Here is a 272,599-nt window from a genome sequence, read left to right as displayed (position 1 = left end):
TGACTGTAGCTGTCGCTGCTGGGGTACTGTTGTATTTTCTTCTTATTTAGATGTCGTGGGAGAAAAATCGGACTACAGGCGCCGGGATTCGAACCCGGGTCCCGAACGTTCGTAACGTACGGCGCTAACCACTGCGTTGCCGTCGTCCGACACTGGTTAGTTTCGAGTGGTGGTATTTTCGCTGTCGAGTGCCGCCACACGTCCAAAATTCCAACGCTAACCCAACATATATACATATATATACAGTGGGAAACTGAATGTATGAACGTGAAAATAAATTTCCATTATATTTTAACAAATTGTCAATTTTTGAAAGCATGACACTTTGTTATAAAAAGTTTAATACCTGTTCTTTGTAGCTTATAACCTTTTAAATAATACCATGTCATAAATGAATGCTTTGATACTGGAACAGTAAATAGAACTTGCTTGGTGTAACTGTGATAGATGAGTCAATCGAACGGAAGTTAGCAACACAAAAGATAATTTGTATTAATTATCACGCATGACTGTTACCATTTGTACTCTATTGTACTGCAATACAGTACTTTCTGTAATACAGTAGTTACTCAGATAAAAATATCTGGAAATGGTGCATTTTAAAAGTCCTTTTCCAAGTAAAATATTAAATAAAATACTTTTTCCCATTTATTAAAACATATATAATCTTTTTAGAAAACGAAATCTTTTGTAAGAAAAAATTCTTTTATAAGTAAATTCATACATTGTTAAGAGCATAAATTGTAAACCCAGAACTTCTTCTATATAGTATATAATTAATATAAAATAAAATATTAATAACATTTGGGAAAGAATAACATTCATTTGTAAAAAAAGGTTGCTCCTTTCTACATATTTGAATTAAATACTCATTACCGCTATATAGTATTCTGCTTAACAAATATTTTCAAAAATCATACTTCTTAATTACCTTACGAAAAATAGTTATTTAAATTTAAATCATTAAAAACTAAACAGTGGAATAATGAGTAAAGTTTGCATAAATGCAACATTGTTGAAAAAGGTACATAAAGTAACTTGCATATTGTTTCATCAAGAAACAAAAATTATACAGTCGATATTTGATCGCGTGTTCCTCACAAATGACCGGTCGTCACCCCCACAACTAGGGTCAAGTTCCTTTCAATGGGTCCTAGTATTCCCTTTGACACACCATGAAGTTCGACGGCTGAGTAGTGCGACCTAAACCGAATTCAATCGTCCATGAAACAATACTAATTATTCGTGAGACAATAACGAAACTTTCTTATTTCTGATTCTTTTTAAATAAAGCTTTCACTGGGGTATTTGTCAGATTTTTCCGATTAAAATGAGACCAAACACGATATAGTTTAAATCTCATTTCCATGTATGTACATATATTCAATAGACGAAAGGAAATAAGTTAACATCATTAAATAAACAAATATGCTTCAAACTATATATATCGTGTTTGCTTCTATTTTAATCAGAAATGCTTCGCTATTACACTGATAAAAGATTCGTTCAACGAGAAATGGAAAAAGAAAAAAGTGCGTTGTTGCATTAACATTATCCAACCGATATGTTTCTTTTCGTCAAGCACTTTCGGATCTCTCTCTTTCTCTCTCTCTCTCTCTCTCTCTCTCTCTCTCTCTCTTTCACTCGGACTGTCCTTTATATCCGGAAAAATTCACGACGATTCACAATCGAGTGCTCTATCGTATCGTATTCATCGTATTGCATATAGAGACAATACTATATTAGATCAGTAGATATTTTGCAGAAATCCAAGAAAAATTTCCATGATTTAAAAATGTCAATGTTTACTATAAATAGATACCCAATTTCATCAAAATAATATTTTAGTAAAGTTTTATATAGATCAAAATAATAATATTAATAATAAAAATAAAAAGAAAGATAATCACGAAATATATATTACGTATATTCTTAAAATTATCTCCTATAACTACAATGTTAAAAAATTCAAGGGGAATTTAATGATGATAAGAATAACTGAAACATAAATAACTGAAAAGAAAATTATAAATGAAACATTGGTATGATAACGGAACGCTACACCTTAATAAACTAAATATACACATTTATTATCATATCACTTTTCGTATTCATCCAGCACGTCAAAGTCTACTCACACCAACTCAATGCCAAGATGCTAGAAGTTCAATGTTTCCGTCTATCCCTAAACAAGTCTTCGTGATGGATTAGAACGACGTCAAAACGATCACGTTCGAATTCAGGACATCCTGTGTACGTCATCGATGTCTCTATCGATAATTCGCCAGTGACTCATGCGCGAGTACCTCGAGTTCGATCTCGAAATAATGAGTTGCCAATTAGCCGGAAATAAAAAGTTCGTCCTTCCGATCGATTCGTGCCGGGAAATTAGGTAACAAGGTACAGCCTGGCCTCGTGCTCTGCGTCCATTTTTTTCTCCTAGTCTCATTTCAATATTTGTTCCGACATGCGAAATCTATTACCCTGTCATGAAGTAAAATCAACGACGACTCGGCGATCCACGCCTGGCCCATCGCCAAATTCACTTTCGAAGAAGACGTCGTAAAACAACACAATTTGTGTTCGTTTTCTTCGAAACGAGCATGAAAATTGTATGTACCTGTGTATCATCGAATCGAGATAAATGTAATGTGGTACAGAATTTGCAGTTCTTTGGAATTTTTAAATTGATAAGTTAAAATTAATATTTTTGACAAATTTAAATTAATATTGCGTGGATAGTCGACACGCTCCGTGTTGAATTTTCCGCTTTGACTGGATATTCTCGTTTCTATTCGTCGATAAATTTGGCATACGATACCCCAGTATCGGGGTTTAATTATCAATAATTTTTATTCGTGAGTGTTAAATATTTTTATTTTACTAACAACAGTATGTTATTATATAGTAATATTACAAATATTATAAGACGTGTATTATACGGGAAACTGGTGATTCTGGTAATGTGAGCTGTCAGAAAGTCTCAAAAATTGATACGATAGAAAGCACGTGAAAATGACGTATTTGTATTTGAATCAAATGTTGTTTGAATTAAATGCGAACTTTGTGTTCTTGTATTCTTTGATCAGTTGAAGATTGGTAGTACCTAATAATATCTGACATGAATAGAAGGATAATCGAATTATCTTTATCTTTATCAAAGAAAGTCAAAAAATTAAAATAGAAAACATCGCATAAAATGAAAATTTTAGCAGCAAAATATGTTTAAAGTCTTATACAATTCCTTTCCTTTATAGCTTTAATCTTCTTTTTACTTTTTATTTCGCATACGAAGCAGACTGTGGTAAGTTGTGAGATGTAGGTTTATTTATATTTAATAGAGAAAGAATGATCCGTTTCATAGAAAATATGTATATGTATAAATGATGTAGTAAATACACGAGTTTGACAGTCAATTAACTTTTATGTAGAATCTCGTTCGTGTCGTTGGGATTTATTAATATGGTCTAAATATTTAATTCGAGTATAATAAAGTCGACTATGCATATAGACGAATTACCGTCGTGTTTGCTTCCGAAAATAATCCTTGACCGCAGAAAATTGGCCGTGCTTCTTATATGCGACAAAAATAATTTCTTCATCTCCCAAAAGTCATCTTCGAGCGTTATAAAATCTTTTGTGTCATGACAAAATGGAATATTCCAGATATTTCGGTTGCTTCATCACTTGTGAAACTATATTCAAATGAATCAGATAAACATATATATTTGACAATAAATTAAAGCTATTTTTCTTTTACATCTACCGTAAGACGAGGAGTAACATATCATTATACATAAATAAATTTATTTTTCATTTTTCAAAATTAGATATCTTGCTTTCCAAAAAGAAGTTACTTTTTCCTAAATTTATTTCTTCAAATTGATTGATTAAAACCTCATCGATCATGCAATTGATTATTAGTGACTCAACTGAAATCACCGAATAAGTTCCACCATTTTTTAGAAAAGATTGATTTCTTTAAAAAATTTTTTCTGTCGCAACGTTTGATTTATCATTAGACTGCAGATATTTATTCGTTTATAGAAAATAAATATACGAAAATATATATGTAACGTATAATGACATGTAAAAATATATAAAATATTTAAAGTAAAATACTCGTTGCATTATTTAATCATATTCATAAAAAATATGAATTTACATACATCTGCGATCCATTTGTAACATTTCAAGGAACAGGTGCAGAATGATTCAACGTATTATATCTCTGCGTTCGAATATTTTTACTCAAAGGAACTATGGTCGTAAAATAATTCTGGAGATCAAGAGAATGATAATCACCTTTTAAAAACCTTATTAGGATATAAACTTCTTGTACATGAGATCTCATTGCCAAAGCTCAACAATCCCTTTTTAGAGAATCCTATTTTTTTGGAGATGCTGACGAGTAAGTTGAGAGTGTAACATCCTACATAAGCACTTCTAGGATTACACGAATCTTAAATTCGAGGAAACGAGGTGACCTTTCGCTGATAGGATGGAAACTACTTTTCTTCCGTCATCCTTTTCTAACCAAAGACTAGACTTCTACGATAGAATAAGAAGAAAAAATTAATAAAATTCAAAAAATTTAATAAAAATTCCACAATTTGAAAAAATAATTCTTTAAATAGAGAAGTTGTTTCATTAATATTATTCATTAATATATGAAACTGATAGTAATAACTGTATTATTAACTATTATTATATGTACAAAAGTTATCTTAATAAATCAATTAATTTACTGATTGATAAGAAACTAAGGATTTTTAATAACATTCCTCTAATGATTGATAGTTTTATAAATTTAGAAGATTCTACTCTTTTATAGGCAAATGGAACGAAGAAACAACTATTTTGCTATTCGCCAAATATATTTTACTTACATTAAATTTACTTCAATTTGCAGACAATAAAATGTTCAATCATTAAACCTATACCTAGTCAGAAATTAAACACATGAATATGTATTTTATGGATAAAAATAAATAATATTTAGATCGCGGATATTTCTGCAAATTACATTTTTACGAGAACGATGAAATGAAATTTAAATAGGGATTCGCTTCACCCCCTAAACGGTATAACAAATATTTAACTTTGCACAAAGATCCTCAGTTTCTTAATATGTAGAAGCTAAAATAAAAATAAACATATACTTTGTATATAAAATTGTTTTACAATAATGTAACACATAAATACACAAAAGATGTTCATTAACTTTTTAATTTTAAATATCTCATCAAACAGAATTCACGTTTTTCTCCCTCAATTTCAAACCATATACGTATACCATCAGTTCTGCGGACGCAAAAACTGTAAAATAAAATCTGTCAAAAGAACGAATCTACTTAACAAGATATTATTGAGAAAAATTACAAAGTAATTGCATCTCAATGCACGTTTTCACGTTGAATCAAGCTTCTTGTTTCCATTTCTGCGCCTCTTTTAGCCGACCATTTTGGTCTGAGTTTGGTTTGCGTGCACGTACCGTGAACATACATCGTGTACAACCTGTACCCTCGTTGATACGATGCGTGTTTTGATTAAAGGGAGAAGCCCACAAGGGACTCTCGTTAATCCCTCCTTATCGTACGGAAGAGGCTTTGATACAGGATTGCAAGAACCAGCTTGGATAGCAGCAATTTACTTGCAATGATTAGAACCGCTGCTCACCGCTATGTGTGCAGGTGCTTGAAAAATTTCAACTCTGCGATACACTTACGTTGCATGCCACGTATAAACACGTACCAAAAATATAGTAGGTACGTATTAACCAAATATCATATATAAAATTTTATCCGACTCCATATTCACCTTAACAATAAGAAAACAAAAGAATTCAGAGAAATCTCGTTTCTATTTGAAGCTGTAAAATATTCCAAGAAATATACCAGAAAACCAGGAAATTCGAAATAAAAAAAAGTCTGAAAGACATTGTGCGTAATATTGTGTTTTTGTTTCACAGAAATAATAACAAAGGCGAGAACCAATTTCATTCTATTTCGTTCTCTTTTCCTTTAATTTTCTATGAAACATCCCATCGTTACTAAATATAAATGCAAATATATTGTCGTTACATACTCGTCGGCACATACTCGTAAAGTTTTAAAGAAACATGAATTTCGAAGTTAAAATTCACCACTTATTTTTGTAATCTATGGGAGCATATAAAAGCTGCGCATGTTTTTCCATGATATTTCTTCCTTCGCGTTTCTTACAAAGTGTAATTTTAAAATTACACCGACTCCGGGAAAAGGTAAAGAAGTGAAATACATTTTAGGTCACGACTCTTTAAAATCTCATTCGACTTATGAAACTAAGGGAAACTAAACAAGAGGAAACTCGTCCAGGAAGAAAGATCGCAAAAAGTAAAGAACGATTGTCATAGGTCTGCGCATTTTATTTTTATAACTCTTGAAGTTGACCCTGCATAGCTATGTTTCGTGTCACGATAGTAAACTATTATGAAGTCTTCTGCTATTTTAGAAAACTTCGTGAAAGTAAAAATCATCGTGAATTCCAAAATTCTACTACGCTTGGCAAAAAGTTTCCAAGCAAACTTAATAATATTGAACTAACTAAAAATACTAAACTTCTTGAGATGTAAAATGCTATGATATAAATATATACATAAATACAATATATATGGAAATGTTGAACAATAATATTTAACAAATATTGACAAATAGATTGCTAAATATTCTTTCCCCAGTAACATTTCTTCATTCTTTTCTACTACATAAAAATTTAAATTCTTGATTGCATTTTTTGTATTTACTTCTTATCAAACCGATTTAATCTTTCCATGTGTTTTGTGCCAGTGAATAAATACTGTTACTCAAATTTGATAAATTATCAATATTAATACAAATTTTTCCGTAACAGCGGTAAATTTCATAACGAAAGAAATTCAATTGTGCAAAATAATTTAACAAATTTCCATCCGATTATCCTACGTACCTTAAAATTGTAAAATTATAGAAATTCAAAAGCTATAATTTCTAGTTTCTCGATTTACTAATATTACTAACCATACTTCACTAATATAGTTAATTTCATAATGAATTATTATTATTATTAGTGAATTATTAATGCATTCATAAATCATTTTACTTTGGGAAAAAGCTTTAGCTTTCCGTTCAAAACCGAAATACAAGATTTCAATTTGTTTCACGTCCATTCTTACCGCGGGAAAGGTTATGGGGAAAGATGGTTCGAATTCCGCGCGCTGCAAATATCCCGAGAATGTTTAAACGAAACGCGATTTATAGCAGAAGGAATGGCGCTCGCCAATTGTTCCTTTGCCAACGTCAAATGCTGTATCGCCCCGCGCGTCTAGCAACAAGTTGATGTTTCCGTTTACATGCAAACGTCCATACGCTAACGTCGAGATCAAACCGATAGTTACGCGACAAGAACTGCTAAACACTTTAGAGGCAATGCCAACAGTTCCAACAGAAACGCAAGCAGCGTCGCTAGAACGATATGCGAAATACGTTCTGAATACGAGCTGGCTGAATGGTTATGTTATAATATCCATTTCACGCTCGAACATTTCGTTTGATTCGTGTACGACGCTTCTGGAACCGATAGAACAGGCATAAACTGCAAACGATTATGATCAGGTACTTCGTGGGTTCGATAAAATAAGAGAAACTGATGCGTATCGAGAATTTGAACAATTTGAATAAAATCATTAAGAATTCAAAATGAATGATTTAGAAACTAATTATCTCTTTATTCTAAGGATCTCAGGATTTTCGCTATCAGATACAAAAACTATATATTTTGCAACATTTTATTGAAAATAAACGTAAAGGCTACACGGAAACAGCGAGATGAATTTATATTTCTCTTGATTTTTCGTATTAATTAATATTTTTCTAAAAAAAAAACAGGAATTGCAAATTATCGTGTTTCTCCTCTCTCTTGATACTAACAAACACGTTACGTATGATATCAATGATGACATTCAAGTTAAGGTACGAAATGTACATAAATTTCTCTTCTATTACTGAGCATAAGCGTATAACAACAGCGATATACAGGAAAAGTACGGAAGAAGTAGGTCATATTTTCCTATTTTTTTATATGGGAACAATTTTAAACTCTGTACGCTGAGATTCGCATTCATTCGGTTTTGAAATCAAATACGCGTTTCTGCCACTTTGTGGAATATTAAAAAAATATTGATTATCGTAATGTTAGTTATTTGGTTGACATTTTATAAACCTTCAGGGAATTATCATGTGTTTTTTAAAAACTCGTATCTGAATTTAACGAATTCAAATTCTTCAACATTTTTTTAAGATAATACGTAGCGTTTCTTTGGATATGGGATTTCAAGGATTTAGCATTATACGTAAAATTAATTGCTGTCCTTTCATACATCCTCGGTATATGAGATACAGATACATATACGAGTGTATATACGAAATATGTATATGGAAGGAGTATATAGGAATGTAATACGAATAATGAAAAAAATAAATGGAACGAAGAATCGAAGAAACGTAGAATATTTTCCAGCGAGTCTAAAGACGTGAAATTATAATTATCTACGGTTTAGCAAAATTAATATTTTAAATACAGTAATTTCGCCAGTAATTAGCAATATACGAGCACGTTTGGGAAATTAGTTCTGCAGAGTCAGGCTACACAGAAGTTTCTCTTGCTTTGGTGGAATTCTACCAAATATAGCAAAACCACAGAATTCGTATCACGCTATTCCACCAATGCCGGTTTTGCAAGAAAATATCCATATATTAACGCGTTGATCGAATGGTACTGCATAACAGTATTAATAAAAATATCAAACACAATGCCAGGATCTTGAATAATTCATCAAATTTCTCAATTAAATTCCAGTTTCGTAAATTATTCTAGCTATACACAATATATCAAACGACCGTTTTATCAAGGCAATGAAAGCAGCGTTGACGAGCATACCCTTCTATTCAAATATTACATTTTCAGAGCAACCTTTTCAATATTATGACGTTATTATAACAGTTCCTCTGAAGCATACAAATTCGATATTTCTTTCAATTTTTATATATCTGTGTTCTTCTGTTAAAAAGAAGATATATATTTTACGGGTAAGGTGTTTCGGAATACATAAACTAAATTTTCTATAATTAATCTAGTCTGGAAATTATATATTTCTATCCCGAAATTGTGAAATTGTCGATGAGAAAGTATCATAATTTATCAACCGTATTAAAGAAAGAAACAGAGAAGAAAAGGAGAAATTTTCTATAAATCACGTCTACTTGACGTTACTAAAATTTATCATAGAAATATTACGACCACATTGTTGGTCGTTATAAATAATCATAATATTCGATGGCTTTCTATAATACAGTAGCTCATGTGTGTTGTAGAAAACACTCAAACATAACGTAATGTAATCCGACAACATTGGTGAAATTTCAAACGTACTAGGAAATGTTTAGTACAAGTATACATTTCAGGAAAATATGTAAACAGTCGATTGTTTACTGTTAGTAAATCTTGATTATGTCTCTTCTATGCACATCTGCCTAAGACGTTTGAAGAATGTCAACGAGATCCGCGCTATTATATTATAAACAACCTTTTTGATGTACACGGTTACAGAACCGTAAACAGAGACACTCACAGACCCATTTCAAGGTTTGTTTAATCGCAGGATTGAGGATAATTTTCCTCAATTTGAAAGAATAAAACCATGTACATATTTAGTCATTACGAACGTGCATTGATTCGATAAAGAATAGAAATTATTACTTTGGTTAAATATGTCTATGCACGATGACTTGAAAAAGCTACCAATTGAGATTTAAAGATTTTTTGGAAAAAAGACAACATCATGAGAGATGTCAGTATTATGTACATTCTGCAAATTTTTGCGTTGTATTTCCCATAGCTGAATAAATATCTGCTGTCTAATAGCGCAACACACAACGGATTAAAGTACATAAACGCATGATTGTGTTATTAAAACGGTAGCATTGTTATCATATCGGGAATACCGTAAATTATGTAATAAGCTTTCCACAGCTTACAAATATCCAGCATTAGCTAGAAACGTGAAGTACTTACAAGCTCAAAAGTTCCATTCTCTTCTTAACGCACACGCGAACCATTGCCAATCCAATGTAATCCTTCCTTTAGTAGCGACATAGCCGCTAGTAAAATACGATTTTCCCCGTCTCTCAGACACTTTCACGGCGGATATGCCGCGATCAAAAGAGTTTCATTTTGCTTTTGAGCATCTACCGTATTCCGGCTCCTCTCTTGAATATTTAGTGGAGGGTCGCGATGTCTAGCCGTGCCATAGCCGCGACATTTCATTAATAAATGACTATGTGTTTCCTCTATTCCTTAATCCGTCACAGATTTTCCTGCTTTTCGTGCTTAGTCTAAGAACATGTTTAATCTAAACAGAAAAGAGTCTTGATATTTTGATCGATCGGTTGCCATTCATTTTTTATTAAAAATCACAAGTCGAAGCAACTATGGTTGATTATTCAGTTAATTATTTAATTCTACCACGTTTAATAAGCATTTGATTCAAAACGAAACGAGATTTAATATATCAATAAATTATTGATAAATTTTTATTCTAGATCACAAATTAATGAGTGATAATTACGCTGCGGTTGATTAATTATGACGGAATCTATATCTTTAAATTTTAAAATTTGATTGGTTTAAAAATAGAAATAATTCTAACTCATTGGTCTAAATTTGAATATATAAGAATGCTTTTATTTGTAATATCTATGATATTTATTTGGCTTTGTAAAGGTTTATAAATAATTAGACGCAGCTTAGAGAACCTTAGAGAACCTTATTTAGGTCAAAAATATTTCTTTCGTAATATTACCTTCGTAGTTTATTACAAACAGTAGATTTTAACATTTCATTGTTTTAGAAAGAAGACTGTATATAACTGCCATTTAAAATTTCCTTGAAAATTTATTCAAATAACAAATTAGAAAAGAAACATGAAATCGAAAAGAGAAACAGGAATAAATCTTACCGAAAAGACTCGAAAATCCTTAAAAAAAGTTCGCTGCCAGTTGATGTATCTCGCTTCCGTATTTTTTTAACTTAATTTTCTACCCCATTCTGTTTTATGTCACAACGCTAAATTAGCATCCTGTTCTATTTATAAAAATCACATAGCCGTGAAGCTTTAAATCTCAGTCTACAGTTCCTATTATTCTTCTCAGTTCTATTCTGGAAATAGTACTTTATTCTAAAATCATTATTTTTGCGTATTTATTTATTTTCTAAATCACTTATCGCACACTTTTAATAAATACAATTGCTGTATAAGCCATCGGTCAAGTTAATCATACCTTAATACTTAATTTTCTTTATTCAAACTACAAACGAATTTCTAATTATTTTACATTTCGAAGGATGATCAAATGTTCCTTTTCCTTTTACGATATAACCATTACGAATACGTTATTTTGTTTATTTTATACATTTTGTATATTACGTTGCATTCTTTCAATGTTCGCACCTATACAGTGACTGTAAAAATCATTCGCAAGCCACTTTATATATTGCTACAGCCCTGATTTTGTTACTAATTAATTAGATCCAAGTATATCGTGTATCATTTAGCAACACTTTTATCTGACTACAAAAATTCGATACTATGAAAATGAAACGTAGAACTTGATAAAAAAACAATTCAATATACTTTTCGTAACCACTGTAAATTTCTCATAAATGTGTACACAATCCACAATCACATGATAACATTCGCAACGTTTCTTAATTGCTGGAACAAAAACACTTGGTTTTTCAGACTCTACGATACATATACAAAACCTATTCTACAATTCTGCTACGTTTCAAAGTTTAGATTCCCCTTGAAATAAGACCTCAATGAAGCCTGCATCATCTTTCAATGGTTAAGAGACAAAAGTAAGAACCAGGAACCAAAACAAATCTCATTGTCCTTTTCAATCGTTCGTAGCCCAGTTTCACAGGGAAGTTTGACGAGAAAGGAGACTGTACCAATTATCTCGTCCTCTGAAAGGTTCTGAGAAGAAGTCGACGATCATTTCCCGCAGAGGGACAAGAAACAAGAGCAACTGCTGAGAGGGAGATTGTATCAACGAGATTCGTGGCGGAGCTTTCCGCTGATTTTCACGAGACTTCCTGGTAGAAGGCGCGGTGCTAATCTCTTTGGCTGAAAGCCCGTCACCAAGGACCAACGGCTGTCTGCGGCGGTCAGATGAGACGGCCATGACGACGTCTGCCCAAAATTATCCCGCTGTTTTCTCGCAATCAACTTTTCACACACTGTTTTCACAGTACGTAATTATTTTCGCTTCCTTGACTTCCAAATCTCGGAAAGTGGTTATTAAATAATTTTCTTATATTTCTCGCTAGTCTCGTTAAAGTAGGTATTTTGAACAACGTAGAAAAGACGATCAGCGGGATACTTGTATCGTTTCATAAGCTTCATCATTTTTTTTCCTTGTCAAAAATTCAACATCAAAATAATACGCAATTATTATATGAGAGCGATGATGTATCAATAATGACTATGATATTACGATATTCTTTTCAATCACGATATTGTATTTTCTATACTATTTTCTTCTCTATAATCTTTTTAATTATATTTTAAGTACTTCGATGCGATTATCAATCGATATTTAACTAAAAACTAAGATAATCAGAAAACAGAATATTCTCTCTGTATATCGTAACATAAATATATTTCAAATATCTTGAAATTGAATATAGAAATATCGGTTTGATCTTTAGCTTGTTAATTACACTTATTCCTTTATCGACGAACCACTTTCCTCTACCGACATGTGTACACAATTTGAAACGCGCAGCATTCCACGTTAATCGAATTAGCCAAAGTATTATCGATTAGTTCGACGATTTATTCGGTTTATTTCCAGGTTGCAAATTCGTTTGCGACGTTATCGAACGATAGCTGAAATGTCAGCAAGCGTTTAAAAGCCACTTTAATCCGACCTTTATTTCGTTGGACATTTGGTTGAAATACCCGGCTCGAGAAATCACTAAAAGCTTCAAAGAGCGCGTAATCCAATTTCCAATGAGAATTGAATGTCCGCTATATCTAACAACTTACGTGATCGTGACCAAGTTTTCAGTGACATGTACTCCGTTATTATTTCAACTTTTATTATCTATCGAGAAGAATTTCATGGACAAACAATTCATAACATCTACGTACCTGTACAGTGTAAAAATTATTGTCTGGCCTTTCAAAGATTAGTATTTTTTCTGCCTCCTATGCGTTTCATAAATATTCGTCCTATAAATTTGTGTTTAATTTGTGTTAAAGTTTCGATCGATTTGGATTCATTATCATAATTAATTGCGTTATTAATGTATCGTTTAAAGGAGAGCAATTGTACTAGTTAAACTAGTTCTTACTTTGGAAATCAAAGTTTGAACGGATGAAAGGCATTGTTATTGGAATATCGATCGTAAATTATATGAATTAGCGGAAATTATACCCATTCCTTTTATAACTGTCATAAAAGTTACGATACTTGTATGGAATCTAAAATTTTCGATTGAAACATAGAAAGAATCAAATGAGATGCTTCCAATAAAAGGATATCACAATAAAAAAAATGATTTAGAAAGATGATAAAACGAACTATAGAAATAGAATTACGATTACAATAAAAAAATATGCAATTCTAAGAAATTGATATTTGGAAAAATATATTACCTTATTAGTTGGAAAATATATTTATTGATTTGACGTTAAACTTCAGCGTCACTTCAAATCGCCGGTTCATCTCTTCGTGCAAATTAAAATTGAAGAAACGAAAGGAAATAAAATTTCTTTTTTCTTTTTTTTTATTTGGTCGTCAATTTACAAGCAATTCTCATTGAGAATTTTAAGTAACTTCGTTTGGCGTGGTACAGTAACTTGCATTATAATAATTTATATTATGTTTGATTCTAGTTGAATCTAATGCTTCAATCTAAAGGGTATTTTTCTTTTTGGTCTGATCGGGTCTGATCGGTCGTGTCAAGTAGTTGGGTGACTAATGGGTTGTGGTGGTTGTTGACTCTTGTGTTATATCTGCTTCTGAACTTGTATATTTCTTCTTTGACTGTGGGTATCTTGAGGTCGCCGTGGATTGTTTCATTGGTGACATACCAAGGTGCATTTATTAGGGATCTTAGTGTTTTTGATTGGAATCGTTGAAGAATTTCTATGTTGGAGTTGCTCGCAGTTCCCCATAGTTGGATCCCATAGATCCAAACAGGTTTTAGTATGGCTTTATATAGCATTATTTTGCTCTGTGTGCTTAAGTTGGAGCGACGGCCAATGAGCCAGTAGAATTGTTTAAGTTTAGCCTTGAGTTGCTTCGATTTGTCTATGATGTGTTGTTTCCATGTCAATCTCCTGTCCAGAGTCATGCCCAGATATCTGACTGAATCCTTGTTAGGAATTGTAATATAGGAAATGAAATGACATATAAAATATTAATAACAGCTTATAATATGTGTTCGTGATCGGTTATTACTTTTATAAATTAATAATTGAACTTATAACTAATAGTTTCGGACGAAGATTTCGGAAGAAAGATTCAATCGGACTATAATTTTATAATCTGGATAGAATGGTCTTCGTTTACATACCCATCATTTTCAGAATATCTATTAGAAACTTCTTGCAAAGTCCAACATTCTTTATAAATTCAAACAGTGACTTTTACCTCAAGGAGGCAATCTCATCAAGCAGATACGTTTCAAATTCAAATAACGTGGAATCTAGAATCGCCAGAATCTTTTTCTTTTTAGTGGATTTCCTTCGTATCGAGATTACGAGAATATTTCTCTTCTATTAAAAACTGATTCTACAGATTCTACAAATTCTACTCTATATTATAAAGGAGGAACTCTTATCGTATAACTATTCTAATTATATCGAAGAAACTAAGATTCTTCTACAAGTTAATACTTTATTAAATTAAGTTGCACCACTGAAACTTAATACCTCCGCCCCTATTCCGTTTTCTGGTACTTTCTTCGACTTTTCCTCCTTTTCTTTAAAATTTGATCAGTATGATCGAATTTCCTTTCTCTCTCTCTCTCTCTCTCTCTCTCTCTCTCTCTGTTTATCTGTACGAAAACCAAAAATCATTTTCATATGTATATTTGTACACTGTTATGTGTATACGTGAAACTTCATGAAATTTTATGTGTATATGTTACGTATTGATCGAAATTTTCAAATTTTTGTTCTACACTTTTATGAATAGACCGTAGAAGTTTATATATTTACATACATGAAATTTAGATCTGTTGGAATGCTCAGAATGTGCATAAAAATATATAAAGTATTTAAAGTAAAGTACCGCTTATAAATAATTAATAATAAAACAATACTTCACACGTAAAACAGTGTACGAATTATTTATGGTATTGCGATTGATCTAATTGAAAAAGTTAACAACTCCTACAATTAACGTTTCAATGTAAAGAAGGTACGAAAGTATCCACCGTAGCGTAAAGATAACAGATTTTATATGAAAATTCATTAAGTTGGTCTTTTGGTAAAGCTTGCGAATTATAGTAAAATAAATCATCGGAAGGAAAATTTGAAATGCAGATTTTTTTTAAATCCTTCATATTTAGTTTCTGGATATGTGTTTCGTTACCCAAAGAGCGATTTCATGTACAATAATATACATATGTTTCTAAATTTGTCCTTCCCATTTTTCTAAATATTCGAAATTTGTAATATTTTAAAATTTAAACAAACACTGTCGTAAAATAAAAACTTGAAAAAGAACTCATTTCCTTTATCGATTACGTATACCTATTAGTATATATTTTATATTTATATATTTTCTGGTCAGATTTTTCTTTGGAAAAGAAATCAATCGATTGCAACCTTCCACTTACAGGAAAATTTAATAATTTAATGATCATAGTTTTTCATTCGTAGAAAACGTAAGAATTAAAAATTACAATAAAAATACTAGCAATAAAAATACAAGTACTAACTATGAAACTAGCCTTGGTTTCTTCCAAATTTCTAATCCAAATCAAATTTCTAAAATAGCTATCTCGAAGTACTAAACGAAATTCCTTATCTAATCTATAATTCTAAAATTAATGTCATTTTTATCACTTTGATAATAAATACTGAGGTTGATAATAAATTTTGTCATTTTTACCAACAGTAATGGAGGAAATAATATAGGTATAAAAAGTAATATATAAAAAGTACAAGAACAGAAATTAGAGAAAGAAATGGATAACATTTCTCTATCGTAAAATAATATTTATATTACAGCTCGTATATATTCTACTCTTTTTAACTAAAATATCACATTTCGAAATATACGAGAAGTCTAAAGTTTTACCATTTTTGTGTCGTCATTTTCCTTCGTACAATATAAAAATATTTAATTATTGTTTAACATCGTGTTTAATACAACTTTGATTAAAAGAGAAAAACACGGAGAACTACGTACCCTGAAAAATGAACAAATGCCAAATACAACATTTTAACTAAGAACAGTATCGTATTTACTGTTTAACAAATCGTTTCCAAAGGATTAAACCGGTCTTCTACATTTAACGAAGCAAACCAACATTCGCAAAAAAGCTCCTATACTACCGTCTCAAATCGTTTGCATGGAAATGATTTTATTTTATCCCATGCGATTTCCTGAGGATTTACGGCGTCTGCCACGCAAAAACACACGGGGGACCCATCGATTAACCCAACGTTCATTTCACTTGTGCTTCTTTCTTTCCTTTAAACTCGCCTGCGTCCATTATTAGCCTCGTAGCATCTAGCAACGACATTGTTCGCGGTGTAATATTAACAAAACGGCAAGTTCTGACGTATAACGCGAAAGTTTCGTCATAACGCCGAAGATGAATATTTCTAGAACGTGAAGGAAAGCCAACGTCGCGTAAATACGGCGGGATCGCGGTGAAAAGGAAGCTGAGCTTTTAAGGGACAAGTTTTCGCATTAGCGAAAAGACGTAACGTAACCATGGTCACATGCTTCAAGGCAATTACGGACACTTCGACACTGCGACACGAAATCGTCGGAATTCTGTGGCACTTAAAAGAGTTCGTTTCTCGTAGCAGTCATTTCCCTTCGTCTTTCGCTTTACGTAGTTCTATCTCTTTGTATAATTACGAAGTAAGGTTCGGTGCAAAGCGTTTTAATAGTGCCGTCTCTTCGAAGGAAACTTGTCGCTTTTAATTAAATGTGCAATTAACAGAGTACGTTAGTGGAACTATCTATCTTGGAAAATGTTCCGGAAGATTAAAAGTTGGTTGTCTTTGCTTTTGTCAGCTGTTTTTGCTGTTTTTTTTTTTAAATATAATAGCGATAATATATCGTTAGAGCATGATGACGATTATGTATTTATCATTTATCTTTAGTAGATCGTACTTCTTTTCCTTACCGAGATGCGTTAAATTCACATAATTTACTTGGAGTAGGTAGAAAATTTATTTTAGATGTCGTTTTTTTAAATTTTATGCTTTGCGACTGTTTCACTAAACGGAAGAACAGTAGTATAAGGAAAAAAGTATCCATGTATAAGTGCAACAATTAATACCGTCTCTTTTAACCATACTAGAATTATATCATACGCCGAATAATTTTACTCTAATTTTCTTAAACTAAAATTTGTAACACTTAATGAAATATTTGCATAATTTTATATATCCAACAAGTAATAACTACACTTTTCACTGTGATCAAATAGAGATAAAATGACTAAGAATTGAAATAATTGTTTAAATCTAAAATAGTTTTAATTGAAAGAAAAAAGCATTCACGCATGTGTACATAAAATATTTTTATCCAAAATGCACGATACTAGTATATGGAATTAACTATGCATTAAATAAATTGCGATATTTAAGAAGCATTTTAGTCGCCCTCATTAATATCGTCTCGTCTGGAAATTTTAAATGAGAGCAACTCTATGACAAAACAAAAATAGAGGCCTATTCATTACTTGCACCACATTGAGTTCCGTCACGACAAAGCATCTTTCACACTTCACAGCGTGCTTCTGCATTTCAAAAAGACCGACAAAACATCAAAGTAGTTCGTTTCTTACCTTGCGTGCCCCGTTCCTTTTTCTTCCGCCGCAGTCTCCTCTTTTGCACTTTCTCCTTATAATTAGATGACGAAGAATCGTCGCAACCTGCCGCTTCCTGTTTCTCCGCGATCTTCTTCGCCTCCTCCTGCCTCTTTTTCAGCAGCTCGTACACTCTCTTAAAGTAATCTCTAGCAATGTCCTCGTTCGATTTGTTCGTTAACACGCCTCCACTATTCGAACAGTCAGTATTATCGGCAGATTGTTCATCGAGATTTCCTTTCGAATCATTTCGCTCCACGCATTCCCCCAAAGATGGCAATTCCTCGCTACCATCCACGATCTTGAATGTGTCGCTTTTCTTCACATTCGATCGCGTGTATAACTTATAGTCATCCTTATAGTCATTGAAAGCCTTCTTGGGAATTGTGCTGTAACCACAATCCGGAGAATTCACGATAGATGAATTAGTTTCATGATTCTTCGCTTGGACCTTCGCTAATATATGATTCCTGGACGTGTCGGGCTTCTTATCAACAACCAGATAATTTTCCTGTAAACTGGTACTTGGCCTATCGTTGACGGAGTCGTTAGAAGCGTCGTTAGAAATCACAGTGAACGAATCGCCCAATTTAACCCGACCATCATCCGAAGTTCTTTGATTCTCGGGACTGTTTCCTTGTTTCAGTAATGGATTCACGCAATTCTGCAAGTTCTGGCAGATTTTGCAATTCTTAAAAGAACACAGATCCGTCTGAAGATCTTTCCATCTCGGTTTACTCATAAAGTCTTCCTCTTTGACTTCTCTGGCGTCTGATTCGCGATGCTGTCTCTCGTGCTTCTTTCTCTCCTTGTACTGGCGCCAGGACTCTTCGACGGTGTCCTGGCACCTGACACGCCTCGGAGGATTCTCCTGCTCCGAGTCCAGGCTGGCTCCCATCTGGCCCAGCAACACGTCGCTCTTCGTTTTTCGGTAGAGCTTCCGTTTCTCCGCGGGCTCCCTCGTTTGGGAACTTTGTCGACGATTCGTGCCAGTCGTTTCCGCGGCCTCGAGGATCGTCTCGCTCCTGGAACGACGGTACGCTTTTTGCCCGAACGTATCTTTGGAACGCGACCTGTCGGCCCTCAACGATCTCTCCCTCTCGATCTGCCTGCTGCTGCCCACTTTCTGCCTGTCCTTCTGAAGAATCTCAGGATCGAACCTGATGACGCTCGTCTCGCTGCGCACCTTTCGGGTACGATAACCTCGTGGATCCTCCGGCTGCCTGTAATCCGAGTACCTCTTTTGAATTCCAACGCCAGGACGCGTGTTGCTCCGACTCGAACTCCTCGACTGTTCCAGTTCCATCCTCTGTTGAATCTTCCTTCTCAGAAACGATCTCACCCTTTCTAGCTCTTCGTTCTTAATCTTCCTGCTAACGTTGGTGTCTTCCGGTTTCAAAGTCTCGTCAGAAGCTTCGTGCGATTCGTTGTCCACGAAATTATTCTCATCATTGCGTCCTCTTTTGCTTCTCACATCTTCCTCCCTAATTGCTTCTCTGAGACGGGTCAAACCGTCTTTGATCCTCTGACTAAGAATCTCATCGTCGTTCTCATTAATTTTTAATCGTGGGTCCTCGTTAGATTCTTCTTCCTCCACGTGCACCAATCTTGGCAGAGTCTCGCTCTGACTCCTCAGATAAGCCTTCACCTTCTTACACCTCTCCTTGGCGATCTCCTCGGCACTCTTTCCCACGGTATTCTTATTTCTTAAGTCGTCTATAATTTGCTGTCTTAGATAATCTCCTATGGAATACCTTTTCGAATTTGTCTTCTCGTCGCTCTCTTTCGACGCGCTCTCGCAACCACCAGAATGTCTACTCTTCTTTTTCCTCTCCTTCTCCTTCACCGTGACCTCGCTTTTTGATTTCCGCGGTTTGTAGCCAAATTGAACAGACCCAAACTTCGTACTGAATCCGTCCACGTTCCTGTTCCCTTGAGCAGGAAGCGCAATCGTCGAAGACGTGGAGGAAGATGAAAAGGACGAAGGAACGGTGGAAGGTTTCTCGCTTGTGGATCTGCTGCTTGGAAACTCCTCGTGCGAGCTGAGACCCTCACGAAAAGAGCCTCTGGCCCGCTGCGCTGTTCGTCCAGTCGTCTCGACCAGGAGACGGCCATCCTTGTCCAACAGCTGGATGACAGGAAGCTTGTCCGCGGACGTGGTCAGCTCCCACTCCCAGTGGAGCGGCTTGTCCAGCTTCAATCTGATGATCGGTTCCGTAGGTTCATTGGAAGACGAAGAATCCGGATTGACCAGGCTCGACGACGACGTGGCTGTTATAATCGGGTGAGCGTTCTTCATGTTTCCGGTTCTCGCGCTCTCGTGCACAAGCCGAGGCAGTTTTCGTTCTTGCGCCTCACCGGGTTCGATCACCTCCGCAGCTCGAGGGCCACCGTAAACTTTTCGTCCCCCTTAACGATTTCAGCGAAACGATCACCTCGATGTTTGGACCCAGTTGACTTTTAGCTCACAGGATGATGTTTCGATATTTTTAACCATATACGGGAAATTTCAATTAGTTTGCCTCCTATCGATCGTATGATGGATTAACGTGATGCCTATCGATCGATTCTTTTGATCGTGTAATCGATTAACGCGATTTTTGTCGCTCGACTCTCTTGATTATACGATTTATTAACGTGATTTTTGTCGTTTGATTTTTACTTTGTAAGGAGCTTCCTTAATTTTTTTATTTCGCAGTTAAATTTAAAAGATTTTTAATTTGCCAATCTTATTTTCGTTTTATGGCTACATTTAGATGATTTTCACTTTGTAGAGGGCTTCTTTTTATAGTCAAATGCAGTGACTTTTTCTTCCTGGGGGCTTCCTTTGCTTTCTATTTTTACTTTATAGCCAATTTTAAATGATCTATTTCTATTTTGAAACCAAGTTTACGTGAAATCTTTAGTTACTGTACGCATTGATTTATATCAGAATTTTAATATAACTTGTTCTCGTTTTTTGTAAATTAGAGAATAAAAGCTTGTCACCTCGTGGAAGTATCAGTATGCTCTTTTTTCTTCCATGAAGAATATTTACAGGAATACCAAGCTCGACAGTGGGCGAAAATTAGCAAACATTTATACTGGCGAAAATTCTTTTTCGTATTATACTCGATCATTGATTTCGATTGGAATATACGCGTAACAGAGCCAAGATTTGTATTTCCACAACTCGAAGCTGAATATCAATATTCAAATGTTCATTTAGACAGTTATCGATGTATGTATGAATATTTCTTCGCCATAACACGCAAATATTTGTACGTATAGAGAAATATTTTCAAAATGAAATACAGTTATTTTGATCGAGTACCGTTGCAGCCACAAACTTCAAAATTGTTGCTAGTTCTTCCAAACGAATACTTGAAACACACCCAATACAGCTTCTAGATCCTCGAGAAATATATACCAATATTCATTGATGTATTCGCATCGTCCTACATCTTGCTATATTTTTCGCTCTTCGTACATATAATATCTCTCATTTTATTTGAAAATTATTTATGAATTAAATTTCAATTTCAATCTCACTCTAACCGTCACTTAACTGAGTTTTACCTTCTAATTAATAACCGTTTTCATATTAAACCTCTGCTTGAATCTCACTTTGCTTTTCACCATAAAATATACTTGTTTTTATTTAAAAATTGTATCAGAATTAAACATTGGATATCATCTCTGCACCTTACGGTATTCCCATTTTTATCTGAAAATTATTTAGTAATTAAATTTCTCCACCTTATGGCTTCCTCTTTTTATTTCAAATTTAAAATTAAACTTTCACATTTATTTATATTATTTTAATATGCATACATATATATATATATATATATATATATATATATATTTCTCTCGTTAAATATCCTTTAAAAATTAATCTTCCGTTTCGATCTTCGAGAAATGAAATGTTGATTGAAGACGAAAATACGTTCGTCACGTAGAAAACACTGGATCATTTGTTTACTTTACTACCATTCCGGTTAATCAGACGATCGATATATCAAAAATCGTACGATCAAACATCGTTCCACATTCGTTCACGTTTGCTTGTTCACCGATCCACGTTTCGATCTGCAAGTTACTCCAGTTGCTCGCAGACGCAACCAGCATGATATCCGGCGCGCATGAAACGCGATCGAGAATTATTGTTCGATGGCGAATCGAACGGACGCGCGTTACGTCGCTTATGTAACAGCCGACCTCAGATGCTTGGCAGCTTGTCAGAATCGAGGGAGTCTGACTTTGGGATGTTTCCGAAACCGCTTCATATCGTATTCACTATCCTCTGTTTCGTTATGTTTGCATTTATTATTCACGAATCAGCTCGCGAGTTCTCCTTACACGAAGAACGAGCGTTAAGACTGTGGAGAGCTGCTTGTTCCCTCTTGAGAAACAGGAAACACGTCTGTGTGAAGCTATAGGAGAATAGTTTTTCGTAGCTTCTAAGAGGAAACCATGACAGAAAAAGTGAATGAATGTAGTCTGCCGCGAACTTCTAACGATGGTTGTACAATTTTTAACACTCAGATGAACGTTTCAACGAAGACCCTTTAATTTGTTACGTACATTCGTACGAAAGTAATATTTTGGAAACTGAATTTTTAGATATAGTTAAATATATTCAAGTACCGTAGGGACTTTATTATAACTATTTTTAAATTTTACAGCGATATTGACGTGAATATTTTATCGTAATTAGAATTAACTTTAAGAAATAACCGTGTAAAAAAGTTTCAGTCGCTTAAAACTCGGATAAACGTAATGACACAGTTTGCGCTCCGTGTGATCACACGTTGCGTTACGTCCTACATAACGTTAATGCAGTATAACTATAGTATCGATCCACGGTACATGCTATGTTCCAATATAGAATCACGATGTCATTCAATTCAAAAGGACAACTTATTTCCCAACTTCACGGCACAACATCCACTTTCAACGAAACTAGCACAAACCGAACGAAGACCGGAACATATGAAACTACAATCCAAAGCCAACTACCTTCTAGAAATTTCCTAAAAACTCAGATATGATGTCACGAGTAACTAAAGCGGAGCAAGTCCAGCACGACGTTGCGCGAGGAGACATTGAAATAGACGTCTGGCAAGAACCTTGCAACGTTCGCCGTTGGTCCATCGGAACTGTCGACGCGAAGAAATTGGTGGTTCGCGGCGGACGCCAAAGCACGCGTGTTTACAAGCAGCCGGTTATAAATAATCACGCGTGAAATCGCGGTTGGTGCCGAGATTTTTCCAACGGGATCGGCTAAGCTCTCGATCTCGTCTTTCCCGGTCCCTCTTTCCGCTTCGTTTCCCCATGCTCGTTTAATACACCCACGCGTTCCAAGAAAGGAGCCTCGTTTCTGAAACGATTCGACCGAATCGCTAAGCAAATATCGCGGCCGGAACAACGGGAGCCCGATCTCGGGGCAAGATCAATAAACGAAAAAGCGAACTCCGCTAGGGAAAGGGATCAACGAGTAGAAGCTCGTGGAAACGAGGTTGGTTTCCTTCTTCGAGGTCCACTTGGACGCACAGTAAACTATCGCGAGTTGCTTTCTTCAGTATTTCTCGCAAGTGGACACTGATCTGATACTGACTCGGGTAGTCGTCCTCAACGCAGTGTCCACTTGAGAGAAATACTCGAGAGAGAGAGAGAGGGAGAAAGAGAGAGAGAGAGAGAGAGAGAGAGAGCTGCAGGCGATAGTTTTATTCTTAAGTACCTTTGCTAAACTGGCTTCACGATTGCAACAGCGCTAACCACCACCGAAGACCAAGGTGTGTCCCGGTTTCCATCGAGAACTTACCGCGAGCCACTCTGATACCTACATATCTCAAAATATCTCGGAAGACATAGCTGGTGGCCCGTCGGAAACGAAAAACTCGCTGCCATACCACTCGCAGCTGCTATCCCGTCGTGCTCGTCGATTCTTGACAAACGGCCAACCGTGTTCAGGTAAACGTCAGCGAGTCTCCTGATCGAGCGGAACGACGAGGACGGACAGTGGATCGGAAGAACGAAGAAATTGGGCACAATAGAACTCTACTTAGTTGCCCATCTATTCGTGTTAATACGAGGACACAGCTCCATACTTATAGTTATTGCTTTGTGTAAAAGGCGATTATTTAAATATCGCGTCGCTTGTTCTACGGGAATATGGATCATTTATTGTAGCTTAAAAATAAATAATAATAACGATAATAATATTTATGTTTTCAGATGAGCCACAGTGGATCACGAAAGCAATCGTGATTATTTCTTGAATAGTAATAATAATAACGTTCGTAGAGGAGTTAAAGTGGTTCACGAAGCACTCGAACACTTATCACAGAATACTTTATGAATATGTTATGTGCATTATGCGACATTTCTTGAAATTCCACGAACCCTGTAACGAGACACGATTATCGTGATGATAATAGTAAAATTTGAAATCAATTGGAAAATGTACATGGAAATTGCAAGACTACACGCGAAACTACACGTAATGAAAAATTGGTATACGGCATAAATAGTAGTTTTAAACATACAATTAGTGTTAGAGGTGGTTTCGCTACATATCGTGACTTATTAAAATATGTATAGCGCATAAATACTTTGGCGATCTTTACAAAGCGTATGCTTGCAATAAATGTACTGTAGCTTCCATGTATATTTTTTCAGACACGTTTCGAAGTTTATCAAATCACGATAACCGTGTCTCGTGCTAACGAGATTTGGAAATGTCTTGTATAATAGGTATGCTATGCATAAAATATTTCCAAGGGTATTCGAATACTCCCATGAACCACTATGCACTTATTACAACTAAATTTTAGATGGGTTCAAATGATGGATGATGCTAGGTTAACACGTGACAACGAATGATTGATCTTCAGGTGATTAAATTCATTTGTCTGAATGGAAAGCTGTAGGTAGCGAGAGAGTGGATGAATCACTACAATAAGAGGTTTGGCTGCATGAACTTGTCGTGGAGATGTTGCGTTGTTTTGCGTTATTTTGGAAGGTTGGATCATAGCAGGAAATAGAACCTTCGATTTACGAACTTAAAAGAGAAAGCCCAAGTACGAATTCCCATCTTCGAATACAAGACTTGTCTGGATAAACCTTTATATTGACGATAAACGATCATTATTTATAAACGTCTATTAACTTAAAAAAAAATGAAAAGGAAACTGTTTATTATTTTAAGCTATTTAATATTCAGGTTATTCGCGCATAAAGAGTATACAGTATACAGTAAAGGGAATACATCGTAATACAAGCCTATTGAACGGCCTAATAAATGACAAAATATCTGTCACACAAATTACAATCTAATTCCCCATAAACGTCTCCTTCAGGCCAGTAATACAATATTCCACAACAGTGCAGAACTAGTTGGAAGCTACAAAAAATACTGGCACACCGTTGCATTTATTCCAGCATTTACATAGTAATTAATAAATAACTGGTAATTAATAAAGGATAATCAATCAGGTCCGAGTATATTAAATTTCGTATGATTCGGTGGTACTTCTCATGTTAGCATAAAAATTTGATATCTACTATGAAAATGAACTGTACGAAATCTGATGAAAGAAGACGCTTCGTTTGTAAAAATAATGTTGCTCGCCAATACTTTTTCCAGCCGTTCTATTTATACCGCAAGAGGTCTAGATATACTAAATAGAGTTCTACTTTGTATGGAGGCAGGCGCGAAATCAGAAATCGTGCGTGGAATTACTATTGCGTGAACGCGAGGACAGCGCACGGCTCGCGACTGGTTGCGTTCGCGGTTGCAAGTTCGTTCGTTGGATCGATCGATCGATCGTTATCTCGGCTGAGACATCGCGTGCTCGATCCTCGTGCGACTCGCGTACGAGCCAGCCGCGGATTCACTGAAGCGGCCGCACGGCTGCGTCGCGGCAGCCGCGTGTAAACCCACGCCGCCGTCATACCGATCTTAAAATAAATCCCGCGGGATCGAATGTATAGGATGCGGGAATGCCAACACGTGGGATGTGTCACGAATATCATTCGACCGCACGCTCCAGCACGCTCCCGTCCTCGTACCAGGTGCCAGGTATGCGCGAGACAACGCAACGTGCACACGAGCGATCGTCAGTCGCTTGGATTCTCTATGGCGCGTTTCCATTGCGAGTTTGGAATTTTAAGGTGAATCGTAAGATATATTTCGTAATAACGTCGCTGACGAGTCATTTTCCAAAGAGGAATTCATTTCTATTTGTCTTTGGATTTGGATTGATCAGATTTATCACGTTAGATGTAGAATGTGAATCACAGTAGAAGTAACGCTATGCTGTTGTATCGTATTAGCAGACTGTGTATTTTTATGCAAATTAATATTTTTGAGAATGTAATTAAAGAAATATGGTCTTGGTAGAATATTGTTTTACTTGAAAAGGAATATATATACTGTGGATTGTTTTACCTGGAGCACTATGCTTCGGATATTTTATATATTTTTGCATATTGTGTGCATCTTGTGCTATTTAGCGCTTTGGAATTTAAATTAAACGCGTAAAAAACCGAAATCTAATTATGAGGTCCGAGTATATTAAATATCTCATGATTTAAAAGTACGTTCGTATGGCTAGAAAGTTTCATACCATGAAAGTGAGATGTAAAATCTGATGAAAACAAAGCTTCTTTGGAAAATACGAGTACGAGCCAACCATTTTAATAGTCACTGCAATTCTCACTTGGTATATTCAAGTCGCCTATTGCATAAGGTATACAATACAAATTAAACCTACTTAAAGAAACGTTAAATGAAACCCTCAGCGGTTTAACAAACATTAAAAATACATATTTTTCTTCTCGAAGCTCAAAAAGATTTGCATCTATGTTATAATAAAATTTAATGAAAAAAATTCAATATTATTTCACCTAGTATAGCATACCCCAAATCACCATTGCTAATGATCAATCATTTCCAGCATTAATAATACTCGTCTAAAATAAAAAGTAGTCTTAATTAAGTAAAAAGTAGTTCTTATTAAAATATTTTCCCAAAAGTTTTCCAACTTGGAGCACGATACCACCAAAAATTCCCCGATCAAATTTCATTAAATTTCGCGAGAATTCAAGCCACTTGGCTAAAAACGTTCACATCGTTAAAAAGAACACAAACCACGTGGTTAGAAATTCCATAGTGATGTTCTATCAAAAGTTTCGTCGGAAGTTTCCAACTGTACATAACGCGAGACTTGCAGCCATTGAAAAGCTCACCTAGGCGACTCACCCGAGGGGCATGACATTGCTTGCCAAGATAAAGCCGACTGCACGATAACTATGGAACATTTGCTTACTTTCGATCATGACCAAGTGCAACGATGTGTGCGCATAGGTTCACACACGCGCGCGTTTCGCGGTCCTCCACGGCCTATGGAAATAAAGCGTTCAATTTATCGCGACCGCGAATGTCGCGTTTGATTTTGGCGCATCGGAACGCTGCCATTGAATCTTGGTCCTTGTTGACTCTTCACGTGCTTGAATTGTTTTCTGAGATTGTTTGCTTACCATACGTTGAATCTTTTGCGCTTATTGTAAGGATATATTTGCCTTTGTAAGTGGATTTAAAATTGAGACGTTCTGGAATAGAATTCGTAATACGCAGTCGGTCACAAAAGCCTAGAACAAACCTTCTAAATATAGGATATTGCGATAGAAATGTCTATGAATTTTGTTGACACGTTAAAACACATATCGTTAAAATATACGGTGGGCGTGCGAAAATTTCCGATCAGAATAAATTTTCAACATTGCGTCCGGAAAGCGATATCTAGAAGATCTTCGAGAATTTTGAATAATATTTGGTATGGGAGTATAAGTAAAAGATAGTAGGATACGTAAGCACTATTATGTAGTCGACATTCCTTAAAATATTATTTTTGGAACATAAAATGAAAAATCTACCTGACTGGAAATTTTTACACGCCACTGTAACACAATTTATTCGCTTTCACGTTTCTTAAGAAGAAAGGATCAAAGGGATATAGAATAGAATATTACAGAATTTACACATGCCCAATATATCTATGTGAAATCATCAAAATAGTAGGCTTAACGTTATGTTAATATCTTGTAGATTCCCTAATCACGTAAGTAACAATAATCTTCCTGGCGTTGATTAAATCGGAAGTTTTGTGATATTTCATGGTAAATAATTTTCTGACACAGTGTTTTTCAGCTTCTGTGGCAAGTCAGACACACAAAATTCGGTGTACGAAGATTTTCGTGACCGACTGTAGATTATAGATATACACATGTTGTTATGAGATACGATTGATTGTTGACAGAAATTAAATGGAAAGGGATGAGATTGATCCGTTTGTATACTAGAATTTTCATCATTCCAACTAATCACGATACACGTTGTTCAAATAGCGAATACAATTTTATTTTTATATGGAAAAAATCATTTATTTCAAATTATTCTATACATATTAATATTGAATAGAAATAAAAATTTTTGGGATAAAAGTGTCACAATATTTTCCATTTTCTACCGTTAACCGATTATTCTAATATTTCTAATTTTTTTCCGAAATTATGTCGCAAATATAACATGATCAAATATTACATTCGAAGTGCTTCGGTTTTTCATGGTTTTAGACGGCGCCTATCCTCGACAGAGGAAAAGTTGATCTTACGTGTATTATTAGCATCGTATGACCCAATGTATCTTCTAATTTTAGGACTAATTACACGCGTGACTGGCCATTAATCGATCGCAAGGAACGTTAATGGTCGTTCCATTTACGCAAGGTTTATGCAAAACGTGAGTCAGGCACCGGGATAGCGCAATTGCCAAAGATTTCCACTCCGACACAAGTCATCTTCTTGCTCATCTTTGCAATCACGGATTGTGTAATGAGAAAGCAGATTTTTAAAAGAGATAAAACGTGGATTGAAACATAGTTCTGTAAGTTTCTAGCGAACGAAGCATGTCAGTAAGCGGTTGCATTTGAAGAACGAACATGCGAATTAAAAATTTAACGAGTATCGTAACTTTTTGCAAGAAATGGAAATAATGCGACAGATTGACGGTGCGTTGAAATAATAAAAATTGGAACGATAACACTTTCATGGTCGAAATAAGAAAGGATACTATTTCCTCGTTGACAAAAGTCCCTTTCTTTGTTATCGTAAACGAATCGATGTTGCGCGCGGATATAAGATTTCTCTGTGATTTCCGCATTTCTCGTTTACTCAGCTCTGGAATATTCTGCCGAGGCAAGGAACATTTTAAATTACATGAAAATATCGAACAATTGCAGTCCACAGTGCAATCAGTTGTGTCAATCTGAATATCTCGCATTACGATTGACTCATTATTATTTCGTCGGTTTTCAAGTACTATGTTGTTTATATTATTTACATTTATTATTCCTAGTTTCTATATACCATTGCTTCAAATTTCTTATTTTCAATAAATAATTTCCGTCAAATATTTCGAATCTATTTGTAAGGTGGAATTCTTCAATTTATATCATCTTATAAATAACAAGCAATTTCCAACGAAAATTGTTCGACATTTTTCTCAATTTCGTTACGCAGCAGGTGTTCCAATAAAATTCAAAGGCCGTTTGTTGTAGCATAGAAAATAATAATTTATTCAGCGTTCAGCGGGGAAATATAAACGTACAGTGTACTGCAGGAAAACATTTCTCTCGAAATGAACATAAAGTGTCGACTATACTTTAACAGCGAATGACTCTATCTGCGTACAATGAGGCATCGTTGGTACACGCACTTGTTTCATCCACTACGCTATCACTTTTGTCATCCTCTACACGTTATAAAACAGTAATAAGTTGTTCGTATTCGTCTAGAAAAAACGTATTTCGGGAGGTTAATCGGTAAATTCTTCTAAACTTTGATCCGCGATTCTGTCCCCTAAAAAACGAAACTAGCTCGGTCTCAAAGCGTTTTCGTGCTTCACACACACGAATATACAATAGATTCTACGCGCGTGCTTTCGTACTATTTTCCCCTGAATGTACAATTCACCTCGTGTTTATCTTTTCCTTTTTCCCGTCTTCTTCTTTTATCTTTAAATCCGAACCATATTGTTTCAACCAGACAGAACAAATTCGCACGATTCTGCTTTAGATTCGCGCCTCATGTTGAGTCAAATGAATGGAACTTACGTTTCTTTGCATCGATTACACTGTTCGCCGAGCAAATATTTCAGACTAATGTAACTCGATCGAAAGTTTTAGTGTGCACGCAAAGGTCGCCTGTATTCTCTATTGTGATAGAATATTGATTTTGCTGCAATTGATCATTTTTTTTTATCGTAGTTAATAACAATTTTCGATACAAAATTCCATCGATTCAAATATCGTGTTATTGCAATGGCTGAATTTCGATGTTTTAACAGCGCCGAATTTTATCCATTCAAATATCGTGGTTACGGTTATTATAATTTTTTATCCATAAATATTCGAATGATATTTATTCGACAGCTTTGTGATTTACACACGGAGATCAGAAAAGGTAAGCACGATAGATGCATTTTTGTCGATTTTCTGATTTTCATTTTCATTTTCGCTTCTTTTCGACTGCTTTATTCCGCCACTTTTCCATAAAGAACGCAAAATATAGTTTATTATATCTTCTTTAGCGATAATAAACGTGTTTGGAAAAACAAACTGATACCTTAATGCTAAAAAGAATTTTATGGAAATATCGTTCTTTACAATAGAACAATTCCTAAAATTATTAGAACTTTCTAAAATTATTCGCAAATATTGTTGGAACTTTATTCGTGTATGATTGACGTTTCCAATTTGTCATTTCCAATTTATTCTGTTGTTTTTTGCAGATATGTACATTCTATTCATTTAACGATCATACAATAATGGCCATTTCATTTGACTGAACATTTTTATCGAACGCTGTCGTTTGCAACATGCACGCAAACCTGTATACAAATTTAAAACTCGTGACTCGATAAACGTGACGAAGTATTCGTAGTAAGAAATGATACTATTATGCAACATATTATAATCAATTATACAAAAAAAAAAAAAATTAATTACGAGTGCAAAGATAAATCAAAAATAAAATTTATCTCTAAAAATTACAAAATAAAATTATTCAAATATTATAAATCTCATTCAATAATATACCGATATCGATCCGGTAAACGAATTACGTATAATGTTTCATAATAAAAATAAAGTAATGAAACGAAGACGATTAAAAATTGATCGACGTAAACTTTCCAGCTATATAAAATATACAATTTCCAATTGATCTTTACTTAATGATAAATCTTTACTTAATGATAAAGCTAGGACGCGTTAAAAGAAATCTTTAAAAGAAATAAATGTATCGTGGCTTATTGCTTCCTCGAGCTGCGTTTTCAAGTGCATCGCTACGTGTAACATCCACTGAAATGCGACAAATCTCGTACGACTCGCACTTTCTGTGCTTCACGCTACCTATCTATGTAAATTAAAGTTTATAAAAGATCGCATAACCAACGGGGTAATTGGGTAAATCGCATTGCGTTTTACAGAATCGTTATCGCGTAATAATACTCACATTCATCTTGTACAAGTACATATACATATACATATGTGTCTAGAAATATATGCACGGTTACTTATCCACTTGTCTTCGTGCTAAATGTAGATGTCGATTGAAAGTAAAAGAAATCGATGTACAGGTTAATAGCGTAGTAAAAATTGTATTGACCTGCTTTCGTAACATTCACTAATTTCTGCCGAAATTCTGATAATTATGTATCTAAATAATATTTAAATTGATACTTTGCGATAAAAGATGATTTATCGTTACACTGCTTACAATTAAAAATCGAAACGATTTAATGTTCAATCTACACAATCTACATCTGAATTTTAATTTTAAATATAAATTCCATATACATACTACATACACACGAGGTGTACAACTGTTGATCTTGATATTATTATAATGCATCCCAGAATAAAATATAACAAATGTAACTTTCTGATTGTGAGAGAAAGCGTTCTGAAGAAAAGTAATAAGTTCATAAATTTGCATCAATACTTCCATGCTTATTCTATTCATCACGTTTTCCTATAACGTGTGATAAAATGATGCATACTTATGCAATAATGAAATCATGTACTACTTTACATAAAAACAATGTAACTTTTAACACCGATTTTTTTTTCTACATCTTACTATCATAAATCATCTTCTGCAATTATAATAACATCTCAAAATCTTTACCATTCGAAAATGGCAAATTTTTTATTAACTTCAATCGTTCATGGATACGTTCCACACATCGAAAGGAATTTTAATGTGCAACGAGTAAAATCGAAAGTCGGTCGAACGAAATATACAGAACGAAGGAAACTCGATAAGAAAATCGATTTCTTCGACATTTATCCAAAATCTACATCGTGCAGGAACACAAACGGATCGAGCCATGCGTATATAATAATACTAAGTCTTATGAAGCATTCCATTTACGTATTTCTATTATATCGACGACATTATTACTCTTCTCGTTATCGTTAATCTTCTCCTACGTCGTATAAAGTAATGCACTCGCACAAACGATAAATTATCATACTTACAATAAGTCAACAGAGGAAAAAATAAAACGATTGCATAATCACACCGCGTTAAGTCTCATTTGGCCAACGAATTGCACGCTTAAAAAAAAGTTCGCTATGCATATCACCTTCTGCGTGTCGATCCTTTAAAAAGTACTGTCATTTCGATCTGTATACGTTTGTATTCTTCATCATCGTTCCATTCTATTATCCGATCGTATGATTTCCTCGATCAGATTTTTGTCACTCGAGACGTCCAAATAACTCGAAAAGACAAGCAATTCGAACATCGAGCAACATATTTTGATCGTTTGAGTGAGTTTGAACAAATTTTGATCGGTTTGAACGAGTCGATCTCACTCAAAATATATTCCAACGATCAAGTACTGGGCAACTTTCTAAAATCAAATTGTATTCAGTTTGGATTCCAAACGTTTGAACATCTCGTGTATTTGAACAATTCTGCATGCCGTATGTTAGAGGAAAAATATTAATCGCAGAAATGTTAATAGTGCAACGATGATATCATTACGAGATTCTGATGTATAAGTGGAAAATCATGGAATATTTCTGGAGCGAGATTCACGTGATTCAATCGTGTATCCGATCTCAGCTGAAACGCGTCTGATTCTGGCAAACGTGCCAAAAAGAACTTGACGGAACCCGAACCGTCCTTTAACTCGATCTGCCACGCGTGTCAGAAACTTTCTGCTATCCCGCTACGCTCGACATATTTGAAATCAACCGAGAACTTTACACGGATTGCTAGAAATCTGGCCTTCCACGACGCTGCACTGTCGCGAAATTCTGACACCATCGAAAAGTATACCTATAAATCAATCGAATTTGATTTATTTTCGTTTGTGTTGTTAAAAGAAATTTGCAGAGGAAATTTTCAAAGGAAGCTTGATGAAGTAACCTTCAAGTTACACTTTGGTGTTATCTGATAATCTGATTTCTATGTATTTAATTCTATTGCTCTATATATGTTCTATATTTTATGTTCTATTTTTATGAGTAAAAAAGTGAATAGAAGATATCCGAAGGCATATGAACATGAAGAAATGAGGAAAGCAGCAGAAATAAATTATGCGATTTGATATTATTTATGACGATTCGATAAAGAATTATTGGTAGCATTCAGCATTGATTCTCTATGGTTTAAGAACATTATTCACGCAGAAATTCGTTTCATTCGCGTTTTAATTATGAACATGTTACTCTGACTGTAGATTAATGCAATATTAATAGCAACAGTGATACAGTATTATCTGGATAATTAAACGATTAAAAAGATATCGTATCATGTTAATAATATTTCAAATTGATAATAATATCTTACAGTACTGATAGCATCTTAAAAAATCGTAAAACTGTCTTTTGGTGCTTCTTTATGTAAAATAATCTATGAAGAAAAATATCTACTTTAATAGACCAGGCTTTTCCTGGCTCATTATTAAGTTTCAAACAACAAAAAGACTATCACATCATAATTCTAAAATAACTTCTATCCATTATACAATTTAAATTATATTTCACACATAACATAAGCTTTCAAAGACTCTCGAGTAACTCGCAACATATTAAAAGCTTATCCGACCTTTGTATAATATGTACATGTTATGGTATACACATAATTAAGACAACATTTGTCGTAAGATCCTATCTAACAAAAAAATTAATTAGAAAAACACAGTTATCAAGCATTATCTGCAAAGTTCGTATTTCTACCTCTCGTCTTAATTTACAAACATTCTTTCGTAAACTATGTATATCCTGAAGTAGACGTAAAGTATTATAACCTTCTTCCTTTTTTCTTCCTTTTTTTCATTTTTTTTTTTTTTTAAGAGATAATATCTCGTCCACGAAACACAGGACATTCGTCCATTGAGAAACAACGTTCATTCGTAAGCACCGAAATGAAAGTACTTTTTACGACACTGGATACTAAATATGTGTTAAATTGATCAGCTGAACACGTATACGTAACACAAACAGCGCAACAAGTATATTATTTCGCCACTACTCTACCACGTAAATTATTTCCACCTTTACGTTATAATTACACAATATATGCAGGATAATGGGGTTATACACGCGCGGTTCCTGCGATACGCTATGTCGCCAAAAAACAACGTTCTCCTAATGCAAGGACGCGCAAGGAAGGTTTGCGACAATAACAGAGCTAAGAGCTGTTTGCCGTTTCGTTAAACACACACGACTAAAAGTCAATTGGAGAACGGAAACTAACCGCGCTAAAGGAGCTCAACGGAAGAACAGATTTCTTGTATACGGCGACGCTTCTCCCGCTTCCTATTTCATTCCGGTAATTGCTTTCCCTTCTCAGTTAGGTCTTTCTCGATCTTTGTTTAATGAAGTACTTTCGAGAATACTAGGTAAGTACAAATTTGTTTCTTTTCTTTCTAAATTATGCAGTGAATATTGCAATGATTATCGCGTTGACGCTTTAGGAATTATTGCAGACTATTTCGTCTAGAGTATACTGTAACATGTTTGTCATTTGTAATTTGTAATTTTGTAATTTACTAATTTCCTATAGAAATAATTATTTGACAAATGATAAGGTGAATTTTTTAAACGTTAATATCTTTCTCCTCAAGAATTACTATAGAATATTCTTTTCTAGATTCTATACCGCAACAACTGTTTTGCTGGCAGATCATATTTTAATATCGATCCCTTCTCTAAAAATGATAATTTAAAAATTCTTAATCAAATACTACGACCGTTAAAATTTATATGAAAAAGTTTATACACAAATTAATATAAAATTTCATTTGTGATAAAATGAATTGCTAATAGTCTGTTACACTGATTGATGTGTGTGTAAACAATGAAATGAAAAGAAAGAAATATTGGATCGGTGAAATATATGTAACGCGTTTTATTGTTCTGTTTATTTTATGTTTGAAGGAAGTATGATTTAGTAAAACATTTCGAGCACAAACCGCGGTCTGAACGTTATGTTGCAAGTTAATGCAAATACAACTGAACGAAACATCTGAAATAGAACCTTTCACAAATTTCCCATTACAATTTGGGAAACGTAGATCGAGTTAATATTGGTTTTCATCGCTTGCAATATTTCTCTTCATCTATAATTATGTGAATAAATTGCCAATTGTTACATATTCGTTGAACGTATTTTCGTTCCAGAAACAGTGTTCAAACGTACACTAAACATCTAACGCATTTTGTTACTATCTTCATTTTGTATTTACCTTATATCGTATTTACTTTGAATATTTTGTACTATACTGTGAGTATCTTGTACGTATTTCTGTATTATGAACACAATACGTTTTTTCATCTGCAAATTTCCCATGAAGCCATAAAGATCTACAAGCTAATCACCGTCATCGACACCATGAAAAATCCAGAAAGTCATACAAATCCTCTCATTGCCGCTTTCCACTCCATTCGAAAGAATTTCACAAAGTTTTCCATCCCGAAAACGTCACGTTACGCAAGAAACAGCCAATTCGAGCGAAGCCACAAATCGCGTCGGCGCTTTTTGCTCTACGGCCTCGTCGAGGGGCCGTAAATCTAGCGGAGCCCCATTATCCGAAAACACGTAAAATAAGTCGGTCAAAATGATGCAAGAAATTAGGAGAAAAAGCTGCGACGCGCCAAATGCGGGCTGAATCGAATAAATCCGCTAGGAAGGGACATTTCACGAACTGGCTAATGCGCTTGACCGAAAAATCTGTTTATCCATCGGATCCACGATAACTCTAAATCCTTCCGGGAGAAACGGAACATTTGCTAGTCGCGATCTGTCCTTCCACGTTAGTCGAAATGTGTACCGAACGAGTGGCTTAACCTTAACCCAACGAAACTTTGTAGAACTCTTTCCTTCGTAGGACGTGGCAAACCGTTTGGAAACACGCGATTACTCTTTGCTTTGCGAATTGGTGATCCAAGTACCTCTGTTCCTTGACTGATATCCTTTCATCGCTGGTTGTTATATTCGGTTATTCTTTAAGAACGAACGACCGTTACTGTGATTTAGGGAAAGATCGTTTCGTACTTTTTCCTGTGATTGATAGAAACACGAAGGTAATTTGTAATAGTTCGTAATGTTTTGATTTGGTCGATTGGAAGACTGTTTGTGACTGTTGCAGACTACTTATTAGATACTTTAACGTAGTGAAATTGAGCTTGGATTAAGATGTAGAAGTTAAAATGTTTGTAACAATATCAGCTGATAAATGTTTCTTAGAATATCGTTTGACGTTAATAGAATTAGAGTTGATATTGTATTTCGTTCTGATTTTGTTGAATTGTAGTATGAAGAAATATGGTAAGTCACGCGTTATTCACGTCTTATTAAGAGTGAGCAATTTTCTTCGTTTAATTCATTAATTTAATATGTTGCATCGTAATCCGACGTGTTTTTATTTGCTTTTAAAATTGAATATGTATCTTTGCTAGCGATTTGAACATTCAGAGATGTCGATTGTTATAGTATTAACTATACCGTTGGCTTTTTACAGAACCTCAAACTTTAACCACCAAACGACGTCAATAGAAATCGATAAAAAAGAATTTATTGTGTTTCTCGCCTGTGGTCTTCATATGGGAGGTACATAAAATTATATCTTTCTGTTCCAACTTCATTTGATAACATAGATACCGGTAATATTATCAAAATATGCAAATACATTAAAATTTATCATTGAAAAAGCTTCCATTGAAACACGAAGTTCATATATGCGCGATTTGTGCCACGAAATGTTTCAGTAGTCTGATATATTTCCTATTTTTCGATATTTTTCGACGCCCTATAATTTCACGATAGTCCGTTCCAAATTATTTCATAATTTCAATAATTCATAACATCGAATAAAATCTCTGATAATGATAAATTGACAAAAATTGTTTCAGTGTTCTGTTTGCGAGAGAATGGAATTCCGCGCAGGTTCTCGCGAAACAGCGGGAAATCTGTTCTTCAGTTAAAACACGTAAGAAACAGTATGGAAAAGATTGAATTTAGCTATGACGCTACGAAGCGTCGCGGTGAAATCTCGCCGAGATTCGGGAAAACGACGACGACGACGACGTTTAGAAACTACGGTTTTAACTATACAGTACAATAAAATACGAGGCGTGGGGTTTCTGGTTTTGGAACGAAGCGATTAATACCTGAACATTCCTCACATTTTGCTGCGGCTTGTGTCTGTAGGAGGAAAAGTTAAGCAGATTATTATTTCGTCGAGCGGGTTTGCAATTTAAAATGAACGTAATTTTAGTATGTAACTTCGATTAATTAACAACTGTCATTCAAACTGAATTGGTTTATTAATTAACAACTGTCATTAAAACTTGAACAAAATTCTGGCGATCGTTAATTAGATCGTATTAATTTTTTCATTCACATACAATTTTATACAGATTAGAAAACTATCGAATCTTAAATACGTAGTACAAGATGTTAACATATTTCAATCCGAATAATAAAATTCTTTCTTACATCTAGCGCACAAAACGCTATTATAACACCAACAAGTGAAAATCAAGAAGATGAAGGAAAAGAAAGGAGAAAGAAATTCGATTCTTGGATTACCAAAAAAGGTAGAAAGAACCTTTCTACGTCTCTTAATGAACATTTTATTCCAATTAAATCCTTCACTCACCTGAGCAGCAGTTTCTCGTTTCTCCAAAGAACGCGAGTCAGCGTCCAGCAGTTCTCCAAGTTGTCCAACGCCAAAATCTACTTTCTCGGGAAGAACACTACTCTCCAGCGTCAGTCTGTCGGGATTCTTCTTCTTATCCAACAACTTCGTATCCTGGCCCGCAGGACTCCCTGCGGTACCATTCTCGTCAGGATCTTTCGCGCCGATCACGGTGAAACCACCTTGAAATTTCACCGACTTCTTTCTCTTAGCTGTACCAGGATGCGCACATGAATCACCGATAGACTTCGGTGACACGTGTATCTGCTTCTTCATCTCCACATAATCATCTTCTATGTTCGCAATACGAGCATCTAATCGACTCGAGTTCTCTGTTCCAAACTTTTCTACGATCGCAGCACACTTTCCTTCTTTCCTCGCTGAACAGATCGATCTTTCGAAATCTTGGTCCGCTATTAGCCCACGATAATCATCCTTTTTCATCGTGTCGAACGATTTAGAATTATCCTTTTTCTGCGCTTCGAAGAACTTAGCCTCGATGGCCCTCGCTTCCAGTCCCCTACAGATGCTGATCACCGATTGGTGCTCAGGCATCGGGTCCTTATCTACTCTATCGTTAGTTTTAGAATCATTGTCGGTCGTCGCCTCGCGATGAATCTCGTAGTACTTAATGAAGCTCCTAACTCTACCAGGGGTTATCGTTACAGTGTCGCGGGATTGGTCATCACTTACAGCTACGGGTGTTACGGCCCTGTTATTGTCATTATTATTACAATGGGGTCGAGAAATCCTCCTAGCTATGGCACTCTTGTCGCCGCTACTCATACTCTTGCTTAACTCTAACTGTCGCGCGTACGCGCCACGATTATGCGACTCGTCAGTCTTTGCGCTGCAGCCTACCATCTGCAGACATTCCACGGAGCTTGCTCCTCCTCTTCCTGCTTCGTCGTCAGACACTCTTCTGACAGCATCGCTTTTGGTCGGTTCGACGAGAACTTCGTTCGTGTTCCTTGATAATTCCGAGTAATCCTCGTTCGTCGCTCTTTCGACTCTGTTTATTCTATTCACAGTACTGGTCACAAAGCTGATATCATCTTGAAAATCTTCAGACCTCTCTTGTGATTCGTTACCTTTATTCCGGTCATCTGGAATATAGTTGCTCGTCGTCAGAGAAGCAACATACTGCCACTGCTTAACCGTTCTTGCGACTCTGTTTACGTCTATTTCTCGAGACTCTTCTTTACGACCTGATAAAATCTCGCTGCTCTCTGGCGGTTTCACAGATTCTGTACAATTCGCAGTAATATTTTGAGACCCTTCAAACCCTTTCCGTGATTCGTTACTCTTATTCCGGTCATCTTGAACCTTCCTCGTCGTTAAAGAGGCAGCATACTGCCACTGTTTAACCGAAGAAGTTCCTGCTATGCGATTTATCGTCTCGCCGCTCGTTTGCTTGGTCTCAACAGAAGAATTACCGTTACAATCTTTCAAACTCTGTGTACGGCTATCTGACATAGATTCGATTCTCTCCTTATCGTTCTCTTGCCGAGAAAAAGTTTTTACTCGCGGATGACTTTCAGTGGCACTTCTCTTCTCGTCGTTCACCGGTTTCAATTTAATGTTACTAAAATTGGAGAGCAACTCGTTCAATACATCGCACTTCGCCTCACCGGTGGTTTTCTTGCTCGTTTCGGCAATCTTCTTGGCCGTTGTCGGCTTTGGTAAAGTGGTTTCTACCCTTTTCAACGGCGCTCTAGACTCTTGTAAAATTTTCTGGATCTCTGAATCCATTTTTATCGACTCGTTTAACCGGTTCGCCAATTTCTTTCCTTCTTCGTCTTTCGAAATCGATACTTCGCTCTTCGTTAGTGATTTTGGGTGAACAGCAATGATTTCACAGCTCGTCCATGTCTGATCTGTATCCTCTGACAACATATTTACCAGAAAAGAGTTTCGTTGAATATTAACCGGGTTAGTGATACTTTTCCTTTTTTCCAGTGATTCGTTACCTATGTAACTATCTTGTAATTTTTTATTACTTTGGCTAACTGGAATATCCTTCGTCTCCTGTTTCGTGTCACCTTTAGTAATTAAGCCTTTGAAATTTCTCTCGCTCTCGCCTAAAGAAATATCGTCAGCGTCCAAATTATCGTCTTGCACATCAGAATCTTCACTGCCATCCGCAAGGTCATTCGACGTGAAATCACAACGATTTATTATATTTCGAAGCGATTCGTTTATGAAAATCTTTCTTCTGTACTCCCCCGTGGATTTATCGGCTGAATTCGTTTGTAATTGCTGTTTGTCAATTTCCATATCCTCTTCATCTGACGACACTTCCTCGCTAATATCAGTCTCTGTTCTATTTGATAACAAATGTTCCTTCAAAACGTTATTCTTTACTTTGTTTTTTATTATTTGTTGATCAAAGACTTTTGTCTCGTTTATTGTCGATTGTTCTCCATTAATTTCAGTCCTTAGATATTTGTCTCTACGAATTATCGAATCTTCCTGGACAAAATTGACGTTTGTCTCATTTCTTATAAATTCCAATTTCCAATCAAAGTTATTCGCAATCTCATTAGTACCGACAGAAATGATTTCGCGTTTTACATTGTTGTTTTCATTTTCAGAAGCTTCACGCGTCGAATCCTTTTCATCGTGATATTTTTTATTGTCTTTCACGTTATTTGAAGCAGTGCAGTTATTCGAAGCCCGCGCAAAACCGTTGTCCTCGGGCGGCCTTTCCGAACAATCGTCTCTAACCTCGGCCAACACAGAACAGCATTCCGCTTTCAACTTGATTAAACTCGACTCCGCTTCGCTGACGTCCGCGACTTTTAGTTTATCCTCGGAACAAAGGGACTCGTCTTGCGAATCGTGGCCGATCGAATCGCCGATCGAACCGTTGGAATTACCGCGATCGTCCTGGCCGAAAGATTCCTTATCGATCGCCCTGATAAAATTCGTGGCATCGTCCAGAGAATACCACCGGTCCAAACTGTCCCCTGTTTTCAAAATGGAACTAAAAGGTACGTCACCGAACTCGTCATGATTCTCCTGGAAATCTTGTACCTGACCAAAAGCCTTATTCATGTCCCTGCAATCCATATCGTCCGTGACCTCAGTCAATTTCAGGGAAGAGCCACGATTCCAGCTGACCTCCTGCTCATCTGTCAGGGGATCGATATTTTGCAAACTGTCGCAGCACGTGGTCTCGCCATCGTTGTTCAATTCGTGATCTGAAGTCGACGAGCTAGGTGACTCGATCACGAACCTCACTTTGGTCAACCGAGGTACCGTTGGTTCCTCTTCAAAGCTGTCGTAACACATCGGGCCGGCCGATCGTCGGACATTTACCTTGTTACTTCTATCGACGTAATCTTCGAAAATAAAACGGTTCGGTACGTCGAAATTCTCGATCAAACGATCGGTAAATGTAGCGGTCCATGTGTCCAAACATTTCTCGAATGGAAGGTTCGTGGTGGTCACACGGAAACGCAACTCGTCCTCCTCGTCGTCTAACGATTTTTCGAAAAATTCGCAAAAGGAGTTGCGAAGGGAGTTGCGAAAGGAATCGTGAAAGGAGCTATCGAAATTCGCAGAAGGCTCGTCATTAAAATCGTCTTCACGCTGCAGCGTGTTGGACATCACATTTTGAAAATCGTGCAAAGTGAAGAACAGCGGCGGGTACTTGTTGGTCTCCTTCCTAGCAAAAGTCTCGAATACAAACGGACGTTTGTGCGGCGACTTTGTCTCGCTGCTTGAACCGCACCTGTCGTTTTTCTCGTTTTCATCTTTGCTCGCTTTCTCGATCCGTACCGAGTCATCATCCTCGAACTGCAAGGACGACGGCTGAGAAGTTTCCCTCGTCTCGTTCGAACTTAGACTATTTAGCGTTTCTTCCGCATCGCCTACTGTCTGCGAGTTCGACGTCCTTTCTTCTGCCTGATCTTTGGCGACGTGAGATTTGATCCTTCCAACTGCTCGCGGCGGAGGCTGCGGAGGCTGTGGCGCCAAACGCTTTTTGTCTGGTTTTCTGAGACGAATCGGTGACGTTCCTTTCGGAGATTTTGCAATCGCCGCGAGCTTCGCTTTGCGCTTCTTCCGTCTCGGTGGGACTGGCGGTGTACTGCTGACAGATTCTGTACCTGGAACAACGATTGATCGAACGTTGGTGTGCATGACACTGGTAAATGTCAATGACTCTCGGCTCTATCGTTCCTCACTGACGTGTATGGTCACTTGTGTCAGTCTGAAGCTTTGATTTCGTCGCACAATTTGCCAAATCTATCAAAGTTAAGGTCAACTGTTCACTTGGTATATACAATAATACAGAGACGACGTGTCCGTTTGGGAACAAAAGAGAGTTTATGGTAATGATTCGTGGAATTCGTATTTGCGCATGGTAAAGATTGGTCGAAGCACAATCCGCTGATATTTAGAGAGAAATTTTGGAGTACGGAAACGCGTGGCTAACTACGGTGTTAGACCGTCCGAGGGATACTAAAGGTGATTCCCTACAAATGACAGAGCATCCTCTACCCCTCTCTCTACCGCGAAGTCAATAACAGTGATTCACTAATGCTGCCAAGTTTAAGTTTCCTATTGAATGAAAGAAGACCCTAATAAGACGACAGGCGAAATTCTAAAATCGATCTCAAACTCGGATGTGACAGAGCTAGCCAGGTACTGCGTTCGCTTTTGGTAAGAAAGCTTCTTCATCGTCGATATGTCAGTAGATTGATATATCTGTTAATTATTTTAATCCTTTTATAAAATACATTTTTCTTTTCAGCATTAAATTCTAATTTTTGTTTGTACATAGAAAGCATCGAGTTTAAATGTATAGATCAGATGTAGATTGAAAATTAAATTTGCATGACATATATCTTCGCAAGATCTTTTCTTTATCGAAACATTCTTTTTATTTAAAGCTTTCAGAAATTTGAACCGATGAAATTGAACTTCATGTTGTAGATAATCTTAAAAAATTGAATTAAAATGTATTCGATGAACCACGTGGAATAAACTGAAGAAAGTTGCAAATTATTAAATTTTTATTGATAAAATACTACTGCCTAATATGAACTTCAGATTTCCCTTGACAACTAAAGGACAGGACTGACGTGACGGTTCGTATTAATGGCGCAAATAGAGAAAAGCGGCAAATAGTGCCGCCTCGAACTCTGAGCAAGGCTTCGTCCGTTAAATGGATAAAAACAATTCGATTAGGTTACGTGGTGGATGCAGCCACGTTCGACATAATGGACATAATGGCCTTAATGGTGTTTACTATACGATTTTGTAAGTATAAGCGTCCACTAGCTTAATTGGAGAATCGAAATTTAAAGGCCAAGCGAACGATTGAAGAAAATTATAAATTCCTTCTAAACATTCAGTATGCAAGACTACGTAAAAGGAAATTAAATACTGTTTAGTATTTAATATTTCTTCTGGAAAATTTCAATCCCTACATTTTAATTCGTACACTAATATTATTTTTATGTTACATCGACGAAGTATTGATTAAAAATATACATAATAAATAATGTCTTTTCCCTTATAGATAATAAATTATACATTTAAAAATATACATATACGTATATATGTTTACGAATTTAAGCAACAATATGTAAAAAAAAGTATTTATTTATCCTCTTTTTTACACTTCTTTATCTTTTCTAATTTAGAAGGCAAGAGTTTCAGAAGTTACATTTCACGCTGTATTATCCAAGTTGTGATAAAATATAATTTGTTATTTTAATAGTATTCTCAACTAAAACTTTCGATATAGCACGTATCTGAACAGCATACGAAAATCAATGCGCATATAAATCGTTTCACTGCAATTAAGTACCCATTAAGTGCACAGTAACAAAAGTAGCATACGTGTTAGATAAAAATGGGTTTGTAGAGTAAGTACTAACTTGCTTTATCGACGATTAAATAAAAACTTGGCGACTCGTCCTGCTGACGTCGAAGTCCTCTATACTGAGCAGCATACTTGCGGACTTAAGTGCACCATTATCGACAAGATCGGCCATGTATAGGCTGTTTGCATTGTGATTACCCATTGCGCTCGATGCGGCACTGCTGTACGCGCTCGAGGTGTTTTGCACAGATGCAACGTCGGTGGTCCTTTGAACGAGCCATTTGTTTGTCATGCTCGACGTATCTGCTTCCGAGGACACGTCGAATCTGATGTCACTGAAATCAATGAAAGCGTACTTATAAAGTTTGCTTGGAAAATCAATAATCACACTGTTCAATCAGACACTGAAAAGCCATTCTATCGTATACATTGAGTTTCTCTCCGCGTCCAACTTACTAATATAATCAACTCTTATATTAATATATACCGATTAAATAAAATACATGTAATTGTTTAATATTTGTCTTAATACATATTTTCAAATATATGCACATTTGCAGCATTATTATATATTTCATCGTATGAATATAACGATATATAAGTATATTTTATAAAACTTTATCATTTTCAGTTTCTGTCTGTACAAAATAATGCGTTTAATTTCGTTTTTAATTCCCTCGACTATCCTCGTTTATATTTTCCACAAAAGACAAAATGTGGTCGGTTGATAAATTCCAGCGCGTACCGCATTACATTCTCTGCTATATCATATGCTGTAATAATTTTCCAGAGTTTAGAGCATGACATCTAGAGAATTTCAAATTTCAAGGATAACCTACATACCAAGAATAATCAACAGTCCGTTTATAATATCCCGTGCATGTTTAAAACTATTAAGTACAGGCCCAAAATTTTGCTTCCATTCTTGTTAAAATTAAGTGCATAGCGAAACAGAGTACTGGAATGTTTCACTTGATTACTTTACTTGAGACGAATTAAGGATAATCTAACAAATTCACAATATAAAGTTCTACATCACCCAGTCGCAATGAAAGAATCAATCTCTTCAACTGAAAGTTCTTCAGCGTAAACAAGAAAACTTATTTTCATTTCAGAAATAATTGCTCGCTCACTTAGCTAGTATTAAAATTAAATTTAATTAAAAAAACAACTAGGATTCAAGGAAAGGAACATCTTTATACTCACTTCAAATAGTTATTTTCCACAGGTTGTTCGTGATTCTTCCTGGAGGTCGCGTTTTTACGGGAAGTAGCTTGAGAGAGGACCAGCTCGATCGTATCGGACGAGCTCTGCAGCATCTTCAGAGCATCTTCATACCGCAAATGCAATAAATTTTGCCCGTTTATCGCTACGATGCGATCGCCTACGACCAATAAATTTCTCCGAATTAATGCAGCCCCGGTAAAGAATGGCGCTTCAAGCTTACCTTTGTTCACGTTTCCGGCCATATCGGCCGATCCTCCTACCGATACCGCTTGGACATAGACGCCACCATCGTTACCCTCTGTCACTTGCAACCCTATGCTACCACCGTGACCCCTTTCCAACTTAATCGTCTGCAGGATTCGTTCCTCGGCAAACGACAATTCTTCAAGACGCGCTGCTAAGGAAGCGGACATCGACTCGTCCTCCGGCACACGAAACGTCTCGTCATCTGTACGGATGTCAGCGTCTGTTGGAAATAGAAATCATACGAAATTGAAATTTACAAATCATATAATTCTTGCATGATCATGAAATGCATCTTGTTCGAAGAGATATTTTTATATTGAAATTAATATGTTTGCAGAATTCCTTAATTTCTTGAGATATAGGATTAAGAAGATTAAAAATATTATGTTGTATATGTTATCTGATTTAGTGAATTACATAGCGCGATTGATTTCAAGAAATGCAATTTCAAATGAGTTATATGGCATTTGTACTTGGTTCCAATGATAATTGTTAACACTTGAAAAATCTAGTCGAAGTAAAAATGTTACTAACTGAGCACATATGCTTCCGGTAGAGGAGATTCCGTTGATCGTGCGGACAATGACTGAATCGAAGACTCCGTGTCTGATTTTAATGATAGCGACTCCATGTCGTCGGTAAGGGCGGTGTCTTTCTGCACGAGGCTGCTGTAGATCGCTCGTGTTCCCATTTTTACCCCTAGACGGCGTGGCAAACTCGGCGTCCGATAACCTCCTGATTGTCTGGATGTTCCGTAATTCGGTAAACTTGAAGTCTTCATCTAAAACAGACATAAAGGCATTTCGATTCCAATTAATTCCAATATTGGTAAATTTTCATACAAAAAGCTAAGATATATTGCAAATGCACGAAACAACATATATCGAACTTTTCTATCATTCTTGGAAGTAAATACCAGTCAAAGTACAAACATTCCCATTAAAGGTATTATATATGCCAATATTAAAGCATCATCTACTGATTATATGAAACATAATAATTATCGTAGATCATAAGATAAACGATTAATAGCCAGAATTTTATATTTATGCAAGACGACGATCTAAAACAAGTATTACCAAAACCAATTTGTTAGAGTTAAAGATAAAATTAATTAATATACGTTGACTCTTGATAAATATTTGGTTTAAAAAGGACGTTAAAAAATTTTTCGATGAATTAAATAGTCCACAAATTTATGAAAAGTGAATATGATTCGTGAAATTATCTGTAATAGAATATGCATGAAATTAAATAGCAATAGATAGAAAATCTAATAAAACAAATACCAAATTAACCAGAACAATGATTGAGAAACGTAGAGGACAACGTAGATGAGAACAATATTGAATTTTTTCGTACCAAATCGAAGATTTTTATTATAATGTCAAATTTATTATAGTCGAAGCTTCAGAATGAAACAATAATTCATAAAAATGTTATTTATTTGCTAATAATTTCCCAGATTTTCTTCATTTTTACGAGTTCGTTGTTACTTATAAGAGGATCTCATTTGTCACTTATTGCATATAATTTCAATATTTTATTATATATATATGAAAGTCTTTAGTCTAATTTTCACGCCAATGGCCGATTAAAAGAAGGTATGTATTTTAATATTAGCTTCAAAGATATAAGACTATTGCAAAGAAATAATAAATCCAGGAAGTTGCACTTTTAGTCCAATAAAAGTCATCCAATGAAGTTCATGAATGTTATAAACGTAATATTCATAAGAAAATTTCTAATGAAAAATTCATGAACAGAAAATAAGTTCTAGGAACTAGCATTTTCAATATCATGGTTTTACACTCGATATATCCTTTGTCAAAAGAGGAAAGATTACACGAGGAAATATAAAAGTCAACCTTTCCCACATTACAACAAAAATAATAGAAAGTTGATCTACCTTGTGTAACGATTTCTTCACGTCCGACACGTCCCATACCTCATCCGGAACAGGAAACTCGTTCTTCCTTGAGACTCCAACTTTGTTGATCGCAGCATACAATACTTCAGGATTATCCGGTTTCTCTAATTGATCTACGTCGTTCGATGACATGATCTTAGGAAGCGAATAGCCACATTCAGTTTCAGTTTCCAGTTCTATTCGCGGACGATTGTAGATCTTCCCGTCGTTTTTCATTTCCTTTGCGTCTAGCGAGAGCGGCTCGTTGGGACTCGTCAGGCTTCTTTCTGACTCGTCTTCCGTATCACGGGACTCTCCTTCTGGTTCCAACCGCACGTTCACTTGCGCGTAAAGCGCATCTTCTTCAGACGAGTAGAAACCGGGTTCGCGAAGAGTGTCTTTCGTCTTTGGCACCGCGATAATATCTTTCTGTGGATTCTCATTCTCTTTGTTCTGGTATTCCTCCAGCTGCATCGAATAATTCGACCTCAGCTGCGCATTCTTCACGGTGTTCGCTATGGCTATTTTCGTTTTACTATCGTGAGACTTTGACTTTGATGGCGAGGCCTTTGCTTCGATCGTCGTAGGAACACCGAATTCTGAAAAATATTTCGTACTCTATGTTACACTGATCATTTTGAAGTAGACATTGAAATGAAAATAGTTCTTTTTTTTTTTTAATTAGAGCAGCTTTTGTTAAATAACAAACATAACTGTATCAACTGTAAGTTATTCACAATTCGTGATACTTACAAGAAGTAGAATTTTCTTTAAAAGATGTTGTAAAATCGACGTAAAATTGAAGTGTTATTGTTTGTTTCTTTTTATTTAAATATTTTAACGCAACTTTTTCATTCAATTTTAATGCATGCCTGCAAGTTAGCAAAATTGTCACAAAAGAGGTTTAATTAGCAACTAAGAATGTATTTACTCTTCTTTAGAACAATATAATTCACCGATTAGTACTTCAATTATTAAATAAACTTATCATATTTGATTATGAATTAAATCCGACTTTTCTTTTTTAGCTCATTAATTTCATAAGAAGACGAGTGTTGAGAAAAACCTTCATAACTACTCTATTCTATAATACATCAAAAAGCAGAAACATAACATACATGAGGAAGTTAAGACGTACCTTTCGCGAGTCCCTGCAGCGACGTAAATTCCGAGCGCAGCCTTAAGAAGAACTGATGGTGTAAAGAGGTGAGCTTGAAAGCGAAGTAACTTCTGTAAAACAAAAATACTTTGAAACTCGAGGCCTATGCGAGATCCGTACATTAAATCTTCTTTTAAATTCCATTCAAGTACAGAAACTTGGAGAAACTTCGTTCGTGTCTGTCGCTTGGCTTTTCAACGGATACATTCCACACAACATCTCTATTCGAATAAACCTTTTCCCAATAATCTAATTGAATTTACCCAAAAACTTCAACAATCTCCTTTTCTTAATCACGTTCATTCGTAACGAAAAACGCTTTAATATGTAAGACGCCAATACGACCCACGTACTCCCATTTTTTACTTAAGCAAAATGAATCGTTATTCAGCACAGACGTGTCATTCCTACCTAACCGAGCAAATAATTAATTAAACGAACGCTTACTTTCGATGGTCCATTCTGAGTTTGAACTTGCATCGTTTCCCATTCACCTTACTATAGACCACCAGACAACTTTTACTGTAGCTCAACGTCTGAATATCCTTCCACTGAAACTGCGCCAGCTTGATCCTTTCTCTTGGTTCTCCTCTTTCGAACAACTTCAATCCCTGAGCATGGATGGCTAACCAAACGTTGCTCTCAGTCTTCTTCTTTCCACCTTTGCCGCTCTTTCCATCGTGATTCAGCTTATTATTATTATTATTATTCACGTTATTGATGTTGTTGTTGTTGCAAGCTTCTACGCGATACTTAGACTTATAAGCTCCATAAATGTCGTTCGAGGTGGCGCTCTTGGTCAGTCCAGCAGGTTTTCGTTCGTCATATGGGATCTTTGGAATATTCTCGCAAGATCCCAATCGAGAAATTTCAATTCTACCACGAAGATATTCCTGTCTGCCATCTTGGCTATAAATATTCTCGCTGGAATCGAGCAATTCCTCGGACGTGTCGTGGTTATCGGTCGACTTTCTCTTCCTTTGCTGTGTCATTACCTTCTCCAGTTCCTTGGAGTCCACGGTGGCAATGTAATAGTGAGAACCATAATCTGGAAGGGTTTGTGCGTGAGTTATGAACATCTCCTCAGCTTTGTTCGAGTCCAAGCCACGTCTGTCGCGGTGTGCCTGGTGAAGACGAGCACGGAGAGCTTCCGCCCCTTCGTTGATGATTTGAGATTGATGCTGATCTATATTCAGGATCAGTGACTCCGGAACATAGTGTTCCAGCAGGAAGTAATCACCGCAACCGTGTTCCTAGATAGAGAAAGTAGCGCGTTATCGAGCTGAAACGATTCGAAGATGATGGGACGGAAATGAGGATACTAATGAAGAATCTTTTATACGCTTGATCGACATTTTAGCAAAATGAAGATTTTGAGGATCTTCTTCTTTCACTTACTTTTTTTTTCTTTCTTTTTTTTTTTGACGAATGAATAATATGTGGGAATATTGTAGTAATATTGTATTAATAAATAATCACTATGAGAATTGTAATTTGCATCGATCACATTTTATATCAAACTTGTACGGATACAAACACATCCGGAATTTTCTTCGTAACGGTTTCGTTTATATCTACAGATGTGAATTATCGATAACTCATATTCATCATATCCATTTTCACTGTATTACTTTCCTCGTGTCGACAATCAATATCACATGGTCGTTTCGTAATTGATATTACATTCCAGCGATATTCTTAGAAACAATGAATTGCGAATTTACTCACGTTCGCGTTATAATTCCCAAATTCAGCCTGAAGAGCCAGTCCAGTGAGATTAATTAACTCGGGATACGGGCACACCAGCTGTTGCTCCAATATACATCGTCGTATTTGCAAATATAATAGATGCTTCGATATCCAACTCCTAAACAGGTAATTCGTAATTGATTAATCTCCTACGTGCAAAAATATGTGCACACTCCACTGTCATTCAGAAACTATTATCGGTAGATTGAAATACCTTTGGAAAATATACAACTATATTACATATAAAGTAAAGCATTGTATTTAATAGATGTAAAGAGTTATAAATAAAAAGATATCAATTATTTCTTTTTCGCTGTAGAAAAATTCTATTAAATTGTTCTTTAGACGTTTCAAATTTTGTATTAATTGCTAGTAATGGTATAGATATGAAGAAGCTCAGAAACTATACCTTATACCACGCAGGGAGGGTAGAAAGAACCTGAGCCTCAGGTACAGCATAAAACTAGTCGGAAGACCCAGAAGACCTTTGCTTTTGCCGCTGCTTAACCATCCAGGTGGTGCGACTTTATTCAATTTAGTATCGGGAGGTAAAATCGCAAAATCACCTGCTAATAGCACCGCCAGGCCAAGGGTGAAGTTTTCGTCGAGGCTTTCGGCTTGCATGATGGCCTACGATCATTTATAACCAATGTATTATGTTAACGATGTAATTAAACGAGATCAAAGATACAGTTTGATTAGAATACCATCGGATGCGAATTGTCAAATGAAATAGAGAATGCTGTAGCTTAACATATTCCAATATGGTTAGAAGCAATAGAATTGTTCAGAATGTTTCGAGATATGTAACATTCGAATAAATTATTCATAACAGGGAAGAATTCCAAATTTTTAGTAAATTCTATTTCAGGAATTATTAATTAAGTTTTATAGCTATTTTATGGAATATTATGGAATTTTTGTATGGACCTAAAAATATAATTTACAGTCATTGTAGGTAATGTGATCTGTATAACATATTGGCCATTTTAAAATGTTGATATAAAATTAAATTATTTACTGAAATTAGTAATTGATCAAGAAAAGTAATGTTTTAATATCATACTAATTTTTTATTTGAGACACGATTGCCTTCAATAAATCGGATAACACTGATTTCCCTACACTTTTCGAAAAATATTACGAATATTTTTATAATATGCGGTATCGTAAATAAATATAAATATTCCGACAATTTTTTCCAATTAAAATTGAATACACGAAAAAATGGGTACATTTTAAAAGCGTTTTTTTCACACATACACCTACAAACATGAGAATTTGATATTGGAACATGCGAAATGTGTCAACTGAAATTCGAAATTTGTTTCATGTTCGAACCACTCACGAACAGACGAATGAATTTATTTTGTATTTTTTTCGTTAAATATAGAAAACTTGTAAAAATTTTATAAAAGTTTGTAACAAAAGAACTAAAACCATAACAACCTTCTAACTTAATTATACAAATTATGTTTCTAGCAACAAAATAGTATATAAAAAAAAGGTGTAATAATGATTATAATTCGTATATTAATTTTGTAATAAAATATCTTCATAATATATTACGTATATTGTACATACATCGACTAACATATTTGTTTCAATCTACAGACACGTTAATCGCTAGTATAGTAGTATAGTATCGCATAACTCATGGTTTGTGGATTTGTCACATAGTATAACGATATCTCTCTTCTCTCTCACACGCACACTATCTCTTGATAGAATGCCAGAGTTTCTCATGAGTTCACACCGGAATTTGTGGTCTCATGAATAACCACCCACGACTGGGGTCTTCGTAGTGTGACATTCGACATTTGCTGGACGATTCACAAAACGGTACCATGACTCAAATTCTATTTAAGTTTTATGTATACATGGTTCATATGTTATCACAAAACTACATTTACTTCATAGCTTATCTTTTGTATGTTAAAAATTTAAAACTTCTTTTATAATCATAACTTTTCAATTATTACCGGTGCTGGATTTTGAATGAAAATGTAGTCGAAAATCAACATAAAAAAGTATCCATCGAAACGGAGTAGAAATACCATACGAATGAATTTGCAAGTGAAAATCACAGAAAATATCTTGCTCCATTTGAAATTTTTAAAACTATAAATAATAAAAAAGCATCACTTCTTTCAATATTTCCTTCATTCTCATTCCTAACAATTTAATAATAGAAAATTAAAATTCGTCGATAACAAAGCAAAGATCTCAGTTATATCAGAAAGCTTCTTATATATTGGAATTTATCTACATGTACTTATGCAGTTCTAAAAGTCATAGGGGAGTAATTATCGATTTAAGTATGAGAATATTTTGTCGTTACTTCGCTATACGAAAATCTATACGTTTCTATAAATGACATTATACGTATCATTCAAACATAATTGTCTAGCAAATTGAATCCCTTATCATCGAGGGACACTCTCCATGGAAAACTCTCGCCAGTTCATACTTTTGATTGAACTTCAACACTTTTCATCACTTTTCATCATCGAAATACCATCTACGCTACGATTGAATTTACAAATTTTACTGAATCCTTAAACAAGATTCTTGAAGTTAATATCAATTCTAAATACTTGAAATAGAACTCTTTTTGTTCATTTTGTGTAGATAAATTCATAAATGTAAAATTAATCAGTTATTCGTTGTTACCTGAAACAGATCTCCAGCCGTAACTTTTTGAGGATCACAAGTAACTTCCACTCGTTGTCCAGTCAGCATTATCACGACAATACGTCCGGAATTGCTAGCCTATAAACAAATTAAATGTTACATTAGACGTAGGAAATAAATTTAATATATAAGTATAATATAATAATATAAAATAAAAATAAAAAAATGTAATGTAATACAAAATGTTACAAATAAAATAATGTCTATAGTTATGGGAATAAATGAAAGAATTCAAATATATAAAAATGAGTTATATGTATATCATATATGTATTTTACATCAAAAAGTTGACAAATTTCATTACCCATGTTCCTGATGATCGATAAAAATATTCATTATATATCTAATGTATTTTTAAAAAATTATTCTTACACACTTAAATGATTCATTAAATTGCAACATATAACATAATACATAATTTAGACGTATCATCTAAAGGTAAATTATTTATTAACCGAATCTTATTTATGAATTAAAGAACAGATACGTATGTTATGTTAGCCATAGTTAATTGTAACTAATTGTAGTTGATTATATAATTATTTATGAATACAAAGATAATTGATTTTATATATTTACATTACTGTTTACTATTTCTAACAAACTTGTGATAGAACTTAAACAACGAGCCCTTCAAGGTCCGATATGGTCTAGTGGCTAGGATACCTGGTTTTCACCCAGGAGGCTCGGGTTCGATTCCCGGTATCGGAAAATTTTTTGTTTTTCCTTTTTATCTACTTAATACGTGCCATTTGTACATTGCCCAATGCTTTATTAATAAGAATAATTTAGTCTTTTCGTAATGAAAAAGAAAAATTAATAAGTATATGATACACAATGATTTTCTCGCTAATTTACGTCAAGAAAATATCACTGAAACCATAACATTGTATTAGCATACATACATATGTGATTTGTGGCCAGAAGGCGATATCGGCTAGAGACTATATAGGTTAGAAACAGTTATTTATATATTTATATGTGAAATAAAAATGAGAATAAGAGTCTGTGATGGGAGTAGGGACACTGACATCAGTATAATCTTAGACATCAAGGCACTAAAGACAATTCTATAAGAAAAATTTCACCCATCTGATAGACCTGCACACTTGCTATTCCTATTACAATGGAGTATGTGCGGTAGACTCCTTAACTTGGACACCTGTACATTATAAATTTGCAGCAGGCCTCAATGAGTTTACCTAGCTGGATATTTATGGCGACAGCAATCAAATTTGCACACCGGAATCTATTAACAAACGTCATTCGATCGGCAATTGTCGCCATCTATCACGTTGCTTCCTATTTTAGTACCTTTAATTACCCGTGAATTCGACACATGTTTGTAACTTGTACCACATTAAATTATCATTAAAATATCCTTAATCGAGTATTGGCAGATGCTCTAGTTGACCATAAGGATTATAAATTTTGACTTTTCTGATCGACGATCTACGAGGAAAGATTGTACCATTGCATAAAGGGACAGTTTATCCGGTACACATATATGGTGGACATTTTCTGACATTATAAAATAGAATAGCGAAAAATAATATTTTATGACCTGCTTTTTGCTTACTTTTAAATACAAATATTATATGGCGTTGTTAAACTTCAAGTGGTCCGGCATTTTAAGGGAGGAACTATCGAATCCGGTATGGTCTAGTGGCTAGGATACCTGGCTTTCACCCAGGAGGCTCGGGTTCGATTCCCGGTACCGGAAATTTATTTTTGTTATTTTTTTACTTTAAATATTTATCAATTTTTTGTATGAATTTATATATTTACAATTATCATAAAAATTAAACTGATTTAATTAAAAAGAATTAAATCTTGAATTCTGATAATTAGAATTATTTATTTCTTTATTTCCTGCTTTCAAATGCGAAAATTTTATAAGGAAATCTTTCTTTTACTGTTATATCTAACTATTTACAATGAATTATCTATTCCTGTTTCTTGCGACAGAAATTACATATTTTAATCTTTGCCATTGATCGTTGGTTTAGAGAATTTCTGGTTCTAATTTCGATACTGGGGAGTTGCATTGCTAACAAAATACAATAGAGGAAAAAAAATATTGTCATTACCTTTACTTGGCCAACACATAGTGTCTTTGGTGGCTGATTGGCACGCACTACAAATTCAGGGCCAATGCATTGCGCTTTGTTGAAGGATCTAGTTGGACCACCTACTGTTCTGTATAGGCGGGATGGTGCTCTTTGTACAGCTTTACCGCGCCGAGCTCTGGGTCCATTCTTTACCAGATTCCTGAAACCAGTATTAGAAAAACATGTATTATAAATATATGCTACGTAACAAAATACGTTTCAAATAAATTCCTACTATACATTCAAAATGTCCAAAGTGCCCATACATAATGAAATAGACCAATCTATAAGATTAGAAAAAAAAAAAGAAATTACAATTAAACTACTGTACATTACTTTATCTCTCTCGTTGAAGTGGATCCCACTTCAAGTGTTACGCCACGTGGATTTCCAGAGGCCGTTATTCCTAACCGTCGCTCGTGGCATCGCAGTATCGCTTCGATCTATCGTAGACGAGAAGGCGTCATAGAATGAATGCCAATTCTCGATAGCACCGTCGAAAGTAGGTAACTGAATCTCTGGTAATTTAATTGCCGTCGGCTCGGCGACGTTGGGCGAATCGCGGCTTGGCGATTTCGACGACGATGATGCTGGTGCATCATCCATGAGAGTGTGTAAACAAACTACCAGATCGTAATAGATATCGGTTATCTCGGAAACGCGCGCGTCGTCCCGCTCGCCTAAATCTTCTAATTCATCTTGCAATGCTTTATACTGCTTCCACGTGTCGTCGAGCAATGAGTTATACGCCGTCAAAGAGGCCTTGTTCCGTCTGTTGGACTGTTCGTATTCGTCGAGTCGTTTTGATAAGGTCGTAAATCGACCGATTTGGAAGCCTCGTTTTCGATGCAAGGAGGTAATTTTATCTGCGCCTTCCATTGGTAGCGGATCGTATGACAATGTAATGAACGAGCTTACCTTGTGGTTGTGTATTCGGATGTCGCTCGTCACGGTGTGTGTCTCGACTGGCGTCTAAGACGTTTCCTTGCAGAAGTTGACCCTTTGTTTGTTGACGTGAGGATGCGTGGTTGCGTTCTTCAACCACCGAGTTATGCCTCTTCAAAATGACTGCCCTTGGCGTTACTTACTTCGCTGGAGTGGTAACACGTCCGTTGTTGTTTATATCGGATTCACGTGGCACTGTATGATAGAGGGTGTCACTGGTGTGCACTTTCACTCGACACGTGATCCGGCTCGAAGGACCAGAAAATGTTACGACCATTCGCGGAAAGACGCGATCGCGAGGAAAGCGCGTCAGCGGGAGGCGTAAATTATCGCTACGATTCAGAAAATCGACGCCGCGAATTAGTCGTTCCTCTGTGTCTGTTAAGATGACAGAGGTGGTTGGTTGAGATTAACACTGAATTAACAGAGTTAACAAAAATTATATAATCGACAATATATATATATATATATATATATATATATATATATATAAACAACAGGATATGATACGCCACAAATTACTTGACAGATGATACAATTAATTTGGTGTAATGATTCGACTCGACTTTACAATGTGTTTTGTATTCGGACGACTTGTAATTCGTTGTAGACGTTAGTGTTTTTCGTTTGGATCCTCGATCGATACTGATTGCCCTTCGATGGGCCCTTTGTGTTTCATGGGAGACGATCCCCACCATGCTCGGGTCACGCCACCGATCACGCCACTGATCACGCGTGTCACCTTATGAGTGTTTGAAATAACGAAACGAATCGACGTTTCTCGAACTCGCTCTGTTTGATGTTGGCTGCTACATTGTATGTGTTGAGCTACTTGAGACGGTTCGCTCGCGATACTGCGATGCCACGAGCGACGGTTAGGAATAACGGCCTCTGGAAATCCACGTGGCGTAACATCAAGGAAAACTCCACATCTTTCCTAAAATTTAGTTTTCTTAATCCTCGAAGCCATTGAATATTGTTTAGCACTACATCAATTCGAAGGGCCTCTCAGCCTGATAGTTTTCTAGGAACATGCCTTGCACAGATTATGCAACGGGGTACAGACAGGCCACTTTTAATATAATTATAATTTTACGTGATGTAACAGAGAAATGCCCAGTGCACTTATGTTCAATTGTCTCCCGTGGCTTTTTGACGGTTCCACACCGACATCCGCGTCAAGAGATTAAAACTCTCAAAAACTGAACAATCCCGTCTTCACCTCGATTCACCCGCGACACCGTTTCAGAAAATCCACAATCAATGAGCACTCTTGGCTCATTGACTTTTTACAGTATGATCGTTCCTGTTTCCGCCTGAAAAACGTCACACCACCCTTTGAGCTTTGCTTTGAGCCTCGACGGTCTTATAAATCTTCGAGGGTGGCCTGTTCCGAGGTTGCGACCCAGATCGCATGAAAGCATATATTAACACGGACTCGCGATTCCGGGACAAACTTAATAATGCGACTGGAAGGGGATATTCGAACGACTGTTCGACTGCCGCGTTCCAATTTAACGTCCTGTCTTAGCACGAAGATTGATGAAATTCCGACGCGTTAACGCTGGCCGGTTATAAATTTTAGACCTAGCCGGCTCGATTCACGATTACCTCGTACCTCTCACTCTCTCTCTCTCTCTCTCTCTCTCTCTCTCTCTCTCTCTCGTTTTTCTACGAGAACGCTTTTCAGCACAACGTAGTTTGTCGAGTCGCGAACAAAATTGAGGAGCACACACGGTGTGGAGGTTGATATGAAGGCTTGGAGGGATGTTGAGGGTTGTTCTGTTTGGAATTGTTATAGACAGGACGGGAAGAAGTTTTGTTCGGTAGTTGGAGGTTCGCTAGGGTACTCCGAATACGCCTTTTGTGGTATTTAATCGCTGATGCTTTTGTGGGGAAGAGTAAACATAGGGTAGGAATGGAATGGTTCGATCGAATAAGAGATGACGCTTTATGTAAGGTGTACTTTAGAAGAAAGCTTGAATACGGAAATTACTTTTTTAAAGAATGTAGCTTTAGAACATCGAGTTACAAAGCAAACAGTTATTTGTTATAAGATATTATATATAGATAATTGATATAAGGTTTATTTACATACGAACTATGTAATACGTATATAATAAAATATAGTTTGAGTTATAACTTTTTTCGCGTATTGTTACAAATACTAATCGTAGTATATCTATTAAATGTTAAATATCTATTAAAATTCCCAATGTTTATTTTTTTATCTATTCAATACACCTATTCAATCTTGTGTATCTGATTTACCATCGAAAAATATTAATTCTTCTATAAAGTGTGTTTAAGTCATTTTCGTTTGTTAAATCTCTCTTACTGGAAGTTATCCAATGAGGCAAAACCTTCATAACTCGAAGGTTTTAGCTCTTCCCTTGAGACTCGAGACACCGATGTTTAATTGTAGCATAATTACCATAATCAGCATAGAAAGTAACAGCAATAACGAAGGAACTTACCTAGGCGGTTTCGCTGGTGGTTCCGACTTGCTGCTCTCTACGTCGGAGAATGGCGCCTTCTTCAATGTGGTGATTATTCGAGGAGGCTTCGGTGGCCCCTGAACACTTCTGACTCTCATGGAAGACACTGGATTTTGTTGTTGCACTGTCTGTTCCTCCTTCCCCCTGCCGGCCAGACATCTGTGATCACTCGTTTTCACGCTCTGCTCTGGCATTCGCTCGAAATCACTGTCTTGCTGATCCCTGCTAGGAAGCTGAGGATTTGAGTGTTGCCTTTGCAACGTCGGATTCACGCGTCCTGTAGATCTTCCATAAACCTCCTCTAGTTCCCGTTCTGTCGACGACGTCGGTATGTCTGGTTGAGAATATCCGGCCGCAGATGGTCGCCTACGTAACAAATTACATCCAAATTTGGATTTTTCTATATCTTTCAATTTTATTATATTTCCTATTTTCTTTTAAATTACACGAATCTTTTAACCTAAATAGTCAAGTTACACTTTTCTCTTGCACGAAACCATTGGTCTTTTTTTAAACAAGAGTAGCCTCAGCATAAAAAAACACATTCTCGTTATTCTCGTTCGCTGTTATAATATACAATATATTTTATTACATTCAATGTATTTTATATACATTATAATATATAATATATAATATGAAGAACATGTCATGCATGTGGCAATAGTATTTATAACGGCGAAAGGCATATCTTATTAGCAAAATTTTTGTTCGGATAATACAACGTTCAGAGAAAGGCTCCACTGTGTTCATAAAAAGTTTCTATAATATTAAGCGTTCAAATACTTTCGCGAGCAACTGTATCTTCCTCCTCAACCGTTATCTCCTCTAAAAGCAACTGTAACGAGAGTGTGCTTTTCAGGACAAGGTAGTAAATCACCGGGATCATTATAAAAAACAGCCATAAAAGTGAGAGAAGAAGAAAGGAAAGAAATACTACCTTGCTATCGTTGTAGCTGTGTACACATCCTCGTTACGATGTCCGACAGGTGGCTTCACGGACAGTCCGTTTACTCTGACGTCTTGCGAGCTCAGGAAAGGTTTAACGGGCAACGCGTAAATAGGGTCGCTATAAACGTTTCCTCCGGGGTTGCTTTCACTGACGATGGTCGACGCTAAGTTGCCACTGCTCCTGGTATGCTGTAGCCTCGTATAAATTGGCTGTGAATACGTTCTCGAGTGATGATGGCGGCGTTGATGCTGAATCGCTGGACCAACGTTACGTCCACTCGTTTGGACGTTCAATTGCGACTGAAACTGTGTTCTCTGATCTTCCGCTTCCTGGCGTCGATTCGGTTGTAATTGCTGGCCACACAGACTCGTTAAATTCGGATGCGAATGCGAATTTCGCGATTGAAGCTTGAAGAGGGCGCCCTTTGCAGGATGATGATGATGATAATGGTGAACTTTTGGTATATGAACCTGTTGAGGTACTTCTTGGATCTGAAGATGTTGATGAGGTTGATATCGAGTTGGAGAACGTTGTTGACTTGGACGAGGAGGATTATACTGATTGGTAGAACGATATTGACGATCTTGTTGTTGATGAAGATTTTTGGCTTGACTGTGCATGGATTGAAGAGGATCAGACTGCTGAGATGGTTGTTGGTGATGGTGAGGGTGACTGGTCTGACGACGATTGTGCTCTGTAAGGTCTGAAGGGTTTCGGAGGGGAGGGACAGGGTTTAGGTGTTGATATGTAATGCGTTTACGAGCTGTGTATTGAGGCGACTTGACCACCTCACGGTACATATCCATTACGATATGGGTGAAAGGTTTGGACTGTAAACGAGTGCGGCAGTACTCGGAGATCACCTGAAAAATATAAAAAAATAAATAGAGTTAGGATAATCAGTATCAGTTCTATACAAAGAAAGACTAATCAGGTTAGATTGAACCACCAATGAATTGCCAAATATTATTATTTTCTTCATAAGATTTTGAGTTTTAAAGGACGACAAGTGTTTTCCTGTGTCAAGTTTAGGATGGTAGTAAATTGTAGGATTGATAATTGTCTCTAAGGTATAACAAAAACACATATAAAGAGAAATATCAGAAATCTTAGAAAGCAAGTCTGATGTTTCTAATGTTAAGTTAAATATATTGTGCCTTTTTTGTCAAACTCAATCATACTACATAGGTAATGTTCAATTCTCAATGAACGAGTGACTTTATTTATAATATATAGCTAATGATTTTATTTATTGCAAACATGTGGCACATGCATATATACAATAAAAGAATATGGCATAAAATATAGTGCCACATCATAGCATTATTTACCAAATGTCCAGCTGGACAAATTATAAGATACAAATTAAATAAATAAAAGGAAGGGAAGAATATAGGATGACACATGCACAATACTGTAATCTTTGTCTCTATCTTTCAATTTATAGAAAACAGAATAGAAAGACATACAAAAATGAGAAAGAATCTACGGTCCCGAGGAAGACTTTCTTGGACAGGTTCTCAGGAAAATTAAAATAAATCAACCTTATTCCAAAATATTCTAAATCATCTTAGATCTCTAAACTGTGCGTGCCATCAGAATCATGGAATACATGGAACGAAGTTTATTGATCAAGGCTCGCCACTATCATTCGCTATCACAAGGTGAAACTCAGGTAAATAGAACTAGTTAGGAATTCACAACTGGGACAAAACTATTGGATCAGAGGCTCTAATAGGTTTCGAAGTTGTCGCAAAACGATACTATTAGGTACATCTCTCAGTCTCACGGTCTTAATGAAATTGCACACACGCGTTTACCGTGTTGCACGAGTATCCTGATTATGATACGATTTCGAAATTGCCGCCACTCTGCCAGACAATCTACTAGTTTTAGGGGAACAATGGCCCCAAGAAATTCCGTAGACTCGATGATCCATGATATCAACGGGGAAGCGGTTCGCAAGTCCGACCTATTATCGCTTCATTGTACTCCTATTCTGCGACGACAAAAGCCAACTCTTGGATACGTGGCTGTCTATGGAAGACAATGCCCCGGAAAGACGGTGTCGAAAGGGGCTTCTTTTTATTTTTTCGTGCGTTTATCCGCAGTTCTTAACCGATCGAAAGCGGTTTTGCGTTTAGATTTTCTTAATATTACTTTAAATTGAATGGCACGAAGAGAAAATATTCAACCGTTTAACAGTGTAACGAGATGACAAATATTTAAGAATAAACGATTCAGAAAATAATTGTCTCTCTGTTTTCAAGATTTCCTGCGTCAGATATAGAAAATATACATTTTCAATCTCTTATAGGAAATAAATATTAATAATTGTAATTTTAAGCCGAGTTTTTCTCGAGTTACGCTTTTAAAGAATTAATAACAATTATATGCGATATTTAAAACCGCTTCTAATTCATTGTAATGCCTGTTGCGACTGTAAATAGTCAATAAAGAAGATTTAAGCGTTATTGTTGCTTGTCGATACCAAAACCTTCGTCAAAATACTGTGATCCCTATAGAAACTATAAAAACAGAAAATATTGCGTCTTATTTAGTTCTCACATGAAAATTCCAAGTATCCAACAAAACAAATGTCCTTCTTAACATCAAATTAATTCACCTCATTGTCAATTGCAGTTAATCTTTGGAGGAAATATATTTTCCAAATTCAAAAACGTAATATCATATGCGACTTTGAATTTTGCAATAATCTATTACGGTGGCTCAGTTTTCCAAGTTATAAATGTGCTAGATTGTTTCCATCACATACATTTTTTCTCCTGGATCGCAAAGATCAATCTTTCTTGGTAATTTGAACCGCGAGGTCGATCGAGTCCTCCGAGCGGATGATTCATCGCCAGCCGAGGAATCCTCGTTAAAATTGGTGGCGGCGGGTTAAGTTCGCGCCCCTGTGTGCCTCAGGATTTCATCAATTTCGCGGTCTATTCAGGTGCAAACAATGAATTACGGTCAGCTGAACGAATGGCTTTATTAAAAGTGGCCAGCTTCCACGGAATAGGCAGCGTTAATCTATTGTCCATTCAAGACGATTTATTTTTACCCCTTTAACAACATACTAAGGGGCTGGCACGACCGTTTTCGCCGTTTTTGAATTACTGATTCAAAGTACTTGAAGAAATTTATAGTGAGTGTTTTATACAAAACGGGGACGTTATAAAACTAATGAAAAATGCTTTAACTTTTTATTATTTGATATACATAGAATTGAGTTATAGTCAGTTTTATATTCGAGTAGTAGTTGATGATACATCGAGATTAAACGATTGAATGAATGACTGATAAATTAAAAATAAAAATCGAGATTAATGGTGAACTGTCTCCATACAATGCTACAGGAACAGGATAGGGCTTTTAAGAAACATTTAAGAAAATTGTATGGTACGAGAATCTAAGGTTGGCACTCGGACCGTATTTATTTGTGCCTGATGATTAAAAGGAAAACATCTTATTGACCTCACTAAAGAAATAAAATAGTCAAACTCGAAGATGGTATCCCGCTGGGGGTAGCCATCCACATGTTATTTGGCAATTAAATTAGAAAAATTTACCAAATGTCCAGCTGGACAAATTGTAAAGTACAAATTAAATAATAAAAAGAAAAAGAAATTTGCACATGAGTCTCTCACACCAATCTCATATTATCCAGTATTCAACGTTTGAGAAAAGAAATCATATTTTCATGAATTAATTTATCGCAAGGAGATACCGTCAATAATTGTAAATTCGAAGAAACAATTTTTTAAATTATGTTCGTAATTGCCGTTTCTCTATAAAATTGATCATCATGGTGTTTTGAGCGACGCATACGACCTTTGAATTGGAGCGCTCAAGAATATTTTTACACTTTTAAATGAGAATGATATGCATTGTAGAGTACATCTATTTAAGTATTTGCATATTGTTCGGAGATAAAAGTGGCTGTAATTCAAAAAGAAAGCCAAATAGGACACATATTTAGTTTTTTTTTAATTTCGTTTTTATATGAATCTTTTTATGTTTCCTATCTATTTTGGAAATAGGTGCTACATATAATGAAACAGTGTGTGCAATAGGGACAAGATATATCTGTAGAAGGATTGCGGAAAGACGAAAATGTCATAAAATGGAATTAAATGGTCTTATAATTTGAGGCTATACATATGTCTTCCTATATAATCTAAATGTAGGTTTATACACGATAGAATTAGAAAGTACAGTTAAATTATTTCTAAAGTAGATTCTCATATATTCGAAGATAAATAATTTATATTTTGTACTGTTAGAACACAATGTATATTTCACCATATATATGACACTTTATGAAACTGAAACTAAAAGAATATTTAAGATTTCATTACAGATCGTCATAAATAATCAAGATATTTATCTGATTGTTTTATATTTCCCAAATTTGAAAATAGTTATGAACATCTTTCAAAACGTAGATTTAATACTCGGAGAAGATTAAAAACAGCCTTTTATCTACCTAGGCAATCTTTCAATGCATAAATTAAATTATAAGAAATATCACGAAGAAAAGCAAAACTACGTGAAGAAACTATAATAGCTTCCTTCTAAAAATCTGCGATTACCAAAATCAATCATTCTTATAAAATTATTTTATATTAATAACGAAACTATTTAGTAAAATTACTTTGGAAACGCTATATCTAGTCGAAGTTGTATTTAAACACACGCGTTTCACGCGCACAAAACCAAATGGTCGAATTTAATTATTTTCGTCTCCCTCTACTATTCTTTAAAACGAAAGGTCATAGATTACTGAAATTCCCCACACCATCATTGAATAGCTAGGTGTTAGGTATTAAGCTGGCAGAGTCGGCTCGACCCACTCGCCTCCTCCACTATGTTCGCGCGACATATAATTGAATTAAAGCTGCCCTCGAATGTCCGCCTTCGCAAGCGCTCAAGTGCTCTTTGCGATCGCAGAGAGTTCGCCATATACCGATCGACGGATCGCCCTGGCCTTCACGGCTCCGATATTAATGAAATTTGTATCGGCAATGCGCGATGATAGCAGTCAGACGCGATCGACCTAATTGCATAATCTGTAACCCTTTACGATGACGCCACTCGATCGAGTAGCTTTTCGCATAGTTAGATAAGATTAAAACGAAATTAACGAGGACAGAGGTAAAAACGAAGAAAGAGATGTACGAATAGTTGCAGGTGATTAAGCAGGATCTTTTGCTGGAGAAAATGGAAGACGATTTATGTATATGTAGCAGCGAAGTTGTGAGAATAAAAATTAATTGCTAAAGGCTGTTGTGGGTGAAACTTCGCGCAATGTTATTTCTAACAATTGTAGCGAGATTTTAAGAACTAAAGAGTGTAATGTAATGTAGAAATTCTGTTTGGAAAACTTTCTATTAGATCCGATGGCTTGGAGTTAGCTTTCACGAGATATGTTCTTTAGATATCATAGTTTGTTTCAAGTATCGTTATCAAGCAGTAGAATTACAGTAGACTTATGTCAGAGTGTTTGTTTTTTTTTCAGAAGACCTAAGGTAATAATAACAATCAATAAATAATTAAACGAACGATTAAGGAGCAAACTACTCTACTTTATCAATTTGATATTTACCACTTCATGACAGATTTATAAAATCAATTTAGATGAAATTAAATTAATTTCGTAACACGTTCAAATTCAATGCTCGATAAGCTGAATATCGTTGTAATATCAATCTGTGAGATGTTCATGTTTTATCTTAATAACGTTTGATTGTTAAGTACATGTTACTATGATTTCTAAATATCTATTAATTTATTATTCAAGTATCTCTGACACATTCCGTTATTATATAAATAACAACTATCGTTGATTTTTGACTAAGTAAAATTAATAGAATTAGTAAAAAGATAAGTTTACAAACAGAATGCAATAGTAAAAATGATGAATCATTTACGTAGAGGGAATAATCCATCTGTTGGTAAACAGTCCTGTTCTCATTGATACACGTTACCCCATACACGTAGTGTCAACAAATAAATGGTTTGCTCACTTAATTATAACTTCGTGTTTGATCGTAATTATTGTATTGTTCGGAGGCAAAATATTTATTTCAATTAATACTGAACTATACTATAATGATATTACACAAATACTATTCATTCATTTTAGTTATATATCTCGATAATGTATCTATTTTTAGAAGTAATACGAGATGGGTAGAATTTAACTGGTTTTCAAATATTTGACATCGATACACGAAATAATATAAACAGAACGTAATATACAGAAATGTTTATTTCCAATTAAAGGTGGACGAACCTTGTATGATAACAAATATTTGTTAATATGATACTTTCAAAGTAAGTCAATATTTTTGTCTAAATCACCGATAATAAAGTCTCTGATCCAAAGAAATAACATTAAAGATCGCGCTAAAATTACAATGTATCTTTCACTTGGAATTTCTCATTTTCTAAAAGAATAAAAAATTAGACTTTCCATGTTGGAATATTTTATTTGTAAGAATCGAATTATAGTTTCCAAAATGGATTAAAATAAGATATAGGACACCGCACAGGAGATTAAAAACAAAGAAAGTTCTCGCTCTTTAAAAAAAGATTTATCATCTCGCTCGTTATACCACTGATTCATTTATCAAAACTCAAGGACGCTCGAAACTTTCCGCCTCGTGTTTCGCGAAACTACCCCGTTGCATCGCAGATAAGCTTCGCCCAGCGTATACCGCAGAATCCTTCTTCTTTGCATAAAATTATGCAAACGTTACAAATCGCCCTACGTGCGTTTCACGATTCGTCGAAACGGACAACAAGAACCTCGAGTCGAAGTTTCGGCTGGATAGGATAACCGGTGAATTTCAATAACACCAGACCCCCCTGCGTTTTATAGCTACCAGATTGCATTGTTATTCTCGCCGCCAGCCATTTTCCTCTTGTTTGTAACGCGCGTATGCATGCATCCGATTCAACTCCGATGCAGCTGCTTCTTCAACCACGTTCGCGATTCACAACGTCTCGCCCGTTGCTCTTGGCCATGACACGAAAATTAATTTTCGACCTTACAAAAACGGCGAATAAATCGCATTCGTAATTATGATGTGTCCCCTGAATCACGTTGCACGACAAAACCTGATATAATGGATCGTGTATTCACAGTGAGACGTGACTCAGTGACAGAGTTAAGCGATCTTTCGTACACAGTGGCTAAGTAAAATAATTTGTACACTATTGCATCTATTATTGTATTTATATGGTAACTAGTTAGATCCAAGTACAATAAGTTTCGTATCATTTAGAAAACGCTCCAACTTAAACATGTAGAGTAAAATAATGCTATATAAAGCCATATTAAAACCTGTTTGGGATCCAACTATGGTGAACAGTGAGTAATTCCAACATAGAAATTCTCCAACGATTCCAATCAAAAACTCTGAGATCCTTAATAGATGCTTGGTATGTTATCAACGAAACAATACATCGCGGCTTTAAGATATCCACAGTTAAAGAAGAAATATCCAAGTTTAGGAACAGATATAATATAAGAGTTAACAACCACCAAAACTCATTAGTTATCCAATTAGTTGAGACGACGGATCAGATCCGCAGACTAAAAAGACAATACCCTTTAGATTGAAGCATTAGATTTAATTGGAATCAAACGTATTATAAACTCTTATAATCCAAGTTACAGTACCGCGCCAAAATAATTTACTTATAATTCTCAATGAGAATTGATTGTAAAAATAAAATACCAAATAAAAAAAAAATTTAGCAGTAAATACTATTAAATACGTGTCTTTTTTCTAGCTTATTATTTTTTTTTCAACCCCATATCAGAAAAATAAATAATATTGAAAGCAAAGGATTATTAATAGGAATTATACACTTTTACACAACTATACAAATTTCATAATTGTATTTAGAAAAAGTTATCAGATACGTAGAAAGTAAAGAAGAAACGTTTCTTTTTATTCCTCTGGCTACGTTACATCGGTTTTCATATGAAGGCAAACTCACTTTTCATATGAAAGGATTTAAGAAACGAGGATGCAAGCAGTCGATCTTCACAAAAGATCTCGAGTACAGGAAAGGAAAGAGCAAAGCAAAAAACAATTTCAGCTAGATTTACAGACTTACGTCTAGCAGATTCATCAAGGAAGCTCGTCTTCGTGGATCGGGTTCCGTCATGGCGGCTAAAACGGACTGAAGTGCCGACGAGGGTGAAACGGAAACCGTTCCTGTCAGTGCAGCGACTCTCGGGGTCGTGTCCAATAATGCCCTTCCCAGCGAGTACATCCACATCTGAAAGCACCGGAATTCCATGTGAAGCTTACCTCATAATGCTGTTCAAGAGATAAAAGGAGAAAACTGAATATTATACAGTTTTGCAGGTTACACCGGGCTAAGCTAGATGAAGTCTGACAAATAAATAGTTTTGAAAATGTATGTGACTAATATCAGAAAATAATGTCGACTTTCGAACGGAGAATATATAAACGTGGAAGCATATGACGATTTTAATGACCATAGTCATTTACAAATTCATCTAACATTCCTTATACTTAAATAATTAAAAGTATAGATAAAGAAAGTTTATCTATACTTTTATATTATAAGTTTTGGAGTTTTGGTCAGTTTAATCCTTTAACATGAACTCTGTTCTCTTTGGTTAAAATATCTTATCTACCGTTTCGAAAGTGAAAAAGAGCAGAAGTTTTATCATCCTCTTTATTTCGTTTCACACAATCTAAAATATTTGGACATTATTTTGCAACAATCTGTATAACTTGACTTTATTTCAAAGATTACGAAACACTTGAAACTTCAAACATTACAACATATTGCGAAACATGATAAAATGCTGACTGTGATATTTCAGCTGTATAATAACTATAACATTCACTGTTTGAAAAACTGCTGCCAAAATATTCCCTTCTAGTGTCTCGTCGTAAAACAGCCATCAAATTTTATTCTTCGTGAAAATGATCATGGAACTGAGATAAGAGGATGATCGTAAAACACAACAGCGATTTCTATCTGCGAAAAATAGAATTCCCAGCCCATGTTGCATCTTTTGTAACACGCACGTAATCAACGTTGGATATTCCACGCGCACAGATTCCCATAAACATGCTATGTAGCGAGGATGGTATTGGTATAGACCCGTACTTTTCGTCGTTCTCGCGATGAAATTGCAAGCAATTGCGAATTCGTTTCCGCGTGATAACGAGCTGGCTTCGTCGTTTCTACCGATACGAAATGTCTTTCGTTATACTTGACCTCGCGTATTTTTAATTACTTTTGACTTGATAAGACTATCGGATTATCAGAGATCCTGTTTTTTGTCAGATTTCTGTAAGATTAAATAAGGGATAATCTTTGACAGTAAAAGGTTCTTGAGGGAAAGGAGGTTTAGGATGGGATTAAGTCGCTTGGGGAAATATACTGATCAATAGACTGCGCGTATTTTCGCAACTAGAATCAAACAAACGATAAACACTTATTATTAAACACGACATAGAACCACGCCAGAATAATTTACTTATAATTCTCAATAAGAATTGGTTGTAAAATTCTTCCAAAAAAAAAAAAAAGAAAAAAAAGAAAAGTATTTTCGCAAGTCTATATCTTTAGGAACACAAACGCAGAGATAGAAATTGATGTAATAGGATTTTGATTATCCGAAGTAATTAATTACAGGAGAACCAGGTAATTAAACTTTTTCGATAATTAAACGTAAATTTGGACTGCATTTTACATGGAGAGTGATAATTGACTGCACTTATACGTCTGTACAAGTCATGTTCTTTTTGGTTTCGTAATTTAGCTTCGCAATCTTTCTAGATTGACAAAAAATTATAAATTTTTTGTGTAAATGAATAGTTCCCCAGGATTATTTTCTTTTGTGCTTTGTACCATTTGTTCGATTTTTTTTTATTGCTATGAATGCTTCTAACTGCATTATGCTTACTATATTGAACACTGCTTACAGAAACGAAATTAATTCTGTCAATGATTTCTTCATCACTTCTATATCCAATGATGAACTGAGAGCTATAAACCGAGTGAAGAATATATATACAAGGAGTATGATAATCAAACTTTTGAATGTAAAAAGAAATATGTATTATATACTTTATATATTAAATATGTATTAGAGGAAAAGCTTTACTTTAAATATTTTACAGATTGTGCTCTTCATATACAGATATGTATGTGCGAATAGAATAGAGATTGCACTACAGCTTAAAATTCTGCAAAGTCTGTGAAAAGAATGTGTTACCATATGTTTCCAAAGTGGAGAATGTTTCTCTTGTATACCACATCAGCATGTTCTTTTATGGAAAGTTCACTGGAGAAAGAGGAAGTTGCCAAGTGCTAACTATTGAAAAGATCACGTGCAAGGAAAGTTGTTTTGGTATGAAAGACAGTTCACGAGCGTGGCTGATTTTAAGCCTTTGCACTCGACGACAATTTCAGTCGGGCGGAGCAACAACTCGAGATGATTTTGAACGTATGCGACGAGTATTTTGTAGGTAAAATACAAACATATAATGTCCTTGTGCACCGGCTATTTTATTCAATAACACTGTGTACAGGTGCAATGGAATTCTAGTGGATACTGGAAGGTTCGGTCTTATCAATGTTCGTGTTGTAAGACTGCCATAATAAGGCAGAATCCCACAGATTAGAATCTGCTAATGTGCAGATTCGAATAGCCCATTTTGTTGGTATTTTCGGGTTATACCTGATAAACGAAATTCGACCTTCGTCGTCGAGAGTCGTTTCTGGAGTGCAAAGTTTGAAGTTGCATACAAAGAGCAGGATAACTGAGGAAACTATACAAGTGCGGTAAAACTATCCGAGAGACCTTCAGCTGCAGCTGTATCATCTGGTGCTTGTACACACTACGCAGCAAAAATGAACGGGAAGAGAAATAAAAAAAGATCTAAACAACTGTCTTTAAAAGATAAGACTTGCAGCGGGTAGGAAATACTCTTTTTTTTGTACTTTCCATCATGTTTATGTTAAACGCAAGCTTCATATCTATGACAAAGCACATGTTACTTTTAAATCGCATTTATGAAATTATTTAATGTAACGATGTAAAAAATATCCCAGATAAACTAAAAATGCTTTCAAATAAAAAAAAGAAGACTAAAAAGAAAACACTCCATCGACCTCACTAAAGAAATAAAATGGACAAACTCAAAGATTGTATCTCGCTGGGATTAGCCATCCACATGTTATTTAGCAATAAAGCTAGACAAATTTACCAAATGTCCAGCTGGACAAATTGTAAAGTACAAATTAAATAATAATAAAAAAAAAAAAAATAGAAAAAATCTAGGGAAGTCTCTTATAATCTTCACACGAGATATAAACCTTCAACGATTAATCCAACTAATACAAAAATGGTGAACTATGAATCATCCTACAATATAAAATTATATAATATCTATATTTATCTCATATAAACATTAAACATATATTTCGTATATTTCATTATACATATTAAATAATCGGCATATTATATACTATCTTAATAATACACAATTATGATATTATATCATTAATATTTCTCATACTGTGTTTTTCTTTCATTTAATTTTATTTAATCTTAATCAATTTAATCTTATTGGATTTTTTGTTGTATCTCACAACGAAAAGGAAAAAGATGTTCTTTCTTTCCAAAAATCAAAAAATAATAACAGAGAAGCAAGGATAAACTGGTCAAACGTAATATCGCGGAGAAGCGTCAAGGTTTCAATTTCACGACAGTCCGTAATTAACGCAATCAGCCAATTTCACGTGCACTTTATTCGCGTAATTAACGAGTCGATCGTTAAATCTTTTTTCTGCCGCTGCGTCGCCTAACTAAATACGCCCGCGTCTCTCGACGCCTCTGTATCTTTTTCCTTCGCTTCTTTTCCCACCCTCTACCTCCCTTTTTCCCGGTATTCTTTCCTTTCCTGTCTGCTACTGGACAGAAGTCCGTTGTTTCAGCTAGCCGGTATTTATCTCGTGCAGATTAAAGGGAAAATAAACGGCGGGTACAATAAATAAACTTCGAGCGTTTCTACATTCTCATCCGTATACAGGGTGTCTTTGTTGGTCGCGTTGGTTGATAGCTCGTACCGACAGAGGGATGTTTCTTCTCGTGTAAAAACATATTGGAAATGTGAACTAAAATAAAATTCTTCCATGTGACGTTCTGCTGTAGAATAATGTTTCCCAACCTTTTCGAGACAGAATAGTTTAATATTTTCTCTCTATTTTTACCCTCTTTCGTAGCACTATATTATAGGTAAATATAAGATCGTTTTTATTATAACGAAACAATGTACGATTTTTCTTCTTTCTTAATATTTACACAAAAAAAGCATTTATGAATTGCGTAAAGAAAACCTTCTATTCGTCAAAAGTGAATTACGATCTACTCTAGTGAAAGTTCAAGAAATTACTGAAGACACGTTGGGACAAATGATCCAAATAAATAATATGGAATATTTAACACGCGTGAACATTCCCCATATTTTGTAATCCTCTGTGGTTTAAACTAGGTCGTTGGGAGTTTAAAAGAAATTTCACCCTTGACTTTTTTCGAAAAGTGTTTTCACTGGAAAATGTTCTAAATATTTTTCATTTAACCAATGATTGTATGATATAACACACGTTATACAGATTATAAATATAATATAGTAGATGTCGATAAGCATTCCATAATTTTTGAAATGTACTGAATGTTTTAGTTTTGCTACGAAGGATCAGGCACCTATCCCATCACAATGCACCTTGAGTCACTTTTATTTAATTATGAAATATGTACAAACAGTACATTATTTGAACTATTAATACAATGTTACACAGTAACGACATTGAAATAATTAAATGTAAAAAACCTTACTGATGTAATTTCGTATAGAGATAATTACTACCGAAAATAATTCTGGCAATCCGCTAGAAAACATTTCACGACCCTCTTGACGATCATCAGCCTCCCCAAAATGGGAGTCTGAGTTATAAAAAAAGAGAAACGTAATTCGAGAAGGACGAGTATACCAAATGCTTTATTTGGAATATGTAGCAATCTTCTAATAAATAAAATTTCGCTTTTGCTTTATTTTATATTTTCTATTCGTTTTTGCACGAGGAATCACATTCTTTCTGATTGTACTGCAATTATTGAGGTAGACTGTGTAACTGCTCTTTTTTACGTGGGATGTAGTCTTGATTGGAGATTGTTTATCATGAAACTGTTGCAATAAAATCAATGAAACCCGAGCTAGTTGTTTTCGTAAAAGAGAAACGGTGTAGTTAACAAGAAAACCATGCTAGTGGAAAATTATACGTATATCATCATCAGAAATCGTAGTATCAATATGAATGGATCATGGAGAAAGTATGAAAAACCATTGGGTGAGAAGAGTAACACAAAATCCTTAATCCGGTAAATAATCCGTGATCTACAATTAACATTACGAATATAAATTAATAGATAGTTCATGTATATAATTAATCATGGAAAAGTTGTTTTCCATCAACGTTACATTGAAAACTTACTTACGTAACGAGAATTATAACTCTGATGAATTAATTATTAATAATTCTCAGACTAATTAAATGCTAAAGTCATGTAAATTTACTACAATCAGAAAGCTACACAACCTTATGAATAATTATCGAACAACAGATCTGCTCAATTCAATGTTCGATTGAATTTCCCTTTGGGCAGTTATCCATCAAAATAAACGTATATTATGCTTTAAACAATATACATCACGCAAAATAGTACAATAATTAATAATAAACAATATATTTATCGTTCCTTATATATGTTGAGAAATTTATATTTAAGGAAGAACGAATTTGTTTTGACTGATAGGGAAGTTTTAATTGAATGAAATCGGAATTAAAATTAAAGTAGGTTACACATGACATTATATACATGTTAATGGGAAAAAATATTGGCAAGAAAATAATCTACGAGGAAAATAAATTACGCTAGAATAAATTACGGAAAATAAATTACGCTAAAAAAGCTACGCTATTTGTTAATAGAGTATTCTACCAGAGTAAGGTTACTAGAATACCCTATTTGTATAATAATGTAGATTAAATTTACCGTGCTTTTTCGACACGCACCCTTTCAACAGAGCTTTAATTGCATTTTCGTTTTTTTACGCACCTCAAACACCGAGTTTAGCAATTTAATACACGTCACGATCCCTGATCCAATGTTTTACGAGCAAATAAAATGTTTTATACCAAGCAGAAGCTTAGCTAACGGATAGAATTTGATTAAATAACGATATTGAAGAGACAAAAATATATATATATATATATATATATATATATATATATATATATATAATAAGAGGAGAAAAGTTATTACAATACAGTTTCCTTCTTTTTAATACGAAATAAAAAGATAATTGCTTTATATACGCGTGTTAGCCACGAAAGTACAACCAGATATTAAACCAACTTTAAATCATTCATGTTTATGTAACATTTTTTTATTTTGTTAGACCCATAGAGTAAACATATAAAATTTGTCTCTTAAACTCTCGGACACACTGTGTAACTGTATTAAAACAAAATCTCATAAAATTTAATTCGTCGAAATCTTCGATTATCCACGGTGTTCCATCACGCTCCTAAAACGCGAATATTTCATATAACATTATCCACACGTGTAATTTTAATTGGTGGTAATAATAATTATTCTAGCTAGGTTCTATGTCACAATATTTTCCGACATATCTCTCCGCTGCCATTTAATTCGATCAAATTGATAAAATCCTTGAACCGCCTGTATCCCTCGGTTCCTCGTCAAATTAAATATTTCACGCGCTCGCGCGTATACATCATGGCTGTGCGTGAAACCGCAAATACGGGCGAAAAGAAAGAAGACACACCGCTAATTTCCCGATAAACAATTTGCACGCTGATTCGTTCGTCGCGTTCGTCGGGATTCGTCTGTGTTTGCATCAGTGTTTCGCGTTCCATGACGAAATTTCGTATGGTACTGGAATCGTAGGTGAAAGGGCATTTACATCTTGGCTACGATTAATTATCGGTTGGCGCGAATTACGACCGTGTTTGTTTCATTTCGAATGAAACGCGGCCTATTCATGGAAAAATGTCTGGTGAAGAAATTCAAAGCACGATTTAAGTGACACGAGCAAGAGAAAATTGGACCGCGTGAATGGTGCTTAATTACGACATTTTAAGAACCTTGCTTGACACGCGACGTGTACCTCTGTTGAAAGACGTTACGCTTAAACGGCTAATTAATTTCGTTAATTATGTTTACATAGCGGTGTGATATCGTTCTGTTATCTTTTTAAGTAGATATCGTACATTTGTACTGCTTGCATATTGTACTAACAAAAATTGAGAAATTGATTAATCAGATAATATAAGAATTTACGTAAAGTTAGATGAACAAAAAAAAAAAAAAAAAATAACGATGAATATACAATTTTAAATTAAATATTGAAACCGGTCATTTGACCTGTTAAATCATACTTTCTATCTTTTTTAGAAGAATAATTTTAATAGTTCATATATTGCGAACTATTTTCTGATTTGATTTTTGGATTACATACGCTACATTGTCTAATAAACGTCTGAACTAATACTGTTTGTAGAAATACAAAATTTTGTATTTGAAATGAGAACATTTTCTGAAAGCGTTACCGTACCGTTGCGTTGTAAAATAATTTGCATCTTTTGTTTATGACTAAAGTACATACAAATATTATCTAACATCTAACAACTAAGAGTATTCAACATTTTCAATTCTTTGTTATTTTATTTAAACGTGTCAATTAAAACGAGAAATTATTTTCAGACGATTTACCTAATTTTTACTTGAAACAAAGTTACTTTTAAAAACGACGATAAATCAACCCAAGCATATATGTAACTTATCATTAGAAATGATTATTTATTTCGATAAGAATCTACTCAAAGCCAAGCTTGCCGCGTATTTTTCTCTACATATATTCGATTTTTACCTTATCCACGTCTCACCTATTTTGTTACACCTCACATTCGTTCTCAGACTCCTATCTCCAATTAACCGTTAAAATACGTTTCACCGGGTCTCAATTAATAATTAATATAGATGCACGCCTGATAATTGATATGTCTAACAATGAATAATTAATACATAAACATGGCTAATGATAATTAATATACAAGCACGAAAAAGCCTGGCTTCTCGAATCAGTTGTTCTGCTAATTAACCCTGCATGATGTTAAAGCAGCGCCTAATTAGCAATGCGTTTTACCTTTTCTGAATCGGTGTCCGAATATACACGACCCGGTCGATATTCCGGCGGCAAATACGCTCGAGCAGTTTCGGGCGGTGCAAGTTGCAGCAAAACTCTACCACGTGGTGTCAACTCCAATGTATGGGGAGTCACCACCGGTCCAGCTCTCGAACCACCCACCACGCCACCGTCTGTAACAGATTTTCATGGAAATTATAGCGTTACCACGAGAGAGTAGATATTCCGCCCAACTATGCGCAAGGCAGTATCTATTAAACAAGCAATTTTGTGGCAAATTAACGATAGCTTTTAAAAGTTATTATGTCCATTAAGTTCTGTTTAAATATAATTGTCATTAGGAATAAATGCACTAACAATGTATTTCAAAATTATTTATATTAAATATAACTTAAATTATAAACAATAAATATTATTATTATATATATATGTATTATAAATATTATTGTATTACACAATAACATTATTTATTAACTAAATATATTTATTTGCAAACATAAAATACAGCAGATCAAACAAAACAAATCCATTTGCATATCTACAAAAGCCGAGTAACTTCTCTGAATGTGATAAATGCCAAAGAGGTTATTTGTCATAACTGACACAATTTTTGCAGAATTATGACTCCGATTGTAAATGGGAACAGCGAAAGCAATTCGTTGGGGCAATTTGTCGAAATTGAGGAAGTTGTTGGGGAAAAATTAAGGAAATCTTAAGAAACTCTTTCGTTCAGTCGATTCCAGCAATTTTATCCTTCATTGCTACTGCTATAATCCTGTTCCTTTGATTTGCTGCCTCTATTTCCGTCATCTCGAATCCAATCTAACTCCGGTACGTCTAATTTCTGGCTGATTCAACCGGTAAAATTGCGAATTTGCATTTACAGTCGGGTTCGACCAATGATCGATACTGGCCGATTTGTTGCTTCGAAATTTTCTTGCGCTACTTTCCGACAATTTCTGTGTAATAGGATGTTAATTATTTTTATGAAATTTCTTGGAGATACAAATTGAATTTTTGTAAATTTCCACGATATGATGTAAAAAATAGACGGTGTATGATATTTTATTTTATGTTCGCGAATAATGTTTTGATTAAGTTCATATAAAATTATAATAAAGAGTTTATGTTGCCGAGAGTGTTGCCGTTTGATAACATGTCTATATTCCCTAATATAGCAGACACGTAATGCTTATTGCATGCTGTTTTGCAATATAAAATTTATACGACTGAATTATGAAGTATTGACGCAATACAGAGATAGTTCTTTTAAAAATTGTACCTTTTATCCTTCTTTATATTTGGAATATTTGTTATTACGCTAAAATATTTTATACATGCAGCGAATAACATAAACAACGCGTAGGTTTCTAAAATTATTATTTCTGCGCAAGTGCATGCACTCAAAGAGCTACCTCATATTTAAAAAATTCACACTTAGAGCTTTCTTATGTTTGGAAAAATCGTATATTTAGGCGATTAAAATATTTGCAATTTTGACAGGTAAAGTTTGCATAAAAAAGGTAAAGTTTTTTTATATTTCACATAGAAGTACTTTATGGATTTATATTTTATTTAAACTATTAATGAATGCAAAATTACATAAGTATAAGTATATTATACTTATATTTATGTTACAAAATCCACTGTATTTAGTAATGTATAATTATGATTAATAGCTTGTGATAATAAATAATTCAATTATCAGTTTTTCATATTTTCTAGGCTTTCCTATTAACAGTTGAAAAATGTAGAACCCTTTTTACGAATCGGTCGTGATATATTAAAGATACCTAAAATTTCCCGTTTCTTCCCGACGATCAATTAAATCTTAATGTACGTTCTGGACTTAATCGCTCTTTATTAACGCGTTCTCTATTGCGTGGACTGCCAATAATCGTAGAATTTATTATCACGTATTCATTTAAGAGTATCTATTCTTATAAAGTATATCCTATATCCTTCAATTCGATACTAAAATGAAAGCCAGAGCAACACCTCTGTTAATAAAAATCGACGTTTACTATATCTTGAAAAGTATTGTACGCTTTTAGTTAAAAAAAAAACGAACATTTTTTTATATTTTCGAAGAACATTGTACTTCTCTTTTTACAGCAGTACATATATTTTTTAGTTTTATTTTCTATTTACTTAAAAAAAAAAATGTTACAAAATAGCGGTCAATCACCGTATCCGAAAATTTTGAATCGAAACCTCTGCTGGAACACCGATAGCTGGCCACTTTGGCGGGAATTGGACCATTTAAAATAAAAAATTCCATTTCATTCCTGAATCGGAGTCTATCGCCTAAAATTTGACATAAAATTTTCTTTAATTTTAATGATCGCAGAAATAAATATTCTTCGTAAGAAGATCAATTTTCAACGTTTCGAAAAAATCAAAAAAAAAAAAAAAAGAAATTTCCCTGACGAAGGAAGATTTTAAAATTTTGTTTTTAATCAGATTCTGTGATATCTATTTAAAAAATCTTGCGCACTGAAGCTTCTTTTTCACCTCCCTTCAGTATTTTTTTACGTAAAATAAACATGAACATACTTGATGCATGCAAACATATATTTTATTTTTATTATTTAATTTGTACTTTACAATTTGTCCAGCTGGACATTCGGTAAATTTTTCTAGCTTTATTGCTAATTAACATGTGGATGGCTACCCCCAGCGGGATACCATCTTCGAGTATGCAAACGTATTTATTCTTTATATTATATTCATTCTTTAAGCCATTTATAACACTGTTATGAGACTTGACTATTGAAACAAATCATATAGAAATTGCAAGATATTTAAGTATATTTCACAGACACCACAAAAGTATAAAAGGAGTCAATTATCCATTACATTCAGTGGGCCACCTTTAACGCTTACATACAATTCACATTGTATATTAACTCTGTGTATGTCATGTGTAACATATGTTTACAGTAAATATCCCGCAACATTTACCACATTTACATTTCCAGATTAGTTTCAAATATCAATACCAATATCGTTCATGATAATTGCGTCTCGTTACAGTGCTAATGAAATTCCTATACGTTTTACAAAACAAATATATATACACGAAATTTTCTCCAAACGTTAAATATGCAGCTCGACGAATCGAATAGGAAAGGCCGCTGGTTGTTTAGCTCGTTTTCGCCAACTATTCGGACGAACGATCCGTGCAGAAGTGGCATCTGTCCTTTAACCATTGCTGTAAATCCAGTATAATTCGCCATTCAATCGTTAATTTCGCGGGTGTCATGGACATCAACAGACTAACGATCACTGAAGCGTCTTGACACAGCGAACGTTCTCGCCTAACTATGACCTAGTAATTTAAGCATTCATTTCTGCCTAGCCAGAAAATATTTTCCACCCCGAGAAATTCCGAGGAAATTGAAGCGCGCCTCACGGGTCAGAAATAACGACGAGAACCGGCTTTCTGTTTGCAACTTAAAACTTAAACTCCATCGAATCCGGGATGATCACTAAAGTTTCCAGCGACGGAGTTCCCGATCGGTTCAAGCTTTGCGATTTAATGTCGCCGCGACTAGGGTTAATTTTCGTTCGATTCTGATGGCCTTGAATTCTTTATTGGTTCCTTCGGCTTGAATAATTGCGAACAAAGTTTGATAGCGATAGATGGGATACTATTTGATAGATTGTTCCCTGGTGGAATGCGGTCAGTTTCTCCGCAGATTTCCAACGATCGAATCGGATCGATCATTCTCCATGGATTGGTGAAAACGAATGTTATATTTTAAATAATAAACAATTTTGATAGCATAAGATGGGACATTATTTGGTAAATTGTTCCCTGATGGAGTGTGACAAGTTTTTCTGCAGGCTTCAAATGATCTAATCGGATCGATCATTGTCCATGAATTCGTGAAAAGAAATATTACATTAGAAAAAAGTAATTTATACATTTAGATCATATAGAGATTATTTAAATGTAATTTATTATGTGCAAATATGGTAGATATATTTCTGAAAAATAATGGAGGTAATACATCACGGAAATTAAAAATCTCTGTTGACGCTTCACAGACTAAACATTTTATTGATAATCGTGTTTACTCAATGACTAGATATTCCTCTGCATCGAATATTTTTAAATTACTTAGCGATAACGAGTGTTTTAACTCTTTTTCACCTTCTATTGTAAGTATTTCTAAACGTTGAATGACTTTTATCGAATAAACGACGACGATAATTGTCACTTAACGGATTTTCATTTTCTATCTGAAACTCTCCTCTCACTTTTTGGGATAATTGTAACTTATACAATCACAATTTTCTGATGTAAAAATTGATAAATAAAAATCGATAGGTATATAGTTTCACAGAAAGATTCAGTAATAGTAATCAAAACTATTTAAAATATATTGCTTATTATGTAATGTTTTAGTCTGAGATCTGTTTGGACATTTAAATTTGAAATATTTTCGACACTTCAAATTTGTTCGTTAATCCGAGAGGAGAAGAAATCGACATTACGTTGCTCTCAATTAATCGGACACAACGTGTACATTCCTTGCTGTGCAATTTTTCAAGTGCCCTCTTGTCCGAGTAATTGAATTCAATAAATTATCAGAAAACACTGATCGTTGATGTGATTCTCGAAAGAATTAGAGCGATACGAGTTATCTTGCTTCCATCACTACTCAGACCATCTATCAACGTCCGGTTTTATAGCCATTGTTACGATGTTCCGTAGAGATACGTGTCAGACGTTTCTAATCGCCAATCTCTGTAAACGTGCCGACTAACCGCAAATTAAACCTTCCGGGAAAATAAAACGGCCGAATTACATGCTCTCACGGAACTCAAATATTGTTAATGTCGATTGTACGTAGTATATTTTTATCTGAGTATATATGAAGTGTATACTTTTTATCAAACAGCAATTTCAATATATATAATATTTTTAAATAGAATATTCATCGTCCTTGTTTATATCTTTCGTATAATGTTTGAGTATGGATGTTGATATATTTTTTGTCGAACAAATAATTTTATTAGATGCTTATTTTTAACACATTGTTTTCTTCATGTTTTTATATTAAATATCACTTGTACATATTTTGTTTCTCAAGAAATCATAGAAATTAGTTATCAAAAATTATATAAGTAATAGAATAATTTAATTACACACAATTTCACTTAATGATAAAAATTGAAGAATGATTAAAAGCTATCCATAATAATTGATTTCTTAAAAGTCAGTCTTTTCATAATGGCGTTTTTTGTCTTAAGTCCTTATGATAGGCTTTATAATTATTTAAAATTCACGTGTAATTTTCTTTACATTCAACCTGTAGTAGAAGGCGCTTTGTTATACAGAGCTTTTAGCGCGATTAAACTCGGTTTCGTACCATTCCATCACTTTATATGCTTCAATAATTTACTCAAATCTATTTTAGGTAAAAGCTCAATTTTTCTTTTTATCTATTTCTCCCTTTTAAGATAAAACGAAGAAGTAAGTTAAGCCTTAAAATGCTTTGAGATTCATAGCTCTCCCTCTTTCTTCCTATCTTTACACGTTTTCTGTTATCAATTCTTCTATATCTTAGATCTAAACAATATACGCAATAAAAATATCAAATAATAATAATAATAAATCTTGAAATAGTCTTAAAAATAGTCCTTGATTTTTTATGTCTCAGTATTACTTTCATTTTCACGTTAAGAGCCCCTTTTAAAGTTACTGAAAAAAATATTTATTACAAAACTGAGATCAAAAATCAGCCACATCGATAACAGTTATTTTCCAACAATGGAAAAATATGATTCGGATGAAAATATCTCCAAGACTTTATGATTACTCGAAAGCTTTAACAACCATACATCCTAGTTGATGCAACACGAATAAAATAAATAATAGAAACAAGGAATACTTATTCCATATCATATTAATACATATTCATTTTTCATCGTACAACTGCATAAAATCTAATAAACAAATTATGGTACATTCCGTATCACTTGAATCATTGAACTATTCTGTTTAATTAAAGACCCCTTTTCGTTTGATCTCGATACGACATTCCATTACCGAGATATCACAATAAGGAGAGTATCGTAATTCTTAACGTTTTACTCCGCTCTCTCACTCAAATCATCGTACCTCTCACAAGCACGCCTTCCCTGACCTGCCTTATGTTCACTATCTGCGAGCTGGTTACTGACAGACGCTGAGTCAGTGGTTTTTTTTTACTTCTACTACTACTACTACTACTACTATTACTACTACTATCCAACCGCGACGTACGCATTTCCAGGAAGAAAAGTGGGTCAAGGCGTTTCCTGGAATTTCGACCGCCATTCAATATGCTCTGCATATTAAATGTTACGTTTCGAAATCTTACATCTGCACAATCAATTGGGATATTATTATAGTCAAATAAAATCTGTATCCAATGGCGGGCGTTGATTTATCTTCCGAGTAGGTTCACTTTCGAAATTAATTAGTTACGATGGTGCGTGTTCGTTTGAAGTGGATTTAACTCCTTCGTGATAAATTGCGTTCCTGACGTGTCATACCTTTCGTAGACGTTCATTAGTAATGACAGTTTCTTAACTGTTTGGTGGAAAATGATATATCTGACACGTTACGTGACACGCGTGCCGAAACGTGCAACGAGGTATGAGAGATGTCATTTGATGGTAAATAACTTTTAATGAACTTCTAAAATAACTTAACTTTTGTTATTAGCGAAATGTAATTTAGTTTTGAGACGACGCAGGTAATTTGTTTCTTCTTTTTCTCTATTTTTCAGGCATTATAGGCAATTATTTTTTGACTATCGTTTACTGATGGATTAGAGATTTCGATAAAGCACGATTAGCATTTAATTTGGATCTTAAAGTAGGCTTGAAGGTTTCGGAATTGCAAGTTGTTTTTGTAATTTCATTGGATGTAAATTTATTGTAAATATACGATCAGCAAACACGAAGAAATGTTAAAATTGTATTAAAGGATCAAGATATAAATATATCGGCAAAAGAAAGTAATTGTAAGTCTTACGTGGAACTGCATAACTATGCAAATTGGAACTAATTACATTACAATGTGACGCAAGCAATATGTCAGAATACATTGCGCCAGATGTGAAATGGTTCAATATGAGCAGCTAGACATGTTCATGGATTGAAAATGATAGTTAAAAGTACCTCAAAATATTTTTTTACAGTATATGTTATTATTTATTATATTTGGAATATTTTCAAAAATATTTTCTACATATGTAATGATAAGAAATATAAAAAATACTATGCAAGCTACTTTATACAGGGATTTTACACAACGTTTAAGTATCAAATATATATGTATTTTGGTAAACGTATCGCTAAAAATACATGTTATTAAAAAATAAACAATTATAATTAACAAACTTGTCGCATAGAAGTTATACCGTTAATTGGTAAAATTATTTACTTAATTATAGCTCTCAGGTATCTAACGTTTAGAACAATTCTTTGAGAACTAACTTTCCCCTAATCGTAATTTTAAAACTATCAAAAATATTATGCAGCGTGGATGTGAGCTTTACGACGTCGTATTTCCATGAGAAATTTCGTAAGCAAATTTTTGATAGTAAAATATGATGGGTTTTCGACGACCGATAAAGCGTGTTCTCGTTTAAAATTCAGTCCTTTGAAATAAAAACCGCACAGGACTTTTACTAATCATTTTCACTACCTGAATAAACGTTCTAATATTTGTTTCTACATTTGTTTCTTGATGCAGTGATTACAAATATAGATAACAAATATTGATAAATTAGATATAGGATAACAAATCAGTAGATAAATTCCTCTATAGTTCAAGCTATAACAAAACAACAGCGAAATTGAAGTATAGATTTATTTCGATCTTACAATCTGATTGCCATCGTTCTGTAAAATTTTTCCTCTTATTTTGATGGTAACATTTTTTATTCAATTTCTAACTGACGTCAAACTTTTACAAATCGCTTATTTTAGATAAGTTCGCGAAGCCGTGTAAAAAATGATGGACTGGCAGGAAACAGATTATGTATACATGTAATTACCTCTTGTTTACGAAATTTTAGTGGTGGCAAAAGGAGTAGACTTTAAATAAGATGTAACGTGTTTAACAACAAATTACTTAAAGCGGTATATTTTCGATGTACTTTCATTTTACAGCACAGATTTTTCTCTGTGTTGGGTGTAAATAACACGTAAATAAAGAAAGAAAAGTTCCTATTAAATCCTTCGAATATGAAAGTAATAATTCAACGATACAATAAATATTATATACTATAGACTAATGCATAATAATATACATGTATTAAATAATTAATCGAACGAAAACGAGGGATTATAGCGATTGAACTGTATATTAATTACAGGGTAATTGTTAGGTAACAAATAATTAATATTTTTAACAAATCATTGTTATTAAGTATAATAAAACGATTCGCTATTCGAATTAAATTTGAACTCGCAAATGCACAGGAAACCAAACCGAATTGAATAACGTTGTAAACGCACAGCTGCAAATCAATTTCTCAAAGTTCACAGTGACACAGATATTTCTGTTCCGTGCATATTTATTACTTCGCGTCGTTCTCGCATACCCATACAGAAATCAGATGTTCTCGTTGCTTTTCTACTGGGAGGAGAGAAAGCTCTCGCAGCTTCTACATGCGCTGGCTTCGCGGTTACAAAAGAATACCGAAACGTACGACTTTTCAAACGAAGAAAGGCAAACACGAGTCGTCAGCTGCCTTTGAGAATCTGCGAGCTGTTCTGTGGCTCGTTAAATTCCGCCAGCGAGATTAAAACTTCAACACCCTTCTTCCATCGCCAAGACCCATGCATTGGAAAAGAATTAATTTAAAAGCAGAGTCTTTTTCGTGAAAGGCAACATTTTCCCATTGTTACAGGCGAGATCCCTTTTTTTTTTTTTTTTAATGCATCTTTTTATCTATCACGCGAAAGTGGAGCTAATTAATAGTATTCTGCCGTGTGTCAAGATTTAACGTCGTACGCTTTTATCTCTGCATGTAGGTAAATCTTATTATTTCTCGATAATGGATTTATTATAACAGATAATCAAACATTAAATGCGAAAATTGATATGAAAGTATATAGGATGTCCCGTAGCTAGTGGTGGAACTGGAGGTGATTCCACGCGAGGAAATAAGTCGGAAATATAAAGCGTTTCCGAGGAAATCGAATTGGAAAAGTGTGCATTTATTAAAGATTAAATATTAAATACAAAGGTAAGAAACTCGAAAGCAATATAGTTTTGAGCGATGATTAAATACAGATTGATAAAATAAGTCACTTGGAAGTATAGCAGCTAAGCAAATTTTTAAAAAACAGTTTAGTAAAATACGAGGAATTGCAGTATATGAAAACAGATGTTCTGCAGGAAATAAGAGCTTGAGCTACGTGAATGTTTAAAATACGTATGAGTACATTCTAGGAGGAAAAAAGGGGATAGAAGCTCCACAGCAAAAAAAATATCCTTCTGAAATACTACAAAAGAGAATGATAGAAAATACGTTAAAAAATTATTCGATAGAATTCTCGAAAGAAACATTGCTATTTAATGCAACAAAAGAAGGCCATGAAAGATATATTAATCACTTCAAATATTTTCATAACATAACTTATCACAAGAGGGTCATATAAATCTTTTCTCAACTTTTTAATTGATGGAGTTAGTATATATATTACTGTTTATAAAAATGCTTCTAAAATATATATGTAGATATATGAATTGATGGTAAATTAATGATCAGAGACAGGTCTATCTTTAGATCATTATCAATCAACACGCAATATGTACATTTTTGTGTAAACGATTTAGTACTTAACGAAATTTCATCGATCCCTATTTCCACTATCTGCTCATTTATTTTCATCCCAGACTTGAGCTTAATTCGCATTGATAAAGCATATGTAAATATTACCATAGCTACACAAGTGTATCAACGTCTTTTGTAGTCATCGTACAAAATCAAGAGGATAGCACGGACGACGACAGAAGCGATCAAAAAGCGACAGGATCAAGAATATTTTCGAGATTCATCGGAATATCGGTACTACGGCCATCTATTTCGCTGGCATATTCTCTTTGCGTGTCCACGTCTACGTGTGTAGATCGCGTGGCCACAGCGGAGAAAGATGAGGACGTATCTCGATGTGTTGTGTGTGCAGGCCTGGGCATTGATGGATAGTCTTCTAAAGCTCTTTCTCTCTGTCTCTCTTTCTCCCTATTTCTCTCTCTCCTCCTACCTATTCGCCCTATTAAACGCTATCTACTCCATTGACCATTCGAAATCAACCCCTCTCCGTACATTCCATTTTCACCCCTTTAGAACCGCCACCATTCCGGATTCGAGAGTTTCAGCGGACATGTCGTAGCTCACAGCTAATTTGCCATTCCAGTGGACGTCGGCGTGCACTTGCAGCCGACAGAAGGTTGAATAATAAAGACGTGTTTACGAGGCAAAGGATCTCTCTTTCCAGCGAGCGGAATTTTCATTCGTGGCAGCCGACTCGACGGATCACGCCTCGATCGAGAAAAGTAAAGTAAAAGAGGAGCTATGATGCAGCATCCAACGTTCAACTGGAAAACGAGTTTAAACGAACGATGTGGAAGTTTTCTGGATAGCTAGACCACTCCGCTATCGAGTATACCGGCCGTGAAATAAAAAAAGTCGCGAAGATGAGACTTGGAAAGCAGGCCGAATCCCTTTGAGATTTTTTTTTTAGTACGAGAGGGGTTAAGATGAAACTTGTGTGGATTTTTTTTCTCGGATACGTAATGAGATACGCGGAGACCTGGATTTGACAAACACGGGGCTTGAGACTCGATCTCAAGAACCGTTTGAATTTTATCTTCGTGTTTATTTTTTTCTTTCTTTTTTTTTTTTTTTTTTTTTTTTTTTTTTTTTTTAGTTAAACGTACGCATGTAATTTGTTCGTGTATCCAATTCTTGAAGATTTGCTTTTTGGTTTATTTGCGAATAGGAACGGTTCGAAAGTATTTGATATCTTTTTCTTATTGGTTTCTTATTTCTATGAAGACTTTATTTCACTGCACATATTTGTAAGAAAAAACACTGTTATGTAAATATTATATTTCATTCGATATTTAACATTAGAATATTTAATAAATTAATCAATGGAATAAAATATACCTTTATCGTTTGGAACAATGTTTCATGTAAAAAGAATATAAATCCTTCTCTTTACTAATTTACTGAAAGTTATTATAGATTAAATATGAAGTAAAAGACGCAACGTAATACCTTGCCTCTTGTCCCATTGTCTCTTAATTAATAATTATAATGAACTTCAATGATATACTTTTCATATAATTTCTATATATTTTAGATGTATGTAACTCGTATAGATAATATCGATTTTTGCATCTTCCGCAAGTTCCTTCCAGCGTGCAATATTTCAATAGAACGTAACTATTAAAATATTTCCACCCATTTAAAAATTTGTCCCTTTGCACAAATTTTTTCTTTAAATTCACAGTTAATGCACACGACAAGCTTCCATCCGTCCAGAACGCAGAACGTTTCTGTAGCATTAATAATTGAAATTAAATAAAATTATAAAAGCATGAAAGAATCGTAAAAAGGTATTCTACTCTTTGTGTCTCGGAGAACAAATGAATTTTTTAAATGAAATTCCGCCATGTAACAGCAAAGTAGGAGTACCAAACCAAATTACAATTTCACTTTCCTACGCGAATTATGAATTATGAATGATACATATACTTATATCGTAAAATTACATAACATAGAAGCACATGGAGTTTGAATTTCATAGGTTCAGTGCACATGTTGCAAGTAATCCTCGCATAATTTCCATCCTTCCATTAACAAAAATATTGCTTTTAGTAACATAGATGCTTTGGATAAAATTTTTAGTTAGCGTTAACAAAAAAAAAAAAAAAATTTATTTGACTATCCTAAGCTTTTAAAAAAGCTAAAGAAATTCCGAAAGACTTATTGAAATCCATAATATATTATACAGTCATTTTTTAAATGAAATATCTGCAAGACTTTTCAAGAAAAATAAAGATTCTCTGAAGAAATTTTATTATTAGAGTTAGAAAAATTATTTACATGAGTAGAAAATTGAAATTTACGAAACATTTACAATTCTAAATGAAGTTCCATGTAAATATCACAACATTTGTATTCCTTCTTTATATTTCAGACTAAAGAACAATTTCAATTTTTCAAAAAATTAATTAACACTCAACGACATAAGATTACGCGTCACATTTTCTCATCAGACAATTATCAGATTAAATACGATAAACGGTACAGTCGAAATATAATATAAGAACGGAAGCACTAAATAAAAAGATTGTTTGGAAAGGAAAGCGGAGGAAATGTTGCGAATTATCGGACGATTTGCTGGGAAATATTATAGAAATCCCGCGCATAAATACTTTCAAGAAATTCCTGATACTGACACGTTCCTTTCCGTTCTCGATGAAGCGGAAGAAAAATTTGCCCAGGGTGGTGCTTATTCTCAGGTTACTCGGCGTCTAGCCAACTGGGATGTCATTAGCATAATCGACCGGAATTTTGTAATCTCACTTTCAAAACTTTACTCGATAATGTCGAAGAAGGTATTTGATCCGCGTCACGGCTCGTGTTTGCATCCTTGATTATTATCCATTAATATTGATGACATTTTTATAGAACCTCTGAGACTTTTCTTTATTTATGCTAATCTGGTCATGCGATTCTTGTGGTCGATTAATTCTTAATCCTATGACTTTTTGAATATAATACAGCATTTTAAAATTACCAATTTGCATGTCACAAGGCCGTAAAAAAATAGATTGAGAAAATTATATGACGTCCGAATAGTTATTGTTTCGTATCGTTTTGTGTAGAAAAAGATTTGTTTTCAATGAAAATATAGATACATTGATCGATATTGATTTATAACATTGTGAAGTCTCGTTTTAATTATAATAATTGCAAAGAAAAAAGTGGTTATAACGAGATAGAAGATGGATAGACGTCGTTGTTAAATCTGTACGCTTTCCCTTTCTATATCGTATTTTACGTATCCAAATGTTATAACGTACGTCATAACTTTATCTTCAATAAACGACAAAAGGAGACAAGTACATTCTGTAAAGAGGCAGAGAGCTTTCACATTTGAATTTCAATAAGTAAAAGTGTAGATTTGTGCTTTCATACTGCTGGAATTTCATTTCATAGGGGTGAACGCGAGAATAACTGACATTCCGCGAGAGACTTTAATTTGCATAACTCTCTTGTATAAGCCGAGGTTTACAAGTGGAGATGTGCCGGTTTTAACGCGTATCAATCCTGAATTATGCGGTAAAAATCCTAGTAAACGCGTGTAATATATCGTTAAAGTAGCTTGAAACTAATTGGTACGGTTATACACGGAGAACAGTCGAAACAGTAGACAAATAGCGCGCGACGATAAAAAATACTGCCTGCAGGAAATTTTGTAGCGTGAAATGTTTGAGAATGAAAAGAGTTGCGAAATTAGATTCAAAAATATGATAAAAGAAGAAAGATATGAAAGCGAATAATGCCGCGAGATTAACTGTAAAACTTTGAAACGCGTCTTCGCTCGAAAGGAATTAATTGCTGCGAGTAAAAGCGAGATCTCAACTTCTCTCTGGTGTTCACGAGAGAATGAATAAAAATTACATTATTAAAAGCCATATTTTTCAAACTTATCCTGCATTTCTTAGCATCAATCTCATTTTACAAACAGGATGATGCTGGCCATTTCTAATTTGCTCTTATGCTCATTAGGTGAACTGCTTTTTTCTTCTCCTGGACATTTCCACATTCCGAGAAAACTAAGTCGAGTGTCATTAGTGCGCAAAAAAAGCTCGTCGTGGGTAATCAACGGATTTTTTCAATTTTCGAGTGTCCCCTCTCTGTGTAATGAGATACTCATTTCCATTCGGGACGCGCACTTGCTCCAATTTTATGAAGGTTCGAAATCCTGTACGTACATAACACATGTCCCTATATTAACCTAAACCAGCACTACATCTATGTATATAAATAAAAGTATTGTAAAACGTTGATTAGTCAAATGAAGATCAATGAAATTGTATTTATTTTATTACCAAAATCTGTTTGTTTTTCAATTGATTGTTTACAGTCGCATCAACCACTATAATAGCATGTTAATGAGGAAGTGGAAATCGAAAGTTGAACTCGATAATTCCTTGAGAAAATTAGTCCATTGTGACAATTTTGGTAACTCGTCCCTGCGTTACGAAAGAATTTATTGATCGTGGTAACTTGTGATTCGTAAAATTTCGCTAACATTCATTCCATCGTACAGGCAAATCTTCTTCATTTTCCCCGATTTTCAAACGAATTTTCAATTTTAATTCCACCAGCCTCGCTCCCGAATTTCGCCAAACTTCAGTGCGCTATACCTCTAACAAGAAAACCCCATCAACGCGTACCTCCCCTAAGCCACGCCTTTAACTAAAAAACAAGTAGCGTTGAACAAGCCATTAAAATAGTGTCCGAATACCCTTCTTATCTGAGAAAGCTTTCGCTGAATTTCAGAACAGAACTCCCGGCAAATTAGTATCACTTTCAAGCTCGAAACGAGTCGGGGGTTGAAAATCCGCGGCGAACGTCGGGATTGATTGAACACGAGTCCTTTGTCGAGTCCATCTGGCCGACGAAAAACGGACAAGCCGACCTGAAAGCCAAGCGCCCCTCTAACGAAAGAGAATACGCGAAAATTAGAAAACCCCGTCGGGCAGAGTGACGCCTGGCCATTGACTGGCCAGCTCAGCTCGACGAGCAAATATTTAGCCACGGCGCGCGGATGGCAAACGACGAAATAAGGACGAGAAGCCATTAGGCCACTATCTTGCTTCCAGAGAAGCGAGAGAGACCTAGCCCTCTCCAATCCTCGAGCAAAGCCGGCGCCAAAGAGGTGAACGAGATGAGGCCACCTGGCTGCCGGCATACCGCTGTAAAATATGCCCCGCTTTACACGCGAGTCTCTTCCGTTCCTCTTCTTCCTCTCTCTTTTCTTCTTCTTCCTTTTTCAGACTGCGTCTGCTATCGTGCAAAAGGTGGCGCGTATTATACTCTGGTAACGAGAGCAGAAAAGGTTTCAATGAAGGGGCCGATTGTTCAGCAGCAGGAAGTTAATCCCTCGACGTACGATTTTGTCCGATTTAACTTCGGTCAAAAATGCACAATTTTCTTCTCAGCGGAATTGTTTCTTGGTTATACAGGGAAATTTTTATTTCTAAATTCTTCGTGATATTAGAATTACTGTTGGAGTCTATAATTATTCACAGCATTGTACAAGCTGGCAAAAAATAAGAAGAAAATATCGAATGGAATTTTTGTATATGACGCTATACGTAAAAGAGGGAGATTCTAATAATGTTTAAAATATTTGCACAAGGAAAATCAATTGCTCTACAAATGCACTTAGTACAGACATTGTAGACATTGGAGTATTTAATACCTAATTTTTAGGGGCAAATGTTAACGTCGTTTTACAAAAATGTATATATTCAATTAATGTAGCAAAAGGCACATACCGTGGAATAATTCACTTCTAAAATCTTCAAACTGAAATTCTGACAATATCCTGTAAGAGTTAATTCTTGTTTCTCATCCAAGCGAAACGTCTATGTAAATATCTTCAGCACCAAAATTACCTTATGCCTTACGTCTGGTTAAAATGAGAATTTTTTCAAGAGAACAAATATTTTCGTTCGCCCTGGACAAACTAATTTTCCTCGTATTACAAGATCCCTCGGAGAAAAATGACATTAAAAGAGTCCGCAGGATGCTGGTACGATCGTTAATGCGAAAGACGATTTTAAGCATGCCGTTTCAGAGCGTAGGATCCGAGCGCGTTTCGAGGTAATTAATGGTCGAAATAGAACCAGCAGACACACAGAGATCCGTCGCGAGTTGTACAGCTCGATAGATGAAGAGAGATCAAGAGCAAAACTCGAATCTGAAACGCAAAGTCTGTACCCGTTAGTAAACCGGTGAATGATGTTACGAATTCGAGTTGCCATTATTGAAGCAACGGTCACTGAGTTCCAACACGACTACTCTTCATTGTAATTCGGGAACAATACAATGGTATCTATATAACCAAACAACGATTTATAAACCAGACTTGGATAAATTTTATTTGAAATAAAAATAAACGATAAGAACTTCAGATAACGAATCGTTTTTACTGTGTTATTATTTTCATTTTGGAAATAATGCGGAACGAGTAATTCTATTTTGTGTTAAGGTCTAATAAATCATTTTTAGTTGGTTTCCTATTTTAGTTAATTTTTTAAAGTACAATAATAAATAATTTGGATTCTGATATTAATTGAAATTCTTAATGTCATACTTGAATATAGCTGAATTGTTTCACCATGTATATAGCGTTAGCTCGCGGAACTGTTTCAATTTTAATCGATCATCTTTGAGTATTATGTGTCTGAGTTTGTCTGTACGAGACACTGAGCAAATCTGTATTTCTAACACAGTTAGCCATGATAGATAGCATAATAGAATCGGGAACTATTTCACGGATTATCTTAAGAGATATACGTAAAACGTACAATATTGTATATCATAAGAGATGGACATATTCGGTTTTTAATTTAAAACCATTTACTTACTCAGGTAAAGTATATTATATATTACTACAATGGGAGATTCTATTAGTCTTTAGGGCTTTTTAAATTAAATCTAATCTGTATAATAATAATTTCATTATGTATGTGCAATAATTTTGGCATTTTATAAATAGCTTATAGCAAGTAGGTTCAATTCTATTATACAGTTCTGTGATCATTATTTTCTATATTTCTCTACGATTTTCAGCTTTCTTCTAATCTAATTAACTCGTTAGAACTAAGAAAAGTAATTTTATAGTATACAAGCATTAAACGGCAAAGCAATTTCGAAACAATTTCAGATTTCTTAATTGTACTGAAATATCGAAAACATCGAAATTAAAGGAAAAATTATTCAATGAATATTCTCTTTCACTTGTTATAAATTTGATTATCAAATGAATTTCCTACTTTGCATAAATAAGACTCGATAAATAATCTTAATAAGTACAATAATTTCTCGAAAATATTCCTCGCCGTCGGTTTCTAGTTGAGAAACTCTATTTCGCTCGATCAATCGGTAACTAACGACCACGGTTATTCTCACTCTACCAAATACTTTAATACAGTTAGTTCGTGTCAGAAATGCAAACTAATTTAGCCTTCGAACTTCGATATAGCTCGTCTTATCGTGAGAAATTATTGCTGGAATATATCTTACAGTTACGGTATAACATCCAAGTTTCTTCCCTCGTCTTGTACGAATTTAATTAACAATTGGGATGCAAATGACATTAATCCATAGATACCGTACGATTATTCGTAAGATGGGAACGAATCAAATTTCCATGCGAAAATTGCACCATTTGTTGATGGAAATTCTGCACTTGAAACATAGCGCACTATTCACGCAATATGATTTAACATATAGCTCGTTGAATAAACCGAACAAATATTCGCAAGTTTAATTAAAACTAGCGATTAAACATCAAATGTACATCAATACAAACAAAATAAGAATATTTCCTTTTCTGGCTTTAAACGACTTTTAATTTACATTTATTACAAACATCATTCTAAACGTACAGTACAGATAATCAATTTTTAATCAGAATTTATTATTGATCGATTAATTTATGACATGGAGGAGGATCTACGAATTATTTAAACTAGATTCAATAGTTAAAAAAATGTATCTTAGACAATGTTACACGTCGATTGTATTATTACAATAGAATACAAAGAGCATTCACGTGTTTTCATATCATTTTCGACGGCGGTGTAAGAATACTAGCATTGAAAAGAATTAATATTGTTATATATTTCTATGTTATTGGTTGTTAAATTGTTCATGTATTTCATCATTAATTATTAAAGGTGATTAAATTTGATTTACGAGTAGTGGTAAAAAAACATGGAAGTCGGAAGTTGACGAATAAAAGAACTTCTCACACGAATAAGGACATCTATTCCTATGCACGAACAAAAGTAATCTGCTTGAGAAATTGACTCTAAAAATACTTCACTGTATGATTTATAGAAAAACAGAGCACGTTGTCTTCATTAATAATTCCATGTTACGAGTGTGGCTAAATTCACGAAGAATCAATAAAGCGGAAACAGAAAGAGGGAGGACGGACAGGCGAAGTTGAATCACCCTCGGCACGTGCCTCTTTTCGAAGCTGATTTCTCCTTTATTCAAATTTCTGGTCACATATTTCGAGCCTCATTGGCATATTATAAAGTAACATTGATATCGGACACGGGGTAGGGATCATAATTATGCATGGAAAGGAACTTGTTCCTAGAATTATTGTATAATTCTATTCGAGTCCTCACCCTCATTTCTCATTGTCAATGTCACATTACTAAAAGTAACATGGAATTTATTTTCTTTCCTTGACTTTGTTTTCAGTGAATAAATCAAGATAAATAGATTAATTTTTTTAATGACTCAACTTCAATACGCTTTTGAATTCTTTTAATAGATTAATTTATTCCAAAATATGTTAAAATAAGAAAATTCAAATGAAAAAGAGATTACATTAAATACATAAATTTTGTGTAATTATAAATTACTTCTTCTTTATAATAAAAAGTACTAATAAATGATATTACAATTTCTTAAATATTTCATGAAAAATGTGTCAGATGAAGAATCTTGATGTGAATTTTTTCAAGCAGAATTTTAATTTAATGAACTTACAATATATAAATTTACTTATATCTTTAGAATACACTTAGACTGGTACATAGGTATATTTAAATTTTAAGCATATCTGCTTGCTCGATGACTATCTATAATAAGCTATTATTTAAATTGAAAAATTATTTTCACTGCCAGAATATTTATTTATAGCACGTAAAACTGTAACACACGAAGTTAGTTTTTAGAAATGTTACATGAGATAATCCAACTTCCATATGTAAAGAGACAAACAAAAAAGGTAGAGAAAGTATGGAAATATTTCTGGGATTTTTGTAGAATTTTGCTCGAGATGCTGAATCTCTGTTTTTAACTGAACTCGTAAAATCGGAAAACACGTTATTCAGAGCATTTAATCAAGTTTCAAATTTACGTTGGTACACGTGCGTCATTTTCGTCTTCATGGCCATTTCTTTTTTTTCTATTCTTGTGAGTCTGGATACGCCGCGTATATATATAAAATATTGCATCGAGATAACACGAAGTTGCACACCACGTTTTTTATTCACTTAGCACGTTCGATATTTCACGTGGTCGCCGCGTGCAAGAAAAATGTTTATTGGAAAACGTGAAAAATTGATATCCTGCGCGGCAACTCTGGGAAGCTGTTAAAATTTAAAATACATCTCTGTGAAAAGCATGTTTCACGTCGAACTGAGAATATCCGAGATACGCGTGTATAAAATAAGAATATAAAGAAGGAAGTGATAAAAACTTTGATATATGTGTCCATATAATCGTATGAGCGGAATATTGTGTGAAAATCAAAGCATATTTAAAAACACGAGTGAAATTATTGTACACAAAAATTAATAATAGACTGCGAAACTTTATACAGTATTTATAGGAAGATCCATCTTTTAAATTATAGAAATAAGATACATAAAAATAAGAATTCGTATAAATATTCGTAATCCAATTATTAAATTACTTTAAAATACAGCATTCAAGTATAAATCAGCAGAAGTATAAAATTTGTATCGCTTATAAATTCCGATATAATGAAAGTGATATTATATCTACACACATACCAAATTTTCGAGAATTATCGAAAACGTATGTGATAATTTTCTGTCTTTCTTTAACGAAAATTTAAATGAATTTCAGCGTTTGTTATTTCAGAAAGGCTAATAACAAACATCTAAATTTTAATTAGTGAGAAAGAAAATGGGAGAAAATGGAACGCGTGTATATTTCTAGCGTCATAGAAGGAAAGGCAAATGTAAATGTGGCAAGGTCTGAGTCAATATTATTTGTCGGGATTACCACGTCGAAATTGCTCGTCATCCAGCATTGCACAATCAAAACACGTGCTTGGCATACGTGCTTAACTCCTGTGACTCGATAATTATGAATTTTGATATATATATAGTAAACAAGTAACGCGGATTATTCTTGAAATATAATTATTCCTGGAATGTTCATCTAAAGCAAATATTGCATTTAATTGTTAATGCTCTTGTTTACTGTGATATTGAACATATATGCAGAAGCAGCAATATCTAATCATTTTTAACATTATTCTTTTAAGATACCTATAAGATACAGATGAAGTGACGTACCATTTTATGTTAATTTGCTTGAGAGAGAGTTTTCTACATTATGTACTTTCATGTTAAAATATAACAAATAAAATTTGTAATTTAATTGTAAGTTATGATAATTTATATTATTTTAAAGTATTATTATAAGCGCGTTATAATAGCAAGCATTATAAAATAATCGCTTCTCATTTAAAGTACATTATAATTATATCAATTCAAAGCTCTAGTAAAAGCAATAAATTATTTAATGCTATAGGCACACAAAATTATATGTAATCCGCTTTCATATTTACTGAGTCATCTAATGATGTTCATGAATTTATAGCACACTGTTCGTGAAATGTTTCTTATTGAATTTCTCCTACTTTCACGTTAAATATGGATATTTACTTGTTCTCCGGACAAAACTATCATATACATTACTTTATGAACATTAAATAAGAAAGTTGCTAATATCCACTAACCAGATATCGGCAATTTAATAATGTAATATCGTAATATTTAGTAATTCCGTTCGCTTATATTTCACGTACCAAGTACAGTGAATTCTCATACTCGGTATTCTCGTTATTCTACCTAATAATGAAAAATTGAACATTTCACTTACAAAAGGAAGATATCAACCGCTTCATGGCGCTTATGGCGCTACTATAAAGAAGCTTATCACTCTATGTTACGTTTTTTTTACAACCACACTTTCATAAATAATGCTTTCATTTATCATTTAATAATAATATTATTATACTAATCAAAACATATGAAGCAGATAACATATTATATTAAAATGACGAAGTAAATCATTTCCACACGAAATATAAACAAACAATCACATACCTGTCATCTTAACACAGATAACCACTAAGAATTAAAATAACTAATTTTCATAGCCAAACAACAGAACACTTATTCAAAGATTTATATCTCAAACTAGCCGCGTTTTCGAAGAAAAATACCAAAGCAAAACAAGGTTTTCGTAAAATCGTAAGAACCCAATTTATTACGCCACCTTCTACTTGACACGCTCAACATGTAACACTAGTGACAACGTCGCGTTTGAAAATGTCAAACGAAAATTTCATCGAGTCGCGATAAAGAGGACGTAACAATCCGAGCAGCGTGTGTGGTGCGTCTTCGAAAAAGCGAGTAACGTGGAGCGGGGATAACTTCGATAAAGGGAACCTCATATGTAGGGATTACGCGGTTCCTCTCCCTTTTCATCCCTATCGTGCAGCTTGACCTCGGTCGCGCGATCCTCTTGGCTGTTTACAGAGTACCGTTGAAATGGCAGACACGGAGACACGTATTTTGCGAGCTGCGAGCGTAAACTTTGCGTTCCAAGCTACGCGATGTGCGTCAGTATGCCTAGACATCGGTTATTGCCACGTTTTCGACGTTTCTGCGATTGTTTGCCCTCTCTCGCCCTATACGACTAACATACAGCGACAATGCCATCACGGTTTCTCTTCGCGACCTGCCACGTGCGTATGTAACAATCGCAGCTTTGTTATGCCGCGGTAAAATACACGCAAGTGTTGTTACAGTGATATATTTCCTCGGCGCACGAGTTATGTCACGACGCACCTGCTGCATTTGTAATGACGGTGTTACGCTTAACTTGGTTACACGACCTTTAAGCATTGTGGCGTTTAATAAAGTACGGTCGAAGATATTGGTGGATTTATGTGCTTGGTTTTGTTTACATTTTGCATCTTTGGTTTAGGAGATAGGTCTGTTTCGTATGAGAAAGTAACTCAATCGATGGTAAAACGTCTGATGATTAAGTCGTTCGTGTCGTTCTTGTATCTTCTTTTCTTAATTGTTTCTCGGGTTTTTATGTATGTATGTGGATTTATCTATGTAGATTAGGAGAAAGGTAGTAAATGCTTTGTGAGGTTGTGAAATTTACTGTGAAATTCTGTGAATAGACCTATGTACAATTAGCGTTTTAATGTAATTGGCTTGAGAAAACTAACATGTGCGATGCAACGTTTCTTTAGAGAAACCGCATAGTAATTAACATATTATCGATGAACTTATACTAACTACGTTTATTATGAATTTACCAAGTCAAATAATCCACTCTCAAATTTCTATCGGATCGAAATTTGTAAGTTAAACATAAGATCTTCACGCGATGTCAAATAGATGCATAATGCTGATACTCGAAAATGTAATTACTAACTAAGTACGGAGAATTAGAAATTCTTTAGAAAATCAATGAAAAAACATGAATTTTATTTTTCATATAAGAAGATAGGAGACGAAGATTTAATTTTATGATGTTTCTATATAGATCACAATCTTCTGTTATTTAGATTAACTAGATGTTTAGCCGAGCTGAATACGTGTATAATATATTTAACATAAATTCCGGAAATATTTTTAAACTATATTAATTTTGAAATAGTTTTAAAACGATATTTATGCCTTTAAATGAAATATAAAAATACGATATGAATATTACAAATATTTAAAAAAGAAACTAAAAGTATTTATAACTTTACAAACATTTTCCGTAATTTATCTTTTCAGCTATCATAATTCTACTACTATTTGTATAAAAGATGTTATAATCAAAATAAATCGCTTCTGAAATCACAAAACCCGCCTTGGCAATTATTTTATTCCTTTCGACGAATCAAACACGCAAAGCTATATATATATATATATATAGTGCACGTCAAAAAGTTGGAAAACTTCTATAGTATCTAAATTATTTAAATACATCAACCACAAACCAATATTTTACGTGAAATGCTAGCAAAACAATGTTGCAAACGGAAGTGGTAAAAATGGTACCAAAAACAAACTATATAAAACGAATCAAGAAACCACGAAACGTTTTTAATCTCTCGTGGACCACGATATTTTCTCGATAGCAATAACGGTAACCAAATACGCTAGAAATCCACGATGTGCAAAGTAACAGTGCATTTTGACCATTGTACAGTGTTATACTCGATATATGACGAAAAACGACATTTTTATAATACGTATGTGTTCGTATATATTTTTCATAAGAGAACACATTTAAGGATGATCAAGTAATATAACTCAAGTAATATAATATAAATTATACTTGTTATTAGATATCAAAATATGTCTTTGTCTTGTTTTATTATTAAACTTCCAACGAATCTGCACACGAGCTATTCCCTTTCTGTTTTAAATATAATGTCGACCTTTATTTCCGTACACTTGCTTCCTTTGTATACAATGTTATCTCCCCAACAGTTTTTAAACACTGACAGTATCATTTTTTTTTTCCAAGCACACGCCACATCATACACACACCATATGTGGCATAGATATCGTGGAATGCGCACGCTGTATTGTCAGCATCGAGTGGGTTAAGATAATAATATGCGTGTGGAATGTTTTATGAGTTTGTAAATCCTCCTAAATTTTAGGAATAGGTAGGACGAATACATAATTTTATGTTAGTCGAATTAGTCAAAAATATCACCTTTAAAAACTATATCTATTTACATACATGAACTGAGATAAACTACTTTTCAAAAACAAAGTTTTCCCCAGTTTATTGTTCAATTCCTTGGAAACTTAACCCGAATTATAGACAGATACATTGAATTTTTGGTTTGAACTGATGTGAGATTCACGACAGTTTCCTCGCCATATCAAGGTAGCATTACTTCTGGAAGATTAGCTTTAAGTAGAACTGCGTCGTTTTTGCTATGTAAATGCCATTGATATCGATTTTACAATTATACGCTTACGTAATATACTGTATCATTCATTGATAAGAATATAATTCAATATATTTTGAAGTTGGTAAACTAAACGTCTTATTAAAACTTGTAAAAGTTCTGTCACAGATAATAATATTTGTAGTATATTTGTAGTATACAAAAACTGATAGTATATATACTATATATACATATAATGTTGTATGAATTATATAGTCATCGTAATTATATAATCATTATATGAACTATGTAATCGTGATTCTTTTTCTATGAATATAAAGGAACTCTTTTTCGTTTATCGTATAATTTACATAATACATACAAAATAGTTTCATAATCAATATCATAGTAACGTTTTAATTAATGTTTAATCTACGAATGTGTGTTATTTTCCATACATATTAGAACTGTAATAAAATTTTGAAAATCAAGTTCATTGCTATAATATTCTACAATATATAACTGTAATAATAATAATGCTAATGATTCTAGCAATAATAATTGCAATAATAACAATAAAGAATAAAATAATTATCAGAGCCTTTTTCATCCAGAACTTTACGAAACCATATTTTGTGCGAGCAACAAAAATAACCAAGCGTCCAACTACTTTCGAGCATCAGAATATTGTACCGATATCAATAGACTGCGGATTTCTATACATCTACATAAAATTTTATTTACTTCATTCGTGTATTTAATATAAAAGAACAACACCGCACAAAAAATCTATATCGTGCAAAAATACACAAAATATCTAAACTATATTAATCGTTGTAATATTCAGGTAAGGGAAACAAATCTCTGCACACATTCCATCTCTTTAATTACGTTGATAAAGAATTAAGTTCGCATAAAAATGCACAGTCTAGTCATCGATGTTACTCAGACAGTTAACAAATATGTTTGTTATTGAACGATCGGAAGCAAGTTTCCACTGTTTTCACAATTTGAGAACGATCACTAAAATGTCACCTGGAATTTGGAGTAAACATCAGAATGCTTGGAAACCGCTCTAATTCCTCGATCGTGATCGTCAATCGCCATCTCTGACCTGGATGCAAGGACAAATCCTCGGCATTCGAGGCTCGAGCTCCTTGTATCCAGCAGGTAGCTCTTGAGCGACGTTCGTGAGTCATGCTATGTGAACGGTGGCATCGCATTCGCATGCAGGATACCTTCTGGCAATTTCAACGGGAGCTCGGAGCGGGAGGTTGGGATTGCCCACATTGTAAACACGTTTATTAACTCGTGCACGCGAGTTAAGAACCGTGCGGGTAGAGCGTATTGAGATAACACGCGTAATCTCGCGCGCCGCTTTGTAACCACCGTCTATGTATACACTATGCGACCATGAAACGTCTCTGACGTAATACAGCTTTCACGAATTATTTTTGCGATCTGAAGAGATCGTCAAATTGATATTTCGTGATACGAATTAGAAAATTGAACTATTTTTTTATGTACAGTATAGTATCAATATTTCTTTTGATCTATCGAAGATGCATAATTATTGATTGCATTAATACAAATATCGTGGCATGCACAAAAGCATTAGCACAGTACACGATTTTGTATTGAAGTTACAATTGTTGCTTGTAATTATCTATTTAACTAGTAATTAATAAGATATTATTTGTTACTGACACGATACAAATTATTTTAAATTAACTTAGGCTTGATATTGTATCATTTTATTTGAGTTTACGCGAAGATATTGAGAAGAGTCTAATTCATACGTGTAATTTGCAATTGTGACGATGCTTAAGAGAATTCACTGAACAATGTACAGGATAAAATGCGAAAGTTTAAAATTCTGATAAGAAGGTTAACAGCATGATAAAAAGGCATAAGGTAAATACACATATTACTTAATATACATTATCGATTGGGTGGATTTGAAGAAGAATTATACAGAAACAGCAACACTTGACATGCTTTTTTAAGGAGCGTTCTATGTCTTTGCTATGCTTCTACATGCTTCTATGTCTTTGTAAGTTTACAATTCGCAATTTATTCCGTTTGAATAAATTTTCTTCCATTCGAGTCACGTATTGAAATCTACATTTATTTGAATTTAGGCAGATTTACATTCGTGAATTTTTCAACAGACAGCCTAAAAGTTCAAGTTTAGATATCAATACACAACAGATGTTATGACTTTGATTCGCAGGCAATACCGTAACACTTGCGAAACATCTGTGCCTTTCATTTTGATGGACTATAAGATTACTTACAATCTCTAATAAAAAGGTTTTCACTTGTGACCGTTTATTCACCGATAAAAGTTCGAAGAATGTCCTGTAAATTCTAGAATTCCAAAATATACAACAATCTATGCATTTAGTTTTAACAAAACCTTTCAACTAATTAACGGAGATAAAAATCGATATAGCATTCTTGGTATTCATTTACTACAATAGTATTCTGGAAGGAATTAGTTTAACCAAAGTTTACAATTTTTTTAAATAGACACTCTACGCATCATTACAACATCTTATACGCATATTGTTTTTCTATTCGGTTTGTCTCTTTGGAATAACATAGCTGTGTGTTTGACCTTCGTAATCTCACACCGTCAATTGTTAAATACAAACAATGTAGGAATTGCAACAGTTAGTTACCGTTTAGCACTTGTAAACAGTGGACATAAGACGATCTGTGTAAAACGCGAGTACAGTTTTTGAACATTTTGATCCTGGAATGTTAAAATCATTGTTTAGTGTACTTTTTATTGTTTAACATTCATTTAGATAGGAACAGACTATGGGTAAATCAAAGAATTTACTTGAAAACGAAAGGGAACAAATCGTAAGGCTGTGAAAGCAAAGTAAAACCTTCGCCGAAATAGCAAATATAGTGAACAGGTCAGAAACGGCTTGTAAGTAAGCTTGGTATAAATTTTTAAAGACAGTCATGTATTGTGATCAACCGAAAAACGGAAGACCACGGAAAACAGCGCCGAAGATGGATCGCCGGATTCATCGATTCAGCGAAAAGGATCGTTTTCGTAGTGCAAATAATATTGCTGCGGAGATAAACTATAAAAACGATACACAAATTAGTGCTAGAACTGTTAGGAGAAGATTAGAGGACTTTAACTTAAGAGGACGAAAATCCCAAAAGAAACCACTGCTGAGTTCTAGAAATCGAAAAAGACGACTTGCATTTGCTAAAGCTCATAAGCATTGGACGAGTGAAGATTGGTAAAAGACATTGTTTTCAATATTTTATAATTATGTTTAACTGTCAATTATCAAACAGGAATTGATCAACAATATTTAATGAAATAAAAGTATAATTTCAAAGGGAATCTGAATTGCACAGTATTTATTCCCAAATTTAGGATGCACAGATACGCATAAAGTATAAGCGTATGGGACTAAATAATTTTTGTATGATCAATTATTATACTTTACTTATTTATTATATTACACTGTATAAATTATATACTTCTATAAATTTGTATTATTTTAAGCCACGGCAAATTATTTCTTCTACCAACGATTTACGTATTTTGTTACAAAATAAATTGATATTAAATATATATTTATTATATTTAAAACAATGAATAATAAAATTTTGCCTCGGCAAATTTACATTAATACCATAATCATTCAACAGAACTAACATCTCCGGTATGGTCTAGTGGCTAGGATACCTGGCTCTCACCCAGGAGGCTCGGGTTCGATTCCCGGTACCGGAAATTTATTTTTGAAATTTAGAAATATTTTTTAGTTTTCGCGATTGTTATTAATTACTATCTAATAAAGCATTCATGAAATGTGTACATTTTGCGCTTATCTAAGAAAAAGGGTTTAAGAGCTTACCCGCATTAAGAGTTAAAATCAAATTTTATATTAAAATCACAATATAGATTAAAAACCCCCATTTAATACATAAAATAAGTTTGTTGTAAATAAATAACAATCTCTAGAAATCAATCTTATCTATTTGAACAGTCGTTATCAAACCAAAGTATTTAAATGATCGTTTAAAAGTATCCGGGCATTTGCTCATTTTGGTCATACGGTATTGACAATGTGAAAAATATACATTTCAATAAAGTCTATACTTCATAATGTACGATCAAAACTCCGTTTTACGGCCGCTATTTTAAGACGTTTAGCTAATCCCAGAATACAAATCGATTCCAATCCATTCGCCGTTGCGAAAAGGAATGGTCCTGTTAAGAAAATTCAAGGACCTCGTTGTCACATCGATGAGGCAAATTTCTCTGTCGTTTTTTATCGGTTGTCCTATGTATCGATACATACGATATATGATACTTCAGGATAGCGTATCATCCACAGAGGTCCTGGTGTAAGCATAACATGCGGACAGAGTCTACTTATCGACACTCGAAAATATTTTATCCTTACAACTATTTGTTAAATCAAAAGTCACAGACATAGATCCCGAAGTATATAATTTTGTATAGATTTCTCTTACACCATTGTCTCATTGAACCACGATTCACCTTAAAATTAATGTAAAGCTGAGCTTAGTTCACGCTTGTTACAGAAGCGAAGAAAGTAGAATTCGAAAGTAGATACCTCTTGGAAGAAAATACATCGTGGGAGGGAGGCAACGGGTGCAGATGCAACGGTACCTTGACAGTCACGTTTCTCCACGCCCTGTGATTATTGAATATTTAATGTCGGTTGCACGACGTTTGACTTCCTGATCCAAGCGTGCAAACCGTAATCGGCGTGATCATGCGATTTAACAACGCTCTGAATAGCCTTTGTCCGGAGATTTAGTGCCATCGATCCAAACCGCGTTTCCAACCTCTATAATATTACGTTCCGCTTTCCATTTCGTATCGTATCGCATCGTCGTTGCATGTTTGGACACACGCTATTCAAATTGTGCAGCGTACGCGTATTAGCTAGACGTCCTGCGTGTGTGTCTTCGACGATAAATTGATGGTTGGATGAAAATAATTCCATGCCAAGTAGGTTGCTTATGATAACTGATCGGTAATTTATGAATATTTAATTGATTTTGCGGAACATACAGTAACTACAAAAAGTAATATATTCGCACAGCATCGTATTTATTATAAGATTTGCATACTAAATAATCAGGTCCAAGTATTTTCATCTGATTACAAAAATGTTATACCTACTATGAAAATGACATGTAAAACTTAATAAAGAAGATTGTTTATTAGAAAGTAAGAGTATGTACAAATACCTTTTATAATCACTGTATGTTTAGTACAAGCCAAAATTTAGAAAGATCGTAAATTAACCTTATTTATGATCGAACTTTCTAATATTCGAACTATCGATGTCGAAATATCCGATATTGTAATAAAAATCATTAGTTCTATACAGTTATGTAGAGAGAGAGAGTTTATTAATAAAGTGTTAATTTGTAAACACGAATATCTTCGCGAAAATGCTGGAAAGCTAGTAACAATGAACATACTCATTTCACAAATACAGAAACACACGAAACCGCTGGTTTACCGCTCGAAATACAGGCAAATGCACATGATTCACCACTCATAGTTGCATTGTAACTTGCGATGTTACTCACAGACGCCGACTTAGTGTGAGGGGAATGTATCGGACATCGTAATTGAAAACGTTATTAATTTTAACTTGCATAATAAAGCAATGTTGCCGTATTATCTTTATGGTAATAAACAGACGAGATATTGAATGTTATAAATATTTCTGTAACAATTAGCTATTTTTTTATTTACATTCGTATTACGTAAAATTTAAGTTTCTTTTATACCTATATATTATTTCTTAGTCTGTAAGACAAGGGTAGGATACAGAAGGTAAAAGCCTACGTAAAATACACGTGGAAAAGTTACACACGTAACTTACACCACTCGGACCGACAGTTTTATGACGAGACCCTATAACAATAACTAGATCCCGAACACTCGAAAATGTCTGCTGAGATTCCATGAATCAACTGACATACAATTCTTTTGCTGAACGTTGCCTAAAGCGAATTTCAACGAGTCTTTAACCATCATTGTAGAATATTTTTAAATTACTTGTGTCTTAAAAGCAAAATATATATCATCTTTTGTCCTATAATATAAACATTAATTGCTAAAAATATTTAGAGGTATATATATATATTATTTCTTTCTTTCTTAATTAGAATTAATTAGATTGTCCTGTTTCTAATTCAGGTAATAGTGTAAGCAAGAATATCTAGAACCGGCCTTTCATTATTTTTTTATTCAAAGAAGGCTTAAGGCAAAATTTTTCAGATTAAGTTTTTAATAAATTGACTTCAACATATAAATTTAAGATCTGTTTCTTTTTTCTTCATTAAATATTTCACTATTTTATTTCAAGTTGTTAAAGAAAACATTGTTGAACTAAAACACAAGTTTAAATCACCATAGATAAAAAAATTTGTCGAAATTAACACGATTGGTATAACGAATAGATAAGATAAAGTTCATTATATTTTATTTTGTTTAGTTATTAGGTAGTTTACTTATTATACTACATATGAACAAATTTAAATTTATATTACTTTATTAAATGCTTATTAACTACTATAATTTCCAACAATTGTATGGTTTTACTTTACATATTCTTTCATATAAAATAGATAAGTTTTATATGAGATTTTATTTTTCAAGTATTGATTACGATTCAAATATTGATAATTCATTAAAATTTTATATAATACTACATGTTACTTTTAAATACAGTTCCAATATGACGCAGCATACGAAATCCGGTATGGTCTAGTGGCTAGGATATCTGGCTTTCACCCAGGAGGCCCGGGTTCGATTCCCGGTACCGGAAATTTATTTTTGGAATTTTTTCTTATCTTATTTGTACAAAAATCCATAGTATTTTTTAGTAAGTTAATGAAATTATTTACGAAACCGATCTTAATGACCTTAAAATATGTTGTCGAGGTAAATATTTTAAAGAACTTTTCCCTACAAATGTTACCGTCGCTCGGCTTTACTTTTGGAGATATTCGCAAAAGCAAATCAATCAAACATAAGCCATTAACTTTGCTTTCTTGTGTCAGTTGAAAATTAATGAAGCATAACCGTAACGTAAACTAAATTGATGATTTTTGTAAATATCTCGAAGACTAAAGCCGCTGTAGCATGTATAGGGAAAAGCTATTCAGATCGTTGACTTTGTCGAAATATTTTACGATTATTGAAATTATAAAGGCGTTCGGTTTGTACGTAATTATTTAACATAATTTGAATATTAATATATGAGTGGAAAATTGTGTTCAAAAACTACGTTTTCTTTAGAACTTAACAAGGATTTAGCAAGGACTCAACATAATCCGGTATGGTCTAGTGGCTAGGATACCTGGCTTTCACCCAGGAGGCTCGGGTTCGATTCCCGGTACCGGAAATTTATTTTTGAAATTTTTTTCTTATTTTATTTGCATAAAAATCCATAGTATTTTTTAGTAAATTAATGAAATTATTTACAAAACGGACGACCTTACCGATCTGAAGGACTGAAATTTTTATCGAGGTCAACATTCTGAAGAATTTTTCCTTACACATGTTACCGTCGTTTGACTATGACTTTAGAGATAACCGCAAAAGCTTCTGTTTTGTCAACAGTATGATTTTAATAATCGAACGGCCTTCTTTTCAATATCGTGACTAAAATATTTACAATTTCGAGTAACGATAATGTGGTACAAAGATAAATATTAATTATAGCGTTATAGGCCGCCTTATGGCTATCGAAGAAAAATTTAAGTCACACATAATCCATTAATTTTTGCTTTTTTATGTGAGTTGAAAATGAATGAAGGGTAACCGTAAGGTAAACTAAATTAAAGGTTTTTGCGAATATCTCGGAAATTGAACCAAACAAGGGTAACATGTATAGGGTGAAGATATTCAGAATGTTGACTTTGTCAATTCGTTTAAGATTATTGAAATCAACGAGGTCGTTCTCTTTGTAAATAATTATCTAAATTTGAATATTAATATATAAGTGAAAAATTGTGTGCTTAAAATATGCGTTTTGTTTGAAACTTACCAAGGACATAATATAATCCGGTATGGTCTAGTGGCTAGGATACCTGGCTTTCACCCAGGAGGCTCGGGTTCGATTCCCGGTACCGGAAATTTATTTTTGAAAATTTTTCTTTTTATTTTGTTTGCATAAAAATCCACAACTTTTCTTTAATAATATAATGAAATTATGTACAAAACGTACGACCTTGCCAATCTTAATGACATTAATAAATGTTATCGAATTCAACATTCTGAAGAATTTTTCCCTATGTATATATTACCACCGCTCGGCTTTAATTTCTGAGATATTCACAAAAGTTTCTCTTTCAATGATAATACGATTTTGATAATCGAACAGCTCTTTTTTCAATATCATGGCTGAAATGTTTCCAATTGCGAATAACGATAATATAATATAAAGATTAATATGAATTGTAGCGTTATCGGCAGCCTTACGGCGGTCGAAGAATAATTTAAATCAAACCAAACCCATTGATTTCTCTTTCTTCTGTGAGTTGAAAATTAAAGAAGCGTAACCGTAACGTAAACTAAATTAAAGATTTTGGCAAATATCTCGGAGACTAAACCAAGCAACGATAACATGTATAGGGAAAAACCATTCAGAATACTGACTTTGTCGGCATATCTTACTTACGATTATTGAAATTAACAAGGGTGTTCGCTTTGTTAATAATTATGTATTGTAATTTGAATATTAATATGCAAGTGAAAAATTGTGTGTTCAAAATCTGTGTTTTGTTTGAAACTTAGTAAGATTCTAATATAATCCGGTATGGTCTAGTGGCTAGGATACCTGGCTTTCACCCAGGAGGCTCGGGTTCGATTCCCGGTACCGGAAATTTATTTTGTCATTTTTTAAATAATATATTATTATTTTTCATAACATTAAAACATACTTTTTCGAAGTATGTATTAATAAAGAAAGAAATATATATTCATATAGATATATAAATTGGATATTCCAATCATTTTCTTCAAACATTTTTCAATTATAATCTTCTGATATATATAATTTGACAATTTATGAATAACATATGAAATGGTTAACACGTATACGGCAGAAAAGAATTTGTTTGTTATCTTATCCCATAGTGTAGTAATTGATATGCGATCAAAACAAAAATTATATATCGGAAGCTTCATTGAGCGGCTGCATATAAAAGTCGGACAATGGGTGTTGACGCGGTTGTTAATAATAATTTGAAAACATGTGACAACTTCATTTCTTGAATGAATAATTTTGTAACATCTGTCGATTAACAATTAATCGTTTCATAACCCTAATGAAATAGTCTGCATTTTTCGAAAAAAATTTGTAAGCGTTACGAGTATTAGAAAAATTGTATACTTTCACTATTATGTTCAGGATTTTTGAAGTAAGGATACCTTATCGATTGAGAATAAAAACTTACTTGAGAGAAAAAGATCTTGGAGGGCCTGGGCTGCCTGGCATAGGAGAGCCCATGTTTCGGCAGCGGCAAGTCCTGTTCCTCGCAGAGCAAGTACATCTCCCGCTACTACAGCGAGACCAGGTCCTCCGTTCAAGTCCGTTTGCATCCTGCAACAAATAAATTCCATACTTCCGTTTAATAATGTGCTTGTTTTAAAATATCTACAGAGATTATAAAAACAAAAATTGTATGTACATGACATATGCAACTTTATTTCATGAAATAAGAATATCATATTTTTCTATTTATTATTCTATTTAATTTGCTTAACCTTCAAAACCTATCAAACGAATTAGATTAGGTTTCAATAAATTTATTTAGATGCCGTTATAGGTATTAGTCTACATAAACGAACTTTCATTGTTCAAAAAATTGTTGATCCCGAAAATGACCGATTATTTTTTTGTTATTGGAACTTAATCGAAACTGAGAAACGGCTATTAATAACATAAGTTAAAAATTAAGTTTAAAGATTCTTGACATAGTTCGCAATTTGGAAGGCAGGTATAATAGATGCTTTCCAGTTTTCAAGGTAACAGATGTACTGTGATCAACAATGTTGAGGGATCAGTGAAACCGCGCATTCTTGAAGTTTCGAAACTACGCTACGGCTAAACGCGTGCCCTTTGTGACGACTTAATGGACAAGTGTCGTATTTACGAGAATAGTTAAACGAGCTAGAACAATATACTCGGTAAAGGAAGGCCGATGAAAGAAGGTTTACAAGGAATTTCAATTAACTTGTGAATATCACGAATGCTTTATAAATGTCAATGTATATGTTAATACCTTGGTAGTTGATGCGACGTTAAACCTACATTAAACAAACGCGAAAAGAGCTTTAGAATATTGAAGCTTGACTATAGCGAATTATGAGCACAAAACAAAATCGGTAATGCATGTCTAAGAAGGAGGAAACATTTTGATTTATTTAATTCTTTATTAAAATCACAAAAAGAAACATTTGGATTTATTCTCTTGATTCAAAATGATACTTGAAGAGCGTCATGATAATTACACTGTGAATATTTATGTGTTTTTGGGAAATCTGAAAGTACAGAATTTAATAGGTAAAACAATTTAGATTACATTTTTTAAATTATACTCCACTCATACAGATGTGAAATTGCGTAAAAGTCTGCTGTCTGATAATAACTAAAGAATGTATCCGATGAAAGCCATTCCAAACAATCCCAAACAATAAAGAATTTCTCAAAGTACAATATAAAAGCGGCACGGAGACGGGGGAAATAATAAGCTTATAATTTACTAAACAAGAAAGAAAAATAAGAAAATAAGAGAAGAAAGAGGAAGGAAAGCGGAAGATCTTATATATTCATCATTGCATCGTAATATTGCCTTATTCCTCTCATTGTTGACAGAATGCAGTTATGAAATCATGTACATACGTATTCCGATCGAGATCGAATTAATTAAGAAAGCCGCGTTTCGGGCGTATGGTTCGTAGTCTGAAATGGAGCGGAAGCAACGAGACGAACAAAAGGGGACTGAAATAATCGAAGCTCTGCTCCGTGGCCAACAAGCTCGATACATCCAATATGCACGCCCCGGCCTGTTTACATTTGTTTGTTCTCGACTAGCTGCACGACACGTTGCTTCAATCCTGTTCCACCGTAACAGCCCACTGTTCTCGACTTGTTTCGTGTTAGACGCAGGCTTATTGTGTTCACGTTTGAAAAATCGATGAAGAATCTAAAGTCATCTCTACAAAATTCTCACACGGTCTTATTAGTTTATAATTTTCAATGTATTAAACTGTTGAGGAAATTTGTAGCGAAAGTTAAGGAAGATTCAACTGGAATTAGGATTTTCCACTTTTTCCGATAGTAGATTGGTATAAATAGATTGCACAACTCAGTTATGGCAGCTAGGTCGCTGTTATTTTCCTCTTATCACCGTTCTATCTGAAGCATTTAAACTAATTATTATTATAAAATATTAATAATTCATTATCTCCACTTATTAATTTATCGTAGAAAGCTTTTATGTATCTATATGTTGTTTATCGCTGTAATGAATAAAATTTGAAACTGAGCTAAAAATATATATGGAATGTACATAGAAATGGATCATTGACTATTCAAATACTTTTGTGATGTATCCGAAATATACTACTTGTTCTAAATATCTCGTCCTAAGTAGCTTTTATATATATTTATTACGATTAATAAAAACAGAATATTCAATTTAATGTTTAATCAATTTAATTGAAAAATAATACCTCTATTTCATATATATTTGTACACCTTACTCACTCTCTCTATCAATATTTAATTTTATTACAATTTATTACTGTTTAATGATGCATTCTAACCCTTCACCTCTGGTTTCAATGTGTGTATATTCATAATATCATTGCGAATAAATACAAACGTCTCATATAATTCAGTTTAAAGCTTCCTAAATGTGAGGTCTTAATTCTCCAAATTGCGTTAGAGAATCCATTTAAATGCGCTAGAAAATATGTGTGTGTGTGTATGTGTGTATGTGGTTTTGTGAAATAATTGAGGATACGTATGCATTCGAGAAAAGCACCTGAGAGTCAGCTGTGAAAGAGAAAACACGTGAAATTGGTCTGTGTGAATGGAAAAGCTCGTAATTACATTTAATTTCAACATCAGCTTCTGTTTAATATGTAAACATTTATATCGGATTTATATCGGGTTTCCATGTGTACCTTGTTTTTCTTATATCTCGATGATACATTAATATTTTCGCTAGTGAAACAATTTATATGCAGAATTTTAAAATAAAACGCAATGAAAGATTTTTAATACAATGCAGCATAACAATACATGTATTCCACATACAATGTGCGATAAGTTATAATATAACTAGGGGAGAAATGTATTTAACAAATTCGATAGTTATTTCTTAATTAATTCTTCCTTTTCATAATCAGTTTCTGTATCGGTATAAAAATATTAAACGTTTAAATGTTCGAGAAATTTCTTCACAAATTTTATAGACGTAAAATGATCTGAATTTTAATCGTATCATTGAAACAATGTGACAATAATCACTGTGCCCCGAAAACATTTTTTGGCTCTTAACTTTTTTAAACTGTATCTTCTCTTTGGTTATTTTCCTTTGGGTACGTGTTTTACAGTCCCTAGGAGATTTTATTCTCTATAACTCAAACAAATGATGTTAATTTTCGCGTCTAATTACTATCGAGCGGAAAGTAAACTCTTTACGTTGGTATTCCTCTCGTTACTTCACGTTTATACTATCTCTTCTACCATTTTCTTTTTTCGAATATCTTATACATAAAGAGCGCGAAACACACGAAAGATAGTAAAATTGTATGAAATACTAAAACCAAATATTTACAACCTATTTACATTTTAATAATACCTATTGAAATATGGCATCCAATTAGTGTCATATAGAGCCGAAGAAAACATTAAGGTTAACAGGAACACCTGTGTTTATATGTAACTTGAACATTATGTCCATTTTTTCCTCTCTTATGCTATGATATAATATGTTTACCTTTTTTTTATTGCGTGAGGGAAACACGAGATGCATTTCCTATACTTAAGAGCCCGAACCTTTGGGCTAGACAAGGTCATAGTAGTCTACCAACTAAAAACCCTTCCTTTTTATTTTCATTCGATGGAATGGAAGAAGTCTTTCTCTCTGATCCTGCTGTGATCATAAAACAGCAGGGGAAGAGGGTTAATACCTTTTTCTAAGGCCTAAAGCTTAAACCCTAAGCTAGCAAGTGGAAAACGCTGACGAAGGACAGTGACCAGGAATCACTGACTACGAACGAACCCAATACAAAGAAGAAGAGCAAGAAGAGAAACAGTAGCCTGTCGTTATTTTCGTATTACAGTATATTCACTTGAAGATAACCTTACTTTGGTCAATATACCTTTTTGGATGGTACACTTTCTTACTTATTTATTAATTATTAATTCGTAATTCGAACAATGGACAGATGTCCAACAAATTAGATATTATTTCGAATAGTTCCAAAGAAAGCGAAGAAGAGAATGGTCCATAGCACGGTCATATAAACAGGTTTGGATACTCCGATACCTAAAACATTGACGAAACCGTCCGTCTTTTGAGTCGAAAAGATCAAGATGGAGGGCAAGTAAAGGTCTCGTTTTGCGCATGCGTGGCACGTATATACATATACATAAATGCTACGAATATCTCAGACAGAGACACAGATACTCTACTTATTTCTGTCTGTCTGGCAGAACGAGAACTTTTTTTGCCAGCTGTCTCGTTTTTTGACTCAAAAGACGAACGTTTTTCCCTAGCAACACAGCGAGTGCACAGACGTGTTTATATGGTCGGGTTTCGCACAGTACAGCCCTAGAAATAATGATCTAGGCATGCCAAGAAAATTGCTGAGAAATTTCAACTAACACAAGGTAGAATGAATAGAAATTGAGAAAATGGCCGAGTTTATAGAAGAAAACGATGTTGCGTATGTGTTACGCTAGTAAGAAAAATATATGTCTAACATTTGTAGATTTCCACCGCATACAAAAACCTGTTTTCAAGAATAGCATTCGAAACAAAAGTATTAATTTTTCAATATGAAATGTGTATTTCTATACGTACTATTTTTTATAAATGCGTTGTTATGATGAATTTAATTCTGCATTGTTCTTTTATTATTTTTATTATATACTTTTCACAATTGTAAGTAGTTTTTTTTCTTCTATTAGTTACATGTTCAATAAATTACGAGTTTTCCTATTAAAAGAACGACTTTATTGCACATTTTACTTCGCGCATTAAATGGAACCAATTAGCACCATGGTGCTGTAGGTAGGATAAATTCGTTTATTGAATCAAAATAGAAGAGAGAAAACATGGATTGCTTACGCTTTCGAAGACAATTTTTAAATTAATTTTTAATTTTCCGATATTAATTCTCTGGATGATTCACGTGATATAGATACAAGCACATATGAACATTGAATTCCAATCAATTTCATCTCAGCCCAAAGCCATTGCGGCTCGAGTAGCAGCAGTCGGTCCGAAGACCGAGTAGCCACAGATCGAAAATGAAAACTCGTTGGCCTCGGCAGGATCGATTTTTAATCAAATGCAGAGCACCTTGCACTCGCCAGTACCACATCGTTTGCAACGACGCGTGCAGATTTACCGATTGTAAATCTTCGCATCGAGTAGTCGGTCTGAGGGATAGCGGACAGCTAGATCGATCTGTGTTGAAATAATGGTGCCGTGCATTCCAGTTGCTATCTCTTGCCAAAAATCCACTTTTATCAATTTTATCATTAATTAGTGATCCTTATAACAATGATAAGTAGATAAGTAATACTCGTAATATTATATTAATGCAGTGACAAGTGGATTTATGAAATTGTATGTATTTAGGAAAAGTTGAAGCTGCAGAAGTGTACGATTGCAATATAATGTACAACAGTGTGTAAAATATCTGAAGTGTGATACGATAAATGGAAGTGGTATAGTGAGATTGGAAAATTGGTCGGCGATCGAAATTTACAATCTTCAATGACCGCAATAAGTTATTTGAGATATACATATTTAAAGATCATAAGAATTTCGTTCAGGTCCATTGAGGATGTTAATTTAGAATCAATTTTTCCTTCGAATTGTATCTAAATATATTAGAATGGAAGTTATAACGGAAAGTGATTGGAACTTACGTAGAATGAATATTTTCGAAGCTCTAATTTTACCACTCATTGATGAACTGTTGAGTTAAGCACATTAACGATGACAGGTATTGATCTAAAAAAAACTAACACTCCTACTTACTTAACAATTTAATTCGCAATTTTTCTATATTACTTTCATCCATTATAACTGTTACAATATTTAGTAGATGAAACTGTTCTCTATCCAAGTTTCATTTTTAACTATATTCATAAAGATACAAATTTGCATGAATACCTGGACAAATATCGAAAAAGACGAACGAATTTCCTAGAAAATAAAACTCGCGAAGTTATAGATAGCAAAAAGCCTAATTCTCGTGTTCTATTTCTTTCATCTAACTTTCTATCTTCCTTGCTTCTTTATAGAAATACGAGATTGTATAAACATTCGCGGTCTGTCTGCTGATTTCCAACTGACCACAGACGTGCAATAAAAAGAATTGCAACGAACCCAGAAACTCAAACCTAAACCGCTAATTCACAGACACAATTTGTCCCAAGTGTATGCAAACTTTCGCGATGATCACGATACCATCGAGAATTCCGTCGGCCAGATGAACTTCGATTGAAAACTTTTCGACCGATACCAATCCATTCTTTCTGTGTATGTTTTAGATGCAAATGTCAGGGAGTTATCGAGCAATCGTTCCAGCTTCAAAACTTTGTCTTGGCCCAAGTATTTGCTGAACGCTCGTCAAAGAGCTTCCATCGGAGCTAATTCCTTCTGCTCGAAGGATCGGCAAAACTTTCTCCAAGTATTAGCTGCAACGCGACAAATATATCGCGAGAAACTAATTCTTCCCTGGTCCCTATTCCTTCAAAGAAAATATCGTGTCCTCGATAAGGGATGAACGTCAGTTATAATGCATTGATGCATCGATTCGTTTAACAGCGGAGGTGAAGTTGTGCGACCGTTTTCTGCTTGCTAGAAAAAGTTCCATCTAGATTCGTTCAAAAGCAGATTATGTTCAGTGACTGACGAAAGTATTCGAATACGTAGCGCAGAAAATTTTTATCAATATATTATGTACATTATGCGAAACTTTTTGAAATTTTGTTAGCATTGTGATGAGACACGAGAGACTATCGTGATTATTACAGTAAAATTCGAAACCAATTCGAAGATATATAATTTTATATCGTATGCAGATATATAGCGTTTATAGAGTTAGAAGTTATAAGACATTTGTTACAAATATACGTTAAGCGAAAAATGATTATACAGCATGGACAGTAATCTTAAACGTACAATTAGCGTTAAAGGTGATCTCACTAAATATTGTGAATTATCAATAAATGTAGCGAATAATTGAGAAGTATAAACGGAATAATGAGAAAGTTTATTTATAAATATTAATAAAACCTGGATGAAACAGCAGTTTCTAAAACCAATATATCGATTTTTACTTGTTACCTTCTCTTTTCTTTCCTAAGATGAAAAATGGAAGGTGCGCGCTGGATATTTAAGCTTTATGTTGGATCTTCGAAATTTTATTACAAGATTAGTTGGTAATATTGCGAGATTAATATTAATTACATTATTGAGTATACAATATGAGAGAAATATAGGTATGTGTAATTAATAAAGTGAAAAAAATAATGTAGCGAAAGTGATTATGAGAAGGAAGTAAAATTTTGTGTGTAGATCATAGCAATTGAATCAATATTTTGTTTGCTTTTATCCTAATCGTAAATTTTTATTTTCATATTACACGAAATATATTACTCTCTTTAAACGAAATTTATAAACAAATAAGTATAACCTTCATTTACAACCATATTTTATATATGATATTATTACATAAATAAAATTATATTAAATAATTAAATAAATATAATTAAAGTAGAAAGTAGTCTTTTAATAAGAGAAGTTATTAATCGATTATGGATGTTGATACTAATAGATATTTCTTATATTGGTTAAATATAATTTACAGGTATAGTTAATCGGGCAAACTGCGGTTTATCAGATCCGGCAAATTACAGATCCTTTAACGATCAAGCAAATACACAATACCGATATAACTGGGTCATCGATTAGATGTTTAAACGAGATTGGAAGATTATTCAATTTGAATTATGCGATTCTCGGACTTGCTCAATCTGCAATTCTAGTAATTGGAAAGTCTGCTAATTCTTCGTCACGACTTCGATGAAATTTCCGGTTGATCAGGTTGAATGTAATAAAATATCAACGCGAGCATTCACAATTCAAGCGAAGAAGGAAATTTGAAAAAGTCTCAAAAGATGGAAGAATAATGAATAGTGGAAAGATGTTGAGATTGTACATAATATGCAGACATACGTAAAGTATGAAAAATTAAATATTCGCCATAATATTCAACAAATAAAACAAATGTATACTTATACTATTTTTCTGTTACCTTAATCGTATTTATAAAAATATGAGTTTACATAAACGTCTGCAATCTACTAATTATTAAGCGTGACAAGAAAAATGTATTGCAAAAATATTCTAAACTCTCTCACGATGTTTATCGAACAGGCTCATTCCCATTCGTACCAATTAATTCTCTTTCGTAAGAAATACAATTTTTGTTTGAATGAACGAAACGAATGAAGTTCAGTTGAAAATGACCAAACGCGTATTAAATCGTCGATAATCGATCAGACGACAAGCATGTATCTGGAATCGTGAAATTGCAGGCTTGTCCGAACTGGCTGGAGGAATGAAAAATTTCCGGCCGCTTAAGAGGTTCGTTCTATTAAATGCGGATCGAATCGACATTGTTCGCAAAGGCAAAGGCGGCAATAGGTACGCTCGTTACGAGCAGTCGAGGAGACAGGATGTTTAATTAGAGGACAATCCGTTAATGGCAGTACCAGAGAGTGCCTCGCCTAATTCCACGAAATTTCATCAACGAACAAATCGAACTTCAATTCGCGAGACTCTGCTACTCGCTGGCGAGTTTCTCCTTTGGCCGATCGTAATTTAATAACGTCGGTTGTCATCATTTTTCCGATACGTCTCTGATATTGTGTTACCATCTTGGATTTATTAAGAAATTATGAAGTACAAGGGATCGTCTAACGAAGAGTGAATCTCGATTCGCTTGGATTATTCTCGCGTCGTTGGATATCGCGCGCTTCCATAAAATAAAAATAACTAAGTTTTTATTTTATAATTATTATTTAGAATAAAGCACACCTTGCTCATTTTCATGAGTTTCGAACATGTTGTCAAAAGGAACGTTGATATTTTCCTGATATTGTACTGTATATAATATTTCTAATATTTGTCATAAGTTTGCATTAGTTTGAATTAGTTTCGTGCTAGGTTTAGGACAGATTCGAGCTATATCGTCGTTTCTGGTAGGTTTTCAAGAAAGCAATAATCTTCTGGAGGACGATAGAACAAAGAAAGCGAAGTTTTGGAAAATTTTCAATGAATATTTCAATGAATATAATTTGAAATGAAAATTACTGGAGATAAAATTATCTCGTCACAGGATTTTGAATAATCTTAAACAATAAGAAATTAATATGGAACAATTAATATTGACAATTTTCACTGTTTCCAATTAGGAAAATAGGAAAAGTGGACTTTTCACTTCTACAGACAATTATCTTAAAAGGATAAAGTGGATCAAAATTTGATCAAGTCGATGGAGGCTAAGTTCTCAAGGGGTCTTTATAAGAATTTTTCATCGATTTAAAAGAGGTTTAACTTTACAAACTTTTTAACAGACTTACTATCTTCTGTTCAACTTTAAACCTAAGACGAATAAACAAAATAAATTAAACGAGCAGGTAGAGGAACAATACTTGAAGCTCAATTTTATTCAGAATTGAACTTTAAATAACGTAAAGTTTGAAACTGTAACAAAATTGATTGTCGATTTGAAGAACGCAAAATAGTGCAAAACGAATGATACATAAATCACATAATATATTCTGTTCTTTGTATATAACAAATAACACCATTGAACGTAATTTACATAAAACCTATTCCTGTTTGCAAATTCTATTCATTCTATGAAGGACATTAATCATACAAATATTTTCCATTTGAAGAATTATATTTTTCATCAAACGTCGAAATTTTTACAAACGAAGATTACAACTGATAAATCACATGATTCGGAAAGCAATAATTCTATCAAAGTAAATTTCATGCAATCGTGTTGTTGAAATTTAATCCCGAAACTCGATTCAATCAACACCTGATTCACTTAATTACGAATTAACTGGCACAGAATTGGTCAGCTAGTTTAATAGGTGAAAGCTTTTTCGGACGATGTATCAATCAACGCGATGAATCAAGGCTACACACACAAGTCACAATCGATAGAAAATTAATTCACACGAACGCGAACCAACTTCGAACGAGTATGTTTTACTATTTTGTTACAGGATCTAATTGAACAATATAAACAAAAGTACTTATATTTAGCGGCTAATGAAACATTTGCTTTAACGTTAATATAAATCAGCAGTATAAAGTTCCGACGAAGTTATTTGGTAATTAACGATAATTACAAATTTATTACCATTATATTGCGTTATTACGAAGATATTAATTACGAAAAATTACAATTTTTCAGGAAACTATATTTCAATTAAAGATGAGAATATTCTACATACACATCTCAACTAACTTTCTATGGATTAAAAGGATAATGCTGTCATCCCTAGTTAAAATGCACGTTCTAGCGTTTCTTCATTTTCCAAATATGTTGAAATATTTGGAGTTTCTCGTGGTTTTTATTTTTTTTATTTTATTTTATTTTATTTATTACTGTGTAGCTTTTTATAGCACAGATTTTAATAAAAATACTTGATATAAATATTTTTAAGTATATCTAACTTACATATGTATGATAAATGTAACTTGCTATTGAACATTGATCAATAATAGAATGTCTGGTAAAGTGATGGTAATCTTGATTAATATGTAACGATTTTGAAGAGTTTCTTAATCTGTTAATCAGGGGATCCCTTGATTGCTAAACTTCGTAAATGATATGCATAATACACGCATAGAAGTTAGAAAATGAAAAGAGGATGGCTTCGCTACGTCTTCTTCCATGTAATCCAAATGTAAATGTAACTTGTCCTTTAAAACGAAAACGATATTTAAAAAAAAAAAAAAAACAGAAAATTCCTAAGCAAAAACACTATTATGTACAGAAGATTGACAATCCTAATAATGATCTAATTCGATTTTCCAATCGAATAAATTAACACGTTTAATAGATCTAATACGATCAAGGGTTAAGAGATTCATAATACAATTTCCAAGTTCCTCTAATTCACCAATGATACTTCCACAAATGTGTGTGTACGTCTACGTAATATAATACATGGAACAACGTTTTTTCCTCGTATCCGCAATTTCACGACGTCACGTATTCTCAATTCATTTAAAAATCCACCAGCACGATATACAAAAAGCAACGATATTAGTATCAGCCACTGTCGCCGGAAATGTAGGAAGCGGATGGACGACGCTCTGGTCACGCATTAAATCGGATAGTAAGGTCGAGCGCGCGTGTGCGTCAGCCAGTCAACGGGAATTTAAATTTCAGCTCGATTGTACAGCAGTCGGTGGTTCGATGAAATATGAAAAAATTAGCAGGCGATCCACAGCCGTCAACTTGTCACAGACTTGTTCGTTATTTCGAGCGACGAGCGATCGTCTCGGGTGAAAAAGGAGAGAAAGAGAGATGTAGAATGGGAAATAACACGAATCAATTGTAACGCAACGATCAAAGTGCGATCCACTCGAACGAGAATCGTTCCACATGGAATCACGCGGAATCCGATGTTATCGCGGCGGATTATTTCCAAAGTGGCAGTGGCCGCTGCTAATTTCGAGATACAATATTAATTCGGGGACAATTTTCAGATGGCAGGTTGAGTGGGTCTGAAGATATTGATAATTAAACATATGGAAATTGAACGAAGCAAGGATCATCACTGTACTCTTGTTATTTATTATTTATTATTTTCGTAATATTAACAATAGAACTATTTCCGACTAAATTATAAAAGCTGTACTAAAAACTCAAAATAAAAGATATACATATGTAAATTGCATGTACATATTATCCATTATTAATGCAAGATTTATGTATAAAATTTATGCATATATCATTGAAAAATTATCAAAATTATCAAATAATTTTATTCTATTGATATAAGATACATTGTGTATTGTAAACCTATAAAATTTCTACAAAAACTTACAATTTGGCCATTCTGATTATTCGGGTATTTCAAGAGTTAACGATTCAAGTAAACAGTTATGAAATATCGATGACGAGTTGTAAATCCGTTCGATTAATTCTTTAGGGTTCTGTTACACTATAAAACGTAACTTATAGACACTCAATAGTTGCGTCGGTATTTATCACTGACGATATAATAATTAAGGTTTACATAATTAAAACGACGCAACATGTGCGTCAATAGCAGCGTATATTTATATTAGGGAAATATATCCTAATTACGTCCTAACAGTTTCGAACGATTTTAACCATATAGAGACCATTGTGTCGAAGCAATTTATCAAAATTCAAAACCTTGACGCAGATGTGAAAAGGTTAAAGGTTGAGATCGATTCATTTATAACAATGAGATCGTAAATTGATCGAGATACACTTGCAATTGAGGCTATCATAATCTTATTATTGCAGGGCTAATGGAATATTTATAAGACGTAGTGTGGGATAGACGTGATTGATCAGAATTTCCTTTGAAATGGCAAAAAAGGCAATGACGTGATTAGGAACCTTGCACAGCGGGTGAGCCATTATAGTTTGTAACAAGTTCTATAATAAAGAGTGATGGTTTGCCAGATTTGAAGGGGTTGATTTATGGGGTCACCTGTATTGTTGCGATCTGACGACCTTACAAATTTTGGGTTCTAGACAACAAGAAAAACATGTATGGCAATCGGTCTATTATACTTTGCAATGTAAAATTTATATTTCAACAAAAAAGGTGAAAATAAGGACTAACAGGATGAGAGATTGATCTACTTTCCAAATAAAAATTGTACATTACCTAACAATAAAATCAATATAAATATGTTATTAAAATTGAAATATTTGGAGTGATATGATATGTTATGTAATAGTATAGTTTATATGATCTAAGATATTTTTATGTGAATAAGATATAAGAGCCTATTACACGTTATATAGTAACTTATGATAAGATATTGTAGATTTATCTAAATATTACTCCTATATTACTATTCGAATATACTTTTGAAATTAATTGAACTCTCGGAAAAGCAATAAAATGTTCTTCTGGTTCTTTAAGTTACTTTATATCGATCTTTAGTATAATTCCAATAAAAAATTATTTCTTTCTCAAAGAGCGTATTATACATTTTTACTACATTTTTTGCAATTACTTCAATAATATAATAAAATGATTCTTTCGATTCAACAATATATTTTTATCTCAATTTGTAACAATAAAAACACACATATATGACGCTATAATTAATTTTTTCCTCATTAAGATACGTTATTTAGGAAATTAAACATTCTGCTCGTCCCTCAGAAATAAAAGTAACAAAGAATAATTTTACAATAATTTTTTCTCTCTGGATATATATCAAAACATTTTTATTTTTTAATACATACGTATAATGTTAAAATTTTTAAAACTTACCTATTTATTTTTGTATATTTAATTAGCATATCTAGAGGATATTTGAAAGCACAGAATACGAACGATGGAAACTTTCGCAACGAACATGTAGAATAAATAACTTCTCTACAGCCACGATCAGCAAATATTATAGTAACTTTCACGAAGCTTCGCTCCCTCTTTACGTTCCTCTGTATGAGCAATATTATATGTATGTGTATCGAGTTGCCTACACACACACTTGGGGAAAAGGATTTTCCTGCAAGGAAAAATGCGGGTAAAGCGATCCAAAGAAATTTTCGTGATATTCATGGGGTAGAGTTCAAGAGATTGAGCTTGTTTCTTTTTCGATTGGAAGGAAATAAAAGTAAGGAAATAAAGGAAATTTCAAGAAATATAGAGTTTTCGAGAAAATAAAGACCGAGTTTACTACTTAGAATGCGGATGTTATACCGACAATAAAATTTTCATAAACCGAAGAATGGAAATATACACTAGAAAAGGAATGAGTTTTAATGATTAGTTTTAAAGTTTAATACGCGGTGTCCCGTAAAAAATGTGGCATTGAATTCTTGCTCACTGTTAACTTTTAATAAATCAACTTTGGGGTTGTTTCGTAGTTTTTAACATTTCGACGAGATATACGATGTTTTAGCAGTTTAAAACAGTTTTTAGCAACCTCGGACAAATTGAATTTTTAGTATATGTTAACGTTATATAATAAAAGTTAGAAAAGCAAATAATATAATTATGAATATTAAAAATGATACGAATGCAATATATTCTTCAACGATCGAAAATATCTTAAAAATATTACGAACAAGTACGGAGAAATAAATAAAGACATCGTCAATATATTATTTAGAAAATGAGAAATTCTGATATTTTCACGGTAAAATTATTTAATGCACTGTGCAAGTGACATCTTGGTTCTGTGTGTTTATGGCTGAAACCAAACAAGAGACCAAGCAATTCGTATTGATGCATCGAAGAATATCGGAAGTTTTTGGATTGGCAAACAATTTACAAAAATACCAGTAAAATGAGAAATTTGTTATAAAACTGGCATATATGTAAATGTCAAATGTATCATAAAAATGAATAGTTACTTCACACCGTATATATAAATATTATATTTATATCTATATATTATATATGTAAGAAGGAACTTTTATATTTAATTATAATTTTATATTTCATAATACATCCACTGCAACATCTTTTTATTACGTATATTAAGATATATTTCTTCATTCTGTGATGTTAGAGCCATGCCAGGACTCAGTTTCTATTGAATAATAATTTATCTACCTGTGGAGGATTCCCTATCTTGCATGAAAAATACATTATATCCCAAACTTAAAAAAATGTTAATCTCTGTAACCAATCTTCGCTTCACTCACATTAATTCATGTTATTGACTCTACGACCAAATTTCTAATTAAAAAAAATGACTCACATAAAACTTCCGAAGTCCAACAATTTACTAGTTCGGATTAATCCTGCACCAACTTAAACCTCAATTACTTGTTAGGTTCTAATAAATCAGATTTTGGATTGTTTCGAGTTTTCTTTAACATTTCGATGAGACGTTCAATATCTCAGAAATTTGTAACATTTTTGCATCTCAGTTTCATTTATTGCATCATCTGTAATACTATTTGAATTAGCTTCGTCGAAGCGTCAATCGTCATCCGCTCCTTGAGGAGTGCGTATTCGATGACCGCGGATCTTTCAACGGAACTTACATACATTCGTTGAACTGTACAGTAAAAGAATACACGCGTCTACGAATATGCAATGAATTATTGGAAACACTGAAGCAAATGCTATGGTCAAGGATCTCTGGAATGTCAGAATGGGAAAGACTGTTGGAGGATGTTGCGGAGTGTACGGAGAGTGAAAGGTACATTAGTTACAGGAGAAGGGTGAGCAAAGGGTTAAAGAGCACGGTATACAGGATGACCCACGCAACTAGGACAAGCTATTTAAATAAATATCAATGAAATTTCGTTAAATATGATTACAAAATGTATTTGTACACGTATTTTCCAATGAAGTATTTTTTAATTAGATTTTACATCTTGTTTGTTTAGTACCAAATTTAATGTAATCATATGAAATCATATATATTATTATTATTACTATGATACGAAATTTATTATAGGGCCTAATTTACTAACACATAAATGCAATAACAAACGCGCAGATGTGCAAGTATTCTTTGTACTCGTTGTAATAAATTAAATTTACATATGTAACGCTAACATTATTTCCATTAAACTTCATCGATATTTACTTAGTTTTTGTCGCCCAACTACATATGCATCATAGTTTTAACTAATGAAATTCTTCTTTATCTTTTACCTCTTCGTTGTTATAACTTGTGCTACTTGCGTGGAACACGCTGTATACCGTTCAGCCGTGCAGTGGGAACGTATACATATACTGTACGTTCCTTTACAACTCCCTTGTGGATCGTATGAAAAATATGGTTTTTGGTGATAGTCTGGCTATTGTCGGTTACGTAAAACTAAAACGATACTTTATACCGGAAAGAAATATATTGCTCCGTTCTTTCGAGTTTTCTTCGAAGGAGCTAAAATGAGCTCAGTTTATACAGTTTGAATTAGGTACTTTAAAAATATCAAGGAAGAGGCGAAACTTATAGGACGTGTTCAAAGTTGGGATCAGATGCGAAGGGATACTGGTTTATTAGACTTTTGCTATCTCGTACATGGTGTTCCTAAATATTGTTTTTACTTAGTGTTTCAAAAGACAAATATGTAAATCAATGGAGGTACGCGTTATAAAATATGTTTCTACATATTCTTCCAGTTCTTCAGTTTTTGGATATTCTTAATCTTGTGGTTACGAATGGAATTTACAGAAAAGCACACAGCTGACAAAAATGTAAATTTTTGAATTAAGGGAGAAACTTAATAATCCTATATAGGTACCAACATGTAGCAATGAGCATATAAATGGGAAAATTTTATTTTCCCAATTTTCGTGTAAAATACAAGATTTACTTATTTGTTATATTTATATTAATTACATAAAATAGAAAAGCTACTTATTCCTAAATTAAGTGTTTCAAGCACAAAGATATATCTGAAATGTCTCAATAAAAGGTAATTTCATCTAACTTGTCAGAACTACTTATATCTATACGACCTTCGCTGTATATTCTTTAAATTTCATTTGTCTTTTGATGGCCGATTTCGGTGATCGTAAATCATCGTTTAAAGCCACGCAAACATTCCAGCAGTTCACTCACCTTAAACATTGTCGATTGGCGAGTCGTAACGCGGCGACGTTCTAGCCGTGATGATTTCGTGCGGTGCGAAATCATGCGCTCGAGTGGCGGGCAGATAATACACGAGGCAGGAGACCCCGACGAGGAACAGGAAGAACAGGAACACGATGTCGAACATTAACAGGGAGTTCAAGGTCATCAGCTGCATCGTGCGCGTACAACTTTCTCCACCATTACACACATATACACGCGGGATCCTCACGCAAGCGCGTTCTCACCCGCCAGGTATATTTCCTTCCACTTCGACTTTCGTATCCTTTGGTATCCTCGACTTCCGTTTCCTCGTCTAGCTCGCGATGGATGCGCGAGTATCAACTTTTTGAAAGAATATATTTTTCAATAACGTTAGAAAGGTTTGTTTGAAGCGATAACGATTGAAATTTGAACGTAGCAATTCGTTTAATAGATGGAATAAAAGATGATTATATATGCATATGAATATAAATCATCGGCATTAAATATGAAGATATCTATTTAAAGGCAAATTTGAATTTATCCAATATTCTACGTGATAAGTTGTATTAGACGGTGTGAGTGAAATAACAGATTTATAATAAAATATGTTATGTGCGTTATTTTGCAAGTTAACGTTTCTCGCGAAAGATCAGACAATATGGCTTTTATTGTATCCAAACAAAGTGAGCATTATACCTATACGTTTACGATTGCATCAGTTGTTTCTAAATCTTCATCTCTTTCATTCGAAAATTTTTATAAATCGTCGATGATATTTTTCTGCTCTTTTATTTCTGGATACAATAAATCCCGATATTTTATATGAGATTTTTTATACGAATACGAAAAGAGTAAAAACAAGATTATCCTGCATAAACGGATTTTCCATTGAAAGCTAATCATTTTTTAAAGTCAGTAATGTTTGTATAAGAGAGGAATCATATTTTCCTTTTGCTATGTATACAAAATTATCCCGTAAATGTATAAACATCGGACGAGTAATTACGAGTTCTCATTAAAATGTCAAGTTTTTCGAAATTTTTGGTTAACCGCTTCCACGAGGATTGGTACTATGGAATTTCAATAGACATTCAAGGTAGCCTGGCCACAATCAGCTGAAATGTTGAACTGCAAATCGAACCATAATTGGATTTTCCGGAGGTTATCGATATCAAGTTATGCGCGAATCGTTAATACCACCTCTATTATAATGAGCTATTTGTGCGTCGTGCATTGTGATATCGACTGTTATGGATGGTACTTTTACTTCGAAATTAATGCAACATAATTGAAATCATGATCGATCGTGCCATATACGGGAATAAAATCGAATTCGAAAGTCGATTTTCAAAGTGTGTTATTTGTATACATTATATGAATTGCATATCGATTCGATACATACATTAAGCTTAAGTGCGATCAGACTTCAACCCCTAAAATTATAAATTATGCATATAAATTTTAATATCGGTTTTATTAATTCGAAATGTAATGTAAAATTGACAACATTTACATTTACTAAATTCAGATATAATTATTAATATAAATATGTTCACTGAGTAAATAATTTTGCTTCCAAAATAAGTTACCAAATTTGATCACTAAAATAGACTATGAAATCATTTAAATAAAGCTTCTAGAACTCAAACGTTTCTAAGAAGAATCAATAAAATGATACTTGAAGCATTTTACAATAGATACATATTTGCAACACTAGTTAACAGTTCCTAATCTTTGTTATTATAAGTGAAAACAATATCTCCTATACTACATGTCTTTATATATCTTATCTATAACTATTTTTGTGGTAACGCAAGGTGTAAACAAAGCTATTTATGAAACAACAGATAAACACAATCATTGATCAGTTCCTTTTTAATACGATAAAATAATATGCGTTCCATAATAATAACTGTTACACAGTACACACTGTAAACAATGCTTTCTTATTGCAAAAACGCACATATTTTCATATCAGAAATTTTTCCAGCAATTTTTAGTCCGCGTTATAGGGGGTCCGACTGTGTATATCATAATTAAATATAATATTTAGGGGTGTTATTGAGACGATAAAAAGGCTGACAAGAGATGTACATATCTGGGAATTGAATCGCAAATAATCGTTACGGGTGGAAAAGTTTTGTGAGAACACTTCAATCGATCTTGAACGTCTAGTGCACGTCTGGTGCAACGAAAGAGGAAGATCTCGATCTTTTGAAACACAATAGATCCAAGCCATTAGTTGCAGTGACAGTGATATGGCGAAAGAAGAAACGTTAAGTGCAGAAGACAGCATCGACATCGATCAACGATTAGATGTATCTAATCTGTGGAAAACTTCCACGCGGGAATAGCTCGTTTTAGGTTCCAGATAAGAGAAGCTTTCGATAACATGTGAAAAGTTAAATAATTTCATATTTTCTTCATTTTCTAATAGAATCGTCAGTTTTTCATTGTGGTAAAAAGACACAGTTAGATCAAAGAAATATAGAAATCTTTTGCAACTTTCTTTTTGAAAAATTGTTCTTGCCTTCGTACAATATTTTTGCTTATTATACATTAGGTATAATCGTAGGCACAAATAAATGAAATTTACATATCGATTGATTCCTTGAATATCGTTAATTCATTATTTTCTTCTCTTACTAATCTGAATTCTCTTATTTTTTCTCTCTTGTAATTGTTGTTAAATGTTTGGCTTATATATTATATGATTTTTTATTACATATTATTATTAATAATTTTATATCATAAAATAGTATTTTATATAATGTTTGAATGACAATACATTATAGAAAGGTATTATATATGAACACTTTACGGCATCGGCTTTCAAATAATTAATTTTTTGAAAAGAGTACAAAGTCTGAACTGTTTAATTATAAATTGTTTTCAAGTACGTTCGAGTTAGAAAAAAGACTGAAGAAGAAGCATCCTGCAGACCTCACAATAGAAATACAATAAAACCTGGAAAATGGAGTCCCACTGGGGGTAACCATCCACATGCTATATTTTATCAAATATTTACAGCTTTTACCAAATGTCCTACTGGATAAATTATAAAATTTAAATAAATAAATAAATGAAAAGAAAAGTACGTTCGAGTATGTAGATATATTATCGACGGTAACAGTTGAATTCAATGGATTAACGTAGATAATTATTTTTTCTCGAGGAGAAAGATTTATCAGATTCTATTTAATATTCTGTATTCTCATCGTACTTGATTCTGGAAAATTAATTTTATCAATTGTCTGGAAAATGTCGTATCACAAATTAAACGTGCAAGACATCGGGCACAAATCTATAAATAAATCCCATTTCCTTCTGCATCAGAATATCTTAACATATACTTGACATAGTTTGTCATTTCGAACAGCAAGTCAATACGTATAAATTAACTAGTGACCTATTGTACTCGAGATTTATTAATACCAAATAGGAAACTCGATTTATTTCCTGCAATTCGAAGAAAAATGTGCGACTTCGATCGACATCTTGTTGAACCACTTGACATTATTTTTTCGACCGTTCAACGATTTCGTATTCTCGATTCGCTCAATCATTGACGCGAGGTTGACGATAATGTTAACTGATCTCACAGAATTTATTTCAGTCTACAGTCAAGTAGTAGATGTATTACGGTACGTAACATGGTTTATGTTAAGGATAAGTTTTCGTTTAATCACCTTTTTACGAAATGAAGAGTAATTACGCTTCATAAATATGTTATGTTTAAATGAAATGATTACAAGAAATAAATCAGCTTTTCTGATCCCATTATAATAAATTCTTAACAAGATTTTTCTGTTAATTGCCAAAGAAAAGGGACTCTTAATAACAGAATAATTAAAAGGGTAGCGAGCGTAAAGTCTTTTAATATCTACCGTTCAAGACATTAAACAACGCCTAATTAAAATTATTTCTATTAATATTTCTAATACAATTTTGTATAATAATTCGCCGTACAATTTCTTCTATTTATAATTGATTGCAAATCAAATACTTTTCTTCACGAGCACTATATATTATACAAATAATTTAAACAACGGTTTCAGTTATCATCAGATATAAATTAGTTCCATTATGATAAATCATATATAGTTATTTCTCGTTCTAATTACTTATACTATGCATTACATTTAAAGAAAAAAAGGGAAAAATGGTAACACAATCATTTAATCACGCGCAGTAAATTTTATACTAATTATGTAACAAATACTTGACCCTACATTTTTTATCGTATTTCAACTTTGCTCATTAAACGTCCATAAATTTACTAAATGCTATTAACGCCAGCTTTTTTCTCGTTAATTAAAACGTACTTTATATAAGCTGCGGAATTTACAAAGTTTGTTGTTAAATCTGGCAGGATCTTTATTTAAGAGGGAAAAAGAGCAGAAAATTGTATCGCATAATTTCCATGTTTATCTCCGTGTCATTTTCGAATCATCGGAGCAGATACGACGAGCTAATGAAATTTTTAATATATATACTCGCCGGTAATTAACGCAACTGGCGGCGTCATTAACAGCTGTATCACGGTTGATCTGACCTGTCTATGAGCCTGTCTGCTCCGACGATTTTCCACTTACGCAAATTCACCGGCATACTGAATGCAAGCCGATCTTCATCGACCTTGCATCGCCACTGCCACCGGAAATTTACGGTATAACATAATTTCCGTTCGGGAACACGTTTTCAAAAGATAAACTCTACCTCTGACGAAGTCTGCTTGTTCCAATAGATCGGGAGTTACTATGAAAATTTGTAAATCGTTCGAGTATGAAAGCTGTGTAAAGCATCTGCTGTGTTTAAGCATCTAGAATCGAATCGAAGATTTAACGCTTTAAATTTTTTTAAATTTATCGATTCTTCTTCGTTGTTTCCGCTCTTTGCGAGTGAACGACGACCGTTTAATTATACGCATTAATATCGTCGAAGTTATGCCAAAGAAGTGGCATAATCGAGTTGGACAGAAGTTGGCATGGTGACTACAAAATAATTGGCTTTACATAATAATTAATGAGATTCAGGTATATGCAATTTCGTATCACGTAGTAATACTTTCACGCGACTACAGTTATTTGATAGCGTGAAAGTGGAATGTAGAACCTGATAAGAAAACGATTGATAGGGAAATAATGGTACCCATGTGTAAATAGTTTTTGTAGCCACTGTATATTGATCAATTTTATCGAAAGTAATTATTTGCTTTGTGGAAAACTAAATATTAATCGTACGTTTTAGTATTAAAGTTGCAGGAATTTATTAAAGGGATTATAAGAGTAAATAATTATTAAATATACATAACAATGTGAAATATACGAAATATGGCGCTTCTTGTAATGCTTGGTAGAACAATTTTCTACCGAGGTTTTATTCTTTAAATTATATTCTCAAAAACAATTAGAGTAAACAATTTATTAAAGAATTTTTCAAAGAGTGTTTAGCTCCTGAATGGTTCAACTGAAAAATGTAAACATTTCGGGATCAAATAAGTGAAGTAGAAAATTGTTAATTATTTAAGCTCTGAGAATCTAAAATATTGTTTGTGCGTATGGAAAATGAAAAAGGTATTCAGTAACGTAACGCTGTTATCGCAAGGATACATACACACATGCACCCTTAATTTACAGCGAGTGTTTTATCTAAAATTCATATATATCTATATAGATAGTTGTTTGTTATCAAAATTAAATCCTGGAGAATTAACGAACTTTTTTGTAATTAAAACTGTGTGACCGGAGATGAACTAATTTAACGTAACAGTGAACAACTTTAATGTTCGTTAATGAAATCTCTTGTGCCCTGTATTCGCGCAATAAATTTTTCGAAAATCCAATTGATTTAATTAATTTCAATTATTTATTTATTGAATATTTGAATTGATTGGTATTGTTATGAAAGATTATAAAAGAATGTATTTGTCTAAGTTATCAAAAAATGAAATTTCGATATTATATAGAAACAGAAAGAAATCGTCTTATTATAAAACAGGGTTCGTTATATACTTTGTACTAATACTTTATAAAGATATTTATCTAATCTTTATAAACTACATATCTTTATAAATATATACATCTTGAAATCAATATTTTAATAATTCAAGTCAGTATCATGTTATGGCAGAATTTTACCAGTTCTTTTATTTTCTTCCTTTCATAAGAAAGCATATTTGCATACTTGGTATAAATGCAAATTGTATAAAATTTTAAAACAGCAGATTAAAACTGAAAAACTTCAATGTTTTCAATCTTAAAAATAAAGAAAATCTGCAATGCTCAATATAATACGTCAATTAAATGATTCTACGACGTTTAAATTGATTTTATTCACAAGCTTTTCGTTCAGAACACATGGTTCGGTGTTTTCTATTTTTATGTAAGTATGCACTATAAATTATACGAATAACGTGATGTAGAATGCATAGTAATGGACGTTATTTGTATTATATATATATGTATAATGAAGCGCGACGTTGTATTATTCTATTTGATGTAATTTTCGTACTAGAACTTACCGGCGGTGAATTTAATTTCCATTAAAGGAACGTACTACATCATACGATTAATTAATGCACTGTACATGAGTAAATATACAGGAAGAGTGAAAGAGTAAAGAAGAGGAAATTATCTAAAGAAAAGTTGGTTTTACCAAATTCAAATAAATTAGCATAGAAGCAATAATTGGAAATTCTTATATGTACTTTAATTAATTAATGATACCTCTGATAAAAGTATTAATATTTATGTAATTATATTTCTTGTTATATTTTATCTCAATGATAAAACAGTGCTTCATATATTGAATAATTCTGGCGAAGTAATAAAAATAAAATTAACTTCGGATAATTAATTCAAAGCCGTATAATGCATTTCTGTAATTGTAATAAATGCAATCGTTTCAGTATAATACAATAAGGTTTGGACATTTTTCTAGGAAAAATTTCGTTACTCGTAATAACGCAAAAATTAACATAAAATATAAATTATGTTAGATGAAATAGATACGCAAGGTTTTGTGCCTAACCAATCACGTTAGGAAATATGAACCATCGTTATATCTCTATATTTAAAAAAATCCAACTTTCCGAACTCTCGTTATAAGCGTGTGCCATTAGTCAAGATAAAATAAAATAATTAAGTCTCTAAAATCTGTTTAATACACGTGTTAAAATATGTAACAAATTACATAATCTTCAGATTTTGTTTTATATGCATATGTATGAAAGCCATGTCATAAACCCTGACACAATCGCGATACATTAGAAGATTCAATTAATGTTCTACCTCTAAAATTCTACACCATCAGATTAACAGAATAATTTTCTACCATACGATGCCTCGTTTATTAGAAAAAATTTCCATTTATTGTATTTTTTCAAAATCCAATTAAACGATAATGTGGTTGATATTTTGGATAATTATTTTCGCTACAAATCGCTGCTATTGCATTTGACACGATGCAAAGGACTATTCGGTACTGTTGCAAGAGCTATTACGTCGATCTCTAACGTGGTACGCAGGAAAAATTACTGTAGCGATTTGTAGTTAAAAGATTTACTCGCGCAAAGTACTAATCAAACACGTGCATATCCAATTGAACTTGTAATTTATTCTTTCCGGATAACGAAGCTTCGCAGGATAAGAAGTTATTTTCTCCTTATAATTTGTTTTAAGTACCACGATTTACTGTTTATTCTGCAGGCATATGCTTCAGGAAACAAATAAAAAATCTACACTGCTGGCCATACGCGTTAGAACATTTGCTCGTTACACATTTATTGGACAACTCTAACAGGTTTTATTTTGTTTAATGTTTCATCCGTAACGATATCAAAGAAATGGTAAATTTATAACAACTAGAAAATAAAAGCATTTACATGAAATATCACATTTTGTCCAGATACAGTAGGTGTCTTACTGTATATCCCCGTTAATGTACGAGTCAAATATCCAATTACTACAACTTTCGCTTTATATTTGTAAGCTAAAACTTAAATACAGAGAACTAAGAGATTTTTCGAAAAAAAGAAGAAACAGAGAAAAATAGAGAAATGAAAAGCAACGAAAGGAGAAAAATATATCGGATAGAGGGAAAAAACAGGAAGCACTTTTTCAATGCATACTTTGCCTCGGTAAAGAGTATACTCCTCCAGTGACATAAACCTCGTTACACCGCTCAACTTTTTCCTCCTACACCACTTTTGCCTATCTCGTCGAACTACGACACAACTCGCCCCAATATTGCCAGGAATTACGCGAGGAATCGAACGATCACACGGAACACCCACTTTCTCTTCTAACAAGGGATAGTACGATGAGCGTGAAAAAAAAAAAAAGAGGACAGGATGGTTTTGCGTTCTCGTATAAGAGGCTAGACAGATATAGACCGCAAGATAAACGACGTATTACAGGCATAAAGCAACATCCTCGGTGTCGTCGTCCGTCCCTGTCATCGGGATCCTGTCCCGTTCACGTACCACCCCTGTCATAACCTCTTTTCTCGATCCAACACGACGCGATACAGTGGACACATGCAGAAAAAGAAACGAAGCTGAATTTCTGAAGAAGTTGCAGAAACTACGACGGTTGTCCGTTGTCAGAACGATATCGATGTTTCCTTTCCACATATTCTTTTACATGATTTTAATCAAAAACTCTTCGCAACATATATAATGTCCCATGGCAATGTCTCTAACGATACAATACACAACGACCTGTCAATACCTACTGTTAAACAAGAGATATCAAACGACATACAACATACACGTACAACAGTTATCACAGGATAAAAAAAAATTCATTAGTTTTACAATCAACTCATACCGATGTTAGTGCACATAAAATAAAAATGTGGTAAACAGATATACTAATTAATTGTATTATCAATTTATAGCGGCGATTATATAGAAGTTCGATAAATGTATAAATACAATTATCTAATCTAATGCAACCAATGTAAGTTACTTTACACGCCACGATATAACGTTGATAAATTTGTTTATAATTCCGTGAGATTAATTGATTGTAAATACTTTAAGCCAATAAAAAAAAAAAGAAGAAAAAACAAGAAAGAGAATATTCTTCCACCGTAGCGACCGTGTCTTTCTTGTAACGAAAAGAGATCTCGAGCGTAGACTCTCCGACACAGTCTGCGCACAGCACTCTTCTCTGAAGATTTCGCGTTGATTCCAACCGATAGTTTGCGGAAACAAGCAAGTGAACACGTAGAAAGTAATTGTGGAAGTGGGTTCTGGCTGCTGAAATCGATTCGCAAGCTGTTAAGCAGCAGAGTTTTGAAAGAGATTTTGATCGGCTGGAGAATGATAAATAAAAGTTGGAGGAAGAATTTAGAGGAATTTGTAGCTTGTTAAAAGATTTAATATTTCCTACTCTTCTATACGATACATTATTAAGAAGACTGTGAGTCTTCATGTATTTTTTAGGATTTTTGGAAGCGTAAAATTGTACAGAATGTTCATAATGTGATGAAATATCCGAAATACGGTGCTCCATGTAATGTTTGGTAAAACAATTTTCTACCGACGTCCTACTCTTTGAATTATGTTCTCAAAAATGTGAATTTGCATAAAAGTTCGCAAGTTACTAATAATAATATACAAGTTCCAGATTAACATACCTTCAACAACGCTTTTAAAAGATGTAAGACACGCAAATCAGTTTCTTTATAATTTTGAAATTTGCTTCGAACGAATGAATTATCTAAGTAATATATTTCAGCAACCTATTTAAGCATTCTAAATAGATTTATCGTCAGATTCTTTGGCATTTTTGCTGTCTAAAATTTGCAAATGATTCGCAACTGTGTCAGGAAGCGAAAAATGTTATGAGAAGTGGGATATCACTAAAAGAAACTTTACGAAACTTTTACACTTGAAGAAAAATATTACACCTAGTGATTCTAACCCAAATTTTTAACGAATGTGACAAAGAGATTAATCTAAAACCTCCATCCTACCATTCCTTCGAGGTTGAAGTAGATAACAAGTTGGAAACTTAGAGGAAAGCTATCCGAAAGTAAAACAGACCAGGTTGAGATATCCTTCGCCACTGTTCGCCGCTACGAAGCCAAGTGCAAATAATAGTTTTTCACCGTCGAGCGCAATGATTCAATTTCGACAAGGGAGGATCATACGGCGATAGACGATAAGCTATGAGAGAGTTTCTCTCCGAATGCGTTTTTAACGAAATCCAGCGGATTATTCGGTTACAAAAGGCAAAAGGCACGGATAGAAAGAATTAAACTGCAAAGAAAGAAATATGGTAAGATTGAAATTATTTAAATGTTTTTGAATAATATATATTAATGAATTTTGAATAATATTGATTTTTACAGCAAGCTTTTGATCAACGACGTCGTGATTAAGAGGTTCATAACTTCAGGATGTCATAGTAATTTTCGGATATCTATGTAAAATATCAGATTAGCACACATCTCATCGCCAGATATTTTTCTCATTTATATGCTAAATATTGGACAAATAAGAATTTAAGTAGTTCACCTAGTTAACCTAATAATTTCACTCTCCTATCATATTTCAAAATTATATGGAATATCAAATTAACACAAATCTCATCCCCAGCTATTTTTTCTCATTTATATGCTAAATATCAAGTTAACAAAGAAGACGTGGAAGAGTATATCTATTTCGACGATGTTTAATTAGAACAAGCGAAATGTGTAATTAGAATGAATCAGGTGCAACGACGGTTAAGAACCGCGGTATTACACAAACCTGGTCGATAATTATACCGTGGCGTGCACCATGAAACAGATGACAAATGGTTTCTCTTCGGTTCGTCTCAATGCGTTTATTCCAATTTCACGGTAAAAATGGGTACCGCATAAACGAAAAACAAACGTGCATCGCGTAAATTGAATTTTCCCAGCCAGAATGAAACTGATTTAATCGCTATCATCGGTCTTACATTTTAATTTTTCACCTCTGGCTTCTCTATCCACGCGTCTTTGACCACCAACTAAATTACTGTATTTAGTTTACTCGTGAGACAAAAATGGCAAAACATTAATTAAAATGCAAATAATAACGTACACTCGCATCCATATGTATTTGGAAATTTCTAAATCTTCGCAAATATAAAGTATACTTCAAACGAGATTGTTCAATCTAATTTTAGCAACTGAAGTTATTAAGTGTATACAATTAATAAATAAATATTGATGAAAGTAATAGTCGATATTAGCTTCGAACGTTCTGGATTACAAATATTACATTGCCAAATAAAATTGCTGCTATTTTTAGAAAATTGTAATTTCAGAATTTAATACAAATTTATATTCTATTTATGTATAGTAGATTTTAAAGGCACGATAAAAATATAGTTTAATATTAATTAATATAAATAATACAAATAAAGAGAAACATTATTAGCTAAAAGATATTAATAAGATATTTGTAATATTATTGAATACCATTGTCAGTCGATAACATATTTAAAATATTTTCTCTGTTTCTATCATCTTCCTTTTCGTCTGTTAAACATTTTAAATTTCCATATCACTCGTCTATTACCATCTTCCTACCGAATCACCGGTTTAAAAGGTGACGTTTTCCTGAGAATTAAACCTGAATAGTCGCACGATGAAACGTACAAGTCGTGTTTCAGCACTTTCGTGGTCGTTGCTCGTTAGTAAAAAAGAGAAGAAAAAAAAATACTAAAGCGGTGGCGTTTCTCCCCTTGCGAAGGTTCGAGTAAAATGGAAGTGTAAAAAGTCAACGAACAAAAAACGAAAGGGAAAAAAGAAGGAAAGAGGGTGTGAAAAAAAGACAAAAAAGAAAAATGTAGGGATCTCAGTGGCATGAAGTCGCGTAACCCCGTGCACGTAATTATTTCACGGAATGTAACCCTTTCTGGTGACCAGCGTCACAAAGAGAAAGTGGAAGAAGGACGCGAATTTCAGTCCCGGCGAATGCAATTACAGCCGTGAAATCCACTCGAGAGCAGTTTCCCGACGAAGAAACGGCAACTCCAAAAGATTTCGAAAATCCCGACCGCGTATTGTGATAGCAAACTTCCGTTCGCTATCCTTCGACAATATAAAAATCCGAGAAACTCGTTCCTCTCTGACAAGTTCGCAGCAAATCGACTTTTTGCACGGGAAATCGTTCAGGGATCGACTTGAGTGGTTGGTAAAAATTGTAAATCGAGATATTCATGTAAGTAAATCGTAATTTTTCTCTGGAAACGCGCGCGGCGAATGAAAACGGAGAGATTTATTTCTGACTTTCGAGTATGATACTGAGGCAAAAAAAAAAAAAAAAGGTAAGAAATATTGACTCTTCAAGAAAAGAGACTACTGTACAGCTTTCCCTTTCGTGGTTTCTCATAAATATCGCGTAATTTTATTCCGCATCTATGTCGGCATCTTTTATGAAACTCCGTCGAACTGCGAACGAGAAATTTAGAATATATTCGCTAATTCTTCCTTTTGGAATTCAAAAATATGCTGCAGCGAATGTATCTTTAATTTTTTATTATAAATACGGTTAGCTTGCTCTATAGTATAAAATAACTTCAAAATAATTTCAAAATTTATTCTGTAAGAAATACATAATAAACTGCGAAAGACATAGTTTCGTGAAATGCTTCATACATTGTTTCGTATTCATTTTTTAAGAGTGATGTTAGTGAAAAATATTTTTAAAAAACCCAAAGAACCATGAAAGAACATAGTATAACATATTATACTGTTAATTAAATTTATCAGTAAAAAGAATATCTACTGCTTACAAAATAGAATCAGGTATCGTTTATGTTGTTTTCAATCTACGTACATAATCCTAAAGAAATAAAACATTTTTCCTCTGTCGTCTTTATATACATTTTGGGATCGATTTCAAATTTTCCCAATATAATCACGATAACCTCATCGCAGCATTAGTGAAATTTCAACAGGTTTCGTAGAAAGCGCATAATATGCTCCTGAAAATTTTCTATGATAAGTATTCGAATAGTTTCATATATATGTGCGTGTGTGTACAGAAACGTGCGCGTAAAATCCAAATGAAGAAAGAGACAACGCATTAAGAAAGATCTCGTGAAGAAGAAAAGTGGATTTTCAAGGAAACAACGAGAGTTACATTCTTGATAATTGATGTAACACGAAGAAAAATAGAATGCGTGGTACAAAGTGGGAAAGCGTTCATTTCTTGCGGGACAATTTAGTTTTAACGGTTCCATTATACACAGGTCTTTTATCTGGCTGTGTTTCAGGAAAATAATTTCACCGATTGGAAAGAGAAAGCGTTATCGACTGCTACGTATTCGTAAATGAAGACAGATGAAAGCCTGGCAGGCCCGAGGCATTATTCCGTAGAAATAATCCGGCGATCGAAGGTATCACCGAATGCATCCCTCTCCGCTTGAAAAGAGAAGACATTTCTATGGTCTACAGGGACCGTTGAATAATCGACATCATAAAAGAAACATTCGGAATAATTCTCTTTGATGAATCGAGGCCGTTTGACGTATGGATTCTTTATTTTTAATAAGGATAATTTGATGAAACATCGCGACTAATCGCGAACTCTGAAATGAGTTTGAAATACATATAATATAATAATAGTTAGTGTAATATATAATCATTATTATATATCAATTATATAATTATTATATAATATAATAATAGTTTGAAATAAATAGCTCTGAATAGCAGTTTGGGATAATAAAAACGAAATTGTTATTATATGCTGAAGGTGGCAATGGAAAAGGATTATATGCCATAATACTGTAAGTTATTGGACTAAAAGAATAGTATGTTTGCATTGTGTCAGGAATAATAAAGCTTTTAATGAAAGGACTCTTTTCATTTGTTCCAGTATTCTGCGGTGTTTAATTTATGAAGAAAAATTTAAAGTAATGTAAAACAATTGTCTTCCTCCTTCAATTATTGTCTAATGCCAAACGAACGTATAAACTTCACATTATGAATGAGAGATTCATTGAATCTTTGACTTTTTATTGATTTATTTAAAAATTAGTTTTCTTAATAAAGCTGTCTTCATGGTATTTCTTCTCTTTGCCCCGTTAAGAATCTTTAAATTTATTTCTTCAATATATGCTAATTTTCTATTACGAAAACGAATTGGAGTATGGAATACATCAACTATGGGGTAATCTGTGTATATCTGAATAACGCGCATAAACCATTCGTCAATATTTTACCTTGTTTTTCTATGCGTATTTTTTGTTTTCCACTGTTTGAAAAGCTGGCCTCTGGTCGAATATATTCACCGTTGGAAATATTCTATTTAAGAGAACAAAAAACAAAGGGATTTTTAACGCAACTGAAATAAAAATTAATCGAAATAAACAGACGTTAATAAAAAATAATAAAAACTGCGAAATAAAATAAGAATACAAATTTTCACGCTGGTCCAATTATTTCTTCAATGATTTTTCAACTGATTTTCCCAAATGTTCAGAACTCTGCTATATTCACCAGCGAGTGACTTGATAAAAATCGCAGCTATTTCATTCGACCAAATAAAAGCATAATTTCATCCTATCGTGTATTTCACAATTTGCTCGAAAGCGCGTTGTTTTCCTCGATTTTCAATCACACACGCGGGAATAAATCGCGGAAACCGTTCATTATTGACACTTAACGCACTAACTTTTGTCGTTTACGTAAACAGTCCGCGTGTTGCAACGGTGACCGGCTACTCAAACATCATTGATGCGCATTTGAACCGCTCTCGGTGAAGATTGAAACAGTGCGTTTCGCCGGAGAAATTGATTTTTCGAATTATTAATCATCCCTGATGAATGTTTGCGCGAATGAATGCCAGCATCGCTTACCGTCATCGTCTGATAGAATAGCGCGAAACGCCCACGTTTTTTGTTCGACTGTTCTAATTCGCGCCCTCGTTAATTAACGCCGTATAAATTCGCACGGTCTGCGTTTCACGGGATCGAAAACGCCGACGCATAAAACAAAAAACCAACATTTGTCCGAAGTATCAAGTCGTGAAAATCGTAACGAACTCCATTCTCCGAAGCTTGACCAGCGTGAAATTGCTTGACTGATGGTTTCATTAATTTAATAATTACCCGCGCTATTGTTCGAATCGCGAGGAGAAACATTCGAATGAAGTTCTCTAGAGTTGGGAAGTTACGAGCTGCAGCGTGACCATCTCGAAATTTTCTCCGGCCACTTCAAACTTATGTATAATCCCTTCGTTTATCTTCGCGCCAGAGATTAACTGTTGGTTTGAGGATTCCGAGAAGAATTGTGCTTTTTATACAACATGCTGGATAAGTAGCTAATTTTAGACACTAAAGAAGTGGAATGTTAACGATGTTAATTAATGTAAAAATAAGAACGATATTAACGCTCGTTGATTCATTTTCTGATCTATTTAAACGTATTATCACACCTGCGATTAGATTACAGTGATTACAGTAGCATAAGCGTATGCGTAAGGAAGAGCACTTTGTATGTTATTGTATGATTAATGCACGTTAATAATACGTAATAATTAATATGTTTATTAACAGACAGAGGTTTTAGAATTTCCATTTGTAACATATTATCGAAATTTTCCTCATTTTTTACTTATTCATATTAAATAACTATGTTCCAATAACACAATATCGAAACTCTATTTTACCTATAAACTTGCACGTAAACTTTAAGTTGTCCAATGATAATATTACATCCCATAACTGAATGTAGTCGCGAGAAAAATTCAAAATGTACATCATATCACCCGAGAACATTACATTCGACATTTTTAAACCACCTAACACTTCGCTTTAATTACGAGGGATTCGACGACAGACTTCGCATTCGAAGGAACCACGTTGCTAATGCGACGATGAACTGTGAACTTTTTAACGAAGAATACGTAACAACGCACGTTTCATGAAAGAAACCTTTCGAAGAATACATCGTCCTAGGGTCTTCTCGGCGACGTGATCGAAGAAAAACAGCGCCGGACACACACAACCCACATACCTATAAATTAGGTCGTTATTTCATAACCGAGGGATCGATGAAAACTATTGAAAGAGATGTACCGTTAACCCTGAATTACACACAGCCTGTGCACATTCATCGAGAAGTCGTAATGGGATTAGGTGATCCGTGAAGAATGTACAAATTTATTGTTATTTCATTTCAAAAGGGAAATATCTTATTTCACGCACAATACGAATTTAGCGGTTTCAATTAGAAATATCAGAATTTCGATCTTTTTATATTTCTCTCAAGTATTTTCTCTGTATGTTTCAAAAGACGATAGCTTCAGAAAAATTTGCTATTATTTTAATGAAATAGAACATTAAAGACAAAAATAGAATTTTAAATAAAGAGAGACACTCTTCTTGGTTTATGGTAAAAAGTTTCAAAGTAATTATATTTATTAATGAAAATAGTGACTTTTGCGTATTTATTAATGGCCAAAATGACAGGATTGATTTTTCTAACTAAGGACACTCTGATCTGTATGTGTATTTACCTACTTCGTGTAAAATTAGATTGAATCAAAAGGTTGGAAGTTATGATAAGCTTAATAGACAAACGTTCTTGAATTAAAAAGATATTGTGGTTAACAAGTGTTTGCTTGGATCACTTAACTGTATAGTCTGCCTGGCATAAGCTCTTGCCGGCTATGTGGATCTTGAAAACAACACGTGGGCACAAAATTCAATACATAAACAGTTCTCGAATATTAACCAAAACTATAACAAAATGAAGTGTTTTGAAATGTGATAAGAAGGCAAGAGAAGACAGGGTAACAGTTTTGAAAAACTATACAGATGATATTTACAAACAGTTCTCAGTGAATTTCGTGAAAGGAGATCAAGAGCGAAGATATTTATATTCTGTAACGCGGTGTAAACAGCAGAAGGTAAAATAATATTTTTCATACTTGAAAATTTGTAAATACTTTCAAACAAACAGAATTTTAACATCATCGAAAAAACAGTAGTTGATGTTGGTATCACGTACGTATGTAAATGTAAAGAAGTCTATTTCCCATCAAGAAAACACAGCTAACGATAACAATTATACTTAAACCAATAATAATAATAATAATAATAATAATAATAATAATACACAAAATAAAAGTCTATAACGCGAATGCCAAAATCTTTTAAATTAGCGTACATTTCATAATCAAATATAATACAGAAATTTTATTTCAATTTCATGAAAAATCGAACCCACCAAACCCACCAAATTGAATCGTCATGATAATATCATATTGGATTGCTACGTTCAAGATAGTACCCTATAATACAAAAACATCCGCGCTTTTTCAATCACAAGATCGAGGAAAGTAGGGATCTGCCTGAAATTCCAATTTCACACGATTTATTCTGTTAATCGCCTTATGCCGGCTTTCATGCAACACCTTCGATCAATTCTCCTCAAGACGATTTTAATCGATATAATTTAATTTTGCACAAGGACGTACACTAAACTGTATATATCCGAACGAAGACGGGACCTTCACCGAAGATCATCAATGGAACCGCGAGAGCACGCTGAGTTTCTACGGCGAAATACCGGATAGGGTTGCTCACCGCGTGGATACTAGATGAATACTGAGGCACGTCAACGGGTACTGGGATCTAACCCCCTTCTACGTGTGCCTCATCCCTCTTTCGTCTCTGCTCCCCACTCTCCGCTTCGCTCCTTCATCAAACGCGCATCCACCCACGCAACTGTTGCGCCCCCGTCCATTAGCGATCATCCCTTAACATTTTGCAACTGTTTAACCACCCCCGTGGACCTTTGGACGAGCGCGTGGCGATAATCTAACCACGTGGGGGTATACATCGATCGAGATTGCCAACTCGTGATTCAGACGGTCGCATTCATCGAAAAATTCTACGAAATTTTCATTCATTTTATATTCTACGTTTACGAGACACACAGAGCGGCGAAATGTTTACTTTTCACTAGACTACTAAGATTCGAAGCGTATCGATTTTAAACTTTATTTTATCCGCCACTGTATTTCCTGCTTGCCGAGCAATTAAGCTGTAGACGATATTCGCGCTGGTTGCAATTCGTTTGCTTGTGTTCGCCGCCGACAATGCGGCGATTTTCGCTACGTGCCACGATGCATAACGACGCTCATCCCTTTTATACGATTCGTGTTTGCATGGTTACTCTTCAGGTTGGTAACGAGGAACACGGCGAGTCGACGGCTATTCGAAACGAATTCAGGTAGCGACGCACGACTTCTTCTCGATGGCTGCACGCGCGCGCCAACTCTATAGAGCTCGATGACGACAGTGCAAATCGAGTCCGGACTTCCCCGCGTTGAAACGCTTAACCCAGATTTAACGAGGAACTAAAGTAGAATCCCGACCTGTCCGCGACTAAATCCGCGAATGACGTCCGAACGAAAGTACAACGAGGAGGGAAATGATATCTCGGTTTGGCTGATGCTCCGTGGAATGGAAGCTAATTAATCAGAGTAAGAAAGTCAGCGGGGGAGGAATCGACAATTCGTTTGCCTTCCCCTGCCAATTACTCGTCGACGAACGCTCGCTGGTTTCTTGCATATTGCAGCCCGGGCTGCTTCCTACGAACAGGTCGCATTTCTGCAGAAACTTTGTTGCCACTTTGTTTCCTGCTATAGCTGGCTCTTGGATAAATGTGAAATAAGTACCGTTTTTAGTTCCATAGAGGTAAACGGAGACGTTTCTTCGTGTAAGGTTGCTTGAGCCAATTCAGATTCAACATTTTAAAGTTCAATCTTGAACTTTGCATAGAATAATTGAACTTCTTGTATATTGTGGCACGCCATTAGTCTTTATACAGTAATGGAAGAACGAGGAAATATCGCGTACTTTAGATCCACTAAGGAAAAATATCAAAAAACAAAGGGAAAAGTTCGACTAACTTTCTGACTAACTTGTTCGACTAACGTTATTTGTCTTATCGAGGAAGTATTATATGAGAATGAATAAAATAAACGATAAAGTAACTTCTAGGAACAAAGTAATATATGTTAATTATTGTCGTACATATCCTACTGATTGTATATAAAGTAAATACGAGAAATAGCTTTCTTTCCACTTTGCACCACTTTCCTATTAATTTATTAATATATGTTTTATACAATTACATAATTTGATTTATTGACTTTGTTTTTACTAATATCTGTACTATAATCTGATTTATTTTACTTAAAATAAAAATCAAGTATATTATAGAATACGTTAAATTACTCATAAATATTTTGACAAGTGTTTATGAAAATATTAAATTTTAATAGATAAACATTATTTATATCTAACAATATTATCGTTCTTCAAGTTGCCAATTATCCGAAGTGACGAAACAGGAATACGAGAAGAGAAATTATTTACCATGATAATGAAACTAAATGAAATAAACGAGTTCATAAAAAGGCTGCGATTAAATGATGCAAAAGGATAATTCATAAAAATATAAAAATAGCTGTAGAAATTCGATTTACCTAACTATGTACTCAGATGCATTTAACTTAAAAAACCTCTTATTCTTCGTTCGTACGCAAATTGATCGTTTCTTCACCCGAACTACATTCCAAGCATGGAAAAGGGGGAAGAAAATAAGAGAAAAGAGGATAAACAAATTCATGAGGTCACGTTTAATTCACTTTATCTCTAAATATGGTTCTCCAATACGCTGTGACTGTGGCCAATTCAGTAATTGAATTGAACTGACGCATGCAAACAAACTCATTGAATAAAGAGAATCCTTTGTAGTAAGTATGTACTCTGTTAATTAATCTACATTTACTAAAGCCATTTCGTACCGTTTGTATACAGTTTCGCAATAATTTGTGCAAAAATACACGATCTTATTGAAGTTATGAAAATGCTTTATGGAAAGGAATGATTCAAATGAAACATCTGAAAAGTATTTACTTATTTTTTATTCAAAGATATTTAATAGAGACAATTCCAAACCAATATACTTATTATCTAAAAAACAAAACATGTATGTAACTACTATATTCCATTTTCCATTTCAGATAGTGGATCAATAAATTTTATTATGTAAAACTTTGAATAATTTATGGATTATTCAAGAGAAAGTTGCACGTCGAAAATTAATGATTGTAACCATTATCGTCGTCTACCGCAAAAATTAAATTAAAATATTTCTTATATCAAAGATTTTCTTTTAACGTATTTATAATTAAAATTCACATATAGCACTAATATTCTACTAATAGATAATCCATGATTTCTAATCCCTCAAAGTCTTCCAACAATTAATATAATATCCAGAATTATATAGTGCATTCCATTAATACGTGTAAATTTTATGTAAAGTGTTAAGCTAAGGACAAATTTTATACAGAACCCGTTGAGAGGAGATAAAAAGAAGATGCTGGCAAATTTAGCTTCCAAGAAAGGAATGATTCACACTATCGTCGGTAACGAAAACCGTGGAAAATGCAAATTCGAAGAAACGCTGGAAATAGGATCGTCTTGTAAATGGCCACGCCGTTTCTTATTACGACTACAAAATGAGAATAATTTGTCCTTGGCCGGTTGGAGCACTTTGCGGCCGCTTCTTTTTTTCAGTAACTTTTCAAGCAACTGGACTTCATGTATTTAAATAGCATAGCTCGCTGCATAAATAAGACCTGAATGGTTTCTTTGTGACCTTTTAAACAAACCTTTTAAAACAGAAACATTCGATTTATGTGTATTGTGGCATTCGTTAGGTAAAAATTCTAAAACAAATAAAATCTGAGTAAAGTAATAGGGACATTATCGTACAACGGATTGTCAGTTTTTCCTACGACAGTCTTCTTCGTTAATTAATTACTCCAAAACAAAACGTAATGCAGCAGCATAAGGGAATTCAAACATTAAATGTGCTTCCACACAGTCAAGGCAAATAAAGCAGAACGAAGAATCGAGGAGAAATACGACAAAAACATTTCCATTATAAGTTTTTGTCATTTCATTAAATACTTAAACTTATGGAGGAGAGTAGACGTTAAAAGGTCGGATATTTGGATTGACAATTAATATTTTTCATTTGTAACTTTCTTCTGAAGATTACTTAGACTTGTTTCGGAGAATAAGTTACATTTCCCGCGTTTCATGACAGAATAATTTTAAAGTTCCATAAGCTATCGACCAATCTCATATTTCTAAATCTCCCATCTTAATTGCCTTTGGGATTAAATATATTTTTTTACACATATGCCATCCATTTTTAACATGCTTATATCTTTAGGTTTAATTGTCTTCTTGTTTTCAATTATTTATTATGCTCGTGCGTTTTTCAAGTATTCTAGATTGTTTATGTAAAAAAGTATATAGAAACGTTTAAAATACACCTTTGAATTAAAAAGAAAGACGTTAACGTAGAAAGTTATGGCAAAATTAAAGATTTTCAGATCACTGAAGCCTCTATAATACCATGTGAGACAAAACATCTCTTTATCTTACAAATAGGTGATCCTTAAAATGGAATAAAAATGTAATGAAAGTCGGTTACCAAATCAGTCCCGAGCCATTTTACTTATTATCCATAAAAGTGAAGTTAAAAATATAAATACCTGTGAGAATAATAATTTGCAGCATCACCAGTTGTCGTCACTTAAATCCAATCTGAAATAAAAAGATCTATCTCTAGTAACAGTTCGATCTTAAATTTTCGAAAATTTGAAAACGATTGAATTTTTCATTTTCCAGTAATACACAAAATACATAGAACACGGGGAACGTAAAGAGCAGATAAAAATATTCCAAAATTTCCAAGTATTTTCAAACACATCGATTACTAAGAGGAGCAACGAATGAAATCAGAGAGATATTAATGCCCTAAAGGAATTCCCTGTCAAATTCGTTGGCAAACATTGCTACCAGATGACGATATAAGGGATGAACGAATTAGCGGAAGAAACGGCGAAGTTGAAGACGGCTGGCCTGGAAAGGGTGCGGTAATCGCATTATTAAGAACTTCGTTGTGAAACTCGAGGTGGCTACCGGAAACGGGGACTTCGAATATAGGTTAAGATTTCCACACAAGCAGCCAGCCTAGTTGTTCGAACAGCCAAGAAAGTTGGCAGACAGCAGCTAAATCGTAACACAAAGACAAAACTGCCTGCGGTATATACGCGTCCCTAAGGGATCTTGGTCCTCATGCACATGAGAAAAAACTGCCCTAACAGTTGGAAACTAGAGATTGCTAACCTTTTCTGCGGAGTTTGCAAAGATTCGTGATTACCCCCGGGGCAAGGGAGATCTTCAAATGATCTGTGGCACGGCAAAGCGTTCAGGAAGCATCTTATTGTATGATAACGAAGAACGACTAATACGCCAATAGAATTTGCAAGAACTCCACCTTTTGGGTTGTGTAACTAAAACTGGTTCTGATTCGAGTAACTAAAAAAAAAAATTAAATTCTTTAGAAGTTAACTCCTTTCATAAAGATGCTATGAATTGGTAGTGTTGGCAGTAATATAATTCATTGAGTACTAAAGTGTCGTAATAATATATAATAAATATATTGTAATGAAAACGTGTATATATAGATATAGAAATAATAACATTATAACGATATTAATATAAATACAAGAGGTGGCGGAAAACATCAAAGTGACACTGCAAAGGATGCTTCAATTCCTTTGGGTAGTATACAAAGTGGAGTTACCTTTTAATTGCGATATATTCAATTGTTAAAAGGCATTACGAAATCAAATTTACGCGTCATCCGCATGACACCAATCCATATCGTTATTCGGTTAGTGATTGCATTTTATTTCATGCCTTTTATTGTCTGCTATCAGTGTCATCCATCGTAGTTTATAATGCTAACACGAATTTTAATAATAAAAAAGAAAATAGAGAGAGAGCGTGTGCATGCTGTTGTAAATTTGCGAATGTACGAGAAAAGTGAATAGAAAATATGTTTGTGGTCAATTGCCTTTTCCTGATGAATTTATGTAATCTGTTACTTATTCACACTGCGTGTAGTCGGATTAGTCTTTGTCGAACGAAACCTTACAAAATCATATATCACACCCCCGTTATATAATCGTGAATAAATCTACTTCACGTCATTACTTATCCGGGCAATAACACATTGGTTAAGGAATGAAAATGATTAACTTCCGCTTCAGAAAACACAACATTTGATACATATGTATACTTAGTACTACTGCATAACTAACAAGTATAAGTAATTTTATATTACTAATCTGACTTCTACACTATTCTAATCATTAGCAATTTTTATATTTTCTACATTACAGCATATCGTAAATAACCCGTATCCTATTCTACTCTAATATTACATTCATGTTATATTCCCATTGTGTAATATTGTACATTTCATTCTATATTACTTTATGTATAATATAATTCTATCGAGTGACCCATTGATCTACTACGTTATGTGCGATATATTAAATTGTACAAATATCCGCAATCTAATTATAAATCACTAAATACCTTTCAATAATTTCAACATTTTTTTAATCGAAGCATACAACTCCTGAACATCCGTAATAGTATACAGCACGTAACATTAGTAATATGAGGATAATTTTTTAGGGTCAGTAAGGAAGAGATAAAAATAAAATAAGAAGCAAAACAGGAAAATCCATCGCTCAGGGCCTCCTATCGTCGTGAGACGAATAACATACGTGGCATTGTACCCGGTAACATTTCCCTTATTTGTATTCCAGGGGGAAGAGCATGATAGGAGCCAATGGAGAAATCACAAAAGAACCGTTCAGATAAGTCACGTTCACTTTGACGGACTTTCGGCTCGGTCTATAAAAGAGAGGTACACCTCGATGGCGCAGTCACAGTCACAGTGAAACCATACAAAATGTTCCGTTCAATTGCCGCTGTTTTCATCGTGGCCCTACCACTACTTCAGGCTGCTTCTGCTATCGATATTTCTCAGGACAAGAACATACACGTGGAACTCACCAGCAACGATGCTGTGCAACAAACAAAATCGGTGAGTGACCCTAAAGCATCTCCCACGATAGTTATGTTCAAACGAATTGTGTTTAGTCAAACTTTTGACATTTTTCGTACCAACATCTTTGTTCCTAACGCTTGTATCGTATTCGAGATAATAATTTTTCGTCTGTCTATAAATATAAAGAAGGATTAAACTTTTAATTCATAAAACGTTAAGACAACGAAGTGTCTTGAATGATAAGGCAATCAGAATAAACCGCTACAAGTTGCTTGAATGGGAACATCTGTACTTTACTGACTTTATGAACTGAATTTCAGTAACGAATTTTAGAGAACGCGATGCTTGCCGGAATATCAATAATAACGAAAAACGAATGAAATTCATATCGGAGGAAAGAATGCATTTTGTTTTGTTACTAATATGGTGGTTTCAAACTATAATATTTGAATTCGGGAGTCTTGAAGTGACGATTAATGAGAATGCACGTAGAAATTTCAAAAGATATCCCAAGTCAAGTAAAAAACAACCGGTTCACGTTGGTCAAAAGGTTTCAGGTCGATTAAAGTCAAGCAAATCCGATCTTAAATTCAAGCAATTTAGATAATTTGAACAAAATTTAAGATATTTTTCGCGACGCGATAGAATATAAAATATCTTTCGTACGAATATTTAAATATAAAAAATGGATCGTGTAATTGATTAAATGTATTTTCTCAAAATTCTTTCATACTTTTACATGTACAATAATGTTAGTGTCATTTTGCGAAAAAATCCTACGAATCTCTGTACATGTGTGTCTATACTCTCTCTCTCTCTTTTCCTGTCTTTTTGTGTTTATTAATAATTAATTCAAGAATTTACTATAACTTCGAGTTATTTAAAGAAATAGCTGTATACTAAAATCTGCTTAATACGATTTAAGAGAACAAATAAAATCACATATAATATAAACCTAACACCTGAAAGTTTGTAAATATCAAATTATTAAAGATATCAATATCCAAGTAAAGACATTTTTTCTGTTTTAACGTACTGTTGTAAGATCTAAAGCTATGGTCGTAATTCGAGAAAAATAACAAACGTTAAAACCGATATTTAAATAGAACGTTTTAATACACACTCTTTTGTTTTCCATAGGTAAGTTCCTATCCAGAGGAACGTGGCCCTCTATTTATCGGGGACCTCACCGCCGGCCAACGCTACGCAGACGAAACAGTTTTTCGTCGTGTAATTGAATTCAACAATCCAACCAACACGATTCAAAGCTCAACGTTAGATGTATCTGTTACGAGCGGTAACTTACTCCGTTATTTCTTATTTTTCATATTCTTAGCTTTATAGAATAAACACTTGGTCAATTAAATCATCGATGAACATCAAACACCACTCGTTGTTAAAAGAAACTTATTCAGCATAAGTTTATGACTAGACTGCGGATACTAATGCGAATATTATATTCTTTTAACTAAAAAGTGGAACGTAAACAGCGATTTGTTCCACTCGCTGAATATGTAAAACTATTTTACTTTGAATACTTTGGATTTTTTTGCACGTTATGCGCATTCCGTAGAGTTTTATACTTTTAAATCTTCCACAAATGCATAAACATTCCCTCTCTGCTTTTTATTCTACATTTCATTTGTGCACCAATGATTCTGTAATTTCTGTATCCAAATATTTCTGTATATTATTTCTGTATTCACACAATTTATATGGTTCCCTTTCTTACAGGAGTAATTCATTATATCAGTGCTCGAAACGTACAAGGCAGTCAAGCAGTTGTCTGTGGCAATCCAAACGCCTTAGGAGGAAGCAAAACTAGCATTAATCTTCGAGTACCACCGAATTCCTTAGCCACGTTAAATATGGTCGTTGCGGCGCATGACCATAATCGCATGATCAAGTCTTAGAACGATGATATCATGCTAATACTACTATGTTCTCCATGTCATGGTCGATCGAATTGTATTTCTCTATTGTTAGGAAACATCTTCAATTTGAGGAAAATATGAAAGAATTGTTATTGATGTATGTGTGATATAGAAATGTGTGATTTCTCGTTTCGATTGTATGCCGATAACTTTCTCGATTGAAACTATAGTGAGATTAGCACATATCGAATTCAAGTTACATATCAAATTAAGTTTACATGATATCGACACCTTGCACATTGAAAATTTTTATAAAATCAATCAGCAATCGTAACACATTTTTATAGACAGATATTTTGAAATCAAATGTTTCATTTCGAGAAGAAGATTATGAATATATTAGCTTTTCGTGTTTTCCATAAATGAAAATAAAACAAGAAATAATTTTCATTATTTCAATGTCACTGTATCGCTATATCGGCATAATTAAATTATAAAAGATTAAGTTTTGATAAGTGTACCTTATATAATTTTCACCATCTCTGTGAACAACCATAACATTGTAAATCTCTTTTTATTCTCTAACTCGTGTGTTTGTCTTTTTTCCTCTTTCACTGAAAACTGATTCCTCTTGATATCAAATTTTAATTTAACTATAATTACAGTATAAATTACATTACCTCCTCCTATCCTCTCTTGGATATTGATTATGGATACTATGAGAATAAAATATAAAACCTGATAAAAGAAAAACGCGTTATTAGAAAATAAGGGTACGTGTAAATATTTCAACCACTCTAATTAAACGTATAAGATCTTGATGTTATCTGAACAAAGTTTGAGAAAATTTCAGGAGATCTCATTCAAACCAGCGGTCTTCAAAAAGTCTTAACGCCTTATACTACCACTAACGATACAAACGGATACGCAGAAAACCTGACTAATGCAAGTGCTGATTGTTCCGTAATCCCATAATACCGGTTCACAACTTAAAAACTGTAAAAAGACGCGAAGATGAACAGCTCTTCATTATGGTGGTTCAATACATCAACGAATCAGATGATATTCATGCTCTATAGCTGAAATTCACCATTAATGATAGTAACATTTTTTAGTGTATCATTTTTTATTCTACACGGCTTTATTCGTGCAACATGAAAGTTTGCATCTGAATTTGAAAAGTTATTTGTTGTTAAAAATGCGTAAGAATATACTATCGTCTATCGTTCACTTGACACATCAACTGCTTTACGTAGGTACTCGAATACTTTCATAGAAATATTTTTATAGGCGCCACTGATTTCGTGAGTGCCCGAAACATACAAAGCAGTCAAGTAGTTGTCTGTGGCACTCAAGATACTTTAAGAGGACGTTCAGACATCCTTTTCATTCGGATTCCATCCTCTTAGGACTTCGCATTATATGTAGTTATTGAAACACCCATTGAAAAAGTATTGGAAGAAGAAACTGATCAAATGTGTTAATTAAATGTGTTATTGTCTTTGATCCTGACTGTACTACCACATGCTATTAATTATTTAATTAATAGATTTCTGCGTTCAAGTTCAAAATCGGCGACACAACTAACTCATACGGCGTAATTGCTACGCAGTACGCTAATCAATTATGTCTATGATATCAATAATAACGCAATTACCCCCTAACGGTCAACAATGTCTGGAAAATTGCGCAATTTTTATAGCAGAACGATTACTTAAGTTTGAGGCTAAAGACGTGTTTGATTAAAAATTTGCAAATTGTCAATTGTGCCATTAGTCTACCGGATTCGCTGATCTAACCTTGTGTAATTAAAAGTTAATAACATAAAACTTTCCCTGTTTGTGAAGAAGAGCATCGTATCCGTAAATCGATAAACACGATAACCCATACGGCGTAATTGCTACGCAGTGCGCTAAACAACATCTATGATATCAATAATGACGTAATTACCCTTTAACGGTCAACAATGTCTGGAAAATTATGCAATTTTTACAATAGAATGATTACTTACTTATTTTAGAGACTAGGGACGTGTTTAATTAAAGATTTGCAAATTGCCAATTGTGTTATTATTCTACCGCATTCGCTAATCCAACCTCGTGTAAATAATTTGAAGGTAATAACATGAGAAACTTCCTCTTTTTATAAAGAAGAGCATCGTATCCATAAATCGGAGTAAGATAATGAAAAGTATTTAGATAAGCTACGTGTACCTTGATAAACTTCTAATCCGGGGTATAAAAGGGACATGACATTTCCGCAATGCCATAGTTACAGATACACTGAAAACGATACAAAATGTTTCGTTCGATAGCTACTGTCTTCATCCTAGCCTTCGTAGCGCAGGCTACTTTTGCACTTATTGATTATCCACGCGAAACCGTTATTCTGAAATTCACTGACCAAGATCTTATACAAACGAATCCGGTGAGTAAATATAACATTTTTCCTCTCAATGCGAAAAGATGTACTTTGAATGAAAATAAGGTTGCCTATAAGTATTTGGACACCAGGTATGTTGATATTTTTGTTATATGTATTTTACGATTGAAGAAGGTTTCTCTGCTGTTAATTCTTTACTTCTTGCCATACCTGGAATATTCTCAGCTAAATTCAGCCTGAACTTGCATTTACTTGCAACAACAAGCCCCAGCATACTATTCGCTTTAGCTACATTGGTAATGAGGTGTATTATTATACCTGTTGGTTTATTAAAGAGACGAGTGATAAAATTGTAATAGTCGGTGTATATTAAAATCACTTTAAATACAAGAGATAGTGTATGGCGGTCGTAATCGTCGCTCGCTCAATGCTACTATCGAACTCTACGCTTGCTATTCGACTGTATGACTCGCTATAATGATCGTCCTAGAGAGCACGTTCGTCTATTTGTATCAACCGGTAGTATTACAAAAAGTTCGAATGTACATTTACCTTTGAACGTAGCAAACCAAAACAACGTTGGCACTTCAAGGCACAACAATACGAATCTCTCCCGATTCGTATGCCGCTACACGTAAAAATATTAATTTGCATAAACATCCATAGTTTAGTCGTTAACAATGCAGAATAACGAAGAATTACGATTATGGATTACTTTACAATTTTAAGCATTTTATACGATTCAGCAGTTCTAATATATAATTAAGTCAAGAATCACCAATATCGAGATAAAAAAATACATTTCCATGTTTCCGTACACGAAGTTTCACTTTACCTCTTTTGTTTCTGAATAGGATTCTTATCCCGAACAACGTGATATTCAAACAAACCTGGGAACTCTTAGCACGGGTGAACATGTTTCAGGTGAAAGAATTTATAATTCCATATTCCAATACTCGAATCAACATGAGAACCTTATATTGGTCCTACTTTTGAAGCTGCAAGTGGACGGTAAGATTTCTTATGTTCTTTCATATTCTTTACGTTCTAACGCTTGCGAGACAAAAGTTTTGTTTTGTATCGAAATCGCTGATATACGTAATTGCTTCTTGTTACGAGAAGTTTATAGAGCGTAACTAAATTCATTTGATACGCTTTGAATAAGATTTGAGTAACTGTTCGACTATCCTCATGTAAATGTTTCTTTTTCTACAGGAAACATTAATTTTGTAAGTGCCGAGAACATAAATGGCAGCGAAGCGGTTGTCTGTGAGACTGCAAATACCTTAGGATCGTCTGAAGGCAGCATTCTCATTCGAATTGCACCAAGATCCACCGCAAGATTACGTGTGCTCATTGGGACGCACTAAACTATACTAACTCCATTAAACAATTTTATTTTTCCTTAACGTTCGTAAACAATAACTTCAGCATTATTTTATTTCATATACAAATGGATATAGGTATTCTAAGTAGAAATTTTATGGCGCTATAGGATGTCGAAAAAATAAACATATTACTTAAATTTGTTATTATTATTCACCTGAACTTCTTTCTATATCTTTCTAATTAGGATAGAAGAATATTTCCGTCTTTCAAACATATTGGTGTTTAGTAAGATTTTTATGGTTGGTGACAAATTTTCTGGCGGCAAACCTTGCTGTCGATCTCCAATCCTGTCGGCATATCTTTCCCCTTCTTTTCCAAGCCATCCTACTCAAATTCAAGTACAGATACGCATATATCTTCTGCACACGTAAAATACAGGTACTATACCTATACACACATAAAATAGATAGCTCTGCGAGGAATAAAATACACAGACCGTTTCAAGAAAATATATTATGTTTATCGAGATAGAACGTTGTTTGCGTTCGGTGCAAATCTTAATCCAGGTATAATATCGTTTGCACATTAGAGATTTTTCTTTTTCTTCTCTTTTCGTCAGCAATCAGAACCGAGTACTTTCATTTCAATTATATTTTTCAATTATAAAAACAATTCTACTTTCTGATGGTTTTAAATTGTAGGAAAATATTCGATGGCTATCTAGTACATTGAAATAATAATATTGAAAAATTGTTACGCGTAATAGTAAGGAAAATTTGGAAGCTACGCTGGATAAAAAAAAAGAAAGATACTACATTGGATTTTTTTACATTTGCTGGAAAAAGACAAACGGACAAATTTTTGAAAACCACAGATCTATTTATCATTAAAAAGCAATAGTTTTTGACATTACCTTCATCGATAATGACGAACGATCTTCATCGAACATGCAATATAAAAGTAAGCCTCTAAGAACATTTTCCTCTTTAACACTTATTCCACTTTCATAAAAGATCACCATAAGAAATCACCCTTTTTCAGAATTAGAAAGTTTAGTTTATGGCGTTAATTGAATCGTTAATAACCCGTTATTGTTAGTACAACTATAAATCAATTAAAAAGAAAGTATTTTTGCTTCAACAGATATTATTAAAATATAATTCTCAGGCTAGGGACGTACGTAATTAAAATTATTCAAATTATTTTCATTAGTGTCACTGTTTGTACCGGATCGACGAATCTAGTCACACGACTAATAACATATAGCGATACTTTTTCTTGATAACAGTTTCCTTATTTATGAAAAAGTGACTTATATCAATAAATCGGATGTAGACAACCACAAGCACTTGGATAAGTCATATATACCTTGATAAGCTTTTAGTCTAGGGTGTGAAACACTTTCCTTATTTATAAAAAAGTGACTTGTACCAATAAATCGGATTTAGATAATCGTAAGTACTTGGACAAGTTAAATATACCTTGAGAAGCTTTTAGTATAAGTTATAAAAGAGCCGTGAATTTCCGCAATGGCACAGTCACAGATCCAGTGCAACCGATACAAAATGTTCCGTTCAATTGCTGGTGTCTTCATCGTGTCCCTGGCAATACAAGCCAATTTCGCATTTATCGATTATCCACGTGAAACCGTTACACTGAAACTGTCTGACAAAGATTTGGTACAAACAATACCGGTGAGTAACCATAAGGTCCATGCTTTCAACGTGAAAAGGTGTATTTTGGATGAACAATTGAAGAAAAACAACGTACAATTCGATCAAAGAGTTGATATTTCTGTTATTTTCAAAGATACGATTGAAGAACGTTTCTCTACTGTTAATTCTTTACCTCTTGCCATAACTGGCAGATACTCCGTTAAATTCAAATTGAAATGTACTTGCACCAACAGATTCCAACAACCTATTTGCCTCCGTTGTATTCGTAAAAATATTGACTTGTACAAACATCCCCAATCTAGTCGTTAACAACGCAAGAATAATAGAGAATTACGATTATGGATTACTTTACAAGTTAGAGCATTTTATATAATTTTGCAAACTTAAGAAACATCAATAGCGAAATAAAGGAACATATTTCGCTTTGAACTTCACGTAAGAAACTGGATCTTTGTGTTCTGGTTCATCGATTCATTGAAGAAAAATAATACCCATTCTTCCTCATAAAAGGCTTTTTTGTTTCTGTATAGGGTTCGTATCTTGAGCCACGTATTGCTACAAGCCTCAAAAACCTTAACGTAGGTGAACATGTCGCAGGCGAAAAAATTTTCAGTACAGTGTACGCGTACAAGAACGTCTACAATCTCATTTTGATCTTAACTTTGCACCTGGATATGAGCGGTAAGATTTCTTCCATTATTTCTTCTTCATTAAAATTTGAGGCTTGCAAAAGTTTGATTTTAAAACGAAATGTTGCGATAGATGTAATCATTCGTTGTTACAAAGAACTTGAGCAGAGTAAGAAAATTCATATTCCTTGAGTAAATATTCGAGTGTCTTCACATAAATGTCTTTTTATAGGAACTATTCATTATATAAATGCCAGGAACGTACCCGGTAGCGATGTAGTTATCTGTGCCAATGGAGATAGCTTAGGATCGAATTTAGGCACTGTGCAGATTCGAATTGCACCGCAGGCCACGGCCAGAGTACATTTCATGATTGGGACACACTAAATGAAAATAGTTATATTCTTTTATAAACAATTTTCTGTAACGTTCTTATACAACAACTTCCTCGATATTGCATTACGCATGGAAATAATTCTAAATATTCTAAATTCAAATTATGTATGTAACGTTGAAAGAATAAATATGCATCGATTAAATTTGTTATTTTTTACCTGAACCTTTTCCCACATCTTTTTAATTAAGGTTAATATTTCTGTGAATGTGATCAACGCTTATTTTTCAGCGCTCGCGTTATTATTGCAATTAACTGGCCATACGGGTAGGTATAGCGCGCAATTAGGGTTACGTAACGAGATGCCGAATAATTCAGCAAACAAATCACGTTTGCGTACGCAACACATGCATGCATACAGGCCGATTGTATGCGTAACAGGTGAGCCACCTGACAATGTAAATTTCGCCAATACTATTTTCATCGTGTCGCGTCAGTACAAATTTTTATGCCCCTTTAGACAATGCTGATTCATGAATACAATGTAAATCAAAAGCATTTTATGAATAACAATCTTACGAGCAGCGTTACGGTGACGAGTCTTGACAAATGGAAAGGGCGAGGGGAGGGTGAAAGTTCAAGGGAACTTCCCATATCCGAATTAATAGAAAGATAAAAATAGTCAGGTGATGGAATTTTCAGATAATAGAACAATTACCCGTTTCATTTCATTTTTTTTTTTTTATTCGAATAAAGATAAACAAAATATCGGTTTGTTTCCAGATTTAACGGTCTTATATCTTTTCGACTGTTACGTTGCATAAATTTCTCTATTGAGTTACATCTCTTTGTGCATTAAACTATTGAAATTTTGCTTTTCAAATGCTGCAGCATAGAAGAGTATCTACTTACTTAAATTCGCGTTAATTTAGTTTGCTGATTTAGCTTGTGGAAAATTGAATTTGTTACTTATAAACGAAGCGTTTATCTATTACGAAATTAAATACAATGTGCAATATGTTCGACCAGTATCGTTTTTTAATAGAATTTCCTATCGCGTTCTTTAGTATGTCTTCTTTGCAGATTTAAGATTCAAATATAAATACATCGTTTACGTTAGTTTATATATTTGGAAAAATCATATATTTAAGGGTTAAATAGTTCAAGATTTAGAATTAGACCAACCATAGTTATTTATCTATAACGAGATCAACGACCGATTGACGATTAACGATAAATGAATGAAGAGACCAATATTATTACCAAATGTTCGTTTTTACTGCAAATAAAAAATAATTTAGAATTCAAATAAAATATTTATCCAAGAGAAAGGTTAATTCACTTGATCGCCTGAAATATCTTTTCCTTGGTTAAGTAGGCTTAAGTAGGTCAAATTTCATGGCAATTAAACAAGAACAACCAAAATAGTGGAGAAGTTACATCGATAGCTTCCTCGTAGAAAAGATGTGCGAGGATCGCAGAAAATCTTCGCAAACAATTTTTCTCTTCAAATATAGCGAGCAAATACATACAGACGTAATAGCAACGTATACAAGCAACTTCTACAGAGCGAAAAATAACGAGCACGCGCAGAATAGCATCGAGAATCCTTAAGTGGCGTAGCTAGAGTTCAACACAGAATTCTGTGGAGTCTTATAACGAAAATAAGCTCACCTGGTAAATTATCCTCTCAGCTTACTGTTCTGCTTATAAATCTGGGTTCCAATATTCACGTGATTTTCAAATAATAGTTTCCCAATTCGTGCTTTTGTTTCTAATCTATGCAATCTATGTAAATGAAGCATTGGTGTGGTTATTTAAATAAAGTAGTGCTGGATTATACTATTGGCGGGACACGTGAATCGACATTTTTAATTTTTTAGACGATACGAACGGCAGGCGTGAATCGACGTTTTTCACTTGATGAACGTTGACATATTTTCCAGAAATATGGGAGCGGCGGTAAAATTTATTTCACGGTATACCGTCAACAATATGTTAACGCGTTAAGTGCCGTGTTGATTTTGATAAATAACCCACGGAAGTCTTAATGATGCTTTACCAATTCCGTATGCAAACAATATACGTATTAATAGCTTTCTAAGCTGCGTTGCGATTGATTACGACGAAGATTGTTTGAAATTTATGAAGATTTATAATACTGTAATTCTAGGAAGCATCTTCATTATTGAGAGATGTTTATATATACTCTGTTATCTGTTCTCATTTGTAAGTCAGTGTATCCATGAATGAAGCTTCATTACCTACTTATTGTTAAAACTAAATAGAACTACAAAATAATTAAAAAAATTCTGAGAAAATATCGTAAACTTTGCGTAAAGTTACTTCTAGATTTTCCCGCTTGTTTACACTCGTCCTTCAATTTCCTCGCGTAAAATTGTTGGTTCGAATTACTTCCGGACTTACCCAGAAACGCGTCGATGCACATTACCTGCTCATCTTTTCCACTTTCCACTAACACTAAGAATTCAGAGTTAAAATAGTCGCGGCACGGATATGGCACGGTATTGTGCTTCCGACGTTCCTTGTTCTGTCTGTGTTCACGTGGTAATCACGGCTAGCGATGTTTATGCGAGTCTGATGGCCAACAGTATATGATAATGACGTATTGTTTAAGAAGAAGTTGGTAATGTCACTCGAAAGGAAACGATGTAAATCCTCTAACAATGCGTGCTCTGAGGACAATATATTCGCTAGAAGAGAAGAGAAAGAGACTGGTCTGTTGATAGACAGTGATAATCTGTACACATCAGAGAGATAATGATCTCTATCCATTAAATTCGTGTAAAATCAAACTTATTTTTCGCTGCTTCTGCTATCTGTACTGCACTGTCGGTGAACGTCGTGCAATCATTTCTCGTTACCTCATGAAATCTTTCTAAAGCTACGTATTCCTTGGCAGATATAAGATAAATAGAACGAAAGGGTATGGTATGGTATAGTGTAAGAGTTCCGCAGAGACTCTTGACCGTTCGTACGTGGTACATTAGTTACGAGCGACCTGGAAATTTCTCAACAAAACGACCAATAAACTCCATCCCTTGACCGTAAAGGAAGCTTTTCATCCGCTAACTGAGACTTTTCCTCTCTGTTGAAAAAATATTGTCTCGGATAGACCAGAGACAAACCACACAGCTAGACCACAGTTTAAAACGTATAACTGTAACATGTATATAAATATATGTTTTCCTGAAACTGTTATCAAGGGAAAATTGAAAAATAGGATCCTTTTTCGCTAGGCGAAATATCTTTTTAATTTGTAAACTATACATATCAGATTTATAAAATAAATTAGTGTACCCACCGCATATTTTATAATACGAACGTAAACGTAATTATGAGCAACGAAGAGAAAAATTGTACAAAATAGAAAAATTAAACAGACCCATGTAGAGATGCATTCTAGCTTTTCCAGCGTCATCGTTGAAACGAAGATCGAGGTAACTATATTAGAATTCAATTTCTCCATCAAGAAAGAGCAATCCCTTGAGGTAGCTTAATGAAGAGGCTGCCCCTTCAGAGTCTCTCTTTTTCTCGTCTAACGATTACGTAACACTTACATTTTACATTTTATTCGTAAAGAGTATAAAAAAAAAAAAGAAAAGAAAAAGAATAAAAAATGATATGGATTAATTGTATTAGAAGAAAACATTTTATCTATCCTTGCACATATATTTCTACATATACATAGTCTATGTTTATCACTAATAATTCCGAAGCCGATGAACCTAAAGTGGAAAAAAGAACAAATATTCAGGTATCTGGCTTCTAGTGATTCGACATACTTACGTAGAATAGCGGATTAGCGGATAGTTATTGAATATCGAAGTACTATGGTACGGTTTCGAGCGGTGTCCTCAAAAACTTCCGTACGTATTTTAAAACGAATGAAACGTCGCATCAAACAAGCAAATAATAAAATTCTGCAATAAAATACCAGGAATAAAAAAATCCATAGAATGAAAAGCGTGTGTCTTGTTGGCAGTGATACAGAGAAAGAAGATGATAAGGATCAGTCAAATTTTACATTTTTTACAAAGCGACAGTTTTAAACTGCGATATATTATTAATAAATCTTATATTATCAATATTATTCTTCTACTTGATTTGGGATTCAACAAGCATTTTTCACTCTGTTTAGTGAGTGTCTGTCATAATATTAAGATAATGAAAGATATTCAAATATCGTGGATATGAAAATACTGCTTGTCTCGGTTTTATACTTTTGACTGGAGCTAACAGGATCTTTCCATTTTCAGCTGTTTTGTGTTAAAACGTTTATTAGTCATAAAGTGACTTTAAAATAAAAGGATCGAGAAAAATATACTTATCATGCTTTTACGTGATTTTTAAATATGCAGGTCATTTATTTCAATAGAACTTGCATATTTATATTATACTGATGATCAAATACACTTTGAAGAGTAATAATTAATAACATAATGTTTCGTGAAAATTTACATTTTATTTTCGTCAAGCGATAGAAAAGCATGTCATTATTTTTTGATACTCTTTTACGGAAAGTATTGTATAAAGCGCGTGATTGATGAAGCGTTCCTTGTTTTAACTGACACATTCTAAATGGAAAATAACGTCGTATTTGAAAACCCGTATCGATCATCGTGTACCAAATTGATCGTCACCACAAGTTAAATCGAACAAACATCTACATACTGTCATTGAAAATCTAATCTAATTTCCTAATAATCGTTATATTTCACACCTCCAAAGCTAAATCTCCTTTTTTATCTTATTTCATACCTTCGATATAATTGTAGATATTCCATACAATTGTTGCTGCAATTCAACATAATTGTCCGTGCTTCGAAGTTCGTTTTCTTTTATCTTATCATATTATAATGTTTCAAGTTATTATTAGACAAATTCATTGGATATTACGAACGTTATACCTCCAGTACAGAATACCAAACCTACGCATATGTCTTAAGAAAAGATCATCGAAACGTCAACTGTACATTATATTATTTGTCCGAAAAGTGTTTTCTTTCGCAAACGTACTTTTTACAACAGTGCACCTTCCTACAAACGTGAAACCAAGTTTGTAAAATGTCGCGCTGTTTATCTCAACAGAACAAAATGGATCGTACGTAATTCGACAAAGTAATATAAAAGAAAAAACGTTGTACGTCTATTATTTCCTCATAAAACGAAAGAAACTTTTCGTATCTTTCATGCGACAATTAATTTTCGTTCTTTCAAATTATCTCAATTTCAAACATTTCTCGAACCATTTTATACGCGATACGAGCGAGCTTCGAAGAACCCTCGACGCGAGCAGCGAGTCTTGTAATGAGCTTACCAACTGAAGAAGCCTTATGAACACGATCCACAACAATATAGAAGAGAAAAACTAGCAACCAGTTGGCGACGGTCTTTGCATGTGCCACGACACGAAAATCCAGCGAGCAGAAAAGTTGCGTGAAAATTCAACGTCGAATCGTGTGATTCACTGACCTTTGCACGGTGATCGACAGGAAGCTGATTTATCGCGGTGAGTTCTCACGCGATCAAAACCTCTCGCGTTCGGGTAATTTAGTTTTGGTGGACTTCATAAAGCATGTCCAACTTTTACATTGAATCGGAAAAGAGCGGGAATGAAAAAAACAAAAATACACGCGGTGAAGGATGATCGTCCAACTGTAAAATATCGTGTTCGCGATGCCAACTCGCGAGCTATGTATCTCCAATGTTTCCATTCTTGTCATATGATAAATTTCGTGATTTATAGTTAATGATTGAGGTAGGATACCGTTAATAGAGTGATGTAATGATGAGATGAATAAATATAACACGAATCTACGGAGTGAAAGATGGGTGAAGGGAATAAATAATAATTTTAATTTGAATCATAATTTGAGAGACCCAACATTGTACGCAAAATTTCTTCTATTAGATTGCTACAGAATGGAGTTCGCTACTATTTCTTTATTGAATTTTTCTTCGTAGTTTATTTTAAATTATCTACTGAATTTTTCTATTCTCACCAATAAAAGATAAACACCTACGTAAAAAAAAAAAAAGATAGTAATATATATCACAGACGAGTATAAATATATTTTTAGTCGATTGCACGTGGAAAAGAGACAGATAACATGGATAAAAGTCTTATTAGATTAAGTTACTTTTTAAATATATAATCTTGGAATATGCCATTCGGGAGATTGTTCATTTATGCAACGCATCAACGCTAACTTTCTGAGGGCAACTTTAAATCACGTTTAAACGGAGCAAGGAAGGGACGAACCAGTTTTAAACCCATGGAGGAAAAATTTATCGGCCTGCACTTGCCATCCTACTTATACGAAAACAAGCTTATATTTATTCATGAGACAATTACAATATGCTGATCTAGTTGCGATGCAATTTCGGGGATTGAACTCGCACTGGTCTACGATATTTCGTTTACGAGTTTCGTAAAACCTTAAATATCGTTTGAACAGGCTGAAAGGAATTAAAGGAGATAAAAATAATATTAAATTTTACAGATAAGGTAGAACGACAACATTGGTCAGTCGTTTAAGTAATCACGATTTTTCAACTTTTATTTTATTATTTACTATTATAGCATCTAGATCAATGTGCAGAAGTAGTAAGGCACATTTTTCAAAGTACGGCGAGAAAATTTCTGATAGTTTTGCAAAAAATATACATTAAAAATTACAAAAATAAAACCTCTTATTCTATTTTATAATAGATCTTCCATTGGATAAAGAAATGTGTCAATATGTTTAAAACCAGTTGTTAGCATTTTATGGAAAATTACTGTATCTTAATCATATCACCTTCGAAGCAAAAATGCGACATTAAAGCAACGATATTCTTGTAAATTATGTAACATTAAATCCTAGCAAAGCGATCGATACCAAAATGTAAAGGTCTATAAGGGATGAAAGAAGACAAGAGACGAACGATAGACATAGCATTGTACCGATGAAGTCTTATAATTGTCTCCTAGTTAACAACTATCTATTTTTGCCAACGGCGGTCCAACTTTTGCCATACATTATGCAAGTTTCAACAGAAATAATGAAAGAGCAAACTTCGGTAATTAGAAGCTCAATAGAGAAGTCCAAGTTTTAGAGAAGAAACAAGGCCGTGATAAAGTGTGGGAATTCTGTGTTAACCAATACTATACCGACATTTCACACCAACGTCATAATACAATTCTGAACACTTGTTCCTGTGTGCCTATGCTAATTTTAAAATCATATTACTCTTGAAATTTTCTATAAAATTTTTACATTATTTACTCATTACTTTTCTAAACATTTTATGGGAATAGGTTCGGAGATGATTTATAATATATTCTAGTCGTTTACACGTACACTGTCGCAGATAAGTATTTAAATACACCAACATTCTCTCTGTGAAAATTTTGCTTTTTCTTCCTTGAAACAATATCAGAAGTTTCTTAGAAACTTTTCAGCTCTATTATCAAGTCTCGATTAATTGTAAACAACAATTTGATAAAACAATCCAACTTCTTTGAAATGATTCATCTTACCCTTAATAAAGGAAAACCACAATACAAAATTGTATTTACTCATTTCTGTAACTACTTATAGAGTTTATTATAACAATAATGTTCAATGTTCTAAGAAACATGATTCGCTACACGAATTAACAAGTGTAATAGGAAATGTGCTCTATTTAAACATCTCTCTACGTAAGGAAACTTCTCCAAACTTACAAAATATTTTCTACTTTATAAAAATACAAAAAATATCAAACAACCTAAGTTTCAAAGCGAAGAACGAATTATGTATAAAAAAAGAGTATCGTCAGACCATTCTATTCGTTATAGCATTTGAGCACCAATTAATTAAAGCTAAATACAATTAAATTTAGTATCGTTTAGTAGTATCCCCGTATATGACTAAAAAAAATTTGAAATTATGAAAATGAAGCGTAGAACCGGATTAGAAAAACACTTCATTGGAAAATAAGGACGTGTGCCAGTACTTTTTGTAGCCACCGTAGATTGCTTTCTCGAGTGGCGAGGAACACGCGTGGCGCAGAAATGGATGCTTTCGTTGTACGGCTGCTTGTCCTAAAACCTGCACGCGTTTAACAGCTATACATACGTATGTATTTTCCACACGGCATTACACACACGCAAGTAAATTACGCGCATACATTGGATGACACGAGCATTCGTCTCTTCCGTACGTGCCGGAATGTCTGAAATATCCCGCCTCTATCGGTGCTGTATACGAAAGTTAATGCACGTGGATCGTCTAACATTTCGAAGACAACAGTACGGATGGGCGTACTAAAATCCAGTTCATTTAGCCTGCATCGATTACTACGAAACTGTTATGCCGTCGAATTCATGGACGCGATACCGCAATTTTACAACGATTAGAGGAACTCCATTATGGTAGAATCGAAAAGATGGTGGGAATATAATTATTCCGATGTCGAATGCTTTAACGTATTTGGTACATCTTTAGGAAAAGATGATCCCAATCGTTGGGATTCTTGAATTCTGATATTAAATTATATATTAAATTTAAAGAACAGTACGAAATTAATCGTCGAGTGATTTTCATTGGTTTCGTCATTTCGAGGGAATTAGAAAGATTAGACGATAGACTAGATATTGTCTATCGTATAGGTAGAGTAGGGGATTAGAGAGAATATTATAGAAGATTATAGGTAAGTATCATGATCAATTGTGATTCGTATCATTGTAATTAACACGTTTGCTGCCATAGTAAATTGCCAACACAAATCGTGTTTTGTTTCTTGTGCTCTTGCACGATATAATTTGATTACAAACAATGACTATGACGAGAGAGATTTGTTCTGTTTTCAAGCAAACACATGAGTTGTATATTCATTTATTTCGCAGCTGATTATTAAATTTAAATTAATCGTAATCCTCACACATGTGACGCTATTGGCGTACATGGTAATTCATTATTCACATGACGGTTCATATTCCATAAACATCACGTCAGTACATCAATTGAGAATTTCTTGATCGAATACCGTGTTTCATTAATATTTATTATGAAACCACGAAATGACGAAATCAATACTTTAAAGCGATATGTCAAATTAAATTTTAATTACGCGCGAATGGAATTAAATAATTTAATAAATTGAATTTTTCTGTTCATATCTTTTAATATTTTCAATAAATTGGCTTCTTAATGCAACGGAACGTCAGTAATAATTCAATTGACTACTGCTTTTTTATTGCATCAATGTTTCATTCCAATTTGGGACAAAAACGATAGAAAGGAAAATTATGAAGACACTAAATATTTTAAACTTACTGTCTTAGTTGTCGATACAATAAGACCAAGCGAGCACATGAATGAGCACAACAGTGAACTAAAAACATTACAATTCCATTTTTACTGTGAACCCCTCGGCTTCTAAAGCAATGTATTTTAGGCGCGCTTACTATAGATACGCAGGAACTGTACTCCAGAAAAGTGATGTCCAAAATTAGTGTTCCATGGGATATTTCTCGTGAAACTTGAATCAACAAGAATAATTTACAGTGCGATAAAAATAGAATGCTATTTCAAAAGCGGAAGCGTGTATCTATCTAATTTTTGTCTGCAATTGTTAAAAATGGCAATTTCATAAGTTTCAGATGCAATCCACATAGAAGCGATGAAAAAGCGCGGCAATTATGAAAACAAAGGCGGAAAAGGACGACAGAACGAAATGAACGGCCCGGAAGACAAGAAAAATGAGAAAAACGATGTTGAGAAGGACGTGGATAATCAAGGATTCAGCGAATGGTTAAGATCTAACAGCGGTCTCGAAATGATGCGACTGTTCGTAATCGCCAATTCGATTTTAGTTTTTGTCACGATGGGATTTCCAAAAATGCAGGAAGCTATGAGTATTCTGAAGGAATACTATTTCGGGGAAACGGAATAAGCGGAAACTTTTGAGCGAAACTATCCACAAAATTTGAGAAAAAATCTCGGACGAAGTTTGATATAGTAGAGAGAAGTTAACGACACTACGATCGATATATCTAAGGCATTTTCTTGAAGTAATTCAGCGTTTATAACTACACGCTGCAAATTATCCTTTGCTTTCTGAACAAGAACTCTAGACGTACGCTCGCATTAACGTAACACGTAACATGATTCGACATCAAAGACCTACAGAAATATTTATTTTACCTTGTTTGTACCACAGTATCAAGTATCTATGTATCGATTCTCTAGGTCATAAGGTACTCTTACTCAAACTTCCTAAAAGTATTCCGTCGTTTACTTTACAGTAGACCATAATCATGGACATTTTATCACAGACTCTTCATAAATTTTAATAAGCAAAATATCAATCGTTAGATAACGTGCATTCTTATTATTCGTTTGATTTACCACGAGCAATATTTAGCAATAAATAACACTCGAGTGTGATCATGCTGGGATTGATCTTTCGCGGCGTGTTTCTCATTGGTATACTCACCTGGTACAGCACCAGCGTGTGGAAAATGATCGACAGTTACTTCAGAGATCAGTTCCGGAGCTACTTGGAGGAAGAGTATCGAAAGAATCCGCGAATGAGGTCCGACATACAAGCTGACTCGGTCGATAAGACCGGTTCCGCGGTTACCACGCCACACCCCGATCCGACGGTGGAGCCATCGCGGGAGATTCTCAAAGCTGTCGAAACGATTACGCGTGCGGTCGAAGCTGCAGAAAATGATTCCGTGGAAACGAATGGAGAGCCACAGGTGACAGGTGGCACCAGTGAAAACGAGGCCGCCGCAGGGGGATCTACCGATAAAAATGCATTCCTGGGAACTGTCGCGGAATCGGAGCTGGAAAGAAGGAAGTCGACCGAGAATGAACAGGATTCTCGACAACCTATTAATCACGACGACCATGACCTCGAACGTCACGAGAACGACGATCGTCATCGATCAGTCTCTCAAGTGTCTAAGAGCACGGTTAAGAGAATCAGATACGACAGGAAGCTGGCCATGTCTAGGGACATTTTACGCGAGAAGCAATTATCCAAAAGACGAAACGTGAAAACGATCACGTTCAGTGAAAAGGATTTTAAGTCGGTCATCAGCAATCACGTTTCCAATGATGATTTTTGGGAGTTCGAGGAGGACGCGGATGAAAAAGAACCACTAGAAGGTATTTTGGTTTCCGAGCTACCGTTCAAACCTAGAGCGGATATAGGGGATTTGGACAGGGTCACTGCTGATGAATACTGTCCCTTGAGCTTGGAAGATGAAGCGTCTTGCGATGAAACGTTCAAATGGCCTTGAAGTCTTACAATGTTGAAGCGTAGATAAATTTAAGAGGCACGTAGTAGAGTTATAAATTCTGTTCGTCCGAATCAATAGTGGAAAAAACTTGGTTGTTAAAGTTCTGGCTTTCGAGTATCAACTGTGATCTTTCGGAAGAAATATACCAAGTTTCGCTAGTATTGCAATTAGATTCAATGACACGCTCGTACCGAATACTAGCGTTAAACAAAAAAAAAGGGAAAAAAACAGACAAAAGATAATTCATTAAGAAGGACGCGGAGATTTCAATTCTGACAATTACATTATATAGTATGGTTTATGACGAAGTTAGCTGTAATGTTCGTAAAGTTAGAGATATTTCTTTCAAAAGAACACAGCTTGCGCTTGAAAATTTCAATTTCGCTAATCGAACGACATCAAGCTGTGTATACTACAATTCTTCGATATCAAATAAGCGTCAGTTTTGGGTTGATGCATTCAAAGGTATACTAATGTTTACAACATATCTACATGTTATATATGATTATTAACGTTTTTGGTGCTTATTAAAATAATAATATGTTGTAGAAAAAAGAATTATTCCAATGATTTGAACTTTTTGTAAATATATCATGAAAGTAATTACTTCTTTCATGATACAGTTCAAAATTAATTGTGTATACGTCTACATTATTGTTTACACAATATCCAGTTTCTTTGATGATTTTGTTTTCATCTACTCTTTTATGTGTATCCACAACATAATAAAATTAATTTAGATATAGGTAACACATACATAAAAAGTATATTATAGTATAGCACCATTATAAATAAATGGTATATATATATTTCTTCGAATATCTATTAGAATCTTGCAAATATTTCATTCTCCCTCTTTCTCTCGACGTAATAATATTAATGTAAAGATAAACATTACTTATTTCACACGAATTACGAAAACAGAATGTTGCTATTTATATGCTCGCCACTACAAGCATTAAACGCTCGTACATCTTTCATGTTGCCTGTATGAACCAAGTACTCAAAGGATTAAAGACATAAAAAGTTGAGAATTCCATTTTGACAGCTTCAGTTACTTTACCGATGGGCCTAATATCTTCGATCGAGCTTTATTATAATTTTGCAAATTCTGACGGTGGATTACCTCTGACAAAAACTGCGATGGTTTAAAATAAATGTCATCGATGAACAGTAATTTCACGGCATGAGACGTGGTCGACTATTTTTCCCGCTATCTCTAAAAATCGCTTCATAAATAAGAATATAGACATAATACGTCGACGTTATTGACTTTTTGCTCGGCTGAAGAAGACTCGACAGGAGGTTGCAAAATGTGCCCCGTCACTATAAGCGTACACCTGATGCAATCCTCCTGCGAACAAACTTCCAAGCTACATAGCACGTGAAAGAAGTTACCTTTTCTGAACTTTAACGCGATAAACGATATACTACTGCCCCGTCGATTAATCATGGCAAAGCATTACGGGCAGAAACAAAAAAGCACGATGATCTGGGTCAATGTTAACTGTTTGCTTCGTTACGAGTTTCTCGTGTCGACGATACATCAAGGGTATGAAAGAAGGGTTCAAAGGTTCGAAGAAAGAGCGAAAATTGAAAAGGAGAAGATAATCGGCTTAACAGGAACCAATTAAAACATAATAAAAAACCGTATCGTTTATAGAGACAAGAAAGAATATACGACTGGTGTTTCTTTAGTAACTTAATTGCCCTCCGTAACGAGGAAGACTAAATAGGCTGTAAGTATAAAAAGATTGATAATTTATAAAAGCATGGGACGATAAATCGTGTAAGATTTGGCCTGGTTTCCCCGCGGAAGCGTCTTACAATATAAAATTCATAGAACACGGAACAGAGGTAAGAAAGGATCACGAGAAGAAACAAAATCGTTGAAAAGAAACTCTCTGTTTTATTAATCCTTCGTATACAGGATTTATCCAATTCTTTAATTGCAATTCAAAAGTAAGCAAGTCTTCTGATACTTTCGAACAGTAGGGCACAGTGTACATCTTATAATCCTTCAAAGTTTGATATTTCATGAAACAATTTCCCAAACGATTACTCGATTTACGTATAGAATATAAATTCTCGTTTCTATGCTGAAGAATTCTCTAAAATATTAAAAGTCTTCTATGTTTGCTAAAATAAAGGAAAAGATTGAACTATAAAAATTGGACGAATCACAGCAAGTTTAGCTTTTCATTAAGTTCTTAATATAATTAGAAAGTGTACGTAACAATTAATCACAAATCGGTCGTTCTCGCATTCAGATACCAAGAGTTGATTCCGTAAAACGGTCACACGATTACTATATCAATTCTATTAATATACTTTCCATTATAAACAAACTCTCGTGACCGAGATGGCCCCAGGAATCAAGGTCACAGTGATGTCCTTTGACCCTGAAATTGCGGTCTCGTATAGGCGAAACTAGGCAGTTGATGTGAAAGTACAGAGAAATTTGCAATTTATGGACTATGCGCGAGCTCACGGTTGCCAGAGAAAACGAATCTCAACGACGAAACGCGATGTATGAAAAGTTTCCGTTTGTATCTTGTTCGTTCGCCTCGTTGCAGTTCTTTCGCTCGATAAGCTATCGTGCTATCGTGCTTCCGTGCATTAAGATATTGTTGACCGGTTAATGTCATACTGCTGTATGCCAGTGCATATTGTTATATGACCTGAGTGATAATATTTTTCTTCTCGTTCGTGAAATATTTTTTATGGGTCGCGGCTATTGTGGTTCCGTTATATTGTTCTATGTTAGTTTAAATTTTATGTAAATATGCGTTGTCAATCTTATCTCACAAAAGTTATCATTCTTCTTTGCTTTGCAACATGCATTTTAACTTTCATATATTTTATCGTAGTCTTTAAAATTCTAAAAAAATTTCTTGTCATAGCAAGAAAATATTGTTATTGTTTTCCTAATCGTTACAAATTTTCATTTTCGCTTACGTGATATTAAAATCATCCAACATAAAGTAATATTAAAATCAGAAAATTCATGTAGATATGCTTATCATGTTTTTCTCCTGTGATCTTCGTTCGTTAACTTTGTCAGGAGTGTGGAATTTGCGTGAAACTGAAAGCAAGCTGTAAAGAGCTTTCCAACTTTATAAGAGAAGACTAATTTTGTCCAATTTACGCCAATTCAGAAGTAAAAAATCTTTAAAATAAATAATAAAATAAAAATAGTAAATATATGATGCGGCGACCGTAGCAAAATTTATGGAAGCCCTTGTTCTGATATTATCTACAAAAATATGAATAATTAAATAGTGCGTTTTACAACTCCAATGTATTATTGCCATTTACGCATTAAGAATTAAATAAACAATAAAAACAATTTATTCTATTTAATTGATACATCACTTGCGATTTTGTTTCAGAAATGTATGACTCATATAAATTCCTGCGACCCGAAATCGAATGTAAATTTCTAGCGGAATGAGCTCAATATTACGTCATCATCTCCATGGAGTGACTTTGAAACTATAAGTGTCTAGCAAGCAACTCGAAGTCTCAATTATGGTCAGATACAAATTACGTGCATTTACATAGTTTACCGCATAATTATCAACCCTTTGATGCACAAAATTGTAATCAATCAATCACGATGATATAAACACGATCGTGTGATTTTAAATACGCTTCTCCAGCAGCAAAGTATATCGATAATGCTTAAATGCAGTGCTACAAAGCTTAAAAATTTCAGTTGAATTTACTGCCTAACAACAAGATTTATTAATATTAAAATCCATAATGAGGATTCTGCATCGTCAAATGTAATACATCTTACGTAATGTATACCTGAACATGATACATAGTACATATAATGAACATTGTACCTAATGTCGATAAAACGTCCAGCTCACTGTAATAAATAACAAACGTGATATTTGAAAAAAGGAGAAGAGAAAAAGAAAAGAAAAAAAACACGAATGAATACAAGATCCAATTACATACCTCGATCACATTGTTTAATCCATGCGTTCATTTCGCGCAAATTAATGAGCCCACGTAAAATTCGCATCGTTGAACGCAACGTTCCATTTTCCGGCGAAACCGTTTCACAGTCGACATTGAAATTAATGATTTACTAACGGGCATCCGAGGCAACGGTTAATGCAAATTAGAGCACGGATAGCTCGACGCGCTAGACGTGAACGCAAATGCATTAAGGAAATTCGCTCATTATTATTCCACGGAGAAAAGGCTCACCGCGCGAAGGTCGCCTAAACAGCTGCTTTTATTTTTACAGATCATCTTTAGAAGTCAATTAAAATCAAACAACGATAACACCGATAATTACACGCTTACAAATTGCCGTATTTTAATTTGAAAGACGGGGTTACGAGATTCATGGAATCCTTGTTTTTACGCCAGAACAATTTAATCGCTCACTTCGTTCTGTCGGATTACGATCGGCAATTCGATGTCTTTAAAGAAATAATTAAATCCTGAATTTTAACGAATAGATGTTCGTGATCGCACTTGCACGCACTCGCATGAGAGAGTAAAATTACATTCGATAATGTTTTCTCGGATGTGTAGAACCAGCTGGACGCTGAGAATAATTAGATGCAAGAAGAATATCATTCGTTGCGTTTAAATAGCTGCGCGTAAACATAATCAGAAAACGTATTTATCGCCAAGAGAGATGGAATATTGATTTGACACTTTTGTTTTAAATAAAAAATTAATTTTTGTTTCTGTTCCATATTATCGCCGTAAAAAGATATAAAAAAAAAGTATATTATTTATTTTCTATTTCTGAAATTATACTTCATTGCTGCAACTACTCTCTGTATACAGGATCGATTATATAGATACTAAATTCTAAGCTAATTGTCGTGTTTCTAATAATGAACCTGATTGAATCACGATATCGAAGGTTTATTTTATTATAATAAACAACGATTGTACATTTTTAAAATTTGCAGTAGGTGTAGTAATTCTGTGTCTCGATACATATTTGTCCAGAATGATTGTTCCTCTTTTTACGAGATAAATAAGGAATGACCGATAAATCACGAATGACTTTGATAAAGGTTTCAAGACGTTCCATCGAGGCATTAGTCAAACTAATTTACATTCGAATGCAAACAGCGACGAGTGTGGCTAAAAGAGGTAACGTCCGTGAACGTGTGCAGCATATCGATGTAACTTTTTTACCTTTATGGAAATGCACTTGGAAGCATCACTTTTAATATATTGTTAAGTTAAAAGTGAGTTGAGTAAATACGAGACTAAACTATAACTAAATAAATATTTTCAATGAAGTAATCGGAAAATGCAATTTTACATAAACAATCAAACAGATAATTCGTGATGTCACATGAGCTGAACGTCGTGTTTTGTATAATTGAGTCTTTAAATGACAAATAAGTAGTTTATACCAAATATACGTATACTTCTTATAAATTTATAGTCGTTTGATATATGAGTGGCAATTAATTATTATTTGTTATTACTGTTAAATGACAAAATTCGAGTTATGTTCACTTGAGTAAACATAATTCTTTCTCTCTCTTTCAATTTCTCTATGATACACCTACGGTAGCTTTATCAATATTTTACGTTCTTATAGTACTATAGCAAGTGTGGCAACAATAACAAGTGTGGATTGTTTTTCCACGTAAATTGGGACTGTTGATTTCCATCTGTCATATGAAAGAAAGAACTACAAGTAAGAAAGAAAAAAATATAATGGAAAGAAAAATAAGAAACGTAGAGAGTTAAAGACGAATCACACGAGTTTTAGAACACTCAAATAAAAAAAAAGTATTGATTTAAATATATTGAGATAAGCAGAATTTTTGATAAAATTTCAAATTTATATTACTTGTATATATTTTTTCATTTTACGTCCTAAATGCGATTTATTTTTTTCAAGTATTTCGGTATCTACAGTTGCAACAGTTTCCTGGTCGTCACACGTTATACTAACCCAATTACAAAAAGAGCAGACAATTTATGCGAACATTGAAACAATACTCCTTTTTTAACAATGACAGATATTTACCTTTCTCTGTTGCAACAAAGAAATTCCTTAAACGTCTGATAACCAAAGGAAAAAAAATTGTTTGTTCTAAAATATGATATCCATCCCTAGTTTTCTCCATATCCTTACAAGAATCAATTGAAGTATATTCTTTCGCGAAGAACGTTATCGTTCGCGAACTTTATAATTTTTGTTTCAATTATGGTTCCCTGAAATTTGTTTTTCCACTCTCGCTTTGATTTCAATTAAGGAAAGAATTTTAATATTGAAAAAAAAATTATTAGCATACAACTCGAAATCATCTTCAATATTGATATTTTCCTCAAGTTTAAGAAATTTCCTAATGATAGTATCGAGCCAAAGAAGGCAGCAAGGTAGAGCACGCATTTCTCATGCTACTTTACACGCGTATTTTGAAAGTGTCACGATACAAAATAATTCAAAGAATTGTCAGAAGAATTAAAATTAGAAGAACGTCAAGATCGTTGAAGAAGAATTTCGAATATAAAAATGAAAATTTACAAGAATAATATTTGGCCATTGTCCTCTAGAATCTACTTTTTCGCTAATCTTGCGCGTTTAAATAAATAATTCCTTTAAGATTCCAAACAATTTTTCTCTTCCCTGAAAATCTTGTTCAAGTCGTGTCACTTTGAAAATACATGTACGATACGATATTTCTTTGCCTCTGTAATAAAACGTTTCAAACGTTTTGCTAATAAAATATTTCAAAACCGAAAAGTGCTTCAAAGTTTAGTATGTACTTGTACGGTAGGTATATTTGAAAGGTAAAAACAAAACCTGGACATTAACGGACAGCGTGCATTTCCAAGATGCAGGCTATCATGGCATAATGACACGATAAAGCTCATACGTTTCCCTAAGTATCAATTTACATTGAAAATCATGCGCGATACACCAATAACGTTTCACTGGCGCTAGTAGAAAAACCCGACGAGAAGGAAGAAAACGAAATGTAATCAATAGTACGATATAAGGCAAAATGACCAAGTGCGAAAAATCGCACGGTATTGCTTCGCAATTATGCAAGACGGCCAGCAATGCGTGCACGTGTGTACATCACTTTACGTACCTATCCATGTCCATGGTCAACGTGTTACATATAGGACAGGTGCAGGAAATGCGTGTCTGTAGCCTCAAACTATTTCTTACCGGAACATGTACGTTGAGAAGTAAGAAATACGACCTGGACCAATCATAAATGATAAATCCATTATGCTTCACCGTGGAAATAAAGCTGCACTCTACTTATATATTTTTGTTCTATTTGCAAAGTTTAATTTCACAATGATTTTCCGGTTGGTCATTTGTGAAATCGATTCCGAATAAAGAATTATGAATTATTCGACTGATTTATGTACCTACTTGCTTATTCGACTTTTTCATAGCAATTTATATTTACGGTATAACACGTTTAATTTCAGGCTTACCGTTCGCACACGGAAAATAGCTGGAGCCATCCGTAGCCTGGAAAACGATTTCTGTAAAACGATCGCGCTCAACTTAGTTGTCTCGTCGAGTTTGTTATGTAGCGCACAGCGCAGCAACGGAAAGATGAAAAAAAAACTTGCCATGAACGGACGAAACCGTTTCCTAGATAACTGAGAAAATACACCGGCAATGGCCTCGTTACGAGCGACGACGATTTCTCGCGATCGCTTCCCGCATGCTTTGATCCCGATCAATCGTTTTTCTATTTGTCTCACGTCTTCAAGTAATTACTCGAGTCACAGCAGGAAGCATATAACGATATAATTGGTACATGTATTGTAAATTCTAACAGCACGTTCCACCTGACGAAAGAATGAATATTGATCGTTTCAATAATGTATGTGTTGGTTACAAAGGATAATTTGTTACGCTAATTGTCAGTTGTTCGGTTAGCGCGAGATGAAATAACTTCATGTCACGAAAATAATCATTTTCCTGCATAATTATTATTTTATACAGCTGGGTAGAATTTCTTTCTTATGTAATGCGTTAACTCACCCATCTTTCAACCAAAAGCTCGTACGATCATAGAATTATATTTATATATTACACTTTGTATCTCAATGTTCTCAATATTTTATACTTTATATTTGCCATTTTCTACGATCAAAGTAGCAATTTTTGAAATTTTTTACAACTGCAATTTAAAACACGTAACGATACTTCGATCTAAAGAGAAAATACCTACATTAATTGCGTCCGCTTGAAGAGATAAACTTCACCTTTCAATCTTACTCTTTATTACTATGTGTTCCTTTTTCCCTGTCACTTTCTCTCCTTCCATTAAAACAATTCTCATTGCCCAATTATAAGACTAAATTCGTTCCTACTTGGCTGAGTAAGTAAACGTAAAAATTCGACGGAGACCACAGTAGACGTTAGACGCAACTGATAGAAACTGTTTCAGTGCATTAGTTTCTCTTCCTAATTGCACACTTCAATTCTCGAGTGTACTTCTCAACAGGTTGTTCGCTTTAAACCGAAACATAACAGGCATTCCATTCCTGTGCAACAAAAGAGCGTTCACCGCGCCGAATGGATTTCTCTTTCGATACGCGAATTTTAATATCGTCGTTACTCAAGTTGCGTACGAAAATGCGTACGTATGTACGTACACGGTTTTAAAGCACGCGTCGTAACAACTGCAACTTTCTTTCCTTCCTTTACAACGGTGTATAACTCTGTTGAAGTAACTTTCACGATTTGACAGTTTCGGAATGAAAATGAAGGAAACAAGTGCGATATTAATAATCGACGTTTCAAGGTTGACAGAGCACTCGAAGAGATATCCCGCGTCTCATTCATAGCCATTGCGGAAATTATGCAAATGATCCATGAAACACGGCATACTAATTAACTAGATCGCTGGCAGAGAAAACCTTCTCACTTTCTTTTTGTCGTTGCTTCGTCCCGAGCATATTTTTCTTCTCTTTTGTAATTGGATCTAACGCGTGAATGATATTGGGTTGGCAACTAAGTGATTGCGGATTTTGTAATTAACACCTAATGACAAAATCCGTAATTAACACCTAATGACAAAATCCGTAATCCCTTAATTACCAACCCAATACATTACAGAAGCTTTATCATCCGAACTACCCATAGAAAATGCAGTTTCAATGTACAAATTTTTATATTTTTAAGTCCTCGTTCTTATATTGCTTTCTTTTCAGTAAGGATAAGTTTAAGAGATTCAGTCAAACGTTATAACTGCTAAAACTTTCAAAGAAGCATCTATAGAAAAGCGATCTCTTCAAAGTATTGTAATTCTCCAACTAAACAGTTAAATATAGATGTTGATATGACTGTAAATAATGAATTGGAAGAAGGAAAAGGATTATATTTGTCTGGAACTATCTTGTAAATGTTAATATCAAATAGGAAGAAAATCTTTTCAACGAAAAGGTAAACAATAATTTCTCCGAGTTTCTATTTCCGACGCTCAATATTTTTTATGAAAGAAATTTTCATGTTAATTCGATTATCGATCGATAATATGTCGACAGTAATAATTTCCCAATAATCAATCGTTTCATAATAATCGAGGATTCACTATACTACAATACATTAGGGAAGAATTTAAATTTCACAAAAATTGTAAATTTTTGGAAACATATGTTTTTTGTTGATTATGCCACTGCTTATTATTAATATTAATATTTGAATTCGTAGCTAATGGTAAAACAAGTCTAATTACACATAATACATTAAAATAAATCGATCGTTCCGTTTTAATTGTAGTCTTCTAATAAATCGAGATTCTACTCTGCTATACTGTACTATAGAATTCTGCTGGTAGAAAAAAACACACTTATCTACTCAGGTATCATATGTAAGCAAGTTTTAGAGAAAGCGTGACAAATTCTTAAGACCCGCAATATAGAAATTAAATTCTCAATCAATATCATTTTATGACCATATAAATCAATAATGGTAACTTCGTTGTATGTAAAAAGACTGGCAGTTGGATACTCCTTTTTGTACAAAATAATCAATAATATCCATAATTTACTACCCGTTCTTGCCAGAACTTAAGCAGATAATGTATATGTATAAGATTTCATGCTCCACTTAAATCATTCGAGAGAAAATATTGTATATTTCGTGACGATGAACAAAAAAGTAGGAATTTGGTGATACGATAAGACTATTTGAAAACTGAACGACTGAACTCTTTTACGCCTGAATTCCTCCATCAAGGAAACAGTGAGTATGAGATTTGTGACAATATTTGCGATCATATACCGTTAGTACTGCGTTTGTCTGACTATAAATTCGAAAGTTTATGTATATTTAGTTATAATCTGTTCGAACTCGTTAAACAAATATAATAAATAATATATGAAATGCAACGATAATGGGAGAAACGTGTGAACGTTGTAAAGATTATAATTTTCGACGAATTATGGCAATTCCTTAATTTTAGACCTCGTAAATCTTTATCTTTACAATTACATAAATTTATCTATCCTATATTTTAAAAAAACTGGTGTATTTGTTATTTTAAATAACGCACGAACTAAGACAATTGTGGAATGTTTTACGATTTTAAAATGTCTGAAATAAGAAAATAATAAAGCGGCATTTATTGTGCAATAATCTACCATTAAGCATATGCAGGCACTTTTACAAGGATTAGTAATGATAATTTTTATACAAAATGTGAGAATGATTATGTATAGTATCTATCATAGCACTTGAATAGCTTCGTTTGTTATAGTGAATTGCAACAAACCGTTCATCACAGATTAGTTTTATCTGTTTTATCTTTACACCATTTCACTATATTTTTACCTATACAATATTTATACCACGCTATATTTACCTGTTTTTTTTTACATTATATCTAATAATAAAATATGTTCTTATTACAAATAATAATCGTTTCAGGTTTGTTCCTTCTTTCTTAATCTGCTCATTTAAAATGAAAACTAAGCTAATAAAATAAAACTAAATTGATCTTAAAGCGTCACATATGTGTATCGCTATCAACCAAAATGTGAAATACTTGAAATATAATCTTAAATCTATCAATGCAAAATGTTAAAATTACGCATTTATAGTATATTCAGGTACACTTAAATATTTAAGTATTTCTAGCATTGCACAATCAGTAGGTAAATTAAAATATGCTCTATGAATATCCGGAACGTATCGAATCGCAGCGCGTAACTGCGGAACGAAGCAGCATATCGAAATTGTTCATTCTGTAGCAGATTTGAAACAGATTTGAAAGAAATTTCTGCTGTGGAACTGTTCGTGTTGCGCCAGACACGGTCAATCATCTATTTGTACATCCGGTAAAAGTCACGAGCATTGGTGCCATTGTCAAGCAAAATGAATATCCTTCTTTCATCAAACCTGAATAAATGTATGTACGAGTGAATCATAATGTCCAGCTTAGCTTCGAGTACTGCGTTGAATTTTTCATTGATATATCTGTATTCTCTTAGATTTAACATGGTTTTATATCCTATAAATCATAAGACTCGTAATATTGCGAACAGTAAAATGTATAAGTAGTAAATGCACAGAAAACTGAAGTTTTTTTTTTAAATAACAAATCCTTAAATTCTACGTAGATGTATCTTTAAAATCACATATTCGTCATCGTTCCGTTTCTAACTTTTTCTTAATTTCTGAGTCTAATATTAAATCAATTATTGAATAAAAATTCTTTTAAATCGATAAAAAGGTCTCTGATGTTAATGCAAACAGCAAAGGTGTATGTATAAAGAGCAAATGTATATAATAAATAATAAAACACGTGCAAGTTTGCAAATAATGCAACGTTTTTTTAACAAAATTGAAATTAGCAGCCGGCAAATTTCACAAGAACGTAGTAACTGCTACGTCTAATCATTAATTTTCCACTAATTTGTATCACTGGCAAAATAATACCATATAATTACTACAAATCTGACTTTTCTTATTAACAATAAATAGCATGAACATCTTTTTCCTAACTTACATATAATTCTCTTCTTCATAATACCCGTTAAGGTCACCAGAAATAATGGTACAAAACTACTTCTCAAACCATAAAATGATCAACCATTAACTAATGATCAACTCGATTAAACTAATCTTCCACATCCGAATAATTTCAAGCGACGAACACACTATCATTCACGTAATTCAAGGCCTCGCTTCCATGCAATTGAAAATCGATCGAAACGGGACAATGATCGTCTCGTAAAATTTGCGGAAGACCGTAATGAAGCCGAACAATCAACGATCGTCTCGTAAAATTTGCGGATGATCGTAATGAAACCAAACGATCAACGATCGTCTCGTAAAATTTGCGGAAGATCGTAACGAAACGTAACAGAATGGATCTATCCGCGCATAGTACAATCTCCTACGGTTAATTACATCAAAACTGGATCCTTTGAAAGTTCGACTGGCAACCTGTTGCCCGTGTTTCTGCGATCACTAACACTCACATTCTGCAATGAGTCTATATAGTATATAAGATCTATAGTCATGAAATTCCTGCTTGCTTTTCTTGCGATATTTCACAGAAGCGTGATTGCATTCTTCTTCATATCATTGGACGTGTTTATGGTTCGATGCATTGACCAACCATGTTTCGAAAAAAACATTCCATGAGTCCACTGCAATCTATTTTTTTCTAAATTTGCGACAGTTTCTTTTCTTTTTTTATCATTTATACGCGACCCAAATGCGTCCAACTGTTTGTAAGTGACGTGCAGAAGTTTCCAGCCAGACAGATCTTTTGCTATGTATTCCAAAAGATATCTGAAAGACTTGTGATTAATTTCTAGAATTTATCTTATGTTTAATTGAGACACGATGGAGACAGACATAAATATAAAGAGTCGCTGCGATCTCTTACAAATTATAAGTTAATACGATACAAGTGAAATAATAGATTTCTAATAAATATAAACATTATATACATGATTTTGTACAAACATTCTAAAATACTGCTCTATCGTATTATCCCTTATATCGTCTATTTCCTTTAACTAAATACAAGTGAAAAATGAAAAATAATTTTCTTCCTCTGCCTTTAAAAATAACCAGAAACTACACATTTCAGATGAAACGTACTTCGAAGTACATAGTTTGACAATAGTTATCTTCAAACGGAGTAAAAGTTTCAGATTAGTCAATGCAATCTCCGGATTTAAATTCAGTTATATATATATATGAAGTTGAAACATTACATAAATAAGCTGGAGCACTCGAGCATCATAGCATTTTTCAAATCATAAATAAGGATGAAATAAAAAGCTTTCTGACTTTATCATTGCAAAACGCATAACTACAAAATATTAATAATGATTTACGACACGAGTCATACTAAAACTGTTACGTTATCACGTAAGTAATGTATAGACATCTACTATAAAATAAAATGGTACAGGAAACTTTTGAATATCCTGGTTTTCCAATTTTGCAAGTAAAGTGAGACGTGTTCATGGGTTATACCACGTCGATAAAAATCTGTTATGTATCGTTTTTAAAATATATAGTGGAAAGTCTAACTGAGCAGAAATTTATACACGCCACTGTATAACCAAATGGCTCTACGCGACTCGTTCTATACAATAAAAAATAGTTCTCAGCATTTTATTACATTTTCGCATAACTATACGAAATCCTGTCGAGTTTATACTCGAGTCTTTACTGACGAACGAAAATCAATGTTACGTGCAAGCTGTATTTCCATGTAATCAGCATAAATACCCTTTCTCCCAACATAAATGTAAAACAAGAACTTTAGGGACCGTATGGACTGAAAATTAAGTAGCAAACGAAACTTTGAAGAATACTTAAGGGCGAGTAAAAGTGAAAATACAGAGCCAACAAGAGCTTTCTTCTGTTTTTCGTATAGCTGAAGGATGTAAATTCTCGAATACAAACTTGCAATGATTTTATAAATTATTCATAACTGCAGCACAGTGTAAGCGCGCAACACGCAATAAAAGATCATGTTCTTGCTCGAGCACGTGAGTTACCCACTTTCGTTAAGATTTAGGTCTTGTAAAACACCGAATGGAATTTTCTTGCATTCAAATAGGGGAGAAAAATTAGCATTGAATATTTAGGTGATTTATACGATGTCTAAATTTACCAATGCTTGTTTTTGCTAGTTAGAGCTGTACATGTAATAAAATAAAATTTATTTCTACAATAAAAAAGAACAAATAAGTATATACAAAAAGTAACGAAAATTTTCATATTGTGTAATAACGCGAAATTTTAATAATAATTTAGAATTAACGATAATCTTTCAAGAGATACGACAATAAAAGTTACAGTTGAATTAAAATTTTTCTATTAACAAATTCTTCAAAGTAATAATAGGTTGATATCGACATAAAAGAAATTTGTATTCTTTTCACTCTACAACTTTAATCTGTGGTTTTTAGAGATGCAAGTGTATCTTATCTTATTTCATTCATGTACATTTCCGTGATATCGCTTGGAGAAGGAAGTACAGGATGTTCCAAAAATGATAAGTGCAATAATCGCTACACTTTCACTACAATATCGTTACATTAAGAGATGATAGTAAACTACCAATAAAATACAGTGAAATTATCGTTACAAAATCAATTCGAACGTAAACGAATTTACACGTGTTATTCACGACCGAACGTACACGTGTTATTCCCAAACGGATTCTTTTCAAAGTGTGGAATATCGACGTGATAGGCATTCGATTACAAAATCTACCCACGTTACGTAAAAGCGCATAACGTGTAATGCGGGTCAAATTGCACACCGAAAATCGAGCACGTATGAATGCAACGGTACCCCTTTTAATATTTACGGAGCACGTTTCAAGCGGATGTCACTAGACATTTCCTACGAGTCTAAATTATTCGAGAGTCTAGCACGAATATGCATCAACGACAGGCACGAAATAATTTTAAATGCTGGGGATACGCGATACAAACGTTCTAACCGAACTGTTCCAAAAGAAAAATACAAATCATGAGAAACGAACTTATTACGAAACTTCTAAAAATATCTCTTCCCTAGATGGAAAATTAAATATGGCGTTATATGAATTTGATGTAAACGTGATTTTAATACAACTGTACGAACAGGGATATTAAAACTACTGACCAAATGAAATACGAAATATTATATACATATTACACGTATAATATGACATTCTCATTGGGCAGAAAAATATGTCACAAGATATACGAACTAGGACATTTGATTTATAGAAGATATGAAATAATGAATGCTGATATGAAATTTCTATGAAACGAAAAGATGTATTACGAAATATTTGAATAAATAGATCCATGTGAATCTGACGTGAATCTGATATGAATCTACATCTGGTATATATAGACGAAAACTTGTTTGATGTATGTGCGGTAGAAAATAACGAATAATAACATAAAGTTTCTCCTACGTGCAAAGTTACATGACAAAATAATGGAATGGATAGTTCTATATGAATCTGATTTCAGTTTAGAGGCCGTCAAACTTTATTCGATCTACATGCGAAAAAGACAAATGAACTAGAAGAAACAAGAAGAAAAATAACAACAAGAAAAGAAGTTTCTATTAGATGATATAAATATATATATATGTATCACAGAACATTTTGAATGATCGAACGTCGAAACATCTGAAGCATCTTACAGACGTAGAATATCGACACGACGAAAAGATCGATAAAGTATTCGATCGAAGTACTTGAAAAATTTCATACATATTTATCAGGAGAAAGAAACGTGACGCGAAGTCTCGCGATAACAGAAACGAAGCAAACCTGCGAGGGAGAGCGCGCGCGGAAAGATTGGCCCATCACTACCTGTTGCAGAGGACTATAGTAGAAACACAGCAGGATCCCGGAGAGGTTCACATTCTAGAAAGGGGGGCCAGGGAGGAAGAGAGACATGCGCCGGCACGCATCGTTTAGAAGTGAAAAGGACCATTTTTGAGGTCCCGACTCGAGAGGATCCGGATGCCTGAACCCTTCAAAGGACCGTGTTGTTCGTGGGCGAATACGCAGCACACTCCAGATCACCGTAAGGTAATATCTATGAGGGACAGTCACGGTACAGCCCTAACCTAACCTCAAATTCGCGGGATCGTTGTACAAAAACAGTGGCACTCACCTCGACGTTCGTTCTTCCCGCGTTATTTCCCGTGCGTAACAGCGTCTTCTTCATTCATCGAACGCGACGTTTCACAAAAATCACCGCACCACGCTCGTGTCAAAACACTCCGGTACACTCGCGTCGCCGCGGCGCATAATTTCCACTGTTTGAAAAGCTCGCGGCTAAAAGCACGCAGGAATTCACCGTTCCCTCGATCGGTCGTCCCTCGCCACTCGCACACGCTTTCAAAGACACGAAACCGCGCGCTTGTTTCGTTCACGTGGCTCGGTACAGACCTCGGATAAATTCGAGACGCGATCTCAACGACAACTTCGACTACGCTTCCAAACGTAGAGATGAATGTGACAGAAACACTAACTAACCGATGTGTTGCCGTTTGACCTGTCTCTGAACTGACCAATCGTCTTGCAGGTAGTACGATACGATGTTTCTCGTTGAATGGTGGGGGAGAAAACAAGAGGGAAAAAGACCACCTGACGCGCAACCTTTTGGGGTCTGGTAAAAGATCCAATGGGGACCGGAGGGGGTCCTTTGCTGGGTACTTGGGACGTACGTGTTCTTAACCAATGGTCGGTAAAGTAACATGCGTTTTATTTTTGATCATTGAAAACATTACTTCGTATCAGAAAAAAATGCAAAAGGAAACGTGTTTTTAAAGATATTGATAGAGATAATGTTTTACAAATGAAATAACATACTAGAAATAATAAACATCGCAAGCTTAGAATATGAAAGCTTTGTTAATCAAGTATATATGTACATATGTGGCGTATTGTATTATAAACAAATGACAGAATAAATATATCAAAAATTCTAGTTTGTTCGTCATCTGGGCACAGACGAGATTCTCTTGTCATTTTGGTGTGACATACGACAGTATCGACTCAGTCTAGAAAGAGATTGCAACGCTAATAGTGGTCAATTTCTACAATACTTACTTTTCTTTATGCCTATATGTCTATAGACCGCGTAATTTTTTTCTAGCAGTAAATATTATGATAGCAGGATAAGAATGAACCGTAGAAATAGTAAAAAAGGTTGGTTTAGGTATTTGTATCTCCGACTTATTTTTTTTAACGACAGTCAAGTAACAAATAACAATCTATAATCACAAACTTAAGTATGGTTATAGGACTGCGGATGTTTATGCACATTTATATTTTTATGAACATAATTAAAAATGAAATAGAGGTGGGAAATTGTTTTACGTACTAAATATTGTAGAAAGCATTATGCTTTGAATATCATAAATAATAAATGCATAAAAATCCGTAGTCTAATAGTTATATCTTTTTTATACTGAAAAAGGTTAGCAATAAAAATATATATATACAGTACATCTTTTATAAGACAAGTAGATATTTTAGTATAAAATGTCGTAATTTGAATTTATAAAAACCAATGGTTAAAATAACCAATTAAAGTAAGAACAATACATGTCGTCTATTTCACGTGTATGTACATTAAATGATTCATTTCCTCTCAGTATACTTGTAAATAAGTCACTTATAGTAACATTTATAGGAAATGTTTGTTTATACCCAAAATATCCAAAAATATATGAAATAACCAAAAGATAATGATAATATCTAAGGGATGAAACAAATTTGTCCTTTTGGACCTATTCTTTTACTATTGCAGTATTCATAAAACTACGAAATTGCATGAAAATCTGCAGTCTGCTTATAAGAAAAAAGAAAATTAGCACTAGTATATTTCAACGATGATATTGAAATTATAGCACTTTTCTTAATTTCACGAGCAAATCGTCCAATCCAAAAATAAGATCGTAACAACAAAAGGTATTGCTTGGATGTGTTATCATGAAAAACAAAACAATCAGAAATTTCAACGTTATTTAATATTTCGCAGAGTCCTGATAAAGCGAACGAAATCTGGTGTTTGGAATCAGTCTGTTATCATGTATGAAATACGTGTGTGATATCGTTTTGTGGCACGGTCGGCAAAATATCACGAGGCAGGCCTCAAACGGTGTTTCAAGGCTGCCCTGGCATAGGTACTTATTGTATCAAGTCTCGTTAACGGAGATGTTCATTCACTCGTACTCCCAGATGGCCAGTATAGTTCGTGCAACTCGCGACTATCCGATTGACCCCGTATCGCCGTGCAAAGAGGTGTCAGTGAAAAATTGGCGTGCTTCACCATAAAATGTGTTTAAGTCTGTATCATTTAAGTCTGTGTCGCGTAATGAAAACTCCAGCTGTACGTCGATACGTGTGATAAGTATGGCAGCGCTCGTTCGTCTTAAACGTGGAAGCGTTCAGTTGAGACATGCGGCGCTGGAAATGAAAGGTGAGAGAAAATTCTTCTTCCACGTGGATATTTTTATTTATTCGTTTCGCGCCTGAATGATTCGATCGGTAATTCTACGTTTCGATAAATTTCAAATTACTGTAACAAATCACTATCCAACTAAACGATAAATATATTTGTTATGGGGTAGAACTGATGTTATATTTGAATGTATTAAGTGTCTACCTTATAAAGATACTAAAAGACGATATCGATAAATACCTAATCAAGTTGCATGCAAGTAGTAAAACCGATATAAACACTGTATTGTGTAATCTACAATCTACAGATTGGTTTTGTAAAATTTTGGTAATTGCCACTTATCACCTGTCTGATTGAGATTTAGAAACTTATCAGTATGTATCACAAACGATAGGATGAATAGCACGATAGCTTATCAACCGTACCACAATTGTTATTATATAATTAATTCCCCTTCCTTGCTCAATGTATATACCCAGAATTTCCTACTCTACCTTAAAACTACTTTGTAACGTTATCATTACGCGAAAGCAAACGTACCATAAAGTAAATCGTGTAAGGAGTAGATGAAGATGGGAAATAAATAAAAATTTTCTTATCGCCAAGTTATTTTAAATATCATTATTTGTGCTACGTTTAGAGGAAACCAAAGTCGAGGTCTCTTATACTGCGCGGGGATAGGAAAGAGATAATAGGTGTAGAAGGAATGATAAAAGTAGTATGCAGTCGTTGATTTTGCTCCTTTCGAGTTTTGTGAAATGGCAGACTTCGTCAAAAGAGGTAGCGTGCAACTGGTGAAACAAAGCAGTGTTCAAATAAAACAAGCCGCAAAAGAAGTTCGAGGTTCGTTCAACTAAATATGAAACAAGCAACATATTTTTAGTAAAACAAGCAGTATAATAAAATAAGCAAGCGATTGAGAGTACCTTGCGTTATTATTTTGTGCAGCTACATTGTGTTTCTATTTCGTGCAGTTACGTAGCATTACTATTTCGTGCAATTACGTTGTATTACTATCTTGTGCAGTTACGTCGCACGTGATACCTTTCTTTAATAGTAATGAACGTTGTTTAACATAACACAATAAGTTTAAAATATTTGTTACTACAGAAATAAATGTTTCGATATCCAATTTGATCGGTAAATAACATAACACATTGGAGCAGAAAAAGATTAAATGTTTATTATACCTTTTTATTTCGTTCATCAAGTTCATCATATACAAAGTGTCTGGAGATCCATTTAACTACGACATAGTCAAGTGCATGCGTACTCGGAGGAAATTGAAAGTCGATTTTCTTAAAAACAAAGCCTCCAATGAAAAAATTTCTATTTATTTTCGACTTATTTTCTCATGTAAATTCACCCCCTCCACAGTTATACCATCAATACCGGTACACTCTGTATATATGGGTTTATTATAACATAATCTTCAAAATATTTATTACCAGTATTGATAAATTTATATCTACATATCGTAATATAAGCAATTTGGATATTTCCTTAACTTTTAATTAAAGGTAGAAACTACGAAATCTACTGTTTAATCATCTTATCAAAATCAAACAATATTCTATTAAAGATGATGTATAGTGTCGCCGATAATGTATGTATACAATGCACATAAGAATTGCTTACCCATTGTCGCCTGATAGTACGATAACAGAAAGTTTAAAAATTCATTTAAAAACAAAAATTATTCGAATTATTTGCATTTGATACAGGAGAAATAAATGTCGATCTTTTAACAAATCAAATCTGTATATAACACCCATCGTGCAGAATTTTATATAAATATCTGTAAATATAATACTTTTGGATAATTGCTAATGATAATTCTATTACATAGAATGGATGAAACATTAATATTATTGTTTAATATTTATGTTAATAATTGTATTAATAATTAGCGGCTGTGCGAGCGCGACACATCGTTGCTGCGCTCGTTGCAGTAGGATTTGCACTTTGTGGTTCAGTGGAAGTGAGTTCTTCGGTCGCATTGCTCGCCAATCAGAAAGACAATCATGCCATCATCGACACATCGTGGCATTGTGAAATGCTGGTCAACATCAGTAGTCGTAATCGTACCGAAGACTTTGAAGTTATACTCATGGAGGTAAATACGACATGATATGAAAAATGTATATGCTCTGAATGTTTCTGAAATCTCTCAAACGAACATTGTAAGTAAATTACGAAAATTTGTGCATTCATAGGAAATTATAATAATATTTTTAGTTACCACCGGAAGAACGTGCAGAATCTATAATGAGGGAAGCGTTCCTATGGGGTCAAGTGGCTGGTCCAATTTTAGGGGGGTGTTTAGTATGGGGAAGATCAGGCCCATCTATGGTGTTTTCGCGTGCAGTTCTTAGTGCTTGTCTGGCATCTTTATTGGTACCAGCTGCATGGAGGGGTCCGTCTCACGTAGCACTTCGTCTCTTTCAGGGATTATGCACAGTAAGAATTAAATACCATAGTACATATTACTTCAAGGAGCACGATAAAATTATGAATTGTCAATTTTAGAAAAATATGTTTTGAAATTTCACTAAAAGCTTGCTACTTTACCATGTATTCGATTCGTTTATGATTGGTAGAAGTAGAATTTTTGAATTCCAGTAATTACGAATTAAAGACTACGATTTATAAATTCTTTATATTAAAATTGTCTGTATAACGTTAATTATTCCATTTCTATATACAAACTTTATTAACTAACTAAATTCTCCGTAAAGATTGATAACAATATCGTATCATTTTGGAAATAGTTAAATATTTTATGAAAGGAATATTAACATTCAATACTTTCCTTCCTTCTATTGTTTTTAGTATTTTCTAAATAATTACGTAGCATTAATTTTTAAGTTATATATCTGGAAAATACGAGCATCACTGATGAAACAATGATATTATTCAATACGTCATAGAAATTATTACATCATTCCTCATTTATAGGGGGCAACTATGCCTGCTGCTCACATGCTTGCTATGACCTGGTTTAAGAGCACTCACAGAAGTTGGTACTTCAGTTGCTACGCTGGTAAATTTTTAGTTGCAAATCATAATACAAAATGAATGTTTAATGTTGTACTATCAATATGTGAATATAGTTTGATTGAAGATATTAATGAAAAATGAAGAAAGAATTATTAAGAAATGTAATAATAAATTATTTAACAGCGGTCAGCGTTGGATACTGTCTCACAGGATGGTTAGGTACAGCTGTTGTTCGATGTCTTGGCCGAGATTCACTTTGTTATGGTCTCGTTTGCATTGCTCTGTGTTGGTACTTCGCTTTTGGTCGATTTGTCAAAGATTCGCCGAAATCTTATCAGCACGATACAAATGTAAGATCATTCTCGCTTTTAACAAATTTTAATAACTATAAAATTCATTTATTTTAGATTAATAATACAAGCTGCACAATTTTCTCCTTCTATCTATAATCATCTGCATTTGAAACGATATTTGATCTTATACTCACCAAGCCTCATTTGAAAATTCGTATTTTTTATTAAATTGTTTCATATTTTTGTAACCAATAGTATATCTGTATTTCTAACACAATGCACATTAGTATTACATGAAATTTTAATATAGAACTGTCTTTTGTGCTAAAATTGAAAGAATGAAATGGCGTAAATTTTTAATCCCCCTTGACATGCGACCGCAAAGAGATAAAATTCTTGTTTGATTAATGACATTCGGGATTTCTTCCTATATCAAATTTTTTTTCTTATCATCGTTATTGTATAACTTAATGTGCATGAAATTTCTTCCACTGGTTTTGGCAATCCTTTATTCAGGTCATTATTACGACATGAACCATACAGAGAAAGGCTAATGTTCTATGAATTATGCGATATTACAATGGTGCAATCGCAATAGCATTGTTTTAAAAGATTAATGAGGCGTCACATAAAGTTAATTATTTCCGTGCTAAATATTGAATATACCGCATCGTTATTTTTATGAGTCTTCTTACTGCCAAAACTCTCTTAACAGCAAGTACAAATGATTTCAATTTTATTAATATAATTAACATGATTATCCTGTTTTATTAAGGAGATAAAATTGTGTGTGTAACACATTTCTATTTATAACAAATTGTTTATAAGAAATTTATACAGGAACAGATATTCTTTGTTTTTGTAATTTAATTCCCAATCTGAAATATTTAAAGTTTGGATAATAAAAAATTGATTCTACATATAGACACATAGATTCCATATACAATCAGTTGTTTATATAAAAACTGGTTCTAGATTATAGAATATTATTGAATTGTAAATAAATCATTTAATGGCGAAGTAGTAACGAAAATGAAAAATAATAATGGACTAAAATATGAAATTAATAATAAAATAGGCTGCTGTGATTCCATGGGGGAAATTACTGCGATCAGTTCCCGTTTGGGCATCTGCTGTAGCAACGATGGGAAATCAATGGGGCGATGCAACGCTTGCCCTTGGTATGACAAAGTATCTAAAACTTATTTATGGATTCTCAACAGCTAATGTAAGTATTCTATCTTATATTCATTAATCTTATATATATTATATATCTTATATTATATATAATTGTACTTGGTAATGAGTTAAATATTTTGATTTTTGTATTTTATTTCATTGCTTTTTCCATCAATTCTGATACACTTTCTTGTGACTTTCATCTTATTGTATCAAGAAGAAGTATAACATTTTTCAAAACGATTATGAACAACAACAAATTTTCTTATTTTCAATAAATCCTTTGATTTATTTATTTATTTAGACACAACGTCTATTGCTCGTAATAAATCAATAAATGTATAATTGATAACATATGTTGAATAACATTATAACATTGTAGCACTATGATTGAATAGCATTTTAAAATTTGAGGTTATTGAGGTATTAGAAACCGTATAAAGAAAATATAAATTAAATCCTAATAATACTCGTATAGTTTGTACAGATAAATTATAAGTACTAAAAATTAATCTTTGGAAACTTTTAATTAGCTTTCAATGGTTCCAGGATTCTGTTCTAACAACGTTACCACACATTGGTCATTTCATGGCTGCGTTAACATGCGGTCTTCTTGTGGATCACGTTCGCGAATCAAAAATTGTTTCGACAACCACAGCTAGAAAGTTGGTCGTATATACTGGTACGTATCTCATTAAAAAGAAAAGTTTATGACGATATTTTTTAATTCTATCAAATTGTGTTCTTTATCCTATCAAGAAGGAGATCTATTAAATGGGGTAACTTAATTTGTAATTTGATTACAGCTCATTTTATTCCCGCTGCCCTACTTTTTGTCGCTGGTTACGCCGGTTGTCAAGCATTGGGGGCAGCTTGGTTAGGTATAGCCGCTCTTCTTGTCTCTGGAACTGCACCAGCAGGTGCTTTAGCAGCTATAGCAGACCTTGCACCTGTAGAATCCCCAGCTTGCGCAGCGGCTGCGTGTGCATTGTGCTCGACTCTAGGCGCAGCAGGGCTGTTGGCTGCCAATTACTTTGTCACTCAGGCCCTTCATGGCTCTGCAAGTTTAACTTTTTGTCTTAATCTCTGCAAGAAAGGATTTAAAAAAAGCATCAATCATTTAAATTTTAATTTTTCTATCGCGTCTTAATAAAGTAATTTCATGTGTCTTTCTATGAAATAGCGTACATTTGTCTTAAGGCATTTTTACAAACAATTATTAGAAATATAACACACTCAAGTAGATATTTCAATTAAATGTAACTCCTCTGCAGACACTTTAATTTCTATTTTAACATCAGTGTCTTGTCATAAATATAAACGTTTAACAATATCTCTGACAATAAGAGGAATATCACAGGAAACATTAAGCCTTTCACATTCGTTCGTGAAATCGTACTAATAATTTTAACGATCTCCGAATTCTAACTTCCTCGTACTTCTTTATGACTTATTAATTATCACTTAGAAAATAGCCAACAATTAAAATTCTGTTACACTTCACTTTCCTTCAACTATAAATCAGTAATAGTTGACCACTTACTGGCATATTTTACAGTTCTCCTATAATGAACAACAAAATTTCAATTTCAGATCGCTGGTTCGTGGCGGCTGGTCTTCGGTGTCGCTTCCGTCGTTCTGTTAACAACTGCTGCGGTTTTCCTAGCACTTGGAAAAGGCGTGCCACAACCGTGGATTCCTTCTGTAGCTCGGCCGCGAAGTCACGATGCAATTTACGAGCAAGACGCCTTGGAACTTGATTACGAGGATGTTGCTGTGCAGACCGAGCCTTTCAGTCCTTATCCACTTGAGGAGGACACCGAGAGTGCGAAGAACGTGCCTCGTTCTGCCTCAATCCACTCGAAAGTTTCCCAGTCATCTAGTTAATTTGTTAACCAGGTCATTTCTTAATCCTTGAACAGCGAATGTTCCAAGAGTACGGCTGGTCTCTTTGGTTTTGAATCAAAGTAAACACCATGGAAGAGAACATTTTATATAGAGATTAGATGTTGTTATTTCTTCGAACTACTTTTTTATTGATACTGAGGTCTGTGACATAATTTATTCGTCTGAAAGTATATGGTATTTTTTATTATAACTTGTTACAACGGATACATAAAACAGTATTTATAGTATGATTTTTACAAATGTATTTGCGACATTTTGTATATTTTGTACTGTATTTTGTATCGTTGCTAGATTGATACGTACAGCGGGTAAAAATGACCCAGTATTTGCCAGGCGAAGATTAACCTCTATAATTATAGAACCAAAAGATAACAAAGATAAATTACAATTTCAGTTTAGACAGTTTCAGTTTGCAGTTCCCTGCAAGTGTAAGCATGGTTTAACTGATTCTTAAGAGAAATGATACAGTGGATTAGGAGACCTATAAGTAGAAAAGTTATGCCGATTACGATGATGTTTTATAATTTGAATTTATAATTAATTAGAAAAATTATAAGTAAGAAATTATCCCGATTGGCATGCTATGTTCACGGCCATATATGGAGAATTTGATATTTATTTAGTATTTTTAAGTGCTTTACGTCCGTACCTAAGGACCTTTCTTGATTAAAGCTTGTAAACTTGTACAGAATGTTGAACAACTATTAGTAATTTTATGATAAATGTTACTAAGAATTGTATATAGCATGTAAACAAGTTGTATATTTTTCAAGTTACTTGGAATTATGGATTAATGTTATTAAGATTTGTAACGTTTGATTAAATAGGAACATAATTTACCGTTAAAGACAGTTTAATTGTAAATTATTTTATTGGGAAAATATTGTATACCATGTTCCTTTTTATTTTATAGTCGTTACTGTTTGTTCTTGTATCTTCATTCCCCTATTTAAGATGCTGATCTTAATAATCTTATTAACGTTGTTCTGACGTTAAAATTTTTAATAGAAACGATTTTGATTTATTTTTACGAATAATAATTAATGTTCTCAAGATAAATCACATTGTTAATTCATTAAGTCTGCCTATTGTTAAAATAGGTTTTGTAGATGTATTTGTGTACGTGTGACACACAATTTGATAACTCTAAATAAGTCACTTAAGGGTATTACATTAAATTTAATATTTAATAAACGTTACGTTACATTGTTCGTCCTTAATTTATTTAACAATTCGTAAACAACTTGGCATTACTTTATCGATTACTTTGATATTTTAAAAAATTCATATATTAATTTTTTATTATAACATGGTATTTAGTCGTTCAGTACAAATTACAAAATCTTATGGATCTTAGAAAGAAACTTAATAGAAAACAAATTTCACATATCATATTTTCACAATGTTTTAATATTGAACAAATCACACAATTCACAGATATCCTTTCAATTCACTGTATTTGACTTTTCGTTTCTGTGATTTGTTTTTACATTACTGTAATAAGTTCCAGTATGTACGTAAAGCGTCAAAAGTAAAATCCTTCGCAGAATATGGCTCGTACACTCTCTCTTGATATTTTATTACACGATTGTTAGCCGAACTCGAGGACTTATCAAGATCGTATCTGATCCCTGCGAATTCTCCTTTCTTCTTCTTTGTCCCGTATTCCTTTGCTGATCGTGCAGACATCTGTGTATCGTATATACATGCATGACAAGACAATGAACTACCCTATCCATTGCAACTTTCCATCACCAGTGAAGAGGAAAGTCGATGAAAGGAACGGTCGGTCTAATTAGACGGTTTTAAGAAACGTGCTGTTCCTACGTGATCTGTGTTAAACCGTACACGCGCTATTGGCACTGTTCACAGGATACCGGAAGTTGCAGCTTACAAAGCATAGGAACACCGTCCAATTGGCGAATATTTCTGTCTCTTAACGACAACCTTTCACGTGTGCATCCGGTTGCCACGCCGCAGAAAAATCGAAAGGTTGCCTGTAGCCGCATGAAAAAAATTCTTTCCTCTATTACACACTGCTAAACTATCCGTTTCCGTTCTATTTCTGAATAAATGGCCCGTTATTGTAATCATGGCTGTAACAATTTTACGATATTTGTCGAATGCTCGCGAACGTTCGAGAGTGATGAAGTGAAACTTTTCCGAGTTCATGCATGGGTACGTTTGTTAAGAATATCTCTGTAACGAAGAAAGTCTTTGGTGTACATGTGTTCGTGCTTTTCAATGCCAAAGTAATGTTTGTTAATAAGTCGAAAGTTGCTTCCAATCGTAATGTGTTATTATTGTTTTAATAAAAGTATTAAAAGTGGTAGTTGTAGAAATTGAATTGAAACGTCAATAACACTTTTAAACATAGTAAATGAAATTATATGTATGGCTATAACTGGAAATTACATTTTTGTCTTAAACGAGAAAGTGCTGTTAAAGAGAAGGCATGCTTGAAGAGTAAAGGAAAGACTCATGAAATGTTCAGTTTTAGTAATTTTATGGTAATTACAAAATTCTTCATTTTTTAGATCTAATTATTGGTTTATCTCGATATCTAATTTCATATCTAGTATTCATCTCAGAAACGATACAATTCACCAACGTGTTTCTCTACCAAAGTATTCAAAATTTTGCTTATTATTAATTTGATTTTTAGTATGCATTGTGAGAATATTAATAACTTTATTAAGTATTTTAATTAATTTCTAATCGCTTTTTAAATACCTTTATTTTTCTGCAGATAACTGCGATAAAATGACAATCTCATTCGTTTTAAAAGATTCACCTGTTTACAAATATTTGTAATAAAAATCATCGTTATACAAAATTAATGCCTTTGCAATTTTCATATTGTGTCACAATTTACCACACGATATTCCTTTTAGAAGATTGAATTTTTGCCGTCACTCTTATCCTAAACGGAGATCATTTCATCAACTTCTAGAGAGGAATTTTTTCCATACACTGAAACTTTCCCGGAGCTGTAACATGTCTCCATCCGGAGATTTGGTAAGAAGCAAGAGAGTACAGAGTACGTGGAAACTACGTGTAAAATCCCATGATGTACACCCCCGTCGTGTGGCCATCGTACCAGCAATGCGACCGTCTAACAAATACTAGTTCTCGTATCCGACAGCAAAGTGTCGCAATCCGTGATGCTAATTACCAACAGGTAGACACGTTATTATTCTTTCCTGGTGCGCTGGCTCTCAGAGGCTTGTGAAATGAATTCTCACACCATTCCATCTACCATCTAACTCGTTTTATTTCGATACGTATATTACACTAGCTTTGTATAACATTATATTTACAATACGAAGGCTAAAGGATGATACTGTTTGGTGATTCCTGTACGTTCAATATTATGGTCAATATTGTTAAACTGAATTCTAATATCGAGGAGAATGTTTATTATTTTGATTTATTAATATTAACTGAAATATAATAATTTAATATTATTGTATCTTAATAGATCATTTTATGTTTTATAAGTATTATTCTAGTTCATATAGTAATATGTACAAGTATTACAATTTATTGAACTTATATATTTTGAAGCGTTATTGGTCACTGAATCGTTGTTAATTTAAACTTTTAAGTAAAAACCATGCACCATGAGTTTCACGTCATTTTCTTCAATTAGTACACTTTCAAGCAAACGTGCAACTAATATTGTTATTTACATCTGTTTATTCGCGTACCCCTCGCTTATACGTAGATAGACTTCGAAACTACAATACAATTTTTTAATGGAATTAAAGAAGAGCATTGTAGACAATAATCAAAAATGATAATTTGAAAAAAAGCAAAGCAACGAACTTCCAGGAGATAAGTCAAATCAATGAAGAAAATTTGTCAGCGTTACTAATAAATTCCAAAAGTCTTGTAATTTACATCTAATAAATTCACACTTACAGTGATATCGAACGTACGCAATCACCATTGAGCTAAATTAGAATACTTCCTGCTCAGTGCTCTGCTGGTAATGCTACCTGTTCGTCTTTGGAAGGTCTATGCTATAATTCAACGTGACACACAGGGTGAAATGTAGTGAGTATAATGCAAGTATATGCAAGATCAACGTAATCGTCGAGTGTATCGGGTTGACCATATATACGTTCGTCTAATTGCATTAGTGTCGAGGCGACTTAAAAGTAGCGACGATCCGACTCGAAAGGAAATGAGCGTTGCGAGATAGTTGAAAGTTGTCGTGCGGAAAATCATTGGACGAACACACGTGGGACATTTCCCTTTCCGAGAAGTCGATTCGTTTCGCTGACGATTCCAGTTTGTTCCGTGAAAACTGTGTCGCCAGTATTGTGCCTATCGACGTTGTTTTTCCTTTATTCTCACGCTCTTTTGTACAGAGCTCTTCATTAAAGAAAACGATGATCTCCCACCCAGTTCTGCCGCAGCTATTGTAATTAAGACTGTAATCACTCTTGCTTCAAAATTATTGACTGTTCATTCGAGAAAGGGAGATTAATTGGCGAGGAAGTGGTAACCTTGCAACTTGTCACGCTTCTCCTATTGAATCGGAACGGGTCTGAAATATAATTTCATAAAAAGAACATAAATAGAGTACTAGCAATAAGTTTGAGAACGTATCGAGTATGTAGAAAGTTCTACAGAATTCTTTAACACTATTTCTCTTGCACCATACGTGTACTATAAATTTAAACTTCTTTTGATTTTATCTCTACTATTACCATTAGACTGTGGATTTTTGATGCATTCGTGGGAAATTTAAGAATACGTTCCATTTCTTCAAATGCGCTCATAAAAATACGGATTTACATTATATCCGCAGCCTAATTATCATTCCATTGCGTCAAAGAAATGAACTCTATCAAACTTTAGAAAGTTATCAAAAGTATCTAACCGTTACATTTTCTTCTTCATCGCCTCTTTCTCTTCCTCATCTTCGTCAGTGATGATCTGTACACTCCTAACTGGTCCAGTCTTCCTGTACCTCGAAGCTGGCGTCGTGGTCGTCATAACCGGAGAGGAAACCATGGGAGGTCTTTCGGCGTTAATTGCCAGCTGCAACATCCTTAACAACAAAGCTTCTCTGATAGGAGCAGGCAATATTTCCTCTCCGTCATCAGCTACTTCTTGCGTGTAGAACTTTTGCCTATAAACCCTCTTTGTGTATCTTCCATCGCTGTAATCCTCGTACTGTTGAGGTTGATAAACAGGATTCAAAGCTCTGGTATACACAGGCCGTCTTACAGGCACACGATCTCCATATTGAAGAGGGATTTGCTGATCGTAACCGATATCCGGTCGTGGTGCAGTAGATTGATAGCCCGGCTGATAAGAAGGATACGGCTGTTGATCGTACAAGGCGTCTTCTAGGTAGCTTTTCGGATAAGAAAGAGCTTGGACGCCGTACTGACTGACGAGCAATCTTCTTAACAGTAATTGGAAGTCGCGTCTGCTTAGAGGTGTATTAATTGGATTTGGAGGTTCTGGAGGTAAAGCGATGGTACTGCCTCTGTAAGAATATTCAGGAGTCGTTTGGTACTCTCTTTCATCCATTGCGTGAGTGATCGCTGGCGCAACGGGTCTCAAAACGGGCCTGGGTCTTGGTTCAGGTTCTTGAAAGATTACAGGCCGTGGAAAAGGTCTTGGACGCATGTACCCTGGCGCCATAGCGATTCTCGGCTCTTCCTCTTGCTCTGGAAGAGGATTCTCCGTCAGGTAGTGAATATTTGCATCCGTGGTTGTCGAGTAAAGCGGCTGTTGGCTCGGCAGAGGGCGTAATAAAATCCTGTTGATAGAAAGTGGTCTGTAAGCGGGGTCTTCTTCGATGTTCTGTTGAGAAGGAACTAGGATTCTTCCTCCTGGTAGTTCACGTAGAAACTGTTCAGGCTGTTGCCTAACAAATATAGGTTCGGTACTTTGTCGCAGATATTCGCGGTTTTCGGGCACTCGCGTTGGGCCTCGAATCAAAACCGGTTGAGGCTGAGTACGTTCCTCTTGAGGCGCCTTCGTCTCAGCTTCGTAAACTCTGGTATTATCGTATTTTACGTTTACGTTTTCGAACCTCGATGGCGCAAGGTTCTCTCGATTAACGTAAACTTTTGGTCTTTCGATTCGATTAGGTGAAACGCGTTGCAGAACCCTTGGTGGCGTGGTTGTGGTGAACAAAGGTCGAGTCGTGGACAAAGATCCGCCATAAACGTCGGAATGGTCGTCGCTACTGCCTTCTACGATCGGGTTAGATTTCGTAGTCTCTTCTTGCAACTGTCTTCTTAAATTATTTCCACTAGTTACTTTACCATCGTCTTCCTTTTCCACGAAGTCGTCAGAGATTGGTCGAAGATTTTGCTCGACCGGTCGTTTAGCAAAAATGATTTTTCTATATGTGGAAGTCTTGTCCTCGGTACTTGGTCGATTTATCTGCGAATCTTCGTCCTCTGCGATTTCTTCTTCTATTACCAATGGCCTTTGTTGACCATTGATCACGAAACGCGGTCTACTTTTTCCGGTTCCTTTTAAATAATGGCCAAATATAGTCTTCGGTTGTTCCGTAGTGGTTGTAGTTGTAGTTGTTGAAGTCGTCGTCGTTTTCCTATTTCGCGGTATCGACTGAACCACCGATGATTTCGTGGACGCCTCGGTAGACGAAGGGTAAACGACGCTTGGCTTCTTGGTTGTGGTGGTGCGATTTATACGCGGAATGCTCTGTACGACGGACACGTGTTCCTGCAATGGCGACACGGTGGTTGCTTTAAATCCTGTTCCGTTAGAGGAAGAGTACGACACCCTTTTTATTTCGCCGTCCGCGTCGACGAAACCGAACGTACCCTTGATGTTGCCTAGAACGTCACGACTCTCGACCTGACAATAATTTCTTGCGTTCAGAAAAATGACCGTTGATTGAAGTTTTCTTGGAAATATTTCACAAATAAAAGTTAAAAAGAATTTTCGAATATTGTATTGTATTATTTGATTTTTTTAAACTTGTTCTATTATAACTAGATTCCTCCCTTTTTTTAAATATTACAATATAATATAAAATAATTTAGCATTACTTCCGATTATCAATGTACGTCATGCATTTTCAAGTTTTCCGCATTACCAATCTTTCAAGAGAATTCTATAAATAAAGTATTCAAATTGTTCAAAGAAACTATATTCTTTACGTTCGGCAATTAGAAAATAAATGCTATTCGTATTGAAAATTAAACGATGTATAATAATTTGCTTGTGTAAACGCTATATCCTTTTTCCAGCGAAGTACTTAAGATACGGGACGCGTAACATACAACGATAAATTGTTTGTACAAGTATTAAGAACGCAGAACGCCCATTACGTGCCTTTCGCATTAAACGGTGCCATAGCTATTACATACATCTTACCTTGAAGGATCCGTCACCTGCTTCGTAACCATACGTGTAAGAACCGTCTTCATTCACTTTTCTGATCTGTTTCAAGATCGCTACCTGCTGATCGTGATGTGTCTCAGATGTTTGCTGATCCGTGACGTTCGAGCAGCCTGCGGTAGCCAGACAGAAAATTGCCATCAGAAATGGCGTCATCTTAACGGCAGGAGGTGATGATCTCTACATGCAGAGAGTTAAAGATGATTAATTAATTGAATATTTTATATTGACCTATTCACTATTAACTTATTTCAAACCGAAACGCATACTGTTACGCGTGAGAAATAAATATATTCTGATATTACAAAATATTAAAAATTGGCGATTTATTAGAAGCATTAGATTATGCATAAGTACAATTAAAGAGTCCTAATTGTTTTAATCAGGTATTGTCTCAATTGTTTGTCGTGCAATTTTTAATGCGTTATTATAATCCGAGATCATCTATTTCATAGAATTTTTAAATTTCTAAAGCAAACTGCGGATGTTTATGCAATTGTAAAACAATGAAAAATGTAAAAATACACAAATTGCATATAAGATACAAAAATATATGAAATATCCACCAAAGAACAAATTTTTATTTAGTTTCTATCTCTTTAGTTGTGTTCATAAATTTGCATAAAAGTAACTGTAAATTTGCCTAACCATCTGCAGTCTAGTAATTCAGAATAGATAAAAATGAAATCATAAAGTCGCGAAGTTGAACTAGATAAACGAGGAATTCACACTAGAACACTTTTCACTGAATGCAAACGCTATAAATGAGATTTATTTAAAGAGATGTCACTTGCGACGAACTATAAAAACTGTACACTAGATAGTGAAACGATGCACTGCGATATTCACAATCACCGAGAATCCACAATGAATAATATATCCAGGGTTTCGCATCGTAATTAAATTTCGCTGCTTTGTAATTAGCGTTGGTAATTGTTCGATAATAATCAATCGATAGCCCGATATAGTGAACACGTTGCCACACTGATCGGCAAGTCGTGAGTGTTTCGAGGAGTAAGTACCTTGTAACTGGAAACCATGTTACCGCAGATGCGGTGAACGTTCTGAATATCGTGTGGGGTGCCGACTGCCGTTATATATGGAGTGGCACAGTATACAACCACCACCCTTTTCACCATGGACTGCTCTCTAGCGACGCATTCAACCTTGATGACCTCTAAACGTTTGTTACGGAAAGGTGTAATATTGAATAACACGCGCTAATCGAGCATTCTTGACTTCGGAATTGGAAATTGCGTAACTTTCATTCACTTGGCATTGGGCTTTTACTTCTATATGTAGCTCTATTTAATTGCAGATTAAGAATTGGAAATTCAATCCCTTCAGGATCGAGCTTTTCTGATTACGAAGGAAATTATTTCTTTATTAATTATTGATAATAAAAACACACTTTTGGGACGTTTTTGCAAAAAAGACATAACGATCGGTAAGGCTAATTTTACTACGGATGTTGGTAAAATACGATAAGAACAATAGGAATTTGTAAATTTAATTTTAATATTAAATATAGAGTGACAATTAACATAAAATTAGAAATAACATTCTAGTGATTTTAAAATCTACTTTTTCCTTTAAAAAATATTTCAACGGCAAATTACATTTTATGATTTACAATTTATTACCTACATTTTAATTTCCCATGTTTTACATTCGATTAACTTATAGACAGAGCTTATATTTTTTCACACAGTTTAAATCTATTTTCTCTATGCCTTCCACTTCTCTATGCTCTTTCACTTTGTAAACTACCGTCCAATATCTCGTAGCATAAATGTAGCGTAAATCATTATAAATGTCTCTACAACAATGGTTTATAAGTTTTCAGACGCAATTATGTTCATCGTACATAACTCCACCTAAATTTCTCTATTGCTATATCTCAATTGATAGTTATAGTGGCTCTCGAGGGATTTGCTTCTTTTTATATTTACAAAGTAAATAAAAAATTCATGATAATTCTACTGATTTTCTACTAATTCGGTCACTTAAGTAAAAAATACATTATACGCCTTATTCAGGAATCTCTTTTTATATTAATTATACGCAATGTAACAGAAATTTTCTTAGGAAACAATAAATCTTCGAAGGAAAAGAAGAATGAAACAAAAACTCGTAGGTTCGTGTCGATCACGATGAAAGTGCGCGTAAACCGTCAACGAGAAAGAGCGGAAGTTTCCTAGCAGGTGGTGGTACAGAGACGAAAAGGAAACGGCGACGACAGAATAGAACGCGAAGAACTTTTGGAATCGCGGGGACATGAGTGAAAGCCACGTGGGAGTTCGCGGCCAAGCAAGAACAGCAGTAGACTGTAAAATCTGTAACAATAGTTCCCATAGTGTGCAACACTCGTATTGTGGTATTCGAATTCTATTCTAGACACTCCCACAGGACAATTATTACATCATGCAATTTCCTCCAAGTTTCGTACAGAGTCTCTTTTCTTTTTTGATGCCACCTTGATATGCCACATCGTGGACCTATCGGTTGTATATCTCCATCTTGGCCCCTTGTTGTTCAGTCTCTCGCAGATTGTCATTGTATTTTCCCTGTCGTAGTTCCGAGTCATTGTTATTCGGAATTTTAAGATAGTTGCATTGCTCAACTTCGCATTTGCGATTCTGATGTCTCTAAGTACACGTATTAACGTGTAATGTACTGTTACTTGCAAAAATATTAATTGTTCAGTACCCTTTCGTTCTCGGGGCAAAATTTTTACTCTTGTCAATTCTGCATTTCCATTTTACTTGCTAGGATATTCATCTTTGTTTCTGTTTAATTGCTAATGGAGGAAATGACGCTTCAGTTTCACTTTTTATCTTCCTTTTACATGGAGATATTAATCCTTTCTCGCAATGGCTATGAAATGCCCATGCCTATGAAATCTTTGATCTCCCTTTCTGATTGCTGAGAATGCGAAGATTCGATTCTGATCACATGAAGCAATATTACATTTAAGTTTCATATAAGATGCACCATTGTTACATTATCTTTTTCTGTTACGGAGTAACATGTATGTTTTCTGATACGGAGCGATATTTCTTGAATATTTTGTATAATACTTGTTTAGTAATAATTGATGTGAGTTTTAGAACATTCTAGAAATGTTATTAAACAGTTAGTTTTAAGTTGCTGAAAATTTGTGTTTGATATTGACATTAATATAATTAATATTGCGTAATCGAAAGTACTAGAAAATAGATTCAAGCAGTTGTAAAAATGTAAACGAGCTTGTCAGAATTTTTCTTTTATAACATCTATTGTGTACTAACTATAACTCGAAATTGTACCAGGGTTAATGCCAGTATGACGTTATATAAAAGTGCAGTACTTATTACGAAATTTCGTTGATCGTGTTAATTACAGCACGGTCACTTTAAATGTCAGGAGTGGGAGAATCTGAACCGAGATACACTTAAAGACATGCAATCTAACTTTCCGGAAGAAGTTAGAGTACAGTGTTAATTGTAACGCAACCACAGACCGCACATTGCCGTGAGTATGTTTTGTGGACACGCCTACATCATTAGCTGTGAAACAACTGACATTCTTGCTCTAAGAACTGAACAATGGTATTCTGTTTTTAGTGTTCCGTAATACTGAAAATGTATTTCAAATTCTACCGTCTTTTATTCGCGTAGGTGATAATTAGAGTAATTTCTTATAGGAAACTTATGAAACAATGATAATGAATAAGAATCCTTTTAACGTAGAAATAATTTGTATTTCACAAATTAAAGATACGAAAATTTTTAGAATGATACGAGTTTGATTAAAGTAAATAAAACGCATATAATAATATAACGTCAGCTATTGATAGAAGAAAAATTGTTGAAATTGAATGAAATTATAATTATGTAATTGATTTATGAAGGAAATGATCGTTTATGTAAGATTAACTTTACAATTTCTCGGATAAACAAATTACAATTACAGTCAATAAATATAGATGAAGTAATATCTCACCCTAGATACATATTTTATCATTCGCAATAGAATATTGAGTACATAGGTAATGAGTCATTGATGACATGTAATACCTTGACCATATTATATTACTGTTTAGACGTAAAAGGACTACTAGCTGGTAATGTGAACTATTTTCATTTTATAAGAGAAAGATAAAATCTGCTGTATGTATACACATGTATAGGTACGTGAGTTTAAGAACTATATGTTATATATATATAAATTTATAAAATATTCAATAAGTATGATAAAAAATATTTTCTACAAAACATAAGTATAATATATTTTCGCTTCAAATATATAAGTTTATAGTTTTATTTTGTATGCGTAATAAGATATATATTCTTAGTATCTGCAATATATCTAAGTCTTTTAAATAATTTTTCAATAACTAGAATCAGAATTACCTTGCATTTAATATTATTGCCTAGTATGATTTACAGAATGTTGGACGACGGTAGCGTAGTGGTTAGCGCCGTAGGTTACGAACGTTCGGAACCCGGGTTCGAATCCCCAGCGTTAGTCGATTTTTCTTTCACGACATCTAAATAAGAAGAAAAATACAGCAGTTACCCCAGCAGAGCGACATCTACAGCCAACAGCTACAAATAATATCACGGATATATGAAAGAAGATGGAGAAAAAAGAAAAAAAAGTGTTTTCGTCCAGAGCCTGCTAGTGGGGACTCATCAGTAAGGTTGTTTGTTTACCTTAGCCCCTCTCATGCCTTAGACACAGTGGAAGAGGAGGGAAGAATTTACATATAAGGAAGGGAATAATAGTTCTTTAGTCTTCCTGAACACAACCGTTGGGGGCTAACTGGGCTAACTGTATCCAAGAAGGCTCGGTTCGAGTTTTTCTACCCTCTGTTGCGACATGTGCCTGTGAGCAGCCTCCCTCTCTACTCCGGATCTTCGTGCCCCAATCAAAGACCAGAAAGGGGAGTTACTATAAACACACGTCAGTGTCTCTATATTTTTATCAGCTGATTATTTTTCATCAGTTGATGAGCGTCCAAGGGACTTGAAAAATCCTCCGGTTTCCTGTCTGTCAATCACTCCATCTTCGCTCATATTTTGGATTCACAAAAGCTGCTGGAAAACGTTATTAAACAACACAACAACTATTTGTGAATAGCAAGGAGGAAATGGAAAGAAAAAGAATAGGAGAAAGGGAGGAGGAGGAGTAATAGTGTTTCGTCCGAGATCTGCTAGTAGGACTCTTCAATAAGGTTTATCTAGTAGGCTTATGCCTTAGACATAATGGAAGATGGAAGAAGGAAGAGGGAGAAATCACATTGCAGGAATTTCTAATGATATGTATGCTGATATTCTTGGTATCTCCCTCTTCACGAACGGCAGCAGGCCTACAGTGTATCCAAGGCTCGGTTTGGTTCTTCTACCCTCTCTTGCGACGTTTCCCTGTGAGCGGTCTTCCCTACCTCGATCTTCGAGCCCCAATCAAAGATCAGGAGGGGAGATACTGTTGGCTGGCTTAAACTCTAATAAGCTCGAGTTTACTGTTGCTTAAACTCTAATAATCTCGAGTTGCCAGTTGACCCGTGTGCCATACGCACGGTGTATATAGGGCACGTAGGTGTCACTATATTTTAACCCGGCGTGGGAGGTACCTACAACTCGATATCGGGGAGAGTTTGGTCCCCTAGGCGATCGTAGAAGCCATGCTGAGGGGACAACAGGAATACATCGCCGTCCACTCCTACTGCGAGCAAGTCATGCTCGCAAAGGAGCGCGCCGAGAGAAAAAGGGTGAGAAGACAACATCCATCGAGAGTGCCGTCGCGCCGAAGAGGGTCAGGTCTCCCCTTTGGACTTGCACGACGGCCCAGGCAGCTTGGCGTTAGGAGGAGTGGTCCCTCCTAACGGCCCAATCAACCAAGGAGAACTCCCGATTACACCATCAGGGAGAAGACGAAGGTGTGCCCCAGCAGCAATACGAAATTGATGGTCCCGGGGCTCTCCTACCAATCGTCAGGACGATCACCGTGGAGGTTTTAGCCAGTACGAATCCGGCACTACCTGGCGCCCTCTTCCTGGAGGACACGGGGCGCCTATGAAGGTTTCCTCCACGAAAAAAAAAGTACGATTTACTGAATATATTAGAGAAGCTTGATTTTATATGATTCTGTTACTGCGAACATTGGTATGTATATGTAATAAAAGTAAAATTTCTTCTTTCTTTAAATCATTGCAAATTATCATCCAAAATATCTTTTTAATTGTGACATACTGTACGTAATGACTCTTTAGAATCTAGAAGGTTACTAACGGCACGTCTAATATATGATTGACGGAAATATATATTAACGCTGAATTATGTCAAGTTGTATTTTAAAACCTCTGTCAGACAATCGAAGGAAAGGAAATGAGTATCGTTCTTAGGTCGAGTTTAAATGGAACAGAAGAAATTGCTTGAGATACTGTGTGTCTTTACAAGTTTGTCTTGTGTCGCGTGATAAAGGTCTATATCTCTTCACTGTTTGCGAGCATTCATTACTTTTTTATCTGTTATAGGTATTGAAAGCATAATGAATGATTTATAGTGAGTTGATGTGCATACAAGACATGTATGTACAAGATATGTTTAATATGTATGGTAATAATGAATAACGGTGAAAATATTCTATCATATAATTCTATCATTATTGGATTATTGTTAGAGAAATATTTACAATTTTATTTAAATATTTAAAAAAACAAGTTTAGAAAATATTCTTAAATTTTTGTCGATTTAAAATGCTACAAATAAAAAATAAGCATAGTGCATTTTTTTATTTAATTTTAATCTAAATTTTGGTCTAATCTTAACCGCAAATCTTAAGTTCCGAATTTTTTCGGAATTTATTTAAATTTCAAAGTATTGAATTATATGCGCGAAAGTTTTTTCAAATATCACTTTTGTATGGGTATAAAATTAATGACAATATTAATTAACTCGATGCTTTATTCTCATTTTTATCCGTCATACAAGAATAAACATTGTTTTTATTGCAAATCTAGTTGATACTTTACAATTAATTACTTCTATATTTGAATTATATGTATTTGAATATAAACAAAGATCCCGCGCTACTACGCTCGATATATCTCGAACAGTAAACTTGGTTGTGCGTAGAATGTTCCAGTAGTCGAATTTACTTTAAATGGCGGGCGTCGTAAATGCCGGTATAAATAATTCAGTGTTTTAAATGATTAAGAAGGATTAAAAGTGCGTAGGTGAATTACATTGAGTCTAATTGAAAGTAAGTAAATACTTTGTGCATGTGACTTTGTTGATTTTATATCTTTTATTATTCAATCTAGCGATTCTTAGGTTAGAGTTGCATGAAATTTACGAAGCGTAGATTATAGGTAAATAATCAAACATAATCATAAAGCAGTATGTGAACTCGCACAGTTTTATGCATTTCCTTATGAAATTTGCAATAACGACGCTTCTGAAGGTACGTAATTATTAATTACTTTAGTGAAAATAGAAAATTATAAATGAAAGAAAATTCTTTGTGTTGCAACAAACATTTGAAAGTACTCATTACTTTTAAACAATCTAATTTGTGTTTTTGTTACCAGGTTCACAGATTTCGTCGTATTCCTTCGTCGTGTTTCTCACAAATCGTTGCGTGCGTCATTACATTAACTTTGTAAATGTACATTTGGCATTATAATGGCGAGTTCCATTTATACATTTTAAACCATAAGTATGCATAACGAGCAGATAATATGTTTAATATTGTTTACAATTTACATGAATCATTATATAAACATTTCATTAATAAATTTATATTGTTTAAATTGAGTTTAAATGTTTATAATTAAATTATCGTCATCATTACTAAATATTGATATCTATGAATATTTGATCATTAACTATGCTTACTTATTATTCTTTTTTCTGTATTTTAACGATAAAATTACACATATTCGTAATCTAAGAAAAATAAGTATGCTAAATAGACATATGTTATTCATATATGTTTTTTTTATATGTTTATATCAAATAGAAACAGATGTTAAGTTTTAATGTATATTTGTCTATGATTCTGTGTATTGAAAAGTACACGTGTGAAGTATGATTTATCATTTTTACATTTTCTGCCTTAGAAAATTGAATCTCGTTTGTTATTGAAACCTGAAAGCGCTGACGAGGTCGTCAGTGCAGAAAATAGGAAACAATTTAATTGTTTCGTTAATCTTCCACCGGTAAAACAGTGCTCTATAAAGTTAGTATGCAATTTTTCCTAACACGTTCCGGGTGCGGTAGTTGTAATATCTTTAATGGATGATTTTAATCGCACGTATGTATTTGAAGTTTTTGTATTTGAAAATTAGAGTATTACAAATAAAAAGGTAAATTGAAACAGTAATATATAACGACAATAGAATATACGTATAGTATAATTTAAATAATTGTTTGTCACGTTCACTAGATAACATAATCAAAATATGTAAACTTTCCTATTACATATATTACTATCGTATTAAAATTTTACTAGAGAATTATATTTGTTTAAATTTATATTAATTCTTTAAAGTATCACTGTAAAAGGGCACGCCGTTGAATTCAATTTACCTACACGATTCTTTCACGATAATCTGGAAGAAATATTTATCACTTGCAAAGTTTCACAATTTTGGCTTATATATAAATCATTCAATTGACTTTCACAATTGTATTTCAGAATTTAACTTAGAAAACAGTATTGTTAGCAACTACTTGCCATATATAAACTTGGAGCAGTTTGATTTAATACTTTAACCAGATCCTTTCATTTTCAATCACTTTCACTGGAGTAGTTGCATTCAACTTTTACCGCAAAAGCGAATTTATCTACAAAGAAGTACACGTTCCCTGCCGTTGGATTGCTATTTCCTGATCATTGTTCGGTTCTTCTGGTCTGTCTTCGTTGTCTTGTACCGTGACTATATTGATTATCAAGCTTGCAAATCATATAAAAGGTTTGTTTATACCTGCCTAACAGAAACTAAATTCATTTTTATGCATTTTAAGGATCATCGATCACGTGCAAACATCAGATCTATTGCGTAAACTGCCTTGCCTACCGCTAAAATGGAATTTATGGCAATTTATACTTTGAATAATACTATTTAGACACGCAATTGTATCGATAACTATGTATTGCATCATTCCGTTGCACCTCTCAAGATTTCGATCGATCCAATTCCCATTTCGAAAAGGTTACGCACGTGCTACTTATGAGCAGATCAGTGAAAACGTAGCAATCGGACCGCACACATCTCTGGTGATGTAATGATGCTTACACATCAAAAAGATGCTGGCTTCCTTATTTTTCTAATTTCTTTTTACGGAAGAGCCTTCCGCGTGCGTTTAACCACTGTAAAACACCAATAGAAAATAACCTGCTGTCAGTAGCAAACTCATTAGCAAACTCACAGCAATTACACTTACGTATGCGAGATACGAGTGCTAAATACACGTGTAACTTCATTTCTTGTTTCTCGACGAGTTATCAGTGTAATTTAGTGTACTCAAGCAAAGACATTGTACTGTGTTTTATCTAGAAGGATTTCATCTTCATTTTCATTGAAGTAAAATTTGATTAACAGAAGTAAAATTTGATCCTTGGGAATAAGAAAGATAATTCATATGAAAAGCTAATTTCTATTATTAAGTTCTATTACTAAATCCTCTACTAAATGATAGTAAATATAATCAATCCTCTCTGGTATCTTTGGATTTATTTTGATAATGTCAAATTTATATAGCCTTCTAGATTCAAACTTCTGAAACGCTTCAGAATTACTTATTAACAACTTTACTTCGTTATTCAATAAGTTATCAAGCTAGTTGTTAAAAATTGTATTTAATAACGAGCAAAATCTGAATGGTCAGATTAAGTACTGAGATACTTTTGTGCTGAAATGGATCGAAGGGATTCATGGATAATTATTAAATAGTAATTTTCGTAAAAAGCAATTATTACAAATTCAATTAAGAAAGTATACAAAAGAGATGAACGGCGTACACTGTTATGCAATGATATTAATCAGTATTTATCAATCGCAAGTTTACTGAAAACTCTGGGAAGGGAAAGTTAGAATATAATGGAATTGTATGAATAACATACATTTAAAATCTCGACTGCCAACTGATTTACATGGAAGTTACAAAGCGTATCAAAAATTGTGCAATCGTATGCACAGGCGCAAAAAATCGCGGAAGATGTCGTGTATCGAACGTTTATCATACTTACGATTTCTTGTAGTACTTTTACTTTCGTTCCTATGTTTGTTTAGCACGTGAAACTTAACTGTTAATCGCTACGCAGGTATTCAAAGAAAAAAGAAATAAAAAGGCACAATGATTTTTTCGTTACGATACATTTTTCTTTCGATCACGTTTACAAATATAAAAACAACTATAAACGTACGTGGGGCGTGTTCCCTACCGATCTAGTAGTACTGAATCGGATAAATCACTAAGTAGCCGCTAGTTATATTAATGCTAACGAGAAAAAGTATTTACAATGTGAGTAAGGAAGTGCATATTGACACTTCTGCACGGTACCACCAACAAGAAAAAGCTAGAAGTACACCGTTATGTTACGTAATTATGCTAGATCTGTGTTCATTTTCCTGAAACGCCCTACCCTTACAGCCTATCGATGTACGTTACGAAGACTAACACATTTCATTTGTCTTATGAAAAAGAATACGTTCCATATTAATGTGACTCAAAGCATCATATTTTTCTCGGCAAGAGAAGCACATTTCTACATTTTGCTACGAAAAGAAGGAATCGTATTATATCATCCACTAGGAAAACTAATGCAATTTAAAAAGAGAAAAAAAGGTAGCATATTTTCCTTGTAGCGATAAAAAGTCATTTGCCACAAAACTAACACATTTAGTTAACAATACAGTGTATTAGTTTCTCTTGGGAAAATCTAAATATGCTACTATTTGTAACAAAAGATGAAATGTGCTCTTTTTCTTGGATGCTATGTTACTTTTAGTAAGACAAGTGAAATATGCTATTCTTTTGTAACACACACCGCTATTTCCTGCTCGAGTACCCAACTATAAAATCCGTTTCCTCCGTTTTTACTTACTCTTTGTTCAAGCTTACCGCTAATAAATAGATACGATAAATATAACGAACTTGACAATCGTCGACCTGGCGTCGCGTACCGGAGAAAGTAATTCGTAAAAGTGCCAAGTATTACCAATATATGCATCGAGTTGAACCTTTCGATGCGTGTGAAAAGTTTTCACGTGATCCACGCCAATCCACGCCTCTCGATCTACGATCGCACCACGTGTTTCCACGGGCATACGTGCGCATAGCTTTCCACGGAATCAAGTCGTAGGACGCGTTAGATTTGAATCGATTCTCACACTTACGACAGGGAATGCAAATAGAAAGTTCGTTCAGTCCGAGTAGAATGTCTCTGTGCGGCGAACCACGCCAATGAAAGTATGCTACAGTTCTCCATAGAAGGCACCGGATTAATCTCTCAGTCCGGGCACGCTTGCAAAATTTGCAATAACCATTGCAAAACGATGATTTTGTTCCTGATGTGTAGCTGATATCGCTCGTAATCAATTTAAATTCCGATAGTTTAGGAATTGAATGCCGCTAACTGCAGGTGCTGACGGAAATAGTATGATGAACAGGGTGAAAGTCGGACGAGAATTTGGAATTTTATAGAAACGCGGATAGAACACTGACGTTATGCGTAACTGTAATAGGCCTGCGGATGTTTATGCAAATTCGTATCTTTATGAATAGAACGTAAATGTAGGTACAGAAAGATTTGTCTTGTATTTTAAATATTATACTTTTATATATTTTCTATAATTTGGCATATTATATACATTCTGTATAGTTTTGCATACTAAAGTCTTTCGTAAATGCATAAATATCCGTAGCTTAATTAATAGTATTAAGTTAACACTGGTTTTTTAAACGTAGTCAATTTTAGTCAAATTAGTTTGTACTACAGTAGAACTGCACTTATTTAATTGACCGAACGCTTGACTGAAACTACTTGTTTCAACACGAACTCTTATTATACGAATTCCATTTACATACGATCAAAAGCTTGGAGATACTTTCCCAGTTGTAATTCTGATATGCATTTGAAATTAGTATTACACATATCGATAAATATTCTCTCTCTACTTTGATCAATCCTTACCTGAAAACATTTTCAAAGTACTAAAATTTTAGGTTTGTTTTAAATTCTCAAATTCCACGTGACACATAGTGATTCCAAGCTTTTGTTCCTTGTGTAAATAAACTACCCATATTTTGACAAGTTCGTACTATTATCAGGGAATTTCAGTTCAAATAAAATATTTCTACTGTAATACTTTTCATAAATTAATATCTCAGGTACATAATCAAATGCCAATTCGATTGATATCGAAAATATAAAAAGAAAAAGAAAACAATTTTTTCCTCTGGTATAAATAATTACAAGTGATCGATAAATCGAGGTCTGGTTTGATTTTGTAATTAATTCATCGTCGACTTTTTACGTATTTCCTATGAGTCATTTCCCTGGGAAACGCTGTCTCTAAGTGATTAAACTTAGCGCCGTTATTACGACAGCAAATGTTTATCCGGTTCGATCATACAGATCGGTGTTCTGTAATGAAATCAGCGAGTACGTAGGTCGGAATTCTATTCAAAATGATCGTGTGCACACGATGAATAATTCTGGTCACGACGTCTGGAATCTGTGCGGTGTAGCATGTTACCGTACGAATTGACGCGGCGCGGCGCGGCGGCGAGAAATTACTATGGTAATGTGTTTAGTGTGCGTGAGTATTGCGTCAGGTCATTGACTTTCACTCTCTAAAGGTAGTCGTTCTAGACTACGAAAAAGTGCTTCCGATGCTGATCTCGAAATTGGTTTGATATCTTTGCGGAAATTTTGCTATTAAAATAAGAAATTATCGTTAAATTGATATTTACTATCGACGTTATTTGTAATGTTAGTCATTATCTGTTTGGGTTGTTAAAATTTGCAACATTATGAAATAAACAAGTTTTGATTAACCAGAATTGGGAAATTCGTATTTTAACGAAAGTGAAGTTTTGCGCAAGTTAGAACGAGAGTATAATTGTAAAGTCTCCGTGTACGGGATGTTAGAAAGTTACATGTTAATTTTGAATACTAGTTCTATCACAGATCGAGTCTCAGGGTGATGTCGATGTTCAGTGAAGTACCTTAGTCGATATCGTCAATGTTGTGCGTTTGTGCAAAAATTCTGATATTTCGCCGTTAACGTACAGCGCGGGAAGAGTTTTGACACTCGTGTTCCATGCACGTGCTACTTTCTGTACAGAATTCTTTCGTTTCAGAAGCATAGTCAATTTAGCAAAATTTAGTATACATACATTATATAATTGCGATTACTGTGTTAGAAATAAATAAATAATGTTTTCAAATTTCGTTACATTTTGAACGCCGCAAAGCATTAATCCAAATTATTTAAAAGAACGATAAATTCTCTTGTTAGTTATGAATATTAATAAATATTCAATATACTCAATCATTCCTATGCATTAAAGAATCCTACAATTATACAATGTATGCACCAAATATTATAGCAAAAGATTTCAGTGAAAGTTAATAAACCATCAAGGTCGTAATAAGGAAAGAAATTGCCACAACTCAACTAGCAATAAAAAGTAAAACACGACGCAAGTAATAATTTCTACACACAACCTACAATATCCTACGGATAAAAACAAACCAGATTATTCGACTAATTGCTATGTCGTAAAAAAAGTCGTGATTGCCCCCCGATAACCTTGAACGAAACATTGAGTATCGTGCACGATCGATTAAATCCCGGATACGCACGCGCCAGGCCCACTGACAGCACCATCTCGTTATTAAAGTGCCGCGGGTGGTCCGAACACGTAATCGGATAGTATAAAAAGTTGAGAATGGGTACCCTATAAAGAATTTAAAAAAAAAGACTCGCAGGCTAGATGGAATCAGTAACGAGAGGCCCGAAGATAGTGATCGATCTGACCTACGGAGAGAGGTACACTGGCAGCGCTGGAGGACCTCGCAGGGGCGACGTAGTAGAACGACTGGGGTTGCGTCTGAGACTCGAGCAGCTGAAGCCTATGCGACTGAGCGGATTGTTGCTGTTGTTGCTGTTGTTGCTGCTGTTGCTGACGTCTTTGCTGTTGAGCGTACAGCTGCTGTGACTGTTGCAGCAGTTGGGCTTGCTGCTTCCTGTACAGCACTTCCTGGGGTTGGCTGATAGCTGCTGCGGGGGCGGATTGAGCTGACTGGGTTGCCGGTTGCTTATAAAGCGGGGACTGACGCTGGGGCTGCTGGGGCTGAAGCTGCTGCAGCTGCTGGAGTCCAAGGTAGGACTGGGGCTGGGCTACGAACGGTTGGAGTTTGTGACTTAGGGTGAAGTCACCCACGGTTTGGGGTAGCGTTTGATAAAGTTGGGTATTGTACTGACCGGTAGCGGGATCGTAAACGAGCTCCGACTGGTAGATGGGGTCGGCGGCGGAGGCGGTGATCGGCGATTGACCGGCTAATTTTACTTTCGATGGTTGGGATGACGGTTGAACGGGCTTAGGGCTGGCTACGCCGACGGTGTTCACGTAACGCTCGAGCTCGGCGGCAAAGTCAAGGTGAGATGTGCTAGATGCGGTCGTGCTGCGCAGATTGGGCGATACAGTGACGGCCGAGGGACGGGTGTACGCTAATGCTGGACGCTCGGTGCTACTAGGGGACACATACTGGGCAGCGACTTGTGCAACGTGGGGTCGGGGAGTGATTGCGACCGATTGCGGCTTTGGGTGACGGGCGACTGGGCGGCGAGTCGTCGTTTCGAGGGTTTGATACGCTGTCGATGATACTGTAGGTTGGGCACGGAGAATGGGCGATGCTGTGCTCTGATATTGGGTCGTCGAGGAAGCTAATCTGTAGAGAGCAGGACTGGCCGTGGGCGATGGCTCGTAAAGAGCTGTCGACGGTGTGACTTGAACGTAGGTCGGCTGTTGAGCCGTTCTGTAAGCATTTGGTCTTAACTGCGATGGCTTAACGAGGTCTTCATCGCCCAACTCTTGACTAGCATCGTCGTCTAATTGATATTGCGTTTGAAAGATCGTCGTGGGTGCTCGCGTGGTAGGTTGTTGATATGCTGGCCTCGATGATACTGGTCTTGGTATTGGTCTCACGGATGGATAGTTAGCTGGTCCAGAGATATCGTCTTCTTCTTGCTTGTCGGCAAGATCGTCTTCGTCATCCTTTGGTGCATTAGGATCGCAAGGATTGCCGGATACGTAGGTGAATTCTCTTTTATTACCATCAGGATCGATGTAACCGTATTTACCGCGCACTACGCAATCGGTTCCACGAGTTTCCTCCTTGAACGAACCATCGGCTGCCTCGTAGCCGAAAGTGAAAGATCCGTCGTCGTTGACCTTGTTATAATTGCGAATGGTCTGGACTGGTGGTGGCTTGGATGAGTGCAGAGCGTCCTTCGAACGTGGCGAAGGAAGGGCACGAGTACGTGGTTGGTAGACTGCTGGGTTATAATCGTCTTCAGCCGCCTGACTGTCGTCTTCTTCGTAATAAACTTGCGGTTCTGCAATACGAGGCCGGATTTCCACTCGCTTTGCTTCTATTAGCAGCAGAAGGCATAATGGGATTACCTGGAAATCCAAATTACATTAGTTAGTGTAATCATTATGTATACTGTCTCATTTATAATAACTTTAAAGTAATAATAACTGAACTACAATAACTATAAAGTATATGAAATTCTTTTAATATGCAAAAGATATTGACGAATCGAATTCCTTGCGTAACGTTGCAAAGAAAGTTTTGAAGAATTTTCAACACTATTTCAAATCCCAAAAAATGCACGAAGCAGAAAGGTATAGATCGACGTTCAGTTATTATGCAAACTATACTGCAGGCAAACATGATTTTAAATTTCTTTTAAACTTCTTAACACAATTTTGGTAAAGAAACTGAGATATTCAAACAGGTATGTCATATGCTATAATTTGATATTATTACAACAGTCTTAGAGCTCAGGATATCATTAACATCTCTTTTTATCAGAAATGATTGCAAACCACTTATAAATCAAGCTTCTCTCCGCCACGAATCTCACTTAGGTATTTTCATTTTACGAACGCATACAAATCTTCGCTTGATCATAATTTTTCTAATTACCATTAAAACAGCGCACGTAATACCATACTCATTCGTTGTAAGCAACACGCTATCAGTCTATTAATATAATCGTCTCTGTTCCAGTCGGCAATTACTCTAATATATACGCGTTACGAAAAGACGTTTCTAAGTAGTATAAGACGACAAGTAGAAAGGGACGTTATACGGCAGACAGGCCGCTAGAAGCAAATGCAGGATTTGATCGCGGTAGAGGAGGAAAACTTTTATCACGTCACGCGAGTCGTAATCAAAATTGTTGGATTAGAATGTCGGCAGACCAGGCCGTTATTCTAGTTTCCAAGCACGAAACCGGATCTACATCGGGGTACGGTTTATAGTCAATAGGAAGCAGAAGATGGCGAAGAGAGAGTGAGTTTCGCGGATCGGTGAACTCGAGTACGCGCGAATGGTATGTGCAGCAAAATTCCTTATCGCTCGCTCGAACCAGCCCGACGTTACCGAACCATTTGCCATGTGCCAAGCAGCCCAGGAAGAAAATTATTATGGCGAGCTCCATGCAGTGTTATGGTATACGAAATTACCATTCGTCCACGCGATTTGCCGTATCATGAGGTAGAATATACAGAAACGTTGCTTTATTATGGAAAGTAGTGGAATCGTTCGTGGACGTTGGAATTTCATATGTTGATCGTTGTCACTGGAAAATTTTCTTTACTCCCTTTTAGTTTCCTTCGTTGCTGGACGGTTTAAAATGGAAATGTTGTTACATGGATGTCTATTTTTACGGATTCTTTGCCTGTATTTTATTATAAGTTGTCAACGTTGATATTTAAGCCTTCGTAGTATTCTTAAAATTCCATTTTGTTCATCATAATTTTGTTTAATATTCTAGACTCTCAAAAATTCAGAAAATGTTTCTAATTTGGTGTTTAACAGATTTTTAACTTTATCATAGCGTAAACTCGAACAAGCTATCAAATATATCTGGTACTATAAATTTTATATTTTAAATTTCATCATATATAACATAGTTAATGATGTTTATTTCTTGTAAGAAGTTGAAAATATGTACCCTTTTCATATTTGATAGCAGAAATGCGAAAAATCATGACGATATAGAGGTAATCATTTTCGAAATGGTTGATTCTGAATTCTTCGTCATTATATTATACTATCAAAGAATCTTATTACATGCAATAAAGATAGTTTGAAGATTATAGATCACTAGAAGATAGTTCACTAATGCCCAAATTAGGCGTAATACCTTTTGTGTAACTTTTATACGATGAACGTACGTGTGACATGTAATGGATTCCTTTATATCTCCTGTAAAAGTCTATTATGTGCGTACATTAAGGTCAATTTCTTTGACATGTTCAATTGTGCGGAAATATCGTGTCCATAATGATATAGAAACAGCGATAGTAGATTTGGGTCGACACGACCGGTAGGAAACAGATTCGACAGAATTTCAGGCGTTTCTGCTCGTGAGAAATCACGTTCTTGTAAAATATGGAAAGCTTTGATTTATTGCACAACGTTGTCTTGCATTCGCCACACAGTAATTCAAGAAAGCAGATAGCGATTCGTAAAACACGTTGTCGGAGGCGGGTTGAAAGATGGAAACGTGGGCAAAGATATCCACAAAGACAATAGATTTAAAAATATAAGCGAATAACCGCGCATTCTATGGGCACAGCGCAGTAAAAGCACGAATAAAATTAAAATTAATGTGACAATCCAGAAAAAGGTACACGTATTCATATTTATTTTACCATAAGGTATTTTGAAACACTTAAAACTTGTATCGGATGAATGGTTTCTAAAAGCAATGACCAGTATATTGGTATTAATAATTTCAGACATTTCTGTAACAGGTGTGTGGTAACTGGACGATTATGAATACCTAAATCAACAACTAGTTTTCTTGAATAAAAATAGGAAAGGTTTGGAGCAAAGTGATCGTATTACTTTACAAGTCTTTAAACTACGCGTTTAACATTTTCCCATAGACATTCGTAATATTGCAATTAAAATACCAGAACGAGAAACATATTTCAAACAATAAAAACTCTGCAATCGCGTCATTGCGATGCTAAAGAAGTAATAAAATAAGAAAGCCTTGAAACGTTTCGTCAAACGATTTCTACGACACAAAATACTTGTTTGAAAGAATTTGGAACGCTGACGAAACACAAAACGGCCAGGATAAATTGCTAATCCCCTCGAGGGAAACTAATAATAATCTCGATTCTCTTCCCGTCACGTTTCTGCATTCTCATTTCCATGTCATCCACCGATACGTGGTTCTGTTTCCTTGTAATACTTTTCACCCGTAACTGATTCATCATCGAGAGAATTTTCCTATTATGAGGAGGATTTCCCATGCGCGTTGAGCTGACCGTACGTCCTTACGACAAGACGTGGTCCCGACTTCCGGTAGAACCACTCGGTGGGAACCGCCCCAGCTCATACGTGTTACGTAATTTCTACTACTCGGTTGACCCGAATACGGGGCGAGGCAGGATTATAGCAGCGCAGCGTGGTTACCGTGAGAGATTCAGATTCAGAGCGTCGTAGCTCGCCTCTGTTTCGCTACACCATCGCTTCTGGATCTCCTTGAACCGAACCGAGAGCAAATGCTCGCACAAAACAGCCGCACCACGCCTCGCGACGACCCACAGGAAACGCTCGATACACCACTGTCACTTTTAAACGCTCGTTCGCTTGTACACGAAATGCGCCTAACCTACGGCGATTTTCGCGACGTTCTCTTTTAGATGTTATAGCAGCGGGCTTCGCCTCTCAACGGGTGATGCATTAATTAAATTGTATCCGCCAGGGAAGGTTACCATTTTGTCAGATATATTTCATTCCAGATCGATTAGCTGTCACTAATATCATGGTTCCATGCTATTATCAGTTATTCTGCTGATCCGAAATAAAAGAATTAAAAAAAAAAGATTTCTTATTAGCGAATTTGGCAATAGCCAATAGTAGAATGAAAGAAAAAAGGTAATGATCGATAAGGTGGCGTCAGTTTGAAGTTACACATTTAAATTAACTCTAATGCAGACTATAATGATATATATACTAAAAATGCACGTAAAGCAGTTAATGGATCAAGAAGATCTTAAGATATCGTAGAAGTCATATCAAAAATTATGGTTTTGAGAAAATCGTTTAAACAATCTTCTCGCGTCTTTCAAACAGACATAACATCAATACAAATAATTTTTTAAGTTTAGATATAGTGTTTCGCAGGTGTATTTCTAAAATTGTATTTTTTTTTAAATACGGAAAATGAAGGTGCTTTCTTAATTTGTATTTTTCAATGATAAGATTACTCCTAAAAATGATCTGTAAAAAGGAGTTTCATCTCAACTGTTGATTAATGAATAAGCTTCAAGTTGAAGAGTTATAAAAATTAGTGGTTTGATCTTGGAATACGATTGGATATAAAATACATTGATTTCTTTTTGAATTCTTCCTTTTCTTCAGAAAATTACGAAAGAGTGCCTCAAAAGATTCAAGTGCTTGTAATATCCCCTTTTTCATAGCTTTTCAAACTAAGCATCGATTGAATAATAGTAGCAGAAAAACTGACTAACCATCATTTCGACAGGAAACCACAAACTTTTTACACGCGGCATTTTGTAAACCCTATACTTGTTTATATTACCACCATGTCTCTCCTTGTTATGATAATTACACTCTGTTTGCTTGAACTCAATTCCTACGTTGAAACCGCTGCACGATCATCTACAGGAAGTGTTGTCGTTTCAACTATCACTTTCAATGGTTATATAGACTTCACAACGCCAGTAACTAGAATTTCTATGGTTTTTAATTATCGTATCAAATCCAACGTCTTTTCTCTCTTCTTGTTTTATCCTTTCTGTCACAGCGGTATATAATTTTCTCTTTAAAAGTAATTTCCCACTAGAATGCATTTATATTGTTATTTATTATTTTCTACGAACGTTAATCATGCAACAGGCATCTATATACAATGTAGCTAAATTTCGAACGATCATAATCGAAACGACATATTAAATTAAGAAACCAACATTAACTATTGATGTGTATATCTTATGTATTATTATGTTTTATTGAACACAGAGCACGGATTTCTAATATGTACGTGTTCTACGTATCAAGTTTCCATTACGTAGAAACGTATCAGCGTATAAAATTACGCGATGCCTTGTTTTGGCATGTTGCGGTATGTAGAACCGGTGTAGAACCGACATAAGAGAAAATTCTTGCATAAAAACGCGTTACACGCCTTCGTGGAGCTCATAGAAAGTGATGCCGGTTTAATTATCTCCTTTGATATTTATGCATACCAGGAAGGTTACGTTTTTCAGATAACATACTCGAAAGAAAGCTGTTTCTTTGTTAACTTGAACGTTTGCTATTTCATCTTGTTTCGTGACGCTACAAGTTATTAATTACGTTTTCACGAAGGCAACCAGGCAATTTGCTTAACAATCTAGCGATATTTATTGCGCTATTCCGTATTGTAGTTACTCTTACGCATGTTGTACATTCTAATGCAGAGTTAGGTAACTTCGTTGAGTAATTTTGTAGTTTAAATAAAATTAAGTTTGCAAATAGTATTTTGTAGTAAAACGATTATAGTTTTATCAAATACTTCATTGTTTTTCTTCATCACCATTTCAACATTTTATTTCTTCTTTAATATCTTTTTCTTCAAGCAAATATCAGATAATACATCGTGTAATCTTTAATACTTTTACATTTTTAAAACAATTCTCCATCATAATCTGCTATTCTAGTATCACATTATCTATAAAATTTTCAAGTGATCTCGTTCTCATTCTCCTCTCAAACTTTCAAATTCCATCGAGCTACGAGTCCACGCCATTTCCTTTTTTAACTCCAATATCGTACAAAACAAACTATAGAGGACAAAACAGAGTGAAGTTCAAGCGAATCGAACGACACAAATCCTTTCTTCGGATCAACGAAATCGTACTATTTTCACTTTCCTGCAGTTAAGGTTCAGAACACACAACCACAAAATTATTGCAGCATGAAATTACTGGAACCTTGTCCGTTCGAACGTGACCTAGTAAAATTTTACTATCGAATATCGGCGATTTAAACAAACTAACAGGAATAGAGACAGTGGAGCATAGGACACTTCTCGAACAGGATGGAATTGCGTGTCGACGACGACGACGACGACGACGACGACGACGACGACGGCGACGATAACATCGGTATCGATGACTCGGTGATCGGCGGTGATCCAGCGACCGAAGGAATATTCGAGACGCAGTTGGCACACAGCTCGTCCTTGAGACAGGGAGGTACGTCGTTACGGGACTTTCGAACGATACGGTATGCATCATGCTCTCTTGGGCGTGCGCCGATTAATTTCCAGTCGACCCGTGATAAAATGCGGTTATTCTTTCCTTGCGTTCATAAACCCTGCGAACGTGCTCCCCACCAAATCAAATCCGCACAGTCGATGTACACGTGTGATAAATCGTGTCTTTCGCAAGATCATGTCGGGGAGAAAATCGAAGGTTACCTTCGACTGATCTGATGAAGCTCTGCTTGGTCACGGACCTGGTTATCGAGCAAAGAGACTTTTATGTAACGCAGAATTTGCGGTTGAATGATAATTTTGTGGCAATGGTATTTAAGGATACTTTGATTTGGACGATGCATATATCGTGGGTAAATATGTGTGTGTGTGTGTCGCGTGTATGAAAGGTCATGTGTGAGAGAAAAAGTTGAATACAAAAGATAAGCTTGGAAGAGCGACGGTGATGTGTGAATTAAGATTTCCCAATAACGATGTTGAAACAAACATAAATTTAGGAATTTAAGGTGAAATTAAGATATGAAATAGTACGTGAACGTGATAAATGGTGTTTCGATTCTATTAAAATGACAGAAAATTATTCGTTATCTTTTTCAGACCTATGTTTTTTTTTACAACAGTAAATTTTGCTTTAAGCTGACTGTTTCTTAACAAACTAGCCAACTAGAAAATAGCACACAATATATTATAAAATAAAAATATATTTGTAGCAAAATATAAAAGAAATGTTTCACAAATTATTAAAATCCATGAGTAATGATAATAATAATTTAAAATTATTCTTGAATTAATTTGTATTAATTTATATTAAGATACCAAGTGTATTTCATTTCATTTATAGTAAAATATCTAAATTATTATTACAAGTTTTCAATAATTTAATAATACATTCAATGATATACGTGTATGTTACTATAGGAAAAGATTTATGTGCTTATCTTTCCACGGTTTGATTGAAATTTCCGTTCTATGTGCTATTTTTGAACAAATATATATGAAACACATAAGCAAGTTTTATTAAAAGTTGATACAATGCATTTCACTTTTCCTTCGTCAAAGACTATAATTTCCCACGACCATTTTCCTCTTCTAGGATAGTTAATTACAGTTACTATCACAAATAGACTAACGCGAATTAAATTTTCTCGCTGTAATTTGTCGGAAGGCGGCGATTATATTGTAAAAGGATCTATACTTTTCAAAGAATCGATTTAGAACTACCTACTCTTAGGAAAGACTTACTGTTCAGATTTCTCGCTCCACTAAATGTAGAACGCTTTTTAAAAAGAAAATCTTATATATATGACATATATGTCTAATATAGGTCTAATAAATGATACACGCAAAGCTCGTGAAGCTAAACCTTAAAGTTCTTGATAATTAGTCCACTTAGTTCTTTGAGGCGAATCTTTTTTAGTTAAACATGGCAATATACTAGTTCTACGGAATATAACACTCAAATTTAAAAAGAGACAGAAATATGCGAAGCTGAAATGTGAAAGTATGGAATCATTCACCAAATCGTATTTATGTATATTGCCTGCTAATTGTATCACTAATTAGGAATAAATGCTGCAGATATTAATTGTAACAGCTATGCTTCGTAATAAATCAAATTTATAATCCGCTAATTCTATAAAAAATTATAAATTTCTACATTTTGATAAAACTCATGTACGATTATCATAAATTCACTGAAGAAAGTTATGGTCAGTACATCATTCAGACAAGATTAATTATCCATTGAAATTACAATTATTTATTGAAATAACGTACGATAATTAGAAAATTATTCTAATGTGTTTCTAATCTCTCTTTTTAATTTCCCTTCAAATCTCTAGATAAAATATTATCCGCACAAAAAGTTCAAGGAACTTCGGAAAATATCAATACCCTGGAACTAAGCAACTCCATATTGAAACGTTTACGTCGAAACAGAAACGATCGAAGCTAGAAAATTAGAGAGAAAGGCTGTTGGAATATGAAGCTAAGTAGTCAAGGGTGACCTAATTTTTCATGATCGTTTTCATTATCGAGTTAATCATCGGTCAGGACTTGATTAAAGTCACACGAAATCAGGAGAGCTCGATACGTCATCGTTATTATCAAGATTGAAGCTGGCTGTATCTCGTGGCCTGGCTCACTGACACAGGGTGTACGCTAGTGAATACTAGTGTATAGTCTAATGACTCTGTATCTGGTCTGGAAATTCGTGACGCGGAGGCAGGCCTCTATATAATCAGCGCTAGAACATGCCAGTCACATACAGTGAGAGGTATGAACACATTCGGCCGGTCTGGTTGGAGGCAATTGGTCCTGGTCTACCACGCCTTGTCTGAGCCCCCTGGCTCTGGCTTTCCAGAGAAAGGAAGAACAGCATTACCTTCGCGTAAACCTGTCTTATTTTAAAATACTCCTACGAAAGCGAACGTTATAGCCAAGCTACAACGTAGATATCTGTAGTTTACCGGTTAGCGTCGTCTCTTAAGATATGAAGATATGAGACAAAGTGATGTTGATAGAAGGAAAGATCGTTGCGATCGTTTGGAGGAATGAAATTCTTGGGTTTCGCAATAGTTTGAAGGAAATGCCAAGGTTACCATATTCGAAAAAGTGGAAAGGAATCGAGAAAACACGAGAAAATAGAAGAAATCATGAGGTCACATAAGAAAACATGAAGTCACATAAGAAAACATAAGAAAACACGAGAAAACGTAGAATATAAAACGACGTATAATCCGAGTAAATTAATTCAGATATGTTTATAATGTTCTTAGAATGATACTTGCAAAATAGTTTTATTATCTTCTGTGTCTTTTCTAACGTTAAAAAAGAATCTCAAGTGTGAACAAAATGTGAAAATATTCTAATTGTATCAATTTCATATATACCCTTCTGAAGCATTACAAATCTTATTAAAACATTACACATTGTTTGATAAAATAAGAGTAAAATTGGAACATAAATATTCCAGGACCGCAACAGATTGAGGTTTTAAGTCTCTGTTCATATTTCTGTCATTTCGCTGGTAATCACACCCGGAATTAGTATTAATTCAAACTTCTGCCTGCGTTTACGATTTCGTTCCATCGTAGTCTGAACAGACAAGGATAAAATCATGGAAACATTGTGTTTCGATAGTTGAACGACAGTCGTCGAACTACGTATATCTCAGCTACTAAGAATTATTTAACGTCATCATGCAAATGATTTAATTAGTTGCATGATGATTTCATTCACTATTAGTCGACAAGGCATTAGATAGAATGTATTCGCCGGTTGTTTACCGCGCGCAATAGAAAACGTCACTCAACTTGCATAGTCTGTCGTGTCAAGTCAGCCGATTTCTAATCGTTGAATGATTCAAAAGTATTTACATTTGCATAGCCAGTGATCTATAAGTGTCCAATGATTATATCTCAATTTGTACGTCACTTTTACTTCGAAGTAACGAATAATGAAACGCAATGCTGTTGTCTTGAAAAAAAACGAGAAAAAGTTTGTTGGTTTTAAGAGAGGATAAATTTGTGTTTCACGTTTTATGAAATCCATCTTACGTTTCATGAAAATTCCAAGTCTAATGTTGCTGTCAGAAGTGTTGCTATAGTTAAGGTTGTCTTGATTTCTACCAATGGACGTACAGAAAGAGAAAGAATGTGGTATTGGTTAGATCGATCGGTTCTAAACTACTCGTTCGAAAGTAAAAGTTGGTTCCTTGAGGAAGGTAGTAGCTGGAAGCAGTGTTCTTATTTACTGCAATCGCTTCAATTTATTTTTGTACCACCCGCTTTGCAGCATAAGACGGAAGATATATTGTTCGGTGTATTACATACTTTCTTCTTGTATCATTGTTGTTAAAGTGCGCGCCTAGGAATCAAGGGGCGTCCGTATTTCCATGGGGACTCAAGAACTAAGATCGAGACACGTAATCTGACAATAAGATGATAATCTGATACAAGTATAATGAACTGTCAAATCTCTTCGGTTGAAATATAATTTAATTCTATTTCTGACAGTGACATGAAGAGTTTTTAAAAATAAATATTTCTATACAAATACAAAATATATTACAGAAAAAGGATATTATTTTATTAATTAGAAAATAAAAAATAATGTTTTATGTTTTACTTCATAATTATTATGTTGGTATAATTAATATATTACTATGTTTTACTTCATAAAAATATGCTCAGTAGTGTATTGTTTTACGCGTTTCATTATATGGATAATGAATTTATTGAAATTAATAAAGAGAAGAATGATAGAAATAAAGTAAGGAGTAATTGCAATGTTTCTATACAATTCTACGATACTTTCCCTTATTAGCACTATTCATTAGTATAGAATACTACTTGTTAGTATTTTAAAAAATGGTACGCTTTCATTTTCGTCTTGAAAAGAGAAAGTATCATTTTTAATTAATATCGAAAATGATATGACTTCGATAAAGTTAATTAATTTTAGAATCTTCTAAACAGTATAAACGTAACTAAGGAAATCTTCGAAGAATATTCAGCGAATTAATTAAAGAAAAAGACATTGTTCCATCGTACATCAAACAGAAACGGTAGAATATGGCATAACGTCATTGTGCGATTGTAATCTGTGGAGGATGTTACCTTCGCGATTATGATTTCCTGAATCGATAATATCGTGATAATCTTAGGCATCAATTCTGAAACAACAGGTTGACAGTGACGTAGACGGCGTTACCAAGCAATGGTCGCTTTCACGGTGAAGGTAAGCCGTTGCTTTTAGAAAAAAAAATCTGTTAACCGGTCACATTTTCAGAATTGCATTCTTCGTCATACTGAGTCTCTAACTATATCTAGTATGCAACGTAGTAACTGGCAGTATACGTAATGCGTATCTGATCTGGATCCAGCCAGCGGAGCCTTGCTTTTGATTATATTGCGTTTCTAAGGAGGAAGTAGTTAAAATGTCTCGAGCACACTTTCTTCGCCCGTATTTCCGTAGCGGAAGCTGGGCACACGATCGATGATTCGTTTTTAGATTAATCTACTACCTGCTGGCGTGTTCTAATTAGTCGACTGATGTGGTGAATGGTCGCTGGCTTATGTCAGAGTCGTGTTAATCGTAATGGAAATTGGTAACGAATGATAGAAGCGTTCGAGAAAAGTGGATAAATTATAAGGTTTATTAATAAGGTAATAACAAGGCAATGAAGGTAATAAGACGTTTGTGAATATAAATAAACGTGGGAATTGTTGGGATTAGAGAAGGAGACAAAGTCTCAACGTTTTTCCTTAAAAGATTCGAAGATTTTAGAATTTGGTTGAATTTTACAGAACTTGAACTTTAATAGACTTTATTAGAATTCGCAGGGATTTACTGAAATTCTTTAGAATTCTACACAATTTGCTGCAATTTGCTGAAGTCTGTTAGAATTCGCTAAAATTTACCAAATTTCGTTAGAATTTGCCAAAATGAAGACATAGTAAAATTTGTAAAAATTTACTGCTATATAAATAATAACTCTATTACAAGTTAATTTGATCCACTAAAGAAAGTACTCAGTGTTTCTTGTATGGAGTCATTTTAGCAAATAGTTATATGTAAAAAACGAAATAAATTCAAGAACATATAATCCAGGAAAGAGAATGCACGGATTACAATGTTTAATGATTATGCCCTGAATCAATTTTTATTTTAAACGTTTATATACGTTTCCTTGTACGAATATTTATTTATGGTAATAGGATTTCCATATCCTTTTACCTCTCAAAGAAAAATTAATGCGTGAGTGAGCAGAGAATTCGACCTTGCTGATCCAGTTTCTTCTCATGTACTTGGAACGCACTGAATCATTGTTAAATAGTCATTATGTTTATGTACGCTAAGAGACGATTAAGCAAAATAGCGAATAATAATCTCGTAAAGTGTTTTTAAAAAGGAATTCACTACAGTGTTACTTTCTGTGTTGCCTACTTGAAGTGATTAAATCTATCTAATAATGAAAGGAATAAATAACCCGCTGATATAATTGAATAACGGTCTGATGCAACTGTGATGACTATGATGCTGTGTTAGATGCTTAGATGAGTCAAAGGCTATGCTTCAAGGTTTCGTTCTGGTTCTGAGGCATGAATAACATTTATACTTCCGTCTAACATTAATTTCTCTCGAGATGAGAGAAACGCTACACTGAGAAACGTTTCGATGTTTGAAATCAATGAATGAAAACTTTCAAGTCTTGACCAATTTAATGCGAATGGCTCTTCAGAATATAGTTTCCTATATTTAGTATTACTGAAACAATTCTGCAAAGTAGGCAACATTACATTTCTCTTGTTAAAATTTCTCCTCGCTCTTTTCCCTTCGCATGATATCTATCATTTTCATATCCCAAAATCTCTACCAAAATTAGAAAAATGTGAATCGCTTCACCCGATATCATAACGAGCTAAATACGCTTCTTGTTATCGCTAAAATTAGCATGACACTCGTGGTTGTCACACACGAGTTGTTCGGACGTATTCAAACAGCTGCCAAAGAAGTTAAGAAAGAAGCGACAGGTGAATAGGCCGTGCAGATTTCTCAAGATCCGTGCGTCCGACGGCTCTCGTACGGCTGTCTTCGACGCGAAAGAGGATGCAAGATGACACGCGTAGTCATCCTGTTTCCCGGCAAAACGTATCCGCCGGAAATAAGGAAGATGTGAAAGGTTTCGCGAACGTTAGTCGAATGCTGCGTACGGCAAATTATTCGCGTCGATGCGAATATTCGAAAGTGCAAAAGAGGCGAACGTTCCCTGGCAGAGAACGAAGGCAGGGCAAAGTAAAATGCGCAGAGAAAAAACGTTTAGACTCTAAATATGGTCTCGAGTGGAACAGTGAGAGTGAACGTGACTCGTTTCGTATGGGCGTTGAGAACGCAGCCATTGGTATGCAGCACTGCTATGCCCTTGTCTTATGAACTGTGTCGTCCGCAGAATTACTCTACCACTCGCTTTTTCCTTCGTTCAACTATTGGAAAGCGAATAGCGTATTGAAAAGCCGCGTTGATTAGTTATTGTTAATCATCGTCGTTCTCATTATACCGTTTTATTATGGTGGACCTTTCACTGGCGCCGTTATACTATGTATATTATACAATAGGGAAGCTTTAACGAACGTGATACTCGTTTGATTTGTTTCCCAAGTACGATTTCTGATTTAATTGGAGGCTTTAATGGGTAAAATTGAACAATCATGAGATATGTGTGTTAAATTAGGAATATTACAGTGTACTTACTACATAGGATTCATTAGAAGAATATCGTAGGAATTGGGATAGGATTTTCTACAGCGTCGTAAACTTGTCACAGATTATTGGATAGATAGTGGAATAACATACGTACACTTAGAAATCAAATTGGCAAATTCTATTTGAAATTAAAATAAGAAATAATTATTTGAAATAATTCATCTCATATCGTTATTTTCGATACTGTTTTTTTTTTAAAATATCGATAATCTCGATGCATGTTTTAAATTATTTCAAGTCTGGCGAAAGAAATAATCGTGAAACTGATGCAACAAAAAGAAGCAATAGTCTATACTCTCTATAGTGTGAACGGTAAAGAGAAGGGCGGGAACAAAAACCAGACTCTATCTTGGAGATAATTTGAGATAATTTGAGAAAGAAAATAACATGTCATTTGAAATAATATTTCAAACACCTAACGTAATTTCAAATATGCTCAGGTTTGTTAAATGTAACGTATTATGTAAAGTATCTAAATGTAAGTATAATTGGGATTAAGGGAGAGATTGAAGAACAGGTTAATTCCTTTCTCATGAGATCTCGGAAAGAAAAGTAAACGTAAGATTGCCACGTACGTTGATAAAAATAAAACAAATGTGAAAATGGAGTAAAACACTGTACGAGTCGCCTGTTTTGTTATTTTTTCACACGGTTGATACACAAGAATGTGAGGAGAAATGTGCTATAATTGGAGAAAAATTCCTATCTAGCATCGATTAAGGAAGCACTGGAAAATTAGATAGCGCCCGTTGCACGGGCACTTTGTATCGGCGCGTTACGAATCAACGAAGCATGACTACGTTTAACCCTTGCCTTGGATACAATTTCACTCTTTCACAGTTTCCCACACTTCATTTTGCATTTCGTTTCCCACATTTCACCACCGGTGAGACGTGTCAAAAATTTCTCGTGAGTCAGTGCTCCGGCTTCGACGTCGATTCACTGGTAACTGGCGATGCGTATCTTTATGACAGTAAAAAGTTTACAGGAGTTTCGACGCCAAAGGAAAGCTTGTATCCTGATTTGAAAGGAGAATGGTGTAAGCTTAATCAGTTTTACGATTCATGATATTGAAAATAGTAGCAAATACCAGAGTTCAGACACGTTTTTACGCGTTTGTTAAAAACATATGATTTGTGAACATCGTGCTACGAAGATGGAATTAAAAACCTATCAAGACCGCAGGAAATCGTAGAAGATTATAACGAATATAACGTACATCCAGTCCATTAAGGATTAAGCAACGAAGAGTTGTATAAACAGAAGATTATTTAAAAAATGTAAATAGTGTAACTTATCAGGTCGTGATTATTAGGTCGTTAAAGATGAAACGATCGAATTTTTCATAAAATTTCCAAGAAGAGATTTATAATTACAACGTTAAAATATAGAATTCAATAATATAAATTATTGGAAAGAATTCGTAAATGACATATTGCATTAACGCGATGTTAGCCCTTAATAACGTTAAATAAACTTTTATTTCACATTTCATTTTCATTATTTCTTTCTTGTTAAGAACACTCACGTTATCTGCTACGTTCTCTTAATTTAATCGAATTTCATTCTTATCCAAAAAGATAATAACGCTGTTTATCGCTCTTTCACGCTTTCGTAATACTATTTTCGAATCACTCATAATTTCATAGTCTAATAAAACACCTCTAACAATTAATAATTTTCGTTCTGATAACCGTCAGCGATTTTTGCAGCCAAATTCGTGAAAGTTTCGGGGGAGTTAGATGTACTTCATTTAACGCCTAATTAAACCACGAGTCTGGTCGAAGTTTTATGGCTAGACGCAAGATTGAGAAAGTTTACGGTTAGACTGTTAATTAAGGGAATTTGTTATCGCCATACGTTTCTTATGAATACATCGTGCCATATATAATGATCCAAAGTTCCTGCGAGCTTCGGTGTGATACTTTTCGAACAGCCGATTCTTCCTGCACTGAAATATTTTCGCTCTCACTTTTTCTTCGGTCTGGCTGTCTAATGAGCCTGTTCCTGCGAAGGCGTACAAAAACGGGAAAGTCTGTGCTAAAATACCGTTTACTGGAAACTGTTACCGTCTCCGTTTCGCGTCACACCGATACACCGGCGCTTGCCATCGTCTTACAGCTTGCCGACATCCACCAAATTTTCAACATTATTTATTTGTCCTATTTTGTTGAAATTTTAGGTTATTCATCGGCGTTCTTCCCTAATTTCATTAAAAGCCAACAAATTAACCTGAATCGTGTCTACGAGAGTTGACCGCAGTGTCCTCCTTACTTAACCATTTCGAAACTGAAGAAAACTAAAGTTTTATTATTTTCTTTCTATCATTTCTGTCTTTCTTCGTTCAATTTAAGATATTTAGTCGTTATTTCATAACAGGTTATATAATTATTATACATACAGCTATTCAAAAGAAAGGCAACACTTGTAGAACGTGTGATATACATTTTGAAATTTCTCTAGCATTATAATGAGACCTGACTATGATGATTATATTCGTACAATTCAAAGATATTTATCACAAGCATATACTTTGCAAAAATCATATTTGAATGGTCGACTATTCGTTATATGTAGTAAACCACTATTCATATTGTATACTGACTTTTTAATTAACTTTATTTATATACTTGCAATAAATATTTTTTAATTGCTACATACATTTCTGGATTCGTTTGAAATTTTATTAATGTAAAATGCTAGATTTCAATCTTTCACGATAATTGATGTACGTCATGCTTTTGGTGTTTCGAGATCAATCGTTTGCTAGTATTAATCATGTTGCAGTCCCAATGCAATTTCAAAAAGTTTCGTATAACACACGTAATATATTGATAAGAATTCTTTTGTGATAAATGTTCGAGTACTGTCATCAGCCACGATCTTGAAAAACGAACAGATGCTAGACTAAGGACATTTGACTAAGGACAACAACATCGGTAACAAATGTTACAAATCTAATTGTAGAATTTCATTAGATCAACGGTTATTTTCTTTCCTGTTGTGCAACGAGAAAAACGATCGTAAACCGGCTTTTAACAACGACCGATTTGCAGCGGACAAGACGACGCTTTTGCCGGTTGTTCGAAGGAAGAATTCGTGTCGTGAGTCGTAGAGAGCGAGCAGCCAACGCTGATGACTGTTTATATCCGAGGAAAGCAACCGAGATTTACCCCTGTATTTGTACGTATTAGCCTCGCTTTCGCAATTTATCGATGGCCAGTTTCTCCGTCATCGGTTTCTACGGAACCAAATCTAGGTCTTGGTGTGACGAGAGAGACAACAGTGGCTCAAAATCGATGGATGGCTGTTATGACACGCGCGTTTCCTTCACGAACGATGATGTAGTCTCAGGGCGGTGTTTCGTTCGTGAGTCCTTCGAGCTGACTTTCGTTTCGTTATGTCTTCTTATGTTAATGAGAATCTATAATAAGAATGCTTTCGATGGTGGGCGTGTATAAAGTATGTTAAAAAATGTAGAGATCGATTAATAATTACCGTGAAGTTGTGTAAATTTATGGGAATATTGCGGTGCGATGTAATTGGACGTTTTGTTGAAAACGGGAGCCTAGCTTTTTCAATGGTTTTTAATTACCTTCCTCTTTCACAAGGAAAAACTGTGTAGCTGTATCATAAAAAATGTTCTAGAATGTAAATTTCTGTTGCGAGTGGCTTTCGTAAAGCGGTGATTATAAAATTGCAGACGCGCATAGGTTTTAAGCGTGAAAAATGTTCTCTGTCACGTGGATTTTATGTATCTTTAGAAATTTCATGGTTCGAACGCTTCGGTAATTATTCTTATTCAACTGGCGCTAAATTTATCAGTTTTGCTAATGATGTATAATAGGACTGTACTGTATATAACTACTATGAACTACTGAATATAACTATAATGAAATACTGTATATAACTACTGAACTATACGATAACTAAACATTCATATTATTACTGTAGCGATTTAAGGAATTTCTTTGCGACTAGAGTGAAGATCTTATCCCACCTACTTACTGAACTGATCTACATAAAACATCTTTCTTAAATATTTTACACGCGTTTAAAAGCAATTGAAGAAAATTATGCAGAAAGTTCATATTCTTATATTATTTGGTAGAAAGTCACTGGTAGTATTTTATAATCGTGGAATAGAAAACAAGAAGTTTCACTCTTATGGTAACATGCTTCCATGATTTATAGTTATGATTATATGTTCGGTTCGCTAAAGATGCAATAGATGATTAATCTCGAAAATCAGTTCACACGGGATAGCGATCTTTGATGTTTTAACGAGGTTTATATAATCCCTTAAAGTAGGAATTAAAGCACAAAATGAGTAAAAGTTTAGAATATATGTGTTCCTTCGCGTGATCCATAATAATACTATACGTATACATATATGGTGCTATCGATTTGACGATGATAAAGAATTAAATTTCCCAGAAGCTGAGTAAAAAGAGTGCATGAAATATTTATAACTTGTAACAGCCAGCTTATTTCGATCGCGCACGTCTACTGTTATTTATGATCGGCCAAACTGAGTAAAACGAAAGTGAAAAGCGTATCGATAGGTTTTCACCGTAGAAATCAATCTATTAAACAATAGAGATACTGTAGCTACATTGAAGACAAAAAGCATGGATAGTATATCGTGATCTAAAGCGAATCTGACATTTAAACGATTTGACGTCCTATGTTTTAAAAATCGCTTCACAGAAATCTGTACGACGCTATATATTCAACAATATTTAGTTGTAATTAAGTTTACTAATATTTAGTTATAATTAATAATATTGCAGACACTCATAAAATGCTACATTTGGTAGAAGTACAATATGCAGTGGCAAGCAAATGAATACGAATATTTTGTTCGTAGATTTCGCATATATACTTCTTAGTCCTAAATTAATATTATTATGCTATAAAATTAGGTGTTCGTAAAACTAACGATATTCAAAGAAATTTTGGACAATGATATATGTAAATCGTACAAACAAAAAGTAATTTTATTTAGATTCTCCGAGATACTTGTACGCAACGGTTTACTTTATAATAATTGTTAGTTCATAACTGTGTGCTTTGTTCCATTTGCTTGTATTATTGTTGGTGAAGTGGTACTTAACGATACTGGTTAGATTCACGACAATGAGATTAAATAGTAGTTTAGTAACGAAAAAATTTGTAAAATGACAGGTTCGACGCTAAATTGGTGAAAGTAGCTATAATAAAACTCCGCAGTCTGGCAGACAGCTGATCTTGGATCAGTTAGCCCCTTGTTTTCTTTAATACTGTTTCCAACAACTTCACGTAAGTCGAAAGTGTGTGAAAAAATTAGTGTTCCGTTTTTGGTAATAAAATAATCTTGTAAACAAGTTAATCACAAATCTGGAAATTCTAGTATAAGTAGTTCAAGTTACATGTTAAGTATTTTTTAATAACCTATGATTGTAATACATAGAATTTAATAAATAAATTTGTCTATAATTAATCAGTTTACGCATAATAAGAACATCTATAAGTATTCAAATAAGTATACGATAGTAACATTTTTCCCAACGTAAAAGTAATCGTATATGAAGATCGAATACCAGAAATGAATGTCAAGCAATAATATTTCTTCTCGTTCGAAGAAACGTTACGGAGAAAAGAAGGTGAAATTGGAAAGTGTTTTTACACTGATTTTTCGTACAATTAATTATTCGATCGCACGGAAGAAGTTCACGATTGGAAACCAGAGTTGATGGAAGTTCTCACAGGAACGAAGAAAGAAGGAACTCTTCTCTTCCTATGTAAGAAAAGTGCTTTCCTTAATTACAATTAATTTTCTATAAATAGTAACGCACGAATGCAAGAAACTTTACAATCTTGTAACATTATCTTTGCTCTGTGTACACGACGTTCTGTCATATTGGGTAGAAAAAGAATGACTAATGAATGATTAAAGTCATCTGTAAAAGGTGAAGCGAATATAATCATCATTTTTCTTTCCTTCGCGTCATGGAAATATTAATGAAGTTTTTTGATTTCGAAGGATAGCATGTTTCAACCTATTTAGAGTTGCGAATTCTTTTCAATTGAGTTCATAACTACGTGAAATGACGAGTGATAATAACGTAAGAAACAGTCAGGTATAATGAGGGTAATTTCATGAAGTACCTAGGTGAAATTGAAATAGGTGTGAAAATCGAGTTTTCCTTTGAAGAAAAAATAACCTGCATGTATCACGAGTAAATGCATAAGTACGAGGAACATGTACTTGTTCCTGCGAGGGCTTTAATTTATTATTGTTTCGCCAAAGTATATTGTAACATAGATTATTCTCCGGTACATGGCTGTCTGCAACCACTGTGAGAAAAGTTCAGGCATTTTTCATTCTATAAAAGTTCTATGAATCTTAATTATTCTGTGAACCGAGAAAGTGTAATATGATAATGATAGAAAACCCAATACGAACTTATAATTCAGGAATATCAAATGATCGATTTAACTATATTCAAACGAATTATTTTTGGTCGACATGTTTATATTTATATTTAAAGAAACAGAATTACCGAGTAATAATTTTTCCAAAATTTGTGCAATTAAAGAAGATATGTAATAAAACGGAATGTAAAGAAAACAAAGTAAAAGGTTAAAACAAAGTAATTAAAAGCGATGTTACAAGTAGTACATTGCAATTTCTCAACAAAATCGTACGTTCACGTGGTAATATATCCATCGGCAATGATCAGTTTCGTATCAGATTGCAATTAGTCTTCTTCCTTTCAGTACACGCCAATTTTGAGAAGAGTAATCGTAATATCGCAATCACTTGTTCTCTAATGCATTGATCACTCAACGGTACTCCTTACATGGGGGCGAAAGTCTGTCGAAAGTATTCGAAGCACATTCTGTTGCGTAACTTTTGACAGAAACTAACACTACAAATTTAGAGCAAACACGACGACGGCATTGAAATCAGTGGCCAACGTAACAGTACCAAAGGTTACGTTTTAAGAATGTGACTAAACTAATTATTTTTCAAAATACACACACGTAGCACACACTTGATTGTGATTTCTTCTACTATTTCTAGAGACCTTGACATTTTTCACTGTTAGTTGTACTATGATAATCAAAAATTCAAAAATTATTAAAAATTATACGAACGTAAGAGGAAATTCATTATATTTGTACACCACACAAAACGATTATAATTGTTAAAAATCAAATACATGAGCAGATTCTGAAGTAAACAAAATCATCTATCTGCGGTCAAAACAATTAAAAAATTACGATTATACACCTTTTATACGAATGCAAAAGATATCAGCGTCTAGATCTCTACATGGACTAGATAGAAACGACCATTAACTATCTAAAAGAGACAGGACCTTTTTGCAAAATCTAGTTGACAGAACAAATTGACAAAAGCCAATTAAGCCAAAATCGTCCATAATGATTCAGAAGTTGGTGTAACGTGAAACTCAAATTGAAAGAAAACTCTATCTAAACAATTGTATCTCATGAATATTATCTTCAGTGCAAATCATGTTAACCGCATTCTTCGGGATAGCGATACATCCCTTTTAACCCATCTATACACATCCTTTCAAATGATAGATTGGAAAGTAGCTAATTTTATTATATTATGTAACCTTCACACCACTGTTCACTCTACCTAATATTCCTTAGAGTTGGTAGTCATTTATCGAGAAATAGCTAACGATACGAAGCTTCGATGAACACATTCAATGCAGATCCCAGGTCAAAGAAGAAAATGAGATTATTTTAAGAAACATCAGGAAGAAGTTTAGTCATACGCAAGTTAAATACAAACAATTTCATTCATATCCTACGTCTGTTTCACCGTAAGAAAAGACCGACTAGCTACCTTGATCAACGCGCAAGGTATGTACGAGCAATGTGTCACACACCCAGTTGATCAAGTCGACGTACACTGTCAATGAAACACCACTGGGGCACGTATCGAGCAAGTACATCGGAGGCAACCCCGTGTCAAAGCTCGCGGTAGTAAGAGATGAAGAGATAGCAGAGAAACTATGTAAGTCGTTGTATGTACATACCAAAGATATAATCCTCATGGTGCACGCGTCGCAAACGAGGAGGGTACAAGTAGTCGAGGAACGATCCTACGAGAGTTTCACTGAGAGAGTGCAGTCGTATAGTACGGAGCTCGGTCCTTTATAACCTATACGAACGGTTTTGCTTATAGTGGGGGCTTGCACGGCTAGTAACCGCGTCCTCTTGGACAACGGCGTGAAACAGCCGCAAATTAGATTCTCCAGAGGCCGGGCGATGGCATGGCCATTGCCAAACCACAACGCCACGGGGCCTGACATTGCCAAATTGTATGGGAGTACGTGAACGTAACGTTGCATTATGTGAACGTGCGTGGACACGCGCGGGCGCGAAACGCGTCCGCCTCGGTAAAATATAGGTCGTGCGAGCAAGTCGCGCCGATCGAGAAGAGTGTTTTATAAACGCGAATCGATAATGATCTTCTGTGTTTGCCGGGAAGTATGCTTTCGTGTAGGCCGCTTTTTCAGTTCTAGCTAACCCGGTGATTTTTTGTAAAAGCACTTGTAACAGCACTTGGGTGACAAGACGATTAATAGCGTAACGTTATCTTGTTAAGCTTATATTATTTGCAAATAATATGCTTATCCTGTGTCAGCAATTACATGTCTTTAATGATTAGGCGCATCTAAGTAAATATCTCGTTGCGTAAGTATTACACACAATTAAAGTATTAATAAAAGTCCTGACTGATAAGAAATCTAACAAGCAAGTTTTAAAATGTACACTTTGGTTACACGTTAATTATCAACTATATGAGAAATTATTGAAACATGAGTAATAGTATCTGATTAATGAAAAGAAACAAATTGTGTTCTAATAATATTTCTCATAATTCGAGAAAATTTCTGTTTTACATATATTCTAAGAATATGTCGTGTTTTATAATAGTACTTATACTTTTAAAATCAGAATGTATCAATATTGATAATATAATTTTAATATCAAAGTATATGCGTATTTCTTATTTTATAATATATATATTTCTAAGAAATTCCGATATATTACGAAACTTATGTCACAGATCGTTTGAAATGCTACACGCATTTATCATCCTAACGCAATTGACCGAATTATATATATACTCAGTGCAATTATAAAATCATTTTCGGATAGAATACCAAACTGTTAACCATATATTTGTTAAAAAAAGGGAAGTTGCGCGTTCGACGGCTTCCAAATGTTAATTAATTTTATTTTAATCGCGACGGATGCTCTCCTCGCATAAATAGCTATGGTGTATTTATCCGAAGAAAGCGCCGAGGAATATCTATCGCGTGGTACGATCATTGGAAATATCTAAAACGCCTTGAAATTGCTGCATCTTAATTTGGGAGAGTCGTCGTAATTGATGTTCCTATTCCGCGCGCCGCGTGCGGAACACGTGCGCTGTTTGAAGCATTCAGAGATCTGCCCGTACTTTCGCTCATGTTATGGACGAAATAATGCGAGAATTATTAGTCTATCAATTTGGTGAATTTATACGCGATTTTGAAAAGTAGAGCATATTTCGAAAGCTATTTGATATTGAATTGCTTTTAAATGAACAGGTGCGAGGAACGGTATTTTAAATTTCAAATCTAGCGAATTTAGATGGAATTTAGAAGTTTAAAGCAGATATTATGGACGAAATACCGGTAGAATTATTAAAATTAGAGTATATTTTGAATATTGCTTGAAGATTAACGATAAATTATTTTTGAGTGAGCAAGGTTGACGTTACATCGTATTCGAGTCAATGTGAAAAATTGTAGTTTAATTTTAATGCCGATAAGGCAATGTCTCCGTGATATGCAGGACGATAGTATGTATGTATATCGTTTCTGATTATAAATGGAGTTACATAGGAAGTGATATTTTCTGCTTATAAACTCTCTAATGCCGCGTTTATGATCTTCTGTATGATGTGTAACAATTAAAGGAAGTAGTAATTAAAATTGATTATTGAAGGAATTCAAATGTTATTTTAGGCTATTAGGGTTTATAAAAATCTACAGAAAATCTATAGAGAAAAATTATTGTAATTGCCAGCATGTATGTATGTCTAAATTCCAGAGAAATTATAATAACCATGATGAATCAAAATAAGTTTTTACTTTCAGAAAATAGGAAAGGAACTATTGAAATCATATTAAATATTCTATTAACGTAGAAAGTAAATGAAACACTCGTGAGCTTCGTGACGATATTACTGCGATGTTTAATGTAGAACGTGGTAAAGAGGAATGAAATCAACAAACAGGAGCAATCTGTTTTATCGGTTATGATTTATAACTGATCCAGAGCCGGTTTCTTGGAAGAAAATGCACTTACCTACTTTCATTACCGGGATCACTCGACGATCGAGCTCGCTTTCTGTATCATCAATGGAAACATCAGGCGAATGAATGCACAGAAGGAAGGCTTGTTTACGTCGTCCTTCGCAATAGGATTGCAATTTACCATTCAAACAAGACTCGTCTCCAGTCGGGTATAGTTCATTACCAATGTTACTATAACTTGTATGTATTTCATAGAGTGGTTTGTACAACTGGAATTGCATAGTTACCGTAGCTATGTATTACTTGATTATTTTATCAGATATAGTTATTGAAAAGGAATGTGAAATTTATTTTAATTCATGTTGCAATTTACCTGTGTTATAGCCTTTAGAAAGAGGCGCTTGAAATTTAAGTGAAATATAAGAGTTATGTTTTGTTAAAAAAACAGCATCCAAAAATTATGGAATATGTGAAAAGAAAGATGTTTGCCCAGAGATAAGAAGAAAACGCCTTTTTTTCGTTAAATTTATATCTATTTGATATTATAAGTTTAAGCAATACATTTTATTATATAACCTGGTATTATTTTTATTTCATTCAGAGGATACAGTTATAGAGATCTAATAATTAAAACAATCTTGATGTCTAATCATATAATCATATGAACTATTATCTATATCATTGTACGATAAAGTATTTGTGAAGAAATTTCTCCTTTATTTTAGCTTTCATTTGTGAAAAAGATAAAGGAAATTTTACCAATGAATCGCTTTATACCTGATCAGTGGTTAATTTCTCGGACCAAATATTTTTTCTTAATGCTTGAGAAAGTGAATATACCTAATTCGTTATAAGCTGCATTTTTATTTTATCTACAATTTGATAAACATACGTTAAATGTTTAACGTTTGAGTAATTACTCCAACTAATTAATATTAAGGTACTAATAAGTATTACAGCTTCAAACAACTAAGAATTTAATATCCTGTTATTTATAAGCGCTCATGTATTCTTCATTTCCATTTATAAAGTAAACTTTTTCAAGTAATAGTGGATACTTAAAGTGAATAAGAAACGAGTATAAGACTTATGTAAATTTTCTGACATTATTAGCGAAGTTTATGAAATTAATAGAAACAAAATTAATATCGCCTCTCGTCCATTGTCGCACATATTATTTTAATCATCTCGTCATATTTTATATATACGAACATATATACCATTATGATCTATATGTACATAGCAATATTTTCTTACATGACGATAAACCGATTTAGCAGTTACTCAGCTGGCCGTCTTAGAACTTTCCAAGGGGAAAGTTCTTTTCACGAGACTGTTTTCGCGTTCACAGTTGCAAGAGTTGATTTACAATTTCATACGATATCTTTGTTTCCTTATCTTTGTTTCTTCCAGCATTATATAAAAATTCCAAACGTTGTTTTTGATGTATGCAATTATTCTTAAAAAGCACAGTAGTTTTGTTAATTGCTGAACGCTAAAAACTGTAGGTACGTTAATCTTATCTGAAATTTCTCTCGTATCGAAATCGTATATTTTCTTTTGGCACTAATTATATCAAGACTCGCTAAATTGATTTAAAAGGAAACAATTAGAAACGTGGTACCTTTTATGTTAATTCTATTTTAATATAGATATAATTACAATGGAAAATTATAAAATAAGACTAAATGAATATTTATAATCAATATAGCGATCTACTAATTTAAATAATCAGTCATCAAATCACATAAAACGATACTTTTCATTAATAGAGCTCATCTTATACTTCGTTTACTAAATGATCGATACGAAGAAAGTAACCAAAACCCTTTAACAAAAGCACGGCACGTACAATTGCTGAAAAAAGTACCTACTCTCTACTTGATCATTCATAGACTCGCTATTGCTGTCATAGATGAATGTTTGTTAAACATGTAAGCCGCTATAGCGTGTTGTCACTCATTTATGTGAAACTCTAGTCAACGTCGGGTCACGAAAGCTTGCATCAACCAATCGACGATTTCAACGACGACGATAAATTCCAGCAAAGTAGGAGGCGGGTTCTTGTAAGTATGGGCTGCAATGTTGAAACTCACGGGCACATTTTGCGTGACTCGCTTAGACTATAACGAACATCGGCCCAGCTACGTATTTCTCGTATCACCGGTCGATACAGTTTCCCTCGGCTAACGAGCGACAATGCCTTCACGTAACTTCGCCAGCCAGTCGTTCCGCGATCGTCATTCGTCATTGTCAAAATTCCAATGCAACAGCCAGCTAAACGTTGAACAGTGGCGAGGAACGCGGAAGGAAGCTCACGCATAATATTTTTGATAATGGTAGCTTTCTACAGAGCCCAAAGTCAGTGACTCGACGTGTGGGTGGATATTATTATACACGATGATGCAAGCTACGAATCTTCATACAACGTTACACCTGTGTCGCGAACGTGATAGCTGTAACCTCGTTGCACACAGAAGAAGGTCAATGCACATGGAGTAATCCTCACCTCGAAGTGCATCATGACATGATCGTTTGGCACGTTGCCAACGCCATTGTCTGTAATTTGTCCTGTAATCCTTAACGCTATGTTCATACTAATGCTTCCCTTTGTAAACCTCTCTGACGCGTTTAATTCGATGTTATGCATTGTTTCTGCGACATGTTATTTGTAACGTTACGTATCTATTACAGCATTGTCCAAGGTGATTCGATTAGAGGAGCCAGAACAATTAAAGGAAGAATTTGAGGATGGACTGTCGGTACGATTGGTAAGTCGTATATGTAACGTCACGTAATAAATATAAGGCAGAATTATAAAGTTGCTTTTTCCATACGTCACGAACATTCAATCTTCGACTTTGAAGTCTATAGGAAAGAAAGTATGAATGTAGTTGATCTACAGGATATGTGTTTTATTGAGATTTTAGAGACATAAATTCCTGTTTTCTTGACATTGATACCTGCCACGAATATGAGATATAGTATGCAGTATAGTATAAAATATGAAGGATAGTACTATGCATATACTATGATTTCAATAGCATAATTCGTATAAATAACTTCTCAATGTCTATGATATGAATATAGTAATAAATAGCATTACTTGCTAAAATTTGACAACTAAGGTTCAAAATTAGAAATTAAGGAATTACTATCTGGTTTCTAGAAAGTTCCTGCAATGCGTGTGATATTGAATGATTTTAAGCTTTCGTAATAAATAGAATCAATCGATTAATCCTATTATCATCATCTTCTTGAGTATAATCGTTATAGAACATTGGAAAGGAAACACAATTTTCCTTCTCTTTTTTTAAAAAAAAGGTACCAATGTGAAATTTGAAACTATGATGTACCTTCTAAAAATATTTCAGACAATACGTAACACGTTAAATGTACCTTACAATGATATTCGTTGCAACAGAAATGAATATTCATGCTTCTAAAAAAAATACAATGGGATCATATTTTTCTTCGAAATCTTTTGAATGGGTCGCTCTTTCATCGAGTTAAACTCCGTGAATTACTGTATACGCGTATTTCTTGAATGGTTCAAAGAATAACCGGTGTTGAGACATCAAAGGAAATGTCGTTGTAGCGTAGAAAACTAGTAAATTGCAACAAAAGGACGCGTCTGGGAACGTACGAATTTCGGTGGTAGAGATCCGACAGATAAAATAGAACTTCATATTGCTTTTAAGCTTGTGCGCCTTGTGAAAAAGTAACTACAAATTCTATTCTTTAGTTTGCGCGAATTTCGTCATTTTACTAATCGCGGAAAGATAGGAACGAGTCGACGCGAGTGAATACTCGCCTTGCAGAAACGTAATGCTGGTTGCCATAACTGCAGGCTGCCAGCTTGATCATGTAGAATGTAGCGTGATTACCAATGATCCGATGGTAACTGGAATCTTGATGAATGATAGAAGTATAAATTTTTTTCCTTAATCTCATTACAGTACGTTGAATAGTGTATTATATGTCCAAATTTGAAAAAAAACCAGAGAAATTGAAAAAAATTAAGTTTCAGGTATAATCTATATTCAAACTTATTTTACTTCGTTCAAAATATTGTATATCTGTATTTTTTGTCGACGTGCAATAAAATTATTGGATTTTACATCTAATTAATCAATAAATTAATACGACATTTCGAAAAAATGAATGGAATTTAAATACATTGAACTGCAATTTCTTTGAGTTTCGACCAGTCCTTGATAATAGAGTATATACGTGTTCTACACCAATTAAAGATTTTACAAAATTATCGTATGCATATGTACGGAAAAAATATTACAACTTTATCTATAAAAATTTTGTGATATTAAACAAGTAAATATAAGAATATTTCTTATTTAAGTGCATTTCAATTTCGTCAAAAATTGTTTACTACGTCATTTTGGGAAATTTTTTGGAAATTATTTATAACATTGGTAAACTTCATTTCTTGCTCCGTATTAATAGAGAAGGAAAAATATAGAAATAATACAGAAAGAAATACCTGAAAAGAAAAGTGATCCAAGTTGAAAAAACTGAAAGCGTAAATTCCGTGAGTGCTGTTATTTTCTACCATTATTTTCTGCCACAATTTAAGAATTAATTCCCGGAACGAGGTAAATTTGACTTATACATCACTTTCACACTCGTTCTCACGCAATTGCTGCTCTACAAATACAATCACCAGATCCGCTTTTATTTTACAATCTGTCGTAATATATGTATATATCATACTGTGCCATTATTATGTATATGTATAGTTCAAGCGAACCGACCGTCCTTTATGTCGAAGAAACGCGAAGGTCGATGTATAAATTTCGTAACTAAAATTCCAATTGGCGAAGTTCCGGTACAAACTTGATACAGTTCAAGCTTGCCGGTTACCTTCTCTTATTTTTAACATAGAAGGAATAATCTGAAAGGTCGTTTGTTGCGACTGGTTATGCGAGTTTGAGTGATGGGGAAACAGGAACAATTAGAAAGTTGAAGGGTATAGTTTTAATTCGATCTAAGTTGGAAACGTTTATTAATATTTCTTACGCCTCTACTATCTCCATTACAATTATTAACAAAATTAAAACGAAACATTTACCTTCAACTTGTGTAAATTATATGATGAGTCGTGGGTGAAAATACTTCGAATTTTCATTGAAGGGCGGTATATCAGAGTTACGATTATAAAAGGTGTTGCGTTGGCCTCGCGATTTATTCCAATCTAATTTACCTTATAATAGTATAATTAAAATATAATATAATAGTAAGCGTGCTGAATTTTATTGTGCAGTCCCGTGAGACACGAACTCGAAGACACAGCTTGACAAAGTGAGGGTCTCCTTGAAATGAAATTGTAACGGTACACTTATGACGCGTGTGCAAGCTGCGTTCTCTAAGACTAAAACCAGCACGGAAGCCTACCGTGGAATGTGGAATTTTTATTTACAACATTTTTACAACCTTCCTTACACACAGGGTTAATGATTTTGACAGGGTTTTACGTGAAAAGGCTATTCGCGAAACGGAAATGAATCCTTGACCTTTCGAAATCTCTCCTTAGAAGGTCCTGATTGGAGAAATAAAGTTTAAAAAAAAAAAAAGGATAAAATGATTCCATTCGATATAGGTTCGTTACTAATAATTATTCTGAACAGATACTTAGAGATCATTCTTTACATTTCCACTGCACGTTTCATCAAACATGCTTATCACATTTGATTCCAATGGCAAGAATGGATTCGTACCTTCATCGAAAGAAACAAAAGTTCGACTCGGTAGGCAGCCATGACAGCGATTTGCTTATTACCGAAGAAAAACTCAAGAACCTCCACCTTATTCTCTTATTTTACAAAAAGAAAAAAAATATCAATAAAGAAAATGGAAACAATAATCAAATTATCGATTTCGATTCAATTTTCTCGCTGGATTGCAATGTACCTTAAATTCTCGATATTCTCTTCGGTAATAATCGACGCGCGACGTACGAATCACAGTGCCACCCATCGTCACCGATGGGCCACGCCGCGATCACGGCGAAAAGGGTGCGCCATCGAAGCATCGCGTCTTCAGACAATACGGACAGATCAAAACGCACGGGGACCACCCTGACGAACACGGGAGGGACTAGAGGATCTAGTAATAACCGAAGCTGATGTCGTGCAACGGTGGTGCGACGCCCTGTGGCAAAGCATAATCCCTAGCTAATTGATCAAGGATGCCGCCGCTTTGGCTACGAGGTTGTGGCTGGGAACGGTGTTCTTGAACAGGAGCAGGGCCAAACTGGGCTGGTCCCTGATTATACAATTGAGATGGCGGCGCTGGTTCTTCAGGTTGAAGGAGAGTGGTTTGTTTAGTGAGGGGGGATTGAGGAGCAGCAGGCGTGAAAATTGGCGGTTTCGGAAGACTTGGCTGCTGTCTGGGCGCCAGTTGCGGTGAATAGACGGCTTCGGTGTGTGTTTGGGGCTGTTGGTAAGCTGGCTGTCCGTATTGAATCTGTTGAAGGGGTGCAGGGCGAGGTGCTGGCGCAGGCGCGACTGCTCGAAGTGGCGCAGGTCTGGCAGCCGGTTGTTGGTATTCCTCTTGGTAGTTTTGTGCTTGCAGAGCTTCCTTGCTGGTGGTGTCGTCGACCAGAGTCGGTGGTGCAACCGTGATACCCTCGCCAGCGGGTTGGAAACCGTATTGATTCGCTCCATATTCGACTACACGTACTTTGCCGGTGTCATCGACGAATCCGTATTTACCTTTTACCTCTCCGGTTGGTAGTTTCGTCTCGATCTTAAAAGACCCATCCGCTCCTTCGAATCCGTACGTGTACGAGCCGTCCTCGTTGTGCCTGTTGATCTGCTTCAGGATGGCCACCGGGGTTGGTTTCGGGGTTGTGGGGCCAGCCGATTGCCGATTTGGCGCCGAATTAGCGGCATAACTTCGGGGAGTCGGATGAGTCGGTCTTGGAGACTCGTATGCTGAGTATTCGTCTACGTAGTTGGCATCTGGTTGCTGGTATTGCTGAGCCGATACTACTAGTATGGCAGCTACCAGTAATAGTACCTGGAAGAATTAAAATGTTGTGTTTGATCGAAAGCAGTGCGAAGATGTAATTGATTGTAGAAAGCTACGTTACGATATAATTCATTTTTATTCGAATATTTGATATTCCGTAATTTTATGACAGAATGCGTGCGAAAGATATACACAGTGTTAGTAAATTATTGGCGTCGTCGTTCTTAATCGTGCCTTTCCAATCGATCACTCGTATCTTGTAAGTAGATCATAAAGATCATTACTGCAATTATCGAAACATCTACTACTTCCGCTATTACTTTCTGTCCTAGAATATGGTTATATTTCGCGGAAAAATGTTGTTACACAAGTATTGTAAATTACTCCATAACACAATCGCTTTTCGTTTCAACGAATCAGTCTAACCAGCACGATATTCGATCGATAACTATGGTCCATTAAAAAAGATTCTGTAATAGAAATATTTTCCAATCTTTCTTGCTTGCAATTCATGTTTCGCATAATTTATGATTACATAGTCGAGACGTGTCTAGCGAGCAACGCCGATACCACCGTAAACTTAATCTTCATGCGGTCAGTATCCTGGAAAGTATTACAGAGCTGTTAATCTGAGACTTCATAAACCGTAATTGTTCGCAGAAAGGTCTAAACGCAGTGATGCATGACCCTCCGGGTTACCAGAACCTTAACCGCCAGACGTGACTTTATTACACCACCATCGAGTAGATAACCGCATTCGAAGGATACCGGATTCTTGACGTCGACTCGTTATACACGGTAAAAGTCTCGATCGCCGTTGTATCGGCGGAAGGTGAGCGCGACAAGCAATAAATGCAAGTGTTTTGCCTGTATTTATTCCTCCCCGTGGAGATGTACACGATTGGTAAATCGATCATCGTAAATTACACGCCATTCGCCGACTTTTACCGCTTCCATCTGCGTAACGCACTTCCTGCAGTTCTGCCCGAATGGCCACGAACGAGAAACGCTTACTATCGTCACGCATACTGTTCGACATGACTCCTGAACGTGTTCTTGTTCGGCGTAGCTCATTATATAATGTCTTTCTTCGAACGAGTAGGCGGCAAAAAAATACCGATACCGCCCGTGTACGCTCTCATAATTTTTCGAGTAGCATGGAAAACGATCGAAAGGTACTTCCGAATTATAATGTAATAACGCGGTTGTACGTCGTTGGTGACTATTAGTTGCGTAATGGTAATTGTAACGGGTACGCGATATTTTTACGAGCGAATAACTATCTCCGTCGAATCGCGCGAATTACGACCATGAGGCGACCAGATTTCTCCCGTGTTCGGGACGTCGATCACACATAAAGGTCTGGATCGAGTGATTGCTCGGAACTAACATTTATCTTTCGCTCGCCTTACGAAACCGCCGAGCAACGTGTCTGGTCTATAAGCTATCCTCTATATCTATCAAACTCTTGCCAGACGTCACCGAATTATTCTGTCAGCTTTAACGAGTCAAGGTTTTACGAGATCCAGCCGCGGTGCACTAGTAATGCACAAATCACAAGCACAGTTCCGTCACGATGAAAAACGATCACATCACACGCGAGACTGAAATTTTTGCAGATGATAAAGCGACGAACGATAGTCACGATGATGCCGATGATTTACAATGACCGGTAGAGAGCACGCGATTTGGAAGAAACTTTGTCAAAATCTTGGCCCTCGAAGGGTTCGTTAACGAGAAACGATGACGATGGTGACGCACTAAATACGTACCGTCGCGACCGTGCGCATTGTGTTCCAGGTGGTTGGTGTGTTAGTGTGTGTGAATGTAAGTAGGCAGCGAGGCTAGAGTACCAGCGGTTGCTCGAACTGAGGCCCTCATATACCTTACTGGGGTCCCCCGTTCCTACCCCCCTCTTGCCCTCTATACTCCTGTTAGCTCTGGGGGACTTTCACTATCTATTCGACTCCTGTATATACGGCCGCCTTGTCTCGTTACAGCACCTTATATCCCCTAAATATTCCCCACCAGACTAGCCCCGGTTCTCGAGAATCTGGAAAATCGATCGCAACGTGGACCGATCAACAACTTTGACGCCACGTATATGTATTTTATATACGGCTAAATAAGGACTGCATTCCGCTGCCTCTCCATATTTTTCTCCATTTGGGAAGACTGGTTAATTGAGATTTTTTTTATTACTTCTAATGAATTATAATATTCGTCAAGGAAAGCAACAGCATGTAGAAGTTACGGTTTCTGGTACTTTTTCGAATTGTTCTTCAGATTGTTGAAATTGAGAATTTGATCGTATACAGCGAGGAGGAAAATTTCCCTAACATTGTTCGCTTTATGTACTAAATGTAATATTTTTAAGAATTCTAACTAGTATTGCATAACTATATTATGTAAAATAGTGTTTATTTCATGTACTGTTTTCTTTTACTTGTTACGCTCTTGTGTTCGATATTAACTATAATTCTAAATAAAATTAACGCAACTCTTCAAATTTCACTTTTGCAGGGATCTATCTGTCCGGAGTTTTCCGCCTACCATAGTAATTAATTGGTGCCTGTAATTATTTGGTGCGTCGGTGTTCATAGATAAGAAGCGGCAAGGACTGTTTAGACGTTGGGTTTTCGAGCGAGAGAATGGATCCAATTTGTCCCAGTGTCCTCTTATATTACCGTTGCAGTAACTCGTATACGGGACACGTTGCCCGGCAGGTTGTTCTGGTTTCTCGTCACTCTTGAAAATCATTCTTAAGTTCTCGATTGGACTACCGATCTAGCGTTCAACAATTTTTATTGTCTGTCTCAAACCTTTCACTGTATGCCTGATTCCTGCACGATCGGTCACCGTATGTGTCTTATTACGGTTGGTATCGGTATATCTACTTCGAATTTAGTGTCTGAAACGCTCAAGGTGTTTATCGATGGTTTGTCGATGGATGGTTTGAATTAAGTTCACAGTTCTACGGGAATGGAATTTTAGAAATCTGCGTATTGCGTCGCGATATAGTCACGAAATTCGGGAACTTTTTATTTTAATTGAAGTTGATATAAGAACGTTGTGAACATAGAATTTTTGCTTGATTCTGTAAGTTTGCTATTGTACTAGTACGATATATGTTTTATAGTTAATACGCCTAGAAATTTGGTCTATTAGAATAGCAATATTAAAAGATGGTATTGTAGCAAAATTTTTGTAAATATAATATTAATAAGTAATATTTTAAGTATTTTTACGCATAAGTATCAAGTGTTATAAACATTTTAGCTAAATGAAGCATCTTTATTACTTCTTATACAAAATGAGCTTTTTGCATTATGACGAATTGCAATTAAGTTAGAAATAGAAATAAGTTCGGAATATTATATAATCATTCGTAGCCTTCTATTAAATATTTATCACTTAAATATTATATTTTGAAATTCAGCAGAGGTTGTTTACTTATAAGCGCTTCACATTCAACGATATTTTTGCTTTAGATTAATAAATAGTTAATATTAATAAATATTTTAATACAGTATTTATAATGCAATTATTTTAAATTCTAGTTAACCAACTTTCTACAATTTATTATGTGTCGCTATTCACGCATGAATATATGTATTAGTTTGCGCCATATTTTACGGATATCCGCTATGAATATCTTACAATGCGATTGCAGTTTTAAAGTTTGCAATCCTTCTTCCGATATGATATTAATAATAACACAAAAGTAATATTCGACACACGAAGTTGTTCAGCTACGGGTTTCTAAGGTGAAATTATTATGTAAAAGTGGCGATGTAGATATCGAGGTCACGCTACAGAAATTATACCTATAGCCACTGAATGAAATAATTTAACGAATGCACTTTTACCATGAATACCGGTACCAAAATTTATTCATGTTTCTATATATTCTGGATTTATCCGATACTGGGTGAAAAATATTTCACCACGAGAAATTTGAAATTTTGTCTATGTTGCTTCGTTAACTCTCTGAGTTCTGTAATTCCAGTTACTCGTGCACTATGATATTAACATATGAATTTGCATAAATATCTGCAGCTTATTAATTATTTTATATAATATATTAAAAATTTCGTATTTGATACGAATGAATGAAATTATAGTTTAATAGCTCTTTATTTAAGAGGTACCATTCTTTTGTATACAAATTTTTACTTACGGTTTGAATAACTTTGATATAAAGAATACCTTAAAGTAGCTTTAATTATTATTTATTTTTAAATTTCTTATTGATTTATTATTGTTCTTCTAAAAATATAGTATAGTTGGATATTATATTTTAAGCACAAACTACATAATTTAGAACTGTTTAAGAATCGAATAGAATAGCAGTGGTAAAGATATTGTCTCTTACGTATATATACTTAGCATGTAATTCATTGAAGACAATAATCATTTATCCTTCAGCTTTCTTTAAGTGAAAAAATTTCAAAGTTCAAATGTCGTTCAAGCACTACCGTTAGAAGCAGTGTTGCCTAGTCAGTTGTCACTATATAATGACTTACAATTAACCAATGGAAGTCTGTGGAAATTAGAAAATATATTTAAACATCGTGATTGTTAAATTAAGAGTTTTCATTCATTAACATAATGATTTTATGTAAATTTGAAAATCTATTGTTCGAAGCGTTGAAACGCAAGAGAAGCGTTTAAAGCGATAATCGTATGAAAAATTTACGCGAAATTCGTAGACCATATAGCACGATACTTAATTTGTATAATATCCTAAAAATAACAGAATGTTAATCCTTTGACAACGTAATAAAGTACCGAAGAAGTTAGCACGGAAGATCTAGAAAATAGTTATTGGTCGAAAATAAGTTTTAGATAAAAAAGTAGACGTTTCCAATTTTTATACGAAATAGGTACTAACAATTATGTTACGCAAGATGACATTTAAGATGTGAAATTTATAATAGCTATCTACTACATTTGATGATTTACTGAATTACATTCAGACTACATTGTTATAGAGCTAAAATAAAATCTCATTAAAACATAGCATCCATTCTCGTAATAATTCATTTTATTTACTATCTATTGCTTTACCGTTTCAATGGTTCCTCATTTTATGATTACTTTGATTGATGTATTAATTTTATCAATTTTTAACGATTTTCCGTAATTTACATAATCGGTTAAATGATTATGACATCGTTTTGGCTAATAGCGAATAAGAGACTGTGCTTGATCGTGGATCGTAGACTAGTTAGACATTTATGGAATAAAATGAGACAGAATAAACTAGCTAGCACGCGTTTAATCCTTAATTATAGTACTGTCTGTAACGTTACTTTCGATCTTGTAAGAATAATTACGCCAACGAAGTAACGTCCATATAATCAATTCGATAGCTAAAATCACGTGTCAAAGCGCACGTGTTGCTTCTCCGGTAATAACGATGCGATGGTAAACTTGGTCGAGTAAAGATGTGTAGAACGTGTCTTTAACCTAGTTATCGGCTACTGAGAAATAGAAGGTTTCAAGATAAAATAAATAATAATAATCGAATAATACAAAAATTGCCCGTATAAGACAAAGAAGCATACCTTTTTTATTATGTTGTATCGTACACATTTGTTCTCTGAAACTTTACGAATGATATGCAAATTCACTACTATTTCTTATTTACTACGATGTTCATGTTTTATATTTCCATGAATTGATATAAGGAAATGGAACCTAACTAGGTCCCATAAAAATTTCGTAAAACTATATATAATTTGCCAAATTATTTCATTACATATAGTTCTCACATTATATTGGCGCAAAAGGATCCTGGTATTTTTGGAATTCCTTGGAGTAAAAATCTTCGCGACATTGATAAGGGAAAGGGAAAAAGAGAGCATCGGTTCTATCGGTTATCACCTTGAAACTGACCGAACGCAAGGTTGAATCGCGATTCGGCAAAACAAAGCTCGGCCTTTAAAACCGAGCTTGATACTCGTCGTTTTCACTTGACTTTTGCGAAATGCGCAATTGACCGCCTTGGTTTCCGCCGTAAAATTAGCGGTCGATCGGCGTTTTGTAACTTTCTATTGGCACGCTGCTCGTTAGATTCGCGGTTGATCGATATATTTTGTATACCTGACGACTCGCTTCCGTAATTTCTCCCGAACGTATAATTTCCAATAATCAAGTTTCTGGTGTTTAAGCCTCTCGTGAAAATTAATTTGTTTATCGCTGTTGCTAGAAAGTCGTACGAATCCTCGTTGCTAATCTGAAATGTAATACAGACTATCGCAAGAACTAGAGACGAGCTACTGTGAATTTTTACAAGCAAATTCGTTTTACATTAATTGCGTGAAAATAATAACTTTTTTTCTGCATGAATTTCTACATTGTATATAAAATAGGAGGTTGGAGAAATATTTTCTTATATCCGTTGCTTCTGCTTTGGCGTATGTGTATCGATTAATTAGATATAAATATATTAGGTTTGTTAGAGCTTAAAAGTGTTTTAATTTGACGTCAATGTTTGTAATGTATCATATGTTAATGTGATTTTAATTTCAAGAACTGAGACTTCCTTAACCAAAAGATGATTCATTAAATGTGCAAGTACTTTTTGGATTCACTGTAAATGGAAAGGATGTAATGAATATGTAGACTGTATAATGATAGTTTAATGAGAGGTAATCATTTTTATATAATTTCCTTTATACAGCAATTGTCCAATTTCACCATGTTAATTTCTTCTCGCCAGTTTATGTAACGTTTTAAGTAGGTAATGTGTTTTACTTTTTTTTAATGATGCAATCTCTTTTGCGATAACTGTCATAATTTCGTTTTACTTTTGAATAAGATGTTCAAAGAATCTCTTTCTTTTATATTTCGTAGCGATGAATAGTTTTACGTTCTGATAAATAGAACATCTTTTCTTCTCGAATATATTGTCCACAATCAACAACAGAGCGAACGTTATAGAAATTAAACGTAGTCACATTCTTAAATTCCCCATATCATTTCGTACTATTCTCTAAAAATAATTAAGAACTCCCAATTTGGAATAAACGGACAATTTATATAGATTAACTTTCTTTTATATAAGCCATGAGTCTTCAATACGTATAAGTACTTACGTAAGCATACATTGATAGCCTGCAAATACATCTAACCGCTTAATTAATGAATACAAAGGAATAATACAAATCGAAATCATAGAATACCACGTGACTCTTTATAATAAATACTATATCATACCTAATACAAGTTTTGCAATATCCTTAACTCGTTTCAAAGTACCAATATGAAATTCATTCGTAGAAAGGCAGCGACATTAAGAATTAGCATGAAACAATTAACTTCAATACAGCAACGTCTATTTTTCTAAATTGCCCCGTAATCGCCATTCTCGAACAATGATCGACCTCAATCACAATTCCCACGTAAATCTCTGAGTAACCCATCCACATCCCTCGTATGAATTATAATAACCCGTAATCGTATTACGTGTTGGTAAGAAAGGCAGAAATGAGCCGGCGTGTCTTCTCTTTCCAGGCATAATAAAATTGCGTTTTCAAGGTTCGTCGAAAGATTCCATTCGTTGCAATTTAAAGCTGGACTTTCAGCGGGCGTGCACCTCGCGATTAAGAATCACAATAATTACCCGCCAACGACCCAGATTACATACTCCTTCGCGCGACTTTATTTTACCGATGACCTGTCTGTATGCCGCGTTCTCAATGCCAACCGGTGAAAGGGAGATTGGCCGGTCAATTTCGTGTGTCCACCGAGGAACAAGCAAGTGCGCTGATTCCTTTCGGCCTCTTTTAACTGGCTGAATTGTGCCAGTTGATCTGTACAGTTGGCGCCAGGGCACCACCTTCGCCTTCAGAATGCCGTTTAACTTATTAGGGATCAAGCTTGTTTACCACTGTACAATTTTATATATATAAGGAATTTTATTAGAATTACTTTATTTGATGGACTTTGTAAGATAAGCGTGATAGTAAGGTATAAGATTATGGAACTTTATAGAAAGGTATGGAATTTACTATTGCAGTTATCTTTACAGTAAAATATAATTTTGTAGAAAATTGGTAGAATCTTTAGTATTTATTAAAGTATTTATTAAGTGTTAAGTATGTATTTCTATACATGTTGAATTTTATATTTTCATAAACGCAACATTAATGGGAAGCATAAATAAAGTAGCTTATGTTTTATTTTATCAAGATAATAACTAGATAAAAGTAATGGATATTTAATGAAAGATAGTTTCTGTATTAAAGAAAAAAATTGTTTATCATGGCGCCATAAATATTTTAATTCTTTTTAATTTCATAAGATTGTTAAATTTAGGTGGAAGGAGAAATTGCATTGAAGAAAATATTATTCGCGTATTTGGAGTTTCCTTTTCCAATTATAACATTGGAAAACAGAATTCTACAATATAAATTGATTTAAAAATTTTCCAAATGAAATGTTAGGCTCTTAAACTTTTTTTATTTTTGGACATAATTTATGTTTCGGTACAAATACATATTTTATGCATCTTTAGTGCCTATACGTGTAAAGTTAGTCAATCCATTGTTGCTAAATTTATATTATGAGAAAGCTTATTCAAATAGGTCAGATATTTCCAAGTTGATATTAAATTTCATGGAGAATGTGTCTTCTTTCAGGAGAAGGTTCTCCATATGATGTAATCATATACGGAGTGATTCATAAAAAATTGTCCGGGGTACAGTTACATACAGGGCAAAAATCGAAATAGAATATTCATTATAGAAATATTTTGTGTAATAATAATGCAAGGAGAATTATACAAGAAAGTAGTCATGTATTAATTACTTTATAAATAATTATACATACTTTTATGTATAGTTCTGAATTATTAAATACAATTTTTTTCTACTCTAAACTAGTAAATAAAACTTTACTTACGTAAATGAGAGAAAACAATTTTTTCAATTTAAAATCATATCAGGGAGAACGTACTGAATTATTTCAGCCTCTTAGCGGTCAGATAGGAATGCGATTTAGAGCGGAAACATTGCGGGTGGTGCAGAGGCTTCCGGTAGAATCCAAGAGAAAGACTAAACTGTTTTAACATGCAACATGGAACGATATGACTTGTTGGAAGGTATGCAAGGTCAGTCCAAATTGCAAACTCCTGCCTTTCACGTGTCACTCTTTTCGAAGCTATCCTATGAGATTAAATTAAATGCGGTAGATCCTTTATGGTACTTGACAATTTCCATAGGTAATTGAGCGTACGAAGATGTAGAAGTCAATTACTAGATTACATTGGGATTATTCATTCATGAACTCACATTGTCGGATATTTTAGTGTTAATGATAACCGACGTTGTATTATACATCATTGATGTGAATAATTCGATCACTATCGTGCGTTACCAATTTATATTTTTGTAATTAAGTATTCATCACGTTCTGGTAATGATAATACAATGATTCAAGATTATCGCAATTTGTATTGGAGTATGTACAGAGATATTCAAGCTTGCGATATAAGATAGCTTAAAGTATTTTAGTATAGTTAACTTCAATTGGAAAATTCCAAAGCGAATTTATTTTTAGTTTATTTCGTCCTCTTCGTCTCATTGATAATAATTCGTGTTAATAAAATAATAAAAACAGTATAAGATTTAATGTACCCTTTGTATTTGTTTTATTGTTCATGATAAAGAACTTCTGAGTATTGTTGAATCAAAGTCCATTGAAAGAAGAATACTAAGGAAAAGAAATAATTACCCATTAATTCTAGCACTAATTATTTATTTTGCAACATGGCGTGCTGGATATTTATTACATTGAAGCACAAGGTTTTTTATTCTATAAAATCTGAAATATTTATTATATTAGTATAAACTCTGGCGCCTCCTCATATGTATCTCCTCGATAATGTTTCAGATACACGCATACATGTATTCAAAGAATTTTCATTGCTTTCATAATTTGCAGGTGTTCTACTCTTCTACACTTCAGTTTAATGATAAAAAGAATTACAGCACGCAATGGCATTATACTTTTTAATTGAGCCATATAAAATCAAATTGGCACGCACAGAAATCAGATCAAAGTTATTTAACATTTCAAAGGAGTATTGCAACAATTTTTTTATCGAGTTTCGATTGATCTTGTTTTCACTAGCATTCTTTTCAGCAGACAGCCTTCTCTAATTGACCATACTCCACTTTCTATTTCTATGTAACAATCCGAAACGTTATTACATCCACTACGTGTTACTAACAACGTGATCACGTTCGACCAAAACTGAAGTTATTATTACGAAGACACGATTAAGTGATGTTACATGCGAGATTGAGAAATTCTTTTCTGGCTCGAGCTACATTTCTTGTATGTAATTAATAATAGGAATTATAAGCAGAATTAAGACAATATCTAATTATTAATTTATTCTTTTTGTTCAAAGTAGATATTCAGTAAGTCTGTCGTGAAATCTAAGAATTGCTTGATGAATTAAAAAGTTGAAGATATATTAAATATTTTTCTGGGACTGATTAAAAAGATCTAATGCCATTATTATCAATATTAAATTAATATTACTCCATCTTGCGATTTAACATTAATAATTGATCATATTTTATTGTAACAAGTATCTATAACTTCCAATATTTTTTTATCTTTTTATTGTAATTTTGACTAGTTTATTAATCATCTCTGTTATACCATCGATAATGCGCAGCTCTTTTTATCGTGTCTAAACTTTGTTTGAAAGCATAATTTTCTGCCCTAATCAAATTGATAATTATCCGCAGTTAAAAGTTTCCATATATGTTGCATTAGTAAGTATAATACACCAGCAAGTATAATAAATTAATCATTTGAAAGAAGAAACATCTGCCATAAATATCAAAACTAACTTGTATCGTTTTCCTGATTATACAAACAATGTATTTTACAACCAATTTAAAAATAATGAATAAATAACGTACTACAATCTATGAGAAAGGATACGACATTTTATTCTAGTATAATCGTTCCTCATAAAATTAATGTATTATGTCTAAAATGTCTAAGGAATTTTATTTGATTACCTGTTCAGAATAGTAACGAAATTTAAATTCATATTGAACCAGTCAGTCAGGAAATTAATATTCTACACTACACTATGCCGCGACAACTTTCGCGAATGAAGTTTTAAGAAAAGGAAGAAACAACAGAATTGTAAAACCAAATAATAATTAAGTAAATGGACAATTTTGATATTGGTTTGGCTTTCATCTCTTGACCTTTAAAGTTTATTGAGTATATTTTATCGTTCATACTCTTCTCCTATAGTTCTAGATTCTGTCAATCGAAAATCTTAATCGAAATAGACAGAATTTACACAACATACCTCTAAAGAGAGCAGCAATGGATTGCTATAATCGTGACTATGAACGAATATTCCAAGGATTTCGAAGACTTTGCACTCTTATGAAACATGGCGATAGCAAAACTATTCTCACGTACGAACCGAATAGATTATTTCTCCGACATGAGAAACGTCCATGAACGCATTGTCCTATCTTTACGGCCAAACAATCGCTTCTCGTTATTTATGGAAGGCCAGAGTGTATAAATTCTTAATCACGCGAATAATCCGATAGCGTTCCTTTTATGACAATGCGTGTGGTACACTTGTTTCCATTTTTCAGTCTCTCACGTCCCGTGTTTCACGGACATCTTGATGCACCATAGCTGTGTGAAAATATCCACGTAATTAAATGGTAAGAACAGAGTACACGTGCGAAAATTTGATGCGAATCGATAAGTTGAATGAGGAAAATTACTCGTCGATGTTTCCAATTTATCGAATCGATCCACTACTGTATAATTGAAGACTATCAGCAAGGAAATGATATTTCTTTTTGCTGAGAACTGTTAATTGGAATAACCATTTATGGAAAGCTATTAATTACATTAATCAAAGTGTTTTAATCGACGGAAGTATCGATGAGTACGTTTTTATTCATATTTTATAATATTATTCGCTGATTCGATATGTTTCAGTATATTTTCGATACATAATGCTAACATATGTTGTGTAATAAATGTTAGAGACATCTCAATCGGTAGTCGTGTTTTATTAGTTTCGGTTTGATATTTTATTAAAGAGAAATTTTATGTTAGCGTATAAGATTTAAATAAAATTTTATCGTTATAATATGACACTATTGTAAAGATAAATTTTAATTATCGTGGTAATTCAAATGTTACGGAGTTTTCACATAAACGTAAAGCTTAATATAATAATTCCTCGAAGGAATAATTCATGAAAGAAGTTTAAATAACGACAAACATAAACCTAGTTAGAAATCAAGATCCTTAATAAAATTCTAGAGAAAATATTCCGAGTATAATTGATCGATCATCCGCAAATCACGTCGAACGAAACTCTTCTAGTTGGATAATAATAATTACACATTGATAATAGAAAGACGAAAATCGTGCATGTGCGTGACGCGAGTAAAGGAAAGCGAGTTTTAAAGATATCTGGCTCGACAAACTGTGGCACCACGCCTTGCATCAGAATGCCTTGAGAGTGAACGCGGAATCGTAAAGCTGCGTACGAGCATATCGATGAAACACGCACCGTCGTGCAGGAAATAAGTCTGCCTTGCCGCCCGTGCTGCCTTTATCTTTCGTCGAATACCCACCGATCTTTTGTTCCTTTTGCATTTTCTATCTTTTTATTCTTATTTCTTTTTTTTAAACTACACCTGTGTCGCGCTTGATAGAGTGGCCGATATTTATTTATAGATACTGAGATTGCGTTGAAGTAGTTTAGCAGAAAGAATGTCTCTTTTTCGTCGCAGGAGTTCCTATCGGCTTATTACGTAAGATATATCTTGCTAGAACAGTAGAAAAGAAAGAGAGTGTAAGAGAGATAGAGTTAGTTCAATATTAGAAAATTATGGTTTATTTGACTTCGAGTGATAGTATTAAATGTTACATGTGTCTGATCCGTGGAAAGGAGAGAGTCCTGTTTTATATACATTAGTGGTTTATTACATTTATTGCATCTTTGTACTGAAAATTTTGCGTATAATTCATTGAACTTCAGCTGATGGTATTAAAAGCTAAACGTCTTTGATTTAGAAAACAGAGCGAGTCCTCTTCTATGTATATTGGTTATTTACTATATTTATCATGAATGTCTTTCATCTGAAAAGAAAGAGATTGTTTTATTTTGTATTGAAACTACTACATATCTACCGAAGCAAGTTCGATATAAACACAAAATTGTTTATCTTATTCGATGTTATTCAGAAGAGACAGAAGAGATGCACTTCATGTCCTAAATACCTACATATAATTAAAATTCCACTATGTATTTATGGACTATTATAAGCATGTGGAGAAATATAGTTCATTTACAAACACTGTACTACCTGTTTCCATGAACATGTTTCTACACGTACATTTACACTATAATGATTGTAAAAAATGCTTACTATACCCTATAAATATATCCTATTAAAACACTTTTGAAATATTTAGATTGAAAGTACAGTAAGAAATAAAAATGGCATGAGCCAGTATATTAAAGAATTGAATTAAAGACAATTTACACGAACTTGAAATTACATATATAAACAAATGAACGAACGAATCTGAACCTTCAACAAGACCACAAACCATATGAAGCCATAACCAAATCCACATACAATTCTCCATTAGATAACAGGATAAACCAGACAGTTTGGTACGAATCCGCGATAACGCAACCAATTAAAGAAACTGTTACACGAAACAGGATTAACTCGCTTTCCATTTCACCTTGCGTAACATACCCGACACTGCCCAAAAGAAAGGAGTTCAATTTTAAACGAAAGCAATGTCTGGCGAGCCGACATCGTGCTCGTACATCGAGCACAGATAGTCGAATAATCTCACGGATATCTAAACTAATCTAAACAACAATGTCTAACAGAGATGCTCGATACGGGAGACGAAACCGATGATATTTAACGTGCAAACTGTATTACATAAAAATCAGTCACAGTGGGTGGGTATTGAAATTCGAAATAAAGAATAGAAGGTCGAAATCGTTTGCATACAGCCTCTTTCACAAATGTTCATTTCTAGCAGAATATGTTTTACTAAAGAATGGTAGATTTTATAATTTAAAATCTATCTTATATATATATATTGCTACAATTTTCGTTTAATTAATCGTTGCCTTGATAATTGAAATTAATTTCCACGTTTGGTATGAAAGCAGCGGATGTCCTAAGACTTTTGAACGCGAATATAAATTCGATAAAGGGCATCAGGATACGCTTCCACGGGAACGATCGCGAAGTAGATCGGCTAGATCGAGAGAAGCCCGAAGCGAGGGCACGTATATTGTGAAAGGTGGGCATGGGCGGTGGTCCGTGGCAGTCTCCACGTATCAGGTATGCGTAACATGCAACTCCATGCGGGACACTTCGAGATCGGGAATAAATGGTTGCACCGGGATGCCGGTTCAATGGTTCCTGTTATACCCACACGCTCGAGTCGCTAGTAATTTCCATTGTCGAGCTTTAACGCCAATCCTCTTCTTAGGATCTCATTTCCTATGCGAAACAAAGAGAATCGACGTGTGAGAGTTCGAAGGTTGATTCGAGTTACCACGCTCTATACACTGTTACCAGCGTTATAGACACTCCCGTCTATAAATCACCAGACGCTTGCCCACTTTGGGCAGAATGATTGTTAGAATGTATAATAGCTTTGACATTATGTTATTTTTAATATTTGACGTAAATGTCAAATTTAACTCATTCGTTTATTTCATTATTCGCTTCGATTAACATCAGTACGTATATTTGAATGACGATGCGACTAATAAGTGACTGATAGATTATTAACTTGTTCAACTAAATTCTAATTAATTAACTGTAGATAAGTATGGCTGAGAAGAAATTAGAATTACCTGCATGTTTCATTTCAGTACACGTTAATTACATTAATTACGGAGATGATGGTTTTATTTGTGTGACTGATAGTTCACGCATAAAGATTGATCTTTCCCATATGTCCGAGTATCTTCTATATATCATGCTTTCAAGTAAACGTCAGAAGAACATGTTTCCGCACTCATTACTTATTGCTATTTTATCATTTCAATTAATCGTCGTTAACTTTTATAACGGTTGAGTGCGGAACATATAGCTTGAAGAGAAACTATAAATCTGTTCGTCCTTCCAAAACTGTTGAATATGTAGCGACATCGATATAATTATCGCTCATATTATATATATATACAATATATAGTCCTATTATTCGATTATTTTCAAATTAGAGAAGAATGTCTGTGATTATCATAAATTTCAAAATCAAAGTAAAATACTAAAACTTCAAAAATTGGAAAAAGATATTAAAAGCAAAATATTAAAAGTTACAATAAATTTTCAAATTAAGAGATACTACCAAAAACAACGATAAATTTCGAAAATAAATTAGGGTAGCACAGCATTAAAAATTAAGGGCCAATAAAATATCAAGAAATATTATAAAATCTCTCGAATAATTCTCCCATTTAATACTTCTCGTATTAAAAAACAGAACACAACTGATTGAGCACAAACTTCGTTATAAAAGTTATTTGGCTTGTCCCAGTCAGACGAGAATGAGAGTTAACATCAGTTTCCTCGTTTTAAATATATGTATGCGCATATCTCGACAAAGTAGGAAGAAAGCGGTGAAACAGAAAAGTTGCTTTCACATGCAGTTAAGAAACATTAACAAAATGCGTACCATCGTACGACGAACTTTTCTCGGTCTGAAAACATATCGACTTTTGCCATACCGGACGTTTTTTGAGAAAGTAATTGGCGCATCACGAGTAAACGTTAGAACGCGTACGGATTCACATGTCGAGGAGAAACTTGGAAGGCATTCGACGAGCGCGGAACAAAGTGGAAGGAAAAGAAAGTTAGACAGCCTCGAATTTCATATTCGAACTGTGCTCTTTACAATTTCATAACTCTCTCATAACGACCGCAGCCAGCGATTATAGATCAACGTCGATTATGTAGAAGAGCGTTGCGACAACCACGAAGCGGTAAAGCTCGCGACATGAAGCGGTAGTAAACGATCGCTGACCATCGTCAACAACGAGCCCTACTTCCGAAGGCGGTGAAATTGTGCGCCTATGGCGATCGTCAACCGATTTCTGCGAGGAAAACGATCGAAAATTATCTCGTAACTGTTGTATCTGCCGGAAGGGTTGCAATGATTTTGACGTTGAATAACGTAGTCGAATACAGAAAACATCGTGCTTGAAGTCTTGAAATACAATAGAATTCCATATACCTAAATTTGTCGAGGGGCAAAAAGTTTATGTAATTGAAGTTCGTGCAATAGAATCTCACCAATTTTTCCCACTGCCTTTCATTTTTCGTTTACACAATAAGAACTCACGTTTTCAAATGAACTCAACCAGTAAAGGTTCAGTTGATCGGACATTAACTAATATTTCGTTTCGACAGAGTTCAGAAAAGTTCAATAGAGCACAAGAAGTATACGACATTCATACAAATGGATTGAGATGTCTTATACTATCCTGAGTTCAAATTTTTATGTTTGCACATCATACGGATTTTCTTTAGAATTCTTATACTTTTCTTTGTACGTCGAAATTGCAACTCACGACAGTCAGTTCGAATGCCTTCGAACAAGAGTACGTCGCGAGTGGTTGTCCTCCTTGATTTTTAAACAGCAGGAGGAAATAAAAATTCACTGGAGAACGTAGCAGGAGAGGCTCACCTACAGGTGCTCCGGATAATTACACGATGTGTCCGATGCTCGAGAAGCGTGGATGAAATTCCTGGGCGTGGCGACAACCTTCCTTGGCACAAAACACTTCCTTGGTATGTGCATCGGCACAGCTATCTGTTTGCTGTATGAAGCTAAAGTACTAAAGAACAACAGCGCAAGGTCGGTTGTTTTGGAAATACGGCTGCTATTACCAAAACATGTTCAGTTTTCGTTACTCGAGACGCAATAATGAAAAGTATCAAATTATGGAAAGCTTCCTTTGTTTAATTGGAAAGTTTTGGTGTTTCTCATAATATTTTGGAAGAAAGTAAGTAAATAATTATTATAAGCACCTATTTCAAAAAGAGAAATGGCTCTTTGTTGAGAAAATGTCCATTACTATTTGATTTATGAATTATTTGTAAAGTGCGTTCATATATTTTTCATTTTCTTTTTGCCAATTGCAAATTACTGCGCAAAAATAATGACGATATATGTCCATATAAATTAAAAAAAGGACAAATGATAATTTAATAAAAAAACTTAACGCTGTTAATAAATGATATCAAAAGTAAGAGATATCAGACAACAAATTGTATTGTCCTTTTATTCCCATATGACATAATATAAATTTCATAGAAATAAAATAGAAATGAACTATACGATCATCGATTCTCGTTAATAAAACATACGGAGGTTATAGAATATTATCTCGTATATTTTACATACAGAGCTGCTTTAGATTTATTGCCACATGCAAACCTATAAACTGCCTGCATATCAACATTTCTCATTAAAAAATCTTATCAAAACGCACAACAATTTTGCAAAAGTCCTTTATTACACAATACATTAAGTTATCATAAAACAATGAATGAAATTGATACACGAAATAATATTAGTATCCCTAACATACAAATATATGCACTTTCTTCCATCAACTTATAAACAATTATTCAAAACGTTTCGAAATTCCTAACTACTATAAACGTCCAACGTCTACTCTATTATTATTACATTATCTGTGCTGCATTCTGTATGTCTACCGATTTCTGTATACACATTCGAGGACGATTAATTGGTCAATACAATGCATTTACGACTACCATGAATTCTACAGAAAAGATAACCAGTCGGGTAAAATGCAAATGTTTCGTGGTCGATTGTTCACCACAGAGAAATCTCGCTGGCATAATCGCGACACACGAAGGTGGATCGCCGCCTACGTTGGACGTTGAACGAGTCGTTTGCTTGCATCGTTCGATCGATAGCATCGGAAGGCCACACATAGTTATGCCAACCTCGCGAATTTTTTACCAACGTGTCAAGTTCAGCCATGGTTGCATTCGTAATTCCACGCGACAAGATGATTAACATTGACGGGAATTATGGTCAAGATTCCATTTCGCATAACTCACGAATTGTTCATTCCATTCGAAGGTGAGGCGGAAGAAGGAGGCTTGTTTCTCGACATTACGTTCTTTCTCGATTTTTCTCTCGGAATATTGCGTACTTTTTAATCCTCCAATTCCCATAAGCATCTACTAGGATACAGTTTTTTATTTATGATATAGGTGATATAAACAAATTTTAGTATCGTATATAGTTAGAGTATAATATCTATGTCAATAATTTTAAGATTAAATATACTATTAATAAGATACTATTAATATTATGATATAAAAATGGAGAAATCAATAAGTATGGATTTATAGATTTTCGTGTGTCGCTCGTATGATAAATGAAGGAAGTGGAAAGTCACAGTGACCGACTTAGTAAATGAAAAATTAGGAATTGAACTAAAAAATGAAACGATGTCTTTAAACGTTATGTGAACGACTTTCATACCGATGAAATTAACAAAATTTCCAACATTTTATCATAATCTTGTACCATAATCTGTGCTATGAGAGTTAGACGATTAAATTGTAGATGCAGATACGTCCGTACACAAATCAAAATTTCCTCCCTATTGTCAAATGATATACGCGAAGTGGACAATATAATCGTGAAACATGATGCCTTGAGCGTTTAGGTGATACAGAAAAACGGCTAAATAACAAGAAACGTGAATAACTGACAATGAGTCATAGAAGTAAGAACGAAGAGGTAGACAGAACAAGTAAAAAGAACTGGTAGGAGAAGAGGTAGAAAGGTGAGGAAGAGGTAGAATTTTACAAAGGAACTACTTTCAGAGTCTAAATGGACATGTTGGAGTATTACCAAGTGTTTGGAAGATAAGTAAGAGTGAGAATCGTGTAGAATATTAAGTGGCAGAGTGTCTTCCTGAACATACTATCCTGTGTTCTGTAGATTGTTATCTTGAATATTGATGCGTTCGATACCATATTAAGATATGGGTGATTTATAGCAGCTCTACAAATTATTATCAATACGAAAAGTCGTTTGATTTATATCAACATTCCGCAGAAAAGATTTCTAGGAAATTTTCGAAAGATAAAATGTAGATGTAGAAGAATATCGAAATGTTCTATGAGACGATAGAAGATAAATTACACCATGGAGATACTTCCGTCTAGCTAACATTTGAAGGACGAGAAATTGAAGTTTAATACAATGTTTGTTATTGTAATGGGTTATTGTTTCACACTGTCGCTCTTATTAAAAGGAGTAAAAAAAGAACGGAGCTAAACAGATATTGTTTTTCGTGAAATGAATATTTTAGATGCCGCTTATATACGTAAATATTATTTAAACAATTACAAAAAGAAACTTTAACTTTCGCATAGTTCGTACAAAAGAGTATCCTTATCTTTATAGTTATTAGATGCCTTCGACAAGTAAAAACATATTATTAATATGTACATAGGTTGAAAAGTACGTTTTTAAGAAACAATAGCTATATGTATAAAAATTACATTAACAAAAAAAAAAAACAAGTCATGAGTATGTTGTCTAACTTGCAAGATGTACGTTTTTAAACTTCCTATCGACATATTAATAAATAAAAGAAATATCTGTCCTTCAAATATTAACATTCACCACGAAAAGAAACGTAACAGCGTAATTATCAGAAAATCAGCCTAAAATTAATGGTTTGGGAATCGAATAAAAATAAACGAACTGGCCCAAACTACAATCTCTGCAACACGTCCCGGAAATTGCTACGAATAACGCAATATTTACACATGCTAACGTGATCGAAGGATCCCTATCGTCTGTAAGTAACCGAGTAAGAGGCTAACCCGGCATTGGGATCGACGGGTGCCGGACGACCTTGAATTCCGCTTTGAGTCGGCGCGGCTGGATACGCGGGTCGCTGTTGTTGGGCCTGATATTGTGGTTGATATTGCGGTCGATATTCCGGTTGATATTGTGGCTTCGGCTGATATTGCACTTGCGTAGGATGCCTGGAAAGTCGGGGAACAAATTCTGTTGGTTAATTTCATTGTTTAGACCCGCAAGTCTAATTGTAAGTCAAGAGTAGCTGTCAGTTGTGCAAGTCACGTTCACTGCGCTTTCGACTGAGATTCACGTGACATTTACAGGGTTCGTTGCAGATACGTGTTCTTTGTCCACGGAAATTTCTCTTCGAAGGTTTAAAATGAACAATGTCGTTGGTAAAAATCGTAGCTTGTAGCGAACAGAATTTTTTTCTTCGCGATACCGGATGTGGCTATGAATATAAATTCGCATTTCATTAATTTAAGCAAAATTGTTGCGGTGAATAACGTATCATTGATATTGAATATCGATTAAATTCATTTAGATTGAAGATTGGTCGAATAGAGCAAATTTTCGTTAATAATTAAAAGGTTCTTGAGTCTTTGAAGTTTGTAGTTTAGTTACAAAATGCGATCGTTGCGTCTATATTTCGCAAGGATAAAAAAACTGACTTTCGATCAGGATAATTAATTTCTTTGGTTTGGATCAGGTAAGGATTTTCGATCTGAATAATTAATTTCTTACCTGGGTGGATTATAGATCGGTGCCGGAATTAGTCGCGGTTGATTCTGGACCAAAGGTTGACGAGGTATCGGTTCATATCGTTCTCCGTTTGTATATCGAGGATCCGTGTAATAAACAGAGGGATCCTCTCTATATTGGCCATCGTCCTCGGGTTGATTTGGATTTGCGATACTGTTACCAGTCAAGGTTGGCGGTGGTACGTTTATACCAGAACCTGCTGGCTCGAATCCGCGTCTGGACGCTCCATATTCCACTTCTCGAATATTCCCAGTATCATCGACGAATCCGTATTTTCCATATACTTCTCCAGTTGGATATTTCGATTCGATCTTGTAAGAACCATCCGCTGCTTCGTATCCGTAACTGTAGCTACCGTCCTCGTTATGTCTGGTTATTATTGAATTAATTAGTTGTAGGTTTTTTTGAAAATATTTTCTTGAATATCGTGTTACGCGGAATTTTAATTATTTGAATTTTTGGATTGTACGCAGATGTTGGGAGATATTTTAAAGTCAGAAGCTTTCTTAATTTTCGTAAAATATTTTCGAAATAGGAATTATACCCTTATCTTCGTGTTACATTCTTAATTAGTATTTGAGTTTAATATTTGATAGATGTAAGAGATCCTGCATTTATTTACTTCAAATAGTATGTTTTATATGTAGCCTATTATGAAATGTTGTACAATACTATTCTGTAATACTCAACCATATAGTTCCATTGAGTTTTGTTATCCCTTGTATCAGTCACGCTCGAATCGCGTTCAAAGAAAAGTTACAAAAACGCGCGGAAGTAGACTGGTGTAGCAATACTTGTGTAGCAATAACCTATCTATTGCAGAATTGCATAGAAATGTGAATTTGCCCTTGAAACTACGGATAAACGAATATTTTTGCGAAACTTTTCGAAGTAACGCCTACCTTGAGGGTTGCATGAGCTTTTAACAGTATGCACATTGTATTGCTTCACAATATATTTATCTAGATTGTCATACATTGCACAAACATTGCCACGTACGGAAATGTTACGATGGCGTAACTTTGAAGAAATTAAGATTAGTAAATTTAAATTACTAAATAATGGAATCTACATTTTTTACAATATTTTTCCACTCCCCACAAGATGTTAACTGATATCTTACAATACATAGCATTTCATTATTCTTGGCTACTAATAATAAAAAGCATAATTAACTTAAGAATATTAAACTTCCTTCTTTGTTAAAGTTTCAGTTTCACATTCAATGTAACTTGCTACACACCGTCTGAAGTTTCAGTCCTTTCTTAAACCTTGATCACACAGTTTTAGTCGGCAGTTAGTCGAGTCAAGAGATAAATTGTTTCTGATAAAGGAACGGGGCGAAAGATACATTCGATTATAGCGTTGCCTCTAGTCGGTTTAAATCTATGTCGTGATAACGAAACAGTACTCACTTATTTATCTGCTTTAAAATGGGCACCGGCGTGGTCACGGGGTATTGATTGTGCTGGGCGAGCGCAAGGCCGATGCAGGACAAGAGAGACAGCACCTGGTGACACAAGTTTGCATAAAATCGCTGGCATTCGCGGATCACTTTCCAATAACCTCGTGCACAATGGGAAACGGCCGAGATTGCGCAGTTTAAATGAACTTCTACTTTTATTTGCCTTTACAATTTATTTCTACAATTTATTTTGCAAATGAAAGGACATTCTATTATAATTTACAGCACTCTGCGTTATCCAATACTTTTATCTTATATATGTTAATTAATATTGATTTTTTTTCGATAAACAATGGAAATTTATCTTTCTATAACGATAGAATCATAAGAATTGCTTGACTGAATGAGAAAGAAATTGATATTAAACTCTAAATTAGAGATGTGTGGAGTTTCTTCAAAGCACGTTTCGTACATAGAAAATAAGGAGGCACTTGTACCTTATAAGGTAAATACTAAATCGGGAAAGTAAAAGTAACAAGATATGTTTGTTGAAGCACCTTTGTTAAAGCGTTAGAAAGGGAAACGCATAAATCACGATCCGATAACCTAGATATTTTATCTTTGTAGTCTCATCAGTGAAAATTCGAACCGCGAATAACAAATTCCAAAGTAGCAAATACCAGTAATTCAAAACAAGAACAATTTAGTGTTAAAAACTACGCGTCTGGTTCGAGTTCTAATATTTTAAGGAAACTAATTGAATTTTCAGAAATATTGGAAAAATACTTATGTGAAGACACTTTTCTCAAACCGAAAGCAAATATTTTATTCGTTAAACATACATTTACTGCAATATATATGAATTTACATTATATACACTACATCTTGTAATTTTACTTTTTTACATACATCTATGTGGAAGTCTATAATCCTGAAATTACAAAAAGGGTGAAATTAGGTTTCACTAGCCGCTAATTTTACTCACAATACTCTACAACTTTTCCTTGTTATTATTTTACAATTATATAAAAATAGCTATGTTTATTACTCCCCATTATAACAAAAAGCGAAAGTGGATGTGTTTAAATGAGCCATCAAGCCGTGAACAAGGAAACAAAATGATTTGTGGGACCAAGTCTAACACGATGACACAGTTAATGCAAAGTAACATCGCAAAAATGTGCTCTTCCCAATGACAAAATCATCGATTAAACGAAAAGTGCATCGCAAGCTTTCCATTCACCACATACCACGCACCCTACCAGTAAATAAAAATAAGATCTAAGTTTACAAAAACCGAAAGAGAAGATTTGGAAATTTTTCGAAGCAACTATCTGATCACTTTACGAAAAAATGTTGTAAATCTTTTCTTTAAAAAATGTTACGAAATTAAAAAACGAAAAGAAACTTACATGCTACAAATAACTATCATCCGTTTAATCTAATTACCAATACAGTTAAATAACTCGAAACACTGGTTTGATTCCTTCGATTAATTACAACTAAAAAAAAAAAAAAAAAAAAAAACACTTGCCCCAATAACAAACCGGTTTATGCCCAATTCCCGTATGACTATAACAGTTTAGCCTATCCGAGGAACAATGAAACACCCTGGCAATGAAACACTAATCGATAAGGAAGGAAAACCCATTTAGACACCAATACAATCGAACATTAAACTCGGCACACTGTCCAAAGACTCAAATTAATTACAACCGAAATAAAAGACACTACTCCAAATATAAAATCGATTCTCATATCCAATTATCATGCGACTAGAACGACTCGGTCATTCCCAAGAAACAACGAAGCACCGTGAAAATGAGACACTGATCGATGAAGGAGGAAAAGCGAGGAATACTCACGGGAAGACGCATGTTTCGTCGCTGATGAGGCAGACGCGATTGTGTTATAGGATCGTGTTATACCGACCGCGAGTCAACTTATATAGGTCCCCTTCGGGAGCGGCGGGGCCCGCCCATGGGCCCGACCACCGCCTCAACCTCGTCGCGATCTAAGTACCAGAGTTCACCGCACCGCAGCACGACTTTGAAAATTTTCTAACACGCCAATTTTCATTCACCGTCGAGCGTGACGCGTCTCCAGGGTTTTCGGTCGATGATCCTCGTTGCATAAACTCGATCGCAGGGAAACCGCGATACCATCGAATCGTTCCGGACAAAGCTCGACGATTGGGACCACTGCCAGAATCGATGTTTCGGAAAAAGAACAAACTTTCGTACTACCACGTGTGAATTGTAATTCGATCGCTGTTTGCGTGATGTTAGTCGAGAACGTGGTATGGATTAATTGGATTAAATGGAATTGATCGAGAGGAAATGAATTGCACGTTTTATTGTGTTGATCTTTTGCTGTTTGCTATATTATTCTAGTTTAGTTCAGAATAATCGAATTACTTTACCAACGCGAATTTGTTCTTTGCCTGACGTGAAATATATTTTTCGAAGCTCTTATTTCCGTACAGTCAAATCTTTCGAC

The 272,599-nt window shown here is 34.3% G+C and overlaps 13 protein-coding genes, 1 long non-coding RNA gene and 7 other non-coding genes across 34 annotated transcripts in view; 14 read left to right on the top strand and 7 right to left on the bottom strand.

Moving 5' to 3' along the window:
• Positions 1–23,669, bottom strand: part of LOC122566806 — a 230,127-nt gene extending 206,458 nt beyond the window's left edge. For 2 of the 3 annotated variants that reach the window (XM_043724569.1, XM_043724568.1), the window contains exon 1: positions 18,124–23,285. In XM_043724569.1, the coding sequence (XP_043580504.1) occupies positions 18,124–20,443 (2,320 nt within the window). In that variant the 5' untranslated portion in view covers positions 20,444–23,285. Of the gene's footprint in view, positions 1–18,123 lie in introns of all 3 variants that reach the window. The other variant, XM_043724566.1, reaches the window with a different exon arrangement.
• Positions 23,670–29,737: 6,068 nt separating this feature from the next.
• Positions 29,738–43,484, bottom strand: LOC122567189. Its single transcript, XM_043725503.1, has 2 exons — positions 38,369–43,484; positions 29,738–37,911 (listed from the first exon to the last, which is right to left on the bottom strand). Exons 1-2 carry the CDS (start codon positions 42,551–42,553, stop codon positions 37,816–37,818), a joined length of 4,281 nt encoding a protein of 1,426 aa, XP_043581438.1. The 5' UTR covers positions 42,554–43,484; the 3' UTR covers positions 29,738–37,815.
• Positions 42,384–186,172, bottom strand: LOC122567188. Of its 6 annotated transcripts, XM_043725497.1 has the most exons (20): positions 185,801–186,172; positions 147,760–147,811; positions 126,186–126,539; positions 109,548–109,693; positions 76,032–76,204; positions 67,867–68,031; positions 59,719–60,593; positions 58,761–59,147; positions 55,318–55,498; positions 53,207–53,305; positions 50,943–51,163; positions 50,513–50,651; positions 49,232–50,037; positions 48,764–48,855; positions 47,626–48,224; positions 46,251–46,497; positions 45,691–45,936; positions 45,450–45,627; positions 44,299–44,578; positions 42,384–42,519 (listed from the first exon to the last, which is right to left on the bottom strand). In XM_043725497.1, the coding sequence occupies exons 4-19, from the start codon at positions 109,690–109,692 to the stop codon at positions 44,314–44,316; spliced, it is 4,818 nt and encodes a 1,605-aa protein (XP_043581432.1). In that variant the 5' UTR covers position 109,693; positions 126,186–126,539; positions 147,760–147,811; positions 185,801–186,172; the 3' UTR covers positions 42,384–42,519; positions 44,299–44,313. The 6 variants fall into 6 exon arrangements, with proteins under 6 accessions (XP_043581432.1, XP_043581431.1, XP_043581433.1 ...); XM_043725496.1 differs by lacking the exon at positions 126,186–126,539; XM_043725498.1 differs by lacking the exons at positions 147,760–147,811; positions 185,801–186,172 and adding an exon at positions 143,653–143,787.
• LOC122567195 lies at positions 46,506–49,976 on the top strand. The gene is made up of 3 exons (XR_006316722.1): positions 46,506–46,661; positions 48,654–48,831; positions 49,872–49,976. It is a non-coding gene; the product is annotated as an uncharacterized LOC122567195 (long non-coding RNA).
• Trnae-uuc lies at positions 53,867–53,938 on the top strand. Its single transcript has one exon. It is a non-coding gene; the product is annotated as a tRNA-Glu (tRNA).
• On the top strand, positions 54,879–54,950 carry Trnae-uuc. Its single transcript has one exon. It is a non-coding gene; the product is annotated as a tRNA-Glu (tRNA).
• On the top strand, positions 103,753–103,824 carry Trnae-cuc. Its single transcript has one exon. It is a non-coding gene; the product is annotated as a tRNA-Glu (tRNA).
• Positions 106,841–106,912, top strand: Trnae-uuc. Its single transcript has one exon. It is a non-coding gene; the product is annotated as a tRNA-Glu (tRNA).
• Trnae-uuc lies at positions 107,420–107,491 on the top strand. The gene has a single exon. It is a non-coding gene; the product is annotated as a tRNA-Glu (tRNA).
• On the top strand, positions 108,153–108,224 carry Trnae-uuc. Its single transcript has one exon. It is a non-coding gene; the product is annotated as a tRNA-Glu (tRNA).
• Positions 108,902–108,973, top strand: Trnae-uuc. Its single transcript has one exon. It is a non-coding gene; the product is annotated as a tRNA-Glu (tRNA).
• On the top strand, positions 149,907–152,778 carry LOC122567192. The gene is made up of 3 exons (XM_043725507.1): positions 149,907–150,173; positions 151,278–151,434; positions 151,872–152,778. The coding sequence occupies exons 1-3, from the start codon at positions 150,039–150,041 to the stop codon at positions 152,048–152,050; spliced, it is 471 nt and encodes a 156-aa protein (XP_043581442.1). The 5' UTR covers positions 149,907–150,038; the 3' UTR covers positions 152,051–152,778.
• LOC122567193 lies at positions 154,282–155,912 on the top strand. The gene is made up of 3 exons (XM_043725508.1): positions 154,282–154,438; positions 155,248–155,404; positions 155,609–155,912. Exons 1-3 carry the CDS (start codon positions 154,310–154,312, stop codon positions 155,761–155,763), a joined length of 441 nt encoding a protein of 146 aa, XP_043581443.1. The 5' UTR covers positions 154,282–154,309; the 3' UTR covers positions 155,764–155,912.
• LOC122567191 lies at positions 157,235–158,566 on the top strand. Its single transcript, XM_043725506.1, has 3 exons — positions 157,235–157,416; positions 157,929–158,079; positions 158,260–158,566. The coding sequence occupies exons 1-3, from the start codon at positions 157,252–157,254 to the stop codon at positions 158,412–158,414; spliced, it is 471 nt and encodes a 156-aa protein (XP_043581441.1). The 5' UTR covers positions 157,235–157,251; the 3' UTR covers positions 158,415–158,566.
• LOC122567194 lies at positions 163,754–168,310 on the top strand. Of its 2 annotated transcripts, none has more exons than XM_043725509.1 (2): positions 163,754–163,894; positions 168,014–168,310. In XM_043725509.1, exon 2 carries the CDS (start codon positions 168,034–168,036, stop codon positions 168,304–168,306), a length of 273 nt encoding a protein of 90 aa, XP_043581444.1. In that variant the 5' UTR covers positions 163,754–163,894; positions 168,014–168,033; the 3' UTR covers positions 168,307–168,310. The 2 variants fall into 2 exon arrangements, with proteins under 2 accessions (XP_043581444.1, XP_043581445.1); XM_043725510.1 differs by having other exon boundaries at positions 168,008–168,310.
• LOC122567190 lies at positions 168,798–170,482 on the top strand. Its single transcript, XM_043725504.1, has one exon. The coding sequence runs from the start codon at positions 168,803–168,805 to the stop codon at positions 169,661–169,663; it is 861 nt and encodes a 286-aa protein (XP_043581439.1). The 5' UTR covers positions 168,798–168,802; the 3' UTR covers positions 169,664–170,482.
• A 1,640-nt stretch (positions 186,173–187,812) lies between the features above and the next one.
• Positions 187,813–195,330, top strand: LOC122566555 (sialin-like). 2 transcript variants are annotated; one of them, XM_043723988.1, is made up of 9 exons: positions 187,813–188,116; positions 190,009–190,214; positions 190,337–190,558; positions 191,057–191,141; positions 191,282–191,448; positions 192,470–192,619; positions 193,120–193,252; positions 193,377–193,630; positions 194,164–195,330. In XM_043723988.1, exons 1-9 carry the CDS (start codon positions 188,050–188,052, stop codon positions 194,455–194,457), a joined length of 1,578 nt encoding a protein of 525 aa, XP_043579923.1. In that variant the 5' UTR covers positions 187,813–188,049; the 3' UTR covers positions 194,458–195,330. The 2 variants fall into 2 exon arrangements, with proteins under 2 accessions (XP_043579923.1, XP_043579922.1); XM_043723987.1 differs by lacking the exon at positions 187,813–188,116 and adding an exon at positions 188,199–188,941.
• A 2,529-nt stretch (positions 195,331–197,859) lies between these two features.
• On the bottom strand, positions 197,860–206,394 carry LOC122567211. Of its 3 annotated transcripts, none has more exons than XM_043725548.1 (4): positions 206,274–206,394; positions 201,856–202,059; positions 199,370–201,333; positions 197,860–199,033 (listed from the first exon to the last, which is right to left on the bottom strand). In XM_043725548.1, exons 2-3 carry the CDS (start codon positions 202,033–202,035, stop codon positions 199,372–199,374), a joined length of 2,142 nt encoding a protein of 713 aa, XP_043581483.1. In that variant the 5' UTR covers positions 202,036–202,059; positions 206,274–206,394; the 3' UTR covers positions 197,860–199,033; positions 199,370–199,371. The 3 variants fall into 3 exon arrangements, with proteins under 3 accessions (XP_043581483.1, XP_043581484.1, XP_043581481.1); XM_043725549.1 differs by having other exon boundaries at positions 199,370–201,198; XM_043725546.1 differs by lacking the exon at positions 206,274–206,394 and adding an exon at positions 202,902–202,919.
• Positions 206,395–211,975: 5,581 nt separating this feature from the next.
• On the bottom strand, positions 211,976–238,832 carry LOC122566548 (putative mediator of RNA polymerase II transcription subunit 12). Of its 2 annotated transcripts, XM_043723968.1 has the most exons (3): positions 238,741–238,832; positions 216,365–217,565; positions 211,976–216,280 (listed from the first exon to the last, which is right to left on the bottom strand). In XM_043723968.1, exons 1-3 carry the CDS (start codon positions 238,756–238,758, stop codon positions 215,880–215,882), a joined length of 1,620 nt encoding a protein of 539 aa, XP_043579903.1. In that variant the 5' UTR covers positions 238,759–238,832; the 3' UTR covers positions 211,976–215,879. The 2 variants fall into 2 exon arrangements, with proteins under 2 accessions (XP_043579903.1, XP_043579902.1); XM_043723967.1 differs by having other exon boundaries at positions 211,976–217,565.
• A 7,224-nt stretch (positions 238,833–246,056) lies between these two features.
• Positions 246,057–251,151, bottom strand: LOC122567185 (DNA translocase FtsK-like). 2 transcript variants are annotated; one of them, XM_043725492.1, is made up of 2 exons: positions 248,126–251,151; positions 246,057–248,052 (listed from the first exon to the last, which is right to left on the bottom strand). In XM_043725492.1, exons 1-2 carry the CDS (start codon positions 248,135–248,137, stop codon positions 247,138–247,140), a joined length of 927 nt encoding a protein of 308 aa, XP_043581427.1. In that variant the 5' UTR covers positions 248,138–251,151; the 3' UTR covers positions 246,057–247,137. The 2 variants fall into 2 exon arrangements, with proteins under 2 accessions (XP_043581427.1, XP_043581426.1); XM_043725491.1 differs by having other exon boundaries at positions 249,777–251,147.
• Positions 251,152–265,481: 14,330 nt separating this feature from the next.
• LOC122567187 (global transcription regulator sge1-like) lies at positions 265,482–272,014 on the bottom strand. The gene is made up of 4 exons (XM_043725495.1): positions 271,966–272,014; positions 270,111–270,205; positions 268,678–269,064; positions 265,482–268,118 (listed from the first exon to the last, which is right to left on the bottom strand). Exons 1-4 carry the CDS (start codon positions 271,975–271,977, stop codon positions 267,920–267,922), a joined length of 693 nt encoding a protein of 230 aa, XP_043581430.1. The 5' UTR covers positions 271,978–272,014; the 3' UTR covers positions 265,482–267,919.
• Positions 272,015–272,599: the final 585 nt, after the last annotated feature.

The sequence above is a fragment of the Bombus pyrosoma genome, linkage group LG4, assembly GCF_014825855.1.
Source record: "Bombus pyrosoma isolate SC7728 linkage group LG4, ASM1482585v1, whole genome shotgun sequence".
NCBI lineage: Eukaryota > Metazoa > Arthropoda > Insecta > Hymenoptera > Apidae > Bombus > Bombus pyrosoma.
This window is presented reverse-complemented; position numbering and strand designations above follow the sequence as displayed.

Coding starts and splice junctions, on each gene's coding strand:
- LOC122567189 (XM_043725503.1), bottom strand. CDS start 42,553: ATGCACACCAACGTTCGATCAATCGTTGTTCCAGGTACAGAATCTGTC. Junction 37,912..38,368: donor AACGAGAAACTGCTGCTCAG/GTGAGTGAAGGA, acceptor TTCCTCCTACAG/ACACAAGCCGCAGCAAAATG.
- LOC122567188 (XM_043725497.1), bottom strand. CDS start 109,692: ATGCAAACGGACTTGAACGGAGGACCTGGTCTCGCTGTAGTAGCGGGA. Junction 53,306..55,317: donor TATGTGTTGGCCAAGTAAAG/GTAATGACAATA, acceptor ATTTGTTTATAG/GCTAGCAATTCCGGACGTAT. Junction 51,164..53,206: donor CGGCTGGAGATCTGTTTCAG/GTAACAACGAAT, acceptor AAATGATCGTAG/GCCATCATGCAAGCCGAAAG.
- LOC122567192 (XM_043725507.1), top strand. CDS start 150,039: ATGTTCCGTTCAATTGCCGCTGTTTTCATCGTGGCCCTACCACTACTT. Junction 150,174..151,277: donor CTGTGCAACAAACAAAATCG/GTGAGTGACCCT, acceptor TGTTTTCCATAG/GTAAGTTCCTATCCAGAGGA. Junction 151,435..151,871: donor AGATGTATCTGTTACGAGCG/GTAACTTACTCC, acceptor CCTTTCTTACAG/GAGTAATTCATTATATCAGT.
- LOC122567193 (XM_043725508.1), top strand. CDS start 154,310: ATGTTTCGTTCGATAGCTACTGTCTTCATCCTAGCCTTCGTAGCGCAG. Junction 154,439..155,247: donor ATCTTATACAAACGAATCCG/GTGAGTAAATAT, acceptor GTTTCTGAATAG/GATTCTTATCCCGAACAACG. Junction 155,405..155,608: donor TTTGAAGCTGCAAGTGGACG/GTAAGATTTCTT, acceptor CTTTTTCTACAG/GAAACATTAATTTTGTAAGT.
- LOC122567191 (XM_043725506.1), top strand. CDS start 157,252: ATGGCACAGTCACAGATCCAGTGCAACCGATACAAAATGTTCCGTTCA. Junction 157,417..157,928: donor ATTTGGTACAAACAATACCG/GTGAGTAACCAT, acceptor GTTTCTGTATAG/GGTTCGTATCTTGAGCCACG. Junction 158,080..158,259: donor TTTGCACCTGGATATGAGCG/GTAAGATTTCTT, acceptor GTCTTTTTATAG/GAACTATTCATTATATAAAT.
- LOC122567194 (XM_043725509.1), top strand. CDS start 168,034: ATGAAAAAGCGCGGCAATTATGAAAACAAAGGCGGAAAAGGACGACAG.
- LOC122567190 (XM_043725504.1), top strand. CDS start 168,803: ATGCTGGGATTGATCTTTCGCGGCGTGTTTCTCATTGGTATACTCACC.
- LOC122566555 (XM_043723987.1), top strand. CDS start 188,857: ATGGCAGACTTCGTCAAAAGAGGTAGCGTGCAACTGGTGAAACAAAGC. Junction 191,142..191,281: donor GTACTTCAGTTGCTACGCTG/GTAAATTTTTAG, acceptor ATTATTTAACAG/CGGTCAGCGTTGGATACTGT. Junction 191,449..192,469: donor CTTATCAGCACGATACAAAT/GTAAGATCATTC, acceptor ATAATAAAATAG/GCTGCTGTGATTCCATGGGG.
- LOC122567211 (XM_043725546.1), bottom strand. Junction 201,334..201,855: donor CAGGTGACGGATCCTTCAAG/GTAAGATGTATG, acceptor AATTATTGTCAG/GTCGAGAGTCGTGACGTTCT.
- LOC122567187 (XM_043725495.1), bottom strand. Junction 269,065..270,110: donor ATTTTAAAGCAGATAAATAA/GTGAGTACTGTT, acceptor AATAATAACCAG/ACATAACGAGGACGGTAGCT. Junction 268,119..268,677: donor CCGATCTATAATCCACCCAG/GTAAGAAATTAA, acceptor CCGACTTTCCAG/GCATCCTACGCAAGTGCAAT.